Source organism: Rattus norvegicus, chromosome 14, assembly GCF_021556685.1.
Source record: "Rattus norvegicus strain SHRSP/BbbUtx chromosome 14, alternate assembly SHRSP_T2T, whole genome shotgun sequence".
NCBI classification, from domain to species: domain Eukaryota; kingdom Metazoa; phylum Chordata; class Mammalia; order Rodentia; family Muridae; genus Rattus; species Rattus norvegicus.
The window spans coordinates 72,417,501-72,705,000 of record NC_141547.1 but is presented as its reverse complement, the minus strand read 5'-3'; the positions used below and the strand labels follow the sequence as shown (position 1 = coordinate 72,705,000).

The 287,500-nt window shown below is 39.5% G+C and overlaps 1 long non-coding RNA gene across 2 annotated transcripts; it reads right to left on the bottom strand.

The window, feature by feature from the left end:
- Positions 1-104,807: 104,807 nt before the first annotated feature.
- LOC134481851 (uncharacterized) lies at positions 104,808-245,191 on the bottom strand. Of its 2 annotated transcripts, XR_015637485.1 has the most exons (4): positions 245,051-245,191; positions 183,048-183,114; positions 109,953-110,215; positions 104,808-106,330 (listed from the first exon to the last, which is right to left on the bottom strand). It is a non-coding gene; the product is annotated as an uncharacterized LOC134481851 (long non-coding RNA). The 2 variants fall into 2 exon arrangements; XR_015637484.1 differs by lacking the exons at positions 183,048-183,114; positions 245,051-245,191 and adding an exon at positions 118,966-119,190.
- Positions 245,192-287,500: the final 42,309 nt, after the last annotated feature.

Sequence of the window (287,500 nt, the reverse complement as noted above, 5' to 3'; positions counted from 1 at the left end):
AAGTCTCTTCCATGCAAAGATGTCGCAAGGTTTGCCCTCAAATTGAAGCACTGGCCTTCATCTATCCTCATCGGTGCCAACCTCTCTAATACTCTGGTCTTGAGCTTGCTGTATCTGGAATAATGAATATCAACTCTCTTGTTTAAGTTCACACAATCTACCCAAATCTGTGACCTTTGATCTTTTTTAATTTTTGTGTTTTTTTACTTTACTGTCTTACAATTTCCTGAAAGTATTTCATTGGATTATATAATATTGAACGTTTCTGTCCCAATCAGTCTCTTTGAATTCTTCCTCCCTTGCCATCATGACATTCTTTTCCCAACTTTGTGTGCTTTAAACATTTCTCTGAATCCACTTAGTGTTTGTCATTGTGTGCCTAAATCTTGGACCATCTACTGGAGTACTAATAGTCTCTCAAGGGATAACTATCAGATTGAAGATTACTTTCCCTTTCCAAAAAAGCTACCAATTGCCAGAGGCCCGTCAACCAGGGGTAAGATTTCATGGCTCCCACCCTACCTTCACTTTGGAATATTGACTGTTTTGATTTTGGGAAGTTAGGTCTTGTACATGCAATCACAACTGAAGAGAGTCCATATTTGCAACAGCCCTGTATGTGCAACAACTTTGTAATGTCCGGAAAATGTTTCTTTGTTAACATTCACTAGCCCTGGCTCTTACCCTCTTTCTGCCTTCTCCTTCACAAAGATCTCTGAACCTTAGGGAATGAGGTGTGATATAAATGTTCCATTTTGGACTGAGCATTCAATGGCCTCTTGTTCTTTGCATTTTGACCAGTTATAGGTCTCTGCGTCCACCATCTAATGCAAAAAGAAGTTTCTCCTATGAGGGCTGAAAGATGTACTAATCTATGAGAGTAAAGAAAAGGACATAGGAGGAAGTTTATTGTGATGACCTTTTAGCAAGCTAAGAGTGCTCAATCCCTTCTGGGGCCTCTGACTGAACCATCAGTTTTTGAGCCTCTTAATAATGCTACATATGAGTTCTGTTTTATGGATCAGGCTTTAGGTCCAATCAAAAATGGATAGCTTACCCTCTGACATTCATTCCATTATTATACCAGTGGGTTTATATCGATTTCCAGGTCAGTTATTACTGTTGCTATGCAAGTTTAGTTACAGTTATTAAATAGCTATGTAAGATTGTTGATTATGTTTCTTCTCATAAATTATTGTAAAAGCTACTACATACAGCTGAAGTTTCTAGATATAAATCAAGTTGATTTCTCCATGTCCTGCAATTCATGTTTGTGGTATATTCATCAATTAGGTCTTACCATCAAATTGTGGAGGGTAATCAAAACTACTACCACTATCCTGTAATAGGGTTTTTATGTGACCTCACTAAGCAACAACTTGAAAGGAAGTTATCAATTATTGACACTGAACTTTTTCATTTGATAACCTATGATATCTGGGAGAGGAATTGTCCCCAAATTATAGGATAACTCAATTGAAATATATACACATGTGTGTGTGTGTGTGTGTGTGTGTGTGTGTGTGTGTGTGTGTGTAGTAGTAGTAGGAAATTTCTCAGTAATTGGTTTCTATGTAGCATTTTAGAGGTCTCTGTTGTTAGCTGATCCTCACTTCTATGGTTAGCTCAATATACACACTTCGGAGACCTGTTTGTCACAGGAATTTTTCATAACTCATCAGCAATGGAGGCAGAGGGAACTTGCTATACATGCATAGATGATTTAAGTTGCTTATCCATTTTGTATTTAGAAGTTAATGTGTATATGTACCTACCCAAGCGTCTTAGTCAGGGTTTCTATTCCTGCATAAACATCATGACCAAGAGGCAAGTTGGGGAGGAAGGGTTTATTCAGCTTATTTCCACATTGCTCTTCATCACTAAAGGAAGTCAGAACTGGAACTCACGCAGGTCAGGAAGCAGGAGCTGATGCAGAGGCCATGGAGGTATGTTACTTACTCAGCTTGCTTTCTTATAAAACCCAAGACCACCAGCCCAGGGACAGCACCACCCACAATGGGCTGGGTCCTTCCACCTTGACCACTAGTTGAGAAAATGCCTTACAGCTGGGTCTCATGAAGGTATTTCCACAAGTGAGACTCCTTTTCTGTAATAACTCCAGCTTGTGCCAAGTTGATACAAAAAACTAGCCAGTACAATTGACCCCTTGTCAACTTGACACACAAGCACATCACTATTAAGCCTCAACCCTTACTTTCTTATTCATCCCCAAGATCTAAATAACTTTGAGAGTCCCACAGTCTTTACATATTAAAAGTTCAATCCCTTTAAAATATCCAATATCTTTTAAAACTCAAAGTTGTTTTAAAGTTCAAAGTCTCTTAACTATGGACGTCACTAAAATACTTTCTTCCTTAAAGAGGGAAAAATACCAGGCCACAGTCACAATCAAAATCAAAATCAAACTAATTGTCTAACATCTGGGATCCACTCATGATCTTCTAGGCTTCTGCAAGGGCTTGGGTCAATTCTCTAGTTCTGCACGTTGTAGAATACATCTTGTCTTCTAGACTGCAGATGCCAGTTCTCCACTGCTGCTGCTGCTCTTGGTGGTCATCTCATGGTACTGGCATTTCTAAAGTACTGCAGTCTTCCGCTGCAACTAGGCTTCACCAATATCTTCCTGCATGCTCTGTTCATGGTGCCAAGCCTCAATTCCTTTGCATGACCCCTTCAGTCCTGGGCCATCAATTGCAACTGAGGGTGCACTTACACCAATGCCCTTCCATGGCCTCTCACAGTGCCCAGCCTCAGCTGCTCTTCATGACTCCTTCATGCCTTCAAAACCAGTACCACCTGGGTGACTTACACATTACCAGGTCCAGCCACAGCACAAGGTATAACCTTGGCTATCTCTGGAACACAGCCTCTTTTTTTTTTATTATTATTAACTTGAGTATTTCTTATTTACATTTCGAGTGTTATTCCCTTTCCTGGTTTCCGGGCAAACATCCCCCCCTCCCCTTCCTTATGGGTGTTCCCCTCCCCACCCTCCCCCCATTGCCGCCCTCCCCCCAACAGTCTAGTTCACTGGGGGTTCAGTCTTAGCAGGACCCAGGGCTTCCCCTTCCCCTGTGCTCTTACTAGGATATTCATTGCTACCTATGAGGTCAGAGTCCAGGGTCAGTCCATGTATAGTCTTTAGGTAGTGGCTTAGTCCCTGGAAGCTCTGGTTGCTTGACATTGTTGTACATATGGGGTCTTGAGCCCCTTCAAGCCCTTCCAGTTCTTGCTCTGATTCCTTCAACGGGGGTCCTATTCTCAGTTCAGTGGTTTGCTGTTGGCATTCGCCTCTGTATTTGCTGTATTCTGGCTGTGTCTCTCAGGAGCGATCTACATCCAGCTCCTGTCGGTCTGCACTTCTTTGCTTCATCCATCTTGTCTAATTGGGTGGCTGTATATGTGTGGGGCAGGCTCTGAATGGGTGTTCCTTCAGTCTCTGTTTTAATCTTTGCCTCTCTCTTCCCTGCCAAGGGTATTCTTGTTCCCCTTTTAAAGAAGGAGTGAAGCATTCACATTTTGATCATCCGTCTTGAGTTTCATTTGTTCTAGGCATCTAGGGTAATTCAAGCATTTGGGCTAATAGCCACTTATCAATGAGTGCATACCATGTATGTCTTTCTGTGATTGGGTTAGCTCACTCAGGATGATATTTTCCAGTTCCAACCATTTGCCTACAAATTTCATAAAGTCATTGTTTTTGATAGTTGAGTAATATTCCATTGTGTAGATGTACCACATTTTCTGTATCCATTCCTCTGTTGAAGGGCATCTGGGTTCTTTCCAGCTTCTGGCTATTATAAATAAGGCTGCGATGAACATAGTGGAGCACGTATCTTTTTTATATGTTGGGGCATCTTTTGGGCATATGCCCAAAAGAGGTATAGCTGGATCCTCAGGCAGTTCAATGTCCAATTTTCTGAGGAACCTCCAGACTGATTTCCAGAATGGTTGTACCAGTCTGCAACCCCACCAACAATGGAGGAGGGAACACAGCCTCTTTGTGCTTTCATTCTGAAAAGCACAGAAATTCTTTCACACTTCCCAGAAGATTTCACCTCAACAATGCTGGTCTCTTCTTAATCACCACTAATTTCTTAGCTCCAGCTGACCAGCATCAATTGTGCCAGTAACTCAAGGGTTCGCTTTAGTAGTCCTGGTATCTTGTTGATCACAACCAATTCTTCTGCCCCAGCTAACCAAAACCACAGAATCTTCATGAACAAAACAACTTGGCCCTGACAAGAGTTTTAATCTTCCCTCTGAAATTTCACAAGTCAGGTTACCATCTTCTGTACTGTTCTCAACATTATCTTCAAGCTCCTACAGAAGCTCTTAACATCCCAATAGCTCTTGCAACTCAAAGTTTCAAAGTCCTTCCACAGTCTTCCTCAAAGGTCAAGTTGTCACAGGAACACCCCACTATGCTGGTTCCAATTTGTCTTAGTCAGGGTTACTATTCCTGCACAAACATCATGACCAAGAAGCAAGTTGGGGAGGAAAGGGTTTATTCAGCTTACACCTCCACATTGCTGTTCATCACCAAAGGAAGTCAGGACTGGAACTCAAGCAGGTCAGGAAGCAGAAGCTGATGTAGAGGCCATGGAGGGATGTCACTTACTGACTTGCTTCCCCTGGCTTGCTCAACTTGCTTTCTTATAGAACCCAAGACCACCAGTCTAGGGACAGCATCACCCACAATGGGCTGGGTCCTCCCACCTTGACCACTAGTTGAGAAAATGCCTTACAGCTGGGTCTCATGAAGGCATTTCCACAACTGAGACTCCTTTTCTGTGATAACTCCAGCTTGTGTCAAGTTGACACACAAACTAGCCAGTACACCAAGCTTGTATACAATCAATCACATACAAATGTGTATCCACACAGTTGCAGGGGCAATGTGAACACAGTAAAATCCTTTGTCAGTCACCATCAGTGTGTTATATTTTGATGACTACAAAACAAAATGAAACAAACAATTGCCTAAAGATTCACAACTTATTTTCTTCCAGTCATTTAAAATTCTGATAGTTAATTTTTATGTAGGACTTAGCAAGGTCTTAAATAAAACTGCCAAGTAATTTGGGCTTTTGTCTGGAAGTTCTGGAGGAAGGTACAGTTTTAATTCTGTAGGTTGTTTGCAAAATACATATTTATATCTGCAGTGGCCTCAAGTCCCCCAAAACTGACTGGTGCTGAGACAGTGCTTCAGAGAATTCTAATACCTCATACTTCTTACCCATGTGCTGCTTTCTGTTTCCAAGCCGGCAGTGACACCTTGAATTCCTCTCATGCTTGAAACTCTTAGATGATATCTGTAGCCTGAGGGAGCAGAAACTCTGTTGAGAGCATCATTGTGAAACTCTGTTTACCATGCTAAAATTACCATGTGATTTTCTAATGACCATGTCAAAGAATTTGAATGAAGAATCAGATCATTTCCAGCAAAAACTCCCCTTCTTCCTATTCTACTCAACTCCTACACATGGTGATCAAGTGTTATTCTACCACCATAATATTTTTACTATCTTCTCATATAGCTTCTCTCTTTTGGTATGTTTTTGAGATTCATCAATGATATTTTACGTATCAGTGGTCAATACATATTTGCTAAAGAACAATATTACCTTACGGCATATCTCTTTATAACCCTAAGTTTTAGTGAACACCTAAATTCTAGCTACCTTCATAGAGCTCTGTGAACATTCTCAGAACCACATTATATGCAAATGCTAATTCATGTCTTCAAGAAAAATAACTAGAAGTTTCTGGTTCTGGAGGTAGATATAAGCCACACTGCTCAACAGTGTTCCAAATTGAAGACATGAAAGCTTTACTTTATGTGTGATACACAAGTGCATATAGGTGCACATGCACCTACACACACACACACACACACACACACACACACACACACACACACACGCAAAGTTTGATCAAAGAAAAAAATGTATGAAGATATCCAAAGCTAGAGAGCTTTCCGTATCTTTCGGTTTCCAGTAACAGAAATATTTTTTCTTCTGTATAAAAACAGACCTATGCAAAAGGCCTTGATGTATGTTATGTAATATTTCATTCTACTTTTAAGAGAAAGAAAATCTTGGCTGCAGGAGCTCCATGTAAATATTCTGTGAGTAACATTTGATTTAATATAGTAATGGGCATATTGAACACTCAAACATATCTGTTGAGTGTGTGTGATAAGTCAATAGGCCAATTATCTGATTTAATTATCACAAAGGAGGGAATCAATCAATGGACTTTTGAAGAAAATAAAACCACTGCAAATAAAAACAGTAAGTTTATTGCATATTGGTGTTATTTAACTTCATCAAAGACACAGATGAGCATAATATAGGTCAGGACAAGCAGAACGGGCTGCCCATCCAAAGCATTTAAATGTACATAAGTACCTTTCATCCAAAGCGTAGGAATCAAAGAGAGCACTGTTTCTGGGTAATCAATCTCTCTCTATCTTGCACATCATTGTTCATCATCTTTTCTAGATCAATCCTATCAGCATTCACACATGGTTTTGTCTCCTTTCACTAATCCTTCTTTGACCCTACACTGCCCTCTAAACTTTTCAAGGGGAAAGTATCTTCCTGACAAAGTTGTAGATGTTTATTGTCTGTATATCTTAGTCTAGCATGTCTCTTTCCTATTTAGATTCTGTCAACTACATGACATGGATATTATTCTTATTAAGGTCTACTGAATGGAAAATCAATGGACAGTTCTGTGTTCTGGTCTAACCCTGAACTTTTACCATCACTCTCCAGAACTAACACAGAATTATCAAAGGGTTAATTGGAGGACCTTAAAATCACATTGCACTGTTTGGGCTCTCTTGGCACTGTTCATACAACCTTCTCCAGTCACCATAATTTTACTCTTCCTCAGCAGTGATATTTCTTAACATTAGTGCTTTTGGATTTATTTCATCGCCATTGTCGTCGTCATCATCGTCGTCATCGTCGTCGTCGTCGGTTACAATTTTTTGGCTTAACATTTTCTTTTTCCAGTTATGGCTCATCCTCCAGGTATTCAGTCTGATTTTCCTTCTTCAGAGAAGACGTCCTTATCCATCCTGACCATGAGAGACACTTCCCATTTAGATTTACATCTAGATTGCAGTGAAGAGCATGAGAAGTCCCGCTCTAGGACCTTGTGTTCTGCAACCTTGGCCATGGTCATAACCTTTTTGTGTAGTGTTCTCTTCCTCTAAAATGTACTATGAGGTCCCCTCAGTCAGCTACTATGAACATTCAATAACTTGAGCAGACAAACTCATTAACCTGCTGATCAAAGACAAATTTGTTATTTCAAGGAAGCTCTATATCCATTTTTTCTTTCCCAGAGCAATGATTAGCATTCATTTTCAAGTTAGTCAAAGAAGCATATCTGCAAGAGTAATTCCAGAAATGATTCAAGGACTGAGTGAGTCCCTGAAACCATGACCCCCCAAAATTAGAAGCACCTTCTCTCTAGCTGGTCTTATTGTAAAGAGATTCCAGGATAAACAGGACAAAGCTATGATGCCTTGTTGCTCAGTTTCATTTCTTGCTTATTGTGCATCTTCAATGCTGCTGCTGCTGCTGCTGCAGTTTTTACTGACATTAGAATCCCAGTTTTTGATTCTTTAACTTCCAGCATTGATGGATAATCGGCAATCATCTAGGCCTTCAGCAACTGCTTGGGACTGATGAAGCATCAGTATATGAAGCGTCAGATACTGAAGTTCTCCACTTCTCCAGCATGCAGACAGTCGTGGTTAGCTTATACAGTCCGTATCACTTCTAAGACATTCCACTAACTCATCTTTTATACTTACTTATATACATATTAAATTTCTTTCGAAAACCCAGACTATCACATGCGACCATGCCAAAAACATTCAGCACCACTCAGATTGCCTACGATGTTTTTTTTTTTACCCTAAAAAAGATTTCTTATAATTGAAGCAAGTTTTCCATGCCATAGGAAAAACAAAATCATTCTTTCTTAAGATGGTCACACAAGAGAAAGGATAGCGGTAAATAGGTCTCCAAAGGAAATGGGAATGAGCCTTCCTGGTGTCTTTTAATAGAAGTGTTATTTAACTTTTATGGGTGTGCCACAGAGAAGAAATGGGTTTCTGCTCCCTGAGCTTACAAACAAAATAAAATAAACAGACAACGAAGGCAGTGGGCCATTTGATGGACCTCCCGAGAAGATTCACAGCAACAGGAGGATCAAAATTAACAGGCTGTGTTTATTTACTTTTAGCTTCCATCAGTGTTGGGCTCTCAGCTCTTCCGGAACACATCCATCTTTAACTGCTTTCTGTTGGGCTTTTTCTATTATGAAATAGCAGACTCTGTCCCCACTCCTTTTGTCTTCCGAATATTCTTTCTTTCCTAATAATTTATTTGTTTATTCACTTTATATCCCAATTTCTGCCCATCCCACCCAGTTCCCCCTCACACAGTCCCTCCCTTCACGCCCTCTCCTTCTTCTCTGAGAGGCTTGAACACCCCACCCCAGTTATCCCCCTGACCCTGGCCCATCATGTCTCTACAGAACTAGGCACATCCTCTCTCACAGAGGGCAGACAAAGCAGCCAAGTTAGGTAGGGGACAAATTCCACAGACAGGCAATAGCTTTAAAGACAAGCCCCATTTCAATTGTTGGGGGACCCACATGTAGACCAAGATGCCCATTTGCTAAGTATGTTCATGGGGCCTAGATCCAGTGCATGTATGCTCTTGGGTTGGTGCTCAGATCTTTGAGAACCCTTAAGGGTTGGTCTTTTTGTGGAGTTACTATCCCCTCAGGGTCTTCAATCCTTTCCCCAACCCTTCTGTAATAATCCCCTGGCTCTGTCCAATGTTTGGCTGTTTGTTTTTGAATCTGTTTCAGTCAGCTGCTGGGTGGAGCCTCTCAGAAGACAGTTATGCCAGACTCTTGTCTGCAAGCATAGCAGAGTATCATTAATAGTGTCAGGGATTGGTGGACTTCTGAATATTCTTAAACGTCTAGTTTAGGATAAAAAGATCTACATACAATACAGCATGACACCATGGCAAAGGAATTGGCTACATTTAGACAATCCTACCTCTACCACTTAGAGACTGCCTGAACCACAAACATTTGCTTAATATGTGAACTCTTCTTTTTAAATTGAGGTCAGTAGTGTTGCCAATTCGTTGCATGTGGAAAGGCTTAAATAATGTGATGCTTGTAGAGCCCTAGAAACTTGGCAAATGTAAAATACACAGTGCTAATCCTTAGATACCTTTCTTCTTCGCTGTACCCATACATCTCACTATTATTATTGTCATTTCTATATCAGTAACGTCATTGAGCTTTCAGTTCTGATTTATCTTGTTACTCTAGTGATCACACTTGGTAGATCTTCTCAAAGAAAGATGGGGAATAGAATTTGTACCACACACAGTCAAAGTCTTCTTCTGCCATTGCAAGTCAAGGCCAGCATGCACTATGGCAAATGTTTTACTACTTGGAAATCTCATTCATGTCTTGATTCCTTTTACATAAATTCTGAACCACCCCTAACTAAATGACTCTGGGATAGTGGTAAAGGTTTGTTGATTTCACATCAGAAAAAAAAAGAAAATAATAAGACTAATTTAGCTCGAAATTTATTAGAATACCCAGAGCCAAGATCCTCAGTGCTTTGTTCAAACAACAAATAAAACAGTGTGTTCATATACTCATTTTTTTCTTTTTACAAATGTTTTCAAACTGTAATTACCCATATTTTGTTTCCTGTAATCCAACATATTCTCATTATTCCCTTTATGGAAAAGTCCCTGCATTGCCCCAGCTTCTATCAATGAGTGTCTTCTTGGCAAGCTCATAAACCTGCCCATCAAACACTCACTGAAAGCCCCAGTCTTTGCATGATAAATGCAGCTCGCAGATAAAGCCAGGGGAAGAATATAACCTCATAACAGAAATGAAGACTATGATTATTGGATGGGTTCCCTAGGTAGTTCTGTGTTTTGGGGAAAAAAATCCTCTCAAATGATTGAAATATTTTCTGATTAGTGGTGGATAAATATGAAGACTATTACTTAGATGCCACATGCTGGGAAGCAAATGTGATAATTATGTCTGTCAATCCACAGAACCCCCTGGACTCAACTCCAACAAAATGCTACCATTTCAATCTAATAAGAAAGAAAGGCAGATAGAGAGGACAATAATGGCAGGGAAGGCTGAAAGCACCCCAGCTGTCAGCGTGCACGTGGGAGGCAGCTGATGGTTTGGGTGTCATCACATTAGCGGTCTCTTCAGTGAAAAGAAAGTCTGGCTGCTTTGTGCCTTGAAAAGGAGCAGTGGTTGAAAGCATTAAAATTAGATGCCATTTTCCTGAACATCATGATTATTTAAAATGCTAGTTGCTTGCCCTAAAACTATCATTCATGATAGAACATAGCAAAGAGTACCAACACTCAAAGTCTGAGAATTTTCTAAAAGTCTCCAGGAAAGAAGGCACATCCTTTGAGAGGCTCCTGAAGGCTGAGGGTGGAGGGTACGTTAGCATGTGAATGCTTGGCTATGTTGTGCAAATCTCTCTTCTGATAAGAAAGCTATCCATTGGACCCATACCAAGACTAGGGAACTCGGGAAGGACTTTTCTTTGGATGGGGAAAAATAAAACTAAATAGAAAACAGCAGACACAAACAGTATACCCCAAAATAAGAGGAAAGTCCCAGATAAATATGGTCATCATGTGGTAGTAATAGTGGTGGCATTGATGGCAACGTTTTAGGTGGTTTGTTGAATACAGTTATAGAATTTTTATAATTCTTTGTATGCATAAAATTGTCCTACTCATTATGGAACAAATTTAAAGCTCATGTTACAGAGGAGTTATTTAAAGTATAAAGAAATAAAATGACTAACTCCAGTCCAAGTAATAAAATGTAAGCAGGCTTCAGGGTGAGCCTGTTTTTTTTAATCTTCTAAAATGGAGCATTTCCAGGTATGGATTAGATAAGATGAGCATGGAGGAGTAACTGGTTCATCCACAGAGATGGCCAAGTTCATTTTTATAAAGTTGTTCTTGTAGAAGAAATGGCAAAAGACAAGGTGGACTTTAAAAACATGAACAGCGTGCTTCCGTGTTCATGCAGGAGGTTATGAGAAGATAGCCTGGGAACTGTGTAGTGTCTGTGTACTTGCACATAGATCTGCATGTGCACAAGAATGTACTATGTGTGTACTGTGTGTGTGCGTATGTATGTGCATGCATGGGCGTGTGTCTTTGTCTGCGTCTCTGTGTGTGTGTGTGTGTGTGTGTGTGTGTGTGTGTGTGTGTGTGTGTGTGTGTGTGTTAATGCTGTCATGTTTTGGGGTCTGCTTACTATCCATCATAGCAATGGTTATCAATCTCTCAATCTTCTTAATGTTGTGACAAACTTCCTCATGTTCTGGTGACCCCTGATCACAAATCACTTTTGTTGCTACTTCACAACTGTAATTTTGCTACTGTTAAGAATCATAATATAAATATGAGTTCTTTTGATAGTCTTATGCCACCCCTGAGAAAGGACATTTGACCCTTAAAACAGCATAGCCCACAAGGTTAAAAACATTGATCTATATGCTGATGAAGCAGAAAACACTGCCTCCCAAAAAGCTGAGACCATCAAAATGACTAATGATTCAGTTCCACTGAGTTCTAACTACCTAAAAGTCCTCTGAAGAGTAACTAGTATAAGCCCAGGTTTAAAGACAAAGACTTTGTAGACTTAAGTCTACGGCAGCTGTAATAGAAGCATAAGAAACAAAGGACAGGAGTTGAACCCAATTATACTCGGATTCATCTAGATCAAGAGCTCACTGAACAGTGTTACCCACATTCAGGGTAAATTTTCCTTTACAGGTACTTCTCGAATGTCAATCATCACTGGAAAGAACATCACAGAACAATCATAGGCATACTTTACTACTGTGTTAGACATGTTAGAATGGGGACCAGAAACATTCATAGGAGGAAATATGGAGACAAAGTTTGGTGCAGAAACTGAAGGAATGGCCATTCAGAGCCTGCATCACCTGGAAATCCAGCCCATATACAAACAGCCACCAAACCCAGACAATATTGCTAATGCAAAGAAGTGCATGCTGACAGGAACCTGATATAGCTGTCTCCTGAGAGGTCCTGCCAGAGCATGATGAATATTGAGGCAAATGCTACCAGCAAACCATTGAATTGAGGATGGGGTCCCCATTGGAGGAGTTAGAAAAAGGATTGAAGGAGCTGAAGGGGTTTGCAACCCCATTAGAACAACAATACCAAACAACCAGAGCTCCCAGAGACTAAACCACCACCCAAACAGTACACATGGACAAACCCATGGCTCCAGCTGCATATGTAGTAGATGATGGCCTCTTTGGGCACCAAAGAGAGGAGAAGCCTTGGTCCTGCCAAGGCTGGACCCCATAATGTAGGAGAATGTCAGGGTGGAGAGGCAGAAAGGGTTGGGTGGTAGGTTGGGGAAAAGGGGATAAGATTTGAAATGTAATTTTAAAAATATCCAATAATAAAAAGAATTGCTGCTGCCAGTTCATAACCCTCTACAACACTTCTCTTATTTACAAAGAAAAAGAAAAAAGAAATTTAAAGAAGTTTTTAAAGTTAAAAGTCTAATAATACTTCTATCTCTCAATACATCTGAGTGAGACACTCAGCATTGTTTCCATGACACCAGATCTGGCTTCTAGCTCTGACTGTCCACATAAGTGTTGTATTTTATCTTATATCATAATGGTTTGAGAACAGTCTTCAGGAGCACAGCTAGCTCTCCTAACTACTGCTGTTTTTTCACTTAATGTGATATGGGAAGAAATGACGTTTAAGATAGTCAATTTTGGTCTAACGAATCTACCATTGGCTCTATATTGATCCATTCCCTTGGGCTGTGTTTTCATATTGTTTCCCCCATATTACACATCATTTTTGTCATCATTTTAATTGTGATTATTATTATGGAATAATATTTTTGCTACCTTAATGAAGTTCTGCTGTCTTTTTTCTTACTCTATCCTGATCATTGGCATAAGCCAAGGCACACAATAAAAAGAAGTCGATGTTCATACATGAATCAACAAAATAGTGTATAAATGCTAAGGAAGATACTGAATGAGCAAGCTCTTACTCTTAAGGATAAGAAATCTCTACTTTTACATTGAATGTAGCCTAAGCTCTATTCTTCCACCTGAGTATGCCTGTGTTATACTGGTCTTTGGGTTATCTTCTGTATAAATCTGAACACTTAGCTAAGTTGGTAGCATGCATCGCTGTAATAGAAACAGCAGATTGCTTAGTCTATTACACCAAACTGCTCTGTGTTGGTTTGTGCGTGTATGAGAGGTGCTTTCCAACATTTTATGAGTGTGGAAGCAATTTCTAGATGGCAATCTCTTTATCAGCTTGAGAATTCCTTTTGTAATGGAATATAAATAACTCTGTCACATTGATGGCTTTGTACCTCTTGACTTCTGTTCTAGACTACCCAATGAATGTGCCTCACATTATTTGTGTTGAAACAATTCCTTATTTTAAAAAGCTTGGGCTAGACATATTCACTTAATGTCAATGTATATGCTTTAAAGAATAAATGTCTCTCTATCCCTTCTTCCTCCTCATCTCCTCCCACTCCCCTCTGTGTTTACCTTAAGACAAACTCCAGGGTTCAAGGCATATACAAGAATCAGCATTCCACCACTAAGCTATAAATGAGTTGTTTTCATTTATAAAACTCTTCTTCCTTCTGTCTCCTGGTCCCTGCTCTGATGGTGAAATGATGCTTTACTCCCTTACACCAGAGAGTTTTGAGGTTAAAGACTCTGCAGTTTTCATTTTTAGCCTTAGTAACCACAAATGAACTATTCCAGTTACATCCCTCCTATTTTGAATGTTTTTATTTTAAAATGATTTTAACCTCACGTAAATGCTACAAACATACTACAAAAAGTCCAAACATCCCTTTACTTTAGTTTCTCCCAATGATAACATCTTCCATAAACACAGGAACTGTTGTTACTGTACAAAATATTAAGCAACTGACCACATCGAGAATTTATCAGTTTTTATGTAAACACATTCCTGTGCATGTACGACTCTCTGACATTTCATCACTTACATAGGTTTTCAGCACTTCCTGAACAATAGCGCGTATCTATTCTAGGGAATCTGCTATAGGAATTTCTTAAATCATGCCTTCCTCTAGTGCTCAAAGGCCAGGCATCTGCTCCTCATTTCAACTTTTTCATACTGAAAATAGTAAACATATACTACACAAATTTTAAGATGGGCTTTTAAAGAGCTGCATTAATTGCACTTAAGAACCATTTAAGTTATTTATATATAAGCTATCTTTCCTTAATACTACTGAATAACATGCCAGTGGATGGATGGACTTGTTCTTTTACTCGTTAATTCTTTAAAAGACATTTGGCTTGGTTCAACTTTCAAGTCATTATAAATGAAACTACTATCATTAAAATTTGTGTCTGAAGTTAATTATTTGTGACAGACCTTACGTGTAAAACTTGAATTAAATCCATTTGTGGACAATATAATGATTGTACGCAACACATGGAGATTATTCTTACTCCATCTTCTTTTAATCTCCTCCCAACACACCATCCAAGCAACCTACCACCATTAACAGGTCCCTTCCTCACATTCAAATTGTAATTCAAACACATGGGAATGGGGTGGAAGGTCCTACTTCCAAACTGTTTATTCGAAAGGTTTTGCACTCTCATTATCAGCATCTAGAGGACCAGGTATATATCTACTAAAACTGATATAAGCATTTTTATGTCATCCATTTTTGCAGGTTGTATAGCCATATTAATGTAGCTATATTCCTGCATGGTCTGAGTTAGGATGTATTTCCCCAAGTCAGAGATATGACATTCTCAGTGCAATACAAGAAAACATTTTTTTCAATGGAATGACGATGACAGAGAAAGTTAATATCTCTATACCCAGCATCAGATGACCAATAGAGACACTCTATAACTTCTAGAACACTGATACGCTGAATGATGCCCTCTAAAAGATAGATATAATGTCACCCTTGAAGTGACAGTGATATCCAAAAATAAAACTTGACTTCGTGATCATCTATTCTATCCCTTAATTTGAGAAGCCACTGGCAATTAATGACTATGGGCGAGGACTCATTTTCTTCAATGGTATATCCTCTTACTTGTTTCTCACACTACTTAGTGAAACTTGAACCAATCCTTATGTAAGGAACCCTAATCAAACCCAGTGAGTCACAAAGACAACACCACCATAAAAATAATAAGGGAACTTGTGGGGAAATTTCAGTAGAAGTAGAAGAAAGATAAATGAGGATTTATTTGATGGCAATTCATTATATACACATATAGAATTGTGAAAGTTTTAAAAATCAATAAGACAGATAAGCAGAATTCTTTTAATTTTTCATTAATTAAGCACAAACACAAATAAGAATACAGCCAAGCATTACAGGACCAAAATAATGTTTGAACCTCATTTTCATCAAGAATGTCAAGAGTGATAAATTTGAAAATTTCTGCTAAACACTCAGCAAATGTCAAAGACATTACTTTTGCAAGACACTGGCTCATTGTCAGCTCGTGGTAATCAGTTTAATTTTTGCTCAGGAAAGGCAACAATCACAAATCAGCTTTCATGTGTCCTTTGAATTTTTATGGCTGAAAATGAGGCTTCCAGCCGATTCCATTTTATTTTGCAAACGCACCATGTTGAATCATTAATTACCTAAGACACTACTGCTGGGCTTATCTCCTTCTGAGGGGAAAGAAGTATAAATGGGATGGGAACCTGGGGCTCTGAAGTCATTTTTTTCTTAAAATGCCATCTGCCAGGTTCCACTTCAGAACATCCAGAAATCATTAAAGGTAAAGGAAGGCGGATGAATGAGGAGTCAGAGTCAATTTGTCTCATCATAGCAGCTTGTGCTACCATGCCCTCCTTAGGCCTCCTCAGTACCCTCTTCAGATTACTGAATCAGCCTCCTAGCTCTTCCCTGTCATTAGCCCTGCCCACCCATTAATCTGGGTGTCAAGAATAGTCATTCTATCATCCCATCTGACCATGCTTCTTCTTTGCTTAAAATGTCTAAAAAGTTTCCCACACCTAGCATGATGTTGGAAGTTCCTGAAAGGGAAGCAAAGTGCTCTCTACTGTACCCCAGTAAACCACTTTAGCATCCTCTGCCGCCACCAACTATCGGACAAATTTACTTCGGTCATGTTTAATTACGAAGTTACCTTGACCTACTCTTATTGCTCTATAACGTCTTCCCAAGGCAAAATTCAGGTCTGAGTTTATATGTTTTCCCCTTCTAAGTAACTTTCTTGCCAATAACTAGTTATCATTACTCACAGCATACTAGGTATGATCCATTGATAATAGGAATTAATGACCTTCAGACATTTCCAAGGTACGTTTAATATTTTTTATTACTTCTTTGAGAAAGCTATACAATGTGTATTAACTGTTTCTGTTACTTAGTGGCACTGGATTTAGATTCATTTCAGTAGCACAATCAAGCAGGGCTTCTGGGGGAAGTGGACATTTTCTTATCCTGAGAGTTCTTCGAGTCCAAGAGCTACCTTACTACTCTCAGATCTGTAGATAATAATACCTTAAGGCATTATAGATCTTTCCACAATCCATAACAAAATATTGATGGGCTCAATTTTGTGAAAGTCTTATGCAGATTATCAAACTGTAAGTAAATTCACAAGTGCAATGGCTAGGTCATGTCAAAAAGACAATTTTTGCTATACATCTTCCCATGGTCTAGCTCTTTCATTTGTTTTCCTACCAGGAATATCCTAATCTATGGAGGAATATGTGGTATAGATGTCCCATAGAGGGCAGAGCACAATCAGTTATTTTCAGGGTGTGGCCTAATTATGAGTCTCTACATATACACTCCCACCTCAGCTTCACAAGAAGCTTCTCTCATAAAGACTGAGATATAGAGATAAAACTATCTCTCTATATAAACAAGTAATATACATGTTTTTCTGTGCTAAGTCGAGCTTCAGATCAAGCTAGAAAGCAGTTGGTCACCCCATAACAGTAATGCTGCTATTGCACTGGAGGGCACATCTTACCCGGTGAGTCATTATTATAGTTGGACAGAGTCACAACTGGGTAAACTATTGACTACTTTTCCATCATAGCAACCTGTATAAAACCTTCCACTGCTATGAAAGCTAGGACTTTCCCCAATCTATTCAAGTTTGATTTTTTTTCTATGACTGGCAACAAAGTAGATGGTGTCTTCAGCCTAGAATCTTCTCATGAAGTTCTGTTGGCAAGTAACAGCTATGGCAGTAGCCCATGAGAAAGACATAAGTCCCGGTAGTGAGATTTTTGCTTAATAACCCATGACTTCTGGGAAGAGCATTATGGGTCCATGGAGGGAAATTACAATCAATTAAAAAAAAAACACTGTTATTTGTTAAGGAGGGGATCTTGTCAGAAGTCTAGGTGGCCCCTAGAAAAACTTCATGTAACATTATCATTCTCTCCTGAGACCTAAGAATGTAAGCTTATTTTAGCTCCTAGACTTTCATCTCCATTTAAAACTTAAGGTACCTATGTCTTCCTTTAAGTTTGTTCAATACAAATTAAATACATGTTTCTACTAAAGATTTATTAAATCTTGAATTCCAAATGAGTAAATTTAAAGGGTGAATGATAACAGATTGTATATTATGGCAACAGAAAAGGCCAGTGCCACAGTCGAAAAGCACAGGGACAACTTTCAACTCCTGAGTCTGGTGAGCTTTCTACACAGAGTAACCTATCTTATGTTATCAATAAAGAAAGCCTTCATGGTCTAGCTAAAACTTTATCCAGTAATCAAACTGAACTCTGAGTTTTCCAGGCAAAAATGATAGATATTTTTGTTATATAAGCAACTCTTTAGGGTGCTTATATGGTATATCAAAATTATAGCTCAAATGAGTGTCTGTATGTTGTGTGTATGTCTGTCATCTGGGAGATTTCACTCCTGACATTATTGTCCTGTCTCATGCGGCAGAAGCCCTGCTTGATGATTGCATTTATAGCAATAAGGAAAGACTGTGGGTAGCATAGGCTAAGCTGCATTTCAGTACTTTCGTGAGCCGCATGAAAGTACAAAGAGAACCAGAGGGAAAAGGTATTGGCATAATGGACTTGCTAACTAAATACTGTTTTGATACAAAATCCCTATAGGAAGCCTCCCAGGTCATCATTTTCTATCTACACCACAGCTGGAGGTCAATTTCTTGTTCCTTAAGCAAACAACAACATTAGAAAAGAAAATCATATAGGCAGCACCTAAATTGAACCATGAGGTTTTGGTACTAATAACATTTTTTAATCACAGATGTGACATGTGCTTATTAAAGAAACTTCAGAATATATGGAAAAGCAAACAGGGGAAAATAGCATAAACTCCATTATGCTGACACAAACTATACATAATTTGTGTGTCTGCAACTCTGACTGTGTGCACTACTTAAAATACTTGTCTCCTTACCCTCTGTTTTCAGTAGTTTTCCTCCCTTCCATCACATTTTCTCTGTGTCTAAATGACTGTGGGTAGTTCTTGAAGACACACAGTGTGCTACATTTTGTGAAACTATGAGAATAAGAACATGCATTTGATTTCTTGTGTGCATTTCTGTCAAGGATTGCTAAATGCACATGATAAAGAAATGAGGACTGCACAAGAAGACCAGCAGAGTAAGTAACAAGGACTAGGTCGATGCCACCAGCACATACGTTGCACATGCATTCTTCATGCAGGTCTCCCAACAACAGGGACTTACCTGACTCTGTTGCTTGCCCGAGGATCGTGTTCCCCTAACTGGGCTGCCTTGTCTGACCTAAATGGGGAAGATGTGCCTAGTTCTGCAATGACTGGAGATACCTAGGAGAGGACTTCCCCTTTCTCAGAGATGAATAGGAGGGGTAGTGGGGGTGGGACCATAGGAGGGGAATGGGAGGAGAAAGGGGCTGTGATCAGGATGTAAAGTGAATCACTCAGTAAATTAACAGAAAAATGGGATTTTCGGATGGAGAGAACTAGAGCGAAGGAGACAGATGAGGGTGAGAGGAGAAGAATTCATTCCTCCCCTTCTTTGAGTGTTATTCTGCCTTTTCATTTCTCACCAAGTGAATGCAGTATCTTTTTTCCACACTGCAGCTCTTGGAAACTCCCTGCCATGTAAGAAGGAGGAGTACATTTGGGGCCCTCTCCTTTGAAACCTCAAGCTTTTATACAGAGGCCAAGAAACTTCTCGGCACCTGATATGTGAATGACAAGAGTGCTAGGCTTTCAGATCTGTCACATTTATCAGCAGCAGGAGCCTCTGTCCCATCCCCACTGCTGTGGTCCATGGAGTCTCTAAACAAGACCTGCCCAGTGAACCCACAGAAAGCTTCAAGTCACAATCATTTAAATTTGTTCATAGTGTAGTTAAGAATGGCTAAGAATATATCAGTGGAGTTGGTAGGGTAAATGGTCCAGCAGGTATGGCACTTTATGCTTAAGCATGAGGAATAGTGTCATGGTTCCAGCATCCATGAGTAAGCCCGGTGGGCATGCCATCATGCCTGTCATCCCAGTGTAACGGGGCATGAGAAGGGTATCATTATAGCAAACTGCCTAGTCAGACTGGCTGAAAAGGTTGTTACCAGGTTTTGGTTAAAAACAAAACAAAACAAAACAAAACAAAACAGGTATTTAGCATGTTTGGGCTCTGTAGCACAGGGTTAAGGGACCCTAGAGATAAGGACTGGATGCTCATATACAAATTCTCAATCGGACCCAAATTTCTCCACTTTTCTATATATCTGTTTTCTATACAGATAGGCTTGAGACAATGTCTATCTCGAAGAGGGATCCTGATGGTTTGATAATATTTAGAGTACAATCTGGAACACAGCGAGCACTTATTAAATATTAGCTAATATTATTTACAAAGACAAGAAATTTATTTCTTCAATTTATTTCTTAATATTGAATAATTTCCCAAGTAAGTAATGGGCAGTGCTCCTGAAAAACAACTTTAAAAGTTTCCTTTGTCATTTACTAAACGTTTTACTTCAATGTTCAAATTAAGAGTAGAAGTATTTTATTTTCTAAATTCATTGGGAACTTAGAAAGGTTATATTTGTCTCAGGAAATGCTCTGCTCTGAGAGTTGTTTAGAAAGCATATGACTTTCCTCTTCTTTATAGGTCAGAGCTCAACCATGAAAGTGCCTGGGAATTTTTACTCTGAATTCATCATTTTGAAGGCATACAAAAAGTACATAAGCTATTACAATGACACCAACAAACAGCAGACAGTATTTTAAAGAGGACAAGATGCTTGGATCACTTAAGATCCTAACAGCACTTGGCTACATGAGAACTTGTACAAAAGTCAAGTGGTAATTAGTTAGATGAGTAATCAAGTAAAGGTGCTTGAAGAGCCAGCCTGGCTTCTGACTTAAAGAAAGAAAAAGATAGCTTACTCCACAATGTGGCGCTCTGACCAATGCTCACAAGTGATGTATGTGTGCCTGCAATTAACACACATTTACAAACATTTTACACAATATAGAGTCATATAGGTTCATATTATATATAAACGGAAAATTATTTTACAGATATTATATTATATATACAAAATATAGATATATGATATATACAAAATGTAGATATTGTGTGATAAATATACATATATGATAAATAAATATAATATATAGATATATGATATATAAAATGTAGATATTGTACGATAAATATACATATATGATATATATGATAAATATTATCTTTATATACATTTGTATATGTGCTGCATAGATATATTTTTGGTTTTTTATTTTTTATATATTTTAATTGGATATTTTCTCCCCACCTTGGCATTGCTCTACACAGGGTATCAAGCCTTCACAGGACCAAGGGCTTCTTCTCCCATTGGTACCCAACAAGGCCATCCTCTGCTACATATGCTACTGGAGCTATGGGTCTCTCCATGTGTACTCTTCGGTTGGAGAGTCCCTGGAAGCTCTGGGGGATCTGGTTGGTTGCTATTGTTGTTCTTCCTATGGGGTTGCAAGCTCCTTCAACTCCATTCTTTTCTCTAACTCCTCCACTGGGGTCCTCATGCTCAGTCCAATGGTTGTCTGTGAGCATCCGCATCTGTATTTGTCAGGCTCTAGCAGAGCCTCTCAGGAGACAGCCATATCAGACTACTGTCAGCAAGCACTTCTTGGCACCAACAATAGTGTCGGGGTTTGCTGTCTGTATATGGGATGGATCCACAGGTGTGGCAGTCTCTGCATGGCCTTTCCTTCAGTCTCTGCTCCACACTTTGTCTCCATATTTCCTTTAGATGGGAGCAATTCTAGGTTAAAAATTTGGAGATGTGTAGGGGAGGCCCATAACCCCAATCTAGGGCCTTGCCTAACCTCGGGATACGGTCTCTAGAAGGTTCACCTCCCCTTTGTTGTGGCTTTCAGCTAATCTCATCCTGGTGGAGTTCTGGGAACCTCTTGCTTTCCTGGAATCTGGGACCTGCTGGTGGCTACCCCAAGTTCCCCATTCCCTGTTGCTACACATCTCTGTTCAAATTCCTGATACTCTCTGTATCTTCTTTGTCTCCTCCCACACCTCATCCTGTCCCTGTTTTCCCCTCTGCCTCATCACTTCCTCCCAAGTCCCTCGACACTCTACCTCCCATGAATAATTTATTCCCCCTTCTAAGAAGTAATGAATCATCCACATTTTGGTCTTTCTTCTTCTCGAGCAACATATGGTCTGTAAACTGTACCTTGGGTATTCTGAGCACTTGGGCTAATATCAATTTATCAGTGAGTGCATACCATGTATGTACCTTTGTGATTGGGCTACCTCAATCAGGAAGATATTTATTAATTCCATCAATTAGCCTACAGATTTCATAAAGTCATTGTTATTAATATCAGAGTAGTATTCCATTGTGTAAATGTACCACAATTTCTGAATCCATTCCTTCCTTGAAGGACATCTGGGTTCTTTCCAGCTTTTGACTATTATAAATAAGGGTGCTAGGAACATAGTGGAGCACATGGCCTTGTTATAGGTTGGAGCATCTTTTGGATATATACCCAGGAGTGGTGGAACTGGGTCCTGAGGTACATCTAATTTCCTGGGGAACCTGATTTCCAGAGTGGTTGTACCAACTTGCAATCCTACCAACAATGGAGGAGTGTTCCTCTTTCACCACATACTTGCCAGCATCTACTGTCACCTGTGTTTTTGATCTTAGTCATTCTGACAGGTATGAGTTAGAATCTCAGGGTATTTTTGACTTGTATTTCCCTGATGACTAAGGATGTTGAAAATTTTCTTTAGGTGCTTCTCAGCCATTTAATATTGCTCAGTTGAGAATTCTTTGTTTAACTCTGTACCCCATTTTAAATATGGTTGTTTGGCTCTCTGGAGTCTAACTTCTTGAAACATATATATATATATATATATATATATATATATGTACATATGTGTATATATATATATATATATATATATATATATATATATGAAATTAGCCCTCTGTCAGATGTAGGATTGGTAAAGACCTTTTCCCAATCTGTTAGTTGCCCATTTTGTCCTAGTGACAGTGTCCTTTCCCTTACTGAAGGTTTGCAATTTTATGAGGTCACATTTGTGGATTGTTGATCTTAAAGCATAAGCCATTGGTGTTCTGTTCAGGAAATTTTCACCTGTACCCGTGCATTCAAGGCTCTTCCCTAGTTTATCTTCTATACATTTCATAATACCTGGTTTTATGTGGAGGTCCTTGATACACTTGGACTTGAGCTTTGTATAAGGAGATAAAAATGGATAACTTGCATTTGTAAAAACATGTTGACTTCCAGTTGAACAAGCACCATTTGTTGAAAATGCTGTTGTTTTTCTATTGGATGGTTTTAGCTCCTTTGCCAAAGATCAAGTAACCATAGGTGTGTGGGTTCATTTCTGGATCTGAAATGTTATTACACTGATCTACCTCTCTGTCTCGGTACCAATACTGTGCCATTTTTATCAATATTACTCAATAGTATAGCTTGAGGTCAGGGATGGTGATTCCCCCAGAAGTTCTTTTATTGTTGGGGATAGTTTTTGCTATCTTAAGATTTTTGTTATTTCAAATACATTTGAAAATTGCTCTTTCTAACTCTATGAAGAATTGAGTTGGAATTTGATGGGAATTAAATTGAATCTGTAGATTGCTTTTGGCAAAATGGCCATTTTTACTATATTAATCCTGCCAATCCATGAGCATGGGAGTTCTTTCTCTCTTCTGAGATCTTCCTCAATTTCTTTCTTTAGAGACATGAAGTTACAGATCTTTCTGTCATACAGCTCTTTCACTTGCTTGGTTAGAGTCACACCGAGGTATTTTATGTTATTTGTGACTATTGTGAAGGGTGTCATTTCCCTAATTTCTTTCTCAGCCTGTTTATCCTTTGAGTAGAGAAAGGCTACTGATTTGAATTAATTTTATAGCCAGCCACTTTGCTGAAGTTGTTTATGAGGCTCAGTAGATCTCTGGTGGAACTTTTGGGGTCACTTAAGTATACTATCATATCAACTGCAAATAGTGATGTTTTGAATTCTTCCTTTTCAATTTGTATCCCTTTGACCTCCTTTTGTTGTCTGATTATTCTAGCTAGGACTTTGAGTACTATATTGAATGAGTAGGTAGAGAGTGGGCAGCCTTGCCTAGTCCATGATTTTAGTGGAATTGCTTCAAGTTTCTCTCCATTTAGTTTAACATTGGCTACTGGTTTGCTGTATATTGATTTTACTATGTTTAGGTATGGGACTTGAATTCCTGATTTTTCTAGGACTTTTATCATGAAGAGGTGTTGAATTTTGTCAAATGCTTTCTCAGCATCTAATGAAATGATCGTGTGAGTTTGTTTTCATTGTGGATTTCCGTATATTGAACCATCCCTGTATCCCTGGGAAGAAGCCTACTTGAACATGGTGGATGATTGCTTGATGTGTTCTTGAATTCAGGTTGCAAGAATTTTATTGAGCATTTTTGCATCAATATTCATAAGGGAAACTGGTCTAATGTTCTCTTTCTTTGTTGGGTCTTTGGTTTAGGTATAAGTATAATTCTGGTTTTCATAGAATGAATTGAGTAGTGTTACTTCTGTTTCTATTTTGTGGAATGTTTGGAAAGTATTAGTATTAGGTCCTCTTTGAAGGATTGATAGAATTCTGCATGAAACCCATCTCGTCCTAGACTCTTTTGGGTTGAGAGGCTTTTTGTGACTGCTTCTATTTCTTTAGGGGTTATGGAACTGTTTAGATGGTTTATCTGATCCTGATTTAACTGTGGTACCTGGTATCTCTCTAAAAAATTGCCCATTTCATCCAGTATTTTCAGTTTTGTTGAGTATAGGCTTATGCAGTAGGATCTGATGATTTTTTGAATTGCTTCAGTTTTTTATTGTTATGTCTCCCTTTTCCTTTCTGATTTTGTTAATTTGGATACTGTCTCTGTCCCCTCTAGTTAGTCTTGATTAGGGTTTATTTATCTTGCTGATTTTCTTAAAGAACCAGCTCCTAGTTTTGTTGATTCTTTGTATAGTTCTTTTTGTTTCTACTTGGTTGATTTTAACCCTGAGTTTGATTATGTCCTTTCTTCTACCTCTCTTGGGGTATTTCCTTTTTTTGTTCTAGAGCTTTCAGGTGTGCTGTCAAGCTGCTAGCATATGCTCTCTCCAGGGCACTCAGAGCTATGAGTTTTCCTCTTAGTAATGCTTTCATTGAGTCCCATAAGTCTTAGTTATGGCTTCATTTCCATTACATTCTAAAAAGTCCTTAATTTCTTTCTGTATTTCTTACTTGACTAAGTTGTCATTGAGTTGAACATTGTTCAGATTCCATGTGTATGTGGGCTTTCTGTTGCTTTTGATGTTACTGAACACCAGCCTTAGTCCGTGGTTACCTGGTAGGATGTATGGGATTATTTCAATCTTCTTTTATCTGTTGAGGCCTGTTTGTGTCAATTTTAGAGAAGGCACCATGAAATGTTTACAAGAAAGTATATTCTTTTGTTTTACGATGAAATATTCTAAAGGTATCTGTTAAATCCATTTGGTTCATAACTTCTGTTAGTTGCACTATCTCTGTTTAGTTTCTGCTTCCATTGATGAGAGTGGGTGTTGAAGTCTCCTACTATTATTGTAGGAGGTCCAATGTGTGCTTTGAGTTTTAGTAAAGTTTCTTTTATGAATGTGGGTGCCCTTGAATTTGGAAAAAAATGGTCAGAATTGAGAGTTCATCTTGGTGCATTTTTCCTTTGATGAGTATGAAGTGTCCTTCCTTATCCTTTTTGGTAAATTTTGCTTGAAAGTCTATTCTTTTGATATAAGAATGACTACTCCAACTGGTTTCTTAGGACCATTTGCTTGGAAAATTGTTTTCCAGCCTTTTACTCTAAGGTAGTATCTGTATGCAGCAAAATGCTGGGTCCTATTTACGTATGCAATGTCTTAGTCTGTGTCTTTTTATTAGTGAGTTGAGTCCATAGATGTTAAGAGATATTAAGGAATAGTGATTCTTGCATCCTGTAATTTTTGTTGTTAAAGATGGAATTATCTTTGTGTGACTATCTTCTTTGGGCATGCTGGAAAAAAGTTTACTATCTTATTTTTTCTGTGGTGTAGTTTTCCTCCTTGTGTTGGAGCTTTCCATCTATTATCCTTTGTAGGTCTGGATTTGTGGAAAGACGATGTGTAAATTTGGTTTTGTCATGGAATATCTTGGCTTCTCCATCTATGGTAATTGAGAGTTTTGCTGGATATAATAGGCTGGGCTAGCATTTGTGTTCTTAGGGTTTGTATGACATGTACCCAGGATATTCTTACATTTAGAGTCTCTGGTGAGAAGTCTGATTTAATTCTGATAGGTTTGCCTTTTTACTTGACCCTTTTCCCTTACTGCTTTTGATATTCTTTCTTTGTTCTATTCATTTGGTATTTCGATTATTATGTGACAGGAGGAGTTTCTTTTCTCATCCAGTCTATTTAGAGTTTAGTAGGTTTCTTGTATGTTCATGGGCATCTCTTTCTTTAGGTTATTGAAGTTTTCTTCTACAATTTTGTTGAAGATAGTTACTGTCCCTTTAAGTTGGGAATTTTTGCTCTCTTCTATACATATTATCCTTAAGTTTGATCTTCTCATTCTGTCCTGTATTTCCTTGGTGCTTTGGGTTAGGAACTTTTTGCATTTTGCATTGACTGTTACATCAATATTTTCTATGGTACCTTCTGCACCTGGGATTCTCTATTCTATTTCTTATAATCTGTTTATGATGTTTGCATCTATGACTCCTGATCTCATTCTTAGATTTTCTATCTCCAGAGTTGTCTCTTTTTGTGATTTCTTTACTGTTTCTATTTCCATTTTTAAATCCTGAATGGTTTTCTTTAATTCCTTATCTGTTTGGTTGTTTTCTGGTTATTCTTTAATGGATTCTTGCATTACCTCTTTAAAGGCCTCGATTTGTCTACTGTGTTCTCCTGTATTTCTTCAAGGGAGTTATTTATATCCTTCTTAATGCTTTCTATCATCCTCATGTGATGTGATTTTAAATCCGAATCTTGCTTTTCTGGTGTGTTGCAGTATCCCAGACTTGCTGCAGTAGGAGAACTGAGTTCTGATGATAACACATAGCCTTGATTTCTGATGCATAGGTTCTAGCATTTGCCTTTCCCCATCTGGTTATCTCTGGTGTTTGTTGGTCTTGCTTTCTCTTACTGGAGCTTGTCCCTTCTGTGAACCTATGAACCTATGATCTTAGGTGTGTCAGCACTTTTGGGAGACCAGCTTTTTCTGGGTGGTAATTGAGTGCAGAGAGCTGTGTTCTTAGGTGTGTCAGCATTCATGGGAGGCCGGTTCTCTCTGGATGGGATTTGGGTGTGGAGGGCTGTGTCACAGGGTTAACTCAGGGGCACAGATGTAGACCAGAAGGATCCTGTCCCCAGCTGTTCTGAGGTTCCTGTGGCCTGTGGGCTCCTGGTGGGTCTCTCTTTGGCCAGTTATTGGAGCAAAAGTGGTGGGCTCACCTGTGAATTTCGGACTGACAGAACTCCTGGGAGACTAGCTTGCTCTTTCTCTCTCTCTCTCTCTCTCTCTCTCTCTCTCTCTCTCTCTCTCGCTCTCTCTCTCTCTCTACAGGATTCGGGTACAGAGAACTGTGTCTCATCCTTAGCTCTGGGGTACGGGTGGAGACTGGAAGGCATATATATACATATGTATATATATATGAAATATAAACTAGGAAAAAATGAAGTCAATGTGAGCATGCTTTGGGTAATTATAGGCATGGCTTCTTTAAATTTCCTTGCTATAAAATGCACAGATTATATTTAAGTATTCTGGTTATGAGCCTACTGGACTTTGTGGATAAGATTTTTTAGTTCAACATTAATTGTGCATCCTCCTTTTATTATTTCTTTAATGTTCTCTCTTATACTATAAATTACTTGTTTTGCACATATTTATTAATTTCCTTGGGTAATAGCAATATGTCTGAGCCAACTTATTAAATTCTAATGCACTATTTCTGCAGAATATTATTTCATCTATTTTCCCCATCACTATCATTTTGTTTTTATTTTTGTGAACATCTTCTGTCCTTCAAGATATTGATTGGATATAGATAAATATTCACCCAATAATTATCTGTGACTGTATTTAGGTTGCTTAAAATCTTTTTTGTATGTGTTGAAATTTTAAGTTTTTCATTAATATTCATCTCATGTGCACTTTACATCTCATGTGCAAGCCCATCTCCTTCCTCTTCTCCTAGTCCTGTCTTTATAAATCCTTCCCCTCATTACCTTCTTCACTTCTCCTCAGAGAAGCAGAAGCTCCAACTTGGGTACCACTCTACCCTGTGACATTTAGTCCCATCAGGACTAAGCACATCCTTTCTCACTAGGGCCAAATCAGGCAGTCCAGTTAGGGAAAAGAGATCCAATGGTAGGCAAGAGAAGCAGAGACTATCTCTGTTCCAGTTTTTATGGAACACACATGAAAACAAAGCTGCACATCTGCGACAAATATATAGGGGTCCTAGGTTACTTAAAATCTTGTTGAGAATATACACATTATATATATATATACATATATATGTATATATATATATATATATATATACACACACACATAAAATTAGATCTTAGAAAACTAATTTATTGAATATTTAGAGATGACATGGATTTTTTTGTTAACAATTGTGAATAAATGTGTCTACAATGTCTTGGTCATGAGAGTGATTCTAAAACCAACAATGAAAATGTGCCGGTGGATAGATCAGAAGCTGAACTGATAGCTTATACAGCTTTTCTTGCCCCTTCTCTGAGTCCAAGCCTCTCTCCTAGCACAGAGGATCTGTCTAGGTACTACTAATATCCATACCTTCTTCCTCCCATCCAGATTGATCTAATAGATGTTTCACCTATGAACCTGAAATAGTATAGAGAACAGGTACTGGAAGGTCTGACTGCATACATGTTACTGAGGCAGAGAAGTAGACTTGCATGTCCTTTGCAAACATTACCTCATTCAAGAGTACTACAAGAGCCTTGAAGTGGTTTTATATCACCTATTTCTGGCTGTAATGTGTACTTAAACCTTAATCCTAGCACTGGCATCACAGTGACCAGTGAGAGACACCTTTGTCCTCTTGCAACCAGGGCACACTCTAGAAAGATAAAAGTAACAATGGCCAATAGAATAGTGACTCATTAACCATGGCTAACCAAATTAAAATTAACAAAGCCAATTGACAGTTACTTCCCTTGGTCATACCAGCCACATTTCAAATGACAGCTTATTGTTGTGCTTTTGGCTACGTTTTTGGTCTACAGAGTAGACTAGATCTTTTCCTACCACCTCAAGCACCTCTGTTTAGTACCCCACCACTTGATGAACTTCCTGGCACCATGTAGACAGTATGCCAGCTCAAATCCCAAAGGCATCGGTAGGTCAACAAGGAACAGATCCTCTAGATTTAACTGTAATGATTCATTTTCATTGACAGTTTGTCACAATCATACAGAAGTGTATCAACAAGGAACTGTCTGGATGACATAGGTATGTAGGTATGCCTGTGGAGAGCTGTCTTGATTTCATTAATTGATGGTCAAAGACATGGCCACTATAGGCAACAACATTCCCTATGTCTGTTCTGGGCTGTGTAAGAATAGAGAAAGTTGTTTTAGTACTAGTAATAATGTAGATATTCATATCTCTCTGCTCTTGACTAAATACAGTGTGTATACCTAGCTCAAGTCACAACTGACTTGACTTCTGTGCTACAGTGGACTTTGACCTGGAATTATGAGCTAAAATAAACCTTTTTTCTTCCCTATGATGTTTTTATCATGGTATATTATCTCAACAATGAAACTAAAATGAAATTAAAAATCCTACCTTAGAAGTTCTGTGGCATACTCTGAGGTTTATATTTAGTATCATAAATCAGTACACAAAACAGACATGGGAATATCAGGGCATCCAGCCTATGCTGAACCAGACATCTGAAATTCAAACAAGAGAAGCTTGCCAACACAGAGAAATTATTGACTTCAGACTTCCAAACATACTTCCACTGGGCCTTCAGATTACATGCAAAGCTGAAAATATGTAGCCTGTGACCATTTAATCATACTTTACCTTTCCATCTATAATTTAAATGACAGAAACAATCAATCATAATAATGATAATATTAATAAAATGTGTCAATTTGGTCATTGCAAAGTGACTTCACAGCGGTGACATCATTTAACCCCTCATCCAGACTGCTAAGGTCCGGAAAGAGAAGTAGACAAGCCTCCTCCAACATACTGATAAGAAACTGAGCCTCTGAGAATGGCGAAAATCATTCAAGGTCATGGAGAAATGTAAGGCTTATAAAGAATACAAGAATACACAGGTTCCTACAGAGAGACAGAGAGAGAGAGAGAGAGAGAGAGAGAGAGAGAGAGAGAGAGAGAGAGAGAGAGAGAGAGAGGAGAGAGAGAGAGAGAGAGAGAGAGAGAGAGAGAGAGAGAGAGAGAGAGAGGACTGAACTCCTCTTCCATGTAGCATCAAAGACAGCACCTTACACTGCAGAGAAGTTAGAAGAAACAATGGTGTGAGGAGAGAAAGGTCGATGTTGAGGAAAATATTGTAAAGGAACCTGGGCTGCACGCAGTTGCTAGAATTAGTTGTTAGATTTCTATTCTTAAGATTTAGAAACCCAAGAGTCACAGGACTGTCCTGGATGAATAGAAACAGTGTGTCTGTGAGAAGAGACCACCTTACTCAGCTAGGTGAACTCTGTATTTATTTCTATGATGGGAAGGTAGATGCAGACATAAGACGCATCTAGTAAGTCAGCAGCTACAGCCTCATCTCTAGGTTTCCTGGAAGTGTTTACACAGACGAACCCCATGTTATTCCACTGAGGAACATTTGTTCTCATGGAAATCATCCAGGAACGCTTTTGATGGTTGTGACTTGGGGAAGCATTTTCTGTCATATGAAGGCTAGACAGCAGGGGTATTTCCAAATACTTTAAAATGGACACTACAATTATAGTGTTCTTTTGTAAGGACACTACCCACCTCATGTTTGACAGATACCACTCTACATGAATTAGTGTCTGCTGGAACTCCAAGTTACTGGGCTTCCCGGATTAAGCTGGTCATTCTACAGAAGAGGCCAGGGAGTTCAGAGGACAACCCCTTCCCCACAAACCTGGATATCATACATGTGTGAGTTTGCACTCATAATAAATCCAGAGTATCCAGAAGTGTAACTGTCTAAAACGGCTCCGAGACAAAGAACTCCTCAGACACACGGGATGAGGAATCACTTAATAATCAAAAATGTCTGGGAAAAGCAGAGTCTAATTGACAGACCAACTCCAGAGAAGAACAATCGTCTCCAAAATCTGCCCAAATAATACTGAGGTGAGTGGTTGGGGATTTAATCTTCTGTTGGTCCCTTGTCTGTGAATATGTCTACACACTGAATTTTCATTTTTGTATAATGTCAAAATAAGAATGGAATGATTATTTTCAGAGGAACATAAAATGTACTGTCATTAAGTTCTTCCGTATTCTAGAGGATATATGTAAGAGACTCTGTGTGCCTGAAATTAGTAATAATATGAACATTATACACACTATGCTTTCTTCTTTATATGAAAAATGTAGTGATGCTGAAATTAAAATTATGAATATTAAGAGATTCATAGAACAATGATGAAATAAAAAGATTGAACAATATACTGTAATAAAAACTCAGCAAATGAAGTCTCCCAGCATCTAGTCTTAGGCATTAAACCTAATTGAAGTTGTTGAAAGTGAAAACATGCATAGGAGTGGATGCCAGTAATTTACATAAAGTTCTCTTGACACATATATAATTCCCATGCTCCCTGTTCCATCTCCCTTCATGGGGACACAGACTCCAAAATGACAAAGTAACATCATTGTGCTGATTTCAAAGTAACATCATTGAGCTGATTTATTTCCAAAGCTCTTACTACTTAAAGAATAAAGAACATTCCAGACTTCTGGTCTGCTCCAGGATTGTGGCATTGCTCTTCAAAGAACCAGAGTTTCTCATAGCCTCAGGTAAAATATTTTTTTAGTAGCTTGTTATTTTCTTCCCTCCAACCCTGAGCCCTCTGATTCTAGTCTCCCCTCCTAATTCCATCTACATCCCCAGGTAACTTAGGTATGGCAGGGGAACGGTCTCATTTCTCTTTCTGTCACAATATACATCCATCATAAATTCCCAGACAAGTACGTGGAAAATGTAAAAAGGAAATTGCTCTGCTATAAGTATGGAGTGATTTATTATATGGGAAACTTTACTAGGATTGTATCTTCTCTTTGATAGTTAACACATGTAATTACTTTTATTGAATCAAATACACAAAAATAAAATGAAATGAATGGAACTGCCCATAATCTCACCATTCAGTTATGATTGCTATACTAGTTTTCATGAAAGTCACTCTAAATGAGGAAGGAGTCAAGTTGGGGTGGTCCTCCAACTTTCACTGTCCCTCACTCTTGTTTCATGAATGTTTTCTACTTTAATTCATGTATTCCTACTTTTTTGTAGTATTAAGAAATGAAGCCATGTATTTGTGCGTGCCAGACAGGTGTTTGATCTCTGGACTACATCCCCAGTCTATCATAGCCTTTTACATGAATGAATGGTATGCTTTATGCAATAATAGTTAATTGATTTATCCAATTCATGTTGGTGATATTTCAGTGCTTATATTTTTAACTAACAAAAATACATGTAAAATGCCTTGCATGTATGTATGTATATATGTATGTATGTATGTATAGGTATTTATATAGTAATTTATTTGGGATAAATTCCCATGAACATGAAAACTTCACAGTAAAAGATAAGGTTTAAGTTTATTTTTAATTTCTTATTCTTTTACATCTTATTTTTATTTTCATTTAGTGCTTAGTCATACTTACTGGTTGTATTGTGCTGTAACAAAGTATCAAATAATTATTCCTTAAGAAAATCTTACTGGAATCGCATTTTCACTGGTAATATATGTCAATATATTTATTACAATATGTACAGAGAGATTGATGATGTTTATAGAAGTTTTATTTTTAATTTTTAAGGACTCTCCATGCACTTTCTATAATAAGTAGGAAAATTTATATTTCCACAGCAGTGTTCACTTTGTAACACCAACATTTAGTGATAGTATGCACACATGACACAATTCAGTATCTTGTTAACTGAATTTAAAACCTAAAGTGTAGTTATTAAGTTAGAAGTGTATATATTTATATTGTGATATATCAAGTTCTAATCTTGCAACTGGTACATATATATTTACATATATGATGTCTGCTAGTTTTCTTCCTAGCTTTCATCAGTACTATACCCGAGTAAGTTTTTAACCTTTGCTAAATTATGATCAAATAATTACCTCATTTATTTATGCATCAGAATTCTTATGATATCAAATTCTGATATAGTATTTATCATATATTTTTCATTCATACTGTTTGGAGTTTTTTATATTAAATGATTTTTTATTTTTTCAGTAATTTATAACTATAGCATATATTAAAGATATTAATACTTACTGTCTCATTCAACGTGAATATCAAACTTGAACTAAGTAAAATTGGTCTTGTAGCTTCATTGTGCAATTTGCTAAATACATACATTATACTTAAATCTTTTCATCTGCTCCTTTGTGTTACAGGGGAAAATCAAATGCATTCAAATGCTTTGAGTCAACAGGAGATATAAGGAATTTAAATCATATAACTGATATTACTAAGCCTGCGTCTCTCAGTGTGCCTTCCAAAGAGTATTATGCCAGTCTTAACTTTTTAGCATTTATCTTGTCTGCCTTTATTCTTTTCTCTCTTTCCCTCTTTCTCCTTCTCCCCCACCATTCCTTTCCTATCTTTGCATTTTACCCAGTGTATCTCCCTAGCCCAAATGAAAGCATCTGTGTACAGTATTTGACAAACAGCATGAAGTTGAGAACTCTGCTTTTACCATATCCATCCTTGAATTTGTTGTATTTGTGAACAATTAACACATACTGAATCTTCTTAGTTACTGCTATAATAAAAACATTTATTGTTTCTCTTCAGGAGCGTTGGTATAAGTATTTGCATACTTACAAAAGATTTCCAAATACCCAGTATTTTTTTCACTGTATGCAATTTTCGATAGAGTGTTTAGAGTTCTCATGAAATTTTACTTTATTACAATAAAAATATTTTTATTCGGCATGCCAGAATATGAAGATTGCAGCATGTGTAATCTGGGATAACTTGAAAAACCTCTTTTTTCTGTAATTTTATCATCTGTGAAGAATGAAAATCAGTACTACCTTCTTAGAATCATGTTAATTATTAAATGAGCAGCTATATGTACTCATAGACTGCTCACCAGCATGTTGAAAAGACTGTGGGATCATTAGAAAGTGGGATATTTGCTGTTGTATTGTGGTATGTGCTTTGTTGCACTATGCAATTTATTTTGATTCCATCCTTTGACTTCAAAAATGTTCTCTATCAAATTTAGATGGCTGACATGTCGATAACTTCTAAAGATCTACTAGGATGCTAAAAAAATCTATTCTTCTCTATTACTTTGGTAACCAGCATTGATAAGCTTTCAATGTTGAGCCTCTCTAAAGATCCTACTTTGGTGAGTTAGTGAGTTTTTCTATACACCAGGAATTTTAACTTACTCTTTTCCACATCATACAGTGTCAACATAGTCTACTTATTTATGATAAAATTCCTTTATGCATATTTTCTTCCAAGTTAGTCATTACATTGAGCTTTTCCAATATGTCAGCATAAAATTATAAATAGAATGCACTTGTATTTTATAAACCTCTTGCCCATGTATATAATTTTTTACTTTTAATTTCCAATGGCAAATACTTCTATCTTCCACCTTAAATACACTTCTAAAACATATGCCTTTTTTATAGGTTTATTTACACCATAATCCAGGTGAATGGGTCTTTTATGGTAAGAAAGAATGTATATTTTCAGAAAGCCATAAAATGTACATAGTGAACTCAGTTCCACCTTCGTGCATTATTTAGTTTCTGCTGAATAATAAGCCATCCAGAAGCACACGAGTAATTGTCTTGTTATTCTTTGTTCTTTGAATACCAAGTAATTATCTTGTTTCTCTTCATTCTCTGGCTATCCTGGTCCACTGGTTTAGTTTGTGCTAATAGAGCTAAACCACTGTGGCTTCATGGAATCATTCATACTCTGCTTTAACTGTGGGTTATACACAATAAGATTGCATAAATCAAGCTTGTCTCTGAATCACAAAGACCCAAGCAAGAACTTACATAAAAGTAAGTATTTTGAGGCCGAATATTAGAACTCAGGTATTCCACAAGTGTAATCTTTAAGGTTGGAGTATCTCAAGTCCACCCTAAAACACACGTCAGGATAAAATAAGCTATCCAGGTACTGTGCGTGGCTTTTATTTTGCAGAATTTGGCTATGATGATGAGGATTCACACAGCATAATCACAAAAGCCTACATATAACTTCATTAAGTCTATGATTCTAACTCTCATGACATGGTGTACTCTCCTGGCCCTGACTGCAGCTCGACAAACATCACAAGTAAATTTTTAATAGTGGAAGGGCTTACTGTTCAATAAACAATTGACAGTCCAGATGCTGTTTTGTTTCCTTCTGAAGTCTATGCCTCAAGGCCATCTTCAACTGATTCGATTTGACTCTCTGTGCCCTTACATGGCACCTGTTCTTGTGGTAAATGGAAATTGGCATTATGTATCCTAATAGCAGAAATGTATATATTTCCTTTAATTCTAAAAGAAGGAGCTCATAATCTTTGTTTCTTTTCTTTATATCCTGTGATTTATTCCCTTACATGCAAATTAGCAAGTGTGAATTTATAGAAAGTAAATAGTAGAATAGTAAAATTGGACTATAAATACTCCAGAAAATCCATGCCATCTGTTGACATACAGATGCTTTGAGTGTGGTTCCCATAATGAATGTTGTAGCCAAAACCCATCAAATTAAAATACAGCATATCCTTTCTCTTCAAATGCAGGGGAAACTGAAACAATTTAAAGCAGAGTGTAGACATCTACATGAAAAAGGAATGCTACATGAGATAGGAAAGTTCTGGAATACTGAGCCTGGGAGTGTAGACTCCCCTTTTTTGGACATAATTTAAGGTCTTTCTTTCTTTCTTTCTCTCTTTCTTTCTTTCTTTATATAGTCGATTTTCTAGTTTTGGAGGGAAAGATTACATTTTCACTATCTGGTTGATTGTTCAATATTGGTGATCAATATAAAAAAATTATCCCATATCCTGTGGTATTGGTAGCCGTGTAGACTCTGTTCCTGAATCTCTTATTTTTATTTCACAATGATTTCACATACTTTAAGCCTAAGAATTAATGTATTTGCTGAAAGGTTTCCTATAGTTTGGAAGGTGTACCTTTCAATCAATAAATATGATTTGTACTCCTCTACAAAGTGTATTGAATCTGTACACACTCCACAGTCTCATAGTCACTAGAACACCTCCTGCAGATGAACCAAAGTTCAGAAGCCACAGGGAATCAACAATCAAAGCTTCTGAATCTGAACGTGTCAGGACCTCCTCTGCACAGAACCCTAGGCCAACCTCCCAATCTAATTGGATTTTCCATGTTCCCTCAGAGCCTGTGTTGGTAAGGAGGCAGGGGAAAGGCTTACAGGAGAGCAGAGAAAACAAAATGACAAAAACAAATTGAACAAAATACCCACACACTCTTCCATTCTGGCTATAATTCTAACCTTTGAACTCATATATTGTCATGGTGTTTTCTGCTTCTCCACTGCTATGCAAGAGAATAGCCAGGTTTCCCATCCCTAACTACCCTGGATACAACAAATGAATTTTCACTGCTGTTTGAAGACAGAAACTTGCTCTAATTTACCCCCAGAGCTATTGGTGGAGAATAAGAAATTGAAGTAATGAAAATATCAACAAAGGCAAGAGGCAAAGGAAATGAATCCATGGATAAAGTGTTTGCTATAAGTGTGAAGACCTGTGTTAATATCTCCATTGGCCATTTAAAAACTGGGGCATCTTCGCACAAATCTGTAACTGGCAGTAGGAGGAGCAGAAACAGGAGAACCTCTGAAGCTTGCTAGTCAAAACAGCAAGCTCCCAGTTCAGGGAATTATCTGTTCTCAAAAACCAAGCTGGAGCTAACAGACTCTGAGAGCCAGAGTAGTAGATCAGTACAAACACTATTGTCAGAATGCAACAGGGGAGCTGGATATAGAAATTCACAGTGATTATGACAGCATGCAGAAGTTCTGCCTAAGTTTGAGCCAAACAGAATTGCAAGCAGGAAGCAAAAGGAAATAGACACACTGTTCTATTACTAGCTGAGGAGATAGTTGAAATTATCTCCTGGAAGAAGGAAGGCATATCCCACTGTAGGAGTCATGCTCAAGAGAATTGGGCACCATAAAGTAGACTTGAGAGAGAGAGAGAGAGAGAGAGAGACAGAGAGACAGAGAGACAGAGAGACAGAGAGAGAGACAGAGTCAGAGAGAGAGAGACAGAGAGAGAGACAGAGGGAGAAAGAGGGAGAGTGAGAGGGAGAAAGAGGGAGCCTGAGAGGGAGAAAGAGGGAGAGTTGAGAGTTGAAAGGAATAGCAAGTTGGATGGGGAGGAAAGTGGATGGACATGAAAATAAATGAAATCATGATACATTTAATGAAATTCTCAAATGATTGGTGGAAATATTATTCTAGAAAATTAAAGAGAAGAAGAAATCTAAGCTAGGTGGCAATTGGGGAAGTCAACAAGCATCCAGAAACACACAGGGGAAAACCAGCAAGGGTGCGATTAGGGGAGCTTCCTGTTGAAGATGTATGAAGTAATTTTAATGGGAGGAGATTATTTACCATTGTTATTTGAATAGGTGTGAACAGACATTGGGATAGCAAAGCTCACTAATTTCAAAATGTTCATCTTAATCCTCACTTTTTATTAGTTCTGTAGTCTGTCTTTTTTCAGGCTTTACTTGTTTCTTTTCATCATGAGTCAAGATACACCTTTTAAATGACCTTAGGGGTCCTTTTTGGTTTGTGGTCAGATGCCTAAATTTTAATTTTTGGTATTAAAATGCATGAGGAACTGCTCATAATAGTTTTACTATTTATGCATTATAAATAACTCGGGTGTATTTGTGGGAGCTAGACCTGGATCATAATTCCTTCCTAAGGCACACAGGAATGCGATGAAAATGATAAGTTGGACACAAACGTCCTTTTAAATCATGAAAATTCTGTAAAAGTCTAGTTGAGAGAAAGTAGTTACTCATTACTGCTCAACACTCAACAGTGCATATAGTAGCTGAAGAGAACAGTTTCTTATTTTATTTATGAGTTAGACATTTTTATAAGGTTCACAAAGAATGAGGAATGGAAACCCTTCTTTCAAGGTGACATGTTGACATTAGTGGCAACATAGTACTAGGTCAGAGTAGAACCATGCCTCCAGCTATCTAAAGTTTGAGGTCTTACTTTCAATACTAGAGATAGTGACTTTCTTTGAAGATAGACTTGTTTTTCTTCCTTTATTTTATTAATTTATTCACTTTACAGGGTGATCACAGCCTCTTCTTACAGTCACTTCCTCAAACAGCCCTTCTCCCAATTCCCTTCTCCTCTGAGAAGAGTGAGGTTCCTCTGGGTACCAATCCAACCAGGCACATCAGTCACTATAGAACTAGGCACACTCTATCCCACTGAGGCCAGAAAAAAGGCAGTCCAGTTAATGGAACAGGACTCACAGGTAGGCAACAGAGCCACAGATAGCTCCCACTCCAGGTGTTGGGATTCCACATGAAGACCAAGCTGAGATAGACTTCTTAAGGAGCTAATCAGGATTAAATGAATTATAAGGGCAGACCTTTAACTGGCATAAATGGTCCTTACAAAAGATTTCTATGGTGAATGCATCAGAAAACAGCTGGCTAAGCAAAGACCAGGGACTTCTTTATAGCCATTTTAAGACACATTCCAGTTCACATCCCCACCTCAGACTCCTTGACTCTAGAACTGCAAACCACACATAGAGACCAAACACAGGCAGCCATTTGGTTCTCAGCACACAGTCTTTCCCAAAGGATGACTTGAGTTTCTTCACATCATAGCAGCTAAGGACCAAGATATGATCGCAGTAAACTGGTGACTGGCAACAATTTTCAGTGTGTTACCCCAAACTCGAAGGTCGTTATGTCCTGTGTTTTATTCATCAAATTTCAAAAGGATAGATCAAACAAGAGGGAAGATTTATTCAATAGTTTGATAAGAGAATCAAATCATTTTGAGGTCATATGCAAAAATCACTTCTAGAACTGATGTGGGGAGAGAGAGTGCAGGATGGATTATTACGGGCATGGATTGGAAGAGATAACAACCAATGAGATAATGACCATGAGTGCAGAGTTCCTACTCTGATGTGGTCACTGAATTAAAAAGCTTAACCACACTATTTCTCTCTCTGTAAGTAGATGTTATTCATATTTCTGCTAGTTCCAGTTTGGAGTCAGATAAATTAAGCAACTTTCCAGCATCTAACAGCTAAAATAATATTAGAAAGGTCATTAGAGCCAAAAGTTTCAACTTTTGTTCCTAAGTCTCTTGTAGATACAGTACTTCTACTAGCATCAAAAACAAATCCACTGATCTCCAAGATTAACATTTAAAATGTGCTGCTAAGAGTATCTGCCTCTGGGTTCTCCACTTCTCATTTTCTATTGTGGAAAAGAAAGAAATTTATCTAGTTCCATAAGACAGTCTTACATTTAGAGAGGACACCAATAGCTTAGATACAAATAGTTTGCTACTCAGAAAATAAGTCCAAGTGGATAAGTTTATAGGCACTGGTAGAGGAATTAATCAATTTAACTCCGTATCCCATAGTTCTGTACAAGTTTGTAACAAGGTGTATTTTGTTAGATTTTCATCTGCCTACATCTGAGACAGCAAAGTTCTCCACAATCATCTTTTAATGACATCGCAATTTATAGACAGTAACTAATTTCAAACTTCATAGCACTTGGCTTTTATGATTATTTCAAATAATTTAAATGCAAATGAATTTCCAGAGAGAGAAAACATCAAATGCCCTTGAGTGGCAACATGTAATAGAACAGTGTGCGGAAGCCACTGTTGGAATTTGAAGCACTCTGATAGGGCTGAATAGTAAAGCTATATAAAAGTGTTTGCCTATACTCAATTTGCATTTCATTCGGCATTATAATCTATTTACACATTCTGTCTTTTTAATATGACTTATTTATTGAACCCTCCTTAGAAATCCTACCCATGTCCCACTGGAAACCCAAGAAACAATTTAGCAAAGGAAAAAAATCACTACAATGTTCTCAAACAAGAATCAAAGGCACAAATACTTCTTGCTTCTCTGCCCTTCCTCACAGCTAATGATGTCGCTGTATGAAGCCTCTCCAAGTTAAATGTCTGTTCATTCATGCTGAGCTTGCACTTTCTTAGGGATCAAGTAACAGTGACTCTCTGGAATTGTTAAGCAACAATATATTCAGAATCAAAACAAGGAATTCAGGTGCTTATATAAATATATCACTCTTTTAAAGTTCACAAAATTATCGAAGCTATTGTGATAAGATGCACTTTTAGTGAAGCCATGGTTGTATATGTGTATATGTATGTATGAATGTATATGTGTAGGACCAAGATGATATTTTACTGCTAATCACTTAAATATATGACCAGCTCTGGGTTTACTTCTTGGGTAACAAGGGACAGGGAAACATCTTATTATTTATAAGGTAAGTAAAGAAATAGAAATAACTCAACAGTAGAACACCAAGATCCATATAGGACAGCAGGATAGCAGCTGCCTTTGAAGCTTCGAAAGATGTTGGGTACAGAGAGGTAGGTATGTCCAGTGAACAACTCGATTGGATCATCCTTCTTCCTCCTGAATTTTCAAGACTCTGCCTTGCTAAGGTTATCATAATGTTTACTTTTTAAACCTTCTTTTGCAAAATACCTTTCAAAAACACATTAAGAAGTAATGGGTTTATTAGAACTAACATTTTGGGAGTATAGTCCATCATGGCAGCAGGAACATGGGACAGGGGCATGAAGCAGCTGGTTACAACTCATCCATAATCAGGAAACAAAAATAAATAAATATTGTAGCTCAGCCACACTTGCTGTTATATTCAGTCCCAAATCCCAACTTCTAGCATAACATTGAGCACACTGGAGTATTTTTCAATTCAATTTAATCAAGCTAGTCATCCAAAGAAATGACCATAGACTTGTTTCCTTAATGATTATAAGTCTTATCAACTGGACAGTCAAGATTAGCCATCACAACACCACACTTGTTAACATAATACTCAAATATATCACGTTTAAGCTGTAACTTTCCACCCTTTGTCTAATTAGTCTGATGGCCATCTAATAATTCAAATATACCAAATTTAAAATTTAAAAAAACAAAAACCACCATTGTATCTAACTGTCCCAAACTAATAAAGAATAAAGTACAGTCTCTTCCCAGACTGAGGCAATCTCTTAACTGTGGCCTTTTGAGAATTCAAAAAAACAAATTACATATATCCTTTCTACAAATGGAAGCAATATATGTTCTCTTCCCAAAGGGAATGGAGAAAATGTAAGAAATTATCACATTAAAGCATAACCACAGCTCAGAAAGCAGTCACTGAGTATTCCAACCCCATATTCAGTATCTGGTGCCCCTAAGAAAATTATCTGGTCCACAAAGGTCTTAGCAACCCCATTCCTTCAAGTCTGCTTTCTGAACCACACATAGCCTCTCTTGGTCCAGCCCTACTTTGTTCTTGACACCTTCATGGCTGGGCGGTCCATAGCCTTGGCATCTCCAACCTCTTAAGGTCTCCACTCTAATTCAGCTTTTACCTCCACAGCTCAGGGGTCATTCATTGCCTGGCCTTGGTGCATTTCTAGGAACATCGAGCAGGACTTCCGAACTCAATATCGCAGCATTCCTATCTAGGCAAACACTTCCCAAGACACTTCTTTTCAAGGAGTGAGCTATCCTTTAGAAGGTACTTTCAGGGTAGGATCTTTCAAAGGACTTTGCATATCACAACATGGGAGCTTCTATGGTTGAGGTCTTGGGTGCAGTGGGCCATACATGTTGTTATAGTGTTGGTATAATGTAAAGTGCCAACTTCCCTTTTAATGACACTGATCTCTCTGACAATAAGAGCTGTTTTGAGAAAGACCTGATTTTTGTGAGGTTGAATTTATCCACAATTTTTCTTGACAAATGCACATTTTCAATCTCTTTCTGCTTCATATTTTAAACCCTTTTGTTGTAGACCTACATGAGAGCACTAAATAGAAGCCATACCACTGGTGAATGCTGCTGCACATTTGGGACGGCAAGCACCTTACTCAATTAGCTAGACACTAAGTGTAGATTAAAAATAAGAGAGAGAAGACTAATGAAATTCAATGAAGTTAACCCCACAAAAAAATGGTTCTGGTTTTAGCATATAGGCTAAGACTTTTTTAAAAAGGAATATGAGTGAGCCATTGGTTTAACACTCCAAATTTAAAAAATAGTTCTGAACATCATGTGGGGTACCAGCGTGAAGAGTCTCAACCTTACCTCCACTTCCTCATGGATCCCACAACTAAACAAATATGGATACATTAGCTAGAAGTACGGATATGGAAGCTAACCACAAAGAAGTCATGACCTTAAAAAAGAATCAAACAAATAAAAAGATGATTCAAAAAGTGTGGGAAAACAATGCAGATGAAAAGACAAGGTACCAATCCTTGGCCGTGAAGAATGTGAGATTACAAACAAGATCATCAGGGACAGAAGGTGAAAAATATTTGGAAGAAAAGTTGCTCTAAGTTATGGGCACAGAGCACAATCTGTGCAAATGTTTAGGTGCACTCCAGATTCTCTGCTACTGTAGCTCAAGAACTTCTTATTTCCAGGCTGTATTGGGTAAGCTATTTAACTGGAAGCATCATTGTCATCACTTGTCCCTTCCTTTTAAAGATACTTTTTAGGGGCTGGGGATTTAGCTCAGTGGTAGAGCGCTTACCTAGGAAGCGCAAGGCCCTGGGTTCGGTCCCCAGCTCCGGAAAAAAAAAAGAACCAAAAAAAAAAAAAAAAGAAAGACCCAAAAATAAAGATACTTTTTAAAGATTTTAAAGATACTTTCTCCATCTCTGGTGAGGGAGTCATTATATTTTATACTAGCTGGTTTGACCTCAGCTAACAATAGCTATACAGACCGGAGTAGACAGTATGACAGCACTGTCTACAGTGCAGTGTATGAAGTGTGCAGATGAGAATCCCTGAGAGGAAGCTATATCTGCAAAAGTTGATGGAGTGACTACAAATGCAGCGACGTGGTCCAGTGAGAAAACTGCAGATCCAGAAACTACTTACAATGTATCTTGAGCTATGATTAGACCCTCAAATAGTCATTTCTTGCCAACCTTTGTGTGAAGCCTAACATTCTGTGAGTGGCAGATAAAAATGGACCTAACATCTTGTAAGTTACATGTTTTTAAACTTTCATTTTGTAATGTATTATTACAAAACCCTAGTTCCCCACCAATAAATGGGCTAAGAATGCAAGGCCTTTAGCAGTTTTCCCCATCTCGATGTACTCCATCTACCTGATGTATCCATTAATATATTTGAGAACTAATGTGGTTTTTAACTTTTCATTGTTCTAGTCCTATAAAAATTTGTAGAAAGTGCTAGTTCTTAGGACCATGAATTTTAATGTAATCTAAATCTATATGCCTAGGACATAGGCTATAATATTTGCCCCCCACATTAAGCCCTCTTATATTCTCTTTGAGTTAAGAGTTGTATACTTGGGTCTGTACTTACAAGGAAAAGATGGATCAGTCCATTGCTTTATTGCTTAAAGATTTCTGATAACAAAGAAAAGAGAAAGACACAGACAGACACACAGACAGACAGACACACAGAGAGACAGAGAGAGAGATACAGAGAGAGATACAGAGAGAGAGAGGAAAGAGAGAGAGAGAGACAGAGACAGAGACAGAGACACAGAGAGAAACAGAGAGAGACTGATCGAAGACTGACTCCTATTATTATGCACACTTTTAAGTCTCAAACTCTATCTTCTATGAAACTATATGTCTAAGAATGCCATTGGTACAGATCTAGTCTGTGTCTAAAGCCCTAAGACCTAGAGAAACCAATAATGTAAATCCTGTTTCGACTCTGAAATCTCAATAACCAAGAGCATCAATGTCTAAAGATAAAAGAAAGAAATGATATCCTAGATCTCTAGCTCATAGAGTAGAGTGACCTCCTCCACTTTTTGATATAATTGAGCCGTCAATGAATTGGATGATGCCCACAACATTGATGAAACCATCTTCTTCTCATACTACTCATTCTAGTACTAATTAAATCACCCATCACAAACACCTCCTATCCTAATTTACAGTAGGAAAATGGAGAGACCAGAAAGCAAAATGTAAACAGATCAAAAGAATATAGGTTGAATTTCCAATAGAAAGACAGACAGAATCATAGGTGAGTGTCTTAGGCAAGGTTATTATTGCTGTGATAAAAGCCCATGCCCAAAAACAAATTGGGGAGAAAAAAATATCATTCAGCTTCCTCTTCCACATCAGTTCATCATCAAGGGAATGTAGGACAGGAACTCAAACAGTGCACGAACCAAGAGGCAGGATCTGATGTAAAATCCAGGGAGGAGTGCTGCTTATTAGCTTGCTCCTAAGGGCTTGCACAACATGGTCTCTTGTTCAAATCCAGTACCACCAGCTCAGGCATATGACCACCTTTAATGGGCTGGGCCCTCCACCATCAGCCATTAATTAAGAAAATGCCCTACAGTTTTCTTTGTCATCAGGTCGTATGGAGGCATTTTCTCAACTGAGCCTCCCACCACTCAGATGATTCTAGCTTGTGTCACATTGACACACAACTAGTCAGTTTGATGAGACAAGGTTAACAAGGACCTAGAAGCATTAGTTGGCAAAGTTCCACAGGGGACTGTACATATAGTACCTTGCATCCCTGACATTATCTTTTGTGTTATGATTTCCCAAGTAAAAAGCGAAGGAAAAATAAACAGCAGAAAATATTGACTTGTTCTCAGCAGTATTCTACATCAAAATCTGTATTTAAGGTGTAAGTTTACCTCGCAAAGAAAAACAAATGTAGCAGGATTATCAAAATATATATTTGAATCCAAATACAACCAAGAAGCAAGTATTTAAAGCACAAAGACTGGTAGATAGTATCCCCCTCCTTTCTGGCTGTTGCTTTATGATCACAGGAAGATGAGGCCCGATATCTCCCAGGAATTGAGACAGATAAGATTAGAAAAGTTTAGTCACAAAACTCAGAATGAATGTCCACATGGGGTGTTCTGTTAGGGTCACTGTGGTACACCAGATGGTATTCTTCAATATCAGATTCAGAAAAAAATGGCAAATGGTTTAGAATTAATACATACTTCCAAAATGAAGCTAGCTGTGTGAAGTTTATCTCCTAAACTGTAATGTGCAACTAACTCTCTGTGGCTATAACTGGAGTTGGATACATTTTCAACTGCAAACAAGCTTCCTCCTCACTTTTCTTGCTCTTTCTTTGCACAGTTCAGGGCCATGTGAGCAAGAGAAAGCAACCTGTAAGAGGACAGGGAGCTCTGCTGGGTTTGTTAACTGAAATTCCCACATTCTAGCCTAGAATAATAGTTTAAATCCATGTGTTTAATGTTGACTCGATGAGCTATCAGCCTACAAATGATAGTGAATTTTTTTCCAAATGGCATATTGAATGGTTTTTGTTCATTGCTAAATTCACACCCTGGAAATTGACCTTTGACTGAGAGATGGGGAGCACTTTGGAGGCCCTGTATCTCCTGCCTGATTCCAGGCTTAGTTTAAAATTCTGAAGCTGTTCAAACGATAAATGATGAGGACCAGTGAGAAGAATGAATGGTCCATAAGTAATAAATGGAATCCTAGGATGCAGGCTCCTAATGCAATGATGTCAGAGGGACCTAATCAGGAAGGAAGAATTGCTAGGCTACCAAAAAGAAATGTAAAAAGATTCAACATGGAATAAAGGAGATGTGGATAACACATCTTGGTGAAGGAACATAGGAATCCACTGATGGTAGCAAAGGAATACATATGTATCTCCACACTTCATACTTTTTCCAGTTCTCTAAATCCATCATCATAACTCATCCTGTAGATAAAAACACTGACCATTAAAAGGTCTAAGTATGATATCATGGAAGGATCAGGTCAATGCTATAAGAACCATGGATTTGAACTTTGAGCCAAAGAGGCCCTAAAGGAGCATAGCTCAGGACCACCTAATCCCCACCCTTTTTCTCACAGACATGAGTCTTCAGAGATCTCACATATTGGATGACTTCTTCCAGTGTTATAATTGTCCCTCAAAGCATGGTCATTACAGACTGGTAGAATGAGGCCCCTAGGAAGTCTTAGAGGCTGATAACACTGCTAGCAATAGGACATTCCTATTTCTACTTGCACACTTTCCCATCAAGGCTTGGGCCAGGCCTGGGTAACACTAATGCCAAGGTCTAGAGGCTGAATGATCTCTCCCTCTGCTAATTAACCCCTGCAAGTGACCCAGAGCTAAAGTCTAGGGAACAGCAAAGGGCAGGTCAGCCAATGACCAGACAATAAGGCTACCCTTTCAAAGGGCAATAAGAGTGTGTGGTGATTTGTAAAAGACCGGGGCTGTCTTGCAAAGGTCAGCCCTGCCTTCTGAGCAGGAACACTGTTTTGTGCATCCAATGCCACATAAAGGCTGCAGAGACCTCCTTGGGTGGGTCCACTTGACCCTGGTGAGACAGATGGTCACCCTGTGTGGGACATTTTGCTACAGACATCTGCAGACATAGTTACTCCTCAAGGAATTCGAAGTCTAAACTACAGTGTCTCCAACAAAATCCAATCATTCTATCACTCTTTTTCTTATGTTTGGAACCAGCCCAGCACTTTGGCTTTCCATATGCAGTGGGGCTGACTTAGGCTGGTTTTCCAAGTACAGGTTTATGGTAGACAGCAGCTCACCAGACACATTGTGAGTGTTGTTCAAATCAGAAGGGAAAATGGAAGTGTGCACCTCTTCCCGACCATATTTCGAGCATGCTCAATCCTAAAAGCTACTTGGTTAGTCAAAATAATTTCTATGACATGCCCCCATGGGAGATTGCTAACTGAACTGGGCCCCATCTAATTTTCTCAGTGTGGCACCGACAGTGCACAAGCAATGCATAAGCTGCTGTGGAAAGTGCTTTGTAAATTCTAGAAAACCAAAAACCTCCAACTAGACAAGAGTCATCGTGATTCACTCTCAAGAATCTATTTTCAGGAAGGAATGATGTTGAGCCTTGTTGAAAGTGTTCACTCAGTAAGTCCTCCGGCTCCTGACAAACAAACAGAGAATTTCAGTTTGACTGATGCCTGCCAGACACTTGAAATGACTCTCCAACCTCTTGTTGCCTGTCAGCAGTTTAAAAACACCCATCCCTCTCCCTAGCTCTGTGTGCCACAATTCATTGTTTGTGAGGCTTTGTCTCGGAGTCTTCTGCCTCAGACACCTGCATCAACTCCTTTCAAACTGATACACCACAGCGGCGCATAATTACACTCCATCTTCTTTAGGTCTCATGGCAAAAGAAAAATCTGTGGTGGGCCTATTCTTCTGATTAGATGGGCATGCCAGCAAAAAAGAAAAATAAATTGAACCTCTGTCTTTCTGTGAAATCCAATATTTCACAATATACTATTTGACACAGCTCAGATTGCATTGATCTGAAAGGGAGCATTGTAGCACTCTGAGAGACTGTACTTTGCTACCTGAATAAAGAGAGGTTTGAAGTCCCAAGACGTGAACGAAAAATGTTGAGCTTTTCAGTGCTAGATTTTTGGCATACTAGGCATAAATTAAGTCCAGAAAATGTTTTGCTAGGTCTGTTAAAATAAGTTACACAATGAGGATTGTCCATGATGCTCACAGAGGCCGTTGTAGGTCATGGGGCATAAGGTGTGAGATAAAGACTCTCTCAGACAGGACTCCTGCCCAGTGGAGACCCAGCTGTCCCCACAGCTGCAGCCAGTGATAGATCTTCACAAATATTCCTTCTGCCTGCAAATGACAAGGGCCAATAGACCTCACTTGTTGATGGGATCCTAAAAAAAAAAAAATCCATGCAGAGGATCAGATTATGTAGCTTGGTAAACTCAAGGTCTGTGTATTTCTCCTCCAAGAGTACAAGGATCGAACATATGCCCTGATCAACATCTGCCTTCAGCTCATATCCTTGGCTCTGTAGTGATTGAACCCAGCAGTGTATCCAGCTCATTCAACCTTTGTGCATGCAAAGCAAGGAATTAACTGAATCCTCAGGCAGTTCTCAAAGATCACCTGACAGGTCAGGCGTTACCAGTTTTACATTTTCGAAATGTGTGTGTAACCTGTTCTAGTGCCTGTTTTGCCTTTCTGGTCTTCTATCTGTGGCTATTATCCAAGCCTTTGTATAGAATTTTAATCTGTTCTCTCTGTTTAGTCCTATGAGCTGTTAGCAAACTTCACAAGCAATCTGCTTCCATGCTGTGCCTGGCCTCTAAGGGCCTCTTGTCCAATAGGAATTGTGCAGAGCTGGGTGTTTCTGGGAAAGCTGCCTTGGAGACCTTACAGACTTACTCGCAATCTCTGCATTAGACTGAGAAAACATCTTCAATTATGGTTTTTTCCCATTCTACTTGATGATTAAATTTTTGTCAGCACAGTATAGCCCAGTGAAAATAACACCGATTGAAGAGACATCTCAGGGGAAAAATCAACTGCAATTCATTCACTTAAGAAACTAGTGTGGGGGGCTGCGGATTTAGTTGAGTGGTAGAGCACTTGCCTAGCAAGCGCAAGGCCCTGGGTTCGGTCCTCAGCTCCAAAAAAGAAAAAAACTACTGTGATTGATTTTCATCAAATGAAGAAATTTTTTGTAGTCCTGTATTTGGCCCAAGGTTGCCATGAAGGTGATAAAGATGTGAAGCCATCAGATGAGGGATGAAGTTCATAGGTATGTAAAACGATGACATTTCTCTACAGAGAAATATTTTGAGCTTGGCCTTGAATGACAGACAATGTAGGGCCCAAAATGATGATATTTAAAGTAGTTTATAGAGAGTTAGCTGTATGTACTAGGAAGCGAAGAAGAAATAAAGACAGATTTCTTATGGTTAAAAAAAATTTTTAAAAGGATACAGGAGATATATATATATTACATATTACATTATATATATTAAATATATATGCAATCCTGAATCCAGGGAAAGCCATGAACAGAGTTAACCAAGGAGTCTCTCAAAACCCAGCTACTGAGATAATGGGACACAAAAGCAAATAGAATCAGCCTGAGTACTGCAGAACAGAGACGCTGAGCAGTCAACTACCTATCTGTCCTTTAGAATAGAGATACAATGCTGAAGCATTGTATGAGCAAAATTAGTCGATGATGGACTGACTCCTATACGTCATTAAGGACACTTGCTTTGCCCTGAAGAATATTAAGGAGTAGGAGACATTAGAGGAAGGGACTTGGTGAGAAAAAATGGGCATGATAGAAGTGTAATTGAAACCCAATTCGCCAGACCAGATAGGCATGTAATCACAGGAGACCTACGAAAACAGTAACTCGGCTGGGACTTCAGGACTAGTATGTGTCTTTGTGGATTTTCTAAGCCCCATGGTGGGATATGATTCTTATGACAGACATCAATTGATTTGAACAAACACATTCATCAGATCTATAAAGTGTTAAAACAATTAAAGGAGAATGAGAAAAGGGTAATTAATATAGAAGGGTTTGTCTAAGCCACTAGAAGTCAAATTTGACAAAATTTCATTCAGAGTCACTAGTAAAAAAAAATCACACAGAAAGTTCTATACTGTGCTAGTACTTTCTGGTAGATTTTAAATTCTGAGAAGTAGTTTCTATGAGATATAAATCATATTATGATTACCATATAGTTAGATAATTTTTTAGCACCCAAGGCAAATACACAAGATAACTATTCACTTGGAGTGAATGAGAGTAGACACAATTCTGTTCATTCTCTGCAGAAAAGTTTGGAGGCATACTGCTGTTTTCTGAGGACCTTACATACTATAAAAATTGTCATTAAAAGTGTCTGGAGGAAATATAGATGCTAGATAATATGACCTGCATAGTTTATTGTCATTTGATGTAATTGACATTTTAATTATTGGTTCACAGGAGTAAATTTTATAATTATTCTACAGTCTTATACAATAGATAGACAGACAGACAGACAGATAGATAGTAGAAAGACATATAGATGAAGATATTAATACATAGGTATTAACAATCTTTCAACAATCTTGAAAGGACAATTTTCAGTCTCATATAGAAACACAAAAACCCAAGACAGCTAAAATAATCCTGAATAATAAAAGAACTGTGAGAGATGTCACCATCTCGGATTTCAAGTTGTACTGCAGTGCTGTAGTAATAAAACCAGCACAGTGTTGACATAGAAACAGACAAGTTAATTAATGGAATCTAATTGAAGATACAACATAAATCTGTACATCTATGCACACCTGAGTTTTTATACAGAATCTAGAAAAATATGTTGTTGTAAAAATATAAAAATAAAAAAGAGTATTGGTGTCTTTTACCCAACTTGGTCTGCACCTCGGGGCCCCAAGATATCTGCTAGATATCTTGGCGGAAACACAGCCCAGCCGCACACTTTCCTACACTCAAACCCTCACATAAAAGAACACACAACACAATAATCTTAGATCCAATTGGTAAGATATAATTGCCCACTTAAATATACAAATCCCAGTACCATCCATCCCTTGAGAACATTAATAACAACCTGTAAATACACAGAGCAGAATCTTAACATCACCTGCCATGGCTTCTCCCCTCTCTCCGTCTCCTCTTCTCCTCCTCTCTTCCTTAGTCTCCTCCTCTTCCTTCAAACTTCTTTCCCGCCCATCCTTCCTTCTCCTCCAATGACAGGCCTCCTATCCTGTACCTGCCTCACCTGTGACATCATCCTACAAAAATATACTAGGCAAAAAAAGCATCTTCAATAAATGATACTGGTCAAACTGTATAGTTTCATGTAGAAGACTGAAAACAGATCCATGCTGATCACCTTGCACAAAGCTCAACTCCAAATGGATTAGAGACTTCAACATAAACAAGATACACTTAACCTGACAGAAGAGAAAGTGGGAAGTAACTTTGAATTCACTGGCACAGGAAAAGACTTCTAAAAGGAACTCTATAGCACAGACACCAACATCAACAATTAATGAAAGAGAACTCATGAATCTGAGAAGCATCTGCAGATTCTGCAGGTAAAAGATTGTTTTCCCAACTATACATCCAATAAAGTACTAATATTCAAAATATATAAATAATTTTAAAAACTAAATATCAAGAAAAAATAACCTAATTTTAAAAGGAAGGTATGGATTTAAACAGAGAAATGTGAATGGCTAAGAAACACTTTTAAAACTGGTCAACACTCTTAGTCATAAGGGAAAAGTGAATCAAAACTGCTTTGAGGTTTCATCTTATACACACCAAAATGTCTAAGTGACAAATGACAGATCATGATGGCAAAAATGTGAAGAATGATGAACATTTATACATTGCTAGTGGGAGTTTAAATTTGGACAAATAGTATGGAAATCAGTGTGGCAATTCTTCTGGAAGACAGCAGTTGATCTACTCAAGACCAAGTTATACCACTCTTGGGCGTATACCCAAGAGAACCTTTATTCTACCACAAAGACCCTTGTCCAACCATGTTCACTGATGCTATATTCATAATAGCCAGAAATTGGAAACAAAATAGATGCCCAACAATGGATGAATGGATAAAGAAAATGTGATATATTTATACAATAGAATATTACTTAGCTGTTAAAATTTATGAAATCGTGGAATTCTCAAATAATGGATGGAAAGAGAACAAATTCATTCTGCTGAGTAAGGTAACCTAGACAAAAAAAAAGACAGATATAGTTTGTATTCACTAATATGTGGATATTAGCTGTTAAAGCCATGATAAACAAGCTATGATCTGTAGAACTACTGATTATAGGTATAATCAGGGTGATGGGGAACATATAGAGCTCATTAGGAAGGGGAAATAAAACTGATAATCATGAACAGATGGGAAAGTGCTCCAACTAGAGGATCAAATGGGAAGGGTGTGAAGGGGGAATACTGAAAGAGACAGCTAAACTTAAGGCATAGTATAAACACCTAATACAGTAGAAGCTTCCTTTAATATATACATATATGAAGGCAATCTCAATGAAATAGACAAATAATGACGGGGACAGAGCCCCAGTTGGTCATCTCTTGTCACCAAATGAAGCTTCCAGTACTAAGACTGGGTTACATCTACTTGAGTTGTTGGCCAATGGACTCCCATAGGAACCCTCAGAAAACCCAGTTTGTTGCCAAGAGTGTAGATTGCTTTTGGCACACTGATGGTAAACCCCCATTGTTGAAGACAACACCTCTACAACTTATTGAACATGGAGAAGTCAAGCTGATGCCTACATAGAGCCTTCAATCCTGTATGCTATCATCATTAGTACAGGAAAGTGCTCTGCATACTCCTAAGGGAAAAACAAGCTCCAGTCCAACCACAAACCCTTTGATCTACAATTGTGTCTTGCCTACAAGATATATTAGGGTAATGGTAGCACAAAGTTTATGGAAATATCCAACCAATATCGGAATTTCTGATTGGACTTAAGTCTCATTGGACAAATGGAATCCATACCCATCACTGCTTAGATGACCAAGAACCTGGGACTTCCAGATACCCACGGTGAAACCAAATACCTCTCTTCCAAAAATGGAAATAAAACAACTCCTAATGACATTCTGTTATACTCATAGATCATAGATCATGGATGCCATGTTCAATCATCGTAAGAGAAGATTCTCCCTGCTTAAGATGGAAAAAAATTACAGAGACCCACAGCTAGACATATACAGAGACTAAGAAACCTAGGAACACTCAACCCTTGTCTTAGGGTTTTAGTGCTGCTAACAGATTCCATGATCAAGGCAACTCTTAAAAGGTCAATGTTTAATTGGGGCTGGCTTACTGGTTCAGAGATTCAGTCAATTACCATCAAGGTGGGAGTATGGCAGCATCCAGGCAGGCATGGTGCAGGAGGAGCTGAGAGTTCTACATCTTCATCTGAAGGCTGCTAGCAGAATGCTCGCTTCCAGGCAGCTAGAATGAGGGTCTTAAAGCCCACACTCACAGTGACACACCTATTCCAGCAAGGCCATATCTACTCCAACAGGGCCATACCTTCTAATAGAGCCACTCCCTAGGCCAAACATATATACAAGCCATCACAGCCCTAAGTGGAATGTCTCCATCAAACCCCTCCCTTTAGGCAGTACTGCAGAAGAGGAGGCAAAAGAATATAAGAACCATCCCCTCTGAATGGACAAAACAAAGACATTAACAAGACTGATGCACAAGTCACAGAGGCTAAAGCTGCATACACAGGGCCTGCATGGGTCTGAACCAGATGGGGTCCGAACCAGATGGGGCCCTGGAGCTGAAAGGAATAGACTCATGCCCCATTCCTAACCCAGAGCAATCTCTAATTGATAACTACTAGCAAAATACAAACAAGGAAACAAAATCATAAAACGTTTCTTCCAAAGAAATCTCAGTGGGTGAAACACACGATTCTAAAGAATATGCCCAGCAGTAGACAGCCTACAGAAAATGAATACATCAGGAGTTTTGGTTTTTTTTAGTCTCACCATGTTTTGTCAAGGATTTTCTTTTTGTCTTTTTCTTTTATTCGTTTTAATTTTATATTATTACTTTTATTTTACTTATATATTTTTCTTTTCTCTCCTTTCTCTATAGTTCCATTGTGTATATAGTATGGCTTCCAACTTAGTGCTTTTTAGGGATCTTGAGTGTGCCAACGAGTGTGCCTCTGTTGTACATTCTTTGGGGCTCTTTTTCTTCTGTTCATTTTGCCTAAATCTGTAATGTTAGTTTTTGTAGTTTTATTTTATATTATTACATTGTATTTCATTATTATCCATTAAAAGTCTGTATCTTTTTTAATGAGAGACAAAACCAAACCAAACTAAACCAACCAAACAACACAAAACAACAACAACAAAAACAAAAAACAAAAACAAAAAACAAAAGCAGGAGGATCCAAATAGGACAGGAGGTGGGAGGAATTGGGAAGGGTAGAAGGAAAGGAACTGTAATCAAGATATATTATTCAAGAAAAAATATTGCAACAAATGGAAAAACGGATATATGTGTTAAGTATTATTCAGCTTATATTTAAGAAATTTAAAGGTATTTAAAATTTGTTATGATATTAGTTAGAATTGTGCACATAGTAATATATCTTAAATTGTTTTGGGGTTTTTTTTAGGTTTCAGAAGTGTTTAATCTGGCTACTTAAACTTTCATTATATTTATAAAGAATACATATTGATCATTACTTCCCATCAAACTTCTGCTAGAGCCTCCCCATCCCATCAACTTCCTTCTTATGGTAAAATTTGAAAATATAAACTTTACTATGACTTATTGTTCAATAATAGTGTCTCCATTTTACTAAAACATATGTAGAACATATTTTATAGTTTCAGGAAGATGCATCTCAGTTGACTTAATATTAACCGAATGCTTCTAAAGTCATTTATTTACAAGTTTCTTTTCTACAGCTTCTCTCTAGCCTTTGTTGGGTATTTCAGTTAATGTCATCCCTGTTGGGTCCTGGAACCTTTTGCTCTCCTGGCATCTGGGACTTCCTGGTGGCTACCCCTAGTTCCCCATCCCCCACTGCTACACACCTCTGTTCAATTTCTTGACCTCTGTACTTCTCATCTCCTCCCATACCTGATCCTGCCCCCCTTTTATGCTCCCCTTCTATTTCCTCCCAGATCCCTCCCTCCCTCTACCCCTCTGTAATTATTTTGTTCCCCCTTCTAAGTAGGAATGAAGCATCCAGACTTTGGTCTTCCTTCTTCTTGAGTTTCTGGGTTGTATCATGGGTATTCTGAGCCTTTTTCCTAATATCTACCTATCATTGAATACATACTATGTGCGCTCTTTTGCGACTGTGTTACCTTACTCAGGGTGATATTTTCTAGTTCCATCCCTTTGCCTGCGAATTTCATGAAGTCATGGCTTTTAATAGCTGAGTAGTAATCCATTGTGTAAATGTACCACACTTTTCTGTATCCATTCCTCTACTGAGGGACATCTAGGTTGTTTCCAGCTTCTGGCTATTATACCTAAGGCTACTATGAACTGGACCCAGAGTTGCTACAGGAGCACCAAGTGCTTCTAACTGAGCTTTTAGTAAACCCTCTCTCCAGGCCCTATCTTGCTCTTGAAAGACTATGAAAATTAAAAACTTAAATGTGGAGAAAAGGTTTAACTTTCAAGGGTGATCATACTGCCTATAGACAATTGAAAAAAGTGTTAACAACGGAAAGTTACCATTTACAAAAACCAATTAGCATTTATCAAAGGGAGATTTGCTTTTCTTGTGAGCAGGTCCATTGTGGCTGTGCAGAGAACCTATCTGAAAAGTGCATTCTTCTAGCCACCAAGTGACTAATCCAGACACAATTATGATGCCAAATTCACACAACCTCTAACTTTTTTTAAATCACTCTCAGATTCATTTACAGGATACCAATTTTTGTGGGCTTTCCACCTCTTCGATGTTTGATAGGGACTTGAAGACATGTTAGAAAACAGGAAATACTGCAGGTGTCTTGTTCCAGTGCATAGGTCTGATTTCTAGGGTATGTCTGCTCTTTTCACCAAAGGGACTTAACTGACAGAATAACCTACCAATTACACTAGGTACTTTTAAATAAAGTATTCCACACTTCCAGTTTTGCTTACTTACCTATTCCCATACCTAGCTATTTTCTTTGTTTGTTGTGTGGCAGTGATGGGTGAAGAGTTGAATGTATGTATTGTGTGGAAATATGAGGAAGCAATACTAAGAATTTGGGAAAGTTGGATGTGAAAGCATCAGTAGCTTGATTTCCCTTCTTTGAATCCTTGAGCATGCCATTGCAGCTAGTGCTGCCATCCCAAATACAGGAGACAAGGGATGTAGAATCAAAACTGAATCAGGTGCAGCTTTCACTCTTCCAGTCCTCACCATCCTTTCCTGTGTCTCCTTGAATGCCTGGAGAAGATCTGAAGACTCCTGCATCCTGGAGAATTGACACAGGAAGGAAACCAAGGCACGTACTATGCAAGGCAGGACCTACACACAAAGACAGCTAAACTTCACAGGTAGCTTAGGCCAGAAACAATGTGAGGATTGAGTCAAAAAAGAAACAAGGCCAAATTCTCTATTAGGCATCAGGGGATACTATATAACACGAAGATGTCAAAGAGAGGGATTACATTCTTTGATGGATTGTTCTCATTGGTAATTTTTTGCTGCAGAAATAAGTGATCTATGAGTCAGAAAGCAGAAAACATGCTATGATGCCTCTTGTAGAATTTGACTCGAGACTAGTTTTAAATGGGTAAGTTACTCAATTAGGGGCTTACATTGACTTGAAAAATGAATGATTCTACCTGACTTTTTCCTAGGCTTGAGCTAGAAGTAACTGCTAATAGAAGCAGCTGATTCAGTTTATATTCATATTATTTTTATGCTACCCATATTTCTGAAATTGAAATCATAAAATACATCCCATTATTCAGGAGAGATGTACAGATTCGTGGGTACAGAAACATGGCTATATATTCATTCTCTACTGCTATCTGCGTGCACTGGATAAATTCTCACCTTTCCTAGACCTCTATCTTTATCTGTGTTTCATTAGGATAATAAAACAGTAGAAGTATTTATGAGAGAATGGGTCTGTGTCTGGGTTGGTAAGCTATAATTGGCAATTCAGCAAAACCTAGTCACATGCAAAAGAGTTGTTTCTGAGGAAAAAAAACAATTCATACACAGCAGTGAAAAAAAAGACTATTATTTCAAATAGGATTGAGCTATGGGTCATACCTCTAGAGACTGTTTTAATTAATTGTTGTGAGATGACCTGGTCCACTGTGAGCAGCACCATTCCTTAGGTAGGGTTCCTGAGCTGTGGAAGAGTGAAGAAATCAAGATAAGCACATGCAGGCGAATAAGCAAGCTTGCATTCATTTCTCTCTGTACCTGACTGTGTGGATATGTTGTAAGCAGATTCTTAACACTTCCGGGTTGACATCCCCGCAACAGGGGACTATAACCTGAAATTGTGAGTATATAAATCTCATCTCCTCTAAGTTTAATTTTGCCATGATGTATTATCACAGCAACAGAAATGAAAGTAGAATAGTGACCTTTGCTTTGATTCTAGACTTCACTGGAGTTCCTTTAATAATTGAATCTTCCAGCCTACATACTGCCGGGAATTCTTCACAAGACTCCTGGAAACTCCTGAGAATTTCCTCTGAAAAGTCCTGTGTTTTGCATCTCCCTCTATCTCCTTCACTCTTTTGTTGCCTCTGATGTTAGCTCTCATACATTTTCCTTTGTCTCTTACTTGTGAGTAAAATATATGCATATATGTATGTACATATATGTCTATATTATGGGTATATGAAATACTCACATGTATAAGTTTATATATTCATATTGATGTATCTATTATATTTAATGTAAAGTTCTACAGGTAAAACAAATAAGTTTCCTAAAACTACTCAGAACTCTTAATGTTAATTATTTAAACATTTCCATGGGGCTGGGGAGAAGGCACAGTAGATATACAGTTTGCTATAAGAGTGACAGTGGAGTCGGAGCACCCTCATAGAAGCAGGGGAAGAGGGAGGGGGCAGGGAAGAAGGGGGAAAGGGGATAGCATTTGAAATGTAAATACATAAAATATCCAAGAAAAATAAAATTAAAAAAAAAAAGAGTGACACTTTGAGTTCAGATCCTTGAAACATACATAAAGACTGGTAGTACAAGTTCCCAATCTTAGTGCTCCTGCATTTACCTAAGAAGCAGAGACATACAAATGCTTAGGTACCAGCTACCATGACATACACAGCAGTGAACATGAGACTATTTCAGACAAGATAGAAGTCTTAAATGAAACCCCAAAGATTCCCTTTGATCTCCACACATATTTTATGGCAAGAATGTACCCTTAACATCACACATAAACAGACTGCCACACACAAACACAACCCTTACACCAGTGGTTCTCAACCTGTGGGTCACGACCACATAAAGGTCACATATCTGATATCCTACATATCAGATATTTACACTATGATTTATAACAGTAGCAAAACTACAGTTATGAAGAAGCAACAAAATAATTTTATAGTTTATGGGAGAGATCATAACATAAGAACCTGTCTGGGGGGCTGGGGATTTAGCTCAGTGGTAGAGCGCTTACCTAGGAAGCGCAAGGCCCTGGGTTCGGTCCCCAGCTCCGAAAAAAAGAACCAAAAAAAAAAAAAAAAAAAAAAGAACCTGTCTGTATTAATGGATTGTAGTCTTAAGGGAATTGAGAACCATTGCCCTACACAAAATACGTTTTAAAACATATCCCTATTTTAATAATTAGCACCTACACTGGATTGAGTAGTCTTTAGACCCCACCATGTGTCAACTCCATCTTATCTACAAAGTGTATACTGTGAAGGAGACTTCTTACAACTGTTCAAATGAATGGAACACAAACCTTATACACTGAGGAAGCACTTAGTATGATGTGTTCATTATTTTTATTATTGTTCATAGGCACTATAATTCTGGCTATCAAATTAGACAGCAGATTAAAGATAAGTAAGTGCACAAAGAGTAATTACACAAGGAAAGAAATGTTCTAATTGACACTATGTCTTAAATGTTAACTTTTTAGTACTAAATAAACTGAAGAAAATATTAAATATTCTCAAAATTCTTTCAAAAGAGACATTATTTAACAAAACCATATTTTATATCTAGTTAAGTATGATGACAACTCTATAAAGTTAAACTCAGATCTAATATGTGGCCTAATTACCAGGAGGTCTTGCCCAGTTCTTTATCCTCAAATCTGTGAGATGAGTTGCTGAACCAATCCATTGGCTGCTGCTCTTTCTCCTTTTTTATTCCTAAGTCTTATGAGTTATAGTGTTATTTTTCTTGCACTCATTCAAGTTTTATAATAGGCACATTGACATTAGTTATATGTTAAATTACTCACCGCATTCACTATAATATAATTTATTTATTTTTAGAAAATGTATATTTTCGCTTAATTTGCCAACTATATAAGTCACATGGTTATTGTATTTCTGGAGTACATGTTGAACCCTTAGTTGGCATAGAGTTGTTTCAAGTGTTTTTACTCATACTTCATTAAATATGTGTTAAGAAAAACGTTTTGCTGCTTGTATATCTAAAGCACTGAACATTTATTTCTGAAAACATTTGGCAGTTTCACTAGCATCTCCCAAGCTGAAAATATGCTTGTACTTTATCTCCAAATTGATTATAACTGATTACAATTGGTTATTTTACACTTACGGAACTCCATAGGTGAGAGCATCGTCTACTCTGATATTGCCTGCTTTCTGCAACTTTCTCCCTTCTGTTCGATTAATCCATTTGTCTTTGATGTGTCCTCTAAGATTATCCAAGTTTCTGTTTTGTAACAGAAATGACATTGTTGTTCTTATGGGACTGCAAGCTCCTTCAACCCAGTGCAGGGGAATATGGGGCGGGGGCAGTAAGGGGGATGGATGGGGGGAATACCGGTATGGGGGAGGGGGAGGGGATGGGGGCTTATGAACAGGAAACTGGGAAAGGGAATAACATTTGAAATGTAAGTAAAGAAATATATCTTAATAAAAAAAGAAATGACATTTGTCTATTTCTTGATGTCTCTAATTTAGTGATCATTTCTATCACTGGGACTCTCAGGTTGCAAATGTGTTATCACCGTCTTCCTTCTGGACTTCCTGGTTCTCTTTAGACAGGTCCTCATAAACCCAGTTTCCCAGTGAGCTCTCCCACGTCCTTCTCATGATGAGTGTCACCACCCATCTCTATAACCACTGGCTCCCAATTCTGAGACTAGAGAAAGTTTCTGCCATGTAAGTCTTATATTCTCCCATTTGTATTTTAGAAATGGAAGGAGACACTTGTGTGATAATGATTCTTGTTGAACCGTTAGTGGGTGCTAAGAGCTGTTTTAAGTGATTTTAGTCATACTTCATTAAATCTGGATAGCAACTCTGTAAGGAATGTTCTTGTAACATTTCGAATCTCATTCTAGTACTATTTTAATCCTCATTCCATAGATGAAAAAATGAAGGCTCAGAGTAATAAGAAAATTACACAGACATCAATTTGTGGGAGTTACTTAACAACAAAGTGACTTTATAATATTAGTATTAGTGTGGCTATCAGAGTGCAGACCAGGGCACTTAAAAAGTAGGCAGATGCTGCCCCAGTATGCTGAGTCTCTGTTATATTTGTTTCATGGCAAAAAATATTTATTTTAGCTCATCTTCCCTGTCAACTTCATTGGCTTGAGAAAACTCTGGGAGAATTGTAAAGCACACTTCTGGGAACACCTGAAAGCATCCCAGAGATCATGAAGGCTATGACTCTGAGAATGGTTTAATTCACTGATGGATCCAAAATTTGAATACTATTTCCAGGTAGTGGGATTCTGATGTGTGGATGCTGATTAAAGCAAGAGGGTCACCTGTGGGTCTTCAGAGCTTTCGCTCTCTCTGCCCTTCTCTTGTTTCCTTGTCTGCTATCTGGCCACCAGGACGTGAGCTGTTCCACCATATTTGGCCGTCTGTGATATATCGAAACTTCTGAACCCAAAAGAAAAACAAGTTTTTCTGTGGGTCAGTGAGATGACTTTAGTGGGTAAAAGGGCTTGCGGCCAAACCTGATGACCTGAGTTCAATTTCAGGCTGCACATGGTGGTGCGAAGAACCAAAACTCAAAACTCACAAGCTGTCTTCCAACACACATCACACACACACACACACACACACACACACACACACACACACACACACACACACATGATTGTGTATAAATAAATAAATAAATAAATAAATAAATAAATAAATAAATGAAAAAACAATTTCTTTCCTTAATTTGGCTCTGGTACGCAGTTATAATAATGAAAAGTCTGACTTCACTTCACAGTCCTAATGTAAGCCATGTCATGCTTGTCTGTGCCAAAATACTGTCTCTAGGGACTCTCTCCATTTTTAGCCACTCCTCCTATTAATCCTGGTGCACCGTGGGTTGTTTAGATCATAGATTTGAGCAGGTTACCTGTCTAACTAAAGTTTTTGTTGTTATAGCACAAATATCTGAGTAGCTAGTGCATACTGAAAAGGGGTTTTGTTGTCTCATTAATCTACCAGGTGATCTGAAATCTGGCAGCATGATGAGAGCAAATTCTTGGCAACTAAAGAGTGTTCTCTGCTGTGTTACATTAGTGGAAGCGCTGGAAGTGAATGGAGCTCATGCAAGAGAGATAACTCTCAAGGGATGGCCTTCTTTGCAGCCCGTGACCAAAGTATTTATCCACATCCCAGACAGCAAGAATTCTCTTGTTCTTCTGAGCACTACCCCAGACTTCTGAGATCAGCAGTCCTCACAAGTATTTGACTGGCAATTACATTTTAACATGAACTCAGGAAGGGAAATTCATACTGAAACAACCCCTGAAAGGCCCTGATAACACTCGCGTAGGCAACTAACTGAATCGTAGACATTCCCCACAACTAGCTTTTACTTTTCATTTTGATCTTTTCTGCAGTTTCCCTCGAGGTTTTCACTGCAGGAAAAATGAACTCCATTCTGATTTTCAAATATTCTGAGTTCTTGTACAATTCCATTTTCCACAATTCTGTCACAATTCCTCTGCTTTAAGTAAGTCCCTTGTGATTTTTCATTTCAAAATGTTGCTCTTTGCCACACAATTTTCATGACCAATACAGGTGTTATTCCAAATAGTCCCACAACTATAAATATTCAGCACCCATATTTCATTTAAAGCATTTAACATGTAGGTCTGCTCTTTTGGAGGTTTTCATCATTTAAATTCCTATCTAGAAACTAGTAGTCTTGAAGGAAATGTTTGTTTCTTGGTGAATTAATGAGTATCACTTGAAAGTAAAAAGAACAGTTCCTCTGTCCTCACAGAGAAAGCCTTACTGTGCAAGAATAATTTAAGGGCATAGATATTCATTGATCTCCTCATGGCTGTGGCAGCCTATCCAACAGAAACAATGTAAGGGAGGACAGATTTATTTTGCTCTTGGTTTGAAGAGTGTAATCCAAAGCAGGCATAGTGAATGTGGAAGTGTATAGCTAAGAATTTCCATTTCTTGGAAGAAAAGGGAACAGAAAATGTGGCCAAAAATTAACGTATGATGGAACAGAGTGAAAATTTCTATTGCAAAGAGAGAAATTGCAACATAGAAGAAAATATCTATCAAAACATACTAGAACATACTCAAAGCCCTAAAGCTCCATGGACGGCATATCTTTCTCATGGTGATATCACATGGGCTCCAGTAGGTTGGGCATTCCTTTGCTTACAGCTATGATGAATGCAGTGGCCTCTCCTTTGAGCTGGTTCCACTCAGTGCCTCCAGCATTTTATATTACAAGAGCCTCTGAAACCTCAGGGTCTCCATTAGAACTTAAGGTTTGCATGCACAGACCACCCAGGAGCTCCACCCTACCCTGTTTTAAGTTCCCAAACCACATCCACATTCTGGGAACTTTTTGAGAAAAGGAATATGGGCATGTCTCAAGTTGTAAACAAGGTAAGGATGTATAGACACTATCGTGGTTGAGTGATGCAATTAAAAAGGAACCATAGACTTTGCTCTGGGGAAAGAGAAATGGTACATGAATGGCAAATCCTCACTCATGGAAGCTCTGGGATTAAACAGTGTAGGTCCAAATGAAAAAAAATGAATTTAAAAAACAGTAGAAGAGTGCCTGAGAATATAGATCTTCAATAGAGACCTGCATGAACAGGACTTCAGAGAGAACTGTCTACTCTGGTTCAAACACTCATATAGTTGAAGGCTATAGAAACTTTGGTGACACAGAGCTGGAGTTCATCTAGAGCTAACAGCAGAGCCTGTCATCACCCACTACTTAGAATTAGGTTTGAAGATGTGTAGAATAAATACCATATTAATAGATCAAAGAGAATTGCAAAATTTGAGTGAGATCAAATCAAAAATAACAAACTGACTTGTTTAACAGCAGAAATGTCAAGGTAGGAAGATTACCAGTTGAACTGTGACAAAGTCATTGCTCACTGTTTTAGTCATACTTAATGTATCAAATTTTGGATGTGGATGAAATACAGCAGATTATAACACAAAAGGATCTTGCCCTCATCGGAGTCATTTAGTCCTTCCAACCTACACTTTTATTATCATTCTGTTTTGATCTCCCCATCGAAATGCTTACTCTATTACAGGACTTCTCTATCCAGAAAATCCAAATCTTTCCATATTATTCCTGTAAACAAGCTCTAAAACTTAGTAACCATACTTTAGTCCTATCCCAGCAACAAACTCATTGCTAAGTATCGGTATTTTATATTAATTAATTTTTAAATATTTTTGTAAAAATAAATCCTGATCGAAATAACTTTTGGCAAAAGATCATTCCTTTTGGCTTGTGTTTTGAGAGAGAATAAACCATGGATAGTAATAGACTGTGGAGTAATACCATGGAGTCCATGGTATCGGGGATATAGAATTCTTCACATTTCCACACAGAGAGCTAACCTGAAATTTGGGCTCAGATATAATGTTCATTGTACCCTCACCATTTATCAACTTTCTACAATGCATAAAGGTTTTGCACTATTACTGCATAGCACTACTAGCCAAGCAACACACATTTCAACACATGACTATACTGGGGACATTTCACATTCAACTATTAAAATTAATAAGAAGATTTTGAACATCTGTTGTGCTTTGTGGCTATAGTGAGTACTATTTATTTCGGGGTTCATTTTCTTCAGTAGACTGAGGATCCCTGAAAAGAATGACCCATGCATTCTTAATATTATAAATCCACTGAACAGAAAAACATTTGGCACTGAAACAGACAATATTGTATTTTCTTAATAATCCATGGGTACTCAACACATAAAGAGTATTATCAAGTAAGCACACAATAAATTGGACACTCTATCTTTTGAAAAAAAGACATACTACTGATTTTTCTGAGACACACATCTCCCAAAGTGGAGCCTATCTCGATCTCTCTGTAAATTCAATTGACTCATTTTCTATTGTCCAAAAAGTTGAGTAATATTTTCACTTTGCCACAAAGTGTTTTGTTTTGTTTGGGGGTATTTTTTTTGGCATTCAAGTTCTACATTGATGGTTATAGTGATCAAGTTCTATTCCACTTCAAATACTACATAGATTATAAAACCAAAACATGATTTCATAACAGTATACTATATCAAATCTCTGGGAGAAGATACTGTATCCACCTCAGTAACTGTAATGGTTTGTATATGCTTAGCCCAGGCAGTGGGGCTGTGAAGAGGTGTGGCTTTGTTGGCGTAGGTATGTCACTGTGGGTGTGGGCTTTAATATCTTTGTCCTAGCTTCTTGGAAGTCAGTCTTCTCCTAACAGCCTTCAGATGAAGAGGTAGAACTCTCAGCTCCTCCTGCACCATGCCTGCCTGGATGCTGCCATGCTCCCACCTTGATGATAATGGACTGAACCCCCGAACCTGTAAGCCAACCCCAATTAAATGTTGTCCTTTTAAGAGTTGCCTTGGTAATGGTGTCTGTTCACAGCAGTAAAACCCTAACTAAGACAGTAACAAAGATACTGGGAAACAATTAGCCCTTGGCCTTCCCATATGTAGCCCTCTCGAAGAGAAAGAGCAACAGACCTAGAAACTAAAGTCTCAAAATCAGCTATCCAGACAACCTGCAGAGATGATGAATGAGCTGTCAAGGAGATGAATAAACACTAACTCTGCCATCATATTCAATACTCTATTTTCATCAAATAAATGTCATGATGGAGCTAAATCATTTGAGAATCACTGAGTTGGAGAGAAACTAAAAGATGTTATTAATAAGAATAGCTAATATCCATTCAACATTATCCAGAAGCTTCATAATTTATTTAAATTATCATAACAGCCCTCCTACAACAATTGTGAGATAGTTAAATAGTTGCTATTGTTACAGATGATGATACCAATGAATAAAAAGATCTTCCCAAAGTCTCATTATTATTTGAAAAAGTCATAAAGCAGGTTGGGATCTATATTGTATAGCTTGATAACCTATTGCTTATGACAAAGCTCCTTTATCACGGAGATGGGCAAGAATAAAAGAAAAAAGTTGCAGTTTGTCAGATTCTCAGTATTAATATTTCTTTTGCTGTTTATCTCACAAAACAACATTAACGTGAAGTTATTGGTAATATTTTCAAAGTGTAGGAAAGCACCTTTGAAAAATGTAATGATTTGCCTAACATCTTTAAAATTGTATGTGCAAGAACCATGATTGAAATCAGCATGACACATTAATCTGGAAGACAGTATAAGTAAGCAAGGCAAAAGTCATTAGAAATCTCAGTTGAAATCAACTAGTACAAGATAAAACACTATATATCACATTCCAGTATTACCTCAAATACCAAGATGGTGTCACATAAAATTACCATAATGATTAGCAAGGACTCAGCAGATATGGTTCTTTGAGTATTGTTTCTTCCTATTGAAATGGAGTTAAGAAGACAGAAAAGCATGGCCCCTGAACAGGCTATTCACAATGTGTGAGAAGAGGTGGTAAACCTACCGTAGGTGCCTTACCATGGACCTCTCTGCCTGAAAGGGAGAAACTAGGAGAAATTCTGTAATTGTTCTTCCTATGACTCGCTTTTCTTCTTTCTTTGATAAAATGCCTGGCAACAGTAGCGTAAGGAATTAGGAGTTTACTGTGGCTTCGGAGTTTGCACTTATGCCCTATCATGGGGAAGAGGCATGCAGGCAACATGGCTGAAGCTTGGCAAGCAAAAGCACAAGGTAAGGGATTATGTTCAATGCAGAGGCAGACAACAGAGAAGGAAGAACGTTGGATGCTTCACTTGCTTTTTCCTTTTATTAAGCCCAGGACTCTAGCCCAAGGGATATCCAGTGCCACTCACACAAATGAGTTAAACCTTCCAGGGAAACCCCTTATAGATATACTCATGTGCATGTCTCCATAGTTACTCTAAATCACAAAAGGTTAACAATTAAGATTGGACATCATGGTAATCAAGAAAAGTTGAACTCTAGCCATATATGTGCTACCAGTATTCCAGTATTCCATTCCGGCCCTCTAAAGAAAACCTTCTCCATTGCTTTTAGCTGTGTCCCAGTGACTATGCTTTGACAATGGCTCTCATTTTCATAACATATTTCAGTATATTGTTTGCAGTTCGACTTTTGACAAAGATTTGGAAAATAGAAGAACGGTTCATATTCTCTCTCTCTCCCTCCCTCCCCCCCTTTGTCACTCACGTAAAGCTGGTGTTATGTACCCTTAATGAAGTAATTTTAAAATCTTCTTGAACTTCGTTTCCATTGAGAGTTCACTAAAGAGACAATAGTTGACATCCATGTCTTTCTGACATTTCTGTTTTATTTGGCTTGACAATAAGGTTGCTGTGATGTACCACTTAAGAAATTCTTCAAAGACCAAAAGCAGTTTGAAGACATGCCCTCCAATCTTCCTAAGCAAATAACGGTTTTCCCCCTTCGACTGACAACTCTTTATTTTTGTCACAAATTTAATCCTTGTTCTATAGCATTTTTATTGTCTGTTTTTTATTAGATATGCTACAACAAAATCTTGATTTGTTAAAGTGTAGACCAATATGTCCCAGAGACTGAGTATCTATCACTGTATAGCACATTTCTTCAATGTGTAGGGTGCTATAACATCTCATTATTTAGTGGATTAGAAGTTCAATCAACTCAATGGTCAGGATGAATTGTAACTCTGGCATGATTTTGTGTGGTAACATTTAGCTAAGGGAAAGTTGACCTAAATAATTAAAAGTACTTCCTGTTAGTACCTTGGTGAGGATAGCTGGAAAGTCAAAACTACCTACTCACAGAGATACCTTCATGTGGTCCAGTCAGCAGAGGAGCTAAACTCTGTGCGTAGGGGAAGCTATATTATGGGGGATATGTCAAATACAGCTGTACACAGGTAGAAGTCAGAGGCCAGAGGCCAGTCTTTCTCTATCGGTCCCAGGTTTATCCTGTTAAGACAGGTTCTGTCATCAAAACTGGAGTTAGGTTGGCAGTCAACAAGTCAGCAGCCCTCTTGTCTCAGGCCCCCTACAATAGGTTATAGACCTGTACATGGCAATGCCCTAGCATTCTATGTGAGTGCTTAGTGTTTAAACTCAGGTCCCCATACTAGCACAGAAAGCTCACTGGCACATCTCACCAGCCTCTAAGTTTAAATGTAACTCTGTACACCAAGAGGATCAAAGTCGAAGTCAGTAGTTGTCTTAAAGATAAGAATAGTCAGCGGATAGCACCACTGTGCTATGCTGCAGTGAGCAGAGCAGACACAGCAAAGCATATCCATAGTGACAGAGAATGATCCTGCTTCTCAGTGGAATGTCTCACACAACTTGAATCCTTCTCCAATTCACTACAGCTATTTCAAATAATACAAGGAAGGGAGAAATGTTATGTACAAAAATGCTAAGGCTAATCAACCATAACAAAATGTTACAGAAAATATTTGCAATAAGCAAATGAAGAATGAGAAGCATAAATACATTATTCTGAGGTGAATAACAGGAATAACTGCTTTATGGGCTGAACACAGGAGCCGCTCTGGGAAGACTGTGGGTGGAAAGAGATAAAGAAAGTTGCTGTAAGTCATTTTGGTTTTTTTAATGTTTATTATTTTACTAGTCAAATAAACAACTTGAAAAAATAGTTATTTTGAAAAATATAATGTCCTCACTCTTGTCAAGCCTGGTGATAATGATAGACATACGACCTAGACATACAGCTTCTTGAATTTGGTAATGTCATCATTCTAAAAGACAGAAGAAGCAGAGTCATAAGTAGCCCTGTCTCTGACTCAAAATCAACTCTGTAAATGCTGCTGCCCAAGAGGATGCAGGGAGGGAGGCAAAGAGAGAAGGAGAGAGGGAGGGAGAGACAGAGACCAAGAATCAGAGAGAGAAAGAGACAGAGAGACACAGAGACAGAGGTACAGAGACATGGAGATACAGGAAAAAAGAGACAGAGAGGGGGCAGAGATGGAGAGACCAAGAGAGAGATCCATACAGAGAGAAATATAGACAGGTGGGCAAAGATAGAGGCAGAGTCAGACTGAGTCATAGATATAGACAGAGACACAGAGAGAGACAATGGTGCTAATACACTACATTTCAAATAGTGTATTCAAATACGTGAACTCCAAAATACCCTCTGATCAGGTAAAATACTGTTCCCTTGAAAGATGTTTTCCCATATTTATTTTTCTTACATTCTCACACATCTGTGTGGTTTCTTGCACAAGTATTCTTGTTGTCAATGTATCAGAAGAAAGTGAAGTTCAGGCGGGTTAAGTATTCTGTCCAAGTCAATGTAGTTAGGAAGATTCCGGATTTTTTCTGTTCCACCCCTGTTCATTTGCTAGACCTTCAAAAGAATATACTCAGAATATAGACAAGAATTATTAATGTCCCTCTGAGTCTGACAACTGATACTGAAGTTGCCCATTTCCATAGAAAACAGAATAATCCTGACATATATGAGTAGAACTAATTACTCATGTAAAGATGTCGGTCTCTCTATAAACAATAGAAAGATTCATGTTTAATAACACATAAATCTTGTTTGGAAAGGGACATCATTAACTTACACAAACAGTTTCTCCAGAACAATACAATACATGCAATATTAAATGTTTCAATAGCAACCATTCAAACACTGACATATGAAAACAATTTTTTACAGTGTGTGTGTGTGTGTGTGTGTATGCGTGCGTGTGTGTGTGTGTGTGTGTGTGTGTGTGTGTGAACATGTTTACCATAATATGCATGTAGATGTCAGAACATTTTGGGTGAATACATTCTTCCCTTTGATCATATTGGTTCTAGCAGTTAAACTCAGATCAGCCTTGACAGCAAACGTGTTCTCCCACTGAGCCATCTTGACCAGCATGACTTTAAATAAGAAGGAAATGAGACTCCATGAAGAAGTAAAGCAGCTATGTACCCAACACATGAGCTCAGCTCTTCCTGTGGAGTGGACTGAAACAGAAGAGGTCTTCCTGCTTAGCCAGATCAATGTTTTCCCATTCAAAACAAAATTGCTCAGACACAAATTATTTAATGAGCTTTTCTAAAACACTAATATACTAGTTATTATTGTTATTATGCTTCAGAATTTGCACTCAATATTTGCCACTAATATCTTCTTTAACATTTAGATGGACCTTGTATAAAAAAATGTAAACTCACATACTTTCACATGCTCCATAATTCATTTCCTCAGTTAACATCTCCCTCCTACACGTCAGCATGATGTAAAATTGTGGTGGTCTTGGGCATCCCAGGAGGCCACTTTGAAGCTGCCAAGCATACTGACAGATGATTCTAATACTGTTTGTCCTCTTAAAAGATGTTTGTAATTTGGATCTCTAAACCCACTGTTCTTATCTTTAAACAGAATTCTGGCAGAGAATTTCTTGAGGCTATTATCTACATAGAAGAAAATATTCCATTCATTTTTTAAGGGTGATATCCTATCCTAGGTAAACAAGCATTCTCTTTAATTAGTTTAATCTATTTTTCTAATTGAGATTTAATTGTGGTATGGTTTGATATGCACTGGCTGTGAAAGATGTATTGGGATCAGAAACTTCAAGAGGGATCCCCAAAACCCTTTTAGCCCTAACACACAATACTTAGAAGAGTCTCATCAATGAGCCAAAGTACCCACATTCCATTTAGTTTTAAGGGTCTCAAATTCAACTAGTATTCTGAAGTAGCATTAAGCCCCCTAACAAAAATATCTGATCTGGGATAATTTTTTCATATGAATCTTAAATTTTAACTAGTGAAGAAATTTTCTAGAAAGAGGCAGATTTTAAAATGTGTACCTTGAGGCAGGAGGACATTGGAGAGGTGGCTTAGCAGTTGAGAGTAGTAGCTATTCTTCCAGAGGACCAGGATTGAATTCCCAGCAAGTACATGGCAGCTCATACCTGTCTCTAGCTCTAGTTCAAGGTTTTCTGACACCCGTACGCAATCATACATGCAGAAAATAAACACCAGGGCATAAAATGAAAATAAATTTTAAAACTTAAAACAACTAATTGTGCATCTGTTTCTGTTGTGATTCTGCTGGTGACCCACTTTCAAGCGTGTCAGTGGTTGCTGATGACCATTTAAACATGAACCACTCCTCCTAAAGAGACTTGGCCTTAAAATGCTGGTTTTTATTACAGATAACACAGGGGAGCTATCAATATTACATCTTACATTAAAGTGGGTACTATAAAGGATCATCTTCTTGGGAGCATAATAATACTCCTTTTTTTCTTTAGACTTTTAATGAAGATTTCCCTCCGGTGTATCTTCCACTTGTAGTCACTTGATGATTTCCAATGGAGGGAGTGCATAGTAAAACAAGCATTGAAACACAGAAAGGAAGTAATACCAACATCTCCCAGGTAAGTAGCACAACTGTTACTGGAGTTACCAACCACCTTTTGGTTGGATTTAAGACCCACTCTATGTGATAAGACCCATACCTGACATCATTAATGAGGCCAAATACCAGAGACTAGGGAGCTCATGGTATGGGGAAAAGCTACTAAAATTATTCTACTAAATTAACACAGCAATAAAGTAAATTCCTAACATGTTGCTATACCCATAGATCTGTGTTTCACTGAACCCTCATCAGAGAAACTTACTGTAGTAGACAGTTATTAACATAGAGACCCACGAGTGAACAATATGCATAGAGTAAATGAGTTCAGAGCACTCAGCACTAAAGGCGTCTCGTAAGGGCTCAGAAACTGAGGTTTCCATAGATTGTAAGAGTCAGGGGTGATGGACAACTCCAATGAAATGGTGTTTTCTAAGCATAGCATAGCTGGTGCACATATGAACATACCGACACCATGACAAAATGCACATGACATTCAAGTTTCAACTGGAGAAAATTGCAATAGAGAGGAAGTAAAATAGCCACAGACACCTACCCCTAACCAAGAATCCATTAGCAATGAATGCTTGTTGTGAAAGGGAAAATTCACTTTCTGTAATGGAGTGCCACTAGGTATATCATCTACTGTGATGGTTTGAATGGGTTTGATCCCCATAGACTCATAAGTTTGATTGCTTGTTCTCCAGGGAATGACACTATTAGAAGGTGTGACCTTGTTTGAATAAGTGTGGCTTGTTGGAAGAAGTGTGTCACTGTGGATGGGCTTTGAGGTCTCCTATGACTAAACTCTACACAGTGTCGAATCAGAGCCTCTTCTTGGCTGCTTGCAGGAAACAATTCTTCCTTGCTACCTGTAGATGAAGATGTAGAATTTCCAGTTCCTTTTCCAGCACTATGTCTGCCTGCAAGATGCCATGCTTTCCTCCATGATAAAAATGAGATGAACTGAAACTGTAAGCCAGACCCAATTAAATGTTTTCCTTTATAAGAACCCCATAAGAACAATACCAACTAACTAGAGTTCCCAGGAACTAAACCACCACCCAAAGAGTACACATGGACAGATCCATGACTCCAGCTGCATATGTAGCAGAGGATGGCCTTGTTGGGCACCAATAGGAGAAGAAGTCCTTGGTCCTGCCAAAGCTGGACCCCCCAGTGAAGGGGAATGTCAGGGCATGGAGGTGGGAAAGGGTGGGTGGTTAGGAGGGAACACCTTTATAAAAGAAGGGGGGCAGAGATGGGATAGGAGGTTTATGGATAGGAAACCGGGAAAGGGGATAACATTTGAAATGTTAATAAAAAAATATCCAATTAAAAAAAAGAGTTGCCTTAGTCATGGTGTCCCTTCACGCCAATGAAACCCTAGATAAGACCAAAGTTGGCACTAGGTACTGGGGTATGTTATGACAAGCTTGATCATGCTTCTGTTTGGAAGAATGTGGATGTGGGGACTTTGTGTGGATTGTGGGAGTCTGGCTCAAGAGGTTCAAGAAGGGAAGAATTTTAGTCTCTGTGGCCTATGTACTGTTGTTGTGATATTTTGGTGAAAAATTTAACTTTTTTTTCCTTGTCTGAAGAGTCTATCTGAGGCTAAACTGAAAAGATGTAGATTAATTACAGTGAGGAAGGAAATCTCAAAACAGCCTTATATAAACTCTGTCCTGTGGTTTACTCTTATAAAGAACATTTTGATCAAGCATTGCAAACTGATGAAGGAAAAGTACAAAATGTAGGGCTCAAGGATTAAAGTGCCATCAGGAAGTAGACTGGAACTAAATCCTGTGTTTAAGGATATTAAATGGAATTAGGAGTGTGGTAATCTCAGGGCAAAGCTGTCACCCAGCTAAATTTAGTTTATGTTTGCAGTTGTATAAGGAATGGTTATATCATGCTAGGCTGTAGTTACATCATATTATTAAGACTAATATTATGTTATTGCTTTCACTTGAACATAAGAAAATATGACTTTGTGTCTGTCAAGTTGACAAGGGACAGACTGTGATAGCTATTCTCAGTTGTCAACTTGATTATACCTGGAATGAGCTAAAATTTATAAGTTATAAAGACTATTTGAAGGAATTAAAGAAAAGCCTAGGTCCAGCACTCAGGAGACAAATGTGTACAGATCTCTGAGTTCAAAATCAGTCTTCAGAGCAAGGTACAGGAGAGAAAAGCTTAGGCAGTAAACAAACCAACCAACAAACAAACAGACAGACAACTGGTGAAGATGTAATAGAACAATGGGGCCATATTCCAGCCCTGGCAAGCAGCAGAAATTGGCAGCTTCAGACACTTGACTCTGGCTTTAGAGTCAAGAACAAAAGGATTTACCAGGAACTAAGAAATTGGTCACGATTAAGAAGAGATCAGCATCACTGTGGAGGGATTTTCTAGGAAGTGTTTTCTGAGAGTACAAAGAAACTGGGCCAGAGATAAATCTTTTAGTGGCACATAGACTTTGTTATGTGTAAGAATCACACAGGTATTAATGGTATTGAAGGCATGAAGGGGCCATGAAGAGCAGCTGAAGTTTGGCACTGTGAAAAGCTAGGAAAGGTCATTGGTGAAGGTACAGCCTTAGTACTGAAGGCCCAAGACAAAAGGGGTCATGAGAAGTTGGGACTTGGCACTATGAAGAGAGACTATGAAAAGCTATTAGGGAAAGTGTAGCTTAATTGCAGTGGGAAAAGCCCAGCATATTGGAGATGCCAGTGCCATGTGATAAGCAAAAACAACAGCAGCAACAGCGGAGTAGAGTCAGGCAGATCATAGAGTGCTACAGAAGGTGGAGCTGGAGAAATGACCCAAGCTTTTTGGAGGAGTTCAGAAGATCATATGTGGATCCCAGACATTGGAACAAGAAGGTGTAAAGTTGAAATTGCCTTGGAGACCTGAAGATGTTAGAGATGCCAGAGCCATGAGATAACTGCCAAGGAAAGCCTCTAACAGGGAGTGGAACCAACCCAAGAAAAAGAATTGTGTTTCAGTCAACAGTGCTTAAGGGAATTGGACATCTGACATGGAGATGCAGACTTTGGAGTTTGCCCAACTGGTCTTTGGTCTTTCTTTGGTGCAAAATTTCATCACTATGATGTTTGGAATGGTAGTTTATATCCTGTGATATTGGAAGTACATGATCTGTGTTTTTCTTTTGATGTTATAAGTTAGGAGATTACATGAATCTCAGAAGAAACTTGGAACTTTGAACTTTTAAATATTGTTAAGACTGTCATAGACTTTGGGAAATTTTGAAACTGGGACAAATGCATTTCTCATTCTGTTATGGCTACAAGCCTTTGAACATAGAATGTGGTGGTTTGACTAGGGTTGGCCCCCATATACTCATGTGTTTGAATGCTTGGCCCACAGGGGATGACACTATTAAGAAGTGTGGCCTTGTTTGAGTAGGTGTAGCCTTGTTGAAGAAAGTGTGTCACAGTAGGGGTGGATTTTGAGGTCCCCTATACCTAAGCTCTACACAGTGTCAAATCAGAGCCTCCTCTTGGCTACCTGCAGAATACAGTTCCTCCTTGCTGCAAGCAGATCAAGATATAGAACTCTCGGCTCCTTCCCCAGCATCATTTGTGCTTTCATCCTTCCAGGATGATAATGGACTAAACCTCTGAACCTGTAAACCAGCCCTGATTAAATGTTTCCTTTTATAAGAGTTGCTTTGGTCATGCTGTCCCTTTATAGCATGAAACCCTAAGACACCTAGATATTAAGGAACAGAGGGACAACACAAAATAATCTCTTCATGTGCATTGTGTTTTGTTGTTGTATTTGTTTACTTGTGTGTTTCATTTTGTGCTGTTGTTTTGGTTAGGTTTTTTGGGGGGTTGGGTTGGACTTTTTTAAGAGAAAGAAAAAATGTAAAGTTGGATAGATAGGCAAGAAGCTGGGAGGAGCTGGATTAAAGAATACAATCAAAAAATACCTGTAGGAAAAAATTTTTAAAAATTAAAAGAAAGTAGTAATAAAAAATATACAAATGAAGGAAAAATTACTTAAAGAAGATTGAGCACACCCAGAACTTTCCAAAATGGGCTCTAGGACAGCTTTGTGTACAAGGAATACTCTGAGGGACAGGACGAGGAACTTCGAGAGCTTTTCAGTCTAAACATCCTATGTAGACCTAAAGCTTTACAGGGCTTATCAAAGTTGTCGCACACCAGGTCTTTTGTACTTGCAGGTTTCTTAGATGTACTAGCTTCAACAGTGTCTGGGAACTGGAGCTTACGAGCTCTGTGAAGCTAAGGCTATTTACTGGGAGCTATATCTGAAGACTAGATGCTGGTAGCCCTCTTGGCAGCTGATGGAACACATTCTTACTCTGTGGGAGAACGGTCCTGCCTGACATTATTTTGCTTTTGGCCAAGCATCCAAATACATGAACACTCCAAATATCAGCCTTCAATTGACATATATTATTGATGGGAGAGAGTCATAAACATTATCTTCTAAAGTTTTATAAAGGTTCTTAACTCTGAACATACTGTATTCAATGTTGGCTGACATGCAAACGTGGTATGGGAGAATGATCTCTACCTTCATACCTTATGCATACAGGAATTCATGTTTGGCTCTGTGCTGTATCCTGTTTCATTTTTATTTAAAAAAAAAGAAAATCTACATCTTCATTTTGTACCAGGCTCTAAAACTTTCAATACTGATCCCAAGGTTGAGGTATGTACCTATCTATCCCTTCAGTTTCTACTACTTGAGATTCAACTGTGTCTTTCTTTCTAGAGTAGTTCAGTTACCATGACACTTCCAATCCTAAGCAAGGCTAGTATGTACTGCCCCACAGCTGCAATGATGCTGAACAGAAACCTTGAGATACACTGAAATAGATTCACATATCCATATAATTTAGCTAGTTATGTCTAAACACATGTAATTAGCTGTTCCTAAAGTGAAACTAGACAACAGAGTCAAAATAACGTGGGAGGATGCTTCCTACTTTTCTGTGGTAGCTGTTGTTTTGGGGTGTGTGTGTGTGTGTGTGTGTGTGTGTGTGTGTGTGTGTGTGTGTTCACAGTGGTGAGTGTGAACAAATTTTTGGCTTTTTAATTTTTCTCATTATTTCCTTCCTATCTTCATTTATTTCTTGGATTATTGGTAGAAGAAACATAGTAAATAACTAAGACTAGACCTCTGTACAAATTTAGCCCTGTATTTTCTAAATCAGTAAAATGAGACTCTATACGATCATTACCCAAGGTTACTTAGTTGTCAATAACAAGGTTGAATTAGAAATATGTTCTCTTAATTTTAAATAAGGACTTTTTCAATACAAGATACTGATTTCCCTGTTATGTCATGGATGCACCTAACACCAAGGCTTTGGTTGGAAATTCACACTTAATTTCACAGTACTTAGACATTTTATAATAAACCATATCTCCATAGATTATAGGTTTATGGGGTGGCTCCCAATGTTGCAGATTCTGTCTTCAGCCCACTAAGCTAGAGCTGTCCCTTGATACACCTAGAAGTTTTCATTACAGCCAATTTATTTCTGGGTTCTCCCAACTTCTCTGCATGAGCAGTGAGTTGTCAAAACAGGACACTTGATTATAAGGCTATCAGAGAACCAGCATGAAGCTACATTTGCATACTTAGCAACTTCAAATTTAACATGGTCAGAAATGAGAATCTTCATGAAATTTACTGGGGAAAATCTGTAAATTTTCTTTCTGTGATAAATATATGAATGAATAGCTCTTGGCTGGAAAATAAAGCCAAGAGCCAAAGAGTGTCAAATATTACTGTTAGGATTGGTTAAAAAATGAGCAGGCCAATAATTCTTCCCTAGTAGCTAAGATAAATCAGGCGCACTAAGGTACAGTGCTAGAGTTCACAAGTGGCCACAGAGTTTGTATCAATAATGAAAGTCATAGTAAACTCCACTACAGCATCTCAAATCATCAGGACCCTCAGGATATTGGCCTACAGTTCTCCCAGTGATTAAACTTTGAATTTCATCTCTGCCCTTCCATTTGAATCCTGTAACTTTCCAAAAAAGAAAGAAAACTAATTTCTGCCTGTCAACAGTCCTATAAAATAAGAAAGGATTGTGTCTGTCTGATAAATAAAGGAGGATGCACATGTCACATACACCTATGAATATTCTCTCCAAGACTTTTCTTTTAGAAACATACCCTTGTAAATTTTGGCCAATGTATTTATAGTAGAATAAACCAACCCAAACTAATCATTGCCTGTAGCCCATTTGTGACTATGGCCATTGATTTAGACATGGATTTGCAACCAAGTTTGAGCCTATGACATGGAGCTCATTCTGTCAAACCGCTAATCTCTCCCTCTCTGGTCTCAGGAGTGATAGAATGTCCATAAGCCACTGTTATGTAAGCCAGTCTCAGGAAACCAGTTACAAAAAGTGCACAGATATGAAGGAAGCCTTGATGTCGTTTGTGTCACCTATATCAACTCATAGCCCTCCCTTGTTAGATGGATCACAATCCAAAACTACATTTACTTCTAGTATTTGTCCTTCATAGCACAAGAAATAAGAGAACATTGCCTTATCAATCACATTCAAGACCTTTACATGACCTGACCTACTCTCTTTAATATAGCACAAAACATTCTGGCCTGAGCTTGACTATCTCTGCGTGTAGATTCTCAGCCAAGATTCCACTTCTTTAAAAATAAACATTTATTTAAAATTAAGCATGTTTAGTCCCTTTCCAAAGATTAGAAGGGCCTGGGAAGGAGGCTCAGTCAGTAAAATAGTTGCTGTACAAGCACAAGGACCTGAGTTCATAGCCCCAGCATCCGCATAATGGTCAATATCTGCAAAACGACCACGCAGGGTAGTCACTGAATGTATCCTTCCATTGCTGTAGAAGCAGACACAGGCAAATTCCTGAAGCTCAGGGGCTAGTTGTTGTTAGGTTTTTTCTCTCTCTTCTTCCCTTGGGGTGTTCAGGCAATGCTGTACACCAAGTGAGAAAGGATGGTGCAAAGCAGAATTCTCCAGTCCACCTCTTCCCTTGGGGTGTCTGGACCCTGATGTACGGGGCAGGGAAGGATGAAGTGAAGTCTGGGACAGGCGGGTCAGAAGGTGTTAACAATTCTTCGGTGTTTCAGCTCTTTTAGAAACAGCCCTCTTGGACAATAGTCAACGAAACACGTTGTATGCTTTATTCCGGATGAACAGGGACTATATAAACCTGGAAGTCATTATTCTTAGAATGAAGTGTCATTGGTTAAGATTTAAGGTTTGGTGGATAACTCATTTGAATAGAGAGGCATCCAGGAAGTTGAAATTTAAATTTGCCAAGGATTTCATGACATTACTCAGGTAGAGTCTGGGGGTTGGGGATCCATAGGTATGGAAGAAATGAAGAACTCCTGATGGGAGATGGAGTCCTCCATTTTGTGCCAAACTCAGGGGAACTGGCCCAACTTAGTAGACTTCCACCTTAAATAGCAGGGTTTCCCAACAACTAGTCCACCTGGTCAAAGTGATGAGCTCCAAATCTAATGAAAGCCTCTGTGACAAAAATAAGGTGGAGTGGAATTGAAGATGTCACCTAAAGTCTGGTCTACATACACATGTACACATGTGTGCACAAGCCTGTTCGTTTTTGTGCACATGCCACGTGAACATGTACATATAAACACAAGGAGGTTAATGTTAGCTCTCTATTAAAGTAGCTTAGTGTTTAAATCTGACAAACTAAATGAAGTGGTTGGTAAGTTCTTACATCTGCTGTTCCAGGTTCTCTAGCATCAAACTTCAGCTTAGATTTTCAGCTCGATGGTCATCATTTTCTTCAATGTATGTTACAATTTGTCTAAACAAGTGGACACTACTAGAAGCTGGCTTTTACGAATTTGCCAGACTTTCCTTCTCCAATCTATCAGAACTTTATCTGTGAAAGTCTACAACTGCATGTCACATACTCTGTCAAATCTTTTCCCACCACCATTCCAATAGTAACTCCACCCATTCTGTATTTCAACACAATGGCCTGTTGGTCATTCAAATTCCAGAGCATTCTTCATGTGGGACAATCATTATGCTATTCTTTTTACTACATATTTTAATTAAGAAGATGACCAGGAATGAACTGACTATCCCCTTTTCCTCTTAATTAAGCTGAATTCTCTATGAAGGTTGACTTTTATGTTCAAGGTAGTTCAAACATCCTACAGAAATATACCGCAAAATGAAAGAATCTACAAATTAGCTCATGAATATTAAAGAGAAGTTTTGACATTATTGATATAAATGTTGTATCTAGTTCAAATTATTTGAAGTTGTGGGAATAAAGAGTCAGAATGGCAGAATCTAAAGGAAGAAAAGGCTTCCAGTGACCTGGTGCAGAGGAGGAAGAAATGGAAGGTGGTGGATTTAAATCCTTGTAAGGTTTTTTTTCACTTAATTACTTCGTTTCTGTAACCCCTGTTCCCAAGTTCAAGTCTTAATAGACACTATTTAACCACATGATGATGCTAAAAGGAGTTGAGAGACATCTGCTGTGTGATTTCCTATGATCTGGTAAATTTTATGAGTCCAGTGGGCTTTGTGTTACTCATCTATGAATCCCTAGTGCCAGAAATAATGTGCTATAGAACCCCATAAAGGAATGCTAGTAAATAAAGGGTAAAGAAAGAAATGGGTTTTATATTCCAAACATTGTTCTTGGGATGTCTTTTTTTGAACATTGAATTACTTTTAATAATATTTATTGTACACGTACGGCATATAACATGACAAAAGGGTAAAAGATGAAGAAAATGGTCTTTACCCTCACTTTCAGTGCAATGGGACAATAATTCAAGTACATATTGTACCAAGAGCCCCAGCCCCCATTTCTCAGTTTGTTCCTCTGACTCCAATCTTATTTGCATGCTGGTAAACAGTCCCTTACATTTTGCTTCCTGACTCTTATTCATGCCCAGTCTTACCCCCATTGAGGTATTTTTCTTTCATGATGAACATCTTCTAAAGTGTTAGTGGGTATTCAAGTCTGGCCCTTAAAGACCTAACAGCATGCTTGTGTCACTGGCACAACTAAGCAACTGAAGAATGGACAGGGCTTTAGGTCGAAACCATTTGTTTCCTCTCATTGTGAAAGGTGCTGATTCCCATGCTGGTCTCCGAACTTCAGCCCTTCTGGCCTCCGATCTGCATGGACCTCTGGATTCTTTCATAGGCAGTGTTAGATTTTGCATTTTGTTCCTGAACTGAAATGTTCCAAACAAGCCACCTCCAAACAATACAAATCTATTCTCACACAGGAAGCTGGGTATCTTGAGGTCCTTTCAACACTTGAAAATGATGTTTTTTCTTTCCTGTTTTTCTTTCTTTCTTTCTCTTCACCTTCTCCTCCTCGTGCTCCTCCTCATCCTCATCCTCCTCCTCCTTCTCCTCGTCCTCCTTCTTTAAGGATGTGCTTTCTCCTCCTCTGTGTAAATAATATTAATGTTGATTTATTTATTATCACCATCTACTTTACCACTGTTTCCTCTTGTCCTTGTTATTATTTGTCTGTTTTCTTATCTCTTTTAAATTTTTTTTGGTCATATGTCCAGTTGCCTAAGGATAACTTTACTTTATCACCCAGGTTTCAGGATGATCCAGAACCTTTGAAACCTTGCTGATGCACTCAGGCTGACATCTCTTTGCCAGGAGTCTTTATGAGAGCTTCAGTGGCTTTTCTGGTTTTATCAGGACAGTTTCCACTTCTCCTGATATGTTTGCCAAAAAAAAAAAAAAAAAAAGTACCAGTATCTTATAATCTCCCTGTCCTTTTTCCTATCATTTTGCCCTTAAACAATTCTCTTACAGGGTTTACAGATGTGGCTCTTTTATTAAGTACATTTAGTGCTCTTACAAAAGCAAGTTCAATTCCCAACACATACACACATTGGGTGTCTCACAACACCTGAAACTACAGCTCCAGGAAATCCAAACTCTCTGAGCTTAAGTGGACATCTGTACTTACATGTTTTCATACACACACACACACACACACACACACACACACACACACACACACACACACACAGGAGGGAGAGAGAGAGAGAGAGAGAGAGAGAGAGAGAGAGAGAGAGAGAGTGTAAAAATAAACCTTAAAAATGATCTTAGAGAAAACCCATAACCACTTTAATTGGAAAGAAAGAGGAGTGCAGAAGAGATGCGTACTTTCCTAATTGTTCATCATTTTAGGCGGGAAGATTTAGTCCCTGTGAACAACTTCACTGAGAACATGTGACATTACTGTTTCTTAAAAGGAACAGGACAGTAAACTGAACCATCTAGCATGATACTTTGGGAAATGCAAATAAAACTAGTAATTAAAAAATCACACCTTCCTAGTTGTTTTGCTCTCCTTGGCTCCTAGATTTAGATAGTGCTTGATGAAGGGACCATTTTTAAACTTTTATTTATGCAACTGGATGCACTTTGCTCTTTTGTCAACTACTGCAACTTGTTTACCACTGAATAAAATACTTGGGATTGAAATCTCTATGCCAGAAAATTCTCCATATACCCTCAAGCAATTTCAAACGTTTCTATAACTTATACTGTTCTTTCATAACACATTTTAAAGCACTTACAGTTTAACTAGCACCTTAAATATGCTAAATATTTTTATTTAAGATATTTGAAAACAAACAAGCAAGCACCTGGTACTATATGAAGGAGGGAATTTTGGTAAAGAGACTATTTTTGTAAGAGTGAATGTCGTGTTGCCGGACTTATTTCCTTTGCATTACAGTAAGAGAGTTCAGTTTGGCTTGAATGTAATAAGTTTCTATGAAATGGTCTTTTTTATTTTATTTTTCTTGGATATTTCATGTATTTACATTTCAAATGTTATCCTCTTCCCCGCTGTTGAGTCCAATGGTTAGCTGCAAGCATCCTCATTTGTATGTGCACTGCATTGGAAGTTTGAAAGTTTCTCATCACTCAATTTCACAATCTCTTCCCATTCGTGAAGACAGAACATAGGAAAATATGGATGCCAATAAAATAAAATTTTAAATATAATTTAAAAACTCACCTGCAAACAGTGCGAGAAAAAAATGCATGCATGCCTTAAAACTCAAAGGATACATTGCTCACCTAAAAACTTAAAATTACATCATGAATTACTAACTTTGCTTATAAAATTGTCATACATGGTTGGCATATTCAAATTTTCATAGCTTAGCAAATTAATGGGAAATTTCTAAAAGGAAAGGTTATTTTTCAAGGATACTTTATTTCCCTTTATTTCATAAATAACTAAAAACTCCTTAAGACATATTTCTAAACTACTTCAAAATTTATTATTTTTTCCTTGCGGGCTTTCTTATCTCTAAGACTGTATTATCACCAAGATCTAATCAAGCGATAAAAGTTTTATGATTGTAATAAAGTGCAGAATGGAACATCAGAGCCAAAATGTATGCTTCAGAGGCCAAGTATGAAGAAGAGTCAAGAAGAAAAGATAATCATTGGCTAAAATCACAGAAGCAGGCATCATGGAGGACACAAGTCAGGGTCATTGTGCTAAGATGTAGGATTCTTAACTGCATTTTCAGAGCTAAATACTCACAATTGTCCTGGATGAAAGTTGTTGAATGAAATAAAGAATACACTTTCTAATACATGGGCAAGAAAAGGAAATACTACAACTTAAATATTTAGGCTTATTTTGTGGGGTCACTGTGAAACTAAAATACAATACTGCTTGTCAAAACTGGCCAGAAAGACATACTGCATGTCGATGCCAGCTTAGTCTAGTTGCCTCAGTTTACCATAATGACAACAGAGGGCTGTCTGTTGCACAGTTCTCTTAACCTTCCATGTTCCGTAAGAGATGTGTATGTCAAGGAAAACACAATGGTTATTCGAAGACCTGAGAAGACAATTGACAAGGACCCAGGGACACGGGTTGAGAATAAACGAGCAGGCCAACAGTCTGTAAATATTTCATGGATTTACTTGGATTTACAGTCATTGGAGGCAATGTGAAACTGAGTAAGAGAGAAAGACATGAATGTGGTCTGAACAACTACAGACCAAAGAAGGCCTTATCCAGTCACGGGCTTCAGTCACCTCTCAGTACTCTTCGCTGGATTTAATTTGAATTTAACTCTATTGATTTTTAAATACCAGCATTGGGGATAGAATAGAAGTCATCAAGAATCAAAATCCAACACATAAAAATCAATCAATACAGTATATTGTGTCTGCATATCTGCCTTACCTTGTGACTGCCATTTCAACCCCTTCAACCTATCACTTTGAAACACTTAATACCAAATCTGACCCAAAGTAAAACCTGAAAGAGCCAAACTATTTCTATTATTACTATTATTATTATTAATAGCAGGACCATAACAGAGGACAAGGTCTCCTGACTTCTAACCAAGTGACCTTCACACAATCCCAGAATGCTCTCACCTTAGCAGTGCATTTGCACTAAGAATACCATGCCACGTGTGACTACGCATTATTAAAACTTGCACCCCGGATTGGATTCCTGGTGCTGTAAAATCTGAGGTGCTTCAAATCCCCTGCTTGCTAAACAAAGTACTGAAAGTCAAAACAATTTTATTTTCCTGCACTGACCTTTAAATCCAGCATGCTGCCTTTGCTATGCAGACCTGGCTTCTAAGCACCCTGGTGTTCTTATTAAAGATGCAAGATCTGACTTGCTGGCAGGAAGCACTGGCGACTGTCACGGATGAAAGTCAGCACTGGGAGGCTGCCTTTTCGTGAGGCTGTGCTCAGATCATTGAAAAGACTCAAAGTCACACTTCAGATACAGTTCCGCTAATAAGTCAACTCAGAAAATAAAGGCTAGAGATATGACCGCCTACTAGTATCACCTTCAGAAAGCGAGAATAGAGAAAAAAATGTGCTTCCCTAAAGTAACATCTTAGAGCTCTAGGAGCTAAATCAAAGGTCACTCGTTACCTAGACAGAAGAGGAAGAGAATGCTTAAGTACCTAATTAAGTCCCTTCCCTAGATATGAACCCCACCCCACCCCCGTGCCACAGTATATTTGTAACCTACTCACTGAGTAAGTTTTAAAGTTTTCTCTGTGTCTCAGGAAATCTGTCCCCAAATTAAATACTTCACTATAAGTCAGGATGGATAAAATACGTACAAACATAGATGTGATAGCATTATGACTATCTCTTATAGAACTCTAATATAAACCCTCTTTATTAGAAATATGTACAGATAATGGTTCTCATTCTGAACACTGAGTTGTGTGAGACTTGGAGAACTGGCTGACATTTTGCTCACTGTTCAACAATTCTCCAGAGGAGAAAAATAATGCACTATTAAATTAGCCAGATTGCCTATACTGCAAAGAAATATCTGACCTAATTAACTTATAAAGAGAAGTTGTTTATCTATTTCATACCTTTGGAGGTTCTAATTCAAGATTGGGTGGTCTCATTGCTTTGGATCTTAGATAAAAAATCCAGTGAGAGTGGCTGAGATTATATGTCAAGGAATATCATATTGCATGTCTCAGGCAGAGGAAGACAGGGAAACAACTCCAATAATTCCTTTTTATAACACACTTCAAATTGCCTAAGGACCTCCCACTAGGCTCCACCACCACCGGGGTGGGCACAGTGGCATACGCCTTTAATCCCAACACTTTAGATACCAAGTCATGTGAATCTCTCTATGTCTCTGAATATACAAATATACAAACAAAATGTGCCACCATTTCCCTGCAATGCCGCCATGGCTACCAAGACCTTTACATGTGCTCTTTTAAGTGACATTCAAACAAACTACCGGTAGTCTTTGCTGATTTTAAGCTTCTAAGAGAATGTCACCAAGACAAATACAATTATAGACACTATGATCTGGTTCCATATATCATAGCAGTAAACTAATATCCAGGCTCAGAAAGTATAGATAATATGTTGAATCTGTTTGCTCCAGCAAAATGTCATAGACTAGAGACTTAGGTAATTAACATTTAGTTTCTCAGAGTTCTGGAGGCTACAAGCTCAAGGTTAAGTTCCAGCACAGCTAGCTTCTGGCAAGGACTCTCTCCCTGACTTATATACAGCCACCTTCTCCCTGTGACTTCACATGACCTTTCCAAAGTGTAAGGAAGAGAGATTTCTAGTGTCTCTTCTTATTATGAGGACATCAATTATTAGGTTGATTAGAACCTTGTCTCTGTGACCTTATTTAAGCTTAATTACTTTTCAAAATGGCATATCTCCAAATGTCATTCCATTTCAGACTCGGTATTCAACTTACGAATTTCACAAAGACACAATTAATCCATAGCAGGTCCTCGTTCTCCCTTTGCTAGGAGAGCATATGAGGCATTCCTCTGACTCACAAGTGTCCAACCTGGAGTAAGTCATTATGAAAAATATAGCTAAGCATACCTGCATAACTCGACTTTACCCATGAAACAATACACTGTCGTACGGAGAAACTTAAAGTTTATATTTCACGATTGACAGGATAATAATAATATCCTAAAGATGTGAATAAATTCATTGCAGCTTTCATTCATAAAGTGTTTTTATCAATAAGGATACATAATTTCTCTACTACCAGATAATGAGACATTGAATCTTAATGTGGTAAAGGAGTGAGCTTTTCCTGGTTCTGCAGGGGAGAGGCCATTCCAGAAGAATCTTCATTATATAACAGATCAAATGTTCTAGGAGTGGACAGTTAGACCACAGTCTTCTTAGGCGAAGCCTTTGGAGTGATACTATTGAAAAGTGTTAAGTTCTTCAAGTCCAGTGCACAGTGCTAGTTGCATGAGTGCCTCTTTGAACAGACTAGACAGGTCAAATAGAGCTTTAGCCTGCAAGGAGATTGAGAAGAGCTTTATTATACAAGAATCTTTTGTAACATAAATGGCGTGTGACCTAGAATTCAGATTAGCTCTAAAGCAGGAGTCATAGGACCAGATAAACCCATATGAACGAAAGCAAAATGTAGGTCAGAATTGACCTGATTCTTTCCACATGATCCCTCCAAACACCTGGGAGCTTGCAGTCTTCTCTTCCCAAACTACTTGAAGACACAAAAGAGATAAATAATAAAAAAAAATACAACTAATTTTCTCCAACAAAAGTATATTAAATAAATAATGAATCAATGCTTCTTTTTGCCTTGGGTCAATATCTATGAGCACACATAACAATGTTTTATTTATAATTTTTACAAAATAATCATTGGAGAAATCTATAATTTGTTGGGCTTACTTATACCAGAGACTTTCAGTAGTTCCTTGATTTAGAGAACTACTGGGGAGAAAATACTGTATGAAATTTCTGAGATTCAACATAAACAATGCAGCATTTCTTGTTTTGAAAAGTTCAGAATTAGTTTGTCTGAACTAATATATAATTTTGGGACTTAAATCAGTGTGTTGTAGCGAGACGTATAATTCTCTAAAAAGCAAATTGTTACCAACAGAATCCCAATTTTGTATCCAATTTTCACATACTTTCAGCATACATAGGTATTGTTAAACCTTTTTATAGCAAAAAGATTCAGAAGAATTTGGTTTTATAAATTTGTTCCCATCCTTCTTCTAAGCTAGTGTCTTCCATGTAAAACCATACAAAATACAAGGGGTTTGTCCAAACATTATTGCATCTACAAACTAGAAAGGAAACTTTCATCACACTGCTGGACAACAGTTAAGATTCTTTTGAGATCTGGGGATGTTGCCCTATTGGTAGAGTATCTATCTACCATGCACTAAGCTCTGGGTTCAACCTGTGGTACTACATAACCTGTCTGTGTATGATTCCATAAGCCTGTAGATGCAGGATTCAGAAGTCTAAAGGATAGTCAGAAAAAGTTCAAGGTTATCCTCAAATTCTTAACCAGGTCAAGGCCTACCTGGGATACATATGATCTTATCTCAAGAAAAAAATAAAAAGAGTCTCTTTGTGAACTTACATGTTCATGCTTCATATTCTTTGTCACCTCTATAAAGTGATAGCTTTGCAGAGGAAATGCAGAAAGTTGGACTCTCCTGAGGCATAGCTTGACAGTGTGCTGAACAGATACACAATTGTCTGATTATAGAGCATGGGTATCAACTATGTCACCATGTATGTTTTTGTCCTGTTTCTTTGTGTTCAACCAAACCCTAGGTTTCCCAAAACATAGCCCAAGACATCCCAGGAATATTGATTGTATTATTCTCACTTAAGAATCTCAAAAGTTCCAACGAATGGATAATGAAAATGTGGTACATATGCACAGTAGAATTTTATCCAACTATAACAAAAAAAATGAAATTATAAACTTTTCAGTTTAGTGGATGGGGTTGTAAAATACATTAGATGGAATATGCTTATCACTAAAAATCAAATCCCACAGGTGTTCTTCTATATGTGTGTCTTAACTTCTAATCTATATTTTTTGTGCTAAAGTTGAAGAATCCCAGAAACTATTAAGAGGTCACCAAAAGGTGGGTGCCTTAAACGAGACAAGATAGTGTATGCTTGTAATATGAAAGTGGGGGCTGAGGGGGAAGCTGGTTCTGAATGTGTAAAGGATTAAAGTAAAAAGGAATTTAAGAGATAGGGAAGATAAGGGGTATGAGAAGGGTTAATCAAAACAAAGGGGAGATATGAAAACTGACTCTAGTTTAATCAAACTAAAAAGTACATTTAGTTTAGGAATATAGAAAGAGAGCATGAATGGTGATCATGACTAAAGTAAACTGATCCTAGAAACCACGGGCTGTTCAACCAAAACCCCAGTGCCAATAATGGGATATTTCATTGCAAATTGTAGGTCAAGGGCCTACAGAGGGCACCCAAAAATATGGGTTTGTGCTATTGCTCCTGGTTGTCCACCAAAACTTAACAATAATACTCTGCTGCTAATGACCACACATCCTGGTTACACGATACAAAACCATCAAGCTGAAACTGAACTAGAAGCCTCCAAGCTGAATAGCTTTCACAGACCCAGAAGGTACTCCACAGGCTACTTAGGGAGAAAAGACATCGGTGGTCTGCCCTGTCTATGAGCCATATTAACTGTAAGGCTAACTTGGTGGGGAAAGTGCATGATAGACAGCTTATGTTAATTCCTCACTCTAAGATTAGAAACTGTAGTTCATAGAGGGAATCAAAATCAACTCGCACACCTGGAGTAAGATGAGGACCAAATAGTCCCAAAGGAAGACTCCTTTGCTTTGCCGTCATCTCTTCAAAGACTAGCCTAAAATGAGAACTCACAAATTTGAGATAAGAAGAAACATGAATCCCAGATGAATCCCATTTGTTTATCCTTAGTTTCCTTGTCCTCAACATGTGGATACATGTGATTTGGGAAATCGAATAGGACTATAAACTTTGTTTACCATCTGTAAGCTTATACAACATTGTACATGTGTTAGCAATTATAGCATGCGTCCCTTTTTGTTAGCACCCCCTAATGCAATTAATTGAAAGATTGAGTAATATAGTGAAACTAATGGAAAACAAGATGAGCAGTTGACCAGATTGTTAGAATAAAAGCCAAGAGTTGACAGATTAAATGGCATAGCATAGCAGCCTGACACAGTGTAACAAAACATCCCAGCAGACTCCTGACTTTACTGCTTTCTTCTGTGACCTCATTTAGAGAGTGCGATGGATGAGGCTAGATCTCCAGAAACCCGACAGACTGAAGCATGTGAATGTCTCTTATGTTCCATTCTGTCAGCTAGAAAGTGGAGATGGCGCTTCGGAACCTGAGGCACGGACCAGTTCTGAGGTGATTTCTAAAGTTCAGCACAGGCCTAACGGCATGGTTAGTACTCACGGATGAAGGTTATTTTCATTCCTAAAATACTGACAGTAACTCTCATGTCATAGCATATGTATGGGGATATAAAGGAGTGAAGCCAAATTGCATAGCTAGTAAGTGACTGATGTCTACAACACATTGAAAAGACTCCCTTTCTCTCCCCCTTTTTCCTCAGACATGAAACTGTCAAAATTACCCAATGGAAGTATAGTCTAAGAGGCATAAGATAAGGCAATTTCTCTAAGTTGGTGATTGTAACCTTTTAGGATACACCGCCATCCTTTGGGTATATATGCTTTTTGTTCTTTGTTTTTGTTATTAATTTTGTTGTTGTTGTTGTTGTTGTTGTTGTTGTTGTTGTTGTTGTTTAATGCAGCAGCGTCCAACATCCTTTATCCTATGGAAAGAAAGCCCAGAAACCTAGATTTGCTGTTTGGTTGTTTCTTTGTTTTATAAACAATCCCAATGCAAGCAACACGAACAATGAGTCAACCTCGCTAAATGGTTTAAGCCTTTTTACTTGAAGTATGGTACAGCAGCAGCCGCATCCCCACCTATAGAAAGTTTCCAGCAGCCACCCTGACCTGCTGGATCTGAGGCATCCTCTTAACAAGGTCTCCTGCTAAGTGTGAGTGAACACAGTGGAGAGTATTGGACTAGTGCTTTGCTTCTGGATTTTGAGAATTAGATTCCCATTTTAAGATCTAGGGAGGTGCTTCTCCTCTAAAGAAGAAGCATCATTATATGCTACTACAAATGACAGCTTTATGAAAGATTGGTGGAAAAACAAACAAATTAGATGATTCCAAAAATATTTATTGAATTGCTACCAGGGATTTTCCCATTATAAAATTCAAGATCTTTTGTTAAAATAAAAAGACATAATTTTAATAGAAAAATACTCTTCAAAATTTATCTGTCTTGATGGTTTTAAATTTCAGTTTTAAAAATAGTGAACGAGAAATCCTTGTGAATTTTTCTAATCTCTATGACTCAAAATTAAGTTTGATAACCAACTGTATGATTATTATGGCCTGATGTCTATAACACATTAAAAAGAACCTCTCTCCCTTTCTCTTCCCTTCTCTCCTCCTACATGAAACTGTCAAAACTATCCAATGGAAGTGTAGTCTAAGAGGCATGTTTTACGTGTTCATCTTTCTGTTGATTAGTTTTGCCAATACTATTGGTTTGTTTGTTTGTTTGTTTGTTTTTTATGGATTTCAAGGCATAGTATTTGGTATGTAAAGTGCATGACCCAGTAAATGACAGCATATGAATGTACTGGTTTCCCAACCCCCTTATTCTTACTTAAATCGTTGAGCTTATTTTGAAGCACCCTTTAATGTATGCAGTCCAATATGTTAGATACTTCTCTAATGTGGTATCTTTGAAATCCAGCTTTTTCTGATACATCATTTAATGTTGTGTACGCTGTAGCTTTCATGATCATTGCTTTATACTATGTGCATATCAGAAACTTTTATTTGTAACTTTAATGACAGGTATATGGATTGGTTCCAGTTTGAGATCTTATGAATAAAGATAATGTAATTCTTTCTGCATGCTCGTCTTGAAAATGCGTACTTTCTTTAGTTGAGTATATACCTACAGATGAGTTTCTCTTTCTACTTGCTTCTCCAGACTGACCGCTGAAGCTGAGCAGATGTGATCACTCCATGAGATCCTAGGAGATGGGGCCCACTAACATTTCCTCATAGAGGGGTGGAAGTGGTTTACAAGTTTTATAATGTCTGTAGATTGCACTGGACTCCTGGGGCTCATAGCCCTTCACAAGTTCCTCACTTACCTTTCTTTAGTCATAGATCTAAACAGTAACTACAGCACGGCTGTTCACCTGTGTGTCTGCCCTTTCTGTAGCAGCTAAAAGTATTGCAATAGGACTTCCTGGTAGGAGAACCATTTTAGGACCACCCATGATCCAAAACTAAACCAATAAGCTCATTTATACACCATCTGACTTTGAATAAAATGATGCCTTTGTTTTTTCAGCTCCCTCTTTACCAAGGATGTTCTTTAACTCCTTTCCAGGAAAAGTCATATGACACCTGGTATAAGAATAAGGATCAAAGATGACTGGAAGTTTCTGGTGTGGCCGTCTTCCTCTCTGTGGTAGGAGATAGTATGTCTCATTGCTGTGGTAACATGCATCGTAAGACATATGGGTGAGGCTGAGTTTCTTCCACAGGAAATTTGCCTACCAGAAGGAAATAGACATTGTGAAAGGATCATCCCTGATTTGGCAATAAATTTGGATAAGTGGGTTAGGTTATGCTTAAGGAAAGACAGACAAAGAACACTGGACTATTTCAACGAATATGTGGCAAGAAAATTGTCAAGCTGAAATTCTAAGAGGAAAGTGACAGAAAGCTAAATATTGTGCTTTGAATCTTCTAGGTGTCTTTAAACTATGAACACATGGGGGCCAAGTTTGCTTGCAAATTAAAGTCATGTTGGGTGACTACTGGCCTTAACTTTATTTGTGGATTTTTGGGTTCCCTACTTACATACAAAGGAAAGAAAGGAAAAAAGAAAGAAAGAAAGAAAGAAAGAAAGAAAGAAAGAAAGAAAGAAAGAAGGAAGGAAGGAAGGAAGGAAAAAAGAAAGAGGAGAAAAAGAAAGAAAGAAAGAAAGAAAGAAAGAAAGAAAGAAAGAAAGAAAGAAAGAAAGAAAGGCCTCTGGTTACAGGAACCAAGGCTGAAAGGGACTAACGAGAGAGCAGAGTTTGCAAGACAAGATACTCTGGGCCTGAAAATATAGTTCGAGATGACCCACTGTTATATTTTTAGCACCTAGTGCAGTAATTAACATTTGGCAGATACGGTGACCATAATTAACTAAAAAGATGAATCAATGAGAAAGAGCAGATGGACGTTCCAGACAGAGATAAACAGGACCCAGGGCATTACCGCCTGCTCTCTTGAGTCTCACGAATGGACTCGAGAATCAGTTGCCTAAAATAGCATGAAACTGGTGCCTTTTTAAGTAGCAAAGGACATATCTAGGCATTCCCAAACTCAAAGCTCTTAAATGGAAAGTGTACTGGATTTTCTTACTTCTCTCCCTGTTATGTATCACCTACCTTGTCACTAGCGTACTATCTCCTAGGGAAAACACCAGCTTCCACATATATACCATAGGTGTTGCAGAAGCACTGTGTAAACACATCAATTCCTTGTCGGAAACATGTCACCATATAAACGGTTCAGATGACAGTCAGCACACCTCAAGTGCATGGACCAAGCCAGCCATAATCAGCAAACAGACCTCAACTAGAAGGACTGCCTTGCCAGCACACAGGATAGGCAAAGGTTTTCCCTTTAAGTCACTCAGCACCCATAGATAACAGCTATGGCAAACCAGAGGCACCTAGAGAATAGCTGGTATAAGACAAGTGTGGAGGGAATGAACGAGCTTCAAAATCAGCATGTATTTTACAAAATACAAGTGATGTTTCAAAACAAATGGACGTAGATTGAATGTATTGAAGTGAATATATAAACCAAACAAGAAGAATTAGAAAAAAAATGAAAAATGAAGAAAATCAATGGACAATATAACCCTGGAGTCAGGAAGACCACAATAACTACATGAACAAAAGAGGAACAATGAAAAAGATATCGATATGACTATGCATAAACAATAAAAATAATGTTGTTATAATCATATATGTCACCTTGGCTGAGTCACAGTAGTGGATATTTAGTCGAATATCTTTGTAGGTATATCCATCAAAGTATTTTCTGATGATAATGACATTTGCATAAGTAAAATGAGTAAAACAGATTTCGCTCTCTAATATGATCAGGTCTTATCGAACCATTGACAAACCTGAATGGAAAAATAGAGTCTAAGCATTTCCCAGCATAAGAAAAGGGAGCCCTTCTGCCTGCGTTCTTGAGCAGACACCAGTCTTGCTTGTTGCCTCAAACTGAAACACCAGAGGCTCCTGTTCTTGAACTTGGTGGGTTTTTGGTGGAACGGCACCATCCTGAATTTCAGGCTGCTATCCTAGCTTGCTTGCTACTGTTGTGATACAACACCATAACTAAAAGCGACTTGGGAAGGAAAGGGTTTATGTAATGTTACCTCTCCAGGTCACAGTTCATCACTGAGGGGACCCAAGGAAAAAACTCAAGCAGGCCCAGAATCTAGAAGCAGGAGCTGAAGCAGAGGCCATGGAGAATGCTACTTCCACATCTGTTTGCACGTCTCACTCAGCTTGCTCCTTTTACACAGTGTAGAACCACATGCCCAGAAACACCAACGCCTCCAGTAAGCTGGACCTTCCTTCCCTCACCACGAATCAATTAAGAAAGTGCTCCAAAGACATGTTTGTAGGAAAATATAATAGGGGGTAGTTTCTCAATTGAAATTTCCACTTAGTAGCTTGTATCAAGTGGACAAAGAAAATTGTCCACTTAAAATTGACAACACCAGACACCCACCAACCTTGAGGATTCTGTCTCCACAATCACATCAGACAATGCCTTAAAAATCTTTATCTCAAACTCCCTCATTCTCAAGAATCTATCATACCTAAATAAAAGAGTTCAAGCAGTATTTCCAACTTGCATAAATTACAATCCTCTCTATGAAAACATAATAAAATTTATACTCTATTTTCTGTATAGCTTTGTATATTTATATATGCACTGGATTATAGAGAGATCTAATCAGTTGCCACAATTTGTATTAAGTATTATGACTGTCAACATGACAAAATCTAGAATCATTTCATTTAGGGTTTCCATTGCTGTGACAACACACCATGACCAAACATAACTTGGGAAGGAGGGGATCTACTTTTCTTAATATTCTACATCACAGCTCATCCATGGTCTAAGGCAGTCTGTGCAGGACCTCAAACAGGGCAGGAACCTGGAAGCAGGAGCTATTGCAGAAGCTGGGAATGACTGCGGCTTTCATGCTTGCTCTCATGGTTCACTCGCCCTGCTTTCACATAGATCCTAGTACTATGAGCACAAAGGTGGCACCACCCACAGAGGGCTGTTCCCTCTCATGTCAATCACTAATTAATAAAATGTCCTACAGACGATCTTATGGAGATAGCTTCTCAATTGAAGTTCTCACCTCTCAGATGACTCCAGCTTATGTCAAATTGACCTAATACTAGCCAGTCCAAGAATTAAATAGGAAATGGGCCCCTGGGCATAACTGTGGCATCATTACTTAATTGATATGAGAAGACCCATCTTAATTGTGGGCGAGACCACTTCCTGTGAAGGATTTCCTAATCCTGGACATATAAAGGGGGGAGAGCAAGCTGAATAAGAACATGCATCTGTCAATTCATTGGTCTCTTCTTTTGACAATGAGTGTAAATTGGCCAGACTGCAAGTTTCTGCTGCCCTCACTCCCCCACAAGGATGGACCACAACTTGAAATTATGGTACATATAAGTGCCTTTCTCCCTTGACTTGTTTTTGTTCGTTTTTTTGTTTTGCTTTGTTTTTAATCAGAGTAATAGGTAATGAAACTAGGGCAATTACCTACTCCACTCTAGGGATGTTTTTCTGAGTATATAACAGTAAACATAATAAAAATAAATAAGACAAACAAAAGAATTATGCTATAGTGAGGAAGACAGAACAATAAAATATGCCACCAGTATATATTTTAAAAATTATTCGGTATAATTATATTAACACTTATTATTATATTACTAGAAAATATACAGAAACACAAGTATTAGAAGTGCAAAACACCATAGGTAAAGAGTGTTATGATTTCAGACAAGGGGCCTGTAAAGGCATTTTCTGTAAAGGTGATCTTCAAATAAAACCTTGTGAGAGTTATGAAAAATAGAAACACAGAAGGCAGTGAACCGGCTTTGTGACAGGTGAAAGGGCTGAGTCACTTAAAGGAGAATGAAGATAATGAATGATGTCCAAGGAGCTCAATTGTGTTTGCATGCTGAAGAAAACAGAAAGGATTTGTGGAACGAGACCAGTGGAGGTAGGAGCTTCTTAAGGAGCTAAGAGGTTTTAGGATGCTGAGATATAAGTATGATGGTGTTTTCACAAAGTGAGAAGAAGATGTACACATATGGAGACAGTGGTGTGGAGAGTGTAGAAAACATCTACACTTTAAATTTAAACAGTCCATGAACGAGGGTGTCAAGGACCAGGTTGCATATGTAAATGTAATGAGAAGCAAAAATAAGCCTTTGAGAGGCTGTCACATAGAGAATTTTTAGTCCTTTAACTGAATTATAACAAGGGAGTAAATGCTATTAGAGAAAACTCAAATATTATCATGACAATGATTTCTATTTATTATATATACATAATGTATTAATAAATGTAAAATAGAAAATTTCAACTCTTCATGATATGAATCTTTTTTGATTACTAAGAAATCTAAATGTCTATATTATTTGATGCTCACTTAAGTGTGTAAGAAGCAAGAAAAAGCAGAAGGGTCACTGAAGTTAGTGGCAAGGTGACATCTGGATTATGCATATGGAACAAGTCCTATAGAGAGGGCCTTTGGTTGTCTTTTTAATTTCTGTATATTTTTTGCTGGTTATAGCATGTAATTGTTATAATTCATAAGCCATTAAATAAGTAAGAACAACGAAAATGTGCTTTGCTTCTCTTGCCCAATGGTCATTTCTGATTTAAGCCTAGGTGAGAAAAATAATAAAGCAAATTCTCTGCAAACACTGTGCAAAACATTATGGTCAGATTGGCAAGGCAAGAAGGTCTCATGCTGTTCTGCAAATACACAACATATCAGCCACAGGTTCTGAAGGAAGAAGCTGACATTGAAACTCTGCCTTGAGCAAGAGCTCAACTCTAACAGAAATTGCAGCCTACTCTTAGTTGGCCGCAATTAGCTGAACTGAGGAACATGAGCACTGGTTCTAAGAAGAGCCTCAGGCAAGCACACAGGATGCAGGAAGTTTCACACAGGAACAGGAAGGAATGCAAGCACACGCACATTTCAGGCTCAGCTTGAAAAAGTTGTCACTGGCTTCAGGAGCAAGTTCTTGGTTGGATGAGATGACTGGTTATGGATTTGAGTTGACTTTCAAACCCAGCTCTGTTGATCTAGTTTTTTACCTGAGAAAAAAATGCTAAACCTTTTTGTAGCTCCACAGCCATCTCCAATGAACAAAGTGGGATGACAACGGTGGTGATGATGGTGGAGATGATAATAGAAGCCACTTACCTCACAAGAAATTGTTTATTAAGTTGATTTATAAAAAATATCTAAGTCATTGGTAAACAAAAGGCATATAAGTATTTCCTATTATTACATTACCTAATTCTCTTAAAAGCCAACTTAGTTAATGCTGTGGGTTGAATGTTGTATGTCAAGGAAATGTGGTGACACCTTCATCCCTAACATCTGAAAATATGATGATATTTAAATTTTATGTTTTCTCAAATGCAATCAAATTAAGCAGAGGTCACAATAGTCTACAGGGAAACTCAAATGCCTTGTATCCTTACCAGGAAAAAAAGACACAGACACAGACACACCATCAAAAATGACATGGAGAGACAAAGGCAGATTCTGGAATGACGGGACTACTACAGGCCCAAAAAACCATGAAAGAAGCATTGCCATGGGCCAGCAGACACTAGGAGACAAGATCTTCGTCTCTCTAGAAACTGTAAAAGAAATCAACTCTGTTGACATTTTGACTTGAGATTTGCAGCTTCTAGAACTTTGAGGCAATGAATATTTATCTTTAAGCCACCAAGTCTGTGACAATTTTATAGTAGTCTTAAGTAACTAGAGTTATGGAAGCCATTGATAAATTTTGTTAGTATAACCTCTTTAACATCTAACCATCTTAGAATTTATCAGTTTTGTCAATTTAGACACAATAATTAAAACAAAAAGTAGAATATTCCTTAATAGCATCTATTCCATGCATACTTAGTTTAGTGGCTTGGTAATAGATCACAGAAGGCAAAAGCAGCCATATTCCTTCCTGAGAAACAAACTCCTCAGATAGATTGAGCATTGGCACAAAATGGATCAAACTGAAAATGAACATAGAAAGGATTTTTACTAGTAGGGTCCCTCAATGACCATAAAATCATCATGCTGGAGATAAAGAGCTATTTCTCAGGATATCTAAGAAAATTAACAAATACTGATTATCATATTCACTATATGACATTCAGTATTCTAGGACTTTGCATGTACTAGCCTACTAAATCCGTATTACAACCCTTTGCAGAATAAAGAAGAACCATTTTAAACCATGATACTTAACTTACTGTAAAAATGACATATAACCAGCCTTGGAAAATGCTCATCCAAATTCCAGCTACCAAAAATGTAAGTTCTCTTTTGATACAGTTTTGGCAAAGAAGTGTTTGCCAATATTGTATGCAATCTAGGTGTGGGCCTTTTAGTATTTTTGCTAGTTAAAGTTTGAGGATAATTAGTGTCTTAAATAAAATGAAAGTACCCCCTTACTGTTGGTATCAGCAATTGTCTTTAGCAGTGACACAGGTTGGTCACTGTTGCCATAGCAATAGCCATACATTCCCAGAAGACCTTTGGCTCAATTTACACCTCCACCTGGGAACCTTTATGTCACATTCCAAATAAAAGGCAGATTCCCTGTGCCCTCGCCCTCTTTACTCTTCTTCTTCTCGCCCTTCCCTTTGTCTCCTTCTCCCTTTAAAATCTCACCATGTGGAACCCTGTTGGTGTTGGTTTGGTGTGCTCTTTCCCCACAGGTGCGGCCGATAGATATCTGATATTATTAACAACTGATATCTGATATTAATAACAACATGTATTATGATCTCTTTACTCGCTTTCTCTTTGACCAGACAAAAGATGATTGATTGTAAAAAAAATGGCCAGACACATATGGGAGCTGCCCCTATCGCTCTTGTCAAATACATATACTAGAACCCAGACCAATCACTTCTTTTATCAATGACTCAAGACACTCTTCTTCTACATAGGAGATCCATGGAATCCCAGGTGGGAGACAGGAGTTGTTGGTAAGCTCTACCGAAAAAAATCAATCAGGGGCTCCAATAAGTGATAACCACATTCAGAGAAAATATGTCTCAACTGTCCCACCCCTAGATATCAGAAAGGTAGGAGAGGTAATCAAACACTCCTCCAAGGTCCTTACCTCTCTAATATCTCCTCTCATAAATGACACCAACCTGTCATTCCGCCTTTCGCTTCAGACCTTGACCTGATCTGGTCTCTTCAAAGATTGCTGGCTATGCGTCTCCCCACTCCAACTCCCCACCCTCCCAGAACTAACTCAGAGCTGCCACTTCCAGCTTCTCCAGTGATACAACCTGATAATCTTACCTCACCTTTTGTCAGCTGCCCTGACTCTGATGTGGCTACGACTCCGTACCTTTCCTCTATCTCTCCTTTTGGTGTGACAAATTGTTTTAAAACCTCTGGGACACATTCTGTAGGAACACTAGACTCCCTCGACTGCAATAGAACCACAACCCTTGATACCCCATCTCTCCCACAATCCCCTGCAATCCAAAACACGTCAATCCTCTATGGCACCCAGTTATATCATCATTTGCCTGCCAGGTGGTCAGGGGTTTGTACGTTGGTGCTCCTTTCCCCTGAACTAGGAGTAATCCAGGAAAACGAGCCTCTGCCAATCCCAGCTGTAGATATGATAGCTGCCAAACATAAGAGGGCATATTCAGATGGTGTCACTCTTGGTCGCTGCAGGGGTAGCCATAGGTCTGGCACTGCAGTTGCAGGGATAACTGCTTCCATGACCCGATATAATAAGTTCCCTTACGAGCTTGACAACGGTTTTCGAAAACTGTCTGAAACCATGCTTAACATCCAGAAACAGACTGATTCTTTAGCAGCTGTGGTACTACAGAACTGACCAGGGTTGGACGTCCTGACAGCTAAGGAAGGTGGTCTTTGCCTGTTCCTCCAAGAAGAATGCTGTTTCTACATCAACCAATCCGGGATAGTGAAAAATAAAATCCAGGAGCTTCAGCCAGATATGGTGAATTTCAAGGGAAGTGAGGCCTCCAGTTCCTGGACTTTCAAAAACTCAATATGGAAGTGGATACTCCCTTTCATTACACCTTTCCTAGTCATCTTTCTGGTGTTACTGTTCGTTCCCTGCCTCATTAATCTTGTCTCTACATTCCTTCAATGACAGATACAGAAAATTTCTAATCAAACTATTAATCAGTTCCTGTTACAGGATTACCAGCCACTGTCCACTGAAGAACTGGATGCAAACATTTACCAAGTGGAGCCTGATGATGAAAGTCTGCTGTACCCCAACATTGTCGATGCCCCAAGTCAGCAGGAAGTAGCCTAAGAGACACATTGCCCCATCCCCCTTTCACCATCAGCTTCCCCCTCCTCCTTTTTCCTTCTTTTTAGGATAAGAAAAAGGGAGTATGTTAGTATCAGAAATTGCCTTCAGCAGTGACACCATTGGGTCACCGTTGCCATGGCAATGGCCATACATTCCCAGAAGACTTTTTGGCTCAATTCGCACCTCCACCTGGGAACCTTTACATCACATTCCAAATAAAAGACAGATTACCTGTGCCCTCACCCTCTTTTCTCTTTTTTCTCTCTCCCCTTCCCTTTGTCTCATTCCCCCACTGATATCTCACCACGTGGAACTATGTTGGTGTTGGTTTGGGGTGTTCTTTCCCCACAGGTATGGCCAATATCTGATATTATTAGCAATTGATATCTGATATTAATAACGATAGCCCCCCACACACACACTCCGCTCCCAACTCCTCAGGACTCAGGGATGCCTGGATGTGCAGGAGTTTGGGAGCACCCCAGTCTTGGTCCCATAGTAGGCCTGTGGACCCCCAAAACTTTGTTTTGGGCTTCTCTGTGAGGTTCTCCAGCAGACACTGGAGGCCCAGAAGTCCAGAAATAGCAGCATTGGCTTCCCACATCTTAGACTGCCTTTCTCTGCCCTCAGAGCAGTGCCTCAGCTCTTCCCTAGTCCAGCACCCTACTGTGGGAGCATGGCATAAGCACAGTCAAACTCCCTACATGTTGGCAACAGGGTAGAACATAGAGCCATATGTGTGTGTGTGTGTGTGTTCTGCATTAGCTTATACGTTTTGTAACACATGCACCCCTGAGTTATTTGCTAGAACTAATCCCAGAAGGCCACTCTGGCTTTTTGTTCATATCATTTAAATGTTTTCTAATTTTCCCTCTCATCAGTATTCTTATAAACATATAACTCAGGTGTAAAACAAAGGAAAAGACAATTTAAAGTCCACTGCTACACAGCACCATTCCTACTGAAGAAACTTTTTAGGCTGCTAACTTACTTCAGTGAGTATGATGTTTGAAGGTTGAGTGAAGAGCAAGACTGGCTTTAAGGACTGGCTTTGAGGTAGTATTCTTATTATCACTCTTTTTTCTCTTTCTCTCTTTACAAAGAACATTGCAGTTGTGAGCTGACACTGCATCTAAGGGAATATGTTTTTTGCCTGTTCGAGCTCCTCGGTGATGGAAACATACTCCCAAGTTGTTCATACATAACCCAGGTAGAAAGAACTTTATCAACCAGGGTTTTCTGCCACTTTGATCTTTCTACAACTGGTGCTGCAATCTGAGAAGCAGCAACTGTCAACACAAGTGCCCTTCCCATGCACTTCATGAAAACTAGGTCTTTTATTTGGAAAGAATATGAAAAAAAAAGATGTTCATGTGCATAAAGATGTACTTATGAATGTATAGCTATGCCATTCTTAGAAGATATCTTTTTTGCTTCATATTGTCAGTCTTAATACTCAAATTGATAACCATAGATTAATGCCATGTTCAACCTTCAACATAGAAACTTCTTACTGTCACAGGCAGTGGTGAAAGATCTTACAGGAGGATTTGGCCATTTATTCACAGAAATCCTTTCCCCCTCCTCTTTGTTTGTTGCAATTGTGTCAAGTGCAAGCCCGATACTGAATGAGAAGAGCAAGATGAACTCATCTTGGTATTCATAAAGTTCAGGTGTATTTGGGGCACTTAACTGTGAGCAGAAGTTTAGAAGTGAATGGATACGAAATGTAACTGTTGATTCCCAACCAGAGTGATTTTTGACCCAAAGAGGACAATCTAGGAGTTCTGTAGAAGATTTAGATTGGCATATTAAGGTGTGTATGTTATTGGTTCATAAAAGCATAAATGAACTGAACATACCCATCCACTTACAAATAATTACTTATCTAAGACTATCAAAAGCAAGTGGAACTCTGATATTGAAATGGATTGGGCAGGACACAAAAGGGGAGAGAGATAGAGACAGAAATGTTAAAAAGCTATTAAGAATAATACAGGAAAAAAAGACATAGTGTTTCCAGAGATGTTGAGGACTACAAATAGTTGACAGTTGAATTCTCCTGGAGGAGTAAAATCCGGCATAAAACAGAGATTCTGTCTTAATAATGTACGAGAGAATATTTCATACTAATGGACCCAGGTTTGTAACTGACAAAAATACAAGTCTTGGAGATTTAAAAATAAAATAACAACAACAATCTTCATTTCCATCACAATGAAGATTGAGTCAGTAATAATGCTTGCTTTAATTTTTCAAGTCTTTATGCATTATTGGTTTTCTTATATTGTATGTGCCCCACAATGAGAAAGACAAAGGTTTTAAACTTGAATAGATTTAGGAGCAAATCCTAGGCCTAGATATTTAACTTTGAAAATATACGTAACATCTTGAACATTGGAGCTTTGCTGGTTTCTTTACCAGATTAAAAAACAAAAGAGGAAAGTTAGTTCTGAATGGTACATTCAGTAATTTATTGGATGTGCTTATTTAAATGCCAAGCATATAGTGGAAATGCAGTAAATAACCCTCTTTCTGTTACCAGATTGTCTTGGGAACGAGAATAAGCAGAGATACAATCTAAAGCCTCCAGACTTTTTCCTGGGTCTGTTAATTATCAGCAGCAAGTTAAAGAGACTAGACAAATCTTTGAACTGTATTTTTATTTATTCTTTTTCTCTTCTCTAACATTCTCCCAATAAACAAATTGGAAAGCAAACACAGTCAATCTTCTTGGAATAGGAGGAAAAGCTTAGTATTCGACAGTTACCAGGAGCTAACCAAGGGAGCTGTCCAGCATGTTCTCAGAAACTTAGGGATGAATTATGTGAGAAGCTTTGTGTTAGCATCAAAGAAAGCATCTACTTCATAGCAATGCTGTAAAGGAATCAATGTTAAAGGATAGCAAAGATAACTTAGAGAAAGCTTCCATGTAAAGAGAAAAATCTATGAAGTCGGTAGAGTGACAAAAAGAACAACAGTACTGCAGAATCCTAAAGAGTGGTGGGCGTGTGCAGAAAGGAATGTGTGTAAGAATGTTGAAAGATTAGAACTACCAGACTTCACACTTTCAAGGGTACTTGTAACTCTCTAGGTACCATGTTTGGTTGAAGATTATGAAGAGAATGAACATTGCAAAGATTCCACAAGTGCTACACAGGTAATGTACATATAAGATGTATCAAGGTTCTCACAGAAAAGGCAAAAAAAAAAAAAAGATAAACTGCATCTGGCAAAGGAGGTAGAACTTTAGTAGACGTGAAAGCACTATTTGAAGAAAGCAGTGAAAAAGGAGAAATGGAAGAAACTACATGGATATTTGGAAGAGAATTCTCTCTATACCTCACCAATTTTTGTTTTTAGTGGAGATCGTTATTAGCAAGTGATTAGGTAAAGACATAAGATGACAAAAATATTGATTTTGGAGTATGCCAAATCCCTTTAGACATGAAGAATTGCTAAACTGTTGGAACAGCCTAGCTGAGATGAAAGAGAATCAATTGGTCAAGGACGAGAATTTGCACCTGTATGACTTTCTTCAGCAATAGTAGTGGGTACAGTGCAGGGCAGAAGCCACAACACTGGCCCATGGACAACTGGAGTCAGAATGTAGTAAGAATGAGGGGAAGAAGACAGAAGCTGAAATAAAAAAATGTCAGAGCCACAAAAGGCATCCATAGATTTTATCTGTAATTTGATGTTCAGGATCACTGAAAAGACTTGGGAGGAGAAGAAGGAAGAAGAGGGAGAAGAGGAATATGAAGAAGAGGGGAGGAGGAAGAAGAGGAGGAAGAATAGAAGCAGGAGAAGAAGAGTTATTCTGTATATCTTGTTATTGTAAAGAGGGAGATTGGGACAGGGGAAGAGAGAGACAGAGAGATAGAGAAACAGACAGACAAAGAGGTATTTGTGGAGGTCAGAAGACAATTTCAGGCAGTCAGCTGTTTGCTTCCCCCTTTACATAGGTTCTAGAGATCAAACTCATGTCATTAGACTTCTGTAGTATGTGCCATTGCCTGCCAAGTAAGGATTTATTCTTCTTAAGATTGTCATCAAAAATATTTGTTCATCCACCATAGGTGGGCTATGAGTAACACATGGAAGGAAGAACTCTGAGAAAAATCCAATCTTCCTTCACAAATTCTCCAGGCATTAAAAAGGAAACCAACCTTGACCTTGAATATCTTCTCTTAGAGGGCATCAGATTCTATGGGTAAAGGCCAGATGTATAAGGTAGAGTGCTGGAAGGCAAGTGTAAGAGAGGAAAGAAGGAAAATAGAAAGGAAGAGAGAGAAGGGAGAGAGAGGGAATGAGGATCGCATTAATTCCCCTCAATAAATCTATTGTTTAAACATTTAAGTCTGCAATTAAATAAAAGCAAAGTCATATTCAGGTTAGATAAATAATGTGCCAAAAATCATATAATTTGAATTAAAATCTAAGTTCATTCTGCCACAGCATTGATGCAGAAGTTAATTAGACATAGCATCTGCCTCCAAGAAGATGGTTTTCTGTACATCCCAGCATTGGAAGGGATTTTCTAAGTGAGCAAGAGGAAGCTATTGATAATTCAGAATGGCGAGGAGTGGATAGATACTCCAAAAGTATTGATTATAACTGTCTCTAAATAACTTTAGGATATTGAAACACAGAGCCAAGGATGGGATTTGGTCCTCTTGCAGTGTCTTTCCAGATTCAGTGCTTGAAATTTATTTAGAGCAGGAGGAATGGGAAGATCAGCACATGACAGCCAAAGGGTTCCAGTTGAACTGCTACCAGGCTAAAAGTTTTGGCAGTGTCAGTATTAGGATCTAAAGGCAAGGAACACAATGCAGGACAGAAGAGAAGACTGTGCATTTGAATTGGGCACTTAGCCTTCTACAATATTAAGGTTTGCACTCTAGGATTTTTTTTAATCCAAAACCGAAATGTTTCTAACATACTTAACATACTAATAAAATGGGTTCCTGCATGCTGTCCTTAGAGCATGTACAAATAAGTACTTTGGGGGCTACCAGGTCCTGTAGCTATTGCCAGTAAGTCAGGTGGATTACTGCCAAAGTAACAGGAATCATAAGAAAACACTGGCACACTAACCTGTGGGCAGAATCCGCACTTGAGGTTGAAGTATTGACTGATCTTAAGCCAACTATCACAATACAAAGATTCCCCCAAGAGTGTCTGGCAAGAAATAAAGCAGAAATTTTCAGGATTGATGATGGATAGTGTTAGGCAAAATGTTAGTCAGGTGGATTACTACCAAAGTAACAGGAATCACAAGAAAGCACTAGCACACTGAGCTCTGGGCAGGATGTTGAAAAGAATGAAGAAAATGTGATCTGAGTCTTCATGGCCATGCATGATTTTGTAACGGTAAGTGAGCCATTTCGCCACCTGTCTTGTGTTCCCACACCTTATGTTTCTATTTATTTATTCCAGAAACATTTACTGTAGAAACATCATTATGCCTGATACTTTAAATACACAAAGAAAGATTCTTTGCTTCCAGGATTCGATAGGACAATGAAGCTTAAAAGTAAAGAACACACACACACACACACACACACACACACACACACACACACACACAAACACGCACATGCACAAAGCAACTAAAACCTATCATCATATTAGCAATCTTCACCAGGGGTTGTGAAAATGCAAAAATCTTGGACAGAACCAAATGGGATGTCCAAGTAGCTTGACTACAAAAGATCTCCAGAGTTAGCAAGTGTGAGGAAGGTATTGCTCTGAGGAAAATTAAAAGGTGAGAGAACAGAGCTCACTGAGTGGGGGTAGGATGAGGAAATAAAGAACATAACTGGTGTGCGTTGTGATTAACATCCCAATAGAGATGTAAAATGAATAGCTGAATGATGAGATTTTGAAGTAGTATCTGGTATTCTGCCAATGACCTTAGATTCAGGCATTAAGAAAATGTACTTACAAGAAAACAAGGCATGAAAAATAGAACATGAAAATATCACACCTGAGGCCGCACCTGGTGAAGGCATTAAGAAATCAGGTCATTTAGAAAAAACATCAGTACAGGAGGAACGAAACCAAAATGATTTATTTTTTTATCATGTACATAACAGGATTATCATTTAATCTATAAATAGAACACAGTGACACTAAGTTGTTTACAGTATCAAGCAAACATCACCTTCAACATCATGTAACTATTACTATTACAGCTATCTATATCCCAAATTTATTAAGTTCTCCTTAATAATTAAAATGTGTCCAATAAAATAAGTGAATAACATGCTAGTTCCACTCTTATGCACCCTCGATAGATTACAGCTATCTATATCCCAAATTTATTAAGTTCTCCTTAATAATTATACTGTGTCCAATAAAGTAAGTGAATAACATGCTAGTTCCACTTTTATGCACCCTCAATAGCTTTTTCTTTACTTTCTGTCACTGTGAATTTGACTGAGTGTTAAATGTAATATCCTTATAACATTTGCTTACCGTGCATGACTTTTAAAACTAAACAAAATACTTTTCAAGGACCTCCTATGTTATAACATGGTTTGAAATTCATTCATTTTTATGTGTTGTGTGCCAGAGTTGACTAAAGATTCATGTGATTGAATGAAAGCATGCACAGAGGAATGGTGGCTTCAACATGCTTGTGCCTGGCACACCTTAGCTCCTTGGCAAACAGTCTAATGGGGGAATGATGAACCGTACTCCTCTCTTTGTCCTTCAGTGGGCCTTGCCTAGAGCAAGTGTTCAATAATGTATTATTGAGTGACTCCCTTCAAAAATTAATCCTGATTGAAGAAATTCCCAATGTTCTTATTGGTATTAACCTGCAGGCTTCCAATTCTAATAACCTATACTCATTATTCATTTTCAAAACCTTAGCCTTCACACTTCTCTCAATAAGCCTGTTAACATACCAGACTTCTTGCCCACTATTTCCCAGAAGCACACACACACTTTAGTAGAACTGCTTTCATCTGTGATACTGTATCTTCTCCGCTTGCTATTCCATTTTATCCAACTGGAAATTTCATCATGTGAGCTTTAAGGCTTTCAGGTTTCGGCTTAAAGGCCCCATTCTGCGGCCCAGATTTCCACAGCATTTTGAACCCACATCCATTGCAACATCTACATACTCGAAGAAATATACTTGTGTTTGCAACTAGTAGCACTATTTAAAATAGATGAAAAAATGATAGAACTATAGGGTAAAGTAGGTGAAACTATTGTAAGTGGTCATGCCAATACTCTTTTTGTTATTGATAGAGCATGAAGACAGAAACATCAGTAAGAATAGAAATGACCTGAACTATTGATCTTGGTCTAACTGGCAGCTACAGAATTCTTCATCTGATAGCATCATAGTACAGATTTTTTTCAAGTTTACAGAGAATATTCATAACTATAGACACAATGTGAACATTGGGTTTGTGCTACGTATATGTACATGTGGAGGTCAGAGGTCAAAGCAGAGTACCTTCTTTAGCAGTTCTTTACCTCCATTTTTGTGGCAAGGCTTCTGTCCTGTCCAGTGAGTATGGCTGTTCAGGGAGCTCCTGTGATCCACCTGTCTCTTGCAAACAGACAAGAGACTTGCTGTCATTCCTTGAACTTCTCCCCAGATCTCACCCAAACAAATTTAAAGCAATAGAAACTCTTCAAATATTCCCACTAATCATAATGGAATTAAAATGAGCATCAATGACAGCAAAGGAAATGAATAATTTCCAACTGGTTATAAATTAAGCACACTATTAATCAAAGTTGGATCAAAGAAGTCTCAAGATATATTTCATAAAAATGCAATACAAATTTCCAAAGTGGATAGACTAAATCTAAAACATGCTCAGGGGAAACCCTACAGCAAAAGTATATATGAAACAATAAAAATAAATAAAAACAAAAATTGATAATCAGATATTTAGCACAGGAAAACAGAGACAAAAATTACATCAATCTAAGCTTTAAACTATATTAAAGAGATCATGGAAATTAGTGAAATTGAAAACAAGAAAATTACATATAAAACAATGAGACAAAATTGTCTTATAGAAAGATATATAAAATTGATAAACATCAATTAAGCAATGTAAAAATAAGAAACACAAGAAGTATTCATATTGTCAATATGGAAAATGAGAACACATTATAGAACTTATAAACATCAAAGGGACAGGAATAAGTGTGATTGTTATGACTTGAACGTAAAAATGGTTGCACAGACTCATTGTTCCCTAGGTAGTGATGCTGTTTAGAGAGATTGGAGGTAGGACCCAGCTGGAGAACATGCTTTTATAGTCCACCAATGTGTATGCCTAAATCAATGAGCTATAGTTGTATAACGATTATATAACTGACCCCACTATGCTCTGCAATTCTCATTTTTGGACAACATCTCAAGTGATCCAGGCTGTTCTTGATCTTACAATGTCAGTAACAATAACCTTGAACTTGATCCATCTGCTGCTATCTCCTGAGTGCTGGAATTTAGAAAGATCCAACCTTTCTTTGGCTGTTTTGAAACAAGCTCTGTTATACTGTGGTCTAGATAGGCCACGAGCTGCCCAAAGTCAAGGATGAGCTGCAAGTCCTGGTCCTCCAGCTTCAGCCTTTGCAGTGTCAAGGATAACAGGATGGCATGCTATCCCACTTTTGGTAGTGTGGAGAATTGAACATATGGATTCTGGTTTGCTAGCCCAGCCCTTCACCCACTAAAGAAACTCACGAGCATTGTTACTCGATTTTTAAGAACAGTTCAATTTCACTGAAAGGAACTCCTATGCCTAGATGATCCTAAAACATGGACCATCGAGATGTTCGTTAGGTATGTAATGACTTCTGATATCCAGTTTAGATAACCAGAACCCAGATTAGCCACCAATAGACTACAGTTCACTATAGTATTCAAGCTGTGCCAAAAAAATGACCTGTAAAAGACAAAAGGTAAGCACCTAAATTTGAGGGTGCAGTAAACTGGTGGGATCAGCAAAGCAGGAACCGAAGCCTCCAAGACAGCCTGATGTGCTTCCTACTTATCAGTCCTGGAACCATCCAGCTAGCGCTTACACCTGATTCCTTCATGACTACCCAAGCAAACAGCACTTGAGGTCATTCAGGAGCTTCCTTTCTGATTTCCACAGAGTCCCTGGGCTCCCCAGACTGCTGGAAGCCAAGCACTCACTGCTCCAGCCAGGTGTGTCATCCAGGGGGATGCTGCAGATTAACTGGATTCTATTTGCATCCTCCCAATTGTCTAGGAAATGCAAATGTGCCCTGCTCACACTCGGGAGCCATCCATTGTCTGTGTCTGTGCGGGAGCTGATAAGGCCAATTAAATGCCAAGGCTCACTTAACAGGTGTGCTGATTGCCTCTGCAGGATGATTTACTAGAGCAACACCCTGGTGCGAAGCAGACAGGAAAGAACATTCTGTCTCCTTGTCATCCCCATCCTGGTTATTAGCTTTCACATTTGGGCTTCACTGGCAAGAATTAACTTTTTCTCCCTAAAAACAAAATGAGAATCATGTCACATAGGAGCAAGCTAAACCATTCACGTTGTTTGGTCATTATATCTGTGTCCAGAGACTCCATTAAGCCTACAAAGGTTCCATTCTGTCCACTCTACACACAGCTTCCTGAGGAGGCAAAGCAAGCCATGGCATGCCATTTTCCTACTCACAGCCCACAGTGACTTCCTATTGTCTACTTAATCAAGTACATATTCTTCAGCAAGGTACTAGAAATCCTTTATTGGCTGGATTCTGTTTTTACCAGAGCACTCTCAGCCCACTACAAAATTTGAAATCTATCATACCTGCTTTTTCCAGCTAGCTTCTGGGGTGCCTTTTCCTGGATCCTGCATCAGCCCAGAGCTGTCTCAAATTAGGAACAGACAGACAGACGACAGACAGACAGGTCGGGAGAAAGGGAGAAGAGGAAGTTGTGAGGGAAGGAAGGAAGGAAGGAAGGAAGGAAGGAAGGAAGGAAGGAAGGAAGGATAGTATAGAAAGGAGAAAGGAGCTTTATAGATACCTGCAATTGCTATTTCTTTCTACTATGGTCCCGAGGGGTATTATATAGAATTACTTGATTCTGAGCATTTATTGCATATCTGAGCATGGCAATTGCTTGGTTTTGGGGATACTGTCTTAGGTCTGTCTGCCAGGCTACACTATGCTGTTCTCACTTTGCAGATGGGAAACTTGAATGTGTGAGGGATGAATAGCTTGCCCAATGCCATGAAGTTAATGGGATGTACACATCAGAATTAAAACCGGATATGCAGATACTCCAGCAGACCAGCACTTACTCCCTACAGTTTGTATCGGCATCCTGGGTGCATCCTTTATAACTAAATCATTTATAACTCTGCACCTGACAACTGCTCATTTAGTTGACATTAACATTTTGAATACAAGAGAGGAAGGAACATACCACTTTTAGCTGTGCATTCACCCTACCAAAGGACTTTGTTAAACTGCTTTTCATGACTTTGTTTTGTCCTGGTGGAAACACCTGTCCTCATCTCTCCTTTTAGCTTTAAGGAAATCCATAGGTTTGTAGTACAAAAAGTGGCTTTATGTCTTCCCAGCATAGACACTAGGAGGGGGTGAGAATATTTCTATTTAATTTATTTCTTGGAACCACAGGGTCAGATTTATTTCATGTGTATAGGTTACGAAACAAATGCTGCCACACCAGACTTAACAGAGCACACTGTCCAATTTCCACTGGTTTCTTTGCTTTACCTGTCAAGGTCCTACTCTGGGAAAAGCTTTGCCCATACCTCCCATCCAAGCCTGGCTTCTAGCCCATGGCTGGATGACAGACCCTGCTGATTTCAGATGGGGCTGAAAGCAGCTCACAGAAAGACAATTTTCATTTCAAAGCTTAAACATGAAAAGCGCCCTCTTGCTGAGTAAATGAACCTGCTGTTCTCATGATGAATCAAGCTCTGTGGAAGGGGAGCTGGAGAACAGTGTTGGCAGGATTGAGAAGCAAAAACAGAAGTTTGCCACTTCTGTTGTTTCTCTTTAATTTTAATTTTATTTTTTTAATCTATGGATAATGTGGCTGGAAGATGAGCTGTGATTTTTTAAGTTGTATTGGAAAAGTGGAGAGAGCATACTTAAAATTATGGTCACACCTGTGGCTCTTGATCTAATTAATCTAAGTGGTATATAAAGTAACTTACCTCAGAGCCAAGCTCCTGGAGTAGTTTGCACATCTGTTCTGGAGATCCTACGTCCCCATTTCCCCTTTCTAGAACTTGGAGGCTCAACTTCCTGGAGCTCAATACCAGTAAAGGAACATTCTTTTGTTGAAGGTACCAATTTTTCCACAGTGAACACAGGATCATTCTTGAATTGGACAGGCAAGCTAAGACTCTGAGCCCTTGCTTCCTGGGAATATAACGTCAGTAACCAAAGAGCCGGGAGAGCTCAGCTACTCAGCTTCCTGATAATAGAAAGGAAAAGTAATGAACAGAAAGGTCAAATACAACTTAAGTAAAAATACACAGCATTTAGTGAGAGAAAAGTGTGAAAGTAGAAAGATTTATCTTATAACATAATGGTCATAGTTAATACAATACCTATTGGGCTCCTAAAAATTGCTGAGAGATTTTAAATTTTCATGTACATACATTCAGAGCCTAAGTATGCATGGAAATTGCACGCTGTTACCTTGAACAATCATTTTGCAGTTTAAACATGCATCAAAATATAAAGTTGTACATCATTTATTTATATACATATACATATACATATACATATACATATACATATACATATACATATACATATACATATACATATACATATACATATACATATACATATACATATACATATACATATACGTATGTTTATTGATTAAAACAAATTAATAATATGAAGACTTTTCTGTTTCTGGATGGATTTATATCTTCAGGTGGCTGTGAGTAAACTTTATATCAAGCCTTGAGAGAAGTGTAAAAGAGAAAGGAGTTTCTAGGCTCTGTAGGAGGTGCCCTGAGGGCATCAAGAGGAGCAGAGTTATCTATCTAAACCTTCATAGGTGATCTTTTCCTTATGAATGGAACCCAGAACCGTGTCTGGTAAGGACATGCACTACCTCTGAGCAAATCCCTGCATCTAAGTACTGTGATTTTGAAAACATGTATAACATAGGACAGGGAGAATCAAGTTGATATTGACCAGGAAGCTTCTACCTTACTGGCTAGCTTTTATGGTAACAGAAGATGCTTAGTATACTACTAGGGGACAGTGCCCAACTGTCACACTCAGCTGTGAACTCAAAGAACTACAGTAATGACCAACATGACAAGATGTACACATTGCTGCAATAATGACACTTCTATTGGAGGTAACCAACCACTTTGTTACTGAACTTAAGGTCTGCTCCCCACGACAAACATGGTTGTTATTGTAAATCTGTCCATGAACTCATAGCTGGTGACCTGGCAGACCCCGAGGAGTGAACTGCTTCCTATTATTTTGATGACTAAACAGTATATCAAATTTCCCCTGAAACTGAAATACTGTGCCCATAGTTTGGTGCTGCTCTGAGACCCCAAGGAGACCCCATATACAGTGGTTAATAAAAGAATTCACAGTTGATTAACTGCCAAGAAAAAGTGCTAAGCCACAGATGAAACATTAACATCACCACAAGTGGGACCTCTGTATTATATACCACTCCGTGGGCTCTGAGACCATCTCAGAGAAGAGATCGTAAGAGACAGAGGTCTGAGAGGAATGGACCTCAACACTGTCTTATAAACAGGATAGGACCAATGCATTCATGAACTCACAGCAAATATGGTTACCTGTACAACACCTGTTCAATATCAAGCCAGTCAACATTCTATCATGGATGAGAAAGGAACTCATGAGCTGGGAATCCTAATTGAGGAACAGCTGATGGATTCTTAGGGGACAAAGTTATCTTTAAGGGTATGTCCTCTCATAGATTGATTACACTCCACCTGATAGTCCCACACCCATAAATATTAGGCAGCACAGCCTTGTTTTGAACATGATATGTAAAAGTGAGAGAGGATATGGAGGTAAGAGCGGATCCGGAAGGATATATTGGGAGAGTTGGGATGAACATGATGAAAATACATAATATGAACTTCCTTTTGAAAAATTTACAATTATAATATTCCACCAATATGTTGAATCCAATAAACATATTAAGATAAAGAACAACAAGAAAATTGAAATCCTCCTACTCTTCAGATTTTTTTCTCTGGGGTTAATAACAAAATGGTCTAACAAGTAGAGACTACAGTATGCTGTGGAATGCCTCAGAATATATTCTCATAAGGCCACTGGAGGTGGTCTATATCTGTGTTATTGATTAAAACCACTCTTCAAGGAATTTTGAGGAAGATACAAACACACACACTACTCTTATGGCCTCCAATACTCATTTTGAGATGTTATTGCTATCATGCATATATGTCCTTTTAAGCTTTTTTTTAAATGTTTGATAAAATATTTATTTTATATTTCAATATATGCATGTGAATACAAGTGCCCAGAGAGGCCAGAGAGAGTCTTAGGTCCTCTGGAGCAGGACTTACAGGTGTGAGAGCTCTGAACTGAGCTGGGGTCCTTTATAAGAATGGTGCATGCTCTCAACCACGAAGCCATCTTTCAGCCCCAACCTTTAATCTTAAAATAGAAAAGCAGAGACTTATGTGTACATAGTGAATGTCATTGCTATCATGCATATATGTCCTTTTACGCTTTTTTTTAAAATTCTCTTCCCTTGATGACTTTTCCTCTCATATACTTCCAATTCATTGGTTCACTTCCTCCTCCATATAGTCTCTGTCCTGATTTTATGTCATATATATTCCATTTCTCTCTTTTTCTCTCCCTCTATGCTACCTTGGGACTTTTTCTTTTCCTATTATGGTCTCCTTTTATTTTTTCATTATTCACATTACACACACACACACACACACACACACAAGCACAGACAATTAAATTCTAAATTTAGACAAGTATGTCTCACTGAGTGTAGCTTATTAAGATAATGATGGCCAGTTGCAAAAGCAACTGTTTTATATTTGTGCATTAATAAAATTCTGTTGTACCTACATACCACATTTTCTTAATCTACTATGGATATCTAGACTGGACCCATTTTCCAGATAGAGTCTAGCAATAAGCATTACAAATGCAAATATTTAGTGGATATGTTAACTTTATATCCAGAAGCCATATAGATGGATTCCACATGTTCTAGATTTCATTTTCCTGAGGGAACTCTACAATGACTTCCAAAGTGCCTTGGCAAATTTATATCCCTAAGAGTAGTGAGGGATTGTCCTCTTTTTCCACTTTCTCACCACATTTTTTTCTGGGATGATAGCTATTCTGACTTTGGTGAGATAGAATCTTGGCACTTTTAATTTACATTTGCCTAAAAGCTAAAATCTATGACCATTTGTGAATTTTCTTTAAGGACCAACATCGCCCCATTTATTGATTTGATTTTTTTTTATTTTTTGGTATAAAATTTTACTAGTTATTTATGTATTCTAGATACTAATCTTCTGTCTACTATATAGTCAAAAAGTATTTTCACCTTTGAGTAGGTTGTCTCCATTCCACTGAAAGTTTTCTTTGCTATGTGGAAGTGTCTTAGTTGGCTTTTATTGCTGTGAACAGCCATGATGACATGGCAGCTCCTATAAAGGAAAACATTTAATTGAGGCTGGCTTACACTTTATAGCTTTAGTCCATTATTGTCATGGCAAGAAGCATGACAGTGGGCCTGCAGACATGGTGTGGGGAAATTAAGAAGTCTACATTTGGATCCCCAGGCATCAGAAAGAGACTGTGAGACACACTGGGGATAGCTTGAGCATATGAGACCATAAAATCTACCCCCACAGTGACACACTTCCTCCAACAATGTCACAACTTCTAATAGTGTCACTCCCATGGGCTGAGCAGTCAAACTCATGAGTCTATGGAGGCCACTCCTACTCAAACCAATGTTTTCATTTCCTTTAATCTAATTTTTTAGTTCTTGAACTTATTTTGTGATCTTGAGTCTGTGTCACAAGAGATCTTGTCATATTTGTCTCTAGCCTTTGCTGCCTATTTTCTTTCTACATCTAAGAAATTTATCCTATAATTTTATTGAATACATTATCAATGCCTTTAATTTTTGCCTCAGCTCTTTCTTTCACCCTGTGTTTATTTAACCTTTGTCTCTTAATAACATCTCAGAATTCTTGAACGTTTTGGTCATGCTCATATATTCTATTTTTTCATTAATATTTACTACAGTATGTTTAAACTTTGTCCTTAATTCTTGATCACTTCTGCTTAGCTGAGTATATTGATCTTTTTCACTGTTTTTAAAGTTCATCTATTGACTTATATATTTTTTACTTTTCTAAACTCTCAAATCCTTACTAATTTTTTTCTAGGTTGATAATTTTTCATGCATATTTCCAGTTATCTCATCTAATTTGTACATTTTTTTTCACATCACCAAACTTCCTTTCATGGGTCAAGACTGAATTCATCTGCCAGCTTGTATGCTCTTTGCGGTTATCTATTATTTTTACAAAGAAACTTGAAATCATGATCTATGTCACATCATTTTGAATGTCTTTGAATTCAGTATTTAGTATTGAGAAGTTCTCATTTGAAGGAGTTAGGTTGACCTGATTTTCATATTTTTTTTGTGTTTCATGTGGCTGTGCATCTGTTGTTTTGGATATCACTTCCAGGTTTTTTGGGTTCCTTTCTTTCTTTCTTTCTTTCTTTCTTTCTTTCTTTCTTTCTTTCTCTTTTTGGTACTTTCTTATTGAATAGATTCCTCTTGAGGGGTTGGTCCATAGCACTACTTTTCAAAGAATTTTATATTTTCTATTTTCCAACTGGGATGCCATAGAGTTAGAGTTCTGTTCAAAGTTGTGTCTATCTTTTAAACCAACTTTACAAATATCCAGTCACTACTTTGTGAGTACTTAAAGCTCTTCTTCAACTTACTGTCTTTGGAATAAAGTCTAACTTCTTGTTGCTGTTGTTGTTGTTATTGTTGTTGTTGTTGTTGTTGTTGTTATTGTTGTTGTTGTTGTTGTTGTTGTTTTCCCTAGAAGGGGCCTCCTAGACTAACATCTTACCTAGGAATCCCCATGAGATAGTATCTTTAAGGTGTACGAGTGTCATGAGTGTACAAATGTTGCTGTTCTTTTTATATAAATAAGTTCTATGTTTTGCCCTCTCTTTCATTTTGTACTTCTGCCATGAGATGATGTGATAATGAGGCCCTCATCTTCTTTTACCTTCTCACATCTAGCACTGTAAGCCAATAAATTGTCATTCGTTATAAATGATCTGATTTTAATTACTCTATTATAACAGCACAGAATATACTGAAATACAACACACACACACACACACAAACACACAGAGAGAGAGAAAGAGAGAGAGAGAGAGAGAGAGAGAGAGAGAGAGAGAGAGAGAGAGGTGAGGTTAGGTAAGGTCTGTTGTAAGACTGAAATGTTCTGAGAAGTACAGCCCTAAACGTCAGTGCAATTAATTGTGATCTAAGTTGAATCAAATTAGCACTCATTTTCACAAGTGAACCTAATACCACAAGTGTCCTAATTCTGTCTTTCCTCATTGTCTAAAGACTTTTACTGATGCATGCATTCTAGAAAAAAAAAAAGAACAAATGTCAGTCCTTATATTGGGTAACAAATTCATTTCTCCTCACAATATTTGCATAAAATATTTAAGACAGAGAGACAGACAAAAAGAGCAAAGCACAGAGAGATGGTCCAGTTGGCCTCTACTCTGTGTTTATCACAATACCAAGCATTTTGACAAGGAAGAAGAAACACAGGTATCAAGAGAGGAACCCTCATATCTTCTAGTCTGTACTCTCGTTCTCTATTCCTCTGCAGTTCAGAAGCAAAAATACCATCCATCCACTCTTAAAACACTGAGATGCCACCCTTCAAGCTATCCTTGATATTCATGTGGCTAATAAGATCAAAGATGTACTGACCTTCAGGAAAATGAAATGTTCATAGAAGATATGTGACATGGTATTAGGTATACTGCTTACTTGGAGCTGTTATTCCTATGATGAAACCTCATAACCAAAAGCTCTTAGGAAGGAAAAGGGTTTATTTGGCTTATGTTTCCACATTGTAGTCCACCATGGTAGGAAGTCAGGACAGGAACTCAAATGGAGCATGAACCTGGAGGCAGGAGCTGACATAGAGACCATGTAAGGATGCTGATTGGTGGCTTCTTCTCTTTCATATAGAAGCCAGGACCACCATCCCAGGGATGGCACCATGCACATTAGGCTGGGGTATCATTAATTATGAAAATATCTTACAGGCTTGTTTACAGCCTGATCTTATGGAGGCATTTTTTTAATTGAAATTTCCTTCTCTCCGGTGACTGTAGGCAGTGTCAAATTGACATAAACTAGTCAGCAAAGAGGAAGAAAACAGACAAAATAGGAATAGTGAAAAATGTGTTCAACTGTTCAGGATACAATTTCAAACTTGGTAGGTCACATATTGTTTGGAACTATCATAAACTCAGAAATAATGTAGAATACTAATACAAACATAAAGTAAAAAAGGACTGTGGTCCTGAAGATATAATAGTTATATCCCATGATCATCTCTCTGCTCATCATAATTTCCTTTGAACCTGAATAAAATTAATATTCTCTAAAGGAAGACTCTAAAGGATACAATGAAAAAGATTCCTGACTAAGGGCCACCAGACTTGAGCAAGAATCAAGTGAAACCTATTGACTCTCCAGTGATCTAAAATCTACCCTAGAGGAGGCTGAGAGGTATTGTGTCCCTATTGACCCTGTGTGGTAGAATGGTGTCACCAGGTCAGACTAGAAAGACCATCATGACATGGACTTTAAACAACCAATTGACTTTTGAACCACAAAAGGGAAGAAAAATATTTATTTGGGGCCAGAGTTGGTGTATTAACTACTAAACATATTTAGAAAGAAACTAGAACCTTTTGACAGAGTAGTTAAAATGTTCAGAATATACCTAAGATTATATTACATGAAGAAACAGGAAAACACTCAACTCGAATGATAAATAATGCAATCAACAGACACTGATGATAATATGCTGAAATCTCTCTCAGACAATGGTATAAGAGAGTTGTAATGGTGAAACGCCAATGAGTAGTTGTAAACACCCTTGAAACAGAACCAAAAAAAAAAATCCAACAAGAAAATAGAGGATAAAAAAGACACAGATTACATTTTAGCAAGAAAACAAAACAAACACAAACACACACACACACACACACAAACACACACACACACAAATCAAAGAACCTAGACATGAGTGAAGTAATTAACTGTACTTGAGAGCGTTTATGTGATTGTCATTTTAATGAAATGATTCCTTCTGATTACTTCTTAGAATTTTAACTTTAATGTCATGAACTCATCTCCATGAGACAAGTTTTAAGTTCCTGTAAAATAGGGATAATACATAATATCTCCTGGAGTGGCTAAAGGGATTAGATGTTATGGATAGGAGTTAGAAACATTGTGTATTAGTTTGCTGTTAATTTTTTAAAAACAAACAACCAAACAAAAATATTCACTTTGCTCCTGTAAGTGAAGTCAGGACGTCAGCCAGTCCCTGAACAGGTGGGTTTCAGTCCTAAGCAGATGAAAGGCTGGGAGATACAATCGTCTTGAACACCATATATGTTCCCAAATACTAATCTGAATAGATTCAGTACCTGAGAGTCACGATTTGATGTATTATTTCTGTGATCCTGCAGCACAATGGACTCAGAGTAGATAATCTTTTGCAAGGAAATTTGTGACTCCTTTGATATGTGATGAAGTGCAAATGGCCAATAGGTACATGGAAATGTGTTCAGTGTGCCAGCATCAGGAAAATGCACCTGGTCATAACAGCTATCATGAAGCAACCACAGAATGCTGCAGGGGGTATGAAGAAGGCACCTTTAAATTGCTACTATCAATTATTAAAACTACTGTTGAAATAAATATGAAGATTTCTCAAGAAATTATAACTACATTTGGCATACAATCCAGCTCTACTACTTCTAGGTGGATACTTTACTGAGAGGTTCACACTTACTACAGACACACCTATATGTCCATATTTTTTTGCATGTATAACAGTCTCTTAGTTTATTATAAACCAGCTTCATGGGCCACAGAAAAAAGGACTATGTACAGCCTTTTGGGAAACAGGCAAGGAGCTGAGGAGGACCAAGATGAGTCTAGGGCCTCAGAGGGCACATTTCCCAGGGAGGGAGCCCTGAAAGGGAAACCAGACGCTCCAGTAAGACTCCATGAACAGCATAACAAACAGGTCTGTGGTAACCTGACCCTGGGGAATAGGGTCCATGTCTCCTCGGAGCTACTGACATAAGGCTGTGCGAAGATCAAAGCAGACCTCGCATGCCTGGAGGAGGAGGTTGCATCCCAGAAGGGGGCATGCCCATTGGAGTTTCTCGGCCAGGAGGGATCCACATTGGGGGACCCATGGGAGGCCTCATGCCAGGAGGTAGGCCCATCATACCTGAAGGAGAAAAGCTCACGTGACCTTCTAAAAGATGGAAGGAAACATACAAAGCAGTCTACCGAGCGAGAAGGCCTAGTCCATCCTCTCAGCCTCTACAAGCAAAGTAGCTCCTGAACCAGAGTGGAATTCCTACTGGCTCTTGTCCAGTTAGGTTCCAGTTCAGTCAGCCATTTATTACAGCATTATTCACTAGAGCCATATTGGGGGTTAAATCTAGATTTCAATCAAAATATCAATGGATAAAGAAACTGCAAGTATGGCAGAGATTTTCCGGGTTACAAAGAAGAATGATATTATGTCGCTAGAGGGTTGGCACTGGAGAACATCATGCTAAGTGCTATAAGTCAATGCTACAAAGAAAGTATGACATGATTTTCCTTCAGATGTGGAAGGTCAAGAATAAAATTAAGGACTTGAAACTAGCAAGGAGAATCATAGGGATGGTGAGGAAGAGGAGGACTAGGGAAAATGGAGTAGAAAAGGAAATAGCGAAGAAGAATGAAACCCCTCTATTAAATTATATATAGTAATAATTTAAATACATCTCTCCCTGGGGTTTAACACCACAAAAATAAAGTAAAAAGAAACGTAGTGAGCTCACCTCAGCTTCCCATCTTTTGTCCATGTGTCATGTGCCTTAGACCTTACATTGGCATAAATCCAAGTAATATTAAGCAGCATTCCAACAACCTCTAGCTACTTTCTATAGGCTCAAGATGTGCTCAGTGGTCACAATTCTTCCAAGGACAGAGAACTTATTCAGAGAATCGTGTGGTTCTCTGAATATTTCGTGACATTCGAGAACGAATGAGCCTTTTCCACCCACGTTTTACCATGTGTACATATCAACTCTAGCAGGACAATGGCCAATAGACTGTAAAAGGACCATGAAATGACTATGAAAGGAACACTGGGCTGAGGACAGAGTGAACCGGATAAGATCACCAGCAATGTCCTGGAGGAGATAAGATATCAGCAGGTTTGAGAAATCTCTGGGGCCGTGGGAAAGGAAGATTTCAGAAACAGAGATCTTGATCAGAGGACCAACAGCTTGTCACTCACACATCATCATGTGCTTAATACTATGTATGCTTCATATTTACAAGAAGTATCATGCTTACTTTGCTTATTAATCAGAATGTAGGTACTTAAAGAACTTTTCTTTGTAAATTCTCTCTCTCTCTCTCTCTCTCTCTCTCTCTCTCTCTCTCTCTCTCTCTCCGTGTGTGTGTGTGTGTGTGTGTGTGTGTGTGTGTGTGTGTGTGTGTGTTTATACAAAATGACAAGTACCCAGAGAAAAGTGGCATTGGATTGCCCTGGGACTGGTGGTACAGGGAGGTGTGAGCTTTCTATCATAGGTACTAGGAATGGTTTGGAGTGGTTCACATTATAAACTGTGAAGGTATCTATCTCTCCTATCCCAGAAAAAAGAAAGAGGATTATAAGCTAGATCAGTGTTATTACAATTAAAAATAATAACTAATATCTATTTGTTAGTTACTATGTACCAAAGATGATCCAGGATATATAATTTGACTTTACATGATATGATCAAGTCAGAGATCCATGTATTCCATGTATCCTAAGGAACTTCGACTGTCAGAGTTGGAAATAGTCCATGAAATATTCAAAGGAAGTATAAACACTTGTGAGCTGAAGCAAAGAAATCATGAAACTTCTTGTTTTTCCTTTGGATGTAATTTTTAATGAGAACAGCATTGACATGTCTGTCCTGGGCAAACCTAGGTATGTAGAACTTCTTCATGTGAGATCAGCACATTCATACTTGAGCATCATGGGAGACAGTTTGCTATTGGAGAATCCACATTGAATTTTAGGTTCCGTTCGTTCACTTGCTATTCACAAAACTCTGTAAAAACTTGCTTAGAACTTCTGACGTGAGTGTAAGCTAAACATAGTTCCCTGCTATGAGAGCTCCTGGAGAAATAACTGCCTTGAAGCCAGATCACATTGTCCTTGCTTGACGCTATCAACAAAAATAAAGAACCTTAAGATATGTCCTCCACATAGGTCATCTAAATAAGTGAAGCCAATCTCATGCTGTATTTCACCTGGTCTAAACCATTGAAGCTAGTGAGAGTAAAGTCACAGTTTTTATGTACAGAGTACATGCAAGTAAACAGCTTATTTCACAAGGAAATAGAAAGCAATCTGGAAGGTAACGACCCTTGAGAAAGATTAAAATGATAAATAATGATTATAAAAAGACTAAGGGGGGTTTCATTTTTTGTTTTAAGTGAAAATTAAAACCAAGACCCCCAGCTTCCACAAACAGCCTTTCCCATGCCTGTGTCGAAGGCACTGGCAGGGTTGGTAGCTCAGGCTGTATAATTAGATGGTGACTGATAGTTAATCTCAGCCCTTGAATCAGTTCCCTGCTAGCATGGCTCCTTTATCTGTTTCATTTCTCCATAGCCAAGTCTGCCCCAAGATCCCAAAGCCCAAACCATCAATTTTAGTTTGGCTTAATTAATTTCCCTTCTGAAATCTCACCTATTGCCTTTGCTCTGTGTTAAGCTTACTAATGCATTTCCCAACAGATTATATTTGTTTCTTCAGAGCCTGGAGGAAGGGCAATAAGTGTACAATTCCCTTAAGAACATTCTTCAAGGTCTTGATGCAGAGCCCTTCCTTCTTTGCAGCTTTGCTTTAAATTTGAATGTATTTGACATTATTGTGCATGGACAATATGTGGAAAGGACTTGTGAAGGGGGTATGAATCCCAAAGGAATGGCTGGGTGTTCATTTGAAGTTCTATTTGAGTAAACAAGATTGAACATGCCTCAGTGCTTCAACACTGTCACCAGGGCTACTAAATTACTTCCTAGAGGAGCTCTCACAAGCTTGTGCATGTTCACTATGAAGGACACAGAGGCCACAGATTTGAGTGTTGGCTGGAAAGGATAAGGTAACCCTGGACTCTGCCTTTGCTTGGATTAATATTGTAGGATTTCTCTCTGAAGGGCAGCATTGGAAGAGAAGCTAATTTGAGCAGAAAATGTTAATGAGCTCAGTTAGGGAAATGTTGACTTTGATTTGCCTAGGAGACTTTAATAATTTTGACCTCAATTTCCATTCTTTAGAGGAAAAAGTCCTTAAAGAGATATTTACATTCACTGTCTTAGATTGACGATCACAGAGCGAGACCCCAGTAGGAGGGTACATACTGTAGCCACTTACTCAGAAGTAGGCCAGGGATGGATTTTCTCAAAAGTCAACCTTGGTGCTGGCTACCATGATGCAACAGAACAGTGTAAATCACAACTTGGAGCATCCACAATGGGAGGTAAGGTCAACAAAGCCTGTGCATTTCCTTCGCTTTATAGATTCTCTTAGAATTTTGCAAGGCTGGCTCCATGTTTTGGTTCTCTACTTAAATCTATTGTCTGAGAGACTTTGACTGACAATGTCCTGAAAAACAGCTTTGTCCTACGATGTTGAGCACAGGGAGCACTGTGCATTGTAAACATGGACACAGCCATGTCAAGGACCCTGATGTCTCAGTCCCATAATGAGACAAATCGTTCCACAGATGAGGCTCAGAGAAATGGCAAAGCTTTCTTCTGGTTCAGGTATGAAGGGTCAGGAACCATTGGCTGGTGTGTGTAAAAACTATCTGCCACAGATTCCTCCTCCAGGGTGACTGCAGCTGGAGAGTTCTCCCATTTGGATACTTATTACTATGACTAGCCAAACCTGCCTCCTTCTTTTTTCAGCTGTACACAGCAAGTATACTAAGGCTCAGGGTTGCAGTGACTACGCTCCGTCAGAGCTAGAATAAGCCACCTAACCCCAGATTTTCTGTTCATGTGTCTGTTCTTTCTTCATTTCCTAATAATGCATGTCAGGCCAGTGTGTGAAGCGGTGCAAACTATGGCACACTATTTGAACCACTAGGGCTTTCCTAGGGCTTCACAACTGCAACATTCTCTTTTTTTTTTTTCGGAGCTGGGGACCGAACCCAGGGCCTTGCGCTTGCTAGGCAAGCGCTCTACCGCTGAGCTAAATCCCCAACCCCTAACAACTGCAACATTCTCAATGGCGTTGAAATATGACCATCCTTGCATGCTCGGCCCAGTATTTTGCAGTTTGCTGTTACATGATGTAACCTAAATACGTTTAGAGTTGCCAATCTCTGTTCTTGAATGTAGACTCCCTAAATACCAGATAGTTTGCAGTTTTTATTTAATTTGATATCTCTCAGACCCAGCCCTGACTTCCAATAACTAAGAGAGACAACAGCTGAAAATGGATATTACATCATGGGTCCTGGGTGATGCTGGAACCCACACATAGAGGTTACAGAGAATATAGGAAAAGAAAAAGACCCATAATCCAGTTCCATCCCCCATGGCCTGCTGTATATGTTCTCAGGCAAGGTTGTAATGGTGTATGCTTTTTACAAAAGTGAAAATTGTGCCTCAGAGATGGGATATAACTTCCCCAAGGTGCCACAACTTCTGAGTGGCATGAGAAACTAAAGTTCCAGTTGAGTCCCATTCCAAACCAAGCTGTTTCTCACCTGAATACACTATCTTTCATGCATGTTGTCAGAGAAGAAATTCTCACCCATGCTTTGCTGACGCATGAACATAGGAATTCCTAGTCCCAAGACATATTAGTGGTAGATAGAAAAACTATTCTTTTCCTAAGGGGTCATAGCTTCGCACCAACTCATCTCTATGCATTGTTCCTTCCATTAAGCATATAAAATTCACCACCACAGAAACCACTACTGGGGTCTATATGAGAAAAATATAGGCTGAGGATGAGAAAGGGTAGGGAAGAAACAAAGGACGAATGAGAACAATTATATTATCCAGAGTCATTACTATAACTATCTTTCCAACTTGGTGTGGGAATGATATAGTGGCTGAGAAAGCCTGGCCTTGGTCCTCAGCTCCCCTCTGCTCTGTGATCTCATGGGGGAGTAGGCAAGGCAAGTCTCCAACTCCATAGAAATAGGGAAGGCAACATCGATCCCACAGAATTATAGCATTAGAATTCAACCTGGTAATAACACTGTCATGATAATGGAGTTCTACAAGATCAGCTCTGGGTAGCCATCACACAGGAACTCAGGTCAACAGCTAATTTTGTGGAAGGGAGTTAGCACTAGGAATGAAGAAGGCATATGATCGTCTCAAGAATCATTAACATTCAGTGTGAGTGGAAGCCAGTAACCTGATTTCAATAGACTTCTGTTTACTTGTCGGTAAAATGAATGTGCCAGAATCTTATTAAAAGAGTTGTGAAGATTAAGTCAGGTCATGAAATAAAATGTTCTAGAACAATGTCAGGCAGACACAATGTGCTAATACAAAAAGTTCTTTTCCTTTTAAAGATTTATTTTATTATATATTTATATGTATAAATATGTGTGGATGGCCAGAGAGTCCAGAAGAGAATTATCAGATCTCTTGGATTTGGAGTTACAGGTAGTTGGGAGCCTCCCGATATGGACGCTAAGAACTAAAGCCCAGCAGTTATCTGGAAGAATGACAAGTGCTTTTCACTCTGAACCATCTCTCTAGCAATCAAAATCTTTTTTCACATCTTCAAAATGTCTTTTGTCATAGAAAGTAGCAGACATCCAGGTGTTGAGGATTCAAGCTTGGACTTTGGTTGGAATGAGTCATTTTTTATCCCACCATATCCACACAGGCCAAAAGTTGATACTATCATCATTCCATTTTAAAGATTAAAGCTAAATAAAATAAGTCAAACTTAAGTAATAATAAAAATAAATGAAAATGTAAGAAACTCCCCAAAGGTAACATACCATGTGAGAGATGACAGACAAAGCAAAGGCTGGCTCTGCACCGTGTTTGTTTTCTAAGAAAACAAGCTAAGATGCTCGGTACATGTTGTGCATAAATCCAAAAGCTTGGCCTAAAGGAACTTTGAAATTCATGTTCTTTCTGATGTTCTGTGAGCCTCTGCTCAGGGACAAGAGTAAAGGCACAATTCTAGCTGTGGTTGGCTTTTCTTCTCTGGCTCTTATGTAAAGTAAAGAAGTCCCAGGACCCTGACAGGATACAAGGCAGTAGTAGGAGTGGGTAATTTGTAAACAAGATTTTTTTTAAAAAAAGAACAGAACAGACTCTGCTTCTTTATCTACCACCTCAGAATAATAAATACAAGCTCTGCTTCAGATCCTGAAATAGTCCCTATTGGGCTCTTCCCTGGCAGCCCAACCATCAAAATCAATGACGATCATGTTGGCGTTTTGCTAATTGAACCAAACAGGAGGTAACTGGTCTTGAAAAATTCTATAATGAAGTAATTAGTTACTCCATCAGTAAACGGAAATAATAATCACAGATTGTTAAAGCTGAAAATAAACTTCCTGATTATAGATGAGGGACCTGCAGTCTAGCAGTGTCTAAACCAATCGGCACAGCTGTTACAGCCAGAGTGGGGTGCGCACCACGTCTCCCACATGCTGGTCTGGGATGACTTCCAGGACCACCAGCCCCGAGAAATTTGAGTATCAAATGCTACTCCTTTTCCCTGAGAACTGGAGCATGGTGATAAAAGGAGGAGCCAGAGAAAATGCCTGGCTGCCTTGGCTCCAGGTAAGGACTGGGAGACCAGACTGAAAGCTTTGTGCTTCTGGTGAATCTCTTGTCCCAGGTCCTCACCAACAAACACTTTGTTGGGATGACCGCGTTACTTAGCTTTTGGGAGCCAATCTCACTGGAAAATAACTAAGTATCATTTGCAAACTTTTGAAAGAACAAAAATAAATCATATGCAGTGAAATCTAATTATAATTATTATTAATACTATCAAAATGATTCCTTTTTATTTGGTCAGATTTAGAAGAAAATAGTCTTCCCCATTGTATAACAATAACAAAATAATAATATAGTCTAAAAGGAGGTCTTGATTGCTTTTCTCACTTGCTGAAAATGTCCAACTGCTCTACTCCAATTCTGAGCCATGGGAATTTGTTTAGAAATAGACATGTGAGTCATTGCAAGTCAATAGCAGACTCCTCTGGAACTTTTCCACAAATTCTTGAGAAAGACACTCTTCTAAAACACAGAATCTCTATTGTACATTGACCTTGACTCTTGGATTCTTGGGAGGAAAATTGATTTGAAAGTAATTCCAAGACAAGGCAACCACAGTTTGGATATGGGGAGACAGAGAACGAGACAAGATGATGGACAAAAGGAGGAAGAAAGAAGAAATGGAGAAAAATGAGAGGGGGAATGGGAAAGATGGAGGGAAGGAAAAGGGGAAAGACGGAAGGAGGAGGAAACAGAGTAATGGAAAATCCTGGGAAAATCAATGATTTGAATGGTTCTTACTGAATGAGCTCAAAGTCAATGCTTTGCACTTGTCTGCCAAGTTTTGAGACAGTTTGGGAACAGTCACTCACAGCTTCCACTGATAACAGAACTGGTATCCATCTGGTAAGCTCTACATGGCAGCTGCTAAAACATGACCTTTTGTTGTGCTGAGGTGAGACAGGAACCAGCAAGGTGATGAACACAGCCCAGCCCTAGTGACAATTATAGTTCCTGTCCCTACAAAGGTTTTGAAAATCCATGTGCTGTATTAATTTTATCTCACTCCATGATTGCATGTTAGACATATGATGAGGTACTCGCAGTTGTACCCTTGGCTAGGTTATAGTGAGAGTGAAGGCACTTCACACGAATTCAGCTTCAAACTGGGAATGTTAAGTGTTATTCACAGATTTTTCTCAACTATTTACCCCATCCCTTTCTTAGATAAAGGCTGTTAAAATAACCATTTAAAAGTCTAGAGCAGTTAATAAACAGGCTGAAGTTCAAACAGCTAACAATGACTAAAACCTAACTACTTTATGATCAGGAAAAAAATGAACTTCAATATCACTTTTTAAATACATTTCTATAGTTATATATTTTGCATATATTTTAATAGCAGCATCTTATCCTACTGCAAGCATGTAATTCATTTGTCTCTTTGTTGAGTGTAACAGATAATGAAGAGATTACTGGATAAGGAACACAGCTGCTAAGAGGATGCTTAGGTTTACGTGAGAAACATGTTTATTCCCCCAAAGAAGGTTCAGTAGTTAAAAAAATCTTCATAGGGTATTCGCTCCCATCCCTTACTCACTCGGCCCCAGAAATTTGTACATCTCCCTCCATCCCCATCCTGTTGGCCAAGCCAAGATAATAAGGACATTATAACAGCAGAAAGACCCTGCTATAGATGGAGATAAGACATTTCTACTCTTGAAAAAAATGAGCTGTCATGTCCTATTTATGAGAGACCTACTCATGTAGCAAACGACCACAGTTCATTTCCCTAGAAAACTGACATCTGTATGTAGGAACTGACCTACCACATATAAATCATGAATCCATCATAAGAGAAGTTAGTGCATGCTAAAAAGAGACATGAAATGTTTAACAGCATGAGGCAAACAGTAAAGAAAACTAGAGCGTTCAGGAACATCTCTCATGCAAGAGTTGACATTAAAGCAGAACCCCAAGCTCTGTTGGACAAGTTATGCTATTATGTCATGTTATTAAACATGTTAGTTCCTTTTTCATATGTATTCAGTCAAATGTGGAGGATTTGAGGCAAGAGAATGATTCTTTGAGTGAGGAAGAGATGGAAACCAATGGGATGAGAGAAGATACCACAGGACACAGGATCAAGAGTAGGCCCTGTTGGGTTCTGTGACAAAGAACACTGCAACCTGAGTGAAGGGAAGGATGTTTAAGTAGAGTGGATTATGTGACTCAGAATTTAGAAGGCTCACACTGGTCTAACATGAGGAATAACCTACAATCCCGTCTGCTTTGGGGACTCTTTCCTCCAACTGGGTTGCCTCGGCCACCAGCCTTAATAGGAAATGAGGTTCTTCGTCTCATCGAAACTTGATATGCCATGGCCGGTTAACATACATGGGAAATTTCCCCTTTTTTGAAGAGAAGCAGAGGAAGAGATATGGCCAAGGGAGTCAGGGGGCAAGGACTTGGAGGAGAATCTGTGGTTGAATGAAAAATAAACAAATGAATAGTTAAATATGGATCTTTCTCTGAATGAATCAGGTGTATTCTGCATTTTTAGTTATCTGTTTTAAAGGTTTAGTCCATTATCATCATGATGGGAAATATGGCAGCGTATAGACAGACACGTGCTGGAGGAGCTAAGAGTTCTACATCTTCATGTTAAAGCTGTAGAAGGACACTCTGTTCTACAGTGGGTGGAGCTTTAGCCTAGAAGACCTCAAACACTCCCTAATAGTGTCACACTTCCTCCAACACAGTCACACATGCTCCAACAAGGCCACTCCCTATGGACCAAGCCTTCAAATACAAAAATCTGTGTGGGCCAAACCTATTCAAATAACCACATTATATTTGGTTGATGTCTCTCAGAGACCTGCACTTTTCTGAAAGGAAGAGAAAAGGTGATGATGATGGTGAATCTAGAGGAGAGGGGAGGTAAATAAAAGAGACTGGGGAGAGAAGATGGAGAAAAAACTGAAGTCACAATATAATTCATGAGAGAAGAATAAAAAAGAAATACTGAGGAAAAAAATGAAAGGAAATAAACACAATAGATAATTTCAAAACAAAATAACCAATGATCAAAAACCTGGACATGAACCATGTTTACGCAGTCTTCATTTCTCTAACAGTGAAACTTCTATTTTCCAATCTCAAGTGTGATTCTATCCTTACAGAGCTACACCAGAGTTCACGTTCTTTAATATACTTCTCAATTCCTTTTCTCTTACTTTTCAGAATCCAGGGAAAAGAATCTCCATTGTTATCCAAATCAAACAAAAAGGTTCTCTTGCTCCTAAACTGCTTTTAGTTACTGCCCTGCCTACTCACTACCTTATTGCTTCATATCCAAATCCCAAAAGGAATTGGCTGTCTTAACGGCCTTCTTCCACAACTTTGTCTCTCCACTAAACCAAATGCTGGTGCATGCAAGCTCACCTTAAAATCAACAGAGACTTCAATCATATCTTTCTTATCATCAGCATTCATATCTATGTGCCTCTTCATTTCAGTACAAGAGCTTCATTGGAATAATCCCAAATCTTTCTATATCCACAGAAAGAGCTACAGACTAATGACCATCAGGCATCACACAAGTAGACCTGCTTCCATGGTACTCACCAGATGAAATGAATACCATGATACCAGATGACAACCATGGCCTGCTTCCATCCATCTCTACTTTCCCAGAATTTCACTTGACATAATCAACCCTGTGAATTTTGCCTCTTGTGTATTTTCATAGCCCTTTGGCCATTTCCATAATCCAATCATGAAAACCTTCTCTATTTGTCAAAATCCTAAACTGTCAGCAGATTCCCAAAATGGCAAGTGTTGGATTTTCCCATGGGATATTCTTTTATCACTCTCCTATACTTGTCCTCCTACTAAATCTCTGATCTATGCCAACTGCCTTTTCTAGAACTCTGTTCTCAACTTTTAGGAATTCTGCTCAGAACTTCTTAATCCAGGCAATGCTTATCCAGAAATAGTACTAATAGCAAGTCACTGAAAATTCATATTGAATCATTTGTTTTTGCAGTGATGCTTTGGGATGAGACTGAAGGCAGTCATCTTTATTATTATAGTTATGGGGTTGATTAGAGATTCAAACTAATGTGATTAGGAAAGGAATTTATGGAAATAATGGATAGATGGATACTTTACACATTGTCTACATAATGCATTGTTTTCAGTGATTGGGGAGAGTAAATGAAGATCAGAGAATTTTATTAGCAGCTATCATTGAATTTTACTAGTCTGGGTTTTCATTATGGTGTCTGCCACAAAATTTAAAGCAATACAAGCCCACTTAGTATAGTTAATGGGTATATTTCTCTTCCTTTTGAAAGGGCTCATTGCAGAATTTTATTCTATTTTACCATTCCTATTTCCCAGCATGCCTTAGCTTGAAGCCGGACAGTTTTCTAATCATATTACATTCTCTCATCTACACTCCCCTTTGCATCTTTCCATGAGGATTTTCTCTCACTGCAAGCCCTACCTTAGGCTATATTTAATCAGATTTATTTCTCTTAGAGTCAAGACTTAATTCAAATAAAACTTGCCCACTTCTCTGCTAAGCCCCTTGAACTTGGTGTCCTGTTAAATTTTTCATCGTTTCTCCCATTTTAGTATTGTATTCCAGTACAAACACAAATCTAAGGGAAAGTGGGCAAAATAAATGAGAAAATGAATGCATGCATGGAAATATGCATGGCTAGGTGAAATAATTCATGAATAAAATGAATAAAGAAGAGACATAAATGGATTTGCTGGTGGGAGATACGTATGTACAACCAGCCTCGTCTCAACTAAATCTCAGTATCTAATTACCAATACAATTCACCCAAAAGTAAAAATCACAATGGGCCATGACTCATTCTCCTAAGTCCACCAGGAAGGTGTCACTCACACTGGATGTAGAGCACCTATGTGACAAGATAACAGCGTATACTATTGAGTAAATGGAGCCTTCTTTTCTAAAAAAAAAAAAAAAATCCCATATAACTCAAACTTCTCTAAAATTCAGTATTTGAAAGCTCCTTGTGATTAAAATTGTCCACAGGCAAATATCTCACCAGAAGACAGATCACATCTCTAAAGTGTCACCATTTGGTTCGGGCTTGTCCAATTGTAAAATAATTTCAACTTTGCAGACTCTGTTACTGCTTTGGAAAGGAAAAAGGGCGAAGCGAGCATTTCAGTTGGGAATGAATCTTCTTTATGTTTCTCATTTCTTAAATGCTGTTTCCACTGGGTATTTTAACAGTCAGAGTTAGCGTTAGAAATCAGCAAACATGTGCTAGAGCATTTGGACACCCACACCAAAACAAAAGCAACAACAACAGCAACAACAACAACAACAGATAATGTAAAAGTGAGTAAGAGGACAACTGCAGAAGGCAGCTATGGGTTGTGGGGATGGAAATGCATTGCTCTGGTTACAGAACATTGCATGCAAGACGTGAACCTCCCCTTCTGTCCTACAAACCTTCAAGTTTTCCTTTAAAGCGTTTCACCGGTGGACCCCAACCACTGGCAAAGTAGAAACGCGTGCAGATTCAATCCCAGCTCCAGTCGGGAGATACAGATGGTGGAGTTAGTGCAGAGAGACTGAGTCAGTAGCTTAGAGAGAGAGAAATATAGGAATATTGTTTCCTAAAACTTCAGATGCTTGCAGTAGAATAACAAAATATTCTTTAGTAACATGGAGATTTGGCAGAAGAGCAGCCGAATAAGCAAAAGGCAAATGGGAGACCAAGAAGGAAAGTTAATTTTCCTCTCTTTACAATTGCTTTCAGAGCTAGTAGAAAGAGACCCAAAGGAAGATACTGGATTTCAGAAAATTAAAATGTTCCTATGACAAAGACTAAAGGTCTACATAAAAAACAATCTGCAAGAAGAGACTGGGGTAGAAGGGTTATTCTTTTCCTAATGAAACTGAGCCAAATTTCACTCAGTAGGAGAACAAATAGAATACTGGTCGAAAGTGGGGCAACTGACTGAGGGAGGCCTACTGCTGAATCCTCCTTGGTCTATATTTCCTAATTAGGACAACAAAGACCCAAAACTACCTCCCTCCCACTGGCTGTCAAATGGAATTACTTGAAGAATGAGATTGGTACCCTAAGTTGTTGGGATATTATTGATCACATAGTATTTGTGGTTATCTCTACCAGGACCAGTTTTACTCTGTTCTACAATCTGCCAGCCATGCTACATTTTTCTCTAACAGTTAAGACATTGGCTGGATGTTATGAATGAATGTGAAATGTCTTCTGTAAAGTCATGTGTTCTAACATTTGGTCTCCAGCTGGTGGCACTGTTTGGGAAGGTTATGGAAACTTTAGGAAGCTGAACCTCACTGGAGAAAGTGGGACACAGAGTGGGCCTTAAGACTTTATATCCCAGACTCACTTCCTGCCCATCATCCGTTCCTGAGTATGGAAGGAAGGTAGATAACACTCTGCCTCCTATTCCTTCAGGCATATCTTTCTCACCTGCTGCCATGGCTTCACTGCCATCATGGACTATGTCCCTGTGGAACTATAAGACCAGATAAACATTTTCCTTCTTAAGCTTCTGTAAGAGGATATGATCATGTAACAAGAAACTAGGACATAGCCCAAGACATATTCACAGAAGGCAATGTGTCATTGGAATTTCTCAAATAAAAGAAAATAAGTTTGTTCCTGCTGTGTAAACATGGATTCGCCACTTCTATCTGTCACTCAATCTTTCTCCAGAGAACAGAATAGTTTAATTTCCTCTTACTAACACTAAATGATCTTTCTACTTAAGGCCTGAGCTAAGCTCTTTTGGTGAATTCTCCAAACTGTTCTGGCACAAATCAAGACCAAGTTAGAGAAAGAATTAACTTAGATAAATTATTACTTCATACAAAAGCTTTCTTTAAGAAGCCTGCTTCTTCTGGTATATCCTGAGGCATACCAGAGGATCTGCATGCAGAACATTGGTAAGAACTCCCCCCGGAAGTCCCACAGCTTCTACTGGGAGTCCAATGGACTTGGGGACCTACCATCCCCCTAACCCCCAACCTGCCAAATACCAACCCTCTTCTGCCTGGCCCTATCTGTTGGGACAGACAGTTAGGTAGTCTGCTCCCTGGAAGAGGCTATGTCCTGAGGCATACCAGAGGATCCACTGCACTCAGCATTGGGTAAGAATCCCCCTACCCCCAAAGTCCCAAAGCTGCCACTGAGGGCCAATAGACTCAGGGACCCACCATCCCCTCAAACCCCCCATCTGCCAAATACCAATTCACATCTGCCTTGGTCATTTCTGCTGGGACAGACTACTAGCTACTGTGCATAGTGGAAGACACTATATCCTGAGGCATACCAGAGGATTCGCTGCAATCAGAACATTTGACACCATATCCTGAAGCATATCAGAAGAACCACTGTACTCAGAACATTTGATACCACATCCTGAGGCATCACAGGAGATTTACTGCACCTAGGCCATCTGATCCCACAGTTGGAGACATCTCAGCAGATCCAGCACAACCAGAACACCACAGCATGAAGGCATCCCAGGGCTATCTTTTGTACATAGGACAACTGAATAATTGAGACCACAGTGTGAAGACCTCCCAGGGGCTCTGTCTCATGCAGGACAACTGACCCAAAAGACTGAAAGCCTCCCTGGAGTGTGGCTGCACACAAGGAAACAGAAACTACAGTCCATTGACATGCTTCTTCACCCCCAAGAACAGCTTCACAGAAGACAACAATTTGACTGCTCCTCTGAAGCTTCTCAGGAGGTCTACTGCAGCCAGGGCAACAAATCAGCAGCTTCTCTTCCCCATTGAATCTCTGAATGCCTTCCAGTAGGAAGAACCCATAGGAAGTTTACTACAGCCAGGGCCACAGGCCTACCAGGAGACCTGTTGCAACCCAGGGACAAAGCCAACCAGATCAGCAAACACTAGGGATAACAAGACGGCAAACGGCAAGCACAAGATCAGAAGCCAATATTCAAGGGCATCATCAGAACCCAGTTCTCCTACCACAGCAAACCCTGAATACACCAACACACCTGAGGCTGACCTAAAATCCTATCTCATAAAGACAACAGAGTCCTTTAAGGAGGATATAAATAACTCATTGAAAGAAATAGAGAAAAACACAATCAAATAGGTGAAGGAAGTGCATAAAGCAGTCCAAGACCTAAAAGTGGAAGTAGAAACAATGAGGTAAACATAAATGAAGCAAACCTGGACATGGAAAACCTAAGAAAGAGGTCAGGAACTACACATATAAGTATCACTAACAGAATACAAGAGATAGAAGAGAGAATCTCAGGTATAGAAGATATTGTAGAAGAGATTGACATAATATTCAAAGAAAATTCATAAAAAACTCCTAACCCAAAACATCTAGGAAATTCAGGGCACAATTAAAAGTCCAAATCTAAGAATAATTGAATTAGGGGAGCATGAAGATTCCCAGCTCAAAGGACCAGACAATATCTTCAACAAAATCATAGAAGAAAACTTCCCCAACCTAAAGAAAGAGATGGCCATTAAGAAGCCTACAGGACCAAAAAATTGGGACCAGAAAAGAAAATCCTCTTATCACATAATAATCAAAACACTAAACACACAGAACAAAGAAAGAATAATAAAAGCTGCAAGGGAAAAGGGCCAAGTAACATACAAAGGCAGACCTATCAGAAGTACACCAGACTTTTCACCAGAGATTATGAAAGCCAGAAGAGCCTGGTAAGAGGTCATGCAGACTCTAAGAGAACGCAAATGACAGCCCAGGCTATTATACCCAGCAAAATTCTCAATCAACAAAGATGGAGAAACCAAAATATTCCAGAAAAAGACGAAATTCAAACAGTGTCTGTCTACCAATCCAGCCCTACAAAGGATTCTAGAAGGAAAACTTCAATACAAGGAAGATACCTACATCAAAGAAAAGACAAGATATTAAGCATCTCACAACAAAGCCAAAAGGCGAGAACCACAGGCACATAAAGCTAGGTATAAAAACAAATATAACAGGAACCAACATTCATCTGTCTTTACTATCTCCCAATATTAATGGACTCAACTCATCTTTAAAAAGACATAAGCTAACAGATTGGATATGGAAACAAGATCCAGCATTTTGCTGCATACAAGAAACACAACTCAGTAACAAAGAGAGACACTATCTCAGAGTAAAAGGATGGAAAAATATCTTCTAGGCAAATGGTCTCAAGAAACAAGCTGGAGTTGCCATACTAATATCCAATAAAATAGATTTTCAACCAAAAGTTATCAAGCGTGATGAATAAGTACACTTCAAATTTATCAAAGGGAAAATACACCAAGAGGAAGTCTCAATTCTGAACATCTATGCCCCAAATGCAGGGGTACCCACATTCATAAAAGAAACTTTACTATAAAGCTCAAAGCATACATTGCATACTTCAACACTTCACTCTCACCAGAAGACAGGTCATTAAGATAGAAACTAAACAGACACACAGTGAAACTAATAGAGGTTACGAACCAAATGGATTAACTGATATCTACAGAACATTTCACCCTAAAACAAAAGAATACACCTTCTTTTTTTTTTTAGCTTTTGTTGGGTCTATATCTTTATTCTATATCACTCAAGGGTAATTTACTGAAAATACAGAAAATAATTTATGCAAAAGATTCTTACCAGTTAATGATACCAGGTACAGATCCCTGGATTGCTCTGCTTCTCATTTTCCAAACTATAATCACTCCCACTTTGACTTCTTTTTAGGACCTCTACATCATGTTCTTAAATCAGATTTAGAAAGAAACAACAACAATAACACCACACAGTTGGTGTGAGCTCATTCAATTGTTCAACACTAGAAGAAATATCTATGCAAGGAATACACCTTCTTTTCTGCACCTCATGGTACCTTCTCCAAAACTGAACATACAATTGGTCACAAAACAACCCTCAACTGATGCCAGAAGATTGAAATAATCCTATGCATCCTATCAGACCACCATGGACAAAAGCTGGTCTTCAATAACAGCAAAGGCAACAGAAAAGCCACATACATGTGGAAACTGAACAACTCTCTACTCAGTAATAATTTGGTCAGGGATGAAATGAAGAAATTAAAGACTTCCTGAAATTTAATGAAAATATTGAAACATTGTACCCAAACTTATAGGACACATTGAAAACAGTGCTAAGAGGAAAATTTATAGCACTAAGTGCACTGGTAAAGAAACTGTAGAGATCTTACACTAGCAAATTAACAGCACACCTGAGAGCTCTAGAGCAAAAAGAAGCAAACTCACCCAAAAGGAGTAGATGACAAGAAATAGTCAAACTAGGGCTAAAATCAATCAAATAGAAACAAAGAGAACAATACAAAGAATCAGCAAAACCTTTGGTTCTTTGAGAGAATCAACAAGATAAATAAACCCTTAGCCAAACTAACTAAAAGGCCCAGAGACAATATCCAAATTAACAAAATCAGAAATGAAAACAAAGATACAGCAACAAAAACAGAGGAAATTTTAAAAATTCATCAGATCCTAGTACAAAAGCCTATAGTCAACAAACTGGAAAATCTAGATGAAATGGATGGTTTTCTAGACAGATACCACATACCAAAGTTAAATCAAGAGCAGGTAAATTTTCTAAACAGGCCCATATCCTATAAGGAAATAGAAGTCATTAAAAAATAAAAATAAAAACTTTCCCAAACAAAAAAAGCACAGGGCCAGGTGGATTTAGTTCAAAATTCTACAAGACATTCAAAGGAGACCTGATATCAATATTCCTCAAACTATTACAAAAAATAGAAACAGAAGAAACACTAACCTAATTCATTCTATGAAGTCATAATTACTCGGATATCTAAACCACAAGGATCCTCCAAAAAAAGAGAACTTCAAACCAATCTCATTTATGGATATCAATGCACAACTACTGGATAAAACTCTTGCAAACTGAATCCAAAAACACATCAAAACCATCATTCACCTTGATCAAGGAGGCTTCATCCCAGGGATGCAAGGTTAGTTCAATGTTTGAAAATCCATTAACGTAATCCACCATAAACAAACTCAAAGGAAAAAAATGATTATTTCCTTAGACGCAGAAAAAGCATTTGAAAAAATACAACACCCCATTCATATTCCTAAACAGAACTCCAATGCCTCATATTGTAAGATCAAGAATTGATAAATGGGACTTCATGAAACAGGAAAGCTTCTGTAAATCAAAGGCCATAGTCAATAAGGCAAATCATCATTCTATAGATCGGGAAAATTTTTCATTAGCCTCACATCCCATAGAGGGCTACTATCCAAAATACATAAAAAACTCAAAAAGAAAAACACCAAACAACCCAATCAGAAAATGGGGTACAGAACTAAACTGAAAATTCAGAATAGAGGAATCTGGAGTGGCTGAGAAGCACTTAAAGAAATGCACAGAAGCAACAAAATAAGTGTTCAATATATAGTGATCAGGGAAATGCAAATCAAAACAACCTGAGATTCCACCTTACTCCAGTCAGAATGGCTAGGATCAAAACCTTGAGTGACAACACATGTGGCGAGGATGTGGCGAAAGAGAAAGACTCCTTCATTGCTGGTGGGATAGGAAACTGGCACAACTACTCTGGAAGTCAATTTGGAGCTTTCCTCGACAAATCGGAAATACACCTACTTATAAACCCAGAAAAACCACTCTTGAGAATATACCCAAAAGATGCCCATCCATGCCACAGGGGAAGTGCTCCACTATGTTGGAGGCAGCTTTATTTGTGATAGCCAGAAGCTGGAAACAACCCAGATGTCCTACAACAGAAGAATGGATACAGAAAATGTGGTTCATTTACACAATGGAATACTATTCAGCTATGAAGAATGAGGACATCATGAGTTTTGCAGGCAAATGGATGGAACTAGAAAATATCATCCTGAGTGAGGTAATTCAAACCCAAAAGGACATGCATGGTATATTCTCATAATATGTAGATATTAGCCCCCCAAAAGTACAAAACACCCAAGATACAGTTCATAGAACTCATAAAGTTCAACAAGCTGAAGGGCCCAAGTGAGGACACCTCAGTCTCACTTGAGAGGGAGAGGAAAGCAAGCACAAGGGTGGTACATTGGAGGGAAAGAGGATGGAGGGGAGGGGAGAGGAGAACATAATCTAGTATTGGGTGGGGGGGAAAGGACTGAAGCCCTGTGGGCCAGCGGAAAGAATGGAAACAGGCAACCTTGGAAGGAAGGAGCTTGGGAAGACCCTCCATAACGTACCAGACACCTGGGAAGTGAGAGACTATCAGGACGCAAAAAGGGAACCCTAGATGAAATGCCCTACAGTGGGGAGAGGGAACTTGTTGAGCCCACCTCCAGTAGAAAGGCAGGGCATCAAGTGAGGATTGGGTTTGCTATCCCACAGTCAAAGCTCTGATCCATAATTCTTCCCGTCTGAAAGAAATACAGGGATGGAAGTGGAAAAGAGCCTGGGGAAAAGAAGGTCTGGTGACAGGCCCAAAGTGGGATCCAGCTCAGGGGAGGCCCCGAGACCTGACACCATTACTGAGGCTATGGGGCACTCACAAAAAAGGACCTATCATGACTGCCCTCCAAAAAACCCAACAATCACCTAAAAGAGTAAGATGCAGATATGTGCATCCAACCAATGAACAAAAGTTGCTGACCTCTCTGGCTGAGTTAGAGAAAAGCTAGAAGAAGCTGAGGAGGAGGGCAACCCTGTAGGAGGACCAGCAGCCTCAATTAACCCGGACTCCCGAGATCTCGCAGACACTGGATCACCAACCAGGAAGCATATACCAGCTGAGATGAGGCCTCCAACATATATACAGCAGAGGACTCCTGGGTCTGGGTTCAGTCAGAGAAAATGCACCTAACCCTCCAGAGACTGGAGGCCCCAGGTCTGGTGAGGTGGGTGGGGTGGGGACATCCTCTTGGAGAGGAGGGATGCACGGAGGAGGTATGCGATATGGAACAGTCGGAAGGTGGACCGAAGGGGGAATAAAATCTGGAGGGAGTGTAGAAAGAAAGAAAGAAAGAAAGAAAGAAAGAAAGAAAGAAAGAAAGAAAGAAAGAAAGAAAGAAAGAAAGAAAGAAAGAAAGAAAGAAAGAAAGAAAGAAAGAAAGAAAGAAAGAGAAAGAAAGAAAGGAAGGAAGGGAAGGAAGGAAAGAAGGAAAGAAGGAAGGAAGGTAGGCAAGCTGTAAGGAAATTCTATTCTATTGATAAGCCAAACAGTAAGCTAATGTGAAAAATTGTATGAAACTACTAAAGATTTAGACTTCTGATAGAGATACATGGGGAACAGAATGGGATGGTAGGGCAGAATAAACGTTGCGAAAGGGATAACTAATAGCAAGAATATTATTTAAGCACATGGGAATGATTTTCATGACTCTTACAAATTACGTTTTAATAAAAAAGCTTAAAATTTAAAATAATATTGATAGAAAATAATATAAAAATTTTGGCTGCCTATTGCTAGAACATACGAATTAGTGCGGAATCTGAATAAATTCACAATGAGAAATCAGCACCAGCGATTTAATCACATCTTCAAACTCAAGTAATGGACTCTCCCCATAAGTTGTTACTATTTTAGTTTGTTCTTTTTATCCACAGGTTCCTCCTTTGGAGGTGCAATTTCCTTTTCTTTTTTTTTTTAACTATAGCTGTTGCAAATGTTATAAATGGCTAATATTTACAATGTTTTATGTTTTTTCAGAGTACCACTGATGCTCTCCATACATACTCAGATTTTATGACCACAGTAATATACCTTCAGAGTTAGGTGGGCCTTTACATCACAGGATGCTCCTACATTCTGACCTGAACAGATATTAAAATAGCCATAGAGAGTCTATGTGTCAAAGCAAATTTTTCCTTCTTACAAATCATATTTGGTTGTCATTATCATAATTTCTAAAGGGTCTGTTCTGGTAAAGAAAAAATGATAAAATAGTACTAACCTTGAGATAAATGTAAATTCCATGTTCATTCAAGGTTAGGACTTTGTTAACTCTTTGACTTTTTTTTCCTTTTCTTTCTTTCTTTCTTTTTTTTCTTCTCAATTCACTTCAAACCTTTATTGTAATCCCCATCAGCCCTGATGTCCTCAGCTCAGCACTCCTTTTGCAATGATTTCATTGGTTCGGTATCACACTAACGTCTAAAGAATGAATTACTATTTCCCCCTCTTGATGATGAGGAAACTGACAGAGGTACTGAGTGATTTCTTGAGCAAGGTCATGTAGCTGGCGAGAAAGAGAGTTGGGAATGGAGCCCAGTCTGGTCCAGTGCCAAAGCTCAGACCTTTTTCCAGAAATCCCTATTATCACCAGGTCTTCATTTTCATCTCCTTGTCAGCCTCAGGAAATCTCCTGGAAAATTTGCCATGCTTAGCAAAGATGTCTTGGGTTTATCTTCCACAGATAAGGACCACAGAAACTCCTGAGTCTTCTGTGCACCTGAAGCTCCTAAGGTTAAGCCACAATACAGCATCTACCTGTGGAAACACTGTTGGCCGAAAGCCTGTGCACTGGCTTGTAAATGTGTGTGTGGAGGGGGCGGTGCTCTTATTAACTTATACTGTTGAGTCCTACTGAAAAGGACAATGGGATGTAAAAATAATATATCTACAGTTGAGGTTCTGGTCCCCAAGGGGGAAACACTACAGGAAAAAACAAAAGGAAAAGGGAAGCGGTGAATGGGTAGAGAGAACCAAGAGTCACACAAAGAATACTAGTGGCATTCAATGGCTGTGATACCCAGTCAGATTTTCGATGACCTCCAAAAGACCCTTATGATAATAAGTGAAGAGCCCAATGTGAAACGAGAAGCCATAAGCTGCAGAATGGTGTGTATAAAATAGTCCAATTATCTGCCAGAGGCAGAGGTAGCAGAGATCCTCTAACAGTGACCTGACCCATCTATTCTGCTACACTGAACAACTTTAAACAGATATCCAGGCATATTCTATCGGTATTTGAATCAATACTGCCTCATGTGTATTGAATTATTAATTTGCATTAGGTACTTTTCGGAAAGCACATTCCTCCTCTACTCGGCATGGCACCTTTTTGCAGGTGAGTAGTATTAAGCTCAGAGAGGGAAAATAGCCATGTTTAAGGTTGCAAGGGAACTTTTCTTGATATCCGAAAAGCCATGACTGCTGTCAGGATGAAATGAAGTGGGGAGACATCATCTATCAGAGTGGAATCCAGCAGGCAACAATAGCAGATCTCCATTGTACTTAAAACAAAAGCACTGGTGGGATTTTAAGTCCTTCGTTTAGATCCCAGGTTTTATAGTCAAATATACTTGTTACACCATCTTCTGCATGGGTGGCTTTGTTGTCACTAATAGCTAATAAGAATAAAAGAATCTATCTTATAGGGCTATTGCAAGATATAAATGGTGTTATGTATTTTGATGTGTAGAATATTACTGTTTCCTTCATGACCTTTGCCATCTGGTACCAGAACTAATGTAAGGCCTCAGTGTGATAGATACTTGCTTTGCTGCTAATCTATGTCAGAAGCTCCAGAAGTAAATAGCTAGGCTATCATCTGCACATGAAGAGGACCAGGCACAACAGGCATCCTGGGACTAAAGAAGGGTTACCTCCATTCAGTATCCATTAGTAAGCCAGGACCTCAGTTACACAGCCACTGCACTAACACAAAAAAAAGGCCTGGAAGAAAATGCTTCTCTGGCTAATTCTGGAGAGAATGCAGTCCAGTTGACAAGCTGATTTCAGTCCTGTGAGTCCTTGAACAAAGGACCCAGAACAGATCTTCACCCCCAGAAACTGACAGGTAGCAAGTGTTCTCTGTTTTAAGTTGACAAGATGTGGTAATTAAATAAGCAGCAGAAGGTGACCAATACATTCATGCAAGCCATTTGACACAGGTTTTTTCTTGTAAAGGCCTTCGAAAATATTTTTTTTGTATTATAAACACACACTCATGCACACATAACACAAATAAGCATTTAAAGACATTTACATAGCAGTCTTAAGCAAATGACTGTTGCAGTTACTGGATATATGTCCTTTTTATACAGTTAGATGTACAGTACAGATGTTTTTAAAGTATTAGTGGTTAACATTTCCTGGTGAGGTAGAATTACAGATGCATAGCTGGATTCTATGGGTCTCACAGAAGTTGTGGGTACCTAACATTCAGCCAAGCACCTACACTATTTAAGGCCAACTAAAAATGGAATCTGTGAAGTACATAGGGTAGGAAAAACATGTACAGTAAGCCATGTCATTTTCTAGACTTTTCTCATATTACTAAATTAAAGGACAATTTTTAGCTGAGTGAATAATAGAAACAAACATTTCATTTAGCAGCCATGATGCAAATATACATACGCTTAGAAAACCTTTCCAGCTGGTTGGAATTCAGGAACATGAATTTTATAACCTGATTAGTGGGTTATTAAGTTAGGAATGAGCCTGGCATTAATCTATCAGTCATTCCAGGAATGGAAAGAAAAGTCCTTCAGAATGCAGATAGTTCCTACATGCACGCTGTTGATGTGGGTGCATGGGTGGTCCCTTCCAATTCCAGATATAGAGAATTGGACAGCAAGACCATAAGCACACCAGCAGAAGGACTGATGGTGAACAGATATGAGGCCTGTGTCCTGCTGCAGAGTTCTCCTTGGCTAGAGCATAGAGCAGAGGTCCCACCTACTCAATTTTGCCTTTCAGAACTCAGCCTTGTGGTCTGCTTTGCCTGTTTGTTTCACTCAACCGTAAAGGGGAGGAGGGGAGTGCCATCTTAAATTACCATTCCCATTCTTTCCATAAGGAAGTCATTGAGTGCCTGTGTAATACCAGTAAGGATGAAATTCAACAGTTTAGTGACTGAGACAATGTGTACACTTGGAGAGCAGATCTGAGACTCGTGGTTTATGTGCTGTGGCTAACAGCTTTGACTTTGTTGGGTCATAGTAATGTAGGCATCAACATCATGGGGGTCTATGTTTAATATGAATCAGTTCCAAGAGATTAATGATGCCTGGTTCGGAAGGGCTTTGGAAATGGCACAGAAGTTGGGAAATTTGCTTCAACTGTAACAGATAGCACTTGATATCCCAGAAGGTGAAATGGAGAAGCACCCGACTAATTACTTAATGAGCACCCAACATTTTTCAGACTGACCTTCTGCTTGTGCTGATATCTTTATTTGTCACATTATCAACACAGGGTTACTGCATCAGAGGATACTCTCAAAACCCTGCCTTCTCAGAAAGCTACTGTGATGAAACAATAGATAACTCCCCAACTTATGTCATGTTCTTTCTAAATACTAGCCTTTAGTACTCATAGCCAGCTATATACATATATTTGTCTTTCATTCACTTGTGAAAAAATGTTAACAGAATTCTTCACACGTGGAGGCACAGTCAGGATGAAGTAGGTCACTATTAGGCAAGAATGTGTATTAAATACTCTCCTTTATGCTCTACACATCTTTCCTCTCTCACTTTGTCTCTCATATGAATTTCTTTTAGCTTCTATTGTCATCCTCAAGGAAAAAATGACAAATTAACAAAGAAAATACAACTGGTGTGCTAATGCCAAAGCATGTATGGTTATCAGCCAAAAGAACTGACATGGAGAAGGATAACCACAGAACTAGAGATTCTTGCCACTGGGTGAGGGCAAAGTGACTTGGCTAATGATAGCACCGAGAATGGGCCCTGGAGGCAGTCTTCATGGATTTGAAGCCTTGTTCTGCCTCCCAGTCTCTGCTTATCACTCATCATAGTAGAATAATTACAGCAGTTAAGTCACGGGACTATTGAGAGAATGGCATAGGCGAAGAGCTTACAGAAATAACTGACATTAGTTGAGCATTCAATAAATGTTTGCCCTGTTTCTTACAAAGGGCACCAAACATTTCCATCCAGATTCTACATCTCTTTACAAAGCATGGGCATTAACTTTTTCTGTATATTTTACAGAACTGTCTAATAAAATCTCTCATATCTTGTGTGACTTGGAGAGTCATTTGAAAGTTCTCATAATTGTTTTAATTACTTTTGTCATTGTTATGACCAAGGGCTTGGCAAGAAGCATCTTATGAAAGATATTTATTCTAATATCAGGAAGCAGAGAGAGATGAATGCTGGTGTTTACCTAGATTTCTTCTTACTCAGTTCAGGACTTAGGTTATAGAATGATGAGACCAACAATCAGGGTGGGTTTCCCCATACTAATAGCCCAGTGTAGATACTATATTACACATATGCCAGAGGCTTGCCTCCCAGGTGAATCTATACCTTCTCATGTTGATAATAAACTTAGCTTGTTATCTTATATTTAAAGGATTAATTAGCCAATATTTTAAAGACTGTTATGTGTACATATTGATTTTCTTATTCAGCTCCTCCATATCACTACAGTAGGTAAAACTTGTTTGTTCCTTTATGTATAATAGGCCTTGTGATATTGTCTCTCCACTCCAGTTACTCTTGCCAGGATCTTGGTCCAGACTGCGTAGCTTTCATTCTGTTTCTCCTGTCTGCTTGTTTCCCATTATTCCTGTAAAGATTTACAGATGTCTTTCCTCACGGTGTCCCAGTATCCTTAGCTTTCAAGTATAGAGAAGCCTTGGCTCCACCCCTGTATGTTGCTGGACTAGCCTACCATTTGCCACAGGGAATTCTCACTACATTTATTATTCTGAGATAACAGAACAACATCTCTCGCCATAGCTTTTTAGTTGAAGTGTGTGAAATGTATGTTCTACCACCGACAGAAGCCGGAAACAGGTGAGTGGAATGTGGAGTGCAAGACCCTTGACCCTTGGTGTTCAAGGAGACTGAATGTAATGCTCTAGCCTTGACAGCCAAACCCTCTCCAGACCTCAGTCTGGACACACTCCTGTCTCTACAGTTTTCTTGGCAACAAGAGCCAATAGACCACCTTAATTTGGAAAATTCCACCCATGTGCCTGCTCTCCACATGTCCCCAGGGGCATTTATGCCACTCATGAGCCCCAAATGGTCTTGAGAAAAAAAAGGAAATGGAAAAGAAAGGTGGAGAAAAGGTTGAAAATTTAAATAAAATTGCTTAGTGATGGAAAGTCCCTTTCAGGTCCTTACAATCATTTATGATTCTTCGGGTTCCATGGAGTGTGTGCCAAGAGAATAAAAAAGGAAAGGTTAAATCTCCCTAATCACAAACAGGCTAAGTAGAGAAATTTATGAGAGGGATTAGCTTGCGTGCGATGAATACATGTTAATACACAGGAAGAAGGCACTGGGACACTGGGAGCCCTCCTCAGAGGCACTGTCATCTACTTCCTGGGAGGGGACTAAGAGAAACATTTAGCAATTGAACAAAAGTTTAATCTCCAAGGAGGTAAAAGACATCCCTTCAGCATAGGACAGAAGGAAGCCTTGGGCATTGCTAACATCTGAGGTCACCCTTTGAAATCAGAAAAAGAGTCTTGCAACCTTCTCAAAGCAAACAGTGAAGCCGAGACATGATTTTTCTACATGGTCAGCAGTCTTCCTTGAGCTTAGGCATCTTGCCTACAGTCCTTAGTCTCTTCCTTATAACACAGGGTATTATTTCTTTGAGAAACTCTTGCTAAAAGTCTCACTACTTTTTATGACTTACCATTAGTCTTCATTATAGTGAAAACATTTCTCAAGGTAATTTCAGAACTAAAATTCACAATTATCTGCCTGTGACCTAAGCATCTGTGTTTATTAAACTCAGCAGGCATTTTGGGTGATGAAAAAATTCTAGTCCCTAATACAAATATTTGACCCTACTCTGCCTCTGGAATCTGAGCTGAGTGATAGGAAGATACTTTAAAAGGTTCCTGGTCACCTGCCACCTTCTGTAAGATTTTTGTCATGATGTGTGGTCTTGTTGTTGTTCTTTTGTTTTCACATCACAGTGGGAAGAGCTATATAAATATGGGCTGCCAGTGACTGTTATCATATGGCAGACTTAGAGATGCTATGATGAGCATGGCCAAAGGGATTTGTGTGCCGTGAGGGCATGGCCAAAGAACTAATATCCACAGTTATTAGGATCAAGAATGCTGATAAAGTCTGCTGGGAAAGTATCTATCCCTAGTAAACCATTGGGAAAAGCATGCTGGGGAAAGATTCCTGTGAGAGGAATCTCCTAGGCTTGCACTCCTGCAACAGGCAAGATGAAGTCTGCAAAAGACAAGTGTGATGACAGCCTCTGTGTACTGTAGGAAGGAGGAATTAACTGTTCTGCTGCTCCAAGTCTTAAGTTAAAGGACAACACTCAAGGGCATTTCAGCACTAGGGCAGCCTTCCTCATGGCTCTGTAACATCCTGAAGAAAAGGTGAGAGATACTGTGTACTCCCCACCATCCTGTCCATGTCTCCATTTTAAGGATGTTCTGAAAAGACTATCCCTCCCTTCAGATTTCAAATTCATTCACCATCCTTTGAACTGTCCCCCTTTCTATTTAAAAAAAATTTACTTCTTCTGGATTTTTGAACATAAGATAGTGAACTAAACACGTGTGAGCTGCCCACAGCAGTATAGAGGAGAGGCCGTTGATTTTCTATGGGAAGAAAGTTCTCTAAATGGTTTGTAGATACGTATGTGTGAAAACACTAGGGATTTGGAAAGCCAAAGGCAGCCCTCTGCCAAGTACTTTTCCCATTAAGTTTTAAACATGTCTGTCTTTCAAAAGGAAATGCAACCCATATGTTTCCAATACACTTGCATTTAATATATTCAAAATACTATGTAATAATTTCTGTCACTCAAGAAGTTCTCTGGAATGTGGATTTTCTTTTCTTACTCTTTTTCTTGAAATAAGAATTTGTAAGTTTGTTCTAGAATAGAAAGAAAATGTAACAAATGGGAAAACATCCATTTATGTCTGACAAAATGGAAAAAGATTCCCTCCCCAAACAAATTCTTATTTCATGGCCCTCACCTGGCCATTGTGGCATTCACACTCATTGTATTTACTGAAAGAGTGACTTCTTATCTTCACAGGCTGAGGTCAGTCTCATGGATATTCCTCATTCCAGCATCATTATCTACCAGTCTCCCTGTGACTTTGCAAATTCATGCCTTAAAGGGAAAATGATGTGGTATCCTAGATGGGTTGAGCTCTGATGTATCTATTCTGCACCCTGGTTCTTTGTCATAGTCCATACCAAAAGAACCCAACAACAACAACAACAAAAAAAACCCAACAACAACAACAAAAAAAACCAACCACCCCCCCAAAAAAACCCCAAAGTTCAGACTGCAAATTCAAGCTTCAAGCTCCAGAAGGAGTCTTCAATTTCTACTACCATATTTTGAAATATAAAATAAGGAAGCCAAATTCAGATCAAATAAGAAATGTCTTATTGAGCCTAATATATCCAAAATATTGTTTAAAATATATTGATATAAAATAATAATATTTTACACTCAATTATTTGTATGAAGTCATTGAGATTTAGGGCTTTTTTCAAGTTGGAACAGCTTAGAAATATCTTAAGCTTTCAAATGCATATAAAGTTATTATGTACTGTGATGGTCTGTATATGATTGGCCCAGGAAGTGGCACTATTAGAAGGTGTGGACCTATTGGAGTAGGTGTGTCACTGTGGGTGTGGGCTGTAATACCCTCATCCTAACTGCCTGGAAGCCAGTATTCTGCTAGCAGCCTTCAGATGAAGATGTAGAACTCTCAGCTCCTCCTATACTGTGCTTGACTGGATGCTGCCATGTTCCTGCCTTGATGATACTGGACTGAACCTCTGAACCTGTAAGCCAGCCCCAATTAAATGTCATCCTTTATAAGGCTTGCCTTGGGCATGCTGTCTGTTCACAGCAGTAAAACCCTAACTAATACATGTACTGTTCTAGAAGGTTTCATGCTCGGAACAGGTGGCTCTGGAATGGTCCTGCTATGGATATGAACACTATGGTTTGGATAAAATTTAAGTATGTCCATAAGGAGCATGCATGTTTGAAGCTTTTTCCTCAGTATGGTGATTTTAGAAGTCATAAAATATTTAATAAGTGAAGCCTAGTGGATTAGGTCATTAGGAGAAATCCCTCTGGAAATAATTCAAACAGAGAGTAGATGGCACTGTAAGGAAAGAGCAAGAATATCTTTTCCACATTAACTGGATTTCTGTTTCACTGCAAAATCTGCCCGTTGCACACACTGCTACTATGAAGACATCTTCCAAAATGTGATGTTACTCGAAGGTCCTATCTACTACTAGCTGGTGTCAGTACCATGGTCTTGAATCTCCAAAACTATGGGTTAAATACAGTCTTGGTTATAATTCGTCCAGCATTATGAGTTTTGTTACAGCAACAGAAAATAGATTACACATCCAGTGACCTTGAGAGTATTACCTGCATCTGTCATGTGATTAAACTGTCTGCAAGCCTATGAAGAGCCAAAGATATGAACCATATGATTCCATATGGAAGAGCAAATATTACAAAGTCTCTTTTATAATTATTCGAAACTAATATTTTCATACAATATCCTCTATGCCAGTATACTTTAAATACTGTATGTGATTAGACATTCTATTAGCTAGTTTTATGTCAATTTGATACAAGCTAGAGTCATCAGAGAGGAGAAAGCATTAATTGAGAAAATGCCTCCATAAGATTAGGCTGTAGGCAAGCCTGTATGGCATTTTTTAATGAGTGATTGATATGGGAAAGCCCAGCCTATTGTGAATGGTGCCATCCCTTGCCTCATAGTCCTGGGTTCTATAAGAAAGAAGGTAAAGCAAGCCATGAATAACAAGCCAGTAAGCATCATACCTCCACAGTCTTGCATCAGCTCCTGCCTCCAGGTTCCTGACCTGTGTGAGTTCCTGCCCTTGATTCCTTCAATGATGGACTAAGATATGGAAGTGTAAACCAAGTAAACCCCTTTCTCCCAACTTGCTTTTGGTCATGGTATTTCATCACAGCAATAGTAACCCTAACTAAAACAGACATGTAACTGTTTTTTGTTTTCTATACCCTGAGCCTTTGGGTGAGTTCTTTGGATCTTTATAGATAAGGATTCATCTGGTCAGGAGTTGATGCTGTTGTAGGTGAAGGTATGTAGCTGGATTCTCTCGGGTGACTTGCCTAGAGGGTCAAAAAGGCCACTTGCTGGGCCTTTTGTATCCTTGCTTCCTCCCATTCTCCACTGGCCGTGTGGTAGATACCGTAACCTGTAGCATATCTTTTCTACCTGTGTGAGCTCAGCGACGGCAAGGGCAACTTATTCTCTCTCCCTGATGGGAAGGATTTATTCTCAGTTCACATTGGATCCTTTAAGACTCTCTCATACCTTGAAGTTACCAGAGAAAATTCTGAAACAATAGCCCACACACCCTTGCTTTGAGCTCCCTCACTGCCCAGGGTCAGCTCTGATATCCCATCCTCTGAAACTACACACGTCTTTTGACTGACAAGCTGCCTTTCAACAGTGTGTTCCATAGTGCAAATGTAAGGATTTCTGGAAACCAGGAAGGATAAATCATTGTTGCTTTAAAGCTTTTCTACAGACGTGAAAATAAATACATTTCTTTAGACAGGGCTTCTTCCTATCTCACTCCAATATTTGGCTCTGCTGGAGATTCTGTCATGGGCTGAATGTGGCACTCAAGGGAATCTTGTGTTATGGTTCTCCATTTCTTCAGCTATTCTTGCTGCACTAGAAGAAATTGAGTTTCCTACTCTCCCCTTCTGCAACACCTATTGCCTGTCTTTTTTAAACCCAAATTATGGCTGACAGTTAAATTCATTTACTTTGCATTCCTTTGTTTATATTTTAATGCCTAAAGATCCTTCAAATGCTTGGCTTTTAAAATATTATCTTTCTGCAGCCTGTGTAATAACAATAAAGACTAGCTTGACACTCTTAGGAATAATTTTGTATTTTCAGCAGTAGCTTGCCTCTCTTCTTGAAATATTGAAACCTATTCTTTCCATGTGTAAAGGCAATTTTAACAGAAATAAGTACATTGTTTTATGATTCAAACCTATTGTCTTTAACATACTGTCAGTAAATACTAGTTCCTGTAATTCCTCATTCCTGTTATCTACCTGCCAGTTTCCAGTGTCCTTTCAGCTTTTAAATCTCTTCTCCTTCTAGCTTGCCTGCACATACTACCCTTTCCCCTCTCAGGCACCTCAAACACTCCCAGGAAACATGGAAGTGTGACAGACAGCACGAGGCCAGTGCCCTTTTCTCCTTTGGGCACCTCAAACCAACTTTCTTTTTTTCTTTCTTTCTTCTCTATTTATTAAAGAGGAAACAAACTTTGCATATAAATGGCACTGTTTTGCTTATTTACATTTACACAAAGAACTAAATCTTGAGCAAATTTTGATACTGCAGAATATATAGAATCTTCAATGTTTTTCAGAGGTGATCTTTGGTTTCATTTCTTAACGTAATATTTTAATTGATTCTTTAGGAATTTCTCATCACACACACCCCCATGCTCACTTTCCAGTCCTTCCATGTCTGGACCTCACCCCTAAAAATAAAATATTAAAATTAAAATTGCACAAAATTATTTTTTGTGAGCTTGGCATGGTGTTTCATGTTTTTAATCCTAGCACTTAGGAAGCAGAAGCAGGCAGAATTCTGAATTTGAGGTTAACCTAGTCTACAAAGTAGATTCCAGGACAGCCAGGGCTACATAGTGAAACTCTGTGTCAGAAAAAGAAAGAAAAGAAGGAAGGAAAGAAGGAAGGAAGGAAGGAAGGAAGGAAGGAAGGAAGAAAGAAGAGAAAAGAAAAGGAAAAAATCAAAGAAAGAAATGGAAACAGAAAAAGGAAAAAGAAGAGAAAGATAAAAAGAGAAAGAGAAAGCAAAGCAAAGAAGGGAAAGGAAAAGAAAAGAAGCCTGAATTCCAAGAGTCCTATCACTCATCATAAAGGGCTCACAAAGCTAACTTCACAGCTAGATTCCTTACCCTCTCCTCTCTCTGATATTCTGACTCCACGATCTTAGAACTTTGGACTGTTGTCTTTGGCTCTGCAGTTTGGGCTCACCATTTTTTATTCCTTGGCTGTTCCAACCCATCTCCAGAAAACCTACATCAACTGCCTGTTCACTCTGTAGATAGAGTGAGTACTCAGCCACCCTTCTCTTGCATTTAAGCCAGCCATCCCAGAACCGTCTTGCTTATCAGACAGAATGCTCACCTACCCTGTTCTTTAGCACTTCATTCCTATTGTCTGAGGACATGCACCGAGAACCTGATCACTCAATGGGTAGAGAGAACCCTCACTTCCACATAGCTCTAATACTCTACCCTTGTCATCTGAAGGCCAGCATGAAGCATATTCTCACTCCACAGGGGGGCTGCTTCAACCACGCCCATCCTAGCACCATAACCTCATTGTATCAGCATAATACTGATCATCTAGGTCAGCGAATACCCATCACCCTGCCCACAGTGAGAGTACTTATGGAGCCTGCACAAACCCTCCCAACGGGATTCCATACTTCTGCAAACCTGGTCACTCTATCTCTGTTTAACTTTATCACTACCTAACTAGAGTTCCACAGGTCAGAGACCACTGCCATATGGGTGAATATTCAAACCCTCACATTTCAAGCCTGCTACATAGCACCCATATGCCCCCAGGTTCAGAGGCACAGCCTATCACTCCATGGCACATGCTACCTGCTGCTCATTTCTGCAGCACACCCACTGATGAACTTAGAGCCCAAAGATTAACCAAAACACTATAATTGTGAGTGACTTCATACATAACTTTATCCAATGGACAGGTCGCCCAAACAAAATATAAACAGAAATAGCAGGGTTAAATGAACCTAATAGATAATCGCAGAATTGTCCACACAAACACTTCAGAGTACACATTATTCTCAGCAACCCATGGAAGTTTCCATAAAACTAGATAACATATTGGAAAATAAAACAAATCACAGTAATAAAAGAAAATTGAAATAATGCCTTGTTTTCTACCTAACCACAATCAAATAAAGCTTGAAATCAATAGGAACAAGAAAATAAAACAACCCCTTCCCCAGAAAATACACAAAATTCATACAGAATAAACAATACATTCTTGAAAGATTAATGAGTCATTGAACAAACCAAGAACAAAATTTTAAAGGTTCATAGAACCAAATGAAAGTAAAAATATCATACAAAAATCTCTGGAAAGAAAACTAAAAGTAGTCCTAAGAGAGTTTAGAGATCTGACAGCATAAATTAAAAACCCAGAGAAAACTCCTATGAATAACTTAATACTGCATCTTTGGAGAACAGAAAAATGAAACAGAAATATGTGAAACCCAAAAGCATGAGCAGAAATAATTAAAACAAGATCAAAAACTAATACAATTTAAACAAACAAAACATACAAAGAATCAACGAAATGAAGAGTTGGTTCTTTTTGAAAAAGATAAAGAAGTTTGACAAACCTTCACCTTAAAGTCAGATACAGAAGAACTAAAACAATAGCCTTAGAGGCCAAAGAAGATATTAAAGGAACTCAGGAAATCATAAAGGCAACTTCAAAGCCTATAGCCCAGGAAGGTAAAAAAGTACTAAAAGAAATGTGTGGATTTCTAGCTGCATCTGAACCCAAAAAATTACATCAAGACGAGATCAGTAATTTAAACAGGCCTGTAACACATAAGGAAACAGAAGCTGTACTAAGTGGCTCCTTACTAGAAGTGGTTCCAGGTCTGGATGGATCCATGGCAGAATTCTATCAAACATCCAAAGAAAATCTACAGCCAATGCTTCACAGATTAGTCCATAATAGATATAAGAAACATCCGCAAACTTCTTTTATGAAGCTGGTATTGCTCTAATATGAAAACCAGATAAATGCACAGAAGCAAAAGAAGAAATGCATGGACGAATGTCCCTGATGAGTACTTTATTAGTTAAGTATCCTGTTGCTGTGAGGAAACACCAAAGCCAGGAACAACTTGGAGATGGGCAGGTTTATTTAGCTTACTTTTCCATGTCACAGTTCATCTTCAATGGAGACAAGACTCCACTCAACTTGCCTGAATAAAAGGAAGCCTCTGCTTCAATAGAAAAGGGTGGTCAAAGGTCCACAGAGGAGGTGTACAAAATGAATATGACATAATCTGTCACTATCTGGTACCATTCAGAAATGCTTGAGTTCTCCACGGAGTAGAATCTGTTGCAGAACCTTCTCAAACAGCACAAAATAATGCCAGAAGGGATGTGCTGCATTAAGATTCATCCATAAGCCATTCCAACTGCCCTGGAAACTGAAATTTGTCTATTCATTAACTTGTTTTATAAAATCTATATGAGAGATTGTGATTTTCTTCAGTATAGTTAATGCTCAGCTTCTATTAACTAGAGAACAAAAGGAGAGAAAGACAGGGGAAGGGAGAAGGAATAAAGGATAGAAAAAAGAAGGGAGGGAGGGTAGCATTCTGATTCTCTGTCCATTTGCAACAAGGCCACCTATGAGCTACCACCCCACTGTCCAGTAGGTCAAGGTGTTCTTATTGCCACTCAGGCTGAATTGCTGTATTCCAGTTATATGCATCTGGCGCTGACACTTAAAGCTCCTGTTCATTGGTATTTCAGATACCACTCATTTTATTGGATGCTAGAGAGCTGGGGTCCATGAGAAGATCTCCCATGCCAGTACTGGCACAGAGAGGATGGATACTACTTAACTTTTCCGACTCTTTATTTTCAAACACATTTCTTACTGCCTCAATGAAAGGATTATTTCTAATAGCACATGTGACAATGCAGTCACAAGTTCAGATTCTTTTGAACACTGCACACATATAAAACAAAAGTATTTGGATGGACAGAAAATTAGATTGATTTAGGGTAATTTTGAAGCTTCTGTGTTGTGCACTGCATAGAACTGAGGTTCTATGACTTGAGAAAGGGTTTGTCTTACACCAGTGTCCCCAGCACAATACACTCAGTTCTACACCTCTGTGTCCCTAGGATACTCTCATGATTATATTTTGTACTTAAAGATTCATAAAGAAAAATCATTTTTTCTGCTAATCAGGAGATTTTTGAACTTGATGGAGTCCTGCATTCTTTTCATGTACATGCTATGTCATATTAAAATGATGGTCAGTTGAAGTTTGGGTCTATTTTGTGTCTCTACCTGTATGTTGCTAAACTGTTGAAGGCAATTCACTGACATCTAACATTAGACATAGGCAGAATTGTCCCACCACTGCCATAATTTGATTAGTGATAAATTCAAATTTTCTCATTTACTATCATTTCTTCATCACAGCAGTTTCCTAAGAGGAAATATGACTTCTTAATATGCACACGCAGGTGAACTTGGGTACATGCAAGTGCGCTCACACACAGAGGCAGACACATTTGAAACTAATGAGTCATAGGGATTTCTCTGACCCTCTGACTCTGTGGTATAAATAAGACACAGAGCCTTTTAATATAGTTTAAAGCTTACGTCTTTTGTTTGGGCAGCCTTCCAGCTACTCTAAGCTTTACTGGACTACAGTCTACAACCCACATTTCTCTGCTCCAGTGAGATCTTCTGTTCTCTCTGTGTCCTGAGTCTCCCACTTCTGTTTCTTCCCAGTTTTATTCTCTCTGCTCAGAAGCTCAGCCCCTCCTTCCTGCCTAGCTATTGGCCACCAGCTCTTTATTCCAACCAATCAGCAATGAGAGAATCTCCACTTGAATTCTAAATTTTCTATAGGCACAGAGAGCTGTCTGATCTTCAAGTCCCTGAGAAGGTATGGACGTGCAAGTATTTATAAATATAAGGCCACCGATGGGCTATAGAAATGACAATACCAAAATCCTGCCAGCCTTTATCTCTCTGCCAATACGGAAAACATAGAGACACACACCTTCCCACAATGTGAAGAAAAGGTTACCCCAACAATGAGTTCTTACACTTTTCCATTGTCTCTCCACCTGAGCTTCCTTTCTTTTGTCAGAGCATTTAATATTGAGACTAACAAATCACAAGCACCCAATTAATACATACATCTTGGCTCATTGTCATGCTGGACTCATGTAAGAAACACAACTGTTCAAAAACAAAAGCCCTTTCAAAAGTTCAACACTGAACGTTTCAGTACCTAAGGTCCCTAGTAACTCTAGACCTCACTGCAGCCCCTAACTCAGCAGTCATTTCTAAACCGAAGCATCTGTCGCACGAAGCTGATTTTGCTAGACAAATAGTAGGACAAAAATTAGAGCTACCATGAACACTTCGACTCAGAGTCGTCAGATCTGAGGATGATTGAAATCAAGGCTTAAATGTTACAGGAGTAAATATTTAAGTTTAATTTACTTATTGTGTGTAGGATAAGGACTGCTTACTCCCCATCCCCAACATTTTGAAATTTGGTATAATTCCCCTTTCTCTGAGCTAAATTTACTTGAGTATCAGTATTTTGCAAATAAAAGTACCAATTAAGGTTATGTGATTTCTTTTGTCTAATATAAAGATATTCAACAAAGTTGTAATGGTTTTTTTTTTTTTTGTTTTTTTGTTGGTTTTGCTTCTGACAAATGCTTTTACCTCTTAGTGTCTACAATAAGCAGAGTAGTAATAACAGTAACAGTAACTGAAATTGAACCTAACATAATCAGTTTCCAAACTCAATCTTACTCCATACTTACTAAAAATCCTTCTCCTCTGTTGTAAAGATAAAGAAAATGGGAGTTAAAATGCCAAATAAAATGTTGTATTAAAATCTGGATCCCATAGCCCTGAAGAGTCCCAGTCCACTGCTTTGAGCTCTCCTTACAGAATCCTGGAAATTGAACTTGATTTCCTTGACACAGCAGGTTGACACACTTGACACAGGCTCGTCACGTGCTCAAGCTCAATGTAATTCAGAGCCTTAAGCATGTCCTTTGAAAATGAGGGAGAATTACCCCACAGTGGCAGTAGCTCAGTACCTTTCTAGTCCCCAAATCCACAGAATGCAACAAAATTCTGAACTTCACCAACGATTTGGTCTGAATGTGAAGTGCCCCCCATAAGGTCATGTGTTGAACAGCTCATGATCTCCAGCTCTTTTGGGAGGTTGTTGAACCTTTAGGGAATAGAGACTTGCTGGACAGTATGTTAGAGGAAGGAGGATTTGATGCTTTGATGGTTGGCTCCACTTTCTGCCCTTTCTGCTCTCTGCTTCTTCTACGGCTGAAATGTGGTACAGTGACCTTACGTCCTGCTCCATGACTTCTTCCAGTGCTGGACAGCAGCTCTCTGTAACAGTGAACTCCCTCCTCTAAGCTGCTAATTGTTAAAGTATTCTGTCACAGAAAGCGAAAAGTACCTAATAGTTTTACTTGTTATAACGTTCTCCTGAAAGTCCAGCATCACATAGATATGAATCTTATAGCTCTTCAAAAGACCCATAAATCAGAAAGCATCCCAAGGGTCATCCAAACCAGATAGCATAACAAATACTGAAAGCACAGAAGACACAGAAGCAGGGAGATTGGTAGCTCTGTAGTGCTGAGAGTCAGGGATGAACAGTGCGTTGCTGCTCTTCCCTGCCTTGGGCCCAGAATTGTTGACTATCAGACCCTAACCAGATGAAGGGGCTAATGAGACAGAAGCAACGAAAGCCTGTGTATAACTGACCTCAGTAACGTTGCAGTCACCAGGGACCAGACCTTCCCTGCTCCTGATTTTCATAAGATCTAGAATTCACCTGCTCAAAAGAATTCAAGGAAAGTGTCTATCTTGAAACCAAGAATCTCGTGGAATGTTTCTGTGAGCAATTCCATAATGATGACTTGTCCTGGGACTGATGTTCATAAAAGATTCAAGGGACTTCAAGCAATTGGGTTAAAAATACTGAAAAATAGACTTCTCTACTTTCATCTTATTAATAGTGTGTGTGTGTGTGTGTGTGTGTGTGTGTGTGTGTGTGTGTGTAATATATATATATATATATATATATATATATATATATATATATATATATATATATGAGTTAATAATGTAGTTGGAAAGCTATTCCACCTTTCCTTTCCAGTACATTCACCCTGTTTAATTTTTTTTACTAGACTTGAATATGTGTGTGCATGTATCCATGCATGTGTGAATTCACATACCACAGCATGTGTGTGGAGGTCAGAAGACAGTTAGAAGGAGTTGATTTTCTCCTATCATGTAGATCTAGGGAATCGAACCCAGGATAGTTGGGGTCGGCAGCAGGCACCTTCACGCACTGAGTCATCTCCCTGGCCTCTACCTTCAGCTGTGCTAATTAGAAAACCCTTACACACTTCAGGCCTCCCTATCACCCCTGCCACTTCATGTTCCCCTTACCACTAAGTAACTCATTTATTCATTTTACCAGTGTTCCCACCTAGTAGAATGCAGGCTCCATATAAAAGCTACTCCGTATCCCCTGTCCACAAAAGAACTCAGTACAAAAGAACCTGACAGTTCTCCGAACAGTCGGCGAGTGTGTTTGTTGGTTTGACTTGACTTTGTGAGTGGCTAGCCTCCTGAGAGTCCATGTGCCCCACGAGTTCATGAAGACTGCATTAGAAAAGATGTAGGCTAGCTTAAATATCGCTGAGAACATAAGGATAAGGCACACTGAGTTATCATGATACCATCACAGCTCACACGCCGACCATCTCATTAAGCAGAGAAATCGGTCCTGATCAGGATGGGTGCTTACCACAGCTTTTCACTATTTTTATGAGTTATTTATGTCTTCCTCAGTCAAGGTTTTTAAAAGTTAAATTTGTTGAATAAGCAAACCAAAAGAGACGAGGAGAGAAGAAAATCTTTAATGTAGGACTATTTTCACACTAATGATGTTTTTGAACCATACATTACTAACTTCAAATTAGTCAGGGCCCAAGATATTAACATATGGCAGGCATAAATAGCTTAGTTTGTGTTTATACGTGCTAGCTCCTTCCTTCATCTATCTAAAAAAGTATAATCTATTTTCTAGCCCTAGATATAAGTATTCTAAGTTGTGCTGACTCTGCTTGAGAAACAGGAATATGTAAGTCCATTTTAAGTTTGGAGTTTCCAAAATATCTTATTGTTGGCTTGAGTGCTCTTTTCAAAAACTGAAATGGATGTGTAGGATGCAGAAAATCCTAGCAAATCTCCAAGTATTTAAACCTTACAGCAAGACTCAAAACTATCTGTAGGACGGGGATAGAAGAAGTTATGTGAAGTTCAACATGAAGCAGCTCCGTTAAGGACAGAGATCACACCTATGATTCTTAAGGAAAAACAACCGAAGTTCATGGGATGGACTGTGTGGGAGGGGTAAGGCTCAGTGGGTTAAAAGCTTGCTTTTCACATACAAGGATAGAGTTTTGAGGCCTAAAAGGCATGTTTAAAAGAAAAACCAGCCCAAGGTTCAGAAAATAAAGAGACTGCATATGTTGTATATATGTGTGTATGGGATCACTGAGGAAGAAGGAGCTGAAGGAGTCAAGGACGGAAGGGTGAGAAGTCAGAGGCGGGGCATGACTACAGGGAAAGTGTATTCCTGACACAGCAGTGCAGCATGTGAACTCACAGTGCCTGTGACAGTATATGCAAGAGCTGTGTTCCAGAGCAAGACAGAGTCCTAGCAACAGGAGGGAGTTGTGCTGGCGCTGGATCTGCAGATCATGGTCTTAACCCTTGAGCCATCTCCCCAGGCTCCGTGCATTACATTTTAATTACAGCAACAAAAATGTTCCCTTACATTGGAGAGAGAGAGAGAGAGAGAGACAGAGAGAGACAGAGAGAGACAGAGACAGACACAGACACAGAGACACAGAGACACAGACAGAGACACAGAGACAGAGAGAGAGACAGTGAGAGAGAGAGACAGAGACACAGAGAGAGAGAAAGAGAGAAAGAGAGAAAGAGAGAGAGAGAGAGAGAGAGAGAAAGAGAGAGAGAGAGAGAGAGAGAGAGAGAGCCCTTGAATGTGAAACTATTGACAACTGTTAATCAGGAAAGGCAGAGTCCATTTTCATTAAAGGTGTGGCCCTGCTAAGCCAACCACACTCCAGTAACAGGCCATACGTCCAAAACAATTCGGACAGCACAAACTGAATTTGGTTGATGTGGTAGTTCGCCTGGAAAAAACGGTTTTTGCAGTCTGGGGCATTTGAGTAATTGCTTTCCCAAGAGCAGACTTTGAGAGCTTAAGACTTCCCCACTGCTAGCTTGTTATCTATGTTTAAGCTTGCAGTTCATTTATTTTTGTTTGCTGTATGTGTTCAGGTGTTTTGCCCCTAGATATGCAGGTACACCTTTGTGTGTAATGCTCACAGAGGTCAGGAAAAGAGCTCTAAATCCTCTGGAAGTGGAGTTGTAATTCACTAAGTAAGTACCAGGAACCAAACCCAGGTCTTCTGGAACTAGAGGTAATAGTCTTAAACCTTGAGCCGTATCCCCAGACCCCATAAATTACATTTTAATCACAGCAACAGAAACTATCCTTTATATACCTATGCATGTACATATATATGAAGCAACTACTTCATACCCAGATAACTTGGATAATATATATATATATATATATATATATATATATATAATGTTGTTTAATTTGTTTGAAAGAACAAGAAATCTCACAGTACTGTACTGTATTGTACAGTATCAACCAAAACTGAGTTGTTACAAACTAACAAACACTTAAATCTCAGTAGCTAAAGGCATCAACGGTTTTTGGCTTGGGTTATTGTAGCTGTTATTGTAGTTGGGGAAGGAGGGAGGGAGGAAGGAAGGGAGGGAGGGAGGGAGAGAGAGAGAGAGAGAGAGAGAGAGAGAGAGAGAGAGAGAGAGAGAGAGAGACCTTTCCCATCTAGTACCAGAGAACTCTCTATTCTTCCTCCACAGGGTAACTCAACACTCCAACTAGTCAGCTACTGTTGCAATTAGGTCACGCTCTACGCTAGTCACTTTACGTTCTGTAAAACCCTCCTTTTCTAGACTGCGCCTTTTCCTACTAGATTCCTTTTAAAAAGCAACTTTGACCCCATTTTGAAGAAGAAAAGATGACCACAGTCAGAGACTGCACTGTCTTTCAGGAACCAAGATCTGAGAAAACGAGAGATGGGTTGGAAGCAGAAAATGGTTAAGAATTAAGAATTAAGAATCTTAATTGTTGTTCCTAGGAATAGAAAGGAAGCCACCTTATAAGTTTATTATGATGAGTTAAGACTTCAGGAGCATAGAGCCATGTTATGATCACATCGGGGAAACCAGGACCAAGAACCTATCAGATATGCAAGAAAGACCAAGGAAAGGTAACACTCTCACCTAGAAGTCTTAGAGTGACAGACACTGACTCTACAGTGCTGTGACTTCACAATGGCCTATTATCTGATAGCTGGTATGGACAACAAGAACTGAGAAACAGAGGACACCCAGACTATCCCTAGAGCTTCAGTTCTGCATTGACCCAGAGTACTTGACTACCACCTGTGTACCTGTTCACACACATGAGCTTGGGCCAACCATTTTCTGCTTCCAACCCATCTCGCTCTCAGATCTTGGTTCAGCTTTTCATCTTGCAGCTGAACTCAGAAGCTTCACTCTCAAATCTGACTCTAGCTGCTCCCTCCTAACACTGGTCTGCTTTGTTTTCTTATCAATAAAGACTCTGTCTCAGCCCACTTATGAAACCTCTTGAATCTGCTATGGCCTCATTACAGAACAGTTATCCTGTAACTCACATAGATGCATATAGATATATAGATATGTTTACAATGTACTCTGAGACATGAGAGTTAGTACTAGTAATTTTGATTGAAATAAAATAGCCTGCATTTCCACTGCAAGGCAACCAAAGCAGTCAGATTGGATGACAAGCCACCCTCATTGAAATGACTAATCCTTCTGAACATCTTTCTATTCTATACATTCTGATTTTGTGGAAAGATGCAAATAAGGTTTGTCCGTATTTCCAGCGTAGTGTGATCATGACACCGACCCTTGAGAATCTGCCATCTTATTGTAAGGCCTCAGTATTTATTTTAGCAAGGGAAGAGTGGTTGAAGAGCTCACACTGAGAAGTGAAATGGCCATCTCCATGCACAATGGAGAATCACATAGGTCTGCTCACAACTGTGGTTGCTATAAGGAGAGAAGACCATGGCTTACTCAAAAGCATAACACGAGAACACTGAGTAGCACAGCTCCTACTGAAGACTTTTCATTCCATGTTCTACTTTATGGCTTTGTCAACTATGTCAAGGGGCAACTATATTTAAATTGTAAGAAACTATGGCTATATCAGAAATATTTAAAGCAACTAATAAATATTTAGGGACCATGCACACTTAAAATGAACATAGAACAAGTGAGAATCTTCTTTCCACTTTAAATTGTACTCTAATGTGAATCAGTTCTAGAAGTATATACAGACAGAGCTAGATCAGGCCGAAAAACATCTAGACCCTTTTGAGGAATGCCACAGAGGAGAGCTGATGACCCCAAACAAAAAAATCTAATAACCAAAACTACTAGTGTTGGTTTGTAAGTATTAGTTATTGCATGTCATAGGTACTTAAAAGTTCTGTGAGTAATTTATTTCATTTAATCGTTATAGGAGCCTAGTGAATTAATCAGTACTATGCTGTTACTTATGTGAGAAATGCAGTACAAACAGAGCCAAGTGATCTAACTGTACATTGTGAGCTCCACCTGCAAATAAAGGTGAAGAAATATTCTTCACTTTCGCTTTCTTGTGAGATTGCTCTTCCTGGTTCCTTTATGTATGCATCCTAGACTCTACTTAGATATAGTCATGGACAGTAGGAACTAAGCATGGACCAATCTCCACACTGACTATCGATAAATCAGAAAAAAAAATCATTCATCAGGTTGAGAAGTAGACACTGAGCTTGGGATAAATATAAGACACTAAAGTTGCTCAAAGTTATTCTAACTCTTAAAGGAAAAACAAGAGTCAAAAAGCAAATGTTAATAGAACCTTGTCAGACCAGTAAAATGGGAGATCTCAGCACTCTGTAAGGGTAGGAAGTCAGTGACAGAATTCTAGCAGTGGCCCCCTCCCACCTTACATATTATTAGCAGCCTTGCTGAAGCTTTATTTCAGCTACAATAGTATCTGAAAAATGGCAACATCTCCCCTTCTCTGGCTAGTTTTCTTACAGGGGAAAACAAGAACATTTGGAGAATTTATAAGTGTTTCTTCACAATATAACATCTTTGTCCTGGTGCATAAGCATCCATCAGGTACCTTCTGTTACCAGTTCAAACAACTAGGCTCTCCAGGAATATATCATAGAACATTCTAGATCATATATTTTCCTACTCAACAGCATTAGACATAGCTTTGAAATGTCAGTGAGCCCTCAGGACAAAGACCAAAATTTTTGTTTGTTACTCCTGGCTGACATTATGAACAAGTCAATTAATGTCAGTGAGACTCACTCTCATATATATCAATGGTAAAATCAGATCTTCTGAACTGAAATCAAGATGATGATAAGTCAATGATGTCTATAAGAGGTTATCTAAGACCCCTCATACTTCTTCTTCACCTCAAGATTATGTTCATGAGTGTGCTGCACTAGCCGGTGTCCCTTTCCAAGGCTACCTGTGTAAGAAGTCACATGTCCCTTTTCTACTTCTACCATGAGCTCCAAAAGGACAAGGACAGAGTCTCAACCTACAATGTTACCTGAAAACGAACTTTAGGAGCATAGGAGGCCAGAAAATAAAATAATAAAGAAGATATTCTAAGACTGATTTTTTTTAATTTTCTTAAATGTATCAAAAGGTTAATGAAGAAGAAATAATATATAAAATCTAAATGCAAAAGGAAACTCCAGAAAGCAAAGCGGAACTTAGAGCTGCTCTTTCCCAAGGATGCTCACTGAATTCTGGTGGTCTCAGGCCCCATTGAGCAGGGAGACAATTTCCTAATCATTTAGGAAATTCCCATTTATCTAAGTTTGAAACTTCAAAGTATTATGTTCTCAGCTTAATGGTAAACATAAGAAACCCCCCTTCAAATGACTACAGGTGTGATCATGGCTCTAAACCCAACAGCATATGGAAAGGAGGAAGTTTTCCAAAACTCCTCTAACCATAATTAGGCTTCAGTAAGTTTTATTCCAAATCTCAATAGCTAGGTGGTCGGGAAACTCATAGATGAACGTTTGGATTAAAGTATCACAGATTGGCAGAAAACGAATCTTGTTTAAAGGAAGACAGCTTTAGATCAGGCTTTTGTAATGAGTATTCCTATCAGAAATAAGAGACCAGAGCACATTACTCCTTTTATTTTATGTTGCTGAAGGTCGCAGTAGAATACTGTCACAAGAAGAAACTTAAGTCACAGATTTCTTAAACAACGAAACAGGCAAGCTCCCTCTATTCACAGATTGTGATTTTGAATACAGCGAATCTGCAGCATGCTCACCAGTCTTACCATGGTGTGAGAGAGTCTTCATATAAATTAATATTAAAACAAACAGTAAAACATCTTGAATTAAACAGGAAAGGGTTTTATCATGGCATTAAATACCAAGTACTTGACAAAAACCTAGCACATATCAGAAAGGATTTAGAGCACTTTTTTAAACCTTTATCAAAAGAGTTTTTTAAAAAGTTTAATAAGTGCTATGTCATAATTATTGATAAGACTTGACACTGATGTCATGAGAAGAAAAGGGAGGTGAGAAAAATGGACACGCATATAAACTTGATTTATAACATTGAAGACCAATGACAAAAGATAAAGTACTTCATAAGTAATCATAAAGTGATTAATTACTCATGCAAAAATGGTTTTTGACTCCAACTAATATCATATACAGAACAATTCCAGGTAGTTAATGGGAAAGATAAATCTATAAAGGGTTCAGAATACAATTGAGGAGATCTCAGACTCTCTTTTCACCTCTCTTTTCTACTTTCTTTGAGTAGGCAAGGAGTCCAAAACAAGATATAGAATGTAGAAAGAGTACACATTGAAAATTATTCATGATCATAGAAAAAAAGCACCAACTAGTGCTACAGAACGGTACTCCTCTTTCATTAATAGATTGGCCAAAACAAAAGACTAATAATATCAAGTGTTGGCAAGAATGTCAGGCATCCACAGTCCTTATTCTGCAGAAAGAACTGCAAATGGCATGTCTAAGAGGAAAGTGGGAAGGTTCAGCCCAAACTGAGGCTGTAGGGCCTTCTGAAAAGACAAGAGAGGAAGCATGATGGGGGTTAATGTGAGGACATCATACTATTGTTTACATGTGAGTATTCATCTTACTGTTGCTTTATGAAATTTGTTCATATTCTATATCTGATACTATAGTTATATAATATGCAGACACAATTAATATTCAATATAAAATAAGTGTAAACTGTGAATGAATTGATTATATACTTCCTTATATAGAAATCAATAATTCACAAAATTCCCTTACTAATCACTGAGCAGTTGGTATTAATCTTCTCAAACCTTTCTCTGTCCTATTTCCACCCAATTGAGGGGAAGACATGGCACTGAGAACACTTTATGAGCTTTCACAGATGGTAATGTGGTTACTTCTGCTCTCCCCAGCTTACCAAGTGCTGTAGTTCAGCATGCCATACAACAACTAGATGTTCAAAATGCACACAAAGAAATTCGAGCAAATAAAGAACACTGAGAGTGGGACAAATAGTCTTCCGCAGGGAAGGACACACCAACTGGTTATCCAATACCAAATGTTCAGCCCTGAAACCATATCTACAAGCGACACTAGACAGACTGAGCAGATTGCATTTATGTATTTTGGGGTGTGTGTGTGTGTGTGTGTGTGTGTGTGTGTGTGTGTGTGTACATTTATGCACATAAAAACAAATAATGAAAAACAGAGATGATGAATTTGAAAGAGAGTATATAGCTGTGTTTAGAGGAAAGAAGGTAAAAGAGAAAATAATAGGATCATACGCTAATCTCAAAAAATAAAAGGAATACTTTTTAAAATGCACTTAGTAGTTCATGGACTGATCAAATGATTCCTGTGGCAAAGAAATTCCAACATCAATTTCATTTGACGACCTTCAGTGATGATTTTGAGAATGAGAACCCTGTTAGTTGGCTGTACTAACTAATGGCAATCAACACATAAGATCTTAATTATTGAGAATACTATAAATGTAGCAATTTGGGCCAAGGGAGACAAAGGTTTAGTGAAATTTCCAGCTTGTTATTAAAAACCCTGTGAGTTTATATAGTCTGCTGTGAGGGAGGAAGCAAAGGAAGGCAATGAGAAGGGAGCAGTCCCTCAGCGACACTGGCTTGTTATCTATTCTCTTCCATTGTGTTCACATGCACATATCCTGCTCTGGCATATTTCATTTACTTCTTTAATGGATGAAAGAACTGAGGTTCAGGCGTGCTTTCTAACACACTGCAGATGCCCCTCTGCATTGGAATCCAGGTTTGCCTATGCTCAAAGGCATTTTTAATCCGATTTACTCTATCATGAAGGAAGGACCTGAGCCAGTGCTGGATCTGCCAAGCAAGATGTACCCACTGGTGTCATGGTAGAGAGCGCATTTATTGATAACTAACTTCCATCTTCTGCTGGCTACTTGGCTGTCTCAGTTGAACTTGAGGACTGCCAGATAGGAGGGACGTTATACCTGACCCATGAAACACTGTCAAAACTCATGACAAGAATGTCATGGCCCAAGGGGAGAACTTACTGATGTTGCTTTGCTTAGTGGTATTATTGTGAAACTGTCTTCCAAATATTCATGTTTGTGTCTGGCAGATCTCTTTGTTTGCAACCTTGGTCACAGAGGCTCTTTGTTGAAATTGGTATGATTGCTAAAAATCATAAATGTTAAATGTGTTGATAAGAAACAACAGAGTGTATTCTGCCATAAAGACCACACATGCACACACACACACACACACACACACACACACACACACACCCCGACTTCATCCATTAACACTCAGAGATTGTTGTGGAAATAGGAACAGAAAGAATTAGAGGCCAAAAGATAAGAAGACATTTCATGAAATGCTGTTCTCTAGACAAGATATGGCTTGCACACCTGAACCCACAGCAGCTGTGATTATCGGCATAATCCAGTAAAAAAAGAAAATCCTGCCTGAAGGATGAGACCTCTCAAGGCCATACCCCAAGCTGAGAAACTATAGGCAGTTGGTGACTATAGGAGAAGAGTCACTTTCCTTTGGGGAGCAGGGTAGCCACTTGTAGGTTAACCACACCTGAGTGGTGACTCTGTACCTATATGAACATGGGCAGCACCAAATGGCCTCAGTGTGTTACAATGAAAAGCACATGAAATTAGAATAGAGATGTATTGGAGACCAGAAAGAAGGAAACCCTGAGAGAATTGGAGAGAGGATATGAGGAATGGATATAATCGAGATACATGTGTTTCCATATATAACATTTTCAAAAAAATATAATTCAAAAAGAGGAAAGCATCCGTACTACCATGCACTCATCTCGCTAGAAGGCACATTGCAAAGGGCGCTGTATTTGCCTCATCTGCTTCAATATCAAATAAGCTCATATTTAAGATCTGGAAGGTTTATGTTCCACCTTTGTGATTTCCTTCTGGACAAATGCAAGGATGGTAATAGCAATACCAGCCTCAAGGGCAGCAACTGCATGACTGCTAGCAGTACTGTGCTTGCTCTCAAGATAAGGACACAATTCATGCACTATTACAGCTCGCCCTCCCTTTCTCTAGGTAAGAGACTAGTGAGTCAGGCTTGGGTTTTCCACTAAATAGCTGAAAGGCATTCAAAAACTGGCTCTCCCCATTTAGGGCTCCATTTCCACCTCGGGATCTCAAGGGCAGTAGGTCAGATAACATTAGGAAGGCCAGAGCCAAAGACTGGCCTGTGATGTGGCAAATGCCCTCTATTATCCTAAGAAGCAGAGAGTGGGAAAAAGCAAATGTCATTCAGCTCTGCTCTGAAATGACAGGAATGTGCACCCTCACCACCCACCTCGTTCAGCTCTGGGAAGGATTAATAGATGTTATGTGCCATGCTCTGCTGAGAGCTATTACTGCCTTACAGGGGAAACTCCCACTGTTGCCAGCAAACAAGACTGATGATTTGATGAGGTGGGAATATTTTCCATGTAGCAGTATGTAAACACTGCTCTTTTCATCCAAGCCTTCACTCTTGTGCGCACTCTCTTATGCATTTATATGAGCCCATTTTCTTCCTGGCTGTGGATATTCTATCCTTGCCCTTTCCAAGAGTTTTAAGAATGTGCTGACCAGGGCCCCTGCTGAGCCTCTAAGCTGATTTCTAAGGCGCACCACATTCTTTTTGAGAATGTTAATAGGCATATTCACATTTTGTGCCAATGCATACGCCTTCCCTCGAGCCAATGGGAATTGCATTGTTGCAATTGGCCAGCAGCTCAAGAGGCTACTGTGGAAGAAAATCCAGTGATACATATAGACAAAGGGCAATATTTGCTAAGACATAAAAGAGAAAAATAATCCTAGGTCAAATCATGTCTCTTCCACACTTGCTTAATGAGTCAAAAATAACTCTTAAGTATCCATGACAGGACTTTTCAATAAAAGTTTTTTATCATCCATTCACTGACTCAGTGAGCATTTACTGGCCACAAAGTGTAAGGGACCACACCATGTTTGAGGATGCACATGTAAATATGGTTTGGCTCTTGGCTTCATAATCACCTTACATTCCTGAGTGACTGGACAACATATAGATTACTCTGTTCATCTGACCATTCCTCTACCGACTCTGGTGAAGATGTAATTTATCTCCACTCTTCCTGATATGAATGTCACATTGATTCTGTTCTCAAATTCTCACTCTGGTGCTGGGTACAATTCAAACTCCAGGGCCACAGTTCTCAGACGCCCTATTGCTGGCTTACTGGGTGAGCCTGGGTGAATGGGAGCTAGGGCTTGTTCTAATGTCTTAATGCAGCACTACAAAGAACAGCAGCATGCCCACACAAAACCAAACACAGGCATGTTTTCATCATTAGATGATGGGACGACCTGGGTGGAGTGAAAAATATAAATGTGCTGAAAGAAATAAATTCTTCCCAGTCTACCCCTTTAAATAGCCTCAATCCAACCACTTCTCTACCATTGAGATAACCCTAACACCAAACACTCACTATGATTTGTAATTTGACTAATTCAGAGGTATATTCTTCCCTGACCCCATAACAAAATTATTTTAAGTCATATATGGTATTGCACGAACTTTCTAATATTTCTGTTAACATTTAAACACAAACTCTTCATGGAGGTAGTAAGACGTAGGTGTTTTTTAGTATCTCTCCTCCCCTCCCAACCTGCTCTCCTAATGTGTGGCTCTCTTTCTATATGGACCTGCTGCCTTTAATGTCTGCAATCTGCTATTGTGAAGATCTTAACATGATGGACACTATGTGTAATATTTCCGTTCATGTAGCCTAGTGTGCTAACTGCACAAGTTAACTCATGACATACCAGCAAAATATACCCCTTAACTTCTTGGATAGTTAGTATTATGCCCCTAAATAATTATATATCTCTTTGCATTTGGATTTTTGGCTCATACCTTGTCAAGCCCTCAGTAGGAAAAGCATCTTCCTTCTTCATTTGCTCTGTCTCAATTCCTATTGCCTTCCCAAGGACAAAGATGCTATAAATAATCAAATAAATTGCTGTCCTTATTTTAAAACAAGTGTAAGAAGTTTGACTGTTGACATTTTTCCTAACTAGCCATTAATTCATAGCTTCCCATTCCATTAAGAATTCTGTGTTCTTCAAACATCTGGAACTGTCCTATAACCTTTAACCACAGGGAAGACCTAAGTCTAGAATCCTTATCAAATACTCTCCTCCAAGCACCCAGCACACACAACAATGTACAACCCTATGCTTCTAAACTCTGTCTTTCAGTCAAACAGTTCAGTAAGATGCCCTACAGTAGGCTGTGACTCTTGACATTTATTCTAATAGCTCAATCCCTTCAAATTATTTTCTCCTAAGCAAAATGCAGAAATGTCCCTTACTGAGATATGAGTGTTTCTTATTAATATTTATATGTCAAAATCATAGTCCCAAGGTGTAGATCTAGAAAGGATAGCCTTTGGGATGATGAGATCAAGAAGGTGGAGTCCCCATAAATTGGATTTAGTATCTTTATAAAAGATGCCTGAGAGACCCTATGCAAATTCCATATGAGCCCATAGCGAGACTCAGCAAAAAGTGAGTGATTTTTTTTTTCCAGACTGAGTTAGAATGGACAAAATCCTGAAGGCAAGCAAGAGTGTACAACGTCCTAAGATGTCAGGAAACTTCAGATAACTAAAATGTAAGGAGACATCAGAGAGAGAGAGAGAGAGAGAGACAGACAGACAGACAGACAGACAGACAGACAGACACAGACACACAGAGAGAGAGAGACAGACAGTGAGACAGAGAGAGAGAGACAGACACACACACACACACACACACAGAGAGAGAGAGAGAGAGAGAGAGAGAGAGCGAGAGAGAGAGAGAGAGAGAGAGAGAGAGAGAGAGAGAGAGAGAGAGAGAGATCTATAAGTCTATATGGGATAAGCAGACCCGAAAAGGCTGCAGCCGCTGATACACAATCCTGGATTTCCCAACATACCCAAGTATTGACAAGTGTCTCTTATTTATAACCCATATTGTGTGTGGTAGGTACTATGATGGCTTGATGAGATATTCTCCTATTTGAACACGTGGTTTCCAGTTTGTAACTGTCTATGAAGGGTCAGGATATGTAACCTTTCTGGAGGATTATGTCACAGGATGGGCTTTGAGGGCTTAAGGCATCACCTCCTTACAGTTCCCTCTCTCTGCTTTATGCTTGAGGTAAAGGAAGTGAGCTCTCAACTTCCTGCTCCCGTCACCATGCCTCTGCTCTGCCATTATGAACTCTACCCATCTGGAACACTAAGCTAAAAATAAAATCTTCCTTCTATAGGCTACCTTGGTCATGGTGTTTTATCACAGACATCTAACCAATACATATATCATTGTAAAATAAAAGCAGATGAAGATACTACCTTCAATCCTCATCTATTCATGTGAGCAGATACTAGAGGAAAAAAACAAATGTCCACACTTCTAGGGAGATACATCCTTTCTCATAAAACTAGGTCATCTTAAAGCTATTCTAAGCAAGGAAAGATGTTCTTTTGACAACAACAGTGTGTTCACAGTTGTTATTGCCTACACTAGCCACAGGCTGTTCTAAAATTAGAAGTTCAATGTCCACTTCCCTCCAGACTGACTTACCTGAGTCTTCCATGACTTTATGAGCAAGAAAGGTCACTATAAATACTAGTAAGATACACTGGAAATTTGTTTTCCTTCCCTTCATTTATTTCACTCTTTGATTTCAGCTACTTCCTCCTTTATCCTCCCGAGATCTCTTGACAGAGAGGTTGTCTGTCCAAGTTAGGATGAGGGCTTGTTTTTCCAGGAAGGAGTTGTTCTTCAAGATGTAGGTAACTGGTCAAGCAAATGTCTGGGCTTTCTGGAACAGAAGCCACTGACAATCCCAGAGTGACACCTGGGCATGGCAGAAATGGGAGCTAAGGTTTGGGGAGACCGTTCAAGTGTATAGTACTGAAGCCACTCCTAAATACTGAATTGGGTTTCCAGAAAACAAAAGTCGAGTAAACTTTCAGACAGAAGCAGCATGGCCATAAAACCAGAAAGCAAACAACAGTACTTATTGTCCTGAGAAACCAGAAAACTTCATATAGCTACAGTAAAAGCAGACCTCTGGGAAGGTAGGAGAGGCATATGAAGAATTAAGAAGGGTTCCTGTGAACCCTGGACATAGAAAATCAAAAGAAAAGACAAGGAGCTGTAGATACAAGCTTCACCAACAGAATTCAAGAGATGGAAGAGAGAATCTCGGGAGCAGAAGATTCCATAGAAATCATTGACTCAACTGTCAAAGATAATGTAAAGCGGAAAAAGCTACTGGTCCAAAACATACAGGAAATCCAGGACTCAATGAGAAGATCAAACCTAAGGATAATAGGTATAGAAGAGAGTGAAGACTCCCAGCTCAAAGGACCAGTAAATATCTTCAACAAAATCATAGAAGAAAACTTCCCTAACCTAAAAAAAGAGATACCCATAGGCATACAAGAAGCCTACAGAACTCCAAATAGATTGGACCAGAAAAGAAACACCTCCCGTCACATAATTGTCAAAACACCAAACGCACAAAATAAAGAAAGAATATTAAAAGCAGTAAGGGAAAAAGGTCAAGTAACATATAAAGGCAGACCTATCAGAATCACACCAGACTTTTCGCCAGAAACTATGAAGGCCAGAAGATCCTGGACAGATGTCATACAGACCCTAAGAGAACACAAATGCCAGCCCAGGTTACTGTATCCAGCAAAACTCTCAATTAACATTGATGGAGAAACCAAGATATTCCATGACAAAACCAAATTTACACAATATCTTTCTACAAATCCAGCACTACAAAGGATAATAAATGGTAAACCCCAACATAAGGAGGCAAGCTATACCCTAGAAGAAGCAAGAAACTAATCGTCTTGGCAACAAAACAAAGAGAATGAAAGCACACAAACATAACCTCACATCCAAATATGAATATAACGGGAAGCAATAATCACTATTCCTTAATATCTCTCAATATCAATGGCCTCAACTCCCCAATAAAAAGACATAGATTAACAAACTGGATACGCAACGAGGACCCTGCATTCTGCTGCCTACAGGAAACACACCTCAGAGACAAAGACAGACATTACCTCAGAGTGAAAGGCTGGAAAACAATTTTCCAAGCAAATGGTCAGAAGAAGCAAGCTGGAGTAGCCATTCTAATATCAAATAAAATCAATTTTCAACTAAAAGTCATCAAAAAAGATAAGGAAGGACACTTCATATTCATCAAAGGAAAAATCCACCAAGATGAACTCTCAATCCTAAATATCTATGCCCCAAATACAAGGGCACCTACATATGTAAAAGAAACCTTACTAAAGCTCAAAACACACATTGCACCTCACACAATAATAGTGGGAGATTTCAACACCCCACTCTCATCAATGGACAGATCATGGAAACAGAAATTAAACAGAGATGTAGACAGACTAAGAGAAGTCATGAGCCAAATGGACTTAACGGATATTTATAGAACATTCTATCCTAAAGCAAAAGGATATACCTTCTTCTCAGCTCCTCATGGTACTTTCTACAAAATTGACCATATAATTGGTCAAAAAACGGGCCTCAACAGGTACAGAAAGATAGAAATAATCCCATGCGTGCTATCGGACCACCACGGCCTAAAACTGGTCTTCAATAACAATAAGGGAAGAATGCCCACATATACGTGGAAATTGAACAATGCTCTACTCAATGATAACCTGGTCAAGGAAGAAATAAAGAAAGAAATTAAAAACTTTTTAGAATTTAATGAAAATGAAGGTACAACATACCCAAACTTATGGGACACAATGAAAGCTGTGCTAAGAGGAAAACTCATAGCGCTGAGTGCCTGCAGAAAGAAACAGGAAAGAGCATATGTCAGCAGCTTGACAGCACACCTAAAAGCTCTAGAACAAAAAGAAGCAAATACACCCAGGAGGAGTAGAAGGCAGGAAATAATCAAACTCAGAGCTGAAATCAACCAAGTAGAAACAAAAAGGACCATAGAAAGAATCAACAGAACCAAAAGTTGGTTCTTTGAGAAAATCAACAAGATAGATAAACCCTTAGCCAGACTAACGAGAGGACACAGAGAGTGCGTCCAAATTAACAAAATCAGAAATGAAAAGGGAGACATAACTACAGATTCAGAGGAAATTCAAAAAATCATCAGATCTTACTATAAAAACCTATATTCAACAAAACTTGAAAATCTTCAGGAAATGGACAATTTCCTAGACAGATACCAGGTATCGAAGTTAAATCAGGAACAGATAAACCAGTTAAACAACCCCATAACTCCTAAGGAAATAGAAGCAGTCATTAAAGGTCTCCCAACCAAAAAGAGCCCAGGTCCAGACGGGTTTAGTGCAGAATTCTATCAAACCTTCATAGAAGACCTTATACCAATATTATCCAAACTATTCCACAAAATTGAAACAGATGGAGCCCTACCGAATTCCTTCTATGAAGCCACAATTACTCTTATACCTAAACCACACAAAGACCCAACAAAGAAAGAGAACTTCAGACCAATTTCCCTTATGAATATCGACGCAAAAATACTCAATAAAATTCTGGCAAACCGAATTCAAGAGCACATCAAAACAATCATCCACCATGATCAAGTAGGCTTCATCCCAGGCATGCAGGGATGGTTTAATATAAGGAAAACCATCAACGTGATCCATCATATAAACAAACTGAAAGAACAGAACCACATGATCATTTCATTAGATGCTGAGAAAGCATTTGACAAAATTCAACACCCCTTCATGATAAAAGTCCTGGAAAGAATAGGTATTCAAGGCCCATACCTAAACATAGTAAAAGCCATATACAGCAAACCAGTTGCTAACATTAAACTAAATGGAGAGAAACTTGAAGCAATCCCACTAAAATCAGGGACTAGACAAGGCTGCCCACTCTCTCCCTACTTATTCAATATAGTTCTTGAAGTTCTAGCCAGAGCAATCAGACAACAAAAGGAGATCAAGGGGATACAGATCGGAAAAGAAGAGGTCAAAATATCACTATTTGCAGACGACATGATAGTATATTTAAGTGATCCCAAAAGTTCCACCAGAGAACTACTAAAGCTGATAAACAACTTCAGCAAAGTGGCTGGGTATAAAATTAACTCAAATAAATCAGTTGCCTTCCTCTATACAAAAGAGAAACAAGCCGAGAAAGAAATTAGGGAAACGACACCCTTCATAATAGACCCAAATAATATAAAGTACCTCGGTGTGACTTTAACCAAGCAAGTAAAAGATCTGTACAATAAGAACTTCAAGACACTGAGGAAAGAAATTGAAGAAGACCTCAGAAGATGGAAAGATCTCCCATGCTCATGGATTGGCAGGATTAATATAGTAAAAATGGCCATTTTACCAAAAGCAATCTACAGATTCAATGCAATCCCCATCAAAATACCAATCCAATTCTTCAAAGAGTTAGACAGAACAATTTGCAAATTCATCTGGAATAACAAAAAACCCAGGATAGCTAAAGCTATCCTCAACAATAAGAGGACTTCAGGGGGAATCACTATCCCTGAACTCAAGCAGTATTACAGAGCAATAGTGATAAAAACTGCATGGTATTGGTACAGAGACAGACAGATACACCAATGGAATAGAATTGAAGACCCAGAAATGAACCCACACACCTATGGTCACTTGATTTTTGACAAAGGAGCCAAAACCATCCAATGGAAAAAAGATAGCATTTTCAGCAAATGGTGCTGGTTCAACTGGAGGGCAACATGCAGAAGAATGCAGATCGATCCATGCTTATCACCCTGTACAAAGCTTAAGTCCAAGTGGATCAAGGACCTCCACATCAAACCAGACACACTCAAACTAATAGAAGAAAAACTAGGGAAGCATCTGGAACACATGGGCACTGGAAAAAATTTCCTGAACAAAACACCAATGGCTTATGCTCTAAGATCAAGAATCGACAAATGGGATCTCATAAAACTGCAAAGCTTCTGTAAGGCAAAGGACACTGTGGTTAGGACAAAACGACAACCAACAGATTGGGAAAAGATCTTTACCAATCCTATAACAGATAGAGGCCTTATATCCAAAATATACAAAGAACTCAAGAAGTTAGACCGCAGGGAAACAAATAACCCTATTAAAAAATGAGGTTCAGAGCTGAACAAAGAATTCACAGCTGAGGAATGCCGAATGGCTGAGAAACACCTAAAGAAATGTTCAACATCTTTAGTCATAAGGGAAATGCAAATCAAAACAACCCTGAGATTTCACCTCACACCAGTGAGAATGGCTAAGATCAAAAACTCAGGTGACAGCAGATGCTGGCGAGGATGTGGAGAAAGAGGAACACTCCTCCATTGTTGGTGGGATTGCAGACTGGTAAAACCATTCTGGAAATCAGTCTGGAGGTTCCTCAGAAAATTGGACATTGAACTGCCTGAGGATCCAGCCATACCTCTCTTGGGCATATACCCAAAAGATGCCTCAACATATAAAAGAGACACGTGCTCCACTATGTTCATCGCAGCCTTATTTATAATAGCCAGAAACTGGAAAGAACCCAGATGCCCTTCAACAGAGGAATGGATACAGAAAATGTGGTACATCTACACAATGGAATATTACTCAGCTATCAAAAACAACGAGTTTATGAAATTCGTAGGCAAATGGTTGGAACTGGAAAATATCATCCTGAGTGAGCTAACCCAATCACAGAAAGACATACATGGTATGCACTCATTGATAAGTGGCTATTAGCCCAAATGCTTGAATTACCCTAGATCCCTAGAACAAACGAAACTCAAACAGATGATCAAAATGTGAATGCTTCACTCCTTCTTTAAATGAGGAAAAAGAATACCCTTGGCAGGGAAGGGAGAGGCAAAGATTAAAACAGAGATGGAAGGAACACCCATTCAGAGCCTGCCCCACAGGTGGCCCATACATATACAGCCACCCAATTAGACAAGATGGATGAAGCAAAGAAGTGCAGACCGACAGGAGCCGGATGTAGATCGCTCCTGAGAGACACAGCCAGAATACAGCAAATACAGAGGGGAATGCCAGCAGCAAACCACTGAACTGAGAATAGGTCCCCCGTTGAAGGAATCAGAGAAAGAACTGGAAGAGCTTGAAGGTGCTCGAGACCCCAAAAGTACAACAATGTCAAGCAACCAGAGCTTCCAGGGACTAAACCACTACCTAAAGACTATACATGGACTGACCCTGGACTCTGTCCCCATAGGTAGCAATGAATATCCTAGTAAGAGCACCAGTGGAAGGGGAAGCCCTGGGTCCTGCTAAGACTGAACCCCCAGTGAACTAGACTGTTGGGGGGAGGGTGGCAATGGGGGGAGGTTTGGGAGGGGAACACCCACAAGGAAGCGAGGGGGGAGGGTGATGTCTGTCCGGAAACCGGGAAAGGGAATAACACTTGAAATGTATATAAGAAATACTCAAGATAATAAAAAAAAATAAAATAAAAAAAAAAAGAAGGGTTCCTGTGGATAGAAACTTGAAAAGCAATAATAATCAGTCTGAACACTACACAAAAGGCAAAACTCAACAAGTAGATAGTTTTATAGAGAAAGGAATGCAGCCTGGATTTTACCAATCAAGCTTGCTTAGACAGTGCTCGTCAATTTCCTGTCCGGGGCGTGGCTGGCCAGGTTTGGCTTATTCCCTGGCCTCTCCTTGAGAACTGAGTCATCACCAGGTAGCAGGATTTCAAAGAACACGAAACACAAACCATTACCTGAGAAACAGGCTTGGGTGTCCTGCAGTGATTTTGTTTCACAGTGGAAGAGACTTAATTGAAGTTTCCAGTAATCGAAACCAGCAAATACTCCCTGTCTAATGCGTTATTAATTAGCCTGCCTGTGCTTCAGATGGCTTGGTTAAGGAGATCTTGATATTTAGAGTGGATCTGTAGTGTCAGAGGTGTTCCTTTCTGCCTTACGCATGGTTGTCGATCCTTAGCCAAAATAAATTAAAATCCACTGGCTAATATTTAAATGATAAGCCTGACATTTTCATTTTTAGGCTATTAATCATTTGCTGTATGACAGTTCATCTTTGCAAAAGTAGTCCTTACATTGTAGGTCACCTTTATCTTTTTATCAAGGCTTCTAAAACTGTGTATTGAACTAACACCCTTTCCCAATAATACTCTTTGCAAATGAGTCCAACTGTTTACTTATCTGTCTGTACTTGCACAGATGTATAAGCTAGCTTTATAAAAAAAAAAAAACTGTGGAAAAAGACAACGCCATCTATCTTTGGAGAAGCTTCCTCCCGCAGCAAATGGAAATAAATACAGAGACCCACAGCCAGGCATTACACAGAGAGTGAGAGACCTTGGAACACTCAGCCTTAAGCAGGAGAGCATCATCAAATCCCTCCCCTCAGGCAACCGTGCAGAAGAGAAGGCAGAAAGAGTACAAGAGACAGAAGGCATGGAGAACACCAAGAAATTAACAAGACTGATGTTCATATGTGCAAGACCGAGGCAGCATGCACAGGGCCTACATGGGTCTGCACCAGATGGGGCCCTGGAGCTGAATCAGGAGAAGTGGACACATGCCCCATGCCTAATCCAGAAGCTATCTCCTACTCGTAACCACTGGCAAATGAATTTTTAGTTTCCTCCAAGACAGTCTCACTGGGAAAATAAACTACTCTTACGGCAGGCTGTACACCCAGCAGTAGATGGCCAACAGAAAATGAACTCAATGGCATATTTAGAAGCACCTTGTTTTATAATATTCTGTCAGGGCTCTTCCTTTACAAAAAAAAGAAAAAAATCTTATTTTTAATTTTTATTTTATTTATATATTTATTTCTACAAGTCTTTTGCAAGTATATTATAATTTCCAGGTTACGATTGGTTTTTATGTTTGTTTGTTTGTTCTGTTTTGTTTTGTTTTTATGGTATTCCCAAGGGTGTGAATGAATGAGGAGGTCTCTGATTCTTGTGCCTTCTCTTGGGATCCTTTCCATCTGTTTGTTTTGTCCAATACTGATGAATTAGTTTTGTTTGATCTTATTAGATTATATTTTATTATTAGCTCATAGAAGCCTGGTTGTTTTCTAATGAGAGACAGAAAAGGGATAGATTCAGGTAGAAGGTGAGCTGGGAAGTGTAGAGGGAGGAGAAATCACATCTGGATATATTACATGAAGAAAGATTAATTTTCTGTAAAGGAAAAATAAAAGGTGCAAGCATGTTTGTGTGTACACGTGCTGGTGCAAGTGTGTGTGTGTGTATGTGTATGTGTGTGTATGTGTGTATGTGTGTGTATATGTGTAGTTGTGTGTGTGTATGTGTGAGTGTGTGTGTGTATGTGTGTGTATGTGTGTATGTGTGTATGTGTGTGTATATGTGTGGTTGTGTGTGTGTACGTGTGAGTGTGTGTGTATGTGTGTATGTGTGTGTGTATATGTGTGGTTGTGTGTGTATGTGTGAGTGTGAGTGTGTGTGTATGTGTGTGTGTATATGTGTGGTTGTGTGTGTGTATGTGTGAGTGTGTGTGTGTGTATGTGTATGTGTGTGTATGTGTGTATGTGTGTATGTGTGTGTATATGTGTGGTTGTGTGTGTATGTGAGTGTGTGTGTATATGTGTGGTTGTGTGTGTGTGTATGTGTGAGTGTGAGTGTGTGTGTGTATATGTGTGGTTGTGTGTGTGTATGTGTGAGTGTGAGTGTGTGTGTGTATGTGTATGTGTGTGTATGTGTGTATGTGTGTATGTGTGTATATGTGTGAGTGTGTGTGTGTGTATGTGTGTGTGTATATGTGTGGTTGTGTGTGTGTATGTGTGAGTGTGAGTGTGTGTATGTGTGTGTATGTGTGTATGTGTGTATGTGTGTGTATGTGTGTGTGTGAGTGTGTGAGTGTGTGTATGTGTGTGTATGTGTGTATGTGTGTATGTGTGTGTATGTGTGTGTGAGTGTGTGTGTGTATGTGTGTGTGTATGTGTGTGTATGTGTGTGTGTATGTGTGTATGTGTGTATGTGTGTGTGTATGTGTGGTTGTGTGTGTATGTGTGAGTGTGTGTGTGAGTGTGTGTGTGAGTGTGTGTGTGAGTGTGTGTGTGAGTGTGTGTGAGTGTGAGTGTGTGTGTGTGGTTGAGTGTGTATGTGTGTGTGAGTGTGAGTGTGTGTGAGTGTGTGTGAGTGTGTGTGTGAGTGTGAGTGTGTGTGTGTTGTTGAGTGTGTATGTGTGTGTGTGAGTGTGTGTGTGTATGTGTGAGTGTGTGTGTGAGTGTGTGTGTGTGTATGTGTGTGTGTATATGTGTGGTTGTGTGTGTATATGTGTGTGTGAGTGTGTGTGTGAGTGTGTCTGTGTGAGTGTGTGTGTGTGTGAGTGTGTGTGTGTGTGGTTGTGTGTGTGTGTGGTTTTGAGTGTGTGTGAGTGTGTGTGTGTGAGTGTGTGTGTGTATGTGTGAGTGTGAGTGTGTGTATATGTGTGGTTGTGTGTGTGTATGTGTGAGTGTGTGTGTGTATGTGTGTGTGTATGTGTGTGTGTATATGTGTGGTTGTGTGTGTATGTGTGTGAGTGTGTGTGTGTGAGTGTGTATGTGTGTGTGAGTGTGAGTGTGTGTGTGAGTGTGTGTGTGAGTGTGTGTGTGAGTGTGTGTGTGAGTGTATGTGAGTGTGTGTGTGAGTGTGAGTGTGTGTGTGTGTGGTTGAGTGTGTATGTGTGTGTGTGAGTGTGAGTGTGTGTGTATGTGTGAGTGTGTGTGTGAGTGTGTGTGTATGTGTGTGTGTATATGTGTGGTTGTGTGTGTATGTGTGTGTGTGAGTGTGTGTGTATGTGTGTGTGAGTGTGTGTGTGAGTGTGTGTGTGTGTGAGTGTGTGTGTGGTTGTGAGTGTGTGTGAGTGTGTGTGTGTGTGAGTGTGTGTGTGTATGTGTGAGTGTGAGTGTGTGTGTATATGTGTGGTTGTGTGTGTGTATGTGTGAGTGTGTGTGTGAGAGTGTGTGTGTGTGTATGTGTGTGTGTATATGTGTGGTTGTGTGTGTATGTGTGTGAGTGTGTGTGTGTGTGAGTGTGTGTGTGTGTGTGTGTGTGTGTGTGTGTGTGTGCTGTATTAGGGCCAGAGTATAAATAGATCAGCAGTTTCAAGCAGCTACTTCTTGTATAGACCACCCAGGTTTGATTTCCAGTACCTCCCAGTATGGAGACTCACAACTTCCTGTCTCTCCAGTTCCTCAGTATCTGACATCCTCTTCTGGTTTCCATGGATACCACATGCACATGGATCATGCAATCTCACATAGGCTCAGACACTTCCGCAAACATATTTTAAAAGAAAAATGTAGAACTATAGCATTAATTACTAAACTTGAGAAAAACTTCCACATAGAAGAAGCCTAAACCATGAGTCACAACAGCTCCATTTATAACCTCTTCTGCCTGACTGGTTGTATATCCTTGAAGAAAATGCTTCATATCTCTGAACTCATGTGGACTAAAGGACTAGAATCAATGGAGAATGGACAACCTAGTTTGGAATTTTTCTATAGTCTTCCTCTATCTTGTTCAAATTAGGGATTATTGATAAGAGTCCAGTCTTCATGGAATTTGTGTTGTGGTAAGTGGGGGGGGGGGGTGTTTGTTCCACTTTGTCTTTAGTTGGTTTTTTGATCAATTTTGTGTTTTTATAGCCAGAGTCTAGATAGTCTATAACATGTGTACATTTACTGCACATGAAGTTGGGAAGTTGAAGATCAAAATATCTGGCAGGTATTGTGTCAGTTAAAAGACTGGTCTCTGCTTCTAAGATAATACCTTGCCTGTTGCATGTAAGTAAAGGAATGCTGCTCCAACTTTGGCAAGAGTGAAAACTTAAGAAGCCCATTCGGCCACACAATTCAAGATGTCAAAAACCCACGCATGAGGCTCAAGTTCTCAGGACATAAATGTTGTCTGTCAAGTCAAGGCTACCACATGACAGAGCTCTAACAGGAAGTAAGTTCCCAACACACCAATGTTGGAGGACACATGCAGGTCATCCCAATAAGAAAGAACATTTTAGTGGGTACCATCCCAAGCAACATCATTCATTTCCTTTGACCTCAATTTTCCCACATGTCTAATGACCGTAATTGCATTCTCTATCTCAAAGATCAGTACTTATCATGTGCTACTATTTTTTCCAGAGCACATTGCCCTATCCTTTATGTAAATGCTTACTGTTGTTTTCCACAGGAACAAAGGAGTCATCTTCAAGGAATGTCACAAAGTAAAGTCATCTGATTGGTGTTTTCTTAGAACTCACTATTTTTCTATGTGCACTAGAACTAAAACTTGAACTGATGAATTTGCAAGGTTATTTAGGAGGGAAATTTTCCTTGAAAAGCGATCCATTGCTCTCTGAAAGGAGAGGGTAGAGAAAAGGAATACAGTGAAAATGTAACTTTCAGGCTGGGAAAGCATCCTTTTAGTGGGCAATAGTTTATTTTGATATATATTTTGTTTGCTTACAATGTCTACTTTATCTTAGTTTCCCAAGCTTGAATGCTGTGTGGTTCAGGTATAACTAGCAGATAGCAGGGAGATTTGGGTTATGATAGTAAATCTAGGAAAGTCATTCCTACAGAATCACCTACTTTGACATCAAAGAACTGATTGATCTTGGTCACTAATTTTTCTTGAAATAGTTGCCTGACAAGGATGTAGTATCTTTCAGAACCACAATATTTTTCTGCACAGAAACCAAACACTTCCTTCTCCTTAGCATGAATCACAATCCAACTTGTTAGATTGATGCTCCACATAGCCATGTCATGTAGCCGTGAATGTTTTCCTGTTTTATTGTCAGTATTCTTCCTTGGGCTCCGTAAAGACTTCAACTTTCTCTACTGTCTACATTCACATTTCCCATATGTCCAGTTTCTAAGCATCAATCTCCATTTAAAACAAATGTTTCTAGTACTGTAAAACCAATCCAAAACCCATGACTGAAGAGGTCTTTGGCCCTATGGCAGACTAAATTGTGACAGCATCAAGCCACCTTTTACATATTCCTTGCTGTGAATAAAGGTGAGTAAAAGTCGATAGCTTCACAAGACAGAGAATAAAGGATAGTTGAGGGCTTAGCATCGAACAAGACCATAACATGATCCCTCTTAAGTCATTGTAAACAAACAAACAAAACGGAGTCAGAAGATGGGGAAAGGGACTTAAGATGTCATCTTCTGACCAGTGTCTCGGCAATCATGAACTCATGGCAGCTTTTCATAGTAGCTCTAGCCTCATGCAAATCAATTCCTCCTATTGCCTCGATATCAATGCAGAAAAGGATCATGGATGTTTACCACTTCTTGTAAACAACAGATCCTAAGAGGTTTGGAATACAGTTGTGTAAGCTCAATGGCTTGCAGTAGATATTTTCAAACCCAGGTTCATTCAGATAGCCCTGGTTAAACTCTGAACACAAACTGAGAGAAAAAGTGAATATGAGAAAGGTTTGAAAGGGCGGGGACTGGTGGGGATTGGAGAAAAGGAAAGAGTGTGAAGGAGTGAGCGACCCAACCATAATGTATTATATACAAATATGAAATGTCAGTGCATGAAATTTATTAATAAAAGACAATCTGTACAATATTAACAATGCATATAATTAACAGTCATGGAAGCAAATGTAGAAAATAGTCATATAAATTAATGATGATTATGGTAGCAATAACAATCACTTGGTATAATTTATTATTTTCTCACAAAAGACCATGGAGCATGTAGTATGTATTATAACAGTGCATTATTCTATTGTCATAATAAGTAGATAAAATTATTTTCCTTTTTATTTTTAACCAGATACATTAGAATACCTAAGCTGAGGGACACAAGGCACATTGTCTAAGTTGTGACAAATGTTAGAAGATGAAGGCTAAATTTAATCACACAAATACTTTAGTTCAAAGCTACTGTCAGAAGAATGGAACTTACATTAATCTCTGAATATCCACAATCTCTTTACACCAGAAAGTAAGAATATTTATTATATATGTCGCCTTTTAGAAACTCATAGTTTTTATCCCACTGAAGGACAGAGGAAAATAAAACATAAACGCACAATTACTTTGATCAATCTTAAGTATAGTTTTTACAAATCACATGTGAAATTAGATGTTTTGATAAACAAATAGTTATTTCTGTACCACTACCCTCGGTAGATCATTTTCCTTACCTCTCACAGCAACTTCACTGTGCCCTGAAGTCAGTCACTCTCTACTCTATTCCCATTTCCACCACATAGGGATCTGATCTGCTCCTTCAAGCCCTGCCAACTAAGGAATATATGTGTGTGTGTGTGTGTGTGTGTGTGTGTGTGTGTGTGTGTGTGTGTGAGTGTGTGTGTGTGTGTGTGTGTGTATTTATATATGAAGCTTTCCATAGTGCTGCATAGGCCACAATATCATCATTTATGAGTGCTAACTATTAAAAAATATAGCACAATCTGTGTCTCCATCATCAGTTGATACACATTTGAGTGGTGTCCAGCTTCCAGTTATTTTGAACAAAGCTGTTAGAAATAGACAATTGTAGTATGGGCATATGTTTTTATTTATCTTGAGTAAATTCCTGCAAGTGACCTTGTTGTGGCTTGAAACATATATATTTTACTGAAAATCCTACATTATTTTCCAAAGTGACTGTTCAGTTCAGAGATTCCCACGACATTCTAACCTCCTTTTTTCTTCGGGGTCCATCAGTTAAAGCGTTCCTCAGATCCTCAACCCTTTCTGTGCTCTAGTCTTCTTTCCTTTCAATGCAGGACAAAACAATTTGCTTCCCATATGTTTCTCAGTCTGTCTCCTCTTGTCTCACCCTAATGCTGCATCTCCTTGTAAGAGTCAGGACGTCTAATAAACTTTGGCTAATCCATGTGTGGACATCTTTCCCAGCTCACCTAAGTGTAGCACTTTCTTTACTGGACATGCTAGCATGTTCATCCTTGCCTTTCTCTGTCGCTATTCCTCTTGGAATATACTCTTTTCTTTCTACAAATGGATAGAAGCTCTTTTTGTCACTGACAGTTGTAGGTTCTGGTTTATAGCAATAGACAAAGGGGAAAGAAAGGTACCAAGATGGTGACAACTGACCAAAGTGGCAGTGGTCAAAGCAGATCATCCATGTGTGTTAAGAAAGAGGATTCCAGGCAAAATTGTTACGTAGTTGAATATTAGCAACTGTCCAGGAAGACAAAAAGGCTCATGTGGCCAGAACAGAGTGAGAAGAGAGAGGTGATAGTTAGAGAGGAGGGAAGAGTACAGTGCTGGAACGTGGAAATTAGTTCATGTGAGTGTGAAGTCACGGTTGAGTTTGGGGCAGAGATATGGAGACAGGTATTTCAGGTGAAAGGGCTTGGTTCTGTATATATCTTAAAGGTATACCCACCGGGACTTACCGGTGAATTAAATGCAAGTCATATGATTCATTTCTGCTTCCAAGATTGGAGCGTAATTCAATATTACCTAAGAGAAGATACCAAGAGGAATAAAGTTAAGGGATAAAATCCAAAAGTCAGTTCTAGGTGCTTTTTCTTGCTTTAACATCTACACGCTATACTCCGGTTTCCAGGATCTATAGCATTCTTGTGCTTCTTAACATGATTAGTCCACAAGGCCTGTCCCTAGATCTTGTAATCACCAATACTTGTCCAATACAAAGATGTCATTCCTTCAGCTTTTTATCTGTAGCTTACTCTTCAGTGCCACAGAATCCTTTCTTTGACTCCACTGGGAGATCAATCTATTGGCCCCACATTAGAATTTTTTTCCTTTTAAGTCTTTGTTCTTTCACTTTCCCACAGTGTTGGTCACTTAGGGTCACTGTGACAAAATGCCTGAAAGAAATGAAAAAGAAGAAGGCTATGTTGTGGCTCACAATTCTAGAAGTATCTGTTTCTGGCTACTTAGGTCCAGTCCTGTGGGTCTATAGCAAAGCAGAATATCATGGTGCGAAAGATGTGGCAAGACACAGCTCTTCCTATATTTATATGAGGGCTCTTACTATACATGTATATATAAAGGAGAGAAAGAGAGAGGGAGGGAACATCCATCACCCCCCAGTTGCCTATGACATAATGATCTACAAACAGATTATTTCATTGCTATGGTCAGAACTCAAATGAAACGACTTCCTGGCCCATTTCTGAACATTGCTGCATTGAGGAACCAACATATATGAGCACATGAGTCTTTCCAACATTCCATTTCCAAACCATGTCACTTTCTGAAGCCATATTCACAGTTGTAGGTCACCCTTGCTCACTCCCTCAGCATAGTTTCTCCTCTTCATGCCCTATTCCTTGGCACAGAATAACTCAATCCTAGTAAATGTTCTGTTGCTACCCATAAGTACAAGATATGGCTAGCATAAAAGACGTACTGGTTTCATTTTAAACTTATGATCACGAGCTTTCACCTGCCCCTCAACCCTGCCTACCAACCTTGGCTTACCTACTCAGTTGGCACACTTTCTTACTGTGGGGAATACCAGTTTTATATCTTCCTAGATCTCTTCCCAAATGCTAAACTGATCTAAGTGGCCAGAAACTGAAGATTTTTCTTCAGCTCTCATCTCAATGAATGATCTTTTTCTTTTATGCAAGTGTCTTTTTGTGTCCCCAATCTATTTAAAAGCAGTCTGATATACTGTATTCACCTGTCTAAATTTCTGTCTTTCTCTTATTTAATGAATTAACTGATTTTTTGGAGACAGAATCTCTCTGTATAGCTCTGACTGTCTTGGAACTTGCTCTGTGTACCTAGCTGGATGTGAACTCACAGAGATCTGTCTGCCTCGCCCTCCCAAATGCTGAGATTAAAGTTAAGCATCACTAAGTCTACAGTTCGCCTCGTAAGTGGATGAGCATCCCTATTCCCATCTGCCTTAGTCCATTTTTTCTCTGCTATAATAGAATACATAAAATCTCATCATAGATGTGTCACATACACCCAAGAGCAGCAAGCATGCCCCTGACATCTGGTAATGTCCTGTGTGGTAGCAGGGCATACAAACACAGCACATAAAGGGGAAGGGTGTGGGTTAACACTTCCATCAAAGACTGTCTCACGGTAGCTCACACACTCTTGTGATAGTGCAGTAGTCCATTCATAAGAGCAGAGCCTTGTGACCCGACTGTCTTTTGAAGGACTGACCTCTCAATACTATTAAAATGAAAATTCAACTTTACAGTGAGTCTTGCAGAGGACTTTGGAACCAGTACTGGGACCATTTTTTTGACCTGAATTCTATCTATTCTCACCTGCTGGAGAATATTTCTTCTGCAATATTATTTTCTCTCACTAGTTAAAACGTTACCCTTCCCCATTTCTTAGACTTAACAGCACTCAAATATGTCATAAAATGTCCCCATTCATCCCACATCACCAGGTATCTACTACCTAAATTCCTATTTCCCTTAAAAAAAAAATGTGTTTTCCTCAAAAGCACAATTCTAGATTCAAATTTTTCTTTTCCCTTTACCCATTTTAGAAAAACAAAACAAAACAACAACAAAATCTTTTCTTCATCTTGCAATTGAAAATACCACTTTAAGGTTATTAAAAACTATTGTGTCAGCTTTAGCGGCCAATTATCTTTCCCACCTTATTAATTATACAAAATCCCCATGGCATTTGAAGTCATTTTTCCTTTTATTCAAAAATTTTGTTGTTGTTGTTTAAACAGGTCTTACTATACAATTTTAGCTGACCTGGACTCATTATGTTGCCCAGGTTACCTCTGTTCCCCAAGCATGATAATTAAAGGCATGTGCCACCACGCCCAACTAACCACTTCTTTCTTGAAGTTTTTTGGGCCCCACCTTTTCTGAACTCCTCCAGTATCACAAGGCTGCTTTCTCACTCTCTTCTTCAGCATCTGCTCAGAAGCAGCCAAGGGAGGGATTGCCTAGCATCCCCTCCCCACTCTCCTGGGAAACTGTACTCTGCCCCCATGATAACAACTAGCATCTGTGCACAGATTCACAGAGTACCAGGAGCCCTGACAATATCTAATAATCATCTCATTCTGTACATGGTACTAACAAAGCTAACTCCTGAGAGTAAGCCACTACTATTCCTACCCTTCAGTGCACTCGAACCTACATGATCTATTAGTTTGCTGGTGAAAGTAAAACAAAATACTACCAACCTGAAAGATTAAATAAAATATATTTATTTTATGCATAGACATCTAAGACCAAGATGTTGGCCAGTTAGTTCCTTTTGGAGCATTTCTGAAGGCCTGCAGATGGTGCCATCTTTCTGTGTCTTTACATGATCATACTTGTGCACTGGTGTACATAATCAATTGTTATTTTTCCAAGTCTTTTGAATAAAACTTCACTTTAACTTGAACACGTATTGGTGAAATAGAGTTTCTCCCCAAATCCTGAATTCCTGCTGTCAGAATTTTAGTATATGTTCTTGGAGAGAGAACACATCATTGTAATAGGTTCCCAACACAAACTTTAGCTCTCACCCCTATTCCTTCTTATGCATGACTTAAAAATTTGTGATATAGTTTGAAATAGGACCAACTAAACTATCCGCATATAGAACATGATCATAAGTTAGGCTCTCGCACAATGTGTACATTTGATACCAGAGTCTCCTCTAACCTGTATCTACACTTAAACACATAGCAACAAGTAGAAAATGAAAGAAGAAATCTCTTCAATAGCTTCTCTGTGCTCTCAGAAGGCATTGCACATTCTCGCACCATGATGCAATGTCTGTCCCTTTCGGTCCAGCTTTACTGTGATGCTCTTCAGTTGTTATATTCCACGGTGCTAACTTTCTTAATAGTCTTTACACACAAGTTACAGTCATGCACCCCATAAGGAGGGTTCAATCAATAACTTATTCCACATATGATATTTGTCCCATCTGATTCTAACTGGAATACAGTACTGGTCAATCTACAGTTGTCAGTTTGACAAGATTTAGAATCACCTAGGAGATCTATCTCGAGCTTTCTTTGAGTGCCTTTCCAGAGATGTATAACTGAAAAGAGCTATTCAATAAGGAAGATGCGCCCTCATTGTGTGTGGTACTATCCCCTAAGTTATGGTCCCACTCTAAATCAAAAGAAGCCAAAAGAGCAACTGTGTTTCCCTTTCTGCTTCCTGACTATTGCATTAATGTTATCAGTCACCTTACACATGGGTAAGAAGTGTTGTCATCATTAGCGTTTCTGCATAATAGACTGTACATCCAAACTGTGAGCCCTAAGAAGCTCTCCCTTCCTTATGTTGCTTTTGTTTTAAGTATGTTGTCACAGCAATGAGAAAGTAACTAACAGTGGCAATCTAGAAAATAATTTTCATATTGCATGTGGGTTTTGGTGATGCTGGTGATAGTCACTAACCCATGGCTTGAGTATGCATCATGTGACTCTTCAATGTCATCCTAGCATTCATACTGTTCCTTTCTCCTCTTTTGATGATGTAAGTCATATTGAATTAAGCATCGTAGCCCAATTTGACCTCATCATAATTATAATTACAGTACTAATATGTTTAATTCAAGTTAAATTCTGAGGTACTGACAGTTGAGACATCCTTTTGGGAGTGTCATAATCCAAACCATTGTCCATGGTATTAAGGGACTAGCAAAAGAAAGGAATATCTTAGTATAATCTAAAGTATCCAGAAGGACAGATCCATCCAAAATGCTCCAGCATGCAAGCTGGGAAGTAAATTTAATATGGACTCATTGACAGTGAAGCACTACAAAGGGTTTTACAACCTTCACCAATCAAAGGCTAGCAACAGCTGGCTTCCTCCCAGTGCCAAGTCAGCTTTCTTTAACTTTTTATGGCTGGCTTTTCAGTGGCTGTTGATGCTTTCAGAATATTAAGCAGTGTTTAGTCACTTTCTCAGGGAGGGCTTCTCATTGTGGTTTTTAAAAATGTGCTGAATGTGTTTTTAAGGAGGAAAGGCACCAGAGGGCCTTTGGTGGAGCAAGCTGAGCCTTGTAATCACAAACAGATTGCAGGGATTCTTGGTTCTGACTCCAACAGCCAGCAAAGATCCCAAACACCAGTTGACAATTAGCTTGGGCAAATCACCATCTGATGAAACTTGTACCAGACTTTTCCATTTCTGCCAAGTCCTTGACCATCCATGGGCCTAGATTTGTTGGTATGGTAAGGGAACTCAATCTTCCCAAATTTGTGGTCTAGATACCGTGAAAGTTTTACAATCATCTCAGGTGGCCAGCTGAAAGTCTCATGAAAAGAACAATGCTCTGAATCAAGGCAGAACTTTGGGCTATCCCTTCCCTGTGTCCCAAAGCAGACCTGGGGAGTTCTCACATCTACTGTGATTCTATGGTTCGGAGCAGAATCTGACTTGACTCATATAAAAAGACATGTATATTGGAAAAGTAGGAGGCCAGAATAAGATGAGGCCCAAGGAAGGACGGAATGAGAACATAAAGTGTTCAAGAAAGGACACTTTCATAATTGTAATCTCATGGTGGACATAGCAGGATCTATGAGTCTACTGTCAAAATTCCAATATTTATGCTCACAGAAGTCATCCTCCATCTAAGATAAAACAAATTTTGAATAGGAGACAACATTTTTAGATTCAAGAAGTCTGTTTCCAAAAGTAGAGAGATGAGGTAGTATGCTAAAATAAAATAAAACCTGGAGCAGCAGTCCCCACAGCTGGACTGAGCCAAATGGAGTCAAGAACTTAAGACTCATTCAATATTGTCCAAAGGCAGGTAGCCCAGCCCATTTACCAAGGATAGAACCAAGCAGACTCTATGTGCTCAGAAATGCTCTAGATCTCACTTCTGTGTCAACCTGTGGACAAGGGAAGCCAGATGGAGAAGCAACCTAATAAAAAATAAATGTCTCTCATGAATTCCTGGAAAAAATCCTAGGAATCAAGAGCAAAAACCTTGCCATGTGAGACTTGGACAGGTTTGTCTGGCCAGGAGCAGCCAAGAAAAGAGCAGGACTTCTGAAACAAGCAAATAATCACATGTTTTAATATTGTAGTATGAACTGAGAGAATGGAATATGAGTCTGGTAGCCAAAGGAAAATCGATGAGCTCTCTAACAATTTAAGTATCACACAAAGAATGGTCCAGAGGCAAAGGAGGCTTATTAAAAACACTGTATTTAGACAGAGAAATGAAGGAAAACATTCCAAGGCATGAAAGGCACAAATTATTTTCAAATTAATCGTAAATGTAACTATTTTAAATGATGAAGGTCAAATTTCTACATGACTACTTCCAAAATTCACACACAAAATTGAAAGACATATCACAAACATTAAAAATAAATACGAATGTATCAAGAATGTTAATTTATTACTTTATTATGAATTCATTCAGTTTACTAAAAGCAACAATAGCAAGGCTGTGTATATAATTGTCCAAAAATATTTACTGTGTACCTATTAAGTATTTGTTCAGAAAAAGAAAAACAATATAACTTGCTAAGGACTACATGAAAAGATGTCTAACTTTGCGTATTGCTTTAATAAGTGCAAATTAAAACAGCAGGATATTTTTATTTTTGCCTATCAGATGGGCAATGATTAAAATGAATTACAAAATATGGCTTTGGCAAGATTTGTGGGAAACAGATATTCTCACACTAGTGATAAGGTTGTAAATTGGCATAATTTCTTTGAAGGTCAATTTGGCAAAAGGTTGGTATCCATGAAAATACTTTTAACTCAGAATTTCCACTCCAAAGATTTTTTTTCTTCAGTTGATTTACCCACACCTGCAGTCAACAATGCAAAGTCAAGGACTTACAACGCAAGTCATCGTGGATTGGGAAAGGAAAAATAAAATGTTGCAAATAAGAGGACTAGAGAGCTGGCTTAGCAGTTAAGAGTGCATACTTCTCTTGCAGAGAAGCATGTTTGCTCCCCAGCACATGCATGGTAGCTCACAAACATCTAATACTTTAGTTCCAGGGGACATGAAGACTTCTTCTGGCCTACTAGGCACCAGAAATGCATATAGGGTACATACATGTATGCCACAAACACTCATATACATAAAATACAAATAAATAAAGTTTTTAGTAAATCTTCCAAGTTGCAAGTAATCTACGTTTAATAAGAGGTGATATAAACATTATGGAATATCTGTAATTAAATATAATGGAACATTATAAAGAATATCTTAGAATAATATAATGGGGGTCATATATGCTGATATAAAAGTATCCACAAGGTAAATTAAATTAAAAGAAACAAAACCAAAAAAGATAAATAACATTGTTTTTAGAATGCTTTCACTGTAGATACATTTGCTTGTATTGATAATATTTGTAACAGTGTGGAGTTCATTTTGTCTATTTTCTTACGTTTATTATAAATTCACGCATTTTATTATTTTTAATCATTGGTCTGTGGAATGTGCACATGTATACACAGGTGTATTCCTGTGTGCATTCCTATGAATGTCAACATGTGCACAGAGACCAGACAACAGCCTTTACCGTCAGTTTATTTAGAGTTATGCTCTCTTTGTTGTTTGACTGCATGTGTGCTTGACATTTATTCCAGAAGCTTCTAGGAATTCTCCTGTTTCCACCTTCCAACTTGCCATAGGCTAAGAGGTATTACAAACAACATATTCTATCAGACACAGCTTCATGTGAGTTCTGCTCATCAGAACAGAGGGCATCACAATTACATAACAAGGGCTGTACCCACTGAGCCATCTCACCAGTCTACAATCCATAGATATATAAAATTCATTTGTGGAGCATTATACTCATGTGGATTATTTTGCTTTCTTCACAACTACTACTATTTTTTGTGATAGTTAACTTTTGAGTGCTAACCTGATTGATCCACTTAATACAATTTGAATATATTTCTAGCATTCAGTTGATGGGCTGTCTCCGGTAGCTAGCTAGCTCTTCCCATGTGAATGAGAGTCATTCGTTCAATTGAGGGCCTAAAGAGCACAAACATAAGGTAAGGAGGAATTGACCATTATCTCTCATGCTTCCCTCTCTGACACTGAGATTTACATCATCAGTACCCTGCTTCCCTGGACTACAGGTGAGATTAAATCTCTATAAATTCTGAGATTTCTAGGTTGCAGAGGACAGAACTTGAGACTTTCAAACTGCATAGTCTCATGAGGTGATTGTTACTATTATTTTAATATTCTATATTTTTATTAATGAATAATAGATAGTGTGTGCATATGTGTGTGCTGTGTGTGTGTGTGTGTGTGTGTGTGTGTGTGTGTGTGTGTATGCTCATGCATGTGCATACAGGTACTCACCATGGCCAGGAGAAGGCATCAAATACCATGAAGATGAGATTACAGGAAAAAAATGAGGAATCTGGGGTGTGTGTGTGTGTGTGTGTGTGTGTGTGTGTGTGTGTGTGTATTTCCATTCCTCAGTGAAAATAACCAGCATTTACTTGGCTTAACTCCTGAGGCATCTCTCCAGTACCATAGGCCTATTATTAATAATAAATATATGTAGCTTATTAGTTATTTTTCTGGGTAACATTAATGAATCCATTTCTTATTCCTTTTTATTATATCCCAGTAGGTTCTCAAACATAGTGTAAATCCATAACTTGGCATGGGGGTACAGTCCTATAATTTCAGGAATCAGCAGATGAAGACCAGAGGATGAGGATTAAAGGTTATCCTCAGCTATAGAAGATTCAAAGCCATGCTAGGCTTTGTGGGACCCTGTCTCAAAGAAGAAGAGGAAAAGGAGAAGGAGAAGGAGGAGGAGGAGGAGGAGGAGGAGGAGGAGGAGGAGGAGGAGGAGGAGGAGGAGGAAGAAAAGAAGAACAGGGAGAACAAGAAGAAACAAACATACTCATATTGCATAGTCAAAAGAGAAACCTCTTTCACCTTCCCAAATCAGGAAGTTCATGATTTTTCTATTTGAGCATTTAAATAAAACAGCTCTGTGCTCAGAATTAGTGAACCCAAGACATGGCAGTCCTAATAAAGAGAAAGACAGGTCTTAGGACCAGAAGTGAAACTATTCCTTTAAGAAAAGATAGTTCTAACCCTTGCTTCCTATAAGTATGACTTGATGAACAAAATCCTAATGTCTGGCTTGTTCTATCTCCTGGAGCTATTCTTTTTAATAAGTATTCCAGGATATTAAATAAATATGTGTAACATGATGCTTAACCTTCATGACCAACTTGACTGGACTTAGAATTGTCTAGGAGACTAACAGAATACACTTCTGGGTATATATGAGGGCATTTCCAAATATGATTAAGAGAATGGAAATGACCTATCCTGAATGTGTCGCCAGCCCACCAGGCTCTGGGCAGCCCCAGTTGAAATAAAAAGGGATAGAAGAGAAAATCAGCAGAGCAATGGCATCCTCTTTCTTCCTCCTTTCTGGGTCTTCATGGGCTAAAACAATCTTCTCTGCCACCTCCTCCTTCACATGGTGAAGTAAGTCTTCTGAATACATGAACTGTGTAAGTTTCTCCTCATTCGACATTACTGTCAGGTAATTTGGGAGTGGGCTGGTCAGGTGATGGCAGGCCATTTTGGGTCTTGAAAAATAGTCACTAGAATCTAGAAATGTTTAAAGCTTATGGAAATATCCCAAAACAATCCCATTCAATTTATTCTTGCTCTTCAGGGATCTGGTCAAGGACAGCTCAATCACCCAGATTTAATGTCCCAATGTATAACATTTGTTTGAGGCACTTGCATATGTTTCTGAAATCTGTGTTGTTTCCCAGAGATGAACTGTCTTGATGGGAAGCAGACAGATAGACGGTCTGTGTGAGCATTTGTCCTTGACATCTGACTATGGACCTGTTTCACTTCAGTTGGTTGAATCCTGTCAGTGCCTCTCTGTTATGGAGGAAGTAAAGTAATACTCATGAATGATTAAGCCAATTCCTATTGGTAAGGCTTAAGGATGGAATTTGAACCCAGATCTTTCTGGAGCCTAAACCTAGAAACAGGCAGGATCCCTAAAGGAGAAGTTCATCTCAAAGCTCAGTGTTACACAAGCAATAGGAACCAAGGTCACAATATGATTGTATCAATGGAGATTCTTCATCAGATGCTTGGTGGAAATGACACTTACCAGATGAGAGGAGAACTGAGGGAATACATAGTTACTGAACTGTAAGATTATTGTGATTACTCTCTCTCTCTCTCTCTCTCTCTCTCTCTCTCTCTCTCTCTCCCTGTCTTCAGGTCCCATTTTATGTTAGAGCACAGTTAGGAAATCCATCCAGGGTTTATGCATGCATGACCATGCGGACTCACACAAACTGACCACAGGGTGGCGTGCGAAGAGTGGCGTCTGAGACTCACCACACCTAACCTGTCATACTGCTGTCCTGAACTAGTTCCATGACCTCGGGCAAGTTACCTAACATCACTGAGCTTCTGTTTCACCATTTGTAAAATGAAGATAATTATGCATCGTTAATAGATCATGGTGAAGATTAAAATATATGTGGCAACATGTGGAGAACATCAGCACAGCACCTGATACGCCATTCGCCTTCAGAAGCTAGTATAAAGATGCCCAGAAGTTTCTAAGAAAATGAGCTCTTTCCTCCCAGAGTTATTTGTTTGTATGTTTTCTAAAGATGGATTCTCAAATCGTCTTGAATGAGCGACAATCTCCCTGCCTTTGCCTTCCAAGTACTGGAATTATAAGACTGTACCACCACACTCAGTTTAGCTGACTGCAGTAGGCTCCTGTGATCCGATCCCAATGGAGAAATATGTGACATAATACACTGGAAACAGAAAACACAAGCATGCTTTGGGATTTTACCTAAGGGCAGTCTTATTTCAAACTGGGCAGGATAAAATATATAAAGTAGTCATGACAGATTGTGAAAAACTAGGTCACTGGGCCTGTGAGCTACCTCAGTGGTTAAAGATGCCTGCCCGAAGCTTGACGACTTGAGTCTAGTCCCAAAGCCCTACATGATTGAAGAACCAACTCCTCCAAGCTGTCCTCTGATCCACACAATGGCATATACACATCGAGTGAAATAAAGTTGTAACAAAAACTTTATTAAAAAATACTGGTCTGCAGCTGAAGTGTTTCAGTCATTGAAGGAGCTTCCTGCTCTTACACAGGACCTTGGTTCATGTGTGGAAATCCACATGGTGGCTCATAATCACCTTGGACTCTGGTTCCAGAGCTCTGACACCATCTTCTGGCCTGCAGTGGCTCCATGCACACATGTGATACATATAAACTCACATAAACACATACACATACATATACATATAATGATAAATAAGTGTATATTATGTTGTCTAATAGAAAATTTGAAGTTTAGAAGTCAGGTGAAGATGCTGAAAAGGGTTATGTTCCTTCTAAAACCTTAGTGGGGATGAGACTTCCTTGCATCTTTTGGATTCAGCCAGCTACTGAGACCCGCTCAATCTGCAAATGGATCACTCCTCCATCTTCATATGGCCTTCACTGTGTCTTTCTCCATCTCTACATTACTATCCCCTGCCACGTTGGAAAAGGGTCTCATTCTGCTCTTTTATGACTTCATGTTAAGCAACTGCCTCTATGACTCTATCTTAAGTACATCAGCATTCTAAGGTAATGGGTGTTAGGACTTCAGCATGGCTTTTGTGAAGGGGCACATGCACACTAACCTCTAATAAGACGGATTTTCTTTGCCTCCAAATTCCAAGCTATGGTCTTCCTGGTGAGACCGTTGTTCTCAGTTCGAAATCCTAAAGTGTTTCTCACCAAGCCTGTCAGGCTAACAGTCTGAAGTCGGTGAGGCTGTATCTATAGCACAGAAATCTCGAAGAGCCTGTTCTGCAACATTTCGCAGGGACTATTCATGTGGGAGAAAAACAGATCTAAGACTTGTGGGTTTGCAGAGCATTGAATGAGCAAAACTGGAAAGGACTTCCCCTGATCTTATAGAGACAATAAGCTCATGTCTCCTAGAAAATATGCAAATTTCCCATGCAGCCTCATGGGAAAGATATGGCAGATACAAAAACAAGAATGTGTTCTCTCCTTCATCCACCCACATTCTCACACTTCTGTGTGCAATTCCAATATTAAGCCTAACTTGGACCCTGGCATTGTTATTCTGATGGGTCTTGTACTCCCCATCTCCTCCTTATACTTCCTCTACTCAACCACATTTCCACCAGCACAGGGTTTGCCTTCTAAAAACATACATCTGGCCTTCCATCTCCCTGCCCAGAACCTGAGCATGACTTCTGATTCTTTTGTACAGCAATCAAGTCTCTAGGCATGTTATGTGATGTGGGTCTGAGCAGGAACAGTTCTGGAGACAGATCCTGCCATTTCAGATTCAGGTGGGAAAGTGGTTCAAGTTGAGTAAAATTTTCTCACTCCCCAATCACCATGGTTGATAAAAATGACTTCAACCTAAAAGAAGCCAATCAGCCTTGTAAATGTATTGATGTGATAATAGAAAACCCCATTTTTATTTCAAGTCATCACGTTGAAAAGAAATAATTCCAGACTTCTTTATGACTGTGTTCCCCATTATGTGGAACTCCCTGTTCATCTGGAATTCTTTCCTTACATGCAACAAGAAAGAAAAATGGCAACTGTCTGAAGGGTGCTCAGAATAAGACTAAAAGCCAGACACAGAAGCATAAGTAGCACCTTGAACTGTGGGGCCAGATTCTCTGTTAGCTCAGTCATGTCCACTTCTATCCCTACACTGTGTGGTGTCAGTCACACTGCCAGTGGACTCCGGGGCACTGTCGTGTTTTACTCTTTTTACACTTCCACACATAATGTCATGTCTCTTCCAGGGAATCCCTCTGTCCACACACTGACTGTTTACTCCTAAAGGAGGCACTGAGGCTGCTCTAGTGCTCATGGAATGACAGCCCCTCCCAGGATTGAGAGACCACAGAGGGGAATGTTGCCATGCAAGGGAAGCTCAGCAGGGTGCTGTGTAGAAGACAGAGATCTAGTCCCATTTGATTGGAGTAGGAAAGGAGGAATCTCATAATATGAAAGAGACTGGATACTGAAAGAATAGTAGTTGGACAGAAAAGAAAGCAGGAAAGAGAATAGAAAGCAGGAGAAATGCCCTTAAAGGACAAAGAACAAAGAAGAACCTAGTTATCTCACTAACAGAATAGAGGTGGAAGAGTATGATTTATACTAGAGGAGTGGGAATGGAAAGAGTTTAATCATCAAGATGCCAAAAGGCTATGGGTTATGGTTAGCCCACTATGGAGGCAAACTATCTTGCACACACACACACACACACACACACACGCGCACACACACACACACACTTATATTGCAAGATACACGTGTGTGCTACATATATGTCAAATTAGCAATTGTATATATTTACAGAGTATACTGTGATAATTTAGTAAATGTATCAAATGTTCAAGGATCAGATTAAAGTAACTAATACTTCCACCTCCTTCAATAATTTATTTTTTATTGAGAATATATGAACTTCTCCTTCTATTCTTAAGAACACATGGAATTTTTAAAAGGCAATCATTCCCCCATGCTGTAGAACACTCGGCCTACCTAATTGTAATAGGTACCTATTACTTAAAGCCCCTCTACCTGTCTCTTCTCAGTCTTGCTAGCTGACAGCAAGTAACTATCCTATCCTCTACTTCTCTGAAATCACCATTGTTTTGCCTTCATGCATGAGAACAAGGAATATTTGACTACTTGTGCTTGGCTCATTTACCTTTAACCTAAAAAGCCTTGAAATCAATATAGCACAATGACCTGCACATGAGCTTTGGAATCAAATAAGCTTAAGCTATCATAGCTTAGGTTCCTTGGAAGAGACCCAAAGGTAAAGACCTGTGTGAACATGTTTCCTAACAAATCCTGGAGAGTCGGAGGGAGAGAAAAGACAAAGTAGTAAAGGAGGACGGTCAATAGGAGATGAAGTGTGTACTTTACATGGATACTGTGAATTCATATATACACCAACTCCAACTGTATATAAAAGCATTACTTGACCTCTGCATTTTTGTTAGCATTTGCCATTCTCATTTTGTGTCTTAGTTAATGCTTTGATGACTGTGATAAAACACCATGAAAAGAACAGCTAGGAGGGAAAAGGGTTTATTTCTTTCAGCTTACAGTTCCACATCACATCCCATCAATGAGGGAAGTCAGGAACTCAAGGCAGGAACCTATGGGCCAGAACTGAAACTGAATGAATGGGAGAGTACTTACTATCTCGTTCCTCATGGGTTGCTAAACTTGCTTTCTTATACACTAATACCACCAAGTGTGGTGTTGCAAACAGTGCACTGGGCCCTCCCACATTAAACATTAGGCAAGAAAATACACCTCCAAGCTTACCCATGGTCCATCTTAGTAAGGATGGCTTACCAAGTGAGGGGATAGCTTCTCAATTAAGGTTCCCTCTTCCCAATGGACTCTAGCTGGGTCAAATTTATATAAAACTATCCAAAATATTTGCATTCCATGGTGATGAGTAAAGCAACGTTTTCAGATACTGGTCCTTTGTATGACTTCTTTTAAGAAATATCAGTCAGAGTATTTTCCCATTTTAACTAGATAGTTACTATACTTTATACTGCTACTTAATTTCCTGATATGTCCTTAACAGCAAAATATAGAATTCCTACTTGCTCCAATAATCGAACTACATGGTATATATCTAAAGGAAATACAATTAACATATCAAAGAGACATAATCACATAACATTTCTTTTTTTTTCTTCTTCTTCTTCTTTTTTTTTTTTCGGAGCTGGGGACCGAACGCAGGGCCATGTGCTTGCTAGGCAAGCGCTCTACCACTCAGCTAAATCCCCAACCCCATCATATAACATTTATTTCAGTACTATCAAAATAGTCAAGACATGACATCTTTCTAGTTGATCATCAACAAATAAAGAAAAATATGATACATATACAAAATGATGGAATCCTGTCCCAACAGAAATGGATGGGAGTGGGTGACATTATGTTAAGGGAACTATCCTAGACAAAGATCTCATATTCCTACTCACATATGGAGGCTAAAATCATTGATCTCATTGAGGTAGAGACTATGCAATGGCACCAAATGTTGGAAGGAGTGAAGGCCAGGATAGAACTTGAAGAAAGATAGAAACATAAAATTGAAGGGGGAAATGTTTTCTTCCTCTGTAATATAGTAGTGTGAGTATATCGAGAATAATGTACTAGATATTTCCAAAGAGCTACAGAAACCTTAGCACCCAGAATCAGGTCTTATCAGACGACACCTGTCTTGAGTTAGTAGGACTTATGCTGAGCTGGTTGCTGTAGGAACACCTGAAACATGAGCCAGGTGTGACTAACATTACCACAAGAAGTACACAGTCACCATCACTGACTGGCTGTTACTTCTCTGGGCACCTCAGTTTCCGATGAGAAGTTGGAATAGCGACTGTGTGTCACGGCCGAGAAAATGTCAGTGTTGGGAGTGTGTCTACTGCACAGAAAACACTCAGTCACTGGCAGCTGTAATTATTACTGTCACCATCCATGACAATGGCACTGAATTACTTTTTGTCAGTTCCCACTTAGAGTCATTGTTGTTACCTATCATTATACAGTAGTTTACTATGAAAAAAATCACAAATAACTTTGTTTCAAAAATAACATGTAGCCCTTTATTTATCGATTTATTGCAACACTATTCAAAGTATCCAGGAAATAAACCATCAAAGTATTAAAAGAATAAATACAGTGAATGTTGTGCCTATATACAATGCTATATCCTTTGTCTATTCAAGGAAATAAAATTGTAATAAGCTTAATCAAAACAGACCGTCATGTTAACATTTTATTTTAATATAAATATTTTAAAATAAAACAACATTTTATTTTAGATATAGTTAAATTTTTAAAGTAATGAGTTAAAACACATTTATCTATCAGCAATACATGTGGTATTTGAATATACAAAATAAGCTCACTATTTGGTTCTCATATAAAATAATCACTAAATGGATGCCATCAAACTTATGAAAGTGGATTGAGAATAAATTTGATATCGTCTACCTCTTTTAGCAAAGTTCTACAAGAAATAATAAGGTCAAATAATATCTAGCCATACAGTTAAAGTATCACAGGAAGTGCTGTTTGGTTTTAACCCCCTATTCTAGCTTCGTGCATGTCCATAATTGAGAGTCTTGACAAATTATAAGCTAAGCTAAATCTAGCACCGTGAGCTGCAGTGTTAGCATCAGATAAAGTAGCTGCTAAAAGGGGAATGATGGCTCTGCACCTTCGGCAAAGCCTCTAGTTTCAGAAAACTGGAGGATAGAAATAAATAGCTCACAGGGACCTGCAATTAAAACCAAGAAGACTGATGTTTAAAACTTCCATGGGTTAATAAAAATTTGCTCCATTAAGCTACTAGCTTCGGAGTAATTTGGGTTCATCTCTTTAGAAAGAGATGAGTCACCCAGAAAGACAGACGTGAGACTACTGGAAAAATCAGAGTATCTGTGGGAGAGTAGGCAGCTAGCCAGTGGCTTCAAAGTCCCGGACGAGCATTTTCCAAAGGAAGCAACAGAGATTATAAAGGGCACACACTGCCTGCTTAGAAAGCACCCTTGGTTTGGATAATAATCAAGATACAGATATGTAAAACAAAAATTTCAGAATTGACTTGGAATCTGGACAGGAAGTAATCCTTCAGACCAATGTGTTCTTTCTCCTGTAGACAGAAAATCTCAAAACTTAAGAACAGGGAAGAAAGTAGTGTAGAAAAAGTTCCCACAGATAAGTAAAATATAAAGTAAAACAAGATAAAGACGATCACTGCTGATAGTGACTGTGAGTAGGCATTGTTCTAAGTAAGCTCCATGTACGTACCATGAAGCATGTGGTCAGCCCACCATGAAGCCATTACTTCTCTCTACTTCACATAGCAGGAGAATGAAGCAAAGATAAAGAATAAACCCAAAGGAACAGCCAGGATGCAAACCCAGGCATCCTGTCTGTCAGGACTATGTTTTTAAGAACCAGCTCCTTTGGACAAAAGAGCTTGAGCGAGCTAGAGGTGGAAGAAAGAACAGTTAAGGAATGTACAAGCCCACAAATAATTAAACTGAATAAATATGCATTTAAACATATAAATTAATAAACAGATCTTACCACTTTTCTGAGAATTATATGTGGTTTGGGATTTTTGTTTGCTTGTTGGTTGGTTGGTTGGATTTTGTTAGCTTTGGTTTTGTTTCCTACGTCTTATTCAAGACCATATGTTCCAACAAGTCTTTAAATCTTATCAGATTTACTATGAAGGAAAGGCAGGCTGTCATTTCTACCTGTGTAGGCATGGCAAGTGAGGAGATTTCAGGGAGAAAATAATGGAACGAGAACATGAGCACAACTTCTTCCCTTCCTCCAAGATATGTCTTGGTGTTTCCTACTGTGTATTGGCTAGATTCTATGCTAGTTATGTCCCAAAAAGAGTGACTTTTCCTCTTTGAAAATCATGGTATTTGGTGATACTTTATGGTTTTATTTCAAACATTTAAAAAGGGAACACTATCAATCATTCTCACAGATGGTTTGGGCAAGGAGGGAGGTCTCAAAGGGTAGTCTTTGTGCTGGCTACTGCAAGGCTCAGGAGTCTATAGGCAACTTTGGGATGTTTTCTAAAACCAGGCTTCGAAGGGACTCGGCCACAGGTTTATGGGATAGAATAGCCTGTCTCCTATCATATTAGTTAAAGAGAAAATGTTCCTGGAGACACAACCATCTGGGCACTCCTGCTGTTCCTGATACAGAAAAGAAATCTCAGACAGAAAATTGTGCTTTCAGTACGACATCACGGGCACATCCTGTGAGATACTATAGGATGTGTGCTAATGGCGGACCCACTACATCTGCAGTAGACATACAAACAAAAACCAATACAGACGCTAAGCTAGAGAGTCAAAGTAGGCCTGAGATGTGAGAAGACCATATAGGGAAAAAAAGGTATTTTTTGTCTCTACTCCATGACTACACACACATATAGACACAGATACACAGACCCAAAGACACAGACAGACAGACAGACAGACACACACAAACACCTAGAAACACAGACACATACATATATACATATAGCTCACAATCACTCTTTCAGATTTATTTTGTGTGTATGAGTCCTTTGCCTGTGGGTATATCTGTACACTGTGTGAGTACAGTGCCCTTAGAAGAAGAAGAGGAAGCCAGATCCTTTGGAACCGGATTTACAGTTGAGAGCTTCCATGGTGGGGTGGGGGGCTGTAGAATCAAACCTAGACCCGTGAAATGGTTGCCAGTGCCCTTAACACTGAGACACTGAGCTGTCTTTTATCAGAGAATTTAGTTAACTTCATATCGTCTGTCTCCTCTTTAAAGGGACAAAGTGAGAGCACTCATCTACCTCTCCAGCATCGTGTTTGCCTGTGTGCCACCATGCTTCCCACCATGACAGTGGTGAACTAAGCCTCTGAACTCCATAGTGGTAAGTGAATGAGGAGTCCAACCCGAGAGCAAGACACGCCTGCTACCACCGAGCTAGGCTGAGACTGTGGAAAGGATGGAGAAACTGGGAATCCAGGTTCATATTTACTGAGTTTCAGTTGATTTTTTTTAAAATGGAAAACAAGGTGTGAAAGCGTATTCATGTGGTACACATTGTAAAAGCTGCAAGCTGGTGGAAATCTCCCTTCTCCTGGCTCCTTTCCCATGGCCATTGGTGACTCCAGTCTAATGGGAAGGTCCACCTCTCCAGAAAACTGTCTTTAAATTTTTCTTTACCATTGGTTCCTAGGATTAAGAGAAAATGTTATCAAAAGGATTCTTAAAATTAAATTTTCTTTAAGCGATCTTTTTAAAAAATCATTATGAGTGGTGGGATCTTATGGTGCTGGCTCTGTAAAGTCCCAAGGGAATAACAGATTACACAGCACAACAAAATAGGATTAAATAAAACTTAAAAACAAAAAATAAAGTAAAATAAAGGGACAACATGAGCCTTCTGGAACCACAAGTCTCTTGAAGACTGTGATTCCTCTTTAGATATATAGTTTAACAAAAAAGAGTCCCCAAAAAGCAAAAAATAGAAAGAAAGAAAGAAAGAAAGAAAGAAAGAGAGAAAGAAAGAAAGGAAGGAAGAAATAAATGCAAACAGTTGTGTTTTTCTCATTAATTAAACTAGCTCTCTCTCTTTCTCTCTCTCTCTCTCTCTCTCTCTCTCTCTCTCTCTCTCTCTCTCTCTCTGTGTGTGTGTGTGTGTGTGTGTGTGTGTGTGTAAATATCAGATTAACTTAAGAGTGTTTCTTGACAGCTAGGCTTTCCTGGTGCCTCAGGCACATTTTTGGAATCCCCACTGGGTGTCTATGTACTATTCGCAAGACTTGAGCATCATGAGGAGAAGGGAGACCTTGTTTACCTGGGGATCAATGGTACCAACAATTTCTGACTAAATCAGCCAGAAAGTCTGAAACCATAAAATGTTGTTTTCCTGCGTGGATGACAGATGAATAGAGAAGTTCCATTTAAATAGAGAAAAATTCTAAGACATGTCAACAGCTTCAAAAAGAAAGCTATACACCAAATCTACACATAGATGTTATCCATGGGTGGTCATTAAAGTTTCAGAGAAGGAGATGGTGTTTTGACTATCTCAGGTGGAGAAGCACAGTACAACTTAACTAAATTCGGCTCTGAGGTTGGAATTTGTGAGACCTCTTGCATCAAAGCCTCTCAAGGTATGCTTGTCAGTTCAGTGTCTAAAGACCACAAGGGTGGTCTCTGAAGTTGTCAGTGAATTTGGGCATTGTTGCAAATAATTCATTCCTTCTGCTTGGACTTTTGCTAACAAAAAGGGAAGGTTAATTGGGTCTTCCTGGCAACCTACCTCAGCTAGAAACTTCCGGATAGGATCCTTCTACCTCCTTTCCATCCCTGCCCAGTGCCAAGGCCAAGGGGAGAACATTTAGAAGCTCACGCCTGCTGTTACTACCCTGTAATGATTGCTTTCCCAATCTAGGCATCCTATGCCAGCTACTTCAAAAGGTTTAGAAGTCACTGCTGATTTAAAAGCTAGAATAAGATTGACACTGAAATGCTTCCCAGCTGGTTTTTCTGGGCAACCAGCCTCACCAGGGCCTTCACAACCTGCTTTCTCTTACAGCTTGGAGTTTGCAAAACACAGGCTTTTGAAACACTCAAACAGAAGAGAACATGTTTCTAAAACAAAGAAAGCACATAGATATAAATATGTTCTCTGTTTCAGACATATTTATTACTATTGAACATTGTCAATTGGACCTGTGGAGTCAATGGATCTCAGGATCAAAGATTTAGTCTTCCACGTATTGAGTGATCTTAGAAAAATTCTTTGTCTTTCTCTAAAAGTAAGATTAAATTGCTCCCTTTGAAAGCTGCAGGGAAGTGCATGGGAAGAAGCCTCAAGTTTGACTTTTGGTCACACCTGAGGCCTCTCGAACTTTTCAATTAATGACTGCAGACTCATTCTATTCACCCAATCACCAGAGAGTCAGTTTATTTTCCTGTAAGTGGAAATTGATGAAACACATCCCATGGGATGGTAGGAATAGGAGTTAAATCTTAGAACATATCTGAAGTCCAGCATTTGGTACCAAGTGAATGTTCGAGAGAGTGATAGCTGAGGGAAATGAAAATGGAAATCAAACCCTGATGCAATGGCTGCTTTGAACAGTGAGTATAGCAAGCATCAGCTATGGTAGAATGCTTTTCATGAGCATGTTTGTGTCAGCTGCTGGTTCATGGCTGGTCACCCTGCAGTTCAATGGCTGCTTTTATAGTATTGCAGTGATTTTATCACTGTAAACATTTTACAAATGTTTAACCCTATACTTAAAACAGTAACAGTAAAGCCTAGCCCATAAACCCACAGTTCAGCTGTGGTCTGGGAGTTATGACCAAGGGTAGCTTCTGTACAGCTCTGCCCTAAAGTTTCCCATCCAAAGAAGCAGGCTCTGGCTTGTTTGAGCTGAGTTGGGCAAAGTCTCAAAAGAGAGTGGGGGAAAAAAAAGCCTGGAGCTGACACTTCACAACCTCTGCTACATTCATGGGCCAAATAATATCACCCTGCCAGCTCAGGTCTATAGAGTAGAGAGAAAGCCTGCATCCAACAGTACAAGGTGAAGCCAGTTGTATGCCAAATGGCATAGTCAAAGTGCAGGCAGGAAAGGAACACATTTATTATTACAGAACATTACCTCTGAAATGAATTATAGTTGGTCCTTTCGAGAGATATATATGCGTGTGTATATGTATATATATATATATGTATGTGTGTATATATGTATATATATATATATTATGTACACATATATATGTATATAACATATATGCAGATACATATTATATATAGTGTACTTTAACCATTTCTACCCCTATTATCCTCTCTAATCCTCTTCCCCATTCCAAGAAACTCATTCTTCCTTTAACAAATTCCCTCCTCTCATTTTAACATTATTATTTTTGCTTATGTTTATAGATGACTGAAGTTAATTAGGCTTGTCAGCACAAGCCTAGATGAAGGGTTATTTGCTTGAACAAAGACATCTTACCATTACTGAGGACTATGACTATGACTGCCCTCACCCAAGCAATCATTACGTACCTATATTTCCTCAGAGAACAGCAGAGCCTATGAGCCCCTCTCCCATCTACAGTGAAATGTTGCAAGGTATAGTCTTGTGCAAGTGCTATGAGTTTGGGTTGGGGTCAGCAACAGTCATGTCACGTCCAGAAAGCAGCATTTCAAAACATGCCATCCAGTCCTCCAGCTCTTATGTTCTTTCTGCCTACTCTTTCACAACATTCCCTGAGCCTTAGAACTATGGTGGAGGATGTGGGACATACCCTTCTACGGCTCTCTCTGAGCATTGGTTTGGTGGCAGATATGATATAAACATCCCTTTTAGGGCTGAGCACTCACAGTTGCTTAGTCCCATCACTTGGTTATATGTCTCTGCATTAACTGTCACTCCATGAAACTTCTGTGACCCAGTCTAAGAGCAGTTCTACTTATAGCAATAAACATGGATATTTAGAAGGCAACTTGATATCACATATCAAACAATATCCATATACCCAAACAATATCCATATACCCAAACAATAGTACTCACTTCCCTCTTAGGGTCTATGACTTTTCAAGCAATAAGCTTTTGACAGGTTTACAATGACAGGAATGAACCTGAAATCTAGCCAGAGAGTGTTGGTCACTCACGTAACTGTGATGGCAGTGGATGCATATTGCCTGGCAGGCTGGTCTTACAACTTGAAGGGTTTGCAGTGCTGTTAGATGACTGATGACCTTTCTTCCCACAGCAGCCTGGGTAACTGGAACTGCTGGAACTGTCAAAGCTATCCAGCAGGGAGTAAGCTTCCACCTCAGTTCTAATTTAGTATCTCTATGTCCTGCAACCAAGGTATGTGGGGTCTTCAGCTAACCATCTCTTTCTGGAGCAATGACAGTAACCTGTATGATTCAGGAGCCTCTGGGCACAGTCTGACCAACACCACCTGACACTGAGTTTTATTGAACAACCTCTGACTTCTGAAGGCTGTGTTGTCTACATCTTCCTCAAACTCTTTTTACTCTTATTTATTTATTTATTTATTTATTTATTTATTTATTTATTTATTTTACAGTTTAGCTTACAAAATTTCATATGCCTTTTCAAACCTCTTTAGTTTTGGTTAACCCTTCTTCCCAACCCTCTCAATTCCGTACCCCCCTACTCCTCTCCCCATCCCCCCACTTACCACTTTGCCCTCAATATTTCCTTCTCCTTTCATATCCAATGTGATCTACAAGTGACTTTTAGATGACTTTCTCCTGACAATTCAGATGTGTCATTTTCTGCCCAGGCTTGGCAACAGTCTCTTAGCTTGAAGAACACCCCAGTTTTGAGCTGTCGAGTTTGAGAAGTTCGCTGAGCAGGTAACTTTTCCCGTATGTTACGGGAAGAAGTCAGGCAGCACTGCTTTACTCAATGGACAGATATTAACTGATTTGCCAGGGCAGGTGTTGGATGACAGTGCCCTCTGTGTCACTGCACCATGCTAGATAGACGGAGGACATAATGCAATTCCTAACACCACATATTGCAACCTATCAAACAGATGAGCTCAGGCTAGGTGCTTTGCTGAGTCTCCAGAACACGTTGCGGCTCTCATGATGGGGAGAACCAGTGCCTTCGTGGATGACAGAAGATTAAAATGCCAGTCCTATCCATCCTAGTATTAGATGAGGCTTGGGAAAGAGGAGATTTGTTTTGATTTTACCAAAACTGTGGCCCCCTTTCTAAGGCTTTAAAGGATACTTTAAAGGAGACTGGAATATATTTTTGCTGTGTAAAATGCTTGCTAGCCAAGCCTGAGAACCTTATCTCAATGAATAGCAGTTACATAAAAATCTGAGCATGGCACTGTGTGCTTAAAACCTAAACACTGGCCAGGATGCTCCCTTCAGCTTGCAGGCCAGTCAACCTCACCTAACGAGTGACCTCTATGTCTCAATAAGACCCTGACTAAAAATTAGAGGTGTATCGTTCCTGAAACATGATACCCGAAAGTGATCTCTGGCTTTCATACATATGATCTCCCTTGAACATATACACATGCACAGATGAGAGGTTTAATAGTATAGGGTGTGGAATAAGAGTTTGTGTGAATTCTGGTTGTGATAACTCCTCTCTGTGACCTTGGTTATCAATCTTGGCTTTCATTTTCCCAGCCCTTCGATTGTGGAGTAAAGAATACACCCTTGCCACAGGAGGATGATTAATAAATGTTTGATACACATCATCAGTCTGTAAGCCTAAGTACTAAAATTTCATATGGATGTGTTTTAATAATAAATTTTATAGTCCCTCTTTCAGAGGCACAGCTTAATTCCAGACAGGACATCCACGTAGTAAAGTTTCTGGACTACTTGTCTATATCTCCAAGTTGAGAAGTCATTTTTTGGTAAAGATTCCCTTTTGAATTATGAATTTTATTTATTATAATTCTTAGAAATGAACTGAACATGTATCATGTACATGGCAAGAGAATGCCCTGTACATGGAAAGACCATGTGGGTAGTATTTGCCCTGTTTCAGGAATGTGGGACAAATGGGTTTAATAGTCATTGTGACACTACAATAAAAGTATTGTACAATTAAAATGAGTTATATGGATAAATCAGAGACTTACTTAAAACAAAAGTTTATTATTATTCTACTTTAAGTTTCAAGAGAGGATGTGGGCTTATGGGTTGAGTTTATTCCAAAACTCTTTCAAGGATCCTAACTCCTGTAGAATGAGCGCTCATAAAACTCTGCAGAAAGACACTTGTGTTTGTAATTATTCAACCACTCTGTGTGACTTCACTCTCAAGATGCCATCATAGTACAAAGTGACAACCATAGCCCTAACCTTATGGCTGAACTCCAGCCAATAAAAAGAGAAAAGACAAAGGGTAAAATCCATGGGCTTTTTTAGAAATATGTGCACAGGGTCCAATGACATTTTCGCATACTCTATCATTTGATGCCTGTTAACAGCTACAAACTTAGTTGGAACATACCTTTTTGTGCCCTGGCTAAGTTCCAATTTCTAAGGAGGAAGAAAAGAATAGATAGGAAGGAAAACTGATTGGTTGTCTGTGCCATTGTTGCTAAAATCATAGAGGGGAAGACTTGAGGAGCCTTTTAACTCTCCCAGATCTGAACCCAGGATTGTGAGTTTTGCTTATCCTTACTCCGTTCTTTGTATGGAAAGCATCACTGTGCTATCAGTATGTGGGATCATGCAGTCAGGTTCTAGAAATGCCTGGCCCAAGACTCTGCACCTGTGCTTTCCACTGCTCTGTAGCAAAACCATACATGTCACTTTTCAACCCTGCGATCATATACCCCAGAACAGTTCTCATCAAGATCCATGGTTTGTTTGAGATGACAGATTCAACATTTGCACAGGTCTGCTACTTCTATCTCATATCTTCCAGGAGAGATACAAAGAGAAAGAATCCAGAGATAAGGTAGACCTTTCACACTTAGGTTCTCTAGCCAGGTCCCACCTGCCATAGCTTCCACTGCCACCTTCCCAACAATCAATTTGATTGTGCATCCTTTAATGGATTAATCTATTGATTAGGTTAGAATTCTTATGATCCAATCTCCACTCAATGACTGTACCCAACAGATGGGAGCAAAACCATTTGCATAAGTGGAAATACTGTCTAGGTAAACTATAAGTTTAAGATTAAGGGATGGCATTCTATTTTCAGAAACTTGATGCTTCTGGAATAACAACAACAAAAAAGTCTTTCCTTACTTTCTCATCTTTAGCTATGATATAATAATAGCTACTAAGGTTAAGAGCAGGAGTGTCAATATATAAAGTAGCAATACATACACAGAGAAATAAGATAAACAGAGGCAGCACATAGTATTCCCATGTAAGACATTGGATGTATTATTTTGTATAAAAGTGTCCACATGGAGGGCATTTTATTCTGCTCAGGCCACTCTTTAAAGGTTTTGTGAAATCCCTGACACGTGTATCTAGTTGACACAGAGATTAGAGAGGAAGGTACTCTAGACAGAGATCAGCTGTACTGTAAGGACAGGACACAATATCTGAGGAAGTTTGAAGAATAAAAGACAAAACTCCATGAATATTTGATGAAGGGGAGTTGTTATTGTGCTTCTATAGCTACTCTGCAAATCCTTCATTCTTCAATGTCATCTTTTCTCTAGGGGATAAGTCATGGCTCTAGCCACCTCTGGTCACCATTATCTGGCTCCGTCAGTCTAGCTGAGGAAGAAAAGAGATAAATGGTGGGGAATTAAGATATTGCTTGTGGGGAATTATAGCTAAGCTTCAGGAAGCAATCTGAGATATGATTCAGTGAAAGATACAATGGGAAACACTATGAACAGAGAGCTTTCTCAGTTTCCAAAGACAAAGGCCATGATTATCCAACAGAAACTTTGACACAGGCCCATACTCAGAGATTTTTATTTTTCTATCCCTCTGCTCCAAAATTAATTTACATATCTTTAGGAGATGTCATCAGAGATTTTGTGCCTCTTAGCAACACGATACTAGAAGTACAACCAAGTTGCCATCTACAGTAGGCAAGGATGGAGAAAGTACTGAGTAAAACATAGTAGAAGGCAAAATATCTGGGGAAAGAAAGTAGGTGTTAGCAAAAACCATAGTAATAAATGCTTAAGAATGATTTGCTGTGTTCTAGAACTGGAAAGAATCGGGGGGTCTTGGGTAACTGAGCCATTCCCTTGGAAGGGACTGTAGTGCATCAAGCTCTTCCTCTCTTTCTTTTGGTTCTCAATGAAGGACCATGAGGGGAACCATTTTTTCTATGACCAACAGTAGAGCAAACTATATAAAGACAGAGATTAGTCCAGAAGTCCTGACACACATCCACCACATCCTAGTGGTGTGCTTTACCTAACTATCTCGTTGAGCTTGTCTCTTCTTCCTTTACATAGAGACAGACCATTTCTACTGCCTAGAACTAACATGGTTGATTTTCCACACTTCCTTTTAAGTTACTGAGAATTAGAAATGTTAGTCAAGTTTCTCTTCTTGGGACAAGCTACATATGCATAAGGCAAGATCTCCCTAAACTGTCATTAAATGTTCAGTGAAGAGCTTGGTCCTTCAGGCCTCAGATGATGCCCACAGTGAGTCTGCACAGGGCTAATCCTTAGAGACATGGTTGAATATAGATGAGAAGAACTCATTTCAACAACTTCAAATTCTCTCAGAATTCATGACTTGAGCACTCTGAACTGAACTTGAACCCTCTGGCATTCCGATCAGCTTATGCGGTTTTGATTGCAAGAAAAGAGAATTTTAAAAAGTCATTAAACAAGGTGAAAAGCCTTATTGGACACGAATTGGCTCTTAAAGAATATTACAATGATATAAAGCTCAAATGGGTCAGAAATTTATGAAAGTCATTTCCCTTAAATAAAACATGATTTTAAATATTCAAGGGAGAACATTTGCCAGATGTACTCAGTGTTCTAAAACATCGGAAAAACTGCAAGCTTTTACTCATTCCAAAGACTTTGTGTTGGATGGTGGAATGTCTGTGTCATCACAGGCAGATACTCTGGGCCCAAAGCCTATACATTGAGGAACATATACAGAACTGTAAATATTGGAACAGAGCCACGCTTACTGCCCTTTATCTTCCCAGGCACAGAAGTCACCTTGATATTGGACACATAGACTTAGAACCCTGTTTCGCAATGAAGCTTTCTGCTCATCAAACAAAATTTGAGGTTTTTAAAATCAAAATGTAAGGCCTTTTCACAATTAAAATACCCAACACTAAATACAGTGAGGCAGTGAATCCTATAGTTAAATGACTAAGATAGAATAAATGAAGAAAAGATGTGAAAATTAAGAAAGAACGGAAAGAAAATGAACAGAGCATTTTATGATAGAAAAAGAAGTAAAGGAGTGTTCGAATAAAACGTTGACATTTATTTGGACAGGAGGGTAAAACAGACTATATTATAATTTGAGCTATCAATTTATGAATGGGTAGATCATTCCTTATATAGTTGAATACCAGAATGAGTGGGCTAATTTATGAAGGATATATAAATGAGTAATGAATGGAAGACAAGAGGAGGTAAATGGACAGATGTATGTATGAGTGCATGGGTAGATGAGTGGGTGGATGGATGGATGGATGGATGGATGGATGGATGGATGGATAAGTCAAAATAGTACTAAAAATAACTATTGGAAAGAACTATCTGTCCACTTCAACCTAGTCCCAAGCTACTATTTCCCTTTTTAAATTAACATGTCTTCCCTTTAAGGTAAAGGCCTGTAATGCCTTAATCTCAAAGCAAAATTCTCTCTCTCTCTCTCTCTCTCTCTCTCTCTCTCTCTCTCTCTCTCTCTCTCTGATTCTTCAGACTAAATTGTGTGTGGCAATTAACAGAACAACTGAGGCTCAGAACATTTCTCAGACATGAGTCTACTGGCTGTGTGGTCATAGCTAAGTCACAAGAGCTCCCTGAGTCCTGTGTCATCATTTCCAAAACAAAGGTGTTTCCAGTACTGTGGCTTGCCTACCTAACAAGCTTTCCTCCTTTTCTTTCCTAACAGTACTTTTATTTGCTTTCTGAGGTAGATGCCAAGTCTCAGAGAGTACGGGAGCTGGGTAAGATCTTAGAACCATGTTCATATTTGCCTGTGACGTTTCTACCCAATGAGAAAAGGGGTAAGTACAGACATTGTGGATGTTAATAATGCAGCTGAATAATAAACTAGGCCTCTGAGCTGTGGCTGTTCTTTGTGCTTTAGTTTTTGTTGTGTGAGATCTTATTCCTGGAGTGGCAGCATCGGCTACTTTAACCATGAAGGGAGGAGAGCCATGAAATTTCAATTGGGTTAAAATGTTGCCTTGTTTCATGAAACACACAGAAAAATGGGTATTACATACAATGTCTTCAACCCCTGGGTACTGCTCTGTATATATTTATCCACTCAAGTTTTACTGTTATAGGTACAATTATACCATTTCACGTGTCAAAATAATGAGACAGAATTGCAGCCAAGCTGGCAGTCAATACATTAAAAAAAAAAAAAGTCAGAGGTAAACCATGTGACCATCACACCCTACTGCTTTCTACTGTAGCTAAGCATTTAATTTTGGATGCAGCCCAAATCATTCCAAGTTGCACCAGCCTATCTTACTAATGTGCCTGGCTACGTTGAACACATGTGAGTGTCAATCCGTCACATCCTCTCGAATGTAGTTTTAAGTCATATATACTATTATTACCGACTATGTATATTTTGCAAGAGAATTGCAAAGGCTGAGTCACCCGTTAGTCAAACAGAACAGGTAAGTGGGAGAGCTGGGGAGGGAGGAGGCCTGGTTTGCTAGCTTGGAGACTGATTCATAACCCACCCCAGGGCCCTGCCTTCCTGTGCAGCGCTTATTTCTTTGAACAGCATAAAAATAAAACCCAAAGGAATCCTCAGTGATACTAATGAAACCTGACACCTTGGCTGAAAATAGTTGTACAGGCCAAAAAGAGAAATTGCAAGCAGACAGGGTATTCAGTATTGGCTGGTGTCCCTAAGGACCATTCTGCTCAGCTCCAACCTGGAAAGGTCACCTCTTTCCCAAGCTTTGTGTGAACAGGGGTGTGCCCTCACTCCAGGGATGAGTACACATGCACACTTCAGAATCCTCATCTTTCTTAACCATGACTTTCTCTAGTCCTGATTCTGGAAAAAACACAGTTAGTACCCCTCTGGGTATCCTTAGCTCCCAAGCTTAGCCCATGTACTCCGGAAGGGCAAAAATAGAGGAGGCTAAGACACTGGGGAGTTCGGTAATTGGAAAATAGTCAAGAATCAGGCCTGTGAGCTGGAGAGCCTCCAAGATCAGCTGCTAGAACACCTTCAGTTACAGCCAGTGGGTGTGAAAGTGATGCCCAGAATGTCCGCTAATGATTGCAACCAGCATCCTCCATGGTAGGTGCTGGGATGATGATACTCACTTTGTCCCACAAAAAGTTTTTAGATAACCCAGAGGATAAAAAGCAAATATTCAGAAAGAATAAGTATATCTGAAAAGAAAGGGAGTGGACTAGGAAAAGAAGAGGAGGAAAGATAGATTAGAGAAAGGAAACAGAGAGGGAAGAAAGGAAATAAAAAAGGAAGGAAGGGAGGTGTTCCTACTTCCCAGAGCAAAGATGTGGATGAGGCAGACTAGTTCTGCATGATCCCCAGACCTTGTTCTTCCCAGTTACTGTTTCTGTGTGTCCAAAGGGTGACAGACATTCGACAACAGAAAACAAGGAATGAGAAGAGAAGAGTCAGGAGTCCAAAGAGTTGTAAAAATAACCAGCTTGCAGGACCTGCTGCTCCTGAAGGATATACACAAATTGAGCCAGCTTGTGGGACTGGAGAAGCAAGGTCACAACAGTTTAATGGGACTTTAATGGGACTTTCCCAGAGACAAGTAAATCTGTTGGATACCATGGGCTTCCTAAGATTAGGAGATTAGAAGAGTAACAAGCAGGGAACTTTCTAAGTCATATGACAAAGATGAAAATGAAAGTACATGCCCAATTTGTGTGTGTGTGTGTGTGTGTATGTTTGTGTGTGTGTGTGTAAAATGTATATTGTGTTCCTGTATGTGTATATTATGTAGTTTACACTGTGTATGTTGGTGGGTATTTTATGTTGTGTACTATGTGTGTATATGTTTAACTGTGTACACATGTGTGTGTATTTGTGTGTGTGTGTGTGTGTAAAATGTATATGTGTGTTTCCTATACGTGCTTACACTGTGTATGTTGGTGGGTGTTTTATGTTGTGTACTATGTGTGTATATGTTTAATTGTGTACACATGTGTGTGTATGTGTGTGTGTATGTAAAATGTATATGTGTGTTTCCTATATGTGTATATTATGTAGCTTACACTGTGTATGTTGGTGGGTGTTTTATGTTGTGTACTATGTGTGTATATGTTTAATTGTGTACACATGTGTGTGTATGTGTGTGTGTGCATGTGTGTGTGTGTATTCCTGACCCTTAAGTACATAGAGCCATCAGTCTGTGTCCTTCTTTCTAGAAGGTGGAGCTTTCCTTGAAATTCTTGAAAAGTATTGGTAAGTTATCAGAGAAAAAATTGGAGAAGTTGGACAAAGGAATTACAAGTAGAAACATGAATGTCCTGGGGGTTTAAATGCTACAGTCTTACAGTAGCTGGGAGTGAGGTAGACAGCTTGTTGTGGCTGAAGGGCATGTACTGGCTTCACTATATATGATTAGTTACCTTGTTGATAACAGAACAGTCAACCCCCCTGCCATCTGCCTTCTCTGTGCAAGCCAAAGCGAACATCCCCTTGGCCTTGCTCTTTTGACAGCTCTATCTCATAGAGAGGAGATCACTGGGACACTTTTGACATCTGTACGTGCTTCTAGGTGATATTCTTTCTGTAGGCAGTAGGACTAGCAATTCACACCTTGCTCTGAGATTGTTATTCTAACTATAAAATGAAACAATAACCACATTCTTTTTTTCTTTTTTCATTTTTTTTTTTGCACTCCAGCATGGTGATATCAAGCAGTTCCTCCCCTTTTATCTACAAGATATGGACCCACACGTTCCTCAGATGGGAATCTTCTTCCCATCACCTTTTGTTAAATTTGTATTTCCTTGTGTCTATGATAAAGCATTCAGATGAGAACAACTTAGGGGAGAAAAGGGTTATTTGGCTCAAATTTCAGGTTACAGACTCTTATTACAGTAGAGACTATGCTCTGGCAGAAGCAGGAGCGCCCTGGTCACATTACATCTAGAGTCTCGAGCAGAGAACAATATATTAATGCTTGGATGCTAGTGCTCAACTCACTTTCTCCATTCATAGACAAGCCCCTACCCCCCAACAAAGTGCTACTTAAAATAAACACCTCTATTAATGTAATCAAGATACTCTCCCATAGACATGTGTGGAGGCCAACTTAATCCAACCCTTCCTGGCGATTTCCTTCTCAAATTACTCTAGACTATGTCCAATTAACAATTAAAATTAACTACTACATATTCTTTAGTGTACAGTCTGCTAGACACATCCTTCTGGACTTTATAGATTTTCCTAGCTGCCCTGGCAGATGACAACATGTCACTGTGGCAACTTAATAAAACCACATGCTTCCTTAGGTGAGAGAGAGTGATTTGGCTTACCACCACAGTCTGAGACCAAGCAGCTTGCATTGCACTTAGCAGGTACATAAAACCTATTTGGAGAGCTGTTGAATATCCTTCAAAGATCCTGAGAATCAAAGAGTCAAATGTACCTAAAAGGCTATTAAAAATGTTCGAAAGCAGTTGAAGAAAGAAAAAGCCTTCACATTGTTGGAGGCGATGTAAAATGGTGCATCTGGTATGGAAAACAGGAGAAAGAGTCATCAAAATATTAAAAACAGGACTGCTGCAGAGTCTAGTGATGCAATTTTGGGGTATTTTCCAAAAATTGTTGAAACCAATTTCTCTGAGAGTTGTTAGCACTCTGGTGTTCATGGTAGTTTAGAAACAATCTCAATGTCCAAGGTCAAGTGAACAGATAAGAAAACCATAGCACATTCATACATACAAGGGACTGCTATTCTATTCCCTTTTAAAAAGAAAATTATACCATGTGGGATAACGTTATGTAGATGAACGTTGAAGACATTGTACTGAGACAAAGTCTGTCACAGAAATACACAATTATTTCATTTGTATTCTAAAGTAGTTAATTCCATTGAATTAACAAGTAGAATGGTGCTGGGCAGTGACTTGAGAGGGAGGCACAGAGACCAAGTAAACAAGCATCAAATCTTAGAATAGGAAGATAAGAAGGCTCCAAATTCTGCTGTCTAAAACATCTTTAGACTATAATATTATAATGTTAAATATCACACACTGAGAATTTTAAGAGATGCAATGTTATGCATTTGTGGGGGGAAGGAACTTATGGAGGAATAGTAGAACATGGGTGATAAAAGGGGGGGAGGGGGATAATTGGCACTGAGGTTTCAGTTGGGAGAGGTTTAAGTAGGGTAAAGGAAAGGGAAGAGAGATAATTAAGATAACTTTTGTCTGTGTGTGTATTAGTCATATTCAGATAAAAGAGTTTTTGCTTGATTGAATTATCTTACACAAGGGATAATATTCCTCCCAGAGTTTGACAGCTATGGGACACCTCCTCTCAGACTGTTGGTCAAGAGTTCCCCAGAAGTTACTAAACCATAGCAGGCTTTTGCCATTGCTCTTGGTTGCCCACCAAATCTTAATTGTCAAACCATATTTCTGAAAACATCAACCTACCAAAATGTACTATGCAGACTGTTGATAGGGAAAGTCATCAAGAGTTTTGCCCAGCTGTGAACTCTGTGAGCAACAATAATGACAGGCATGACACGATATGCCCATCATGGGCATAACTCTTATGCATGTAACCATTCGCTTTCTGACTATATTTTAAGCCTGCTCCAAAGGTGGAAACTTGGGCCCAGTTCTGTAAATCTAACTACTGTATCTGCAGAGCTCACAGCCTCAGTGTGTGAACCTACTACTATCATTTTGCTAAGTGCACTGCTTGTCAAACTACTCACTATTTCCTATTCCTATATCCTCCCTAGCCACACAATAATGCAGCTCTCAAACTCATCAGATTTTTATTTTTATTTATTTGTTTTTTTTTATTGGTTCATGTGATGGTGGTTAATGTAGAACTGGTCAAAACCAGAGAATAAGTGTGTGTTTGTGGAATGCCAAGCCACAAATGGAATATTTCGCATCCCTTTCCCCAAAGCTCGATGACCCAGAAGGACACATAAGAGCTAGATCAAAATGGTGTTTTCTGTATATGACAGAACTACGGTATTCATAAACTCATAGCAAGCAGATTTGGTTGCTACAAAAGACCAAGGAACTCAACATTGCAGAATGAAGTAGGGACTCTCTCTAAGGGACTGTAGAAATTGTTGGTTCTAATATTTAAGCATGTGGCCACTAGTTTGTTGATCACACTCCGGTGGATGGTTCCAAACCCATGAGTTTATGAATAGCAAAAACTAGAATCAATGGGCCATAAAAATAAATGAAGACAGGAAGCTGGCATGTGGGAGGCAAGAGATAAATCTGAAAGGCGTTAGGGGAGGAAGGTGTGGGAGGCGGGCATGACCGAAACACATTGTTATGAATGTATGAAATTGTCAACAAATGAACAAAAATAGCACAATAAAATAAACAATAGAATAAAACCAATTCGAACACCAAAACTGTGAATTTACAATACTTATTTTGAGAGACCAATGGACCTGCGCTGAGAGTTGTTTTAAGAGGAACATCCTACCCTTTTCTCTCCAGCCTGTAGTTAGACATGGAATGTTCCCAACCACTAGCCACTAATATTGACCTTGAGCAGGTGAGAGAACCTGAGGAAGTACACGAAAGGTTCTAGGAACTGTATGTTCTCAATAAGAACACCCCCCAGACATTTAGTCTATGGGATTGTTGCAGAGAGAGCATGAAAGTCGCCATAAAAGGCCTTCATGAGGAATTTTAAAATTTAGTATTTATATTGTCTTAGGATGGCACAGGCTTCCTGTTCTTTTCATACAATCTAAACATAGGTCTTTTACCTCGTCCTTAGACAAAAGGCCTCTTCCCCATCCTCTGTCTCTTGCTCCACTTTTGCTTCTATCTAGGAGTTTTTGTTTATCAAACAGGTGCTAATCAACCCTGATCAACTAGATGGAACTCATCCACAAAGGTATCTAGTCTGGAGGCTGGGGTTTGTCTCTTCCTTTCTCCATCAGTAAGGAGTAAGATGTGACAAGAATCTGGGCTGTAGACTCAGGCTTTACCAGGAAGGGCTATCCACACACACACAGGCAGGAAATTGAGAAGTAACGAGAAAGATTTTGCAATCTCTCTTTAAGAAGTGTTGTCTATCAATGACAAGACAGTTCATTTGCTAACTTGTTTTCTTATATCCCAATTGCTTCAAAACTCTGACAGGGATGCAGACACCGAAGCATACACCCAACAACATACCTGGGTTTCTTGACACAATGTCTGACACATAATAAGCAGTCATTTGGGAATGAAGGGCAGTGTTTCTATAGCGCGCTGAAAGCCATACTTCAAAGGCTTTTAGAGGAGATTCTTAATTCTCTCCTTTTATGGCCTACATGCTTGAGGTCATAGCCAGAGAACCAGCCTGGCTTTACTACTCTATTCTGAAGCACCTGATTTAAGAAAAAACACCTACATATATCATTTCCTTAGGATCTAGTGCACATGCTCAAATTTAAGAATTTTGTTTTTCAAGAGAATCACAAACTTGTCAACTTAAGAACTGAGGATAATAGTAAGAGCACCAGTGGAAGGGGAAGCCCTGGGTCCTGCTAAGACTGAACCCCCAGTGAACTAGACTGTTGGGGGGAGGGCGGCAATGGGGGGAGGGTGGGGAGGGGAACACCGATAAGAAAGGGGAGGGGGGAGGGGGATGTTTGCCCGGAAATTGGGAAAGGGAATAACACTCGAAATGTATATAAGAAATACTCAAGTTAATAATAAAAAAAAAAAGAAATGTAAATAAGAAACACCCAATTTAATAAAGATGGAGAAAAAAATAAAAAAAAAAGAACTGAGGATAAAGGAGAAGTGTCTGTTCGTTTAGTATAAACTCTTCTCATATCCAGCCCTATGAGAGACAAGGTAATGAAGAGAATGGTCTCTGTTTTCTCTTCATTTATTTAAGGAGGTGAGGGACAGCTATAATTAGAACCATATCTTAGAATAACAGTAATGATAAGATGATAAGATATCTCTTGTCTGACAGCATCATTAACACTGCTCCTTTTAGGTGCTACATGCTTGGAGTCATACCTAAAACCTGTTCTGTGTGTACGTACATTCATTCTGGAAATAGCCGTAAAGACAGAAAGTCACCTGAGTCAGGGACACACGATCAGGACCACCCAGAAGCCATTGTTTCCCTGACGTCCAGTACTTCTCTTTGAAACTCTCATCAATACCAAAGTTTGTCCAAACCAATCTTCTGCACATATCCAATGGAGTGTGTTTGCCTGTTATAGCGTAAGATTTGAAAAGTCTCTTTAGCATTACAATTGAACCTTAAAAGGGAACCTACTACGTGCCAGGTGTCTTGAACACATTGCATAATAAAAATGACTGCCAACAATAATAGAATCAGGATAAGTCTTCTAACTGAGCAGATGAAGAGAGTACATCTCTGTAAAGTCCTGTGACTGTCTGAGTTTGTGCAACAGAGTCAAGAAGATGCGTATCTCTTTACTTTCAGGATTACATGTTCCTTTTGCAATAAGATTTGTGGTCCAAACAGTCAAAGACCTGTGTTCTGCCTCACTGATTTCAGTTCACCAAGGGTAACCTTGTAGTTGCTAAAACAATAAATGGTACAATCACTATGCCTCAGATAAACTTCACAACCCATAGTATTATTTGCTGCTTAGAATCTAGCCATATTGGCAAAAAAAAATCAATCATAATGCTTCACGATTTAACCTCATTTCATGATTCCTGGGTGGCCCATTTGCCAGTATCAAGACTGTAGTCAAATTCATTTGATGTTCCAAGACTCTTCCTCTTTCCTGACTAAGAAGCTTTAAAATATTCATAGTCAGTGAGTATCAGCAAGCTGGAGCATAAGAGTCCTGGCTCACACAGACATTCGGATAGTGAAGCAATGTGTCAGTAAGTGTTGAGTAGACTTGAAAGATGGGAAGCAGAAGGAAAGGGATTCTCTTAAACAGTGCTGGTAAGAGAGACAAAGCAGTTAGTAACATTAATCAAAATTATTACTAAATCAACATTTTAACCCATAGAATTTATCTGTGAACAAATTAGCCTACAAACAATCTATGCACTGGTGTGGAATTGTGTGCCTCTGTCTTCACTGCAGTATTGATTATAAATACAGCCAGGCATTGAACTTTATTGTTCAAGAACTTTCGTAATTGGGTTACCCATTCATTAAATGCTAGTCATGTTCCTAACACAGAGATCCAGTTCTAGTTTGACTGAGGTAACTACCCATGGAGGATTGGAGCAATGTACAGGAGAGTAAGATGGCTGTTGTATGCACAGAACAGTCGTAGTTCCTCTAAGCCTTCTGATTAAAGACGAATACCCTAACACTCTAGCCAGGCATGTTCAGATTTCTTTACCTCTAAAGGAGAACACAAAGTGAGGCTATACCATCACATGACTCCGAATTCCACTTTGGTCCTATCTGAGAGAAAAGGCAGAGAAATGAGCAATAAATACTGCCCTGAGGCAGCTAGGGCGTGCAGATAAAATGTCCTGTGCTCTGCTGGGAGGCCACAGCTGGTCATGTGCTTTGGTGAGCTCTCTTTGTTTATTTTGTTTTACCTGCTTTCAACTCACTGACTGCTCTTTGCTCTTTTGGCACTCCACTAAGTCTGAAAAAATTAGTCCCTTTGCAAAAGAGAATCAAAACACTTGGAGGCGATTAAATGACCCCACACTAGCACAGTTCAGCTCCTTATGAATTCAAGAGCTGGCATGGCTTACTGCTGGCATGAGGCCTTGAGTTACATTTTATTAAATCAAAAGTACCCAATCTACTGTCAGATAAGTGGACAAACTTGACCTCTGGTTTCAGGACTCTCCTCCATGTAAAAGGTAGCCTCTAGCTCCAGGCTTGGTCTCTAGTTAGCATGTAATCTACATTCTAATCCTTAGAAATCATTGCCAAGGATGGACACTCTCCTCAGGATCCCCACAACAGAGACCATTTGTCACCTCTGAAGGATCAAGGCATTAGTATCAACAGAGGTTCCGAGACATACTTTATTATATAAAAGACATTTATATTCAATTAGTTGTAGTTGTTTCATATACCAAAACAGCATGGATTATCAAAATAATTCTGAACCTATTTAAATATGAATTAACTTTTTCATGATTGAACCTTATTCCATAAATTTACTACATGTATATAGTTGTATATATACATATTATATATAGATATGTATTGTGTGTGTGCCTACGTGTGTTTCAGTGGACAGGCTAACACTATAAAATGTTATGAACATTTCCCTTGTCATTTATTCTTTTTTGATAGTCATCTTGTTCTCCTTTAGAGACTGCTATGTTTTCAGATGTATATTTAAGCTGATATATACAATCTCTGGGTAGGCTGTCTGCTTCTGATGCCTAAGGAATAAAATAATCAGTCCACAGGCATTCTACTCCATGTGTTTCACAGAGGTGTCTCTTGGAGTCTTCTGTACAGGCAAGACATCCAGGGTCAGCGTCTGAGGAAAGAGACAGGACTCCTGCTCTTCTGTTTGGTATGCTTCATAAAGGTGTGTCTTGAAGTCCTTTGTATAGACAAGATTCCAGGTGTTGCTACCATGTGTCTGTGGATTTCCACAGGCTGGGTCCTCATACCACCTCTAGTGTCACCAAGTCGGGTGTTTTGTAAAAGTGTTTGAATCTTGCTATTGCATTCATTTCTCCTTTAGAAACTGTCATCAGTCTTAATGTCACTTCATGGCACACTTTAAGTCGGGCTGGACTGTGACAACTAGTGCAGAACTCCTAACTTATGGAGTTATTTTCTGGAGCTCTCAGGCATGGAATTTCACTGCATGCTGATTTCAACACATTGAGTCTAATCAGAAAGGTGAACATTTCAGGCATTTACTTTACTTGAAAACCAGGAGCATTTTTTTAAAATCACTGTTTTGCACATGAAAGGTACCAAAAGCATTTTCTGACAAGAGTCTAATTCAAACTTAGAGTCAATGGAACAGTCTAGAATGTTTGACCTAGTTTTCCTCTTCCATCAGAAGGAAACTGATCTCATTAAACAAAGTCTAACCTGCTTAGGCATTGTACTAAGTGTTCTTCATACAGAGTCAACTGTCCTTAACCTTGTGACATGCTTAATAAAATTGTAAGAATAGTGGATAATGTTGTATATATTTTATAGATGAGAAACTTGGGGCTCGTGATAAATCTTAAAAGTTAACTAAAGGGCTAAAAAGATAGCTCACCAATTAAGAAAACTTCTTTTTCTTGGGTTTAATGGCTAACACCAACATAAAAATCAAAATTATTTTTTTACTACAGCTGTCTGTAATTCTAGTTCCTGGGCATCTGATTTTTTCTTATGATCTTTCAGGGCAACAGGCATGTATGTGGTACACAGAAATACACATAAACAAAACAGTCATAAACATAAAATAAATAAAACTTTAAAACCTAAATACTTCACCAGAATCTAGTAGTAACACTTTCAATATTTATTGACTATTCTAACCATATAGATTTTCTTCGAAATATATAGAGTTTGGGATTGGGCAAGTTTTTGAGTAGTACCTTAACCTAGCTGTGTGAGATGTTATTTTTTAGAAGAAGAAGGAGGAGGAGAAGGAGGATGAAGGAGAAAGAAGAAGGAGGAGGAGGAAGAGGAGAAGAAACAACAAATAAACAAAAGCAGTGGGAGTCAAAAATCACAATTAAACTTGTGTTGCCCTATGATTATTCCAAGTCACCAAAAAGCTTATCCGAAAAAGCAAGAAAATAAAAGAATTATGTTCTGTGTGTTACAGTTTCTGACTAGAACTCTTTTGGAAGAACTTTCTAGTGCAGGCAACTAGGCTTGACATTCTGGCCATCTCACTGTTCCCAAGATTCCGGTTTTGTTCATCTTTGTGGATCAGCCACTGAACTTTCCCTTGCTTCTCATTCTACTTTGGTGTTTTATTGCTAGCCTTTTGCAAAAGCTGTGCAGTGAGCCTCATGATCCTTGTCCTTTCTCCTTCTCCCTCCTATCTGTCTAGGATAAGAATGTTGGCTGACTCTCCTACAGATATTTCACTACGGCTCCATGTGATAAACACGTGTCATGCTATCCAGATGCCTCCCAGTGCCTGTGTCCTTGTCAAAGCACAAGAGTGTGGAGGGCAGAAGCCTGCAGCTGGAGGTCCTTCCAGGGATTCTTCAGCTGCACAGTTACCCCAAGGTCATCCATGGTTTCACTCCTCCCTAAGAAACTTATACCCAGTGATATGAAATTAGTAAAAGATAACCTTTCTGTTCTTGTCCTAACTCAGAACTACTTTAAAGGTGTGATCTATCTTTTGAACCTCTGTGGGATTGGATGAGTCTGTCAAGCTTGTATCATGGACTTCTCCTGGATTTGTTCATGCTCCATTTTCCCACTTCCAGAGATCTCCATCTTAAGGAAATCCTCTAATAAACTTGATTATTAATATTTTTTCAGAGTTGACTTTCCAGGCAATGAAACCATTATGTATCTTTAAGAGGAAGAGAGTGAAGGATGACAGAGGAAGAGAGGGAAGGAGGGAGGAAGGGAAGGAAGAAGTAGGGAGGGGGAAAAAGAAGAAATATGTGGAAGAATTACAGGGGGAAAGGAAGAAGAAGACGGAACCAGAGGGCACTTCCCTAATTTATGAAACATGCTGTGGGTAGCATGTCTAGTGAACTTTTAGCATTTGATATGTACATTTTCCACAAAATAGACTTTAATATGTTTACTTAGCAATATCGTATTTTAAAGGGAGACACGGTGAAGAATATTCATAAGTATGATCTTCTTGGTGTTATGCATCCTGCCTACCTGGTACCTGGCTAAAAGCTATGTAGAATCTGCCGAGTTCGAAATAAACATTCTTATTAGGATCCTTCACTAGATATCTCAGGTTAGTAGAAATCATGTGAACTTACAGTGTAGGAAAAAATATTTGTGTTGTCCTCACAATGCTATGAACCTTTCCTGATGTGTCTTTCTTTTACTTTCAGGCCCATGCATCAATCGTTGCTATGGAAGTTCTCCTGGCAGAGTTTAAAAGCCATCTTAGATAATGGGATTAGACCTGTTAGTCCGTTCACTGTAATGCAAACCTCATCCGTACTTTATTTTCTCCTGTACCAGTTTTTCTGTCTCGTCTAGGGGCCCACTGTATCTGTCTCTCCAGTCTAGGTATTTTAGGCCCTGCATGCAGTCTTTCAGCTGCATGCCATGCTATTGAGTTCTGCCACATTTGATCTCTATTGATGTGACTCGCTTGAGAGTCAGCATCTGTAACAGCTTTTCCTTAGCTAGAAAGGACAACTATTGCATTCCTGAGTACTAACATGTATAGCCCCCTGGCTCTCTTAAAGCAAAGTCTACAGATTCTAATACGTGGAAGTGTTATCATTGTGATCACGTAGGTGACACCAGTTTGCTGAGGCTTGGCCATTCCATACAGGATTTTTTGTTTCTTTGTTTTAGCCCTTCCCTTTCTTTGAATAATTTTTTCAGTTCTTTGGATAATAATTCCCTTTTTCTTGAATAGTTACCTGACTAAAAATGATCCTGAGGAGAACATTAAGTGGAGGCAATGCATAGTCACCTGGTAAAGTTCCAAATCTGTAGGAAAAGAAAACAAAAAGTCTGGCAAATTGAACAAAGTATGGTCACTGTTAAGCTGGCCTGAGATAGTATGGCTCAGACCCACACACATTTTCATTTCCTGATGCTTAAATTCACAGCTGGTCAAAACTACTCACAGCCACAGCAACCATGATACAGGGAAAATGGGATTCTTGGAACAAAATGTTTTTCCTGAGAGTCCCTATAAGGAAGGAAACCTTCAAGCCACATTCTCTCCCAAACAATCCAGTGAGTACAAGTTACTGCCTTAGTGAAGGGAAAGTCAGGAATGATATAGGAATGAGTGGTTATCTGTGTCGACTATAAGTAGTGACAGTGTCAACCACTAATACCAAATGTGTTTCCCACACCTCCTTACAGCAGATGTCGTTCTAAGATGACAATGGGTTTTAATTCGTTTAGCTTCATAGCTAATTGATAGGGCAGAAACTATTTCTAACTTCCATTTTAACAGAAGAGAAAATAACGGCACAGGGAAAAGGGACAAGCTTACCTGTGATCGCTCTGCAAGGGGTAAAGTCTGTCAAGCATATGCCAGATCCTAGAATCAAGTCTCTTATCCACCAAACTACAATATGTTCAAAATCTGACACTGGGGGAATGCTATTCTTCTCTCTTCCAAAGTCCCCTCCTCTATTCTAACTCTGCCTATACACAAGGCTGGGACACCCGTGCTCTCTACACTATTGCTGCCTTTCTGGTTGTACCTGCCGATAGTCTTCTCATTGTTGTGATTAAAAAATGCCTAACCAAAAATAACTTAATAAAGTGATAAATAAATGAATTAGTGGTAAAGAAAAAAAGGACAATGGTTACATTTTAAGAAAAGATTGTTGAGAAGAGCATAATCAGAAACTTGAATTATCTGTTATATCCGGGATGGTGCTGAAATTTTTCTAAAATTTTCTCAAACACTTCCTACAGTGGCAAGAATATTACATGGCCAGAATGATATTTTTTAGTATGATTTTACTTTTTTAAAAAGCAATGGAAATTTTTGAAATAAAAATATGCATGTATATGGAATGGTAAAGTATATAAATAGTACAACAACCCTTTATTCCGATTATTTTTTTAAAAGGAAAAAATGTAAAAGAGGAAAGATTTATTTATTTAGGCTCATGATTTTGGAGACATTTCAAGCCATCAAGACATCCTGAATAAAGGAATTCAGCCTGTGGTGGCAGTAGCAAAGGCAAAAGCTTTATTTATACCACAACTGCAAAACATGAAGACTTGGCTCTGGGCCAGATCCTCCACAGAAACCATAACTATCACAGACCTGTCCCTGGTGACACACTTCACCAGCTAGGCCGCATGTCCCTAAAGTTAAACAGCTACCTCAAACAGCTCCAAAATGGCGGCACCAAGTGCTTAACTACTTGAGCTTGTAAGAAACAATTCATACTCAAACCTAAATACCACTAGAGGAGCTGCATAGGGTCCTTTTACCTATAAGAACTGCAAGACTTTGGCAATACTTAAATAGCCTTCAGCTTTAAGCTTCTTTCTCCACACCTGGTACACTAAAGCTTTTATTCCAGTGTGAACAGAAACCATGGGCTATAAGGGTTAAGTCACTGGGCCACTGGGAGTGAAGTTCTGCTGTTAGATAGCTTTAAGTGAATGAAATGGTGTGAGGAGAGAAAGAGCTAAAATTGAGACTGATTTGCATCTGTAACCATCAATTATCTACTATCCTGTGGTGTTGTTCAAAATGTCTGCTTTGTGTTAGGCACTGTTGGAATCCCTGGAGGCCTAGAGCTGAATCCTTTTTTTTTTTTTTTTTTTTTTTTTTTTTGGTGGTGGTGGTGTGCGTGTGTGTGCGTGTGCGTGCGTGTGTGTGTGTGTGTGTGTGTGTGTGTCTGTATGTGTGCGTATGTATGCGTATGTATGTATGTATGTATGTATGTATGTATGTATGTATGTATGTATGTCCTGGTCCCATTTAGGGCCTAATACTATTTTCTTTTTTTTTCTTTTATATTCCAGTTTTTATTTTAAATTTATTTAATACTTAATAATAATTCTTTGGTTTCCGGGCAAACATCCCCCTCTCCCCTCCCCTTCCTTATGGGTGCTCCCCTCCCAACCCTCCCCCCATTGCCGCCTTCCCCCCAACAGTCTAGTTCACTGGGGTGTTCAGTCTTAGCAGGACCCAGGGCTTCCCCTTCCACTGATGATCTTACTAGGATATTCATTGCTACCTATGAGGTCAGAGTCCAGGGTCAGTCCATGTATAGTCTTTAGGTAGTGGCTTAGTCCCTGGAAGCTCTGGTTGCTTGGCATTGTTGTACATATGGGGTCTCGAGCCCCTTCAAGCTCTTCCAGTTCTTTCTCTGATTCCTTCAACGGGGGTCCTATTCTCAGTTCAGCGGTTTGCTGCTGGCATTCACCTCTGTGTTTGCTGTATTCTGGCTGTGTCTCCATTTGTTGATTCTTGATCTTAGAACAGAAGCCACTGATTTTCTTTTCAGGAAAAATTTCCTGGTGCCTATGTGTTCGAGGATGTTCCCCACTTAATCTTCTATTAGTTTGAGTGTACCTGGTTTTATGTGGAGATCTTTGATCCAGTTGAATTTGAACTTCATACAAGGAGATAAGAATGGATCATTTTCTTGAGTTCTTCGTATATATTGGATATTAGCCATTGGAAGTCCTAATGACAGTGTCCTTTCCCTTACAGAAGCTTTACAATTTTATGAAGTTCCATTTGTCGATTCTTGATCTTAGAGCATAAGCCCTTGGTGTTCTGTTCAGGAAAATTTCCTCAGTGCCCACGTGTTTGAGGCTCTTCCCCACTTTTTCTTCTATTAGTCTGAGTGTATTTGGTTTTATGTGGAGGTCCTTGATCCACTTGGACCTGAGCTCTGTACAGGGCAATAAGAATGGATGATTTGCATTCTTCTACATGTTGGCCTCTAGTTGAACCAACACCATTAGTTGAAAATTTTATCTTTTTTCCATTGGATAATTTTAGCTCCTTTGTCAAAGATCAAGTGACCATAATTGTGTGGGTTCATTTCTGATTCTTCAATTCTTTTTTTTTATTTCTATATTTTTTTATTAACTTGAGTATTTCTTATATACATTTCAAGTGTTATTCCCTTTCCCGGTATCCAGGCAAACATCCCCCTCCCCCCTCCCCTTCCTTATGGGTGCTCCCCTCCCAACCCTCCCCCCATTGCCGCCCTCCCCCCACCAGTCTAGTTCACTGGGGGTTCAGTCTTAGGAGGACCCAGGGCTTCCCCTTCCACTGGTGCTCTTACTAGGATATGCATTGCTACCTATGAGGTCAGAGTCCAGGGTCAGTCCATGTATAGTCTTTGGGTAGGGGCTTAGTCCCTGGAAGCTCTGGTTGCTTGGCATTGTTGTACATATGGAGTCTCGAGCCCCTTCAAGCTCTTCCAGTTCTTTCTCTGATTCCTTCAACGGGGGTCCTATTCTCAGTTCAGTGGTTTGCTGCTGGCATTCGCCTCTGTATTTGCTGTATTCTGGCTGTGTCTCTCAGGAGCGATCTACATCCGGCTCCTGTCGGTCTGCACTTCTTTGCTTCATCCATCTTGTCTAATTGGGTGGCTGTATATGTATGGGCCACATGTGGGGCAGGCTCTGAATGGGTGTTCCTTCAGTCTCTGTTTTAATCTTTGCCTCTCCCTTCCCTGCCAAGGGTATTCTTGTTCCCCTTTTAGAGAAGGAGTGAATGAAGCATTCACATTTTGATCATCCGTCTTGAGTTTCATTTGTTCTAGGCATCTAGGGTAATTCAAGCATTTGGGCTAATAGCCACTTATCAGTGAGTGCATACCATGTATGTCTTTCTGTGATTGGGTTAGCTCACTCAGGATGATATTTTCCAGTTCCAACCATTTACCTACGAATTTCATAAAGCCATTGTTTTTGATAGCTGAGTAATATTCCATTGTGTAGATGTACCACATTTTCTGTATCCATTCCTCTGTTGAAGGGCATCTGGGTTTTTTCCAGCTTCTGGCTATTATAAATAAGGCTGCGATGAACATAGTGGAGCACTATGTGTCTTTTTTATATGTTGGGGCATCTTTTGGGTATATGCCCAAGAGAGGTATAGCTGGATCCTCAGGCAGTTCAATGTCCAATTTTCTGAGGAACCTCCAGACTGATTTCCAGAATGGTTTTACCAGTCTGCAATCCCACCAACAATGGAGGAGTGTTCCTCTTTCTCCACATCCTCGCCAGCATCTGCTGTCACCTGAGTTTTGGATCTTAGCCATTCTCACTGGTGTGAGGTGAAATCTCAGGGTTGTTTTGATTTGCATTTCCCTTATGACTAAAGATGTTGAACATTTCTTTAGGTGTTTCTCAGCCATTCGGCATTCCTCAGCTGTGAATTCTTTGTTTAGCTCTGAACCCCATTTTTAATAGGGTTATTTGTCTCCCTGCGGTCTAACTTCTTGAGTTCTTTGTATATTTTGGATATAAGGCCTCTATCTGTTGTAGGATTGGTAAAGATCTTTTCCCAATCTGTTGGTTGCCGTTTTGTCCTAACCACAGTGTCCTTTGCCTTACAGAAGCTTTGCAGTTTTATGAGATCCCATTTGTCGATTCTTGATCTTAGAGCATAAGCCATTCGTGTTTTGTTCAGGAAATTTTTTCCAGTGCCCATGTGTTCCAGATGCTTCCCTAGTTTTTCTTCTATTAGTTGGAGTGTATCAGGTTTGATGTGGAGGTCCTTGATCCACTTGGACTTAAGCTTTGTACAGGGTGATAAGCATGGATCAATCTGCATTCTTCTACATGTTGCCCTCCAGTTGAACCAGCACCATTTGCTGAAAATGCTATCTTTTTTCCATTGGATGGTTTTGGCTCCTTTGTCAAAAATCAAGTGACCATAGGTGTGTGGGTTCATTTCTGGGTCTTCAATTCTATTCCATTGGTCTATCTGTCTGTCTCTGTACCAATACCATGCAGTTTTTATCACTATTGCTCTGTAATACTGCTTGAGTTCAGGGATAGTGATTCCCCCTGAAGTCCTTTTATTGTTGAGGATAGCTTTAGCTATCCTGGGTTTTTTGTTATTCCAGATGAATTTGCAAATTGTTCTGTCTAACTCTTTGAAGAATTGGATTGTTATTTTGATGGGGATTGCATTGAATCTGTAGATTGCTTTTGGTAAAATGGCCATTTTTACTATATTAATCCTGCCAATCCATGAGCATGGGAGATCTTTCCATCTTCTGAGGTCTTCTTCAATTTCTTTCCTCAGTGTCTTGAAGTTCTTATTGTACAGATCTTTTACTTGCTTGGTTAAAGTCACACCGAGGTACTTTATATTATTTGGGTCTATTATGAAGGGTGTCGTTTCCCTAATTTCTTTCTCGGCTTGTTTCTCTTTTGTATAGAGGAAGGCAACTGATTTATTTGAGTTAATTTTATACCCAGCCACTTTGCTGAAGTTGTTTATCAGCTTTAGTAGTTCTCTGGTGGAACTTTTGGGATCACTTAAATATACTATCATGTCGTCTGCAAATAGTGATAGTTTGACTTCTTCTTTTCCGTTCTGTATCCCCTTGACCTCCTTTGGTTGTCTGATTGCTCTGGCTAGAACTTCAAGAACTATATTGAATAAGTAGGGAGAGAGTGGGCAGCCTTGTCTAGTGCCTGATTTTAGTGGGATTGCTTCAAGTTTCTCTCCATTTAGTTTAATGTTAGCAACTGGTTTGCTGTATATGGCTTTTACTATGTTTAGGTATGGGCCTTGAATTCCTATTCTTTCCAGGACTTTTATCATGAAGGGGTGTTGAATTTTGTCAAATGCTTTCTCAGCATCTAATGAAATGATCATGTGGTTCTGTTCTTTCAGTTTGTTTATATGATGGATCACGTTGATGGTTTTCCGTATATTAAACCATCCCTGCATGCCTGGGATGAAGCCTACTTGATCATGGTGGATGATTGTTTTGATGTGCTCTTGGATTCGGTTTGCCAGAATTTTATTGAGTATTTTTGCGTCGATATTCATAAGGGAAATTGGTCTGAAGTTCTCTTTCTTTGTTGGGTCTTTGTGTGGTTTAGGTATAAGAGTAATTGTGGCTTCGTAGAAGGAATTCGGGAGTGATCCATCTGTTTCAATTTTGTGGAATAGTTTGGATAATATTGGTATGAGGTCTTCTATGAAGGTCTGATAAAATTCTGCACTAAACCCGTCTGGACCTGGGCTCTTTTTGGTTGGGAGACCTTTAATGACTGCTTCTATTTCCTTAGGAGTTATGGGGTTGTTTAACTGGTTTATCTGTTCCTGATTTAACTTCGGTACCTGGTATCTGTCTAGGAAATTGTCCATTTCCTGAAGATTTTCAAATTTTGTTGAATATAGGTTTTTATAGTAAGATCTGATGATTTTTTGAATTTCCTCTGAATCTGTAGTTATGTCTCCCTTTCCATTTCTTTTTTTTTTTTTTTTTATTAACTTGAGTATTTCTTATATACATTTCGAATGTTATTCCCTTTGCCGGTTTCCCGGCAAACATCCCCCTCCCCCCTCCCCTTCCTTATGGGTGCTCCCCTCCCAACCTTCCCCCCATTGCCGCCCTCCCCCCACCAGTCTAGTTCACTGGGGGTTCAGTCTTAGCAGGACCCAGGGCTTCCCCTTCCACTGGTGCTCTTACTAGGATATTCATTGCTACCTATGGGGTCAGAGTCCAGGGTCAGTCCATATATAGTCTTTAGGTAGTGGCTTAGTCCCTGGAAGCTCTGGTTGCTTGGCATTGTTGTACTTTTGGGGTCTCGAGCCCCTTCAAGCTCTTCCAGTTCTTTCTCTGATTCCTTCAACAGGGGACCTATTCTCAGTTCAGTGGTTTGCTGCTGGCATTCGCCTCTGTATTTGCTGTATTCTGGCTGTGTCTCTAAGGAGCGATCTACATCCGGATCCTGTCGGTCTGCACTTCTTTGCTTCATCCATCTTCTCTAATTGGGTGGCTGTATATGTATGGGCCACATGTGGGGCAGGCTCTGAATGGGTGTTCCTTCAGTCTCTGTTTTAATCTTTGCCTCTCCCTTCCCTGCCAAGGGTATTCTTTTTCCTCATTTAAAGAAGGAGTGAAGCATTCACATTTTGATCATCCGTCTTGAGTTTCGTTTGTTCTAGGGATCTAGGGTAATTCAAGCATTTGGGCTAATAGCCACTTATCAATGAGTGCATACCATGTATGTCTTTCTGTGATTGGGTTAGCTCACTCAGGATGATATTTTCCAGTTCCAACCATTTGCCTATGAATTTCATAAACTCGTTGTTTTTGATAGCTGTGTAATATTCCATTGTGTAGATGTACCACATTTTCTGTATCCATTCCTCTGTTGAAGGGCATCTGGGTTCTTTCCAGCTTCTGGCTATTATAAATAAGGCTGCGATGAACATAGTGGAGCACGTGTCTCTTTTATATGTTGAGGCATCTTTTGGGTATATGCCCAAGAGAGGTATAGCTGGATCCTCAGGCAGTTCAATGTCCAATTTTCTGAGGAACCTCCAGACTGATTTCCAGAATGGTTTTACCAGTCTGCAATCCCACCAACAATGGAGGAGTGTTCCTCTTTCTCCACATCCTCGCCAGCATCTGCTGTCACCTGAGTTTTTGATCTTAGCCATTCTCACTGGTGTGAGGTGAAATCTCAGGGTTGTTTTGATTTGCATTTCCCTTATGACTAAAGATGTTGAACATTTCTTTAGGTGTTTCTCAGCCATTCGGCATTCCTCAGCTGTGAATTCTTTGTTTAGCTCTGAACCCCATTTTTTAATAGGGTTATTTGTTTCCCTGCGGTCTAACTTCTTGAGTTCTTTGTATATTTTGGATATAAGGCCTCTATCTGTTGTAGGATTGGTAAAGATCTTTTCCCAATCTGTTGGTTGCCGTTTTGTCCTAAACCACAGTGTCCTTTGCCTTACAGAAGCTTTGCAGTTTTATGAGATCCCATTTGTCGATTCTTGATCTTAGAGCATAAGCCATTGGTGTTTTGTTCAGGAAATTTTTTCCAGTGCCCATGTGTTCCAGATGCTTCCCTAGTTTTTCTTCTATTAGTTGGAGTGTATCAGGTTTGATGTGGAGGTCCTTGATCCACTTGGACTTAAGCTTTGTACAGGGTGATAAGCATGGATCAATCTGCATTCTTCTACATGTTGCCCTCCAGTTGAACCAGCACCATTTGCTGAAAATGCTATCTTTTTTCCATTGGATGGTTTTGGCTCCTTTGTCAAAAATCAAGTGACCATAGGTGTGTGGGTTCATTTCTGGGTCTTCAATTCTATTCCATTGGTCTATCTGTCTGTCTCTGTACCAATACCATGCAGTTTTTATCACTATTGCTCTGTAATACTGCTTGAGTTCAGGGATAGTGATTCCCCCTGAAGTCCTTTTATTGTTGAGGATAGCTTTAGCTATCCTGGGTTTTTTGTTATTCCAGATGAATTTGCAAATTGTTCTGTCTAACTCTTTGAAGAATTGGATTGTTATTTTGATGGGGATTGCATTGAATCTGTAGATTGCTTTTGGTAAAATGGCCATTTTTACTATATTAATCCTGCCAATCCATGAGCATGGGAGATCTTTCCATCTTCTGAGGTCTTCTTCAATTTCTTTCCTCAGTGTCTTGAAGTTCTTATTGTACAGATCTTTTACTTGCTTGGTTAAAGTCACACCGAGGTACTTTATATTATTTGGGTCTATTATGAAGGGTGTCGTTTCCCTAATTTCTTTCTCGGCTTGTTTCTCTTTTGTATAGAGGAAGGCAACTGATTTATTTGAGTTAATTTTATACCCAGCCACTTTGCTGAAGTTGTTTATCAGCTTTAGTAGTTCTCTGGTGGAACTTTTGGGATCACTTAAATATACTATCATGTCGTCTGCAAATAGTGATAGTTTGACTTCTTCTTTTCCGTTCTGTATCCCCTTGACCTCCTTTGGTTGTCTGATTGCTCTGGCTAGAACTTCAAGAACTATATTGAATAAGTAGGGAGAGAGTGGGCAGCCTTGTCTAGTCCCTGATTTTAGTGGGATTGCTTCAAGTTTCTCTCCATTTAGTTTAATGTTAGCAACTGGTTTGCTGTATATGGCTTTTACTATGTTTAGGTATGGGCCTTGAATTCCTATTCTTTCCAGGACTTTTATCATGAAGGGGTGTTGAATTTTGTCAAATGCTTTCTCAGCATCTAATGAAATGATCATGTGGTTCTGTTCTTTCAGTTTGTTTATATGATGGATCACGTTGATGGTTTTCCGTATATTAAACCATCCCTGCATGCCTGGGATGAAGCCTACTTGATCATGGTGGATGATTGTTTTGATGTGCTCTTGGATTCGGTTTGCCAGAATTTTATTGAGTATTTTTGCGTCGATATTCATAAGGGAAATTGGTCTGAAGTTCTCTTTCTTTGTTGGGTCTTTGTGTGGTTTAGGTATAAGAGTAATTGTGGCTTCGTAGAAGGAATTCGGGAGTGATCCATCTGTTTCAATTTTGTGGAATAGTTTGGATAATATTGGTATGAGGTCTTCTATGAAGGTCTGATAAAATTCTGCACTAAACCCGTCTGGACCTGGGCTCTTTTTGGTTGGGAGACCTTTAATGACTGCTTCTATTTCCTTAGGAGTTATGGGGTTGTTTAACTGGTTTATCTGTTCCTGATTTAACTTCGGTACCTGGTATCTGTCTAGGAAATTGTCCATTTCCTGAAGATTTTCAAATTTTGTTGAATATAGGTTTTTATAGTAAGATCTGATGATTTTTTGAATTTCCTCTGAATCTGTAGTTATGTCTCCCTTTCCATTTCTTTTTTTTTTTTTTTTATTAACTTGAGTATTTCTTATATACATTTCGAATGTTATTCCCTTTGCCGGTTTCCCGGCAAACATCCCCCTCCCCCCTCCCCTTCCTTATGGGTGCTCCCCTCCCAACCTTCCCCCCATTGCCGCCCTCCCCCCACCAGTCTAGTTCACTGGGGGTTCAGTCTTAGCAGGACCCAGGGCTTCCCCTTCCACTGGTGCTCTTACTAGGATATTCATTGCTACCTATGGGGTCAGAGTCCAGGGTCAGTCCATATATAGTCTTTAGGTAGTGGCTTAGTCCCTGGAAGCTCTGGTTGCTTGGCATTGTTGTACTTTTGGGGTCTCGAGCCCCTTCAAGCTCTTCCAGTTCTTTCTCTGATTCCTTCAACAGGGGACCTATTCTCAGTTCAGTGGTTTGCTGCTGGCATTCGCCTCTGTATTTGCTGTATTCTGGCTGTGTCTCTAAGGAGCGATCTACATCCGGATCCTGTCGGTCTGCACTTCTTTGCTTCATCCATCTTCTCTAATTGGGTGGCTGTATATGTATGGGCCACATGTGGGGCAGGCTCTGAATGGGTGTTCCTTCAGTCTCTGTTTTAATCTTTGCCTCTCCCTTCCCTGCCAAGGGTATTCTTTTTCCTCATTTAAAGAAGGAGTGAAGCATTCACATTTTGATCATCCGTCTTGAGTTTCGTTTGTTCTAGGGATCTAGGGTAATTCAAGCATTTGGGCTAATAGCCACTTATCAATGAGTGCATACCATGTATGTCTTTCTGTGATTGGGTTAGCTCACTCAGGATGATATTTTCCAGTTCCAACCATTTGCCTATGAATTTCATAAACTCGTTGTTTTTGATAGCTGTGTAATATTCCATTGTGTAGATGTACCACATTTTCTGTATCCATTCCTCTGTTGAAGGGCATCTGGGTTCTTTCCAGCTTCTGGCTATTATAAATAAGGCTGCGATGAACATAGTGGAGCACGTGTCTCTTTTATATGTTGAGGCATCTTTTGGGTATATGCCCAAGAGAGGTATAGCTGGATCCTCAGGCAGTTCAATGTCCAATTTTCTGAGGAACCTCCAGACTGATTTCCAGAATGGTTTTACCAGTCTGCAATCCCACCAACAATGGAGGAGTGTTCCTCTTTCTCCACATCCTCGCCAGCATCTGCTGTCACCTGAGTTTTTGATCTTAGCCATTCTCACTGGTGTGAGGTGAAATCTCAGGGTTGTTTTGATTTGCATTTCCCTTATGACTAAAGATGTTGAACATTTCTTTAGGTGTTTCTCAGCCATTCGGCATTCCTCAGCTGTGAATTCTTTGTTTAGCTCTGAACCCCATTTTTTAATAGGGTTATTTGTTTCCCTGCGGTCTAACTTCTTGAGTTCTTTGTATATTTTGGATATAAGGCCTCTATCTGTTGTAGGATTGGTAAAGATCTTTTCCCAATCTGTTGGTTGCCGTTTTGTCCTAAACCACAGTGTCCTTTGCCTTACAGAAGCTTTGCAGTTTTATGAGATCCCATTTGTCGATTCTTGATCTTAGAGCATAAGCCATTGGTGTTTTGTTCAGGAAATTTTTTCCAGTGCCCATGTGTTCCAGATGCTTCCCTAGTTTTTCTTCTATTAGTTGGAGTGTATCAGGTTTGATGTGGAGGTCCTTGATCCACTTGGACTTAAGCTTTGTACAGGGTGATAAGCATGGATCAATCTGCATTCTTCTACATGTTGCCCTCCAGTTGAACCAGCACCATTTGCTGAAAATGCTATCTTTTTTCCATTGGATGGTTTTGGCTCCTTTGTCAAAAATCAAGTGACCATAGGTGTGTGGGTTCATTTCTGGGTCTTCAATTCTATTCCATTGGTCTATCTGTCTGTCTCTGTACCAATACCATGCAGTTTTTATCACTATTGCTCTGTAATACTGCTTGAGTTCAGGGATAGTGATTCCCCCTGAAGTCCTTTTATTGTTGAGGATAGCTTTAGCTATCCTGGGTTTTTTGTTATTCCAGATGAATTTGCAAATTGTTCTGTCTAACTCTTTGAAGAATTGGATTGTTATTTTGATGGGGATTGCATTGAATCTGTAGATTGCTTTTGGTAAAATGGCCATTTTTACTATATTAATCCTGCCAATCCATGAGCATGGGAGATCTTTCCATCTTCTGAGGTCTTCTTCAATTTCTTTCCTCAGTGTCTTGAAGTTCTTATTGTACAGATCTTTTACTTGCTTGGTTAAAGTCACACCGAGGTACTTTATATTATTTGGGTCTATTATGAAGGGTGTCGTTTCCCTAATTTCTTTCTCGGCTTGTTTCTCTTTTGTATAGAGGAAGGCAACTGATTTATTTGAGTTAATTTTATACCCAGCCACTTTGCTGAAGTTGTTTATCAGCTTTAGTAGTTCTCTGGTGGAACTTTTGGGATCACTTAAATATACTATCATGTCGTCTGCAAATAGTGATAGTTTGACTTCTTCTTTTCCGTTCTGTATCCCCTTGACCTCCTTTGGTTGTCTGATTGCTCTGGCTAGAACTTCAAGAACTATATTGAATAAGTAGGGAGAGAGTGGGCAGCCTTGTCTAGTGCCTGATTTTAGTGGGATTGCTTCAAGTTTCTCTCCATTTAGTTTAATGTTAGCAACTGGTTTGCTGTATATGGCTTTTACTATGTTTAGGTATGGGCCTTGAATTCCTATTCTTTCCAGGACTTTTATCATGAAGGGGTGTTGAATTTTGTCAAATGCTTTCTCAGCATCTAATGAAATGATCATGTGGTTCTGTTCTTTCAGTTTGTTTATATGATGGATCACGTTGATGGTTTTCCGTATATTAAACCATCCCTGCATGCCTGGGATGAAGCCTACTTGATCATGGTGGATGATTGTTTTGATGTGCTCTTGGATTCGGTTTGCCAGAATTTTATTGAGTATTTTTGCGTCGATATTCATAAGGGAAATTGGTCTGAAGTTCTCTTTCTTTGTTGGGTCTTTGTGTGGTTTAGGTATAAGAGTAATTGTGGCTTCGTAGAAGGAATTCGGTAGGGCTCCATCTGTTTCAATTTTGTGGAATAGTTTGGATAATATTGGTATGAGGTCTTCTATGAAGGTTTGATAGAATTCTGCACTAAACCCGTCTGGACCTGGGCTCTTTTTGGTTGGGAGACCTTTAATGACTGCTTCTATTTCCTTTTTTGATGACTTTTAATTGAAAATTGATTTTATTTGATATTAGAATGGCTACTCCAACCTGCTTCTTCTGACCATTTGCTTGGAAAGTTGTTTTCCAGCCTTTCACTCTGAGGTAGTGTCTGTCTTTGTCTCTGAGGTGTGTTTCCTGTAGGTAGCATAATGCAGGGTCCTTGTTGCGTATCCAGTTTGTTAATCTATGTCTTTTTATTGGGGAGTTGAGGCCATTGATGTTGAGAGATATTAAGGAATAGTGATTATTGCTTCCTGTTATATTCATATTTGGATGTGAGGTTATGTTTGTGTGCTTTCATTCTCTTTGTTTTGTTGCCAAGATGATTAGTTTCTTGCTTCTTCTAGGGTATAGCTTGCCTCCTTATGTTGGGCTTTACCCTTTATTATCCTTTGTAGTGCTGGATTTGTAGAAAGATATTGTGTAAATTTGGTTTTGTCATGGAATATCTTGGTTTCTCCATCTATGTTAACTGAGAGTTTTGCAGGATACAGTAACCTGGGCTGGCATTTGTGTTCTCTTAGGGTCTGTATGACATCTGTCCAGGATCTTCTGGCCTTCATAGTTTCTGGCAAAAAGTCTGGTGTGATTCTGATAGGTCTGCCTTTATATGTTACTTGACCTTTTTCCCTTACTGCTTTTAATATTCTTTCTTTATTTTGTGCGTTTGGTGTTTTGACTATTATGTGACCGGAGGTGTTTCTTTTCTGGTCCAATCTATTTGGAGTTCTGTAGGCTTCTTGTAAACCTATGGATATCTCTTTTTTTAGGTTAGGGAAGTTTTCTTCTATGATTTTGTTGAAGATATTTACTGGTCCTTTGAGCTGGGAGTCTTCACTCTCTTCTATACCTATTATCCTTAGGTTTGATCTTCTCATTGAGTCCTGGATTTCCTGTATGTTTTGGACCAGTAGCTTTTTCCGCTTTACATTATCTTTGACAGTTGAGTCAATGATTTCTATGGAATCTTCTGCTCCCGAGATTCTCTCTTCCATCTCTTGTATTCTGTTGATGAAGCTTGTATCTACAGCTCCTTGTCTCTTCTTTTGATTTTCTATATCCAGGGTTGTTTCCATGTGTTCTTTCTTGATTGCTTCTATTTCCATTTTTAATTCCTTCAACTGTTTGATTGTGGTTTCCTGGAATTCTTTTAGGGATTTTTTTGTCTCCTCTCTATGGGTTTCTACATGTTTATTTATGTTTTCCTGGAATTCTTTCAGGCATTTTTGCGATTCCTCTCTGTAGGCTTCTACTTGTTCTCTAAGGGAGTTCTTCACGTCTTTCTTGAAGTCCTCCAGCATCATGATCAAACATGATTTTGAAATTAGATCTTGCTTTTCTGGTGTGTTTGGATATTCCATGTTTATTTTGGTGGGAGAATTGGGCTCCAATGATGCCATGTAGTCTTGGTTTCTGTTGCTTGGGTTCCTGCGCTTGCCTCTCACCATCAGATTATCTCTAGTGTTACTTTGTTCTGCTATTTCTGACAGTGGCTAGACTATCCTATAAGCCTGTGTGTCAGGAGTGCTGTAGACCTGTTTTCCTGTTTTCTTTCAGCCAGTTATGGGGACAGAGTGTTCTGCTTTCGGGCATGTAGTTTTTCCTATCTACAGGTCTTCAGCTGTTCCTGCGGGCCTGTGTCTTGAGTTCACCAGGCAGGTAACTTGCAGCAGAAAAGTTGGTCTTACCTGTGGTCCCGAGGCTCAAGTTTGCTCGCGAGGTGCTGCCCATGAGCTCTCTGCAGCAGCAGCAACCAGGAAGATATGCGCTGCCCTTTCCAGGAGCTTCTGTGCACTAGGGTTCCAGATGGCGTTTGGTGTTTTCCTCTGGCGTCTGAGATGTGTGTGCAGAGTGCAGTCTCTTCTGGTTTCCCAGGCGTGTCACCTCTCTGAAGGTTTAGCTCTCCCTCCCACGGGATTTGGGTGCAGAGAACTGTTTATCCGGTCTGTTTCCTTCAGGTTCCGGCGGTGTCTCAGACGCAGGGGTCCTGCCGCTCCTGGGCCCTCTTCTACGGGAACCCAGAGGCCTTATACAGTTTCCTCTTAGGCCAGGGATGTAGGCAGGGGTGGGCAGTGTTGGTGGTCTCCTCTGCTCTGCAGCCTCAGGAGTGCCCACCTGACCAGGCGGTGAGGTCTCTCTCCCATGGGGTTTGGGAGCAGAGAGCTGCTGCAGGCCGGGATCCGCCGGTGTGGGACTTCCGGTCTAGAGCTGAGTCCTAACCAAAACAAACAAGCAAACAAATTCCCTGTTCTCTATGACCTTAGTGCCTAACCTGAAAGTCCATCTGTGATTCTGTCACCACACAGGGATGCTACACATACAGCTCATCAAAGGAAGCATTTAGAAGCATGAAAAAAAAGGACAGAGAAGGAGATCTAATCTAGGGTCAAAAAATACCTGTCATGGGGAACCTTTGGCCACAATCAAAATGATGGGTGACTACTCACTGCTTAAGAATGGTCAGAATGAGGGCAGGGAGTGTTTTTGGTGGAGAGGAGAGAATGCACAGAGTTCCTGAGATAGAAATGTAGACCAACCACCCCTATGGCTAATATTAAAAAGAGGTAGAATTAAAGAGGTTGGAGAGGAGTCAGGTCATGTGAGGAGTTGGGATTTATCTTAAAGCAAAGGAAAACTTTGCTTCAGGTCCAATCCATTCACTAACTCCTTGCAACACACATTTCTACAAATTTCTACCAGGAATTGAGGCCTACCACGAATATAATGAAGATGCACGTTAGTCAGATTGCTTGTTTTAACAAATGTCTGAGATAGTTTATAATGAGCACAGGTGATCTCAGGATGCAGCTTAGTAATGGAGTACTTAGCAGCACAGAACGCCCTGGGTAAATGAACCCTAGACCCCTGAAGAAGTGTAGGTTTATCTTGGCTCATGGTTTTAGAGATTCAGTCTGTGATCAACTGTTCCTATTGCTTTGGGCCTATGATAAGGCCCCGTAACAACTGAAGGACAAAACTGGACATCTCGTTGCTAGACAGTAACAAACAGGCAAAATAAGGCCTGGTTCCTGCTATCTCCTTCGAGGACATAGAACCGATTACCTTCTTCCCACTAGGCCTCAGTTCTGAAAGGTTCTTCCACTTCTCAAGGGCATGAAATAGAAACAGAGCCTTTAGTACATCGGCCTCTAGAGAATAGTTTGAGATCTGAAGAGTCACCGTAGAGCAAGAAGGAAAACAGAATCACTTTTGTGTTCATCTCAAATTGTTGAGTGGGAGACAGATTAGGAAAAAGAATTAATTTGTTTTTGTGGTGAGACTGGCTCCTATCGAGTGCTAGTGGAAGACAATATACACAAGTTTTATACACAACCACTTAAGATTATGAAGTATGGAATGAAAAGAAATAAAAACAAGAAACAAAATCAGACTATTCCTAGAAATGGGGAACATACAGGACTTACAAAATGCATCAGGTCAGGAATTTTAACAGTTTGTCAAAGCACCAAAGAGGCTATGGACACCTCTCAGGAATGTGGTACTCAAAGGTAGAGACTTTTCAAAGCTTTATCTCATTGTGCTAGTTAGCTTTGTTTGCTGTACTAAAATATAATAGGCTAGGTTGCTTAACCAATAAAAAATATTTTCTCAAGTTCCTGGAACCTACAGTTATGCAATCTAGGTCTGCCCGAGTTAGTTTCTGGGAGGGCCCTTCTCTTGTTTTGTAGATCTAGACCTTCTTAAACCAGTATCTCCTTGTAGCACTGAAAGTGAGCTTACTCGTATCTCTACTTTCAGACCCATCAGTCAGGAACTCACCCTGATAACCTCATTTAACCTTAATAACCTCCTAACGCTTCATCTCAAACTTGATCACATCGGAGCCTTGTGTTCTTAGTAGGACACAGTCCAAGCAGTTTCCACAATGATTCCTCTGAGCAGCTGTTCACTTTATCTTGGTTAAGAAACTATGGCTTGCAACAGAGTCAGCGATAACTGCGTCCTCCCCTCTCCAGTTGTTGGGGGACCCACATAAAGAACAAGCAGTACATCTGCTCATATGTGCAGGGCAGGGCTAGGTCTAGCCCATGTTTGCTCTTTGTTGGTGGTTCAGTCCCTGGGATTGCCGCCAAGGGTCCAGATTAGTTGACTCTATTTGTCTTGTGGAGTCCCTATCTCCTTAGGCTCCCTTGGTCCTTTCCTGGTTCTTCCACAAGATTCCCCAAGCTCTGGTTAATGTTTGGCTATGGGTCTCTGTATCTGTTTCCATTGGCTTCTAGGTGGAACCTCTCAGAAGACAGTTATGCTAGGTTACTCTCTGTAAGCATAACAGAGTATAAGTAATAGGGTCAGTTATTGGTTCTTCCCTAAGGGATAGGTCTCAACTTAGGCTAATCATTGGTTAGCCATGCCGTCCATCTCTGCTCCATCTTTGTTGCCTGCCTATGGATCCTGTTCCCCTAACTGGGTTACCTTGTCTGATATCAGTGAGAGAGGATATGCTTAGTCCTGTAGCACTTGATGTGCCAGGATGGACTGATACCTAGGGAGAGCCTCCCCATTTTCAGAGGAGAAGGGAAGGAAGAATGAAGAGGGGGTGTGCGCAAGGGAGATAGTGGGATGGGGTCTGCAATCTGGACGTAAAGTAAGTTAATTAATTAAAATTTATTTTAGAAAGAAAAGTAAAAACAAAGTATGGCTTGCCTCTGTTCTTGCTTTCACTGTGTTTTGTTATGATCGCATGAGCCACAGTGCTCACCTTTACACTCTCCACAACCCCCAGCTTAAGCCCTCTAGATATTCCCTACACTCTACCTCCTTGGGAAATGCCAACCAGACAGTCACTTCAATGGCAAATTATCACAAGATTAGTGGCTTTAAACAGAGCCAGAATGTTATAGTGCAGCGCTTTGTGTTAGAAGTCCAATATAGATGAGTTTGATGGAGCTAAAATCAATCTTTTCACTTCTGGATGTTCCTATGAAACTCTGTGCCCTGGCTGCTATTATCCCTTCCTGCCTCATGGCCTCTTCCTCTGTCTACAAGTCCAGGAACAGCAGATTCAGTAATGCAGGTACTTACATCTCTCATCCTCTGACTTCTGCCAGCTCTTGCCTATTTAAGGCCCCTTATCATAATATAGGTCCATACTGACAAGCTAAGACTCTCTCTGTCTTTTTTTTTTTTTTTGGTTCTTTTTTTTTTTTTTCGGAGCTGGGGACCGAACCCAGGGCCTTGCGCTTCCTAGGTAAGCGCTCTACCACTGAGCTAAATCCCCAGCCCATCTCTGTCTTGATAATAGTTGACTTTAGGTCAGAATTCCATTAGTAACCTCTATAGACTTCGATTTTTCTAAACCTACTTTATTTAAGTTTATTAAATGCTTCAACCTCCCTTCTAGCCTATCATCCAGAGATAGGGGAAAATAAAAGGTTGGTAGGAAAAAGGGTTTATGGACCTGTTAGTAGTAGTTCTTTGGGGTGATTCCATTCATTGCTGTTGGAATACTAGCAGTCCAGTTCAATAGCAAACACCAAACACAAATCAGTAGCAGTAACATGATCCAGCAGAAACTGGAAGGCTCCACCAAATTGGTACAAGTCAGCAAAAGTGGCTGGAATCAGCTGGAATATCAGAGACATTCTGTGGTACATTTCTCTCTACAAAGACCAGCAAAGACCAGGGAAGATCAAGGAAGATTTGCACATTGTTGCAATGCAAAGAGCCATCTCTTACTGTTTGAGGGGTTCCATTTACATCCTTTCTAAATACCACATGCCCTTTCAAGTGTCTGTTTTCAGCAAAACATCTCATACCCTCTCATAAGACAGCTTCCAGAAAAATATCACGTGATACAACTGTGTTGTTAAAGAAATCAGAAATCTCCACTTCCAACCTGAGATCCCCATGACCCTAATGCTTGATATGCACATTGGTTCTGAGGACTGGGCTGTGGACATCTTTTGGGGATCACCATTCTTCCTGCTAGACTAAGAATTCTCATGGTAGTTTGTTTCTTGTTGTGTTAGGGGTTTTGTTTGTTCATTGATTTCATCCTGTCAAGGACGGGAGCTGTAATTACAAACAGCAACTATGAGATAATTCTGACTCTGTTACTAGGCAAAGTCAACAAAAAGAGAGCTTCCTTTGGTAGATCGAGTCAAAAAGTAAATGAATATTCATTTTTCAATTAAAGGTAATACAATATTTAATTTAATAAATCTAAAGTAAATTTAAAATAACCGTAAAGCAAAAATTCACCAGCCACCAAAACTAGATAAGATTGATGGAGCTAAAATGTGCATGCTGAAAGGGACTGGATATAGATCGCTCCTGAGAGACACATCCACAGCATGTCCAATACAGAGGTCAATGCTAGCAGTAAACCACTGAACTAAGAACAGAACCCCCTTTAGGGGAATGAGAGGAAATATAGAGAGAGCTGAAAGGGCTTGCAACCCCATAAGAACAACAATGCCAACCAACCAGAGCTAACAGGGACTAAAGCACTATCCAAAGACTATACACGGACTGACCTAAGGCTCCTACTGCATATGTAGCAGAGAACAGCCTTGTTGAGGCACCAGTGAAGGGACAGCCCTTGGTCCTGCCAAGGTTGGACCCCCAGTGTAGCGGAATATCTGGGAGTGGTAAGGGGGTTGGATGGGGGAAACACCCATATGGGGGAGGGGGAGGGATGGGGACTTATGGACAGGAAACCAGGAAAGGGAATAACATTTGAAATGTAAATAAAGAAATATATCTAATAAAAAATAAAATTAACACACATAGTTTTAAAATTAGTAGGAAAGCAATTTATAATTATTGAAAAAATGACCATTACCAATCAACTTTTGCATATAATAAAATACGCCTAATATTCAAAAAAAATTCACTCTGTCCAAATCCAGATCTAGCTAGTAATTCACACTAGGTTTCGGTTTTCTTCTCAAAAATCTCTGCATTTGATTTGGGAAATACCTTGTAGGCCCAATTACCATATCATAACCTAACAATGTTCTACCTTCTCAACAGATAAAAAAACATTGAGGCTCAAAAAGGAGAAATAACAAGGTCATAGTAAAAGGAAGGTAAGTGAGGAATCCAAATGTAGGTGAGCAGAATTACTGATGTTTTAGTGCTTTTTAAAAAAAAAAAATCAGTACCACTTTTTAGTTAACCTCCTCAAAGTGGAGGTTAAAGTGTAGTTAGTAGGAGTCAGTTCTTGCCCAAGATCAGACAGGTCCCAAATAACAAACCCAGGTTGTTGAGCTTGGTGGTAGGCACTGTCATCCACTGAGCAATGCTGTCCATCTAAAGTGTGAGTTCTTAAGTTTGGAAAGGCTGGTTTAGATTGGTGATGAAGAAACTGGCTTACTGATAGGTAATTACCATGTCTTTCAGGGCACTGAAAGTGCCTCATAAGTACAGCAGATGGAAAAATAGATTCCCAAGACTCATCTTATAGAAGAATTCTATTGTTCTCATCTCATAGAGCATCTTATAGACCAATGTCTATTGCCTTACACTAATTCTACCCACTAAAGCATCACTGAAGAGACCGTGAAATACTCTGAAAGGAGCAGCTGTCATCAGTGAGCATGTCTAAAAGCATGCATGTTTACAAACATCCAAAAACATGCCATAAGATGATCTATGGACTATTCCTCCTCCTATCACAGGTGACTCTTACTCATTGTTTCCCTGTAGCATTCAGGTAAAGGCACTGTTGATGTGGGGGAATATGATTAAAGTTTAATTCCTTCCATTTTCCACTGCAAGTCTTTTAGAAACCATTTAACACTCCAGAGAATACTTTCCTCATATCTAAAGCTGAGGTCCTCATTCCCACCCTGCATTTGATGTGTACATCACCTGAGATCCTGCATGCGCCATTGCTTACCAATGCCTGTCACAGTAGTAAACGCTGATGACCTTTAGCTTCTTACAAGGCTCACACAACAATAATTAGAGAAACGTTTAGGAATGGCAAACATGGATTAGAAGTTACTTGCCAGGCTGCATAACTCAGCACTTTACAAGCAACATTGCATGCAATTTTACCCAAGTTACAACAACTAATGAGTCAAGTTCCCCTGTCACAACCACATCATAGGTGAAGAACTGAAACTCAGAGAGTTAAATAAGGACTAATGTAGAGACAAGTGAAAAGAGCCATAAACTCTGAATCCTTAGGAACAGTCTCGCTTAAGGCCATGGTAAAGAAGAAAAAATTAAAAACAAAAATAAAACAACAACAACAACAAAAAAAAAAAAACACTAAAACTTACATCTCCCCTGGTTTTCTGCTCACAATAAATACTGCAATTTCTGGCCACCAACCCAACTTTTCTCCAAACTTTCCTATCACCTGGATTCCAAAGCCCCAAAGAGAAGGAAATGTGTTTACCTCACTAATCTTCATAGTTGCTGAGTCATGTCCACCAAAGATTGGCTCTGCCAGGAAGCAAATCAATTCGAAAGGCATTCCTCTGTGTGTGCCCTACGCTGGCTCACAATGTCTCCCAAGCAAAGCATTCCTCTTAACATCTTTGGAGAAACTTTGGAACAGTTCTCAGAGCCTGTGCTGCAGATTTTAAAGAGGAGGAAGGAGCTTGGGAGAATACCCATGGAGTCCTGCCCAAATTCAACTCAAGTAAAAACAAACAAGTTAAAAAAAAATAAAAACAGCAATGACAACGATGATGACAGAAAACAACAACTGAAACAAAAAACCATCCCTATATGACGCCATAACAAACACACTACAAACCATGTGAGATGGAATGATGTCATTTTCTTTTGGGGGTGGTTCTTATATCTCAGAAGCTTAAGGTTGTCAGCATGAGCCTTGCTCAATGTGGACTCTCTTCTGGCTACACTCTTCCATTAAAAGAAGAGAGTGAAAGTTGGTTTTTTTCATGTCTTTGGAAGCTCCAGTTCTATTCACAAGGGCTCTGTCATCAAGACCAAATCACCTCCTGAAGAGCTCACTTTCAAATCACCCCACTGGGAGTGAGTTAGGATTTCAACATACACAGATTGCAGGAAGATAAGCTTACAGGCCACTGCACTGTCAAACCCAGGGCTGAAGGTGTATAGCTGACTTGAGATCAGAATGTCAGAGCAGGTGAGCCACAATAATTTTAAACGATGATCCTTGATGTGGGTTAATAATAGAATAATGCAGACAGGGTTTGTATTTTGATATGTGTGTGTGTGTGTGTGTGTGTGTGTGTGTGTAAAGGTCCCCTGTCACAACCACTTCATAGGTGAAGAAACTGAAACTCAGAGAGATTAAAAAAGGAATAATGTATAGACAAGTGGAAAGAGTCTTAAACTCTGAATTCTTAGGAATAGTCTTGCTTAGGGAGATAGATAGATAGATAGATAGATAGATAGATAGATAGATAGATAGATAGATAGATAGATATAGATATAGATATAGATATAGATATAGATATAGATATAGATACAGATATCTCCATCCCAACTCAGAAAGGATGTTTGGAGGTGATCCACACTTTAGCAGTTGTAATCTCCTCAGATGATTCCAGTACCTTCCACATTTAAGATCCATGAACGTGGGCTGCTGAACATTCTTCACAGGTGAGGAAACTAAACCCCTGGAAGAGGACATTGTCCTTGTCTAGAAGTCATGATTGCCACTACTTTTAAATAAACACCATCCCACTAGCCTCAGAGATCAATAAATGATAGTCAATAAAAAGACAAGAGTAAATGTGGAAACCAGAGGAGCCAGGAGAAAATGCATCTTACCAACTCTACTACAGTAAGGTTGGTTGTATTCCATTTTCTTTTTCTGTCCATTTTTTTTTCTGAATTACCCTTTGAACTTGAACTCATAATTTGCTTCTAAATCAGAACTATGCCTTATTCATCATGGAATCGATGCTCCTGATATGGTGACCGGCCTGGATTATGGGTTGAACCCTAATAGAAGATGCATATAAAAGGAATAATGACACAGGGCATGGCTGTCACCAGGAGATAAAAAGAAACAAGAAAAAAATCGTATATGAAATTTTCAAAGGAAGCCTAATTTTGCCAATGCCTAGATTTCAGATACTCAACTTTCACATAGTACATTTCTGTTATATGTCATCTAGCCTTTGGAGTCAATGTGTCTCGAGATGTGTGTGTGTGTGTGTGTGTGTGTGTGTGTGTGTGTGTGTGTGTGTGTGTGTGTGAGAGAGAGAGAGAGAGAGAGAGAGAGATAGACATCAGTCCTAGAAAATATCCATATGCAATATCTTAATAACATTTTTAGTTTGATCTCAAATAAGTCAAATAGACAAATTGCTAAGATTCACAGATAATGTCTTCAGTTGGTGAGTGAAACTATGATTCTGTCGAACAAACTTTGTAAATTCCTTAAATTTGTTTTTCTACTTGCAACACAAGGGAAAAGATAGCATCTACCACAAAGATTTACTTGAGCTAATATATCTAATGGGCCCAGCATAGTATTCGACCCATAGTAACTGTCAGCTAGTAGTTACAGATGTGCTTGCTCTCGTCAGAATTACACAATCTCTACCTGGTGATCTTTCTCTGTGGTTTGGTGGTATAGAGACTAGGGAACATCTAGAACAGTTCTTTTTGGTAAGTAGAAATTATGATTTTACCTTTTAAAGGGGCAGGCTTCATCCTACTCTAAAATAGATTTTCTATATAATCCATGCTTTGTTTACCTCATCTACGTCCCCGTGTAACCTACAGGGTCACCTGCATATATTTTATACATGCTTCAACATGAGATACCTCTTGGTTTCAGTTGTTCTCAAGCTAAGGAATATGCCCACTGCTCTTGGGACAAGCTGGACAGGTTGGAGGCTAACTAGGGAGAGACAGCAGGGACACACAAGCAACCCTTCTAGAACGTGCAGGGAGAAGCCTGCCTTAAGCTTTGGGACTCTGTAGGACAAATCTACAGAAGTCGAGATTCAGCATCTCCCCTACTTGTGCCACCCAGAGACCTGCGAGGTCATGAGTTATCAAATGATGACCAAAATCCAGCCAGATAGTTGATTTTATAAAGTTCTGCTGAAGCAGTCATGCACACTAATTTGCATGCTTCCCATTACTATCTTTATGCTATAAAGTCAGAGGTGGGTAACTAATTACAAAAACCATAGGGCCCACAGGCCCAAAGTATTTCCTAGTGTCTCATACCACTAGTTGATTTCCCTTCTCTGATTCACTTCCTTATTTCATTGTACCACTCCTCACCCTAGCTCATCCATCACCAGATAAAAATAATTGCAATCATTCTGTCTTCTCAGCTCTTAGAGGAACCTGAACTAAGATCTTTCTAGTATCTTCTTGACTTTGATACCCAGCACAATGCCCAGTAGAAACAGGCTCTCAAATATTTGTTTCACAAGTTCACATATAGAAACTTGAAAGTGGATGCTAAGCCACCACTAAAGGACCTTGTTAAACAGGTCGACATCTCTAAGAAGAACACTAAGAACCAGTAAATGAATGGATAGATCTTTGAAGATTTACCGCCTAGTTACACTTCTGTCTTAGGTAATCCCAGTATCACAGCATCGCAAATAAACGTTCCCTGCAGGCATGCTCTGTGACGGGACATAGACTCTTTCTAGGGCTAGGTATGTAGTACCAACACCTGAACTCTGACACTTAAGGGAGGTGCTTCAGTAAACTCCTAATCTAGGCCAAGGAGATGATCAGAGACAAGAGGAAGAGGATAGGCCTGGAATTTGTCCTGCATCTACTTCCCTATGTTGGGAACTGCCATCTCCCTTTCATCCCTCATCAGTTCTGCACAATACAATTAAAAAAAAAAAGCAGCTTGAATTTATTGCCCCAAGATACATGGGAGGATGGGCCTTGTAGACCTGGCACATTCTTTCTCTAAGTGTATACTTTACATTTGATTAAATATAAAAATGTCAGTGTGCACTGCATTCACACCAGTTGTGTGTCTAAGAGACACTGTCTCATTAAAGTCATGCTATAGTCTTTACAGAAGCCAGCTCATTTCTAAGGTTACTGACAGTGACATGACATAGTTCCCAACAGGCAGCTTGTGGTCCTAATGCTGAATCATTGGTTGAGGAGAAATGTTGGTTTTGAATGCATCCTTGTCCCCAAAATATCCTGTGTGTTCCATCACTTTTACTTCCTCAAACCTCTGTAAGGCAAGCCATTCTTCCTTTCCATTGCTGATTTATGCAGGGAGCCTGACAACCTTCTCTAAAGTTTGCAGTTAACAAAAAACATGGTTAGAGCCAAATTCAGAGATCTGGAGAGCACTCTTCCAGAGAGAGAGAGGAAGTTCAATTCCCAATACTCACATGAGAGCTAGCAGCCCTCTGCAACTTTAGTCCCAGAGAACCTGACAGCTTCTAACCTAAATTCCAAACCAGGTCTCCTGACTCGAGGCCATGTTTAGTCTTCTTTCCTAGATGAAGATAGTAAGGAAGAACAGCCTAGTGCCTTCCATGTTCCTAATGAGGATGAAAATTTGCAGCTCACTATGCAGAGGATGAGGACGGGATCAGAGGATTTCAGGAACAACTTTCTAAACACACTGGGCAAGAGGCAAAGAGCAAAGGGCAAAGTATCTGCATCCTGTGTGATATCCATAGGGAGATATGCCCTAGGATGTTCCCATCCTAGCACAGAGGCATGCATGATTTAAAGATTAGAACTATTGCTTCCAGAAGACTAGAGCCATGCCTATGCATTTCACTATCATGCATACTAAACTCAGTAACTGTCTACAGACCAGATGCATAGAAAGCTTTGCTACTCCAGATCTTTAAAATTTTGGTATTAGGAAAGTGAAAGGAGGACGAGAAAATAAGTCTTATGGGAGCTTGAGTGTGCCCAGAGTGCATACAGGAGATTTATGAAAGAGAAAAAATTTGAAAGAGCTAAGATACGAATCTTGACTGGCAGAGAAAATCTAAAGAGTGGAATGGTCTACAGTATTTGAATGGGGAACATAAGAGCAGGAAGAATCATTTCTTGTTGGTTTTAGCATGCTTTGTAGCAGTAGAAAAAAATAATCTGGATGAGTATGCCGAGACACGTAGATCTGGAAAGGCAATCTGGGACAGGGACTTTGGAGTCCTCAGGCTCCAGACTCAGCTTTCAGGAATAATTGCCTGCCTCTTCCTCACTAACCCATCTCTCTGCACATGTGCCAAGAGCCCTGAATATCCTAGACAAGCTATCTTCCCAGTGAAGCTCACTATCTTGTAAGGAAGAGTCATAAATAGCAAGGCAGCACAGCCATGCATTTCATAATGGGAGGTAAAGCAGTACTTTGGTGGTTGACATGACTTAGGAAACAGGAAGTCCCCCCTGGGCAGGGGATGGTCAACTGAAATACAAGAATGAGGAAATGCTTGCCATTTCAGACAAACAGAGAAGGCTCCAGGAAGAGGGAAAAACACAAGAGAGTGGAAGGCAGTCAGAACATGAAGGGGTGTCCGGAAAACTAGAAGGGGTTTGGAATATAAGAGACCCTCAGTCCAGAGCCATCTAGAGTGGCCACACTTTGGTAGGCCATCTTCAGAGTGGCAGGGAGCTTCCAGCACTTCAGAAGGATCAGGCTTGTCTTCTACTGCGTCTTTGAGAGTAGATTTGGTAGTAGGAAACTGAAGCCATCAGATAGCCTCTGAAAATAATGAGTAAAGCTTTTTCTAGGGTATTAGCACATGAACTGAGTGTGTCCCCGGTCTGCCACAGCCTGCACATACTGCTGCTCAATGGCTCATGGCTCATTCTTAGTGGCTTTATGTAGAAATGACAATACAGTGCCAAATGCTAGGTAGACAATGTGTTGGGACCACATTCTGGAAGTTTCTTGACCATTACATGAAATTCTCTCTTGTTTTTCTTCTTCAAAGATCTCCAAAAAGGATGACCTTGGGCCTTTCCAATAAGTCTGAATGAATGACATAGTCAATGGCTTATGATATTTGAAAATGAAGTTTTTCTTTTAATACCGAACCAAGCATTATAAAGGTTCTATCAGTCAACTAATTTTTCTGTTTTTCATCTCTCCTTGAACTGCCTCAGTGTCTCTTAGTTTTTTATAGTATAAAATAGAGTTTATTCAGGAGATGGGGAGGGGAGTCAAGAGGGTAGTAGGGCAGAAAGAGAGAGAGAGGCAGAGAGAGAGAGAAAGAGAGAGAGAGAGAAATAGAAGAGTAAAAGAATAGAGGCTGGCCATGAGCATGTGGAGAGAAGGGGGAAAGGAATAGGGAGAGAGGGGACAAAGGGGGAAGACGGGAAGAGCAAAAGAACAAGACAGGAGTAAGAGGGTGCAAGAGAAGACAAGGGGGAGCAAGAACTCATTGTTTCTTATTGACCATAGCCTTTCTCTTCATTCTCGAGCACCACCAAGTATAGCATTTCCTTGGTTGCATGGTGCTAGTATGTAGCTATGAGGCACCCTTCCCCCACTAAGCTTTACTGTAGATGGGACATGACCCTCTCATGTCCCAGCCACCCTAGAGCTTTGTGACCTAGAAAAGTTGTGCAATTTGGTATTGGACTCCAGTGGGTCTGGGATAGGCCCCAGATGAACACTGTGTGCCTGCCCTCTGGACAGACACTCACCCAAGCTTTCTAACCAATGTTCTGTAGCCTGTGGCTTGATCTGTTGACATCATTTGCCAAGTAAGTTCGTGGCCACAAGTCTAACTGGTAAGTCAAGCCACCATGATCAAAGCTTACATAACCCTGGATAGGATCCCTGCTCTGTGTCCTGTTTCCTCATCTGTTGTGTGGAGTTAATAATGGTATCTGCTTTGTGGGGTGTTTGTAAGGGTCAAATGAGACAGTTTGAGAAGTGGTTAATGAATATTTACTACCGCTACTGTAGTAATCATAGTGATAGGGACAGGGGCTACTAACTTGGAAGGATTCTTTGAGTACTTTGCAATAAAGCTTAATGAGTAGTAAGTGAGGCCTGACTTTGCCACGTTTCTCTAATTTATCTACTTGGGACCTCTACTTTCTAAAGCTGGGGTACTAGTAAAGGCAAATCTCTACAAGACTGTCATTTGTGGCAAGTCTTTTCTACCCTGAGGGGAACCTGGGAGAGTAGAGCAGAAAGAGTGGATATGGTCTCCCCTCTTAAGGCTAAGGAAGGACACCCTGGGGAAACAGTTCCCAGCATGAGGTCACAGAGCTAATACGTGGAGGAGCTAGGTCTACACCACAGGACTCTTGATAATTGTTTCTATCTGTACTGTGTAATAAGGCTACAATAAAGGGAGCCATGAAAAAATGATCAGCTTTTTCTGAACACCAGCTCGTGATAAGCCCAGGGACGGGAGTTTTCCATTCATGATGCCACACCACTTTTTGAGAACCCAGAGGAAATGGTGACATTAACCTTACTTTACCAGTGTGGATATAATAATGAAGTTTGTAAATCTCTTATTCTGATCTATTTCCTGCTATAATGAATATTATAGGCTAAAGAACATAAAGAATGAAGGTTTCATTTATTTTGTGGACTTTGAGAAGGACAGGTTCTATAAGCAGGACACTGGAACCTGGTCAAGCTTTATTGTTGTGTTGTAATCTATTGGAGGCACTGCATGGCAAGGTAAAGTCAGAGTCTTACATTTTAACAAGGCTGTTCCTATAATAAATGAATCTACGCCATTCAGAACAGAACATTTTGAGTCAGTGTCCAAGTGTCCTCACTTCTCAAACAGCATTAAAAGATACTATTGAGGGTCTAGTTCTCAACATACGAAATTTTCAGAACAAGGGGATACCCATGCAGGACACTTCCAGTATGTGTGTGGGGGGGAGGGGAGGTGTGGGAAAGGTATGGGTGTGTGTCTGTATCTCTGTTTGTCTCTGTCTGCCCCCCCTCTCTGTGTGTGTGTGTTTGTGTGTGTGTGTGTGTGTGTGTGTGTGTGTGTGTGTGTAAGTAGGTCAGAGATAATCTCTTATTTATAGAGTGAGTTAGTCCTGTATTTCAACCATAGAGGGTTAAGATTGAAACCAAGCTCCCTTCCTCGGCCAAGAACTCTGAATGCCAAGGTTTTTTTTCTTCACCCACATTCATCTCTGGTGTTCCTGGGTCTCTGGCTATGTTCCAGTACCCTGTGGTGTGACCAGATGACGTACCTGGTCTTTCTGGGCGCTTCCCTGAGCTTTTGAAGCTAGCTGAGAGGACTCCAATCCTGGCAAGCTACAGACTACTAAGTCCAGTTGGTGGAACACTTAGAGTAAGAAAAGAAAGCTTGATTTTTTTTTAATATCTTGCCCTCTGGCCAGGACACTGAGATCAGCAAAATAACTGCCAGCTAGGTCACTGCATCACTGCCATTTCAGCTAGCAACATCTAAGAGTCCAGTTCCCATTCTAATTCCAAAGTGTGGCAGCAAATCTGATAGGAGGGCAGGAGCCCAGTGGGTCACTTCAATTTTCTGAGTTGGCACACACATGCAGCCAGCACTATCCTCTTCCTTTTGGTTCCCTTTCTTTCCATCTTTTATCAAGCTGAGCCCTCTGAAATGAGTGGCTGCCCAGGGTCTCAAACACTGGCTTCTGCCAAAGGCAGTAAAAGATGATTCTTTTTACCATCAGTGGAGGTCACAGTGTAGCTGGCATGATGACATCCTTTGTAGCTGCACACCAACCTTGCTGCTGACAGCTATGTGCAAGTATTTGTGTTTTCACTGATATCAAGGTATACCTCTTCTTCGGGGAGCAAAACCCTCCCAGAAGCAACTCCCCCTTATCCTGGGTACCAGGACTTTTCCTCTGGGGCCAGAGCCCTTACCAGTGCAATTGAGGCACTTGGGCCTGAACAATAGTGAAATCTCTTTGATTTCATTCCATCAAATGATTTGAACATCTCTCCCATTTCCTTTTCCTTAGTATTTTGGGGAGAATCGGGGAAGAGATGTCAGTATTTATCTGCAAAAGGAGATAGAAGACAAGTGAGAGCTGGCAGAAAGACAGCCTCGCTCGTACTTGTCAACAGAGAAATACAAAGGGCAGACCAAGGCATAACCTACTACTAGGACCCAAGAGCCTACTAACAAAGTGAGGGAAGCAAATCTAGACCAGTTGATAAATACTTTAATTGGTGCCAGACATGGTGGCACATACTTTTAGTCCCCACATTCACGAGGCAGATGCAAGAGGGTCATGTATTGTGGGCTATATACTGAAACCTCAAAAACACCAAAAATATAAGTTTGCTTGAAACAGAGTAAACACAATGATACCTTTTGGGTTATAATTGATAGTTTTGCATTTTATGTAGTAAAACTATGAAAGCATATGCTCCCAGAGCATACAGTATTTACTCTCTTACTCTAGTGACAGAGAGATATTTTGAATAACCCAGTTCCTACATTCAATGTTCTTTTCATTGTTTTATATATTTGCTTCCATTTATTCATCTCAGCATGAACAGTAACAGTTCCATGAGTATTAACTCTGGTTTTCATTTAGAGATTTGGAAAAACAATGTCACTCCTCTTCTGTCACATAGAAGTGACTATGTGACATAGATTTGACCCAAAGACACTTCACTTGTTGTATTCCCAAAAGCTGAGAGTTGGGTTTGAGTGTGGGCTTCATTAAGTTGTAGGCTAAGGGAGAAACTGTAGTATGAAGGCATGGTCCAAATGAAGGCAGAGGGCAGGAGTTAATACACCATCCTCTTGACTGTATGGAAATGTCAAAATTTCAGAGACAGGAGAACAAGTGTATTGACTGGAGCCAAAAACAAAGCAATGGATATATACTTGCAGATCACACAGCCACGAAGACCTCTCTGCTAGTAAACCCTGAGGCTTTGCTGAGTCTAGGTGTTTCAGGACTTGCCAAGCAAGCCTTGTAATCTGGTCCCAGTGTTCTCTGAGGGCTGATGGTCACAGTCTCCAGGAGCAGTGACTGAAGCCAATAGTTTCTTCACACTGGAGTCAAAATCAAACCAGCTAGAGACCTGATGTTTGTTTTAACAACACATTCACATGTGACCAGAGTTTCTGTTTAACCAGGTGCAGAGAAAGGGCATAGCACTGGAAACCAGCCCACCTGACATCCTGTTTGTCACTGGTTCCACGTGTGACCTTGGATAAGTCACTTAAATGTTTTTAACTCCAATCTCTTGCTGTGTGGGGTTTGGGACAAATGATTCTCTATCAGCACAAATCTCTCAGTTTAAATGAGAGGAATCAGCACAAAAATCATTAAGAAGCCCAAGGACCACAAATCAGCTAGTTATCTACCTTGGTTTTTAGCTAGAAATGATCCCATAAATTTAAGAATCGGGAGGGCATTGTTTGAATTTGTGAGAACCTAGGTATTGGTAACTGGAATCTAGGCATTCATACCATGAGATACACTAACTGATCTTAATGTTTATCAGGTTTTAACTTAATGCTAAAGCATGGCTGTGAATAAAGTAGGCATGACAACAGTACAGAATGGCAAATGTCAGAGCAGGAAATAGCTGAGAGCTTTACAACCATGTGGCTCCTGGGCTAACCAGCTTGGGTCCAGAGCCTGATCATGCAATTAAGTGTTCATGCACCTTAGGCAATGACAGCTTTTCTGTGCCCTCATCTGGAAAACTAAAATAAAATTAGAGTGTGTTTCAGGGCTGTGACGCAGGATCAATTCAGCCAGTTCTTACAATGCTACTGGAAGTGTAATTGCACAGATGAAAGATGCTGTGAAGATGGCCAATGAGGATCTAGATTGAGACGAGGAGATATACAAAGTCAAAGCTACCTATCAACACTAAGACTGAAAGGGTGAGCAAGAATCAGAAGGTAAAGGGTAATGAGAACTTGTATGTTCTCCAGGTAGTATGCAGGGGTATACCATAAGACAGAGTTAAGGGTATATAGGAGTTTAGAGCAACCACAAAGATGAGAGAAAGATAAAAACCAAAATCTGATTATGAAATCTATATAACTGCCCTCTTACATCCTCTATGCCCCACTCCAAGACTGCTCAAGAAGAGATGAACAGCCCATCGTGTAATTTATTGGTGCCAAACTATGAGGGAACCACGCTCTACTTAAGAGAGCATGCCAACACTGGGCAATGGGACTCAGCTTGGCATGTGGTCCAGAAGGAGCTGTCCTAGGAACTTCCAGAATCGAGGAACACAGAGTGGGTGCTTGATAGAGTGAGGCTCAGCTATTGAAGCCAAAGATGGCCCTGAACCTAAAGAGAAATAGGAGGGATTCGGGTAGAAGAGAAGCTGCATGGGACCAAATCCCAGAGTCTTCTTACATGGACCTAGTCAGCGTACTTGAGGCCTAGAGTCCTGAGTGGATAAGGGATATTCTAGAAAATTAGCAGCCTAGGGCTGAGGGGTAGCAAAGCAGAGGCCTCCATGTGAAGTCATGACTGTAAGCAAGCATTGCCCTCCGCAAGGGGGTTGCCATGGTTACCATAGAGCCATCCAGTGAGGCTAGGAAAGAAAGCACAGATAAATACTATTCTTAAAATATCAAGTCTACAAGCATCAGCGAATCTTCTCATTCATAAATGAGGATAATAATAGAACTATCTCCAGGTGTTCTTAGGATGACAACATGGATTAATATACTCAACGTGCTTAGCATAATTCTTAAACAACAGCAAATGTTCTATGGCATTGCTTAATTGTACCTTACTTTGCTCACTCCCATATGGAATGCCTTGGTGCTTACTCTGCCCTTCCGTGTTGGTTACTTAAAATATGAAGGTGACTAATGTATGATTCTCCCATTTAGAATGTTTGCCCTCTGAGGAGAGCATCAGACAAGGGAAACGCAACAACACAAAATACCATTAAATGGCTGTGAGAATAAGGAGCTATGGTGGCCCTCTAAAGACCAAGAGAGACAGAGGCCAGAGACAGAAATATGAAGGAAACATGCAGAATGCTAATATGGAGAATACACACAGCATGTTGTCCCATGATCACTCTGATTTCCAAGGTTTACTCAGGGAGTGAGGCAGAAACAAAGAATAGAAACCAAACCAGTGGACTTAGTCAGTTGGTGTTGGTAGATTAGACTGCACTGCGTGTACAAATCCCTGGGTTCAATCACTATATTTCTAAAAAGGAGAAGAAAAGAGAAAAATAAAACAAGAATCAAGTAAATAAAGTAGCAATCACGACCTGAACAGATACAGATTAGAGCCGTGCCAAGCCATTGGGCACTGACTAGAGAAGACATTGTTCTCATTTACAAGACAGAAAATGAGGACACTCTTAGGACTTTTATGCCTTGAAATAAATGTATTTCAAAGACTTACCAACATGTTATGGTCATGACCACATCTCCTTCCCTTCCTGATATTCAGGCTTTTTATTGTCCCCAATTGATTTGCTGATGTAAAAAAAATAATAATAATAACTGCGAGTCACTGTGGACCTGCCCTGTGTGATTAAAAGAAGAAGAAGAAAAGGAAATAGAAGGAGGAACAGGAAGAGGAGGCAGAGGAGGGAGGAGAAGGTGGCCTCAGTGAGTTTCAAATATGTTCTTGGTTTTCATTTCCACTTGAAATTCATGTTTTGGAAAAATACATATATTAAAGTTAGAATAACTGTGCTTCAGAGAGGCTCTTGACGCATTTAAAGGGGCAACACAAAGGTCCTTAGCTACAATGTGAAGAACAGAGGCAGCTACACTTAGAGACCCCTCATAAAAATGTAATTGTTGGGGATTTTTTTTTAGTTTTTGTCTGGGGTAACTGACTGTTTTAATCCAACCTTTAAGAATCCTTTTACCAACTGTTCCCAGAGACACATGAATACAAATACATGTTTTTATTTGAGGCAGTGCTGGGTCCAATTATTTTTCAGTCACTTTAGAACTTGAGATGCTCTCTACAGCAGTGGTTCTCAACCTTCCTAATTCTGTGACCCTTTAAAACAGTTCCTCATGTGTAGTGACCTTCAGCCATAAAATTATCTCATTGCTACTTCATAACTGTAATTTTGCTACTGTTATGAATCGTAAAGGTCTGTGTCTCCCAGTTGTCTTAGGTGGCCCCTGTGAAAAGGTCCTTTGACCATCAAGGGATCATGTCGAGGTTGAGAACTGCTGCTTTATACACAAATTGTAAAGACCAGAAAATCATGACACAGAATACCAATTCCTTGACAAAAGCTCAGCTAACTCGGGGATTTTCCCTTGCTAACAATAAGTCCCCTGAATGAACTCTGTTTACTTGCTTCAGTTAAGACTCCAACCTCCCCACATTCATAATCCACCCTGCTACATAGTGCCATGTTAGAGGTGTGGCTGAGAGGTATTATTAAATACCATGACCACGTGACTTGTTACTACACCACATTTTCTCTGGGCAATACAGTCCAGAATTTGAGTCAAGGGTTAAAAATTGAATCTGGGAGGAACAGGGCTAGTGAGGGAAAACGAGATGCTTTAGGCTTTGCTCTGAAGGGCGGGCTGTGAGGAGAAGGCACCTTACTACATTAACGCATTGACACATTGCTGGCTGTGGAGCAGGCAGAACCAGAAAAAGCAGTAGGACCAGGCAAGGGAGGGGCCACAGAAGAGGAACTGAGGCTTGTAAAATCTGGGGAGCCCTCAGGCAGGCTTGCATTACCTGTATGGCAGCTGATGTCCGACCCTCTGAGACCATTTCCCAAAGATGGCCGTCTCTGGCAGGTTGAGCAGGTTTTTCCTTCCCTGCCCACTGTGCAGGAATGCCGGGGACCACTCCCAACCCACTGTACTGATAATGAAGTAGGTCTGCTTTACGAAGTCACTAACTGGAAAAGGAGTCAGCAAATGTTTGTTGTCAAGGATCAGAGAGTAAATATGTTGTGTTCGTGGGTCACATGTCTGTGGCATGTATTCTTTGTTTTTGTTTAATAGACTGGAGATATGGGGCGGAGGGAGCACCTTAATGCAGGTCACATGACAAAATAGATACATCCTGTGGGACCATGAAAGGCAGCCTGGCTCCTGAGTGATCTAAGGCTAGAAGACCCAGTGACCCTGAGGGGATGGTAGGCATTTCATCTGACTCCGGGGAAACCAGACTGTCACTAGCCACAGCTCTCCGTAGACTTGTGGCCATCATTCACATAAGGGCAACGCCCCACACCCCTCCACAGGTAGAGGACATGACCACAGGTCATATAGACTCAAGACAGAACTCCATTACAATGAAGTACCTAAAGGCCTAGAACCTTAGCCCATAACATTTTCTTTCCAGACACTCCTCCCTGCAAATGGTATTTAATCTAAGGCCCACCCTGAGAAGTGGGGTACAGTTTTCCTCATCCACTTTCTGCCATGATAATAAATGTCTTAAAACTGTGGACTGCCTCTTTTCATCGGGATCTACCATAGTGAGCCATGGAGAAGGCCTTCTCCTACAGAACTGCCACCTAATCTCAGTAGAAGGCCTCTCTGGGCTCCCAGCCAGAGCCACCACCAAGCCTACAGCCTGCCACAGTCAAGCCAAGCACTATTCCAGCGTGACCAGCCAGAGCCCCCTCTTTCTCCCCTTGGCCCAGGGCTAGATCCAGCCCAAGGGCCCTCACTCTATCCTCAGCTCTTCCGCAGCTTCCAGAGGCCCCTGGATACTCGAGAGCTTGAGAACCAGACCGCCCCAGCCTCCTTGCAGGCCTGGGGACGACCAAGGCAGCCCCAGCTGTCTAAAGCCTCAGAGTGTGATTCTGCACCCCCAGAGAGGTGTCCCTGGGCTTCCCTACAGCCCAACACCTGCCCAGCGACCTTGTGGGATAAGCACAGTCCAACTTCTGGGTTCTGTGTCCCTGAGCAGCCAAGCCCTGGGGCAGAGAAGACTCCAGACTCTTAACCCTACAATCTCCGTGGTCAGAAACTCATTTCTCATCTTAACAAAAACTAAAGATACCTCTCCTAAGGCATGTGTGAAAATTTTTGATGAATGTGGAACAAAAGTTAGTTTACTTAACTAAATGTTAAAAAAAATTGTATTAACTTATAAAAAAATTAGGCTTTGTTTTTCTCAAATTTGTTTTTCTAGTTTCTTTCTTACCTCCCCCAGAGGCTTCTTCCCCCATTGTCCCCTACACTGTGTGCTTTTACTCCAGTAGCCCCCTTCCCATTTCAGTGCTGTGACCTTTTACTTACCCACCCCTTTCTCAGCACCTCTTGCTCCTTTCAAAGTCTTCTATTTCATTCCATAAATAAGAGACAAATCCAGTCTTAAGTGATGTCCTGGGAAATAGTCTGAAGGAAGTGTTTCATCTACCACTGAAATACAGTGTCTAGTCTCCAGATTCAACACTTTCCTGATGTTACAGAGGATGCCCCTCTAGTCTCAGACATGGCTACATGTGGTTCTCTACTGATGAGCAGTGCTGATGAAGTGTAGGAAAGAAAGCTCAGAAGATTGCCAGGGTCATCTCTTGCCATTTTGATCAGAAAGTCAACAACAATACAGACACATTCCTTTCACTTGAACAAATAATCGAGTTAAGAATTGTAACCAACAGCTAATGAAGCTAAGATACTAAATCTGCAAACTGACAATGGCCAGAACATATATGGAAGCAGCACTCAGACCTAGTAGCCCCAGATGCCAGCCTAGGAACACATCAGTTACCCTAACCAGCCCAGGAGGCCAGCCTGCTGCCTGTAATCAGATTTATAGGAAGTCAGACTAGCAGTAACCCATATTCACGAGTAATTAATGCAGAAAGCCAAATAAGGACCAACATAATAATTGACCCAGCATAGGCAGGACTCTATTAATAACCTTGCTCTCCCTTCTAATAAAGGAAAAACAGAAGGAAACCAAATATGTATTCTAATAACATAGGGGGCCCTGGTTTAAGATAGACTGACTTTAATCTCCTGAAGTCAACACCTTCAAATGGGTAACATGAGAGTCCCTGATTCTTCTCTATCCCTCACCATACACCATTCCCACTGCTCTGCTGGCCCCTTGGCCACACAAGTAACAGTAACCAATCCTCCAGCTATATAAACTCATTCTCACCCTTCACTTATTTCCATAGTTATTGTTTGTTCTTCTGATTTTGCTGTTCCTGTGTTACAACTTCACCAATCACCATATTTCAGGATTAAACTAAGAGCAGAAAATAACTGAGCATGCTCTAATTCATCATATTCATGTTGTCTGCAAGGTAAGCAAATCAGAGAACATCTTGAACCAGTGTTCCATTCATAATGCTGGCTCCTTGACCGGAGGCAAAGTTGCTCCATAGTAGGCTCTCTTCAAAATCAAACAGAAGCCAGTGAACTGGTTGAATGGTGCTGTGTGCACACCACTATGGAGGCTATAAAGACACCAACGAAGGAGAAATCAGAACTTGCACACAGTGCAGTTTCTAGAGTACAGATTCCAAAAATACAGAAACTGCTATGTGAGAAAAAGAATGTCATAACAAACTCATTTAGAGCATGCAATGTGGAGCATTAAACAATATTTTTATTGGGCATTTAATTTGCAAAGAGGGAGAAATTTTGAGTCTATTTCCAAGGATAATTGATTCAGGGGCTCGCTCTAGGCAAGGCATTCTTTGGCTCCAGGATACAGAGAGCCAATCATGGAAAATGCAATCATTTTTAAACTGAAAATTCCTTTAACTGAAAGGAAATAAACTAATGCAAAAGATTATGGCTTAGCACATGTTAACATTTACCATCTCATTTCATTTTATCAACAGCTCCCAGAGTCAGACACTATTAATTATGATGACTATTTCACAGGTGAAAAAAGGGGCAAATGGATGAGTGGGAACACTTGCCCAAGAGTCATTTCCCTCAGAAAGAACTCACTAACTATCTTGTCTCCACTAAACTAACTACGGGGCTGCAGCACCTAACACTGAAGACCAAGGAAGGGCCGTGGGCCCTTGTATCTCTACAAGGCTAGCTGAGGACTGAATGCTCCTCTAAAGACTTTACCAAAGCAGCCGGAACAAGCAGACATCAGTAAAACATATGAGGTCCTGGACTTTCAGTACCCTGTCTTATAAAAATGGCTTTAAAATGTTGTCTTCAATTTTGTAACAGACTAAACCATGGTTCCCCCTAATTCATATGTTAAAACTCTATCCCCCAATATGAGTATACTTTGAAACTGGAGCAAATTAAAGTTATGAGGCTATAAGGGTGGGGCTCCAATCTGGTATAACTGAAACCATATTAGAGAAAGATTTCTCTGTCTTTATCTGACTCTCTCTCTCACCCTATCTTTCCTGCACACACCTCACATCATGTGAAAGACATTAAGAAATAGCATCTGTGCACAGCAAGAAAGGAATCCCACTAGAAGGAGAGCCAGACAGAATGTCTCTTTGCACTTTTCAGCCTTTAGCGCAACAGAGAGAGAGGGGGTGGGAGGAGTGTTGAATCGCCTGGCCTACGTTTTGAGATAATAGACAGAGGTAAGTAAGACAAACTTCCTCATTCTCATTACGTCAAAAGTTGACTATATTGGGGTGTAGATTCTCAAGAAGGATAATTAAAAGAAAGCTGTAGGGATGAGCCCTCATCCAACCTGACTGGTGTCCTTGTAAGAAGAGGTTTGGATACATAAAGAAACACCAAAGTAGGACAGTCATATGAAGAGGCAATAAAAAGGTGACCATCTGAAAGAGACTTCAGGTGGAACAAGATCTACCAGTACATGGTTTACATTCTGTGGTCAATCATCCTGGAGTCATTCGTCCACCCTAGGTGACAGTGTCTACACCTTGTACTGCATGAAAGGGAACTCGCAGGAACCTAGGTTCTTCTACTATAAGTCAAGAAGAAAAGATAAAAGCAAGTCCATCATCCATTCTGATACCCTTTCCTTAGTTTTTTGCTAAGCACCTACCAGCCTAAGTTAGTGTCAATGAGAATTTATCTTTACAATATGCTTCTATGGACCTCATAACTATATGCAATGGCCAAGCCTACTCACTGGCACATCAAGCAAGATCTTGATACAGGGTGTGTTTCTTATTCATGCTAAAAGGTTCCACTTACTGAAATGGATAACCCGATAACTGCAATTAGCATTAAAAATATTTCCAACACATAGACAGCCATTTCTGCCCATACTTCAAGAAGTTTCACCTGGTAGGCTTTTGCCCCAAAAGGAAAATAATGACCTTCACATAACTGGTGGTAGCATCCTTGTGGCTTGTTCCTGTTACTAAAGCTTTGTTTCTAAGCCCTTTATCTCACAACTAGAAGAGAAGAGGACCCAGAAGGATGTCATGTCTTAGTCACACCCAGAAAGTTACTCTAGTGTCCAGTTCAAAGATACCTATTAGATGCCAGAAACTCTAAGCTGTCTCACTGAGAATGAGGGCCAGGAAACATTCATGGAGATGAGCCAGTTGCTTGGGCTCAATTGGCTCTCCACAGTACTTTTCAAAGGGGGCTGACATCTTGTTTTATATAGAGGATTTCATTTATGTGGTAATGCTGTGTTCACAGAAGGCCAAGGCAGCAATAAAATAATTTTCACCTCTTTCATAATGGCTAATGTTTTTAATGTACCCTGTTTGCTAGAAAAGAGTATCCACTTGTGCAATGAGTATTTATTGAGTATGAGTTATATGCTAAACAACAAAGGAAACTAAAGACGCTGCTTTCATAATGTTCAGAGTCCAGTCAGGGAGAGTGATAAATGAGATAAATGACAAGAAAATTGTTGTAGCATGATTAAAGTAAACAACGAATGTGTCAAGGAGGGGAATAAAGAATTCCAGGTGAAAGAGGAATAGAAGTACAGGTCAGACATCCTACCAGGGATGTCTGTGCTAATGAGCCGATGTGGATCAGAAGCTTAATAGAGAATAGAAAGATTGTGACCGATAGCCACTACATCATGACACACTCTACAATTAGATGTGCTGATTTTCCCTGTGTCCCTGTATTGACCAATATCTAAGTCAAGCAATTTATGAGAAACTGCACATGTGATTAGGGACGCCATGTGTCTCGGTATCTGCAAGTTGTATAGGATGGGTTGGGAAGCTAGAGATACAAAAGAGCTGATGATAAGTAACAGCTCAAAAGCTGACTGCAGGCCGAAGACCCAGGAAGAGCTTATGTTTCGATTTCACTCTAAGGCAGGAATAATTCTCTCTTAATTTGGAACAGATTAGTGCTTGCTTTCGGGTAGGAGTACTCTAGCTTTTGCATATTTGTTTTGAAAGAGCTGAGGGTATAAGCTAGGGTTCTGTGTGCTGATCAAGTGCCTACCCTGACCTTCACCCCCAGCATGTAGATCAGCCTTTTTACTCTGTCAATACCTTCCCTGGATTGGCTAAGGCTCATTTAGGATGACAGTTTGTTTAATTCATACTACCCTTTCAAATGCTAACCACATCCAGAAACATCTGAGATGAAGTTTAACCAAACAGGCACTCTGTGGCCTGATCAAGTTGATAAAATTACGAACTGGACAGTGGTTAAAAGTTGAAATTAGGAGTTGTGACATGGCATGGTATATATGGGATGCGATGCTGTGGTATGAAATGGTACGGACGATGTGGTATGGAATAAAATAGAACAAGGTGGTATCACCAGAATCCATCTTTTCCTCAACTGTGTGATTCATACTTCCTGACCCTCCGTCATCTTGTCTACACTGTACGACTAGTCACACATGACTCCTACTAGTCACACATGACTCCCATAGCTGCAGTGGAAATTAAAGATCTTGTATGTGAGTTGCATAATACAACATCCAGATCAGAAAAATTCAGGAAGTTGATGAGAACTTCCTCACCAACCCTGAGGAAACTTACAGGAGCTTCCTTTAGTGATGTGCTCCTCATTAGAAATGCGATTATGCTTTTCCAGAATAATTAGCCACTTTCTTAGGATCCCAGAATTCAGGAGTTGTATTACAATTGTCTTGTATTCTTTGGAGGGCAGAAAACATTACAGTCTGAAGAGCAAAGGAGAAAATTCTGAGCAGGTGGGTGATCTACAGCAAGGAGTCAAGGTCCTATATTTAAGGCAAAGTCATTCAAGGCCTAGGAAACCACAGGCCTGAGAATGGGGCTCAGTCTCAATTTACTGGTTAAAATAAACTGAGAGCTCACTTAGGATCCTCACACAGACTGACCTGGAGTTGGAGTCTCTCAGCTGTCTTAAACACCTCCAGATAGTACATGAACAAATGTACAACCCTATCCTTTGTGCTCCCCTGACAGATAGAACCATGTACATGCCCAGCCTCCTCAATCCTACTAGAAGACAGGGAACAAAGTCCCTTCCTGTTTCCTGTGCTTAGGAATAGCCATTCCTTAGCGTTGGAGGAAGATATAGGTGTCATCATGGTCCTGCCACTCAGCTTCTTGACATGTCTGTAATTTGAACTTCCAAGTCCTCAGTTATTCCAATTATAAAACAGGACTGGTGATATAAACCTCTGAAGACTTTATAAAAAAAACTGAATCCTTACCATATCCAAACACAATGGCCATGTCAGATCTAATGAACTGTTCATGCGCACACTATGGCCTTGCAGCCTGTGCTATGCAAAAGGCCCTGAGCTCAGGAAGTTCCTCTTGACATTCTCATTAAGTTTCAGTGTTTTTACTTAGCACTTGGTTCTGCAGACTCTGATCTGTGATCCCTTTTCTTTCTTTCACACATAGAAAAAAAAGTGTGAATAACATTTTTATGAATAAAATAAACCCACTGGGGTTTATTCAATCGCCAAACAATAACCAGGAAGTGTCTTTCTGTTCTTTAAGATAATACATCCCCTGAGATACCATTTACCATACTTAGTAATATAAATGGCCATCACCCTTCATCATCCTCACTTACTGTCACCTGGTCTTTGTCCTTGGTCCAATAACCTTCAGCCTAGCAGAGACTGAGAGATGACTGTGTTTGCTGATGAATGGAACTGATGATCTCAAGGACTTGTTAGGCAGGGCCTAATAGTCAGGGCTCTATGACTTGGCTAGAGGCAGTGTTTTGTTTGAAGATGGCAGGGGTGGGGCGGATACCTGTTATTAGTCAACTGTGAAAGAGGGTGGAGCCTGGGATAGTCTCTCACCCTGGAGAGCCACCCCTTTGCTTCAGGGGATGGTGGTGGACATGAATAAATTCTGAGTCGCTCTCCAGGAAATAGCAAGGCTGGGAGGCCAGGACAGAAAGCAGGCTGCTGGAGATTCCTGGGCCATTCTACCAGTCTGGAGGAAACGGAGGATAAGAGTTCCAAAAGAGAATTAGGAGCAAACTTTAATTTGTGGATCATGACTCAAGGCATCCATGGAGTGCAGGAAGAACAGGGCTCTGCACCATGACTCTTCACTTGTTTTAAATCATCCTTTTCATACCCTTCTCTGCTTTTGGTACATTTTGTTGTTATGATTTTGTTTTGTTTTTATCCAGTGAATTGAGTTTCATGTAAAGGATCCAAGGGACTAGAGTCCTTGCCCTGCTTGAGGAAGATTCTAAAAAGAGCGGTACATATCTGGGTAATGTAGTAGTACAGAGTGCTGGAAGCTGACATAAACCCAGAGAGGCCAAGGAAAAAGTAAGAGTGAAGAGGGGGAAAAGTTCTTTAGGTCACACAGATTCTCTTGGGCACTGCATCTAAACTTACAGCAGTTTCAGGAACCTTCAGGATATAATCTCCACCATACTCTGGTCAGTAGGTTCAGGGGGTCTGCAGAACAGATGGTGTATACACTGCTGGTCTATAGATCACTCTCACAGGAACAATGTCCTAGATGAAGGGTCAATTTTGGGTCAGATTCATTATATTGTGGAAATCTGAAAAGGAGGGGAACATGTCAAAATGCTGTCCCCAGGGAAGAATGTATCACTTAAACAAATTATTGGATATATCCCTGCAAGGAGAATGGCTGAGGAAGAGACAGTGGGTGTGTCCATCAACAAGGTTCCTTTCTTTATCCTGATGCTTGGTATGACTTTAAGGATGACTCAAAATCCTACCTACAACAGGTATCTCTCTGCCTTACCAGAGCATCACAACATCCAATCACGAGAAACAGCTACATTTTATTTTATTGTTTGCCCCATTTTCATAAGAATGTCCTACTTAAAACAGCTGCTGTAAGATATCAAATGATTTGAAGGAAAGGAAAATGAGCTCTGTGATCGAACTAATTAAAGACAAAGGGAGGCATAGGAGGTTGAGAGCATCTTTGTACTTGTTGACTCTTGAGAGTACGCCAGAGAGCTTTGTGAATCAAGAGAGCCAAATGCTACGGAATCCCTTTCCCATGTTTGACTAAAACTGCCTTCCTGCGCCTCAGTTTCTCTCTAACTTCCTTCTTTTCTTTCCTCCTGTATTAGTAGTTAAATGCAAATTCCATCACCAAACACTGGGTGCAGGGAGACTATTTTGGAGTGGTCAATATTAGAGGCAGGTCAGGAAAATGAGCATCATACAAAAATTATGGAAAGTTCATCTGTGGGAGCCATTCAGAAAGTTCTTTTAAAGTGACAAAATAAGTCAACAGAACTATTTATGGGCAAATCAACAAAGCCTTAACTTCTATGACCTCCCATGTTAGTTTATTTTTAAAATTTCCTCAAATATAAAAATCTTTCCCCAGCAAAGCTGTTGTTTGACACAAGCAGAATTCCTAAGAGAATATTTTAAATTATCTCTGATGGTTGTCTTAGCCTGTTTCCTGTTGCTATAACAAACCGCTTAAAGATATGTAATTTATAAGGAAAGATACTTATTTTGACTCTTGGTTATTGAAGCTTAGAAGTCAAAGAACAAGGATCATGCTTAGGAGCCATGAGAGAACATGGCATTGGCATCTGTTTGGCTAAGAAGACAAATGACGCTTGAAGGAGCTCGAGACCCCTTATGAACAACAATGCCAAGCAACCAGAGCTTCCAGGGACTCAAGTTAATAATAATAATAATAATAAAAAGACAAATGACATCAGGATGACCATACTTCACAACAACATGCTCTTAGCCCAACTAGTGAGATCCCCTTATTGGAAAAAGGCATTAACTCATCCATCAGGATCTCTTTCCCTATGACACAAACACTTTCCACAAGTGCCCACTCTTAACAGCACTGGACAAAGGGACTTTCAACACATGAATCTGTAGAACACACAAACAGTAACCGTGCTGTGTAATCCTACACAGCCATTACAAATCCTGTGAAATCAGATTTTCAGATATTCAGAAATTAGACATTGCTATTGGTTACTGGAGCAGACTGATTGAAGCGAGTAGGCACCGTGTGTCATTCCTCCTTCAATCACTGATATTTGTAAATAACTTGGAGCCTTTTCTCTATTCAGTGAGGTAGAGTCTCTGCACACTCTACAATCCAGCTTTACTTTGAAAGTAGTAACTATGCAGCAGTAAGAATCAAGTTCTGGGCACAAGTCACCTGTACATCTACTCTTCTATGTACATCCTGCCACTTCCATGGAGTCAAACTCAAAACAGAGTCCTAGAGGACAAGAGTCATGCTTAGTATCCATGAGAGTCCCAGGACAAGTAAGAGAGCCCAGGTTAAAATCACACAGTATCAGAGCCATGAGAAAGACTGGCTAAGACCATGGGGACTGAAGAACCTTCCAGCCTACCCCTGAACTTATTTCCAAACATAAGATGCCATTATTTTAAGTTTTGTACTTATAATAGATAAGCAACTTATAACATGATATGAAAAGAACAATCACATAATAAAGACTTGGGTCAGCATATATGTCAAATAACTAGAAATTGGGACCAAAGGGAACAGCATTCACAAAAATCTGATGGATGCCCATTGTAAGCTGCAATCACATGGGAATAATGAAAAGCTCTGTTCTCCCTACACTTTTTAATCAAAGTCTTTAGTGTGTGTGCATCAATGCCATGTTTGCATACTATCAAAATGATTCGCCTGAAGCACATACAAAGACTCTATTAAGGATACTAATCCAAGAAAAACATTTTGAAAATTAGCCAATGTATTAAAACAACAGTTTTTACCATGATAAAAATTTTCATAATTGTCAAACATTCTACAAAGAAGCATGTCTGGGGCAGGAGTGATGATAACACACCCTTAATTCCAGCATCCAGGTGGCTGAGACAGAAGGATTACAAGTTTGTAGCTGAAATAAGGTGCTTGCAAAGGAGAGATGAGGCCTATTCCCTACAGTCTGGTAAAAAGCTCACCATCATAAGGAATACAAACCACCTTCCTCAAATTAAATAATAGATCGTAGCATTAGTCATCATGGTTTTCTCTGTGTCCTATATTCCATAGGAATTTCCCACAAGAAAGTGCGCTGTGGTTTCAGCTCAATTGGTAGCTTCGAAATCAGAGCAAACAGGATGCAATCCTTGAGGTGTCTACAGAGGCAGTCACAGGAGGACCACATCCTCCTGAGATGAAAGCTGTTTTATTATGTATTAAGAAAGACTTTTGAAAGTTGATACAAAACTGGGATGGAGACTTTGTACTTAACCCAAAGCTTTCATTGGAGCACCTGCAAGATTTTATTGACCCATAGCTTTAATTTCCACAGCCTGCTGAGGGTAAATGGCAAACGTCACTGTCCCCATTAACCAGGTAGAGAAATGAATGATGGGATATATACTGGGCACTGTTTTTGGTTTTGAATAATAAAAATAAAACTAATATTTCCAAAGATAAAAATGATATGATTTTAAGATAAACAAGTGTGTGTGTGTGTGTGTGTGTGTGTGTGTGTGTGTGTGTGTGTATTTCAAGGGCACATAAAAGCATGTAACTATAAAATATGGATGCTGGTATTCTCTCCAAAGCCTCTTACATGGTTTCTAGAGTAAGCACTCACAGCTATTCACACTACTCATAACATAAAAATGTAGAGAGAATGCCTGGGCACCTCTGTTTGATTCTCCGCTCACTTTGATGAGTAGGTTATAATATGTCCTATGGAAAGTCAGAAGCAAGGAGATGAAGGTTAGGCGGGTGCAAACGTACAAATGCACCCTGTGTAATGGATTGTGAAGTCCTTTTAGGAAACTCTTGATCCTCATGGAGTCTGTAAGGAGACAGGGAGAAAAGATAAGCTTGAGCCCAACCAATGACACCCTGGTCCTCTTCTGTCCCTGACAACAAATGGTGATGTGAGAATTGTTCAACCTCCAGGTTATTCACTCTGTTTAGGTCCCTGCTCAGTGGGCATGGGTGCTTTGTTACGTACCCAGTCTACTAGTTCCTGGATCCTGCATCCTTATGGGGTATTCAAAGGCAGTTCTGATCATATCCACATAGAACTGGTTAGGCCTTCAAACCAAAGGTCTCTTCTGTCTCAATGGTTTTACATGCTCAGAAGGAAAAAAGGTCACAGTAGTTCCCTCATAGGGTTGTAGTGTTAAGGCATACGCTATTGTAATGCTCGAAGTAATCCAGGAATGCAGAGATCACTGCTTATCAGGTGCCATCAAAAACAGCTTCATTACCCTTCTTCTTGTCACAGAGCACTGTGCATCAAAATCAAGGACTTGTTTCAAATGATGCTCAACACAGAGTGGAGAATCACATATCCTTTCTCCCATGTGAAAAATAAACAAAATTCTAAGAATGTCGACCATGTAAGAGTTAATCGTCATTGTTAACCTGACTGTATTTGGAATTACTAAAGAAGCACACCTCTGGGTTTCTCTTTCAGGGAGTTTCAAGGGGGCTTCAACGGAGCAGGAAAGAGTTACCTATCACACATGTATCTCAATGTACATGGCACTAGCCATGGACTAGGTGTACCAGCATGAATCAAAGAGCAGAAGAAAAGCCAGCTTAGCATCAGCATTCATCTCTCTCTGCTTCCTGACTGCGTTGACCAACCCTCCTGGGATGGACTCTGTCTCATAATCTATGAGCCAAGAGAAACTTTTCCATAAGTAGCTTTTCTCTAGTGTTTTGTCACAGTAATGAGAAAACTACCTCACATAAGGCATTGTCTAGGGTTTATCAATTAGTGACTGACATCATACAGGGCTATTACATATTGAATATACATGTTGAAATGCCATATTGTAACCTAAAATGTATATATAATCATTGTGGGTCAATTCAAATATGCATTAATTAAAAAGAAAATAGAACTAAACCTCTCAGGTTGGGAAAAAACACTGTCTATAATAAACCCAAGTAATTGCTCCACTTAACTCTGGGTCCCTCTTTTGCCCACACTATCACTCTGATGACCACTTGTCCCATCAGCAGCAGACAGTCAACATTTCTAAAACTGAGATTAGGATTTCTACCCAATTGTCACCTGCAAATGTTGTTCCTCTAGTAACCCTTGTTTCCAAATAGTTCAGAGGCCTTAGGCATCCTTCTCTTTCCCAGTGTGGTTCCTTACCCACCTGTGTACATCATGGCTGCCCATGATGCCTCATTCACATGTCTCTGTAAGTACTCTTACGGTATTTTCAATTTCTCTTCTTGTTATGTTAGCATGACTGCAGCATGGGCTACTGTAATATAACCATTGACAAGTATTCTTTACGTCCACTTTCTCCTGATAAAGACTGAAGTTTTGGAGAGCAGGAGTGGGATACCCAGTTAACAAATGAATTTTCCTTTCCACCATAGTGATACCTTGGCTGTGTCAAAGACCACAGTGTATCATCCCCAAATATGCATCTTTGGCATAAGTATTGTTGCCAGTCATTTTCATAAATAGCTAATACAGAATTATAGGAATTATAGGTACAATTGCTGAGGAAACTATCTGTAAGGGTTTCTCCTTCTCAGCACCTCAGTGAGTAACATAACTAAATCACTAAATTCCCTTCGGTGGCAAGGACACGGCTTTCTGTCTGTATGAGAAACCCTTATTCCTGAGTTCTCCTTGATTTCTTAGCATATCTTATCTTGCTGCAACATAGACTGGATAAACGATAGCTAGTTGGTTTGGTCCACAGTCCTCAAGCTGGAGTCCATGTTCAAGTGGCTACCTCTGATGAGTGCATGTTTGCTGTGATATTACACCATGGAATGTAACACATGGAAAGGAAGCATGAGAGAAGGTGGCAAGAAGAATGGAGCCTGAATTTATCTTTTTATCAGAAACTTTCCTTGCCGTAACCAACAGTAAGATGTACTCACAGTGAGAGCATGAACTCAATCAAGAGGGCAGAGCTGTGTATTACCTTGATGAAATACCTGAGGAAGAAGTTTTCAGGTAAATGGACAGAGCTAACATAGGCGCAGTAACACAGAGTCAGAAAGACAAATGCCATGTGTGTTCATTTATCTGTTAACGTTAACCCCAAGCCTTAATTAAGATAAGACTTTATAATCCACAGCAACTGAAGACATCAGGAAAGTATGGGGGAGAGAGGGCAGGAGCACTAGGGACGGGAATTGTAAAGCACAATTGCAATGAAGGAGAGAATGAAAAGATACGCAGATGGAAAGACTTATCTGGGGACAGGAGAGGGACCACAGCACAGGGAGAAGGAAGGAGGAGAGACAAATAACACTAAAGATGTTTGGAGAAGCCAGAGCGAATTATATTATTTTATGGACACTTAAAAGTACATACAATACATACAGATGCGAGGGTGTGTGTGTGTGTGTGTGTGTGTGTGTGTGTGTGTGTGTGTGTGTGTGTGGTTTAATTGAAAGTTATGCCAATTGAGATGGCAATGCCAGTGCAAAAGAAAAACATAGATTATCTAACAACAACAACAACAAAACTACTGCAAAGCCTAGGAACTCTCCCATTGAGTTGTTTTTTAGGAGGGTCCAAGAGATCCCCCAAACAATTTATACTATTTCAATTGCCCTTCCTTGGTGCCCCCCCAGAAAATGAGGTAAGACCCTATTGAGAAAGACACCACACACTTCAGACACAGAATTTGGAGGAATTGATCTGGCTGTGACATGGAGGGCTTCTCAAAGAGGATTAGCTCTCATTGTTTTGCAAGGAGCCATTCAAGTTCCCAGTGGAGCAAAAGTCCTTACCCATCTGTAATGTCAACAAGCCACAACAATGAGCAGCATGGAAAGATACTCCAAGAGGTATGATAGTGGCACATATATCTTTGACAACAATCTCCGTAGACTTAAGACTCACTTAATATGAGGGGATTTGTGTCTGATAATGTAAATGTAGCCAACTACCTGTGAGGCCATGGAGCCTGGAAGAGAATGTACTATTTGTACTTTCCAAATCAATATAATCTCTAACTGCATTGCGACTGCATCATATACCCACAGATAAGAACAGTTCTCATCCCTCAACAAAGGAACATGCTGCAACAGATGGACTCCATTACAGAAAACCACAACTGGTCCAAGCCAGAGATTGACTGCAGGGTGCCAACTCCCAACTAATATGACACCTATACCCAAGGCTAAGGAGCCATCAAGAGAAATGGGATACCAAGATAGAAAGAGCCACAGAACCAAGCCAAATGCCCTGAGATACTCACTCTTCAAAGAAAGGAAGAGGGAGAGAGAGAGGGAGGGGGTAGATAGGTAGGTAGGTAGATTGACAGACAGACAGACAGATAGAACAGATTCAAAGGGGTGGGAGGAGGAGGTGTAACTGGGAGGGGTTGATGAAAGAGTGGAAGGTAAGTATGATCAAGATAAATTGTGCAAAATTCTCTACAATTAATAAAATGTTAGTGTTAATAAAAAGAAATGAAATGCATTTAGTTCACAGACATGGAGATTTGAGGTGAGGGGAAGACACTTGCCTTGGCTCACCTCTTAGAATGCACTCTCTGCTGCATCACTTGGGAGGACCCTCAACTGCATCACTCTCTGTGTGTTTGTATGTGGGGTGGAGCTCAGCTATGGCACTGGGAAGGACTAGTAGTCTGATCACTGAAAAAGACCCTTAGCTCCATCCCTGGGATGACTCCTCAGTTCTGTCATGTCATGGCAGGTGTGTGTGTGTGTGTATGTGGCATTTATCTCTTATGGACCTACCTTTAGTTATAGTAGTTTGCTCCAAGTAAGAAGAGAAGTTATTTTTACCCTACAGTGCATTCCCTAGCCTCTCTTGCAGCTGACGGTAGCAGTGTGGCTGGGGTGACTATGTTCTGACCAGTTGAATGTGGATAGAAGTGATTTGCCTACCCACTGACCTAATCCTTAATCAACATCTACATAACTGGTCTCAGTTTCCTTGCCTGGTCCTTGCCTTGCAGGCTTGATATCGGTGCCCAGAGAGCTCTTAAAGAACTCTTGCTGGTCTAGGTAGATTCCAGTCATCATAGGGATTGGGCCTCAAACTTGGCACAAATAACTAAGGTACCTATTTGATATATCAAAGCAGAGCTGGGTGCCAGTTTCTCTAGTATCCCTCAGCCCTTACCTGTCACAGTATATGACTGACATACCCAACCCCCTGTCTTAAACTTCTCCAGACCAGGGGGCCTACCCTTCCCCCAGCACCCTTCATTATATTATCCAACTATTTTAGTTACCCGATCCTTTTGTCTACCCTGTACTCTCTTGACTAGTGTCTTGGCCCAGGTTGCCTCTCCCAGTCAGTGGTTCTTCTTCCCTCAGCTTTTTCCTCTGCTCACATGGCCTGGCTCAGGGTCATGTTTACTCTGGACTCTCGAATATGACTCTGCCTTTGGTTACGCTCTCCCTTTTATCTACAATAACCTTTCTCCTCCACTATGCTTATGAGTAGTCATGCCTTCACTTCTTACATTGTTTTGGCATTTTTAAAAAAATGCCCATGGTCCCTCTCCACTGACTCAGGCACAGAACTTTGCTGGGGCTTCTAAACCCTCTGTGTTCAACACTGAGACATGACAGGAACTGTGAAGTCATCTCTGTCCGGGAAGCCACTTTTGAATTGAAGCAACTCATTGAGCATTACCTCAAACATGCCTTGGCCCATCCTAGAAAATCCTACCAACTCATTGGGTGAGCTTCTGTCCCCTTTAACCTGAAAGGAAGCCTCTCTGTACTTTAGGCCATGGTCTAGGAGGTTTGTACCTTCATGTAATAAACAATGTTATGGGATTGAGAAGTATCACCAACCATGGAACCCCAAAGCTATTAAATGCCTTAAAGAAGAGGGAATCAATTCAAATCTCAACATACAGACTAGGTAACCCTGCTTGAAGAAGGGGGAATGACTTTCCTCCACTTCTAATAAATCCGCAATGGAATAAAATGAGACCCATAGGTCTCTAAATGACTGAACTGTGTCACTCACTGTTTTGAACCCTTACCATGTTATTAATGCTAATAAGCCCTGTCTCCTAAGGAGATCAGTACATGGCTAGGATAGTAGAATAGTAACTATGGAACTGGAATAGACTGAAGGTCCGGAAGGGCTGGGCTCAGAGGACATCAAGGTAAGTAGCTATCCAGAGCAGGTGCCTAACCCAGTAGATCACAGGAGCAAAGGCACCGTTGAGCCTCTGGGGAGCAAGAGCAGTAGGGCTGAGAATGGTGGGAGCCAGGATAGGGGAGAAGAGGTGTGCTTCTTATACTTTTAATTTAATCTATAAACATGTTCTTCCTCTTGTTAAATGGAGGCTAAGGGGAAGTCATTAAAGATCTGAGGCCTCACAGTGACAGGAAGATGAAGCAAGCTGGAAACAAGCCAAGCCAGAGGCAGGGGGACCAGTTCTGAGGCCTGTTCTCTGCCTTCCTCCAGGATGAGCCATCGTCTAATTATAACCTGACCCTGAAACCACAGAGATGACACAGCATGAGGGGTCCCTGCGTCGGCTGGGATTTCGAAGGGCCTCACAGGACCAGGGAACTGGTGCAATCTCATTCTGCACTCAAGGGTTTTGAACTACATTTGCATCAGCCTCCCCATTCTAATTCCTATATTTCCAATGAACTCACAAGTGAGTCAAATGAAACATAGTTAAGTTACTATGTCACCCATTTTTTGGAATCTCTATCCTAGAATTCACCAGAGGCCTCAATCCTAGACTGTTTTGTAATGTGACCTCTTTGGAGAGTGTCAGAATTCAGAGTGAGTCTTAACTCACTTGGCCTGGGGTGGAAGGAGGCCACTGGGGTGTGAGTCACAGTAGAGAAGAGGATTCATTAGTCTGGAGCTTGAGAAAGACTTGAGTCTCAGACAATCACTTCTGGCTTCTCACATGCTAACTTAAACCTCTGTTGAGTTAAGACAGGGCTAAAACAAAGACTACATGGTATTCTCTTATTAATGGCAATGGTTGCTTAAACATAAAAGGAAAAGGCAGAGGCAGGGATGGTCATGTACAAATACAGACCCAGGTCATCTTGGAAAAATGAACAAAACATTATGTCTTGTCTCCCTATAGCCACCCCAAATCAGGGTTAGTAGCACAAAAACAGTGTCTCAGTGATGGTGGGGCCAGGGATAGGTTCCTGCTGGGTCTCTGTTGTACCACTCTCAGCTCTACAACCACAGGCAAGTGGTGGAATCTCTCTGAGCCATGGCTTCCTTATCAATCAACTATGTGCTAAAAAATAATCATGGTGAACATTCCCTTTCTTTGAACTTTCTCCATTTTTCATGGTGTGTGTGAGTGTGTGTGTGTGTGTGTGTGTGTGTGTGTGTGTGTGTATGTCTGTGTATGTCTGTGAATGCACTTGTGTGTATGTTTTTTCATGTGTCATGTGTGTTTATATGGGGGTGGCTGCGTTTGACACTAAGAATCATCCTTAATCACCTTTGAACTTTGTTCATTGAGGCAGGGTCTCTCAATCAGACCCAAACTCATCTATATGGCTAGTCCTGGGAGATAGCTTGCTCTTGAACTCCTGACTTTGCCTTTCAAGGCTGGGAATATAGGCGGGCAGCCATGCCTGTCTGGCATTTACTTGGATTGTGAGCTCCAGTCCTCATACCTACACAGCAAGTATTTTAGCCACTTAGCCATCTCCTCAGCCCCTGCTCACTATTCTTAAATAATTACTGTGTGCTAAGCTCTGGAGTTAGTGTCTTATTTATATCATCTCAAAAATTAAAGCTCTGCAGTGATCTGGATGTATTTTGTTCTCCAAAGATATATGTACTGGAATCTTGGTTCCTACTGTGGTAATGCCAAGATAGTGGGATCTCTTACCATTGGAGTCCTGCAGGAGATAATTAAGGCATTAGTACTGAGTCCTGAGATAAGAGTTATACTGGAATCGGTAACTAGGGTTTGTAAAATAAGGTCGCCCGTGTTCTTGGTCTTTTCTCCATATGGTTTTTCCTTGTCTTCTTCCATAGTCAAGAAGGTTTGGATGAAGGCAACCACCATACTGTTTGGACCTTTCACCCTTATAGACCCTGAGAGCTCAGTAATCATGAAGCGCACAACCCCAAGAACTTACTAAAGCAACTGAAAATGGTAAGATGTGGTACTCTAGGACCAAGCAACCCAAGATCAGCACCAGCTCTCTGCCTCCTTTCTTCATCTGTGAAATTAGGACTCTAAAACCTCTGTCCTGTGTGGAATCATATATTCTCTTTCTTCCCCATCCCCTCATTTTTCTCCCTCCTCTAACTATTCTATTTCTCCCCTCCTCCATCTCTTTCCCTTCTTTCTTCTCTCTCCCTTTCCTCCTCCTCCTCTGTCTGCCTTTACCCATCTTTCTTTCAGAATGTTGACAGATGGTCAGTACATTGACAGATAAATAAGTAGGTAGATAGATATATTCATTTTCTGTAGATAAATACATAATATACTCATATAACCCATACTTAATACATCATAAGCATAGTTATTTCTTTGCTGGAAAATCAGCCACTCTTCATTTTTCAGCAGTCAAGTTTTCTTGTTCCCAGATACCGAAAACTTATACTTTATGGTTAATGGAGGAAGAAAACAGTTAAGATTATACGAATGGGGCTGGGGATTTAGCTCAGTGGTAGAGCGCTTACCTAGGAAGCGCAAGGCCCTGGGTTCGGTTCCCAGCTCCGAAAAAAAGAACCAAAAAAAAAAAAAAGTAGCCAGCACAAGGGGCTGGGGATTTAGCTCAGTGGTAGAGCGCTTACCTAGGAAGCGCAAGGCCCTGGGTTCGGTCCCCAGCTCAAAAAAAAAAAAAACAAAAAAAAAAAAAAAACAAGATTATACGAGAAACTTCAGACGTGTTAACCAAAGAAGGACTTCATTATTATTCCTTGTCTCCTCTTTCTTCTCCTGGCTCCTCTCTGCTGTCTGTTCTCTCCCTCTCTCCTTCTTCCACCTTCTCTATTTCCTTTTCCACCTTTGTCCTTTTCTCTTCTCCTCTTTGGTTTCTTTTCCTCTTTCTCTGTGCATTCATTTGAGTAGCTATGTCTCTCCGTAAACCCGAGTTGACATAATAGGCAATTCAGTGAGACAAGATAAGAATGCAGCAGGAGATTCTGGACTCTGGAGTCAAACAGTGTGGACTTGACTTTTGATTCTGCAACATGTTGTGTGACCTCTGGTTCATGATTAAGTTCTCAACTTTTCACTTTCATCGTCTCATAAACACATGCTAACTGTAGTCAGTAATACTCTTCGCTTCCTTACTGTGGCAAAAACTGGATCAAGGGAAGGCCTTGGCAGAGCATCTGGGAAATGGTAACTGCACACTGTTATTACCCCATATCCTTAGTGTTAGTCTTATTTTAGAGATGAATACACAGTGTCAGCAGGATGTGACTTCCCCAGTATTGTACATCAAGGAACCCTCCACTACACGGTGAGGAAGGGAAGGCTGTGAAACCAACCTGCAGAGACAGCCTTGGGAGCCAATGTGAACTAGATGTAGCTGCTTGAATGCTTTGTCTTGACCCAATCAATCACACGATATTCCAGGGCCCACAGTGTTCTGGGACACAGAGAATTCCAAGGGAATGTTGGAACCATAAGAACTCCAGAAACTGATAAGAAAATTAGGAGCAGGAATCATATGGAATTGGAGCTTTTGAATGCTGTGAGTGAGTCACTGCCAGTCCATTAGTGGCAGTGGATGCAGACTGAGGGACAGGAAGAACTAACTTATCTCCAGGAAATGCAGTTAAGATACAACCCACCAGAAAATGGGGCCTGCTGACCCTGAGAGCAGGCTCACTGTGGCACGTGTCTTAGGAGGGGAGAGAACAGTTCCTGCAAGGCCTCACACCCCACCTTCATTCTTCACTCATCACTCAAAAGAAACAGAAAAAGTCAAATGGCTGGTTAGGAGGAGCAGTAGCCAGGGTGTCCCTGACAGAAAGCAGAGTCTTCCTGAGGACAGCTTCAGTTGTCATTCAGACTGAGTGTGACAGCCATAGCATCTGCATTTCACAGGTAGTCCTCCCTGAGACTTTCCAGGCAGACCTTCAGGCTGCACTAAGGTATACAAGGCAAAGGGTCTCATTCCTTCTCCATATATGGACATCAAGGGCCATGGAGCTGGAGAGACTTGTCCAGAGCCACCAGGCACCAGTCAGGATAGCTCCCTGACACAAAAATCAAGCTCATGCTCATTCCTGTTCTGCATAGAGATGGCATATAAGGCGAGCCTGAGTCCAGGTCTGGTGAGTTACATTCTTCTTCCCTGGGCCTCGTATCTCTACTTCAGTTCCTTTAGTCAAGCAAGAGAATCATGGCATGACTCAGGAACTCTTTCAGCCATAGCTGGAGGAGTCTTGTGAGCACAGTACAAAAACTTTCTGTGCTGTTCATCAATTGTTATCAGCAGTCTGAAAGATAGATTCTGACATCTGCTTGAATCAGGGTCCAGAGTCAACCCCAAACTGACATCTTTGCCTAGGTCCGTTCATCTCTTGCTTTCCTCCTCTTTTAATAGGTAAAAGTACAGAGAACTATCAATTTACTTAAGGATTTCTCTAAACAATCTTGCAGCTTCCCAGGTGAATAGTGCTTGCCCATAAGGTCACAGACTGAGAACTGGACATTTCCAAACACGCAGATGGCTCAAAGGTTCCCCTTTCAGAATAGTCACTAAAAGGCTGAACCCTTAGTGATAGCATCTGTCTGTCACTGGTTCCCAAAAGCTTAACTTATAACCCAAGGAACATTCAGAAAATGTAGGCTTGTCATCCCTCTCCTGTGGGTCCTAATAGAAGGATGGGTATCTGTCCTTAGAAATATTTAGTTGTATTAGTTAACTTGGGATTCTACAACAGAGTATCGCAGTGTGGGTGACTGATATGACAGAAATGTTGTTTTCTTGCTATTCCGGAGGTCCAGTGTCAGAGATCAAGACAGTGGCCAGCATGCAGGAGTGAGAGAGCATGGCCTTTGTCTCTCTCCCAGCAGCTGGTGACATCACACAATCCGGAGCATTCCTGACATTCTTTCTGCATCACCTTTATTTCTGACTGTATCTTCACAAGGCATACTCCTTGTCTGACTCTAAGTCTAAAGGTTTCCTTTTGGTATAGACATAGTCATATTGAATTACGGACAATCCTAATGACTCCTTTTTAACTGGGTCATCTGTATTTTCCAAGTAAATTCACATTTATTAGCACAGGGATTAGGACTTCAACCTGTCATCAACCACTATTTTTTTTTCTAGTGGTAGTGTGTGTGTGTGTGTGTGTGTGTGTGTGTGTGTGTGTGTGTGTGTGTGTATGATGGTCTGAAGATTGAGACCAGTGTACGGTAGGCAAGTACTCTGCCACTGAGTTAATCTCCTTTCTTCTTTGGGCCATTCATTTTTTCTTTTTTTTTTTTTTTTTTTTTCTGGAGCTGGGGACCGAACCCAGGGCCTTAAATCCCCAACCCCTGGGCCATTCATTTTTAAATAGGGGCATACTAAATTGTCCAGGCTGGCTTTGAACTTGCAATCTTCCCAACTCAGCCTTGTCCATAGGCAGGATTTCAGGCCTTGCTCTCACACCCTACTTCACCAGAATCTTAGAGATAGAAGTCAACCCACAGCTCCCAGGTCTAAGAACCTGCAGTACTGGTCAGAGCTTTTACAATAGAATGCACCCAGGATCTACCAGGGCATATCTTGTACCAGGGCACCACAGGTACTGTTTCGATGGTTTGTGGCACTGAGGTTTATCTGATAAACAGGAGAAGCTGCTGTTGTAAGTTCAGGAACCCTATTTTTAGGGCTTTTTTTTTTTCAAGATAAGAGCCTCACAAAAATCCAAAAGTGATTGCCAATCCAAAGAGAGGCTTTGCCACATCCTCAGTAATGAAAAGATTTACTTTTAATATTAGTTATTTTAATGTTATTCTCTATTTTTATTATTTTCTATAACTTATATTTAAGTTTTCATCCACATGCACAGGAAAATACTTACAAGGATAATTTGGTAGCCTTCACACCTGTCCACAGAGAGTAGACTGGTGGGAGGGTTTGTCGGCAGCTTTCTAAAGGCCAAGCTTTGCAAAACATTCCCATTATTATCTGCAGCCCTGGCCTGTTTAATCTTACATATTCAGGGTTATTTAGTTATCCTTCTGTTCCACTCCCACTCACTTCCCAACACTACCATCTGTCAGCCCAGGCCAGCCTAAGCCCAGCCTGGTGCAGCTGTCTCCCAGGAGGTGACCCCAGGCAAGTCACCTGTGAGGGCCTAGTCAGAGAGTAAACCTCAAGGCCCACTAAAGCCAGCTCACAGCCATGGAGCAGTGTAGTCTTCATAATGGAGCTTGTCCCCAGATGCCTTCGGGAAGAAGGTGTACCCTTCTCACACATGCCACCCAGCCTCCAGTGCAGGGGCCTTGACAATGGAGCAGGGGAAACCAGGCACAAAGATGACAGCTGCATAGAATGGCTAGGATAGAGACAGCCTTCCTTATCGCGTAGCCTCACTTATTTATAGATGCACTGGCTCTTGATGCGGCCTAGTTAAGGACGCCTTTCCATAAATACATAGAAACGGATGTTATTCTAGAACCTACTGATAATATACACAGCTGTAGAGGTTGTCACTGGATTAACAACCCCACCTTCCTTTCATCACCCCCTCCCCCACCCCAAAATAGCACAGAAAGTTAAAAGCTCGTGAGTTTTGTTTTTGATGTTTGCATACAAGAGAACAATTCTACTTATCAGAGGAACATGGTTTTCTGTTTTGTTTGGTTGTGCTTTGTTATTTTGAGAGCCAAAACATGATTTCTTAGGGAATAAGCAATTAGGAAGCAAGGTTACCCCTTCGCAAAGCAGAGTGTGGGTCTTTTACTTTTATCCTTCCCCGGGAGCATCTCTTTAACCCAAAAACAATTCTCGCCTTTTAGAGGCTGCACGTGGCAGTTCATTTCCTCACAAAATATGATCCGCCAAACAGGATTCCAACTCTTTCTGATCCACTCACTTCCAGAGCCGTGAATGAGCCACAGGCCCTAGCCCTTTGTTTCTCCCAGTTTGTTCCACAGACCCTTAATTCTATTATCTGACTGTAATTTGGCTCTCTGTCTCTCCAACATTCTTCCCTTTATTCTATCCCCTTTCTTTTTAATCGATTGATCCATCTGTAATTGGATTTTCTCGGGCTCTTACCAGCTATTAAAAGTAGCTCTGTGTGTGTGTGTGTGTGTGTGTGTGTGTGTGTGTGTGTGTGTGCGTGTGTGTGTGTGTGTGTGTGTGTGTGTGTGTGTGCTTTTTAACTAGGCCACACTTTCAGATGCCTTACAATCTTCTATCCTGCCTGGCATTTCCAAGTATGAATCCAATTCCCTGGGCCCTGGTAAGGCACCAGGGATCAGTGAATAGAATATAAACTTTAAAAGCAGATAGAACTGCAGTGTGTTTTGTTTCGTCTTGTTTAAGGCTGACATTTATTAAGCTTGCACTGTATGCCAGACTCTGCTCCAAGCACTTTATAAAGCATTACTAATCCTCACCACACCCTTTTAAGGTAAGCTTTGCTATTCCTCCATTTTACAAATGAGAGCATGATGCTTGAGGTGGTGTAGCGAGGGCATAAGGAACTTGACCAAGGCCCCGAAACGACAAAGAGGTGGTCAAGTGCTTGATCAAAGTTCAATTTTTCAAGTGTCACACTATTCGTTCAAATCTGTATGAGTTTGGGGAGGGTTTGCTAAATTACCTCTTGCATGTTTGGTGAATTAGTAAACACTAGTTTCCCTTGCAAGGTGAAGTCACAGTAGGGAATTTGCAGTGGTGTTGAGCACATGGTCTGCCCAAGTAGGAGGACATGGCTAGGCCATCCTTGTCCCTGAAGTGAGAAGTAAGCCAATGACTCTCAATAAGGCAGCTTGGGGAATACAGAACGAAGCAGAGTGGTTTCTTTGTGTAACGTTCACTAAGCCCCTACAGTATGTTTTAAAGGGACGGAAAAGGAAACCAGGCAAATCCAGAAAGAATCACTGTACAGATTGGGCTGTAGGCTCTCGGTGGTGCTTTAGCCATAATAGTTCCACTCTCCAGCCCTTCCTTTCCCTTAATGTAACAAGTCAGCATAGTTAATTACCAACCACTAGTCACCACTAACTACCAATGCTCTCCTGCAAAATGGCTCCCCACTTTCCCCTCACATGGACCAATTCTGCCAGAGCCATCAAGAACTACAAAGCGATTCTCAGCTTCCGTCCATATACAGTTCTTTAACCCTTAGCACAAAAGCATAAAGTGGATGCTCAGATTCCTATTGTACAGACGGGGAAACTGAGTCACATAATGCTTTCAAGACTTGACCAGGAGGCAGAATCAAGTTTCAACATACCCTCTGTCCACTGAAATCCAGACATCCCTGGTTCTTTCAAAGTGCAAGTATAGGGACTGAAAAGATGGGTAGGCAGGCTGCAGGAAGTGAGCAAAGCACTAGGAAGAAGAAACTTCTAGACACCAGATGGACCAACCATGGAATGCTTGTTGCTCAAGCATCACTTACACTGCATACAAACTCTGAGGCCACTAATTTTTTATTCATTTTTCTTTTATTGAAAATACATTTTTCTATGATATATTCTGATTACAGTTTCCCCTCCCTTCTTACTCCTAGTTTCTCCCACCTCCATCCATAGCCACACCCTTTCTGACTGTTGTTAGCAAACAGACAGGCATCTAAGGACTATAATAAGATAAGGTCAATCAAAACCAAACAAATTGGGATATGACAAAACAATCAAATAAGAAAAAGCATCATCCCAAAATGTACAAGAAGTCAAAATAGGTACAGAGACACATACACATCCCCCCACTCAGAAATCCCGTAAAAATCCCAAAAACCTGAAGCCAAAATATATACTCAAAAGACCAATAAGGTAAAAAAAGGGGGGGGGTAAAAATTTAAAAATTCAATAAATAAAATAAAAAATGTCCTGACATTATAAGAGAAAAAACCTCCAAAGACGACATCTTCTGCAGGTCATGTGGCCTACCCATAAGAATGATTTGTTTCACCAGGACTTGTGGGATATCAGAGAGATCAGGAAGCCTGTCTATACAGGCTGACTTAGGCCCTCTGCATGTTATGGTTGTACAGCTCCCTGTTCTTGTAGGATTCCTAACAGTGGGAGCACAGACTGTCTCTGCCTCTTTTGCCTGCTTCTGGAATCCTTTTCCTCCTACTGGGTTGCCTTGCCCATCCTTGATGTCACAATGTGTGCCTGGTTTTATTGTTCCTTGGTATGCCATATGTGGTTAATGTCCCTGGAAGGCCTTCTCTTTTCTGAGGGGAGGTGAAGGGCAGGGGGATCAGGGAGGGGGAAGTGGGAGGATGAGGCTGGGGGAGGGGAAAGAAGGGAAACTGCAGTCTGCTTGTAATATATGAGAGAAGAATAAATTTTAGAAATGAAAAACAAAAGAAACACCAATGTCAACAACAACAAACAAACAAAAACAAGCGAACAAAAATCATGTTTCTCCAGTGAGACTCCGTTGGAGAAAACTAATATTTCATTTGCAAGTGACTATTAATTGGAGATAGCTTCCAGGTTAAGGATGGGGGTGTGTACCCACTTTTCTTTTCAGTTCTAAGACCCCTGTGCATGCTGTCACAGTCTCTGTGAGTTTCTATGTGTGTCCGTGTTATATCTAGAAGGCTTTGAGTAAGAGAAGCATGCATCTATTGCTAGTGGAAGTGCAAACTTTTCCAGCCATTGTGGGAATCAGTGTGGCAGTTCCTCAGGAAGATGGAATTCATCTACCTCAAGATTCAGCTATATCAATCTTGGGCATATACTCAAAGGATGCTTGATCCCAGTACAGTAACTGTTTCTTGACCATGTTCACTGCTGCTCTGGCTATTCATGATAGGCAGAAACTGGAAACAACGTAGATATCCATCAGTGGATTAATGGCTAAAGAAAAGGTGCTACATTTATACAATGGAATACTGCTCAGTGGTGTAAAATGAAATCTTGTCATTTTGCAGGCAAATGGATGGAACTAGAAAACAAAATCATCTTGAGTGAGGTAACTCAGAACCAGGAAGACAAACATGGTATGTATTTGCTGGGTGCGGATGTTAGCTATTACGTCATTGATAAGCAAGCTACCGTCTACAGAAGCATGACGTTAAGTAGGGAATAATGAATCCCAGTTCTTAAACGATCCTGTGAACAACTGTGCAAAGCTGTTGATGAAATAACATATGTGAAATGCTTGTAGTAACATCTGGCTTCATATTCTGGTATGCTAAAATAATTATTACTGTCAAAAAAAGGGTTTAAATACTTCAACAACGTTTGGTTCTGTTCTTCTGAGACAGGGTCTCATTAAGGAACCCTGACTGGCCTAGAACTCACTGTTTAGACAAGGCCGTCCTTGACCTCACAGAACTCTGCCTGTCTCTGCCTCTCAAGTGCTCATTTTATGCAGGTGTTTAAATAAAGTTATCATATTCCTTTCTTTTTAGATTGAGATATTTTTGGAAATTTTTAATTAAAATAGTATTATGTCATGTTCCCCTTCCCTTTAGCCCCTCCCATGCCCTCCCACTATTAAGCTGATAGTGTTTTTCTTTAGTATTGCTAAGCAATAATTTAGTATTTATATATTTATGAATATATAAACATATATGTAGGCAATAATAATAATAATCAAAGATGTATTTTTAAATTCAAAGCTTCCAAAGAAATCTGGGAAACTCTAAGCAGAATTAGTCCCCACACTATTCAGAAAGGCACCAGGAACTGAGTGACTTGGATCATCAAGACCGGGTCAGGAATTTACCTCTGTTCTGAAAGTGCAGAGCAATATGATTTTGTAACTTCTAGAGTCAGGCAAAATCCACTGCCAACATTCAGAAAAGCAATTTTGTAATGGCCACATTCATTATCAATTAAGTCCTTTTGAATCTTTTTGACAGGAAATCCCCCAAAGAATGTGCAAAAATTCTACAGACTTAGAGATTTGTTTTAATTCTCGCTTTCCCTCAGGCTCAGGCCACGAGATCTAAAAAAATGTAACCCTCCTTGTGAAATGAAATGACATATGTGTATTAACTCTAGCATGACAAAAAACATAGTCCAGACAGGCATCAAGATGGACTCTTTTAATTCCAGTCCTTGATGGTAGCAGCAGGCAGAATAATGTGAGTTCAAGGACAGCCTTGCCTAAATAGTTAAGTTCTGGGCTACCCAAGGATACAAAGCGAAGCCCTGTCTCAAAAGAAAAAAACATTATAACCTTAACCTTGTGAGGAAAATAAAACATGAAATATACATGTTAATAAGAGAAATTTTAGGATATTCAGTAAAAAAAAACTGGGAAGTTGTAAAAAGAACGGTTGGTTCTTCTTTATAAACTATGTGAATTAACTATGGGAGAAGGTAAAAAAATATAGAAATATTCCTATGTAAACAAGAAAAATACTCACAGGAGAAAATATGGAGATGAAGTGTGGAGCAGAAACTGCCCCACCTGGGGGATCCATCCCATATACAGACACCAAACCCAAAGAACTATTGTGGATGTCAAGAAGTGCATGCTGACAGGAGCCTGATATAGCTGTCTTCTGAGAGGCTTTGCTAGAGCCTGAGAAATACAGAGGCCGAGGCTCACAGCCAACTACTGAATTGAGGACAGGGTCCCCAACGGAAGAGTTAGAGAAAGGACTGAAGTAGCTGAAGGGGTTTGCAATCCCTTAAGAACAACAATATCAACCAATCAGACCCACCCAGAGCTCCCAGGCACTAAACCACCATCCCAAGAGAACACACGGATGGACCTATGGCTCCATCCACATATATAGCAGAGGATGGCCTTGTCCGTCATCAACAGGAGGAGATGATCTTGGCCCTGTTAAGGCTTGATGCCCCAGTGTAGGGGACTATCAGGGAGGGAGGTGGGAGCAAGAAGCAGGGGAGGGGGGATGGATAGTAGGTTTCTGGATGGGAAACCAGGAAAGGGGATAACATTTAATAAAAATATCCAATAAAAGAAAAAATAAAAAAGGAAATATTCCCATGTAAATAAAATAATATTCAACACTTTTGGTGAAGGGGAATTATGGTTCAATTTAGCAACTCAGATCAATTTTGATGTAATAAAATGACCATGTCTAGAATATTCTGAACGAATATTTTGCAAACTATAAACTTGTTATTTGTGAGATTAGCTTCTCTAGGGGAGGGAGAAAAAAGAAGTCAGCAAACATTCTAAGGCACAGGAGGGTCTAGGATACACAGGGAAGTTTCAGTTTACAATTTCAACTCACTACAGGTGAAATTGCCAGCAAAGTCCACGTGGAGACCTGTGTCTGCTGTCTAAAGAGGGTTACCCATGACCAGCAAGACTGCATTTGTTCCAGCTTTCAGTGTTCTCCTTGCTTTCACAGGGACAGATCTCCTGATGCAAGTTGCACACGAAACCAGCCCCACTGGTAACCGTCTTTGATAAAAAATAAGCCGGTTGCTTCTGTGACCCACAAGATCTTCTCCCATGTGTGATGAGTGATTTGTTTGGTTCATTGGTTTTGTTCTGCTGAGTGTACAAACTCATACCAGTCCAAGTGGAGGAAAGGTGGCGCTTTCCGATTCCCCACCTTGT